This window comes from Pipistrellus kuhlii, unplaced genomic scaffold (genome assembly GCF_014108245.1).
Source record: "Pipistrellus kuhlii isolate mPipKuh1 unplaced genomic scaffold, mPipKuh1.p scaffold_m20_p_7, whole genome shotgun sequence".
Classification (NCBI taxonomy): Eukaryota; Metazoa; Chordata; class Mammalia; order Chiroptera; family Vespertilionidae; genus Pipistrellus; species Pipistrellus kuhlii.
In genome coordinates, this window is record NW_023425573.1 from 38,570,328 (window position 1) to 38,858,685 (window position 288,358).

The window sequence follows — 288,358 nt, forward strand, 5'->3', positions numbered from 1 at the left end:
CTGTGGTCAGAAAAGCAAGATTGAAACAACGGTGCCTTTATTTCACAGACAGATGGCCCAGGAAGCTGGAGAGCTTTCCAAAGAGCACTCCAGAAACGCTGGGTTAAACCAAGAATAGATCAGACTTTCAGGCCGGACCACTGACCACATCAATAACCTTTAGAGGGGCCTGTCTTGCATTTACTGTTCGGGCTAGACAGCTCGAAACAGAGGGGTCAGAGAGATCAATCCAGGCAAGACTGCAGGAATTCCGGAGGGCTGCCTCTGTGACAGGATTTCCTGCTGCTCCTTCCTTGGTGTCAAACGCCCTGCCCCAGTGACTGTGCCCTAACCTCTCCTCCTTGGCAGCCAGAGGCCTGGCAGGGATGGAATTTCGCCTGCTGAGAGCAGGAAAGTCCCATGACCACAAAGCTTCCTACACAGAAAGAGCTTAACAATATCCCCAGTCCACACCACGAGTTCCTTCCGAAAGTCTCAAGTTCTTAAAAGTTTTCTCAACTAGAACTGCTTTGCCTGAGGGACCCATTAAATCTGAGAGAGGATTTCTCCAGATGATGACTGAACAGCAAACAAATCACAAAGCCAGGCATTTGGAAACACAGCACATGACTCCCTCAGAGGGCAGGCGGACGGACCCCTAACCAAACCCCCCAGGACATCCAACCCTCCTCTCCCCCACCCCCACAATCCAGGAGGCAAAGGCGAATGCAGAGAGAAAGCCGAGCCTCTTCTGTGTGGTCAGTCCCTTGGGATGAGGCTGTGCCAGCGTTATAACTTGGTTAACTGACCCCAATCCTCTAGGGAAGCTGAAAAACAGCCTTGTTAGCCACACAAGAATTCAGAACCAGATCTCTTGGGGTGGCATGCTCTCCCCCGGTGGAAATGAATCTCTCCCTGCCCGCCACCACATGTCCTTCAGCACACTGACCTTCCCCCCGGTGCTCTCCCGGTCACCTTCGGTCAGGGTGAGGTGCATGGATGCCTGTCTGTCTTCACTAGACTGTGAACCAGACAGACAGACAGGGTGCATCTTGCACCTCCACACGGTGGGAGCCAAGTATGATTGCTGACTATGACAGAAGCTCCTCAGAGATGACATGGTCAAAGCGGCATCCATTAATTAACGTTGAGTGGAGCGGCCCCTTAGCAGGCAGAGCCCACCCAGAATGTCAGCTGAGACACTGAGGAGGGCCACTGCCAGGCAGAAGCAGGGGAGAGGGTGGGAGCGAGGCGTCAACAGAGTGCTGGCGCATGCACAGCCATGGACGGGATTTCAGACTCTCTGTGAACAGAACCTCCTAGAAGGCCAGGGTATCCACCACACGTTCTTGGAACAAACACCCAAATGAGCATCAGCTGAGGAGTGAGCGCTGCTCACAGCACCCCACCAGCAGGCCTCCCGGCAGCATTTGGGCATCGCTGGCACCTGCCAGCCTGGCCTTGATCTGCTCAGACCCCCTGGTCGTCTTCTGAGGAACAGTGAGGTCATAGCTGCGGAGCCGGGGGGAACGGCAAGTCATCAATAATGTAGCAGAATTCCCACACACAGTAAGGACTTCATATAGTCTGAAAGCGGCAGGCAAGACACCTACTGGGCGCTCAGAGGGTGAAATACCATCGCTCTCAATCTGTTTCCCTGCCCAAAATTCATTTTTAATACACGCCATTCAAATAGGTCACCAGCTAAATACATCGACTTCATGTAAATGTGGTAAATGTGACTCTGCCTAGGTATGAACAACTATCTCTGTTTATCTTCCAGAAACATATTTAAGATAATCAGGCTAAGCAAACATCCTTCACAACAAGAAAAAAAGTGAGCTGCCCACTGCCCCCTCCCGTCCCCACACACACATGCACACCACAGATAAAAATGAAATCCAATTATGTCGGGGCTGTGCAACATATTCAGATCCGGTGGAACATAATGAGAGAAGCCAGAGATGCTTTCGAGTGTAACTCCTCAGGCCCAAATGCAGATGGTGACACGGAACGCCTCCCCACTAAAGAATTCTGTAAAAAGCCCGTTCTGACCTGGTAGGGCATGCGTCCTTCTTTTTCTGTCTCTCAGAGCTCTCAGACATCCAGGGAGGGTCTGCCCTGTGTGTGGACAGCAGAGCGCACCTCCATCGCCGATGAGTCCCTGACCGTATCTGTTCCTGCTCAGAGGACCTCAGACCGTGGAGAGGAAGCCGGTGCTGCTGCTTCTCCAGGGAAATTCGGGCAGCAAAGGCAATCGGAAAAGACTTCCTCTATATACTTTTTTTTTTTCAATTTTAGTTTCCTCCTAATAACTTCACTCCCTTCCTTTCTGGATTTGAACCACTTTGTCACTTCACGGAAAAGCGTGAGGGCAGAGGCGCAGACACGTAGGTCCTACTCATGGACGCAGGTTTCCGCTCCGTTTTAAAAGAATCCGAACTGCGAGGAGAGAGGCGAGAGAGGCAGCCAACAGGATGTGTGTGGCTGGAGTTCCTGGCACAAAGTCTTGGCTTTCATGTTTATTTTTGGATGTATTTTTCTTGGCCTTTTGATGCAAGTTTCTGGCCTGGGAAGTAACCCTGCAGGACGAGATCCTAAGTGGCCAAAAGTAAGCACAGGCTTCTGCCTTGGGAGAGCACAGGCCCCTGGGCTTCTGGGCCCCAGGAATCCTCGCCGGAGGGGGTGGGTCCCTGTGCACTCGCAGGCAGGCAGGCAGGTGACTGCCAGTGTGAGGATGGATCCTGCAGGCCTGCCTCGGTACCCGGGACCACCAAACAGGCACCTAAAATGCCAGCCCACCTGCAAAGCCTAGCAGTAATGTCACAGTGAAAGGTTGCATGCTCAAGGAAGCGATAATACTCACCCAGAGGACTTCTGAGCTTTTGGTATTCTGTGATATTATGTGTTAAGTGTTTGCCTTTAATTTTTCTGACAGCCCAAGACAGATAGGAACATCAAGCCTATTCAAGCAGGAGCAGATGCCTCTGAAAGATGTATTATTCTAATGCGGTTTTTAAAGCACATCAGCAAAGGCGAAGCTGCTGTCATCTCAATAATTCCTATTCTCATAGTAGCTTAAAAATTATTAATGGAAAGGGGCTTTTTCTTTCCTCCTTATATAATCCAAAAGAGGCAGTAAATAGAAATAATTAAAAAGCTTTACAGTCCCACAACTGCCAACACATCTGGGAGAATCGAGACAAAAAAAGAACTCTGAAAATGAGGGACTAGAGATGTAAAACGTTTGTTCAAGAATATTTACTGCTCTAGCTGGTAGCTTAGCTGGTTGGTGCACCAGAAAGGTTGCAGGTTCGATTCCCAATCAAGGCACATACTAGTACTTAGGTTGCAGGTTCGATCACTGGATGGGGTATGTATGATGTATGATAGAAACCAATTGATGTTTCTATCTCACATCTATGTTTATCTCTCTCTCTCTCTCTCTCTCTCTCTCTCTCTCTCTCTCTCTCTCTCTCTCTCTCTCTCTCTCTCTCTCTCCTTCCTCTCAATAAAAACATATCCCTGGGCCCTAACTGGTTTGGCTCAGTGGATAGAGCATCGGCCTGCAGACTCAAGGGTCCCAGGGTTGATTCCAGTCAAAGGCATGTACCTTGGTTTCAGGCACATATCCAGTAGAGAGTGTGCAGGAGGCAGCTGATTGACGTTTCTCTCTTATCGATGTTTCTAACTCTCTATCTCTCTTCCTTCCTCTCTGTAAAAAATCAATAAAAATATTTTTTAAAAATCCTCAGGTGAGGACAAAATATGTGTGTGGTGTTTATTTCTAAGATATAAATCTTAGAAATATCCTTGCTTACAAATTGCTTTCTTTTCCTAAGACAGAAACATGAACTTACCTCTTATTTTTCCCATTCAATTTTATATTCCATAAAGCAGATTTTTTTTCTCAGTCAACAATATTTACTGAGGCCACAGACACATTTGGGCAACAAACATACTTTATCAAGCATTACTTTTGTTACAGAGAATAAACTGGTGGTTGCTAGTGGTAAGGTGGGGGGTGGATCAAATGGGAAAAGGAGGTCAGAAGGTACCAACTTCCAATTATAAAATGAACGGTGACATATAATGTAAAGCTTGATGACTATGGTTAATTATGATACTGCATTGTATATTTCAACACTGCTAAGAGAGAAAATCTTAAAAGTTCTCATCACAAGAAAAAAAAATTGTAACTATGTATAATGATGGATACTAACTAGACTCATTGTAGTGATTATGTCTCAGTATACACAAGCATCAAATCATCATGTTGTACAACTGAAACTAATATAATGTTATAGTCAAAAAATGTTATAGATTTAAATGTTATAGATTTTAAAAAATAAAAAATAAACATTTAAAAGAATCATTATACCTGAGCAATGATTCTCTGTGACATGGTTTGCCCTGGTTAAAATCAAATCACAATAGTGTGATAAGAAGTTTCTGGGGGACAATTACAGCTTTTATTGTGACATGGGTCAGATTACAAATTTAAAATATTGCTTTTACTTTTAAAGGCTGCAGTTTTATTGCTGTCTTTAAACGTCCAAATAATTTATTCACAAACAAATCTAATATGTAATTATTTTGAACATGCTCAAACAGGGTTCACAGCAAAGGAAAGCTTTTGTCCAGAATGATGTTTATGCCATTAAAGCACAGGTAAGCAGGTGGTAGACCACTAGCTCAAGGGCCTCTTGGTTGTATCTTTTATGGATTTGTTCGAGCGTGCCCCTCTATCTACTTCTCTGAGCACACTGGACTCATCTCCTCGTTCCATGTCCTGTATTTGGAATGGTCCCTATCAGGAAGCCCAAGCATGCTGCAAAGCTGAAAGCATCTTTATGCGGACACAGTATTGGACAGAAAGCCAGGAAGAAAACCAAAAAATTCCTCAGTTGTTGTTCTAACCATTGAAAACCTTCTTATATTATATGTGCTGAGAAGAAATTCATGAAATTGGACAACAAATCAGTCTTTTACTTATTCCAAATGCCAATAACAATCATAAATACCCACAATCTTGGATCAAATATTAATAAGTGGTTTAAAACTCCCAAGCCTGCACTTCACTACTTTGCCATTTAACCTCCTTCCTAAGGGTATACAATGTCACCAGTGCCAAAGAGTTTGAATTATAATTGCCTCAAGAACTAAAAGTGATATTCCAAGACTTTTGAACTAATTTTCTTCTGAGTGAACATAAACATAACTGTCTCTTCCCTTACTCTCTTCTTCCCTCCCCTTCCACCGTCCCTCCCTCTCCCTCTCTCTTTTGAGATGCTACTGAAAATGACATATTTTATACCCTGGTTAATATATTAATATTTTATTAAGTACTAATATCAAAGAGATGTGAAGAGGGAAGCATTATTGAACAACTCAATAAATTTCCTATGATTCACTTAAGCTAAGAAAATATGAGCTAACTTTACGATGGAACAACCCAGCACCCTCAGATCTGACCGCAAATTGGCAATTGAAACTTGGAGGAAAAAAGAAAGGAGTTTTCATTAGAAAAGGTGTAGGATACCAAGAAAAGCATGAAGCTGCTACCTCAGTTATATTTGGGGGAGTATTTATTTAATTTTGTGCATTTGTAGAAACTATTGAATAATTCTTCCAATCAGATTACGATTTTTTTTTTTTTTTAATAATCTGGGTGCTACCAATTTGACTTAGAACATAATAGACAATATAAACTAAGAGGTATTCGGGCTGAAATTGAATAGAAGCCAAAATCTCACATGAGTGTATGTCTACCAGTGCCCGGGAAATTGGCCTTTGGTCAGGAAAGGAGGCAGGATTCCCCAGTTCTGTGCTGCCATTCAAGTCCAAGTGTAAGATTTAAAATAGACTACTTGTTCAGCCTATTAAAGAGCTATTTTTAGGCTGTGCTACCTGTTAGTAGTAGGGACCACAATTTTCAGAGTTAGAAGAAGTCACAGGATTCCTGATTCTCGCGTTTGATAAAAGTAGGTGACATCAAGGACATAGACAAGGATACAGCTAAATATAAGGTTGCTGCCATATAATGGGTCGACCATGGCATTCCTCAGAAGTAAATAATTCAGACCCATGAGGCAGGTTATCTGATATTTACTATTCACACCCGATGGCCTAACACTGAGCTCCCTCCCTTGCTGACAGGAGAGGCAGTGTCCAGCTCACCTGTCTACTGCCTTCTTCCTGCCTTCTCCCAGTTTGGTGAGGCTTCTACCTGAATTCTGAAGCTATGTAATCCCTCCATTCATAATCTTTCCCTTTTGGTATTTGACTGACAGATTTGCTAACAGATATACATATATATATATATATATATATATATATATATATATATATATATATATATATTTTTTTTTTTTTTTACCAGTGTAATAAATAGCTGAATTACAAACTAGTCAATGCCATGAAGGAAAAAAAGAGAAAGGAAAAAGGAGCCCTGACTGATGTGGCTCAGCGGTAAGAGTGTTGGCCCACGCAGCGAAGGGTCATGAGTTTGATTCCAGGGCAAGGGCACATACCTGGGTTTCAGGTTCAATCCCAGGCTCTGCTCAGGATGAGTGCAGGAGGCAACCACTCAATGCACGTCTCTTACATAGATGTTTCTCTCTCTCTCTCTCTCTCTCTCTCTCTCTCTCTCTCTCTCTCTCTCTCTCTCCCTCCCTCCCTCCCTCCCTCCCTCTCTCTGTTTCTCTCTCCCCCTCCCTTCCACTCCTCTGAAAAGCAATGGAAAAATATATCTTTAGGTGAGGATTAAAAAAGAAAGAGAGAGAGAGACAAAGAGAGAGAGAGCCTGATTTGGGCAACTGTAAAGATGTTTATGGAACAACTGAGGAAATTTGAACTCTAGAGTGGGTGTGAGATGATATTAGGATATTGTTGCTTTTACAGGTGAAATAATGGTAAAGGTATGTAGCAGAATATTCTAATTTCTCAGATATACATGTTGAATCTTTAGGATGAAATGTCACAATGTCTGTCATTTACATTAGAGTGGCTCCAAAAACAAAAACAAAAAACAAATATGAACCAAATATGGCTGTATGTTAACATTTGTTGAACTAAGTACAGGTATACAGGTGTTGACTGTATTATTCTTTTTTATTTTCTGTTAGGTTTTAAAATGTTTTAACTATATATTTTCAATCTTCCCAGGTAGCAACTTCTCAGGAACTGCCTTCACAGCCTGAGGGCTCCTAATTACAGTAAGTTTTTAATATTTCTCCAAATCACCATCAGCAGTTTGAATCCATCATCACAGACAGAAAGCAGCTATAATGACACACATCACAGGTGGGACGCATTTTTTGTTCTTAAGCCGGTTTTCTGAATTTCCTTTTGGGAATGGACTTTTTCAGTTTACCTTTTAAAGCGAAAGATCCAAAACATGGCTTGTTTGCCTCAAGCTCGGTCCATTTTAATTGACAGAAAAACCTCTCCACACACACCTCATGCAAACCTACTTCAGCCTTGCCTTCCTAAAACTAGCTTTTGTCTCTGAACTTTACAGAGCGGTGGGAGCTCTTTAATATTTTCTAAGGGAAGCATTTCAAACAAGTAACCCCGCAATTTATTCACTACTGCCAAGAATAAAAGTAACAGGTTTCACCACCAAGGCCCTCCAAGGCTTTGCAGGACTTTTAAGGCAAAGCATCACTCATTCGCCGGCAGGCTTGCTCCCTGAATGCATCTGTCATTTGTTTGGCTCTGGAGGAAACGATTTGATTACACAAAATTCTTTTTAGATCAATTTTAAAATCTTAGCCACAAGTGGCGAAGCCTGCCAGCTCAATGGGTTAACACTTGGACACACTGAGCCCAGGACAAAGATAAGGAACAACCGCAGGTTCAAATCAGAAGCTTGAAGAACTGAAAAGGAATGAGCGTAAAAGATGCAAGGCTTAGCTGGGCCTTTCTAAGTGCTCTGCCTGCCATTGCTGTACGTGATGATTTATCCCCCGCACTTCTTAGAAATGAGTGCAATACCCTCAGGGGCACTGGTAAGCAGCAGTAAATGCTAACGCCACCAGGACCGGTTGCATCCATCCACCGCTGTGCCACCTAAGCATTTTGAAGTTGGCAACTCACCAGACATCTTTATGTCCCTCATTTCTCATATCTTATTATGGGGCACATCGGGTTTTTTTTTTTTAAGCATTTAGATGAAGCAGATGTTAACCCCATTCATCCCACTTTACCAGGGAACATGTCAATGATGATTTTTAAAATGCAAAAGGAAATGTCAAAGTATTTTGTTCCCTGCTTAAGGGCACATCTGTAGGAGAGGAGGGGAGAAATACACAAAACGCTCTATGGTCATTCAAGAAATAATTATAAGGTATGTCAAACTACAGAAAATTGAGCAAGCACTAAATTAAAAAGAAAGAAAGAAAGAAAGAAAAGATCCCTTGTGTCAAAATGGCTTTTTCACTCCCTTATTTCAAACACCAGTTTTGAAATTAAATTCCACCTGCCAGCTCAGAACAGAACACATTAAGGCCCGACTGTATGCCATTATCCACGTGGCAGCCCCCTTCCCCCCACCCCAACCACATTAATGGACAGAGAGGCCTTGGGGCTCACCTCCCAGAGTGCCTTGAAGTCCTTCTGCTCGATGCGGAGCAGCTCGCTGCTCTCCCTGGTGACGATGGTCGCATGGCGGGGAGTGTTGTCCAGAATGGACTCTCCAAAGGCTGTTCCAATCCCCAGCGTACAGATGGTCACTGCATCCTGAGAATCCCCAAAACTGGTCATTAGAAAATGAAACATTTACCGGATGGGTGAGTTGTCTTCTATTTGAATTGAAGTATAATTTGTATACAGTAAAACACTTGATTTAATGGCGCAGTTCAATAAGTTTTGACCCAAAGCAAGACATAGCAACATTTCTATCACCCAAGAAAGTCTCACCATGCTTCTTTCCTTCAAAACCCTCCTTTCAGAGGCGATGGGTTTATTCCTGTCACCATAAAGGAGTTTTGCTGGTGTTAGAAACACATGTGAAAGGGATCAGACAATATGCCCTCTTTGATGTCTGGCTTCTTTTGCTCAACATAATGTCTGTAAGATTCATTCAGGTTGTCGCATGGACCCATAGTTTATTTTCCCTTTTACTGATGTGTACTTCTCTATTGGCTAGAGATGCTACAATTAATTGGCTTATTCGTTTTCCACCTGGTGGATATTTACCTTGTTTCTAGTGTGGGGATGTTATCAATAAAGCTACTAGTAATAATCCCACACAAGTGTTTTTGTGGACAAGACTACCTTTGTAAATGACTACTATCTGCTTTAAGAAGGGAGGGGAAATCTTTTCAAAACAAACTAAAGTCTTAAATGAGAAGCAGTGACAATACTTAAGTAGGAAACTGGAAGAGGGATGCTGTTTTGTCGTCTGTCTTGAAAAGATGAGGAAACTGAGGATCGGAGTGGTTCATTCACACAGCCCTAGTTCACGCAGGTATAACGAGTAAAGCAGTCAGGTCCTAACCACTGCTCTCTGATGATAGATCCTAAGCTTTTTGTACCGTGCTGCCTCCTGCAGCCACAGCAGAGCAAAAACAGCATCTGATGAAGTGCAGGATGGCTAGTTTATGAGATGTTGTGAATTAATGATTTAAAGGTTTCTTAAGGTGTACCCCAAAAAAGTAATTTACTCTCTGCATGCAACATCAGTGATAATATTAGGATTTAATCCTAACTGGTTTTGAATAATACAAACAGCCGCTCAAAATCACCTGGACATTAATTTTGCCAGGCATTACCGACCAAGGGAGACACACAAGGGTAATCCTGAGTTAGAAGCACAGCTTTCCTTTCATGCATCTGATACACCATAATGGGCAAATGTTGTTAAGATCAGCTTAGTGACTCCATAATCACATTACTAAGGCAAATGCCCATAGAATCCAGTTCCTTGAACCATAGCAAATTGCTTCTGCACAGATATTACCATGTAAAATTGTGTTCAGGAAAATGAAATCAATAACATCTCAGAAAAGAATAAAAGATTAGGGGAGAAATTAAGAACAGCCTGCTAATAAATTTTCCAGAAAGTCAGTTGCAAACAAATTCAGCCAGAAACATATCCTGAGAACTGACATGTCAATAGTTAGCAATAGCATGGTACGTTGGAGTGATTTTCAAATTCTAATGAAAGCACAAGATGGATTATGATAAATCACAGACCTTCATGAATCCTAACGTGTCAGGTTCCTTTGAGAATGCCATTAGCTTACTTCATTTTTATCTTCTGAACCCTTCGTAAAGAATTCTGTTGCCTAATCTGTACGTCCCAGGGTTAAATTTTATTTAAAGACTTGACAGGGGTGGGTTATTATAATATTACTCCTGCCACTATCCACATAACAAATTTCTAAAGTCGTCCGCAAAATCTAATGCAAAAGTACAATAAAGGCCACCTGAAAGAAAATATTTACAGTGACACAGAGACTGAGAAAGGAAGCAGCACCTACTCAGGAAATATAAAATATTAACAACATTGCCCAGCTGGTTGAGAGCCGACCATTGAACCAGGAGCTCAGGGTTGATTTCCGGGTTACAGGTTGATTTTGGGGTTACAGCTCTAGGTTGCAGGCTCGATCCCTAGCAGGGGGTGTGCAGGAGGCAGCCAATCAATGTTTCTCTCTCATCATTAATCTTTCTATCTCTCTCTCCCTTCCTCTCTCTGAAATCAACAAAAACATACTTTTTAAAAATATATATTAACAATAGTAAAGAAATGTCCTATTTTGGGAAAAGATGGCAATTTATTTTAAGGTCTTTCAAATGTGAAATAAAGATTTAAAAACCTTGAATGTCTATAATATACAAAGGTGGATTTAGCAGATACTGCTGGAGTCCTGCCAGATGTCCCCACCCCTGTGCCTGTCCCCTCCCTCCCCCATCACTTAGCTTTCTGGGTGGTTGCCTTTCACACCTCTGCAAAGCTCCACCTGAGGGCAGAATGCTGGGCAGTTAATGCCTGGACAGTACACCCTCCCCCAAGAAGCATGAGACTAGGAAAGGGAAGTACCCGAGCTTTCTAACCCTACCTGGTTTCTTAGAAGGTCCCTGGGGAGTGAACTCAGTTGCCCACAGTGGAAATCCTCCTATCAACAATTTTATTTGACTTTCCTTCACTTATCTCACTTCCCTACTCCTTTATAATGCTCCCCAGGGTCATGTCAAAAAAAAAAAAAAAAAGACAAAAAAACCCACTTAGGACCCATCATTATCTCCAGCTCAGCATCTGGAGAAACCCAAAACAAAGTGCGGGTTAGCCAAACATGGCTGAGTCCCAAGTTACACTGAGGCCTCTGGGGAGGCACTGGTCGAACAGCATTGCCAAAGAGACTTGTGTAACAGGGACACAGAGACCAGCTCGTTGCTTACTGCTTTGCATCAGACACATTGTATGTGCAGTATCCCTTGGGTGACACATGGGACGACTTCACTGTATTAGTAAAGAGTAGTGGGTCTCAGGCCTTCTTCTACATAACTAGGGATGTGGGCTCTCAAAAAAATCGTACGTCACTGATAGATCACCTGGGTTCTTCTCCCGATCTGATCCAGCTCTCTCTTATTCACCAGTCCACGTGATCACTCCTTCCCCTACCCTCTACAACACTCAATTACCCGCTTAGCCTTATTAGCACTCACCCTACTGTACATCGATACCCATACAGATCTCCACGGGGGTGAGTATCCTACTATGTGCCATGCACTTGACTATGGTGCCTCATTTATTCCTCACAACAGTTAAGTGAGATGTATTTAAAATGCTTTGCACAGTACCTCATTTGTGGGATGGAAAGAGTCTTTCTTATAAGATTATTAGCAGGATTCAATAAAAATAAAATAATATATACACTGAGTTCTGTATGGTTCCTGGCATATGGTAGGCGCTCCATAAATAAAAGGAAGTATTATTTCTGACAGCCATATTTAAGCTATCAAAATTTCTAAAGAGCATATTATATGAGATGTCCCCAAAAATGTATACACACTTTGAATAATTATAAAGGAATTGTTTACTAAAATACATTTCATTTTCAAAACTGAGTCATCAGCTGTTGAAGTGTGTATACATTTTTTAGGGACACCCTGTATTTTTCTATTATTTAAGTAACAGAGAAGCTCTATATTCATTTCCTGTTAATCTTCCATTAACAGTGGCTTTTCAACGCTTAAATTCCAAGTTTCTCTGACGCCCAGTTTGGATGTCAAGTGGTTTGAATGATCTGCAAAACACTTCAGCTCTCTGGGGGAGCTTGTATTCAAAGAAACCCTTCTGATGAATCCTGCTGGAAATCAAAAAATCCTTTCGTTCTGCTACTAATCACCCCTTAATTTATCTGCTTTGTATGTCAGAATTATGGTATACTGAGATTTCATAAGGCAGCATTCTCATATGAGGCATTTTATTTGCTTGTTTCATTATAAAGCACAGCTATGGTATGAAAATGGGAATGGTGCTAAGAAAGCCAGTGATTATATGCCACTGATATCCAAGCTAATAAACATGTGCCTTGTAAATAATGTCTATAAACGTCTACTAAAATCCAGCTGACACAAGTTATAGACAGCCTGATGAAACTTAAAATAACAATCAATCAAATAAACACAAGAATCCTCAGTGATCAGTACATTAAGATTTTTTAATTGTCCTATAACTTCAAGGGATATCTGATCTTTTTATTATGTTTTTGTTTGTTTTGTTTTGTTTTGTTTTGTTTTTTTAAGATTCCACATCTTAGTGAGAGCACATGGTATTTGTCTTTCTCTGTCTGACATATTTTACTTAGCATAACACCTTCAAGGTCCATCCATGTTGTTCTGAATGGTAGGAGTCCTCACTGTTTATCGCTGAGTAGTATTCCCTTGTATATACATCACATCTCTGTACCCACTCATCTATAGATGGCACGTTGTTTTATGTTGTGGCTATGGTAAACAATGCTGCTATGAACCTGGGGGTGTAGATATCATTTCCATTTAGTGTTTTCATTGTTCCCAGAATTCAATTTGTTGGATCACACAGTAGTTCTATTCTTTTTTTTTTTTTTTTTTTTTTTAGGTATCCCTGTACTGTTCTCCACAGTGGCTGCAATCCCACCAACAGCTCACAAGGGCTCCCTGTTCCCCACATGCACACCAGTATGTCTTATCTTTTGGATGACAAGCACCCTATCAGGCATGAGATGCCTCTCATTGTGGCTTTAATTCGCATTTCCCTAGTGATGCCAGGCATCTTTTCATGAACCTGTTGGCCTTTCATATATCTTCTCAGGAGACATGTCTAGTCAGTCCTTTGACCATTTTATAATTGGCTTGTTTTTTTGTGAGTGAGCTGTATGAGTGCCTTATATTTTTTTATATTACCTCCTTATCAGATATGTGGTTTGTAAATATTTTTCCCACTCCATAGGTTGACTTTTTACTTTATTGATGGTTTCTTTTGCTGTGCACTTATGCATATTTACCTCATTCCCATATTATTCGAGAAGAGTTCACCTCACAGCACATTTATTATTTTGGATACATGATGTGTTAACATTGAGGAACAAATCGGTCCTTCAAGTGTGTAGACCTCAAAACACAAATTTTTACAAGGCAAATGTTTTTACAAATTTTATTTTAGGACTATAAGCAACTCTTGCCATTAAGTTTGGTAGTGTCTGTGTTTGTTTCATAGATTTGAGTTTAGTATTGAAATTTATTGAATGCTCCAAGTTATTTTAAAAAGTAAAAATTTAATGGAACCTAATCTCTGATTTTGTCAAGACATTAGAGAGCATTTGCCATCTAAAGGATTTATCGCCAAGCACAAAAGCAAAATAGTTCTAAGTCAAATGTGGATTTTCTAACAAGTAGGAAAGACAAGATCTGTTACTTCTCGAGCACTTCCCTGGAATCGGAGTGTTCGACACAGCATAGCAGGACCAGGCACGCTGGCTGCGGAAAGGTGCCCTCAGATGGACCAGCACTGGCCTTGTGATCATTGAACAAGGGAAGCCAATCCTTGTCAGCAGAGGGCCAGTCTGTGCTGCACTGTAGCTCAATCTTGCATCCACCCAAACAAAGAATTACATGGCAAAAACACGAATATTGTATGTGGACATATGGTGCAGGATGCTACATAAACCTGATCGGTTTTGAACAAATAATATGACCTGGGCATAGACAAGTAGCAAGAGATTATCAACTACCACTGTGGGCTTGGCACCATCCAAGTTTTATTGGCTCCATAAATGTGTTCAGAAAATGTTTCCTGGTAGTTATAATGTTCTCTGTCTAAAAATAATGGGGTGAAATGAGAGTGAATGGAAGAAACAGGCAGAAAGACAGAGAAAGACAGGCCCATCTAAAAGAGAAACCTGCCTGACCTTTACATTTTATAAACAAGACTAATGCTTAAAAACATCTTTGATGGAGAGATAGAGGGTAAATAAAAGCACATTTTACTTGGGGGGGGGGGGGGGGGACAGTAAAAGATCCTTCCCCAAAATCGGGCTAAACATGGCCAGAGGATTTCACAGAGACAGATGGGAGGAGGTATAAAATGATGGCCAAGGCCAAGTGCTGCTCAGGTTCTCTGATCCCAAGAAATGGCTGAACAACATTGTTAAATTTCTGGCCATTTCCAACACGGAGTCCATTTTATATGCTAGCACTTCCCTCTTGTGGTAAAATTACAGATTGCAGGCATAGCCAGCACCAGCATTTCCCACTCTGGGCAATTAATTTTTCTTTCTGGAAATGGAAGGGGGAAAAAAGCACCAGAACCCCTGCTCTATGCCAAGTTTTGTGCTACGTGCTTCATATACACTAACTCATTTAAGATAGAACTGCTATCCCCAATTTAAAGGTAATCTAACTTGCCTAAGGTCACAGTAATTAAGAGGCACAGGGAAGACTTCAAACGTCTGATATTAACCACTGTGTTTTGCACAGTAAATAAATTAGGTATTTAATTGCAATTCAAACGAGATCTGTTAAAGAGATATAGATGTTTTAATGAATTAATACATCAGCTCACTCTCTATTTTGCAGCATGAACCTGTATGCACCAAACAGCCATCCGAAATTCTATTTTGCTATGACTGGAAACATATTATAACTTCTTTGATGTGAAGATCAATTTAAAGCCTTGTGTGTATCCAGGACTTCAACATTTACCATGCCCAAAAGGCCCCTCACCTCTAAAATCTGCAAAGAGCAGGACCTTTTCTCTCTTTCTCTGAGAGAGAGAGAGAGAGAGAGAGAGAGAGAGAGAGAGAGAGAGAGAGAGAGAGAGAGTTAGTTGGATATTGTTGCTTGATATAGTGCAGTTTATAAGCCTATTTATTATTTTTAAGTTTATTGTTTATAATTTGTACCAATTTTCACTTTTCACCCTAAATATATTCACATATCAATGGGGGGGGGGGGGGAAGTATACCCATAGTATTCATCCTCGTGGAAATGTAAAATCTCAGACACCCAAACAGGCAGGTCCTTGAGAGCAAGAATTCCCTGTGGGCACTGGAAGGTGTACGTGACCTGGCTAAGCTTAGGTAAGAGACTGCGGACAGGGCCAAGTGTCTCTGGGAACTGGAAAGATTAACCCTTAATAGGATCTGTGCTGCCAAATGCAAGTTACCTGAGCCAGGTGGGGACACTTGGGGGTGGGGAATGTGTGTGAACAGGTCCTCTGCTGGGCACTCTAAGTCTCAGGGGGTAAGACAGAGACTGGCCAAGGCGGGAGCAGTGTGTGGGAAGTTGGGGGAGGCGTCTCTGACAATTACACAGGATCGGAGTGAGAGTGTTTCTGAGGTAGATTTTGTTTCATGAGTAGTGGAGTCAATATGATTTGAAGGAAGATATTTGCAAGGTAGTAATCTTTAAACTTCCATCAAAATTTCCCTGGCTCAGTTGGTTGGAGCGTTGTCCCATACACTGAAAGGTTGCAAGCTCAATCCCTGGATAGGCCATATACGGGAGGCAACCGATTGAAGTTTCTTTCTCATATCAATTTCTCTCTTTCCCTCACTCTCTCTAAAAATCAATAAAAACATATTCTCATGAGGATTTAAAAAATAAATTAATAAAATTTCATCAAAATCATAGCAGAATAGTCTATGTATAATTTCTCAAAATTCTTATTACAAACATGGTTTCTAGGCCATAACAAAAGAAAAAGAGCACATCGCACCTGCTCCTCAGGGTGGGCTTCCAAGAGGCAGGGCCCCCTGTCCCCCTCCTCATCAGGGGCTTTGGTGTTCCTAACACCAGGCCACACTGGAAGCCTGGGGCTGGGGTAGAAGATTCAGGCAAAGAGAAGAGCGGGAAGCAGCACAGAGTTGGCCGGACTGAGTGGCAGGAAGATGGCTCTAACTCAGCTCTGCAGGATTTCATACCACTGCGGGCCTGCTGGAGCAGAGGCGGACCCACAGGGGAGGCAGGCTCAGCCTGCCAGGTCTGCCTCCCGCTGGCAGGCTTGTGTTCCTAGACTGACTGGGTGGTGGCCCAAAACAGAACTGGGAGGTGAACCCGCTGGCTCTCCACAGCCCATCAGCTTTTTTCTCCATCCTCCCCTTCCAGGAAAGAGCCTCAAGTTTATATTATCAGTCACCAGGGCGTTTGTATTGTAATACTTCTTCCGAGTGGGGAACCGGTGGCTTTCTCTGTTAGAATCGTAGGCATCAGTAATTTAAGAGGGCAAAGAAGGGTCAACACCACACCCACCGCCCATGGTACTGAGGTGCTTGTGACAAGCTCCCTTTGTAGGCCCCTTATAGATGCGCCAGGCAAACGAAGCACATGCTAAGGGTAGCAACGCAGGGCCTGATTGGGTACAAAAATCATGGTGATTTTCAGCTCTTTGGGTCACACTAGCCATCTTGAGCAGACCACTCACTGGCCTGTGACTTGAGCAAAATCTAGCAGAGTTGAGACCTCCCAAAAGAGTGGCTCAGACAAAAGCATGCAAGTGAAATGCTTTGTAAATTATAAGAGTTACTTGCTTGGATGATATTATCAATAAGAAGTATGTAACCCTCAACCTAAGAGCCCAAAGAATTCAAAAAGAGCATGCCAATCCAACCATACAGAGAGCAAAAAGCTGTGTTTTCTTAACCCAGTGAGCAAAAACGGACAAGGGAATGATGGGAAGGGACAAAAAAGTAATATTGCATTGAAACAGATGGGAAGGTAATATGAATTTTCTGAGATAAATAAGATATTTATGTTCTATGAATTTTTGAAAGGTATATTTAGTCATGTTTTCCTATAACTATATAAAAGAAATAGAATGATTTGGTTCAGAAGAAAAAAAAATCCCATCAAATCAATATCACCTAATAAATATATAATATAAAACCAGTGTGCCAGAATCCTTCTTCATTATGTGTTCCTTATTTCAATGAATGGCATAGCCATCCACCTCTTTATTCATGGCAGGATCCTCCCTATCTCTCAACTCCCCATAAATCCTATCAACACCAATTCTAACATTTCACCTTTACCTTGTACATACCGTACCTCAATCTCCCTCCCTTATCATCCATACTTACCTACCCCACGCTCTAACCAGAAGCCTTATGAGGGAATGGAACATGCTCATTTCACCATGTATCTCCTAATCTGAAAGGCGGTGGAAGGAGGGCGCTCATCCCACGGGTTTCTGCAGAGTGTGAGAAGTGGGCCAGCCCCCATAGCATGCCTCCGATGGAGGAAGCCCCTGTGAGGTGCGCTTGAGGTGAGAAGGTGTGGAGCTCTGAGCTGGAAGCAGAAATGCAGGAGGGTGGCTGCAGGAGCTGTAGAGGAAAAGCTCCTTCTCCCCACATCCTGATTCCTTCTGGATGGCAACTGTACAGCCAAACTGGTCAAGAACTTGAGCTCTAGGATCACAAAGAATTGGCTCTGATACCTAATGGCTGTGTAACCTTGGGCAAGTCATTTAGCATCTTACAAGTAAAATGAAACTAATGATAGCACTAAACGGGAGCAGGCAGTGGAGTGAAATAATGCTTGCAAAGTGCTCTAAGCAAAGCTGCCTGTAGTGGGCGCTCCACTACCATTATCTATTCCTGCTCTCTTCTCACCGTTCTGGCTCAGCTAATACCCCAAAGAGGGGCTGAAACTCAGAGTTAAGTGTGAGAATTTATCACCACCATCTCCTTCCTCTGAGCTCTGTCTGACTCAGATAAGACAGACATGCAGGGCAGGTAGAGACTTGAGGAATGAAAATGAAGAGGTAAGCTAGCAAGACTCTCTGTCCTATCTCTTTCCTTAATTCTTAGACTCTTTTAACTTTTCTTCTCCTCTTCCTCCTTCGCATTTTTTTAACTGCCCATCCCCACCATTTAAAATGTGTGAACAGTAGAAATAACATAAAATTTGGAGTATGTCAGGTCTTAATTCAAATTTTAATTTGGTCCAGGAAAAAATTATACCTATGTTGCTGAACTCTATTTTCAAGCTCAGTTATAAAATAGGACATAAATGCCTAAAGATGAAGTCAGTAAATGTTCACTGAACCCCTAGCACAGCGTGACACAATGAAGGTGCTTAGCAATGTTGTTACTGGTCTCTAGGAATAGAAATTCCAGGTCTTTTTTTGCTTCTCCTCCCACGGTCCATCACCCAACCCCATTTTTCTCCCATTGGGGAATATGATGGTTAATTTTATATGCCAACTATAGAAACCAGTTCCTCAGACGGTCTAATTCTGTCACAAAAATAATTTCGATGTGATGGACATTTATCATCAGTAAGACTTGAAGTAAAGCAGATTGCCCTCCATAGTGTGGGTGAAAGCCTTAAGAGCAAACAGATTTCCCCGAGGTTTCCCAAAGAAGAAGTTATTCTGCTTCTGGACCGCAACACAGAAACTCTACCTGAGTTTCTAGCTTTTAGAGTTACGGCTACAGCATCACCTTTTACATGAATCTCCCGCCAGTCAGCTTACTCTACAAATGTGGAATTTCCCAGCCCCATAAGCCAATTCCTTAAAATAAATCTTCATATGTCTATTCCCTCTTGGTCTCACTTCTCTGGAGAACCCTAATATGATGTACTACTCTGACTTGGCCACGTCACTAGAGGGCAGAGACCCAGAACCCATGAAAAGGCCAGCTCTGGTAGAAATCACTTTTTTGTTTCTCCTTTTCAAGCAATTTGTCCTGGAATAGGGTACATCCGTCTTGCTCATTCTCCTTAGCTTCTTCCTCCCACGTGGCTGACACCACGTCCCGCCCCTCAGAGCTGATTAAAAGGCTGGGCCTTCTGTCTACCTCCAGCCGCTCTCCGGAGTGCTGGAGGACTAGAGGGCAATGTGTTCTATCATCCTTATGTCTTAGTGACTATACAAATCAATCCAGAAAGCCCGGGGGGTGACGTACTCTGGGAGGCAGGAAGCCAGCTTTGATACAAAGCTAATGATTCCAAACAACTGAAGAGATGGCCAAGCCCAGCTTAGGAAAGTTCTCAGGTTTGAGGTTAAAACCACAGCTAAGATCTAGAATTAAAAGTTTGTTAAAAATTGTTATTTTTTTTAAAGCCACAGCTAATAAAATGTTACTCAGCTATTCTTTGCTGGGACCACATGGTGAGAGATAATTGGTCCAGGGCAATAGTCCAAGAGCCCCTGGCCAAATACTATTTTAATACCATCAAAATCTCACACAGCTTTTAACATCTGCTGTGTCAACTCATCACTTCTGGTGATTAATCATCCCTTAGGTACATCTGCCTTGCCTTTTTTAAATTATTATTATTATTCTTTCCTCATCTCTCTTCCCTGTTTTCCTCTCCTTTTCACCCATATCCTCTTTAATTCTCATATTCTTTCCTTTTCCTCTCTTTCCTCGCCTTTCCCTTTTCAGCTTCTCCCCTATCTCCATCATTATGCATTCAGGACCACCTGGAGAAGCAAGGAGACTCATCCTCCCCCAGGCCTTGTCCCCTCCGTACAACCACACAGGTGAGCCGGGGTGAAGGTAAGCATCAGGAGCAGCTCTGAGCAAAAGGCCAGAGGGCGCCCACCAAAACAGCAGTCTGCTGGTAGAAGGTGGGCGCTTTGGCATACTTCTTCTGAGTCAATCAGTGCAGAGCAGTGGCTAAGAGTATATATCGTGATGCTGGACTGCTTGGGTTTTAATCTTAGTTCCCCTGATTTCTAGATACGTTACTTGGGGCAGGTTATTTAACTACTTAGGGCCTTCGTGTCCTCATCTATAACATGAAAACAGTAATATGACCTATCTCATAGCGTTACTGTGAGGATTAAAGTGGGGGGGAAAACAAAACCTGTTAGGTGCTTAGAACATGGCAGATATCCAAGAAATGCTAGCTAGCTCTTCTCAGCGTTACTGGGAAACTGAGGCAGCTTATAAGAATCAAAACCTACCTCTCACCTTGGCCCTCGCTAAAATCCAAGAGAAACCTGGCCCTGTGAGAGAGGGCAAGAGGGAAGTACCCTCAAGGCCGGGGGTTGGGGGTACAGGTTCCAGGCAATCTTTAATGGAACTTTCAATGCTTTGATGCATAGAAAAAGTATGCTATGGGTTAAACAGGACTTTGGCCCTGGCCTGAGACTATAACAATCTAACAATGGGTGTAACACAGGCACCTATATTCCAAACTCTAAATGTCCACCTTTTGGGCTTTTAGATAGGCATAACATGGGTGTCTGCAATAGGTATGTAAGTTACTATGAAATTTAAATCTCAGATTTAGTACGTCATGAACGTTTCTCACAGTTGAAGTGTGCTACATGTGAACAAGGCTCAGGCACGGTCTTACACATGGTACTCCGCGACAGGCTGTTTGTCCCTTTAATTGTTTCTTTGATTTTTCTTGATAGTTCGTTCTGATTTTACAATTAGCCAGTTCTCTTTCCTCTGTGTTTAACTTAAGTCCCAACTATATGGATAGAAAACTTGGACCATTTTCATACTGAAGCTTGACAATGGCTTCTGGGGGCCATTCTTTTGAGAGTTAATGTCTGTGGCTCCAAATGGGAAGGTTCTGTACATGTTGGCCACATGGGTCAACGATGGAGTAAGAGTCAGTGCAGATGTGAAAGGAGGCTCTGTGTCCAATTTTAAATACTCACAAATATTGTCACGTGGGGAGGGGAGAACATGAGTTTTATCTTTTAGGATGCCAAGCTCCTCAGAGGTGACTAAGGAAGATAAAGGAAGCCAGCGCTGTACACTAAGGGGAAATGTCATTACTGGCCCTCCTACATTTGAAAGATGAGGTAGAAAAATAGCGAGAAATTGTAAGAGGGCTGCATAGATCACATTTTCCCGAATTGCTGGAGCACCTAAAAGGCCACAGGGCGGTCACTTCTAGGACACAGAAAAGTCAGGACACCAGATAAAGAAAGGCTCTAAGGAGAAACCTAGTAAGACTTGCTTCTCCTTCCCTCTTTGCTCACATTTCACCTTACACAAAGGCAATTTATCACACTGCAAATGAATTGTTTGCATTTCCCAACAGACAGCAAGCTTCTGGAAGGCAGGTAAGGGCTCCTGAATTTCATGCTCCAACACCTGGCACCATACTCAAATCACAGAAAACATTCAATGTGTATGGTTCTTGAGTAATTTAATAAAGGAAATCAAACACTTGAACTTCAAACTAGAGGAAAGAGGAAAGAGGTTTGAAATGTAATTTTGATGGCATAGAAGACATAGGGATAATGTGTTATTTAAAAATAATAATAAGTCCTACTTTTAAAAGGGGAGGGGAATAAGGCATCTTACCTGGTGACTGCTGGTCTCAGATACTTTTACATCCAGAGACCCTGCCAGGACAGCATACCAGTTTGTGCCAATATCACCTTGACGAAATACTGAAAAAGAAACAGTAATGTAACTATGAGGGTTTTACCATATGACCTGATAGTTTCTTACTGATATTGCAAGTGAGACTTAAACTTAGCTGAGCTTATGACTCCTTCTCTGCTTGTTCCCACAAGAACGTGACATATTTTTCTTTTTCTCATCTATCAACAAAGCTATATCATATTTATTCAATATTCTATGAAATGGAATTCTATTTAAACATAAATCATGTTTATAGAGCAGTAATAAGGAATGATAAACCAAATACCATATGACTTTTTGAATTTAAGAAGAATGATGTTCTATGCAATTTATCTTAAAGACATTTTATTATATTATGATTCTTGGAAAATTATTATTATAGATAGAGCACATATTAACAAGGTTATTTGACTCAATAAAACCAGACCACTACCCCAATTTCTTAAGTCTATTTCTATTAAAAGCAAAGTGTTTTCTAGGACTGAATGTCTCCTTTGAAGCTAAACAATGAATGATTTAAAAAATTAAAATCTGCTTTAAAAGTTTTAATGAGTGTATTATCACTGTCTGTTTCCTTGTTTTTGTTTTTATTTTGTTTGTTTTTTGTTTAAATAAATTCACTGCTTTAGGCATTAGGAGTTAACTGCTCCTTGAAAATGACTCTCTCATCAGGAATTTCTAAACCTAATTTTGCTTTACTTTTGTACTCTCCGAGAGGAAACCTTCAGATTTTAGATAGAACCTTACTTCCCATATCATGTTAACACCAGTATGTGGGAAAGTCATTCTGAAATACTGGTTCAAAAATTCCATACAGTTCTAGCCAGTGTGGCTCAGTTGATTGGAGCACCATCCTTGCACCAGAAGGTTGCTGGTTTTTTATTCCCAGTCAGAGCACATACCTAGGTTTTGGGTTTGATCCTCGGTTGGGGTGTGTATGGGAGGCAGCTAATGGATGTCTCTCTCTCTCTCTCTCTCTCTCTCTCTCTCTCTCTCTCTCTCTCCCTCACTCCCTCTCCCTCTCCCTCTCCCTCTCCCTCTCCCTCTTCCTCTCCCTCTCTCTTTCTCCTTCCCTCCTTCCCTCCCTCTAAAATAAATAAGATAAAAATCAATAAAGTTCTTTTTTTTTTAATTTCATACAAACCCAACAATCCTTTTAAATATCCTACCTAAATAATCAGATGGAATGATCTGACATTTTAACATTCTTTTCATAGTTAAAGTCAGAGGTCTAATGACTCAATGAGAAATCACATGAGGACTCCGTAGGACAGCTGGATTCTGGCAAGGCCAGTGCTCCTGGCATAACAGCAAGGCCCTGGGAGCCATACTTAATGTGACAAGCTGCTCTAAACTCCCTGACTAAGGCATGCTGTGGAAAGGAGAGGAATGACAATGGCATCCCACCAAGTGCAATGATAAGCTTCAGATGGGGAATTGATGAGTTTATAGCTGGCCTCTCCAATAACTGCTATTCCTAGCTTTTGCAAGTGACTTGATTTAGAGTTAGAGCTTTAACTTATGGCTCCAAAAGACATTATCAGTTGCCAATCAAATTCACATTATATATCATATTAGATTCATTTTGAAAATGGCTTTAAGCCTGGCTGGTGGGGCTCAGTGGTTGAGCATTGACAGACCCATGAACCAAGAGCTTACAGTTCGATTCCTGGTCAAGGCATATGTCTGGGTTGCAGGCTTGATCCCCGATAGAGAGCATGCAGGAGGTAGCCAATCAATGATTCTCTCTCATCATTGATGTTTCTCTCTCCCCTTCTTCCTTCCTTTTTCTGAAATCAATTTTTAAAAACATATTGAAAATGGCTTTAAGAAACAGAAAATAGTTTCATTCCCAAGAGAATGAAATTTCTGATATCAATAGTAATAATATGTTTGAATGATTGTTTTAATAGAAGTGTGACTGTGGGGTGTGTGTGCGTGTGTGTGTGTGTGTGTGTGTGTGTGCATATGCACATGGGAAAACATCTTGAAGGATACACACAAAGTGTTAACAGTAATCTCTGGGTTTGGGAATTGCAGGTGATTTTTATTTTGTTAGTCTTCTACATTTTCCAGAATGATGTGACAGACTCTGTTGGTTTCCCATCCAGAACCATGCCCTCCCTTTCTTTTATCTAACTGAACATCATATATATATAAGAGTTATATATAAGTTTCCATCCTCCTTCAAGGGCCAAGTGCTCAGAACAAGAGTTTCTTTCCTAGCTCCAATGGGTAATAAGGAGATAGGTCTAATTCAATCATGGCGGTTCCATTATCTTTTAGGTGATTGGTTTAGATATGGGCTTGTGATACAATTCTAGCCAATACAGGAAGTCTTCTGTGGGACTTGTGAAAAAGAGTCACAAGAAATAGTCCTTTAGCAGGATGATTTGCATCAGCATGTAATGCTTCCAACAGCACCAGCTGTCTTAGATCCACTGGGACAAGTCTAAGGACAGAGGCCAACACCTGGGATATATAGCAAAACGCAACAAACAGAAAGTGGGAAAGACCTGGGACTTTAATAATGTCATTGAGCCAACCCTGAAGCCATCCTAGCTCAAGAATTCTGGTATGTGAGTAACTGATTTTTCCTATTACATAAGTAATTGATTATTCAAGCCAGTAGGATGGGAGTGCTTTGTTATAGCATCATAAAGAATCCAATAAATAGAAAAGCATTAATGTTTTAACAAGAAAATACTTTTATACAAATGCAGCTAACCATCGTTTTATTCTCCCTGCCCCTTATTCACATGTGAAATACAGTATCACTGAAGTTATTTCAAAACATTACTATTAGTTAAGTGACCTTTTTATCTTTATGTGAGATCCTACAGACAATCATATTTTGGGGTTAGAGAAATAATTATTTGAATTTCTAAGGATACAGATAAAATATTTTTCCAGCTCCATCTGGATGTGGGCTGACCTGGAAGAGCCATTTACATGCTGTGAACAAAGGAGTTAAGGAAATGCCTACATGAAACTGAATAAACAAAGTAGATGGAAATGTCAATCTAATACCTTTGGTTGAAGCTCAAATATTTGGCACATAAATACCCCATGTGCTATCTCTCCCTACAGAATAACCACAAATGAGCACAAACTGGACATAAAAGTATACTATTGGAGTTGAGTTTCTTACATGTTATTCCTTTTTCCAGATTCTCATAATAACCACATAAACAAATCTGATGAAGGAGATTTGGGTGAAATTTCTCAAAAGCTTTAACTTCTTTCAGCCGTGTGAAGATTATATCCACATCTTCACTGGATCGCTCCAACGGTCTATAAAGGGGAAACAGTGCACAAAAACCTGTGTTAGCAAGGATTTACTTAAGTCAATGTGCATTATTTTTGTTATATTAAAGTTTACCCAACTACCCTAATTACAATTTTTTCACTGCAAATGTTTAACCTATCCCCATCACAGGTATTTCCAAGTTTTCCTCAACTATTCACCTTAAATCATGTTTATTGCAGATGGTGTGGCATTGCAATTTATGATAAAATGTATATATATTTGCCCCGCTGGTGTATCTCATTGGTTGAGCATCAACCTATGAATCAGGAGGCTGTGGTTGGGAGGGGGGTGTGCATGCAGGAGGCAGCCAATCAATGATTCTCTTTCATCATTGATGTTTCTATCTCTCTCTCTCCATTCCTCTCTGAAATCACCAAAGGAAATGATTCTATCAACCAAGCCTATATAATATAGCCTCCATAAAAATCCCTGAACTACGGGGTTTGGAGAACTTCCAGCTCGCTGGACATGTGGAAATTTGGGGACAGTGGTGCACACAAAGAGAACAAGGAAGCTCCATGCCCTTCCTCAGACCTTGCTTTATGCACCTCTTCCATCTGGATTTTCCTGAATTATATTCTTTTATTAAAAAACTGGTAAATTTTTAAAATAAAATAAAAAGTAAACTGTTTTTCCTAAGCTTGTGAGCCACTGTAGCAAATTAATCAAACCCGAGAAGGACGTGGTGGAAACCTGTTTGATTTATGGCCTATTGGTCGGAAGCGCACGTGACAGCCTGGTCTTATGATTGGCATCTACAGAGTGAGAGCTGGGGGTACTTTTGTGGGACTGAGCCCTTTATCTGTGGGATCTAAGGCTACCTTCAGTTTGACAGAGTCAGAATTGACTTGAGTGAGTTAAATTGCAGGACACCTAGCTGGTGTTACAGAATTCCTCATGTGGTGTCTAAACATTGAAGCCATAGACACAATGAAAAGCAATGTTATCTGTCATTGCTTTTATTAGGTATTTCAGGGAGTAGGGAAAATTCTACTCAGCTATTAATATATTACCTATCCAACCTCTATAATATAACCCTGGGGATAATCCTTCTATTGCCCTTCTTCTCTTGTGAGTCCATAATTTCTGAATGCCACATAGATTCTTATCTCCATAGAGGTTATGCCTGGCACTTCTTTGCAGATCCCACAGTGCCCAGTAGAGGGCCAAGCATGTCTATTGATGTGATTTTTTTTACCGTGACCTCAAACTGAACTCATCTTCTCTCCCACATCTGCTACTGCCCCTGCACTCCTTATTTCCATGCATGAAGCAGACTCAACCTTCCTCATCACGTCCAGGTAATTCTACCTGCTCAGTGTCTCTCAAATCTGCCCCTTCCTCCTAGCCCTGCCATCACTGCCTCAGCTGCATGTGAATGAAGGGCATGTGAAGCCTGTATTGGGAAATGGAGCTGACCAGTATGGCAGTCCTTTCCAGGAGGCTAGAGAGCGGGGTTCCACTTAATAGTCAGCAGAAGTATTTTTAGCAGTAGTGACATGATTGGGTGTGCACTTTGGAAAGATCACCTTGACTGCAAGTAGAGGCAAGTGGGAGAAGGAAAGGCCAGCCACCAAGAGGCCAGTTAGGAAGCTCTCGCAGTGTATCAGAATGATGAGGTAGGTTTCTCTAATTATAACTCACTCCTTTCCACTCCCCTTCCACAGCTGGTCCCCTAAGTAAACGCAAGTAAAAGCTCTGTCAGAGAAGTTATTTTCCTTAGCCTGACATTTGATACACTTTTTAAAATCACTTTTTAAAAACTTCACTTTTAAACATGTTCAGACAATTTAAAAAGAAAAAAAGAATCATTTACAAAAGAAGATACTGGTAGGCAGGACTCAAAGGTGACCAGCAATGCCCACCCCCTTGTATATTCCCCTAGAACATGGACAGAAGCTATGATTTGCTTTTAGTCAGAAGAACATGGAAAAAGTAGAGCTATATCACTCCCGTGGTTATGTTAGGTATATGACAAAGGTAAAGAGACTTCATAGGTGTAATTAAGACTCCTTGTACAGCACGGGAAATATAGTAAATGAGAGGCCCGGCACACGGAATTCATGCGTGGGTATAGCCCTTAGGCCTGGCCTGTGATCAGGAGCCTCTTCCCAGCTGCCCGCAGCCAGCCCCAGTTCCCTGTTCACCACCCGGTGATCAGTGCCTAACGGCCCGGGGAGGGGGCCTACAGGTCAGCTGTTCCTGCCCACTGGCTGGCCCTGCCGCCGCAGTGGTTGGCCATTAGGTGATCTGAGCCTGCCAGCCAGGTAAAGAGACCAAGAGGTAGTCAAAGTGTCTCACAGTGACAAGTCCTGTGTTCTGCTGTTAGGGTCAATTTGCACATTACCTTTTTATTATATAGGATAATACTGTAATAACTATGTCTGGTGACAGATGGGTACTGGAAATATTAAGGGGAACACGTTGTAAAGTAAATAATTATCTAACTACTATGCTGCACACTTGAAATTAATACGGAAATAATTCTGAATATAAACTGTAATTGAAAAAATATAAAAATTGTTTTAATTGTATAAGATCCCAAATCAGTTGACCTTAGTGAATCAAAGGGAAACTTTTTTCTTGGTAAGCCTGACCTAATCCAGTGAGTCCTTTAAAAGGGAATGGAAGAAGTGGGAGGTTCCTTTGCTGGTCTTGAAGAAGGAAGCTGCCATGTTGTAAGGAGGCCACAGAGCAAGAATGTGTGAGGTCCCTGGCTGGCAGCCAGCAAGAAAACAGGGCCCTCAGTGCGGGGACCTGACGCGGCAGGGGCCAGACATGGCGGGGGTCTCCCTTTTCCGTGTCCAACACGGAAAGAGAGATGAATGAACCAGTTCTAAGTGGAGGCGGCCAGGGATTGAGAAATATTAGAAATAAAGAGAGAAGACACAGAGATAGATTTTAAGCTGGGAGTTGGGTGGGCTGCCATCCTGCCTGCTGGAGAGGCAGGAAGAAGACGACAACTCCTCCCAGTGCATTTATTTTATACCCCAATACCAGGAAGTTATCACTTCTTAAGTAGGCCCTAGCATGCCTGGTCCTGCCCCTGCCAACACCTGGGCTGATATGAAGGCCAAGCTGACAACACGTCCGCCATCTTGGGAAAACATGTTCCCAGGGTGTGGCTCTGCCTACGCCTTGAGTTCAACTGGCAATAATTAAAGAAAATTGCCCATGTGTCTTCCCAGGCGACCCTCCACATCTCAGGTCTAAAACTTCAAGAAACTGAATTCTACCACCAATCATGTGAGCTTGGAAAAGGACTCCAAGCCCCAGAAAGGAACACCAAGTCAATGCCTTAATTTCAGTCCTTTAGACTCTGAGCAGAAGACTCAGACTGGCCATGCTCAGGCACCTGCCCATGGGAAGGATAAGTGTATGCTGCTCTGGGCCACTCAGGTTGTGGTCATATGTTACGCAGCAATAGGAAACTAATACAGACATGAAGTTATTTTCTCATACTGACTCACTCATTTGTGTGTTCACTGTCCTCCTGGAACTTTTCCTCACAACATTCTCTCCCATCTCTGAAATCCAACTGATAGCATTTTTTGGCATCAATTTCATTATGTGATAGCATTTTTTTGGCATCAATTTTATTATTATTTCACATTTCATGCATGCCAATATAAGGTGTCCCAAAAGATGTGTACACACACTTTGAATAATTATAAAGGCGGTGTTTAAAATACACTTCATTTTCTCAAATTTGAGATATCAGCTGTTAAAGTGTACGTACATTTTTGGGGGACACCCTGTATTGTTTTCTGGGAGATACTCTTATTCATCTATTCTATTCATTAATTCAGTAAATACTATTGGGTTTTATTTTTTAGCCACCACTGTTTTCCTGCTTTTAGTTTTTTTCCTCAGGGCTCTTTAGCTCTTTCACTCAGCTGACGGAGGAGGGGGTGGCCCTTCCCACAGCAAAGTGCTTGCAAATATTGATCATCATATACCTAAACAGCAGGTCTTCTAAGGGGAGATATTTCTGTTGATTTTATGGTTATTGTATATTTTCCCCATGCTTACATGTTATTTTGTGTTCTGTTATTACTGAATGTTAATTCCTGTAGAAGCTCTGAGGGTCCTCATGGGACAATAGATGCCAACACCCAACAATCAGACCTATGAGGGTGCAGGAAGTAGGCAAAAAGGAAAGGGAAAGTGGGAATCGGACTGTTCTCTGTCCAGATGCCTCTCCATGATCATGAACTAGGCCAAGAAGTGGACAACAAGAACAGACTTAACAGCACTGTCTTCCTGAGGAATGTATATAATGCTCAATTTCCTCAACTACTTCCCTTGTCATTTTTAAACTTTAATTTCAATTGTAGCTGACAGATAACATTAATTTAGTTAAGAATATATTTTATAAATTTCAGTATGTCTTTTGAAGATCAGTAAATTAATTTCAGACTATTGGGTGTCATGTTAACTATATTTACATTAAAATGACTTCACAGTTTGTTCATTTTCTTTCTTCTTTTTTTTTTTTAATTTGAGAAAGAGATAGGAGAGAAAGAGAGATTTGATTTATTTATGTATTTATTGGTTGATTCTTGTATGTGCCCTGACCAGCGATAGAACCCGCAAGTTTGTTCATTTTGTTTTAGCAGTAACTTAGTATAATAAAGAGCGGGTCCCTTCCCCTAATGAACAGTTGAATCTGGGATAATACATGTGAACTCTATAAATTATAAAAGGCTAGAAAAATTATTACTAGTACCATCATCTTCATCATCATCATCATCATCATCATTAGCCACAAAGAAATTTTAAAATAAGTATCTAATAAAAGCAATGACTAAAGTTCTTCTAAACATACTAGAATTCTCATGTGCCTTTTAAAGGCTTTATAGATAGGTGTGGATGGATGTTTTTCTCTATTATAACAACAGTAAGATCTCAAACTCTATGTATTTGACAATCTTGGCCTTTTTGTAACACTATTACGTTTTCAAAGGGCTTTGAAATTTTTGATCAACCTGTTAAATGAAGAATGTTTTATGAACCTAATTTTACATGCAGAAACATTTGATACAGAGGTTACATAAATATTAGTATACTAAAGTCATGTGTACTTATAACACCAATGATGTCATGGATCTATCAAAAGTCTTTGTAACTCAAGATGTTTACCATTTACCATGTTATATTATGATTATTATAACCATTTTGAATACTGAAATGTTTACTCTTTACTAATTACAAGTTTTCCTAACAATGTCAGCAACATTAAAAAAAAGGTATTGAAAATATATTCATTCAATCTGTAAATATTTACTGAGTATCTATATGAGAGGAGAATAAAACCCTCCAGTGATTAAAAAAACAAAAACAAACAAACAACAACAACAAAAACAACAAGGCATGATCCCTGAACCCAGGAAGTTAAAATTGAATCAGAAAGAATTGTATATGTACGGCAATTATCAAGCAGAAATGTGGTAAGAAGCACAGTTAAGACAGGATAAAGGAAATGGGAATTCAGAGGAAGAACAGACATCACCCATGAAGTCTACAAAGACTTCACAAAGGTTTCATGGAGAGTTCTAGGGGAATGTAAGCTGAACTGAAATTCTAAAGGTCACACAATACATAGCATCTCTGACAGCCAGAGTACACAGACTGCCCTGACCACACTGGACATTCAACTAAGACTCCAAAATGCCATGTTAGCCCAAGATCTAGACCTACCCTAAAAAAAGCTTTACAAATAAGCTTCAGTAAAAAGTAAGCTGACTGGCCAGTAAGCTAACTGCCTATGAAATAGTAGCTGACGTCGAAGCCGGTTTGGCTCAATGAATAGAGCGTCGGCTTGGGGACTGAAGGGTCCCGGATTCGATTCCGGGCAAGGGCATGTACCTTGGTTGCGGGCATATCCCCAGTAGGGGGTGTGCGAGAGGCAGCTGATCGATGACTCTCTCTCATCGATGTTTCTAACTCTCTATCTCTCTCCCTTTCTCTCTGTACAAAATCAATAAAACATATTAAAAAAAAAAAAAGAAAGAAAGAAATAGTAGCTGACATTCTTTAAAGAAAGAAACAAAATACAGATTCTCAATATCACAGCATCACAATGTCAAGCATACAATCAGAAATTGCTAGATAAGCAATGAAACAGGGAAATGTGGCTCATGAACAGAAAAAAGTAAATAGAAACAGACTCAGTGATGACAGATGTTAAAAATATCAAACAAGAACTTTAAAAACAGTTATTATAAATGTGTTTAAAGATTTTAAAAGATTAGCATAATAAGAATGGATACTTTAAAAAGGAAGCAAATGGAAATTCTAAAGCTGAAAAAGACAAAATATAAAAAGAAAAAAATTCATTGAATGGGCTTAAGATAGACTGTGCACTGCAGAAAAAAAGATCAATGAACCTTAGTACAGGCAGTAAAAAATTATCTAAACTATAGCATGAACAGAAGAAATACAATAATATTAATAATAATTTTATAATAAAAATAACAATAAACAGAAATTCAGTGACCTGTGAGACAATATCAAAAGGACTTAAACTACATAAAATTAAAGTCCCATATGGAGGAGAGAAACAAAATGAGGAAGAAACAAATGTTTGAAGAAAAGGCAGCTAACATCCCAAAGATTGTTGTTTAATTGTTGATGCAATTAAAATGTTATGAAATAAAACTTATGCTTTGAGTATGGTTGATTAAAAATGGCCACAAGTGTTTTGTCATTATCACCATCAAGAAATAGGACTTATTCACTCTTCATGAATCTAGGTCAGCCTTGTGATCAACAGAATATGATAGAAGTGATAGGGTGTGACTTACGTTTGGCACTATCACTAACAAGCAAGCTGCTTAATCTCCAGAGGTTCTTCCTTAAAACAACTACTGATCAATATGGGGACTGGCTTCCTCATATCAGAAAGGAAGCCATGGAGCTACATTATCCTCGAGATTCTGTCCAAGTCCATCTTTAAATTCTGTCCATCGTTAGAAAAGTCCAAAAGAGGAGTTATATGTTGAGCCAAAAAATAAATAAAAGTAAATCAGGGTTTTATGTCAGTTAGTTGAGAACCTGAATATCTTAACCAAAATGGGACAGGATTTTCCAGATCTATTGCTAAGTCAAAATGCACTCAGGAATTTGGTTGGAATGATGTTTTCTGTACAGTATAACTGGGTATGGCCTATAAATTAAAGATTATATAGTATAAAGCCTTATCAGCTAAAAATTATTGATAAAATAAAAATTAGGTAGGGCACAGTAGGATGCATTTTTTCCTTCACAGTGCCCCGGCTTTAATAGTGAGTAGATTGTTAAATAAAACTAGAGTTGGCTAATTGAAAATATGATTTTTGGTAAATTTTTGGTACACTAAAATCTTTTGTCAGACCCACCCACTAAGACCTCTCATTTCCATAATTCCAGCACTACAAATGCCAACGAAAACAGATGCCCTAAATTTCATTCTTATGCCCCTTCAGGGTGTAAAATGGCAAGAGCAGTCCTCACCAACACAGATTTCCAGCACGCCTCACTGCAGAGAATGAAAGGCCCCAGGCAGCAACATGATTTGTGCCAAGGACATATGGCAGGGATTGTGATTAGTTAGGGATGAAGATTCAATTTGACAGTCTTTCTTTTTACTGTTAGTCATTTTGGTTTTCAAAATTATCAGAATTAATAGTCCAGGCTCGGTAGGCTGAAGTATAGAATGCTATAAAAAGAAAGCTGGCCTTGCATATAATTTCAGGCAAGGTTTGAATTATTACATCCAGCAATTATGCCTACCCCAGCAATAGGATACCTACAGACAGTTCCCTAAGGGGCAGTGGCTGGCCAGAGTCGATATCAGGAAGGGAACCTTGTTACTGTCACGTATGGTCCGCTTGGTAAACAGATACTGTGACTTTCCATCTGTGCCGGAGACCGCTCCAATTTGAGAGCGTGTAACCGACTTCCTACACGCCAGAAGCTGGTCCACCTCTTAGTCCTGCTGTGAGGAACAGGAAGCCGCTCCTCAGGGCCAGCAAGATTCAGATCTTCACACCCATCCCAGTCTCAAGTCTCCTAGCAAACAAAACAGGAAATACCTTTGCCCCACCATTTTCTCACGTGAGCAGAGATAAAGAGCCACCACAATCCTGAATTTTAGTCTCTAGCCTCTGTCATTCAACAAATCTGTTGGATGTCTACCACATGCAAAGTACAATTAAGAGGTTGTTTGAGAGTCACAGGAAGGACTTTGATTCTGACCAATAACGGGATCTATGACCTCTGTCTAGATAACGGTAATGCCAGGGTGAAAGCAGTCATATAGGGCCATAGAACTGTACACAGAGGTCTATATAAAGACTCCAGGGAGTTCAGAGCTAGAGGAAGCAAGAATGAGTAGAAAAATCTTTACAGAGGACATTTTTCTTCAAATTTTCTACTTTCCACAGCATTTTAGTTGAAATTTGAACTGGGCCATGAAGAGTGGGCAGAAATTGTATAAGCACAAACAAAGGGTAGAAGATTACCAGGCAAGAAGAAGACAGAAGTAGGAAATTATAGGCCAGGAGAAGCCAGTAGTTCCAAAGGTCTGAAACGCTAATGGTTTCTCCAAGGGGAAAACTGAGCAATGAGACTGAGACAAGACTGGAATGCCAGCCAGGGAGTGGACAGACTACATTCTGCTAATCACACGGGTCAGCAGAGATCCGTGTGATTAGCAGGAGAATAAAAAAAATTAGAGTCATTATTTTAGAAAACTCATCTTCTAGCAAGGAATGAACTAAAAGAGAAAGGGGCAAAAGGTATGGAGATTAATTAGAACAGAGCATTAGGGCTCCATATATCATACTTTTCACAATATCATGTAGCCTTCATTTCCATTAACACTTACACAATCACATCCATATGCTCATCCGTAGGTGTGACAATAACCATCACTCTCTTCTTCTCCACCCAGTGCCCACTTAGAAGTAAGGAGACACTAAGTCCAGGACAGCCACTGCTTATTTGACAGTCCCACTGAAATCAGTAACAGTGCCACCCTTGACTCACAGTATTCTGACTTAGACCATAAATTACACACGTACCTTATTTGGATAGCCAATTTGTACAATTCACTGCCCACTCCCTCACTCACTGCATGGTGATTATGCGGTCAGTTTGTCTCCCTCCCCATGTCACCAGGCAATCCCCATTCTTCTGGGTTTAGAGTTCTGCTGCCTTCGTCCCCAGCTCCAGAACGGAGAGGCCGAGCAGGATGCAGCTCCCATGGAAAAAGTGTTGGTGCTGGAGAGAGGGGGGCTGGGATGGCAGCGGAGGCACAGGAAGAGGACACAGGGATCTCAAGGCTGGAGCAGGGAGAGAGGGAGGACAAGGGCTCTCCAGCTCTTAATAAGTAAGATTCCTGACCTTTGTCTTTTCTCATCTGCAAGCCTCAGTGGGTGTGTGAAGATGATGAAAGGGTACATGGAATCAGAACAACTGAAAAATGTGGCTTGATGGCACTAAAGTAATACTAATTATAGTGGTTTATTTGAACATCCTAGGAAGCATTTGTCCCTAATTACAATGCTGTCCAATAACAAATATGTAAATTATGAAAGGTGCCAGATCCATTTTATTATAGCTTTAATTATAATAGTAAACGCCCTATGTGTGTTCATAATTATGGTATCTTACTCATGTGGCATGATCACTTGTTTACATTACTGATTTCTTCTAATATTAACAAATCATCTGATGTGGATTTTTCAGGCACCTGTAAATATTTATGGGAAAGAAAAAGCCAAGCCAACAGGAATGATTTATTTTTTTTTAATCTTTATTGTTCAGATTATTACAGATGTTACTTTTTCCCCCCATAGCTCCCCTCTACCAGGTTCCCACCCCACCCCAGGCCCTCACACCCCCGCCCCCAACTGTCCTGATCCATAGGTGTAAGCTCTTTGTCCAATCTCTTCCTGCACCCCCCACACCCACTTCCTCCCGAGAATTGTGAGTCCATTCCCTTTCCATGCCCATGATTCTATTACATTCACCAGTTTGTTTTGTTCATCAGATTTTTTTTATTCATTTGATTTTTAGATTCACTTGTTGATAGATATAAAGATAACTTTTTATTCTTTTGATTTTTAGATTCACTTGTTGATAGATATAAAGATAATTTTTCATCTTTACCTTTTTCTTCTTCCTCCTCTTCTTAAAGTATATCCTTCATCATTTCATATAATACTGGTTTGGTGGTGATGAACTCCCTTAGCTTATTCTTGTCTGTGAAGCTCTTTATAAGACTATCAATTCTAAATGATAGCTTTGTTGGGTAGAAAGTAATCTTGGTTGTAGGTTCTTGCTATTCATTACTTTGAATATTTCTTGCCATTCCTGTCTGGCCTGCATAGTTTCTGTTGAGAAATTAGCTGACAGTCATATGGGTACTTGCTTGTAGGTAACTAACTCTTTTTCTCTTGCTGCTTTTAAGATTCTCTTTGTCTTTTGCCCTTGGCATTTTAATTATGATGGGTATTGGTGTGGTCCTCTTTGGATTCCTCTTGTTTGGGGGTCTCTGCACTTCCTGGACTTGTAAGTCTATTTTTTTCATCAGGTAAGGAAAGTTTTATATCATTATTTCTTCAAAAAGGTTTTCAATATCTTGCTCTCTCTCTTCTTCTTACAACCCCACCCAAGCTTTGTGCAGCGGCTTTAGTATATGAATGGCCTGTCCTTTCTCAGCCTAAAACCTGTCAAACAGGCAGCAATTGGGTCAGGGAGCCCCAAAGCAATCAATCCGGCAGCAGCAGCCTGCCTTGTTACACAGCTGGGCCTTGTCTGGGCACTTCCAAACCAATACAAAGAGGAGGAATCTGCAGATCTCTCTGTAGCTCCTGCTGGCCAGCCCAAGGAAGTGGCTGACTTTGCACCTCCTTGGAGATCCAAGAGCCAGTGTACCCAATGGTCAGTGTGAGACCATACCAGATTACAACTCTTCACATACATAAGGGACACACTCAAGGGGCAGACACAGTGAGCACTAAAGCCCCACTGAAGCAAATCCTGCCCCATAAGGGTATCTTCTGCACAGCAGCTCTTCCATTATAGACACAGCTGGTTCTCATAGCCAACTGGCCTGGAGGTCAATTCCTCCTAGTGATACCAATAGCAATCAAGGCTTAACTATTAATACAAGACTGTGCACACAGCCCACAAAGGGGTGCACCAAGAGTGTCCACCTCAGGTTACTGGACCCTATAGGACACCTAATATACAAGGCCACTCTATCAACTCAAGCAGACTTAGCAGCTACCCAATACATAGAAACAATCACAGGGAAGCAGCCAAAATCTGGAGACAAAAAAACATGTCACAAATGAAAGAAATGGATGAAAGCAAACTACGGAATATAGAGTTCAAAACCACAGTTTTAAGGTTACTCAAGAATCTTCTAGAAACCTCCGAGAAACTTAGTGAGACCTTCAAGAAACAGTGAGAACATCAAAATAAAATGGAAAAGGACCAGTCAGAAATTAAGCATACACTGGTGGAAATAAAGAATAATATACAGAGATTCAACAGTACACTGGAGGATCTCTATAATCAAGTCAAAGATTTAAAATAGGAGGAAACAAAAAACACCAACCGGAAGAGCAAAAAGAAAAAATAATTCAAAAATATGAAGATAGTGAAAGGAGCCTCTGGGATAACTTCAAGTGTACCAACATCCAAATTATGGGGTGCCAGGGATGATCTTTCAAAATCAATGTAGCTCTGGCCAGTTTCGGTCAGTGGATAGAGCTTTGGCCTGCAGACTGAAGGGTCCCAGGTTTTGATTCCGGTCAAGTGCAGGTACCTTGGTTGTGGGCACAGCCCAAGTAGGGGGTGTGCAGAAGGTAGCTGATTGATGTTTCTCTCTCTCATTGATGTTTCTCTCTCTCCCTCTCCCTTCTTCTCTGTAAAAATCAATATATATATATATACACACAATATATTTATATTTATATTTATATTTATATTTATATTTATATTTATATTTATATATATAATTTTTTAAAGCGATGTAAATGTGCAAGAAGTGGCACTACATTTCTGAGTAGACCAAAACTACTAAATGAAAGGGAAAACAGTCTATCCACCCAGATGGAAGTCAACATGAATTTAAATCCAAGAAAGGGATCAGAATGGATACTGACATCCTGGAAGACATGGGTCCTGAGCAGATTCAGAAAGCAGGTACTTATGATGAATTAGTAATCCTGGGTTTGTAACATAACCAGTACAAAAAAAAATGTTTGATAAGAAAACAAATTTGACTCTTCCCCCAGACCCTGGGCAACATTAGCCCAGAGACTACATCTGACATTTTTGGTTGCCTAATACAGTGCCTAGCACATAGTAGATACTTGGTTAATCACATATTTATTCAAGAAACATATTAAGCCTTTAGTGAATCACTGATTCATGGCATTCATTTCATAAATAAATTTTAAAATAACCTTTTGCTCTGTTTAAAATGTATTTATTTTTATTCCCTGAATTCAAAAGTTTCCTTTATATAAGTGTTCAAATTTCAACAGTTTTTAACTTCTAGATGGACAGCTTTTTATTACCCCTGGAGAAATGACATTTTTCTTCACAGACTAAATGTGAACTTTTATTTAACCTTCATTGAGTCTGCTCTATTGTTCACAATATAACAACTGTATCTATTTTACATCATTGTTAGGGGTTTACTTACAGTTGCATATAAATTAACATTTAAAAGTAACATTAAAATATATTTTAAATATATTTTATTGATTTCAGAGAGAAAAGGAGAGGGAGAGAAAGATAACAACATCAAGGATGAGAGAAAAATCACTAATCGGCTGCCTCCTGCATGCTCCCTACTGGGGGTCAAGCCCAGAACCCAGGTATGTGCCCTTGACTGGAATCGAACCCAGGACCCTTCAGTCTGCAAGCCAACGCTCTATCCACTGAGCCAAATCAACTAGGGCTAAAATAGTTTTTAAATAACACTTATGAAAGTTTATCCCCTCTTAATTATAGAAATGTACTTAGGAAAACATTAGGGCAAAAAATCACCCACAATTACAATCTCCTCAAATACACTCAATTCATGTATATCTTTCCAATCTTTAGCTAAAACCTATGGTGTGTTTTTGTTTTTGTTGCTTTTTCAAAAGCAAACTGTATGTACTATTTAGTGACAACCAAACACTTTACATTTCAGCCTAGAGCAGTGCCTCCCAATCTTTTAAAGTCATGGCACTCATAGAAAATTCCTGGGGATAAACTAAGTCTCATCCCCAAGCCACCACGGAAGCTCAGGCCGCCAAAGGCTATGGGACCCCGTCTCTCAGGTTTAACAGCACTGCACTTCAGCTGGAAAGTTCTGACCCAGAGTACTGGTTCTCTAAGTGTGACTGCTCAGGACCCAACCAGAGTTTATTTCCTAAATCCATGGGACAATAGATGTCAACATTCTTCACCTCAACAAACATTCATCCAGTGCAGTGCCTACTGAATGCCACATGCCATACGCTGTGGGTAAAACGTGAGCTGGAGGGATCCCTTTCTCAAGCCGTGTGCATTCAAATAAATTCCCTTAGGTAAACAACTATGACATAACCCAGCAAGCACTATGTTTAGGGAATTATAGCAAAAATCGCAGCTGGCGTTTATTTTGGATTTATTAGTAGCCAATCAATGTACTTGCTTTTCACATATTAACTCATTTACTCCTACAAAAGCCTTATAAGATAGGTATTGCCAGATGGGGAAACGGAGCTTAGAGGTGTTTAGTAACTTCCACCCAACCTCAAGGTCAGTGGGGGTGGCTGAGAACTGGACTCTTACCCAACATAGTTAATCAGGGGCCACCTAGAGAAGTGTGACTGCCCTAGGCAGGCTGATAATTGAGAGCCACTCTGAATGTTTTCTGTTGGTTCACTGTTTGTTTAGCAAAGAGGCGGAACACAGCCTCAGGGAAGGCAGAAGGGGAAGACCAGCCATTAGCAGCCCTCAGCTACTCTTCCCTCCAGCTGCTCAGCCATAGCCAGATTTGCATGCCCTACTCAACAAGCAAACAAAAGTAGCAGTACATACACACCTGTGTTCCGCCACCACCACCAATGCCAACAAAAACTAAGCTTGCATTTTAATTAGTGCCATCCTTTTTAAGAGAGTTCAACTACCTGTAGTTAGCCCTAAGCACCTTATTAATCCACTCTCAGAGCATCTTATTAAAGTGGATCTCCTTAAAGATCATTCTTTATGTGAAAACCGTGGAAAGCTCAGAGTTGCCAGATTTTGCAAATATAAATACAGGACAGCATTTAAATTTGAATTTCGGGTGAAGGACAAAGAATTTTGTAGTATAAGTATGTCCCATTGCAATAATCAGGACATACTTATATTTTTAATCCCTGGCCGGCATTCAGCACTGTGAGAGAATGCAGGAGAGCTGCCCAGAGCATCACTTTTACAGAAAGATTTTTGAGAAGAAAAATTTTGCCATTTTACTTTTTAAAAGAATTTATCACATGAATATTCTGGTTTCCATCTTGGCCCACGTCCAGTTTTTGCATGCAAACCAGTAGGTCATAAATATTTTTATGTGCAGTAAAAATGCTGCGCATTGGCTGATTTGGAGTTAGATGGGAACCCCCACCCTCAGCACTGCAGTGTGGAACAGTGAGCAGCGTCTTTGGCGAGAACTGGTTATGCTAACGTCACCAGAGTGTCCAGCTGGCACTTTTCCGCCTGAGTGTTCACACCAGAAAGTGTGATTTCTCGATAAATCAATAGAAGCTTTTTCTTTTTTCTTTTTGGACAAAAAAGAAAGAAAATCTACTGGCTCCCACAAACTATTTCCTATTAAAATTGCTAAAAAAAATAAATAAATAGATAAATAAATAAGTGATAAATCAAGTGGTTTGTTTACAAGCATGAGACTATATAAATAGTTCCATTTTCTGTTTTAGTGAAAATCTCTATAACAAACACCAATCAAAACTAAGAGGAGTTTTTTAAAATGATAGATGTATTTTTCCTCTTTGCATTTTAAAATAGCAATGCACGTCCTGTATGAATGACTGTCTGCTAATTCATTCATTCCTTTCATTGAGCTCCCTGACTTTAATAGCTCCCAAGTTTTCATCTGATAGAGATTTGGGCCTGTCTGTGCACATCAGTGCACACATTTTGTCCAAGTCAATAAAAAAAACTCCTGCATCAAAACAACATGAATCACTGAAGAACATAGCATCTGAAGTCAGCCTGTAATCCACCTACAATGAACTAACAGCTGAAGATGCTGGCAAAGCCAGACCAGGGACAGTTGTTTGGTGGTACACACAAAAGTGGATTTAAAAAGTATTGAATGTGTTTCTATGTTTATTTCAGATAGAAGTTTTATCTATGTGGAGATAGAAATGAGCCCAAATCTTTTTATATCTTGAGTGGGGAAATCCTGAACTATATAACAATACAAAACTGTGATTCTTCTAACAATATCCAAAAGGCAATTATGCACATCTTGAAGTAAAGGTGCCAGAACTTTTTTTTTTTTTTTTTTTTTTTTTTTTTTTTTTGTAGCTAAAGACTATAGACTTGGCTCCAAGCAGGGCAATTAGAAAGAAAATGCAGAAATTGCTTGTAGCTTTCCTTGGAGGTGAAACTCATAGACTAAGAGAAAATGTGTGTGTGTGTGGGGGGGGGGGGGGGGGGGGGAGAAGAAACACCACCCAATAGCTATGTCCAAATCTTTTGGCCAAAAAAGAGGCAGACAAGCTAAAAAAAAAAATAAAAAAAAAATGGTCTTATCAAATAATTCCATCCAACAACAAATTGTACTGTGCTCAGGAAGCATGGATGAACTGGCTGAAAGACTATCAAGCGGCTAGATAAAAGCAGGAAGAGAAATTATCCCCTCCACACTATAATGGTACTAGAGACCTGGTGCATAAAATTCATGCACAGACAGGGTCCCTAGGCCTGGCCAGCAATCAGGGCTGGCCGGGGTCTTCTGGCTGCTGACCAGGGCCTTCCTTCATTCTGTGCCACCCCCTGGTGATCAGCACACATCATAGCAAGTGGTCAGTCTCCCAGTCAAACTTCCATGGAGACAATTTGCATATTAGGCCTTTATATATACAGATACATCAAACATACTCACATGGACAGGAACTGAGGGTTAAACACAAATACAACTTGTTCGTGAATCTTCAATAGCATATATCTTTTTTCCTGCTACCTTTAAAAAGTCTTTTTATTGAATTTATTGGGCTGACATTGGTTAATAAAATGATATAGGTTTCAGGTGTTCAATTTTATAATAAATCATCTGTATATTGTATTGTGTGTTCACCACTCAAAGTCATATCTTTTTCTGTCACCATTCATCCTCTCTTTATCTTGTCTATCCCTGCCCCCCTTTCCCTCTGGTAATCACCATATATCGAATAGTTGTCTGTGTCTGTGAAGGGTTTTGTGGGGTCTTTTTGCTTAACCCCTTCACCTTTTCACCCAGCCCCCAGAATTATCAGTCTGTTCTCTAATAGTATATATCTTAACAAGAAATGACAGAACTATCAGGAAGCCTGAAGGTCAGCAGAGCTGGGCTAGAGATTCAGACTTGAGAATCATCAGAAATACCTGTCAGCTGAATCCATGAGGAGCATGAGATTATTCAGAAAGGAAAATTTGCCTAATCAGAAAAACAAGCTGAAAATGGAACCCCATGAAATACTTTTTTTTTTCTTCTTCAGAAAACAAAGACAATAGTGGTCACGTTGTCAACTTTCCTTTTTCTTTCTATTGAATGATTCCACTTATGTGAAATTCTAGAAAATGCAAACTAACCTCTAGTGACAAAAGCAGAAGAGATGTTGCTTAGGAATGAGACAGGGTAGGGAGAGGCTGCAACCAGAGAATATAAAAAGGCCCTGAAGAATTTAGGGGCTATGGGTAGTTCTCAAAGTTGGTTATGGTGATGACTTCATAAGTGTATGCATAAGCCACAACTTACCAAATTGTATAATTTTGCACTTTATTGTATGACTGTCTACCTCAATAAAGCATTTTTTTTATAAACTCAGATTAAATAAAAGTAAGAATTTCAGGTCCTCAACTGAACTAAAAAATTATAGGATATATGAATTTTGTAAGATATTTTGTTTAATTAGAAATAATAAGCCCATTATTAAGAGTCAAGAACTCTAATTTGCATATGGTACTGAAAAAAAAAAAAAAAGACTTTCAGATCACAGTCCAGGCAAATTCCCACCTTCTCAAGTCTGACTACACTCAGGGTTCAGAACTAACAGCTACTTCAAATCCTCCCACGAGGCTCACAACCCAGAACCCAAGCTGCAGGATTTTTGGATGGTACTTCTGCAGGTACCACGTTTATTCAATCATCAAATAAAATTTTACTTGGCACCAACTTTGTGTAGGAAGCAGGTAAAGAGGTAAAGTGTGCTTACTGGTTAATAAGAAAGATGTGAATCATGAAATGGTAATAATACTTTTTATAAGTTGAATAGTATTTCCATTGATTAATATACAGTTTCTTTCTTGACCAAAACTACCAAAAAAAAAAAAAAAAAAGGAAAGATGAATATGTAGATATTTAAAATTTTATAACATATGCCAACACACCAAGGTTTTTTTTTTTTTTTTTAAAGGACAGTCTATCCTGGCTGCTGTGGCTCAGTGGTTAAGCATTGACCTATGAACAAGGAGGTCACAGTTCCAGGTTTAATTCCCAGTGTGGGGCCTGCAGGAGGCAGCCAATCAATGATTCTTTTTCTGTCCCTTTCTCTTCTTCTCTGAAATCAATAAAAATATATTTTAAAAAATAAAATTAAAGAACAGACTAGACAATATTTTTCCTTACATAAAAGTGGAAATGTCAGCCGAAACCGGTTTGGCTCAGTGGTAGAGCGTCGGTCTGCGGACTGAAGGGTCCCAGGTTCGATTCCGGTCGGGGGCTTGTGCCTTGGTTGCGAGCACATCCCCCTTGGGGGGTGTGCAGGAGGCAGCTGGTCGACATTTCTGGCTCTCTATCACTCTCTCCTACTCTCTGTAAAAAATCAATAAAATATATTTTTTTAAAAAAGTGGAAAAGTCAACATTAATTATCTATAACTAACTAGAGGCCCAGTGCATGAATTTGTGCACAAGTGGAGTCCCTCTGGGTGGCCTGCAGGGATTGGGCTGAAACCCACAGCTCCTACCTGCTGCTCCGTTCATCCCGGCCCCTCTGTGCCTGCCTGCAAGCTCGTGCCCAATCAGTCCAGATAGGGAGAGGCTCACACTGCTGCAGAAGCACTTGCCAGCCATGAACCTTTTGTCTGGCACCCTCCTAAGGGGCGTGGCCTGTGGGATCAGGTCGAAACTGGCTCTCTGACATTCCCCAAGGGGTCCCAGATGGTGAGAGGGTGCAGGCTAGGCCCACCAGTGCACTATCAGGTTGAAGAGGGACCACAGGAGGGCTCCAGGGCATGTCTGGCCCATGTCTCTCAGTCCCGATCGGCTGGACCTCAGCAGCAAGCTAACCTACCAGTTGGAGCATCTGCCCCCTGATGGTAATGCACATCATAGCGACTGGACAACCAGTTGACTGTCTGCATCCTAGTGGTCAGTGCATGTCATAGCAAGTGGTTGAGCAGCCTTAGCATATCATTAGCACATTATGCTTGGATTGGTTATTCAGTTGTTCTGCCATTCAGTCTATATGCATATTACTCTTTTTTTTAATAGGATTCCTTCAGAAGATCTGCTTGTAATATCCAGTAAAGAAAAAGAAAAAGAAAAAAAAAAAGGTCTGGGTCATTTTTTCCTAATCCATATATCACTGAGCCAATGTCATCAATTCACAATTTATGTATTCCTGGATAAATGGGAGCTTTCAAGAGCAGGGAATTCATCATCTGGATGAACTGCTCCTTGAAGCATTTCTATGAGGGCTGCTTCAACATCAAGGTGGGAAGGCTGCTTCATTACAGTCAGGCAAGGGGGAAAGTTTAGGTTCCACTCTTGGCCTTCACTGATGGAGGTAGAGTTGAGCCGTAAGTGTTTTCTGTGGTGTTTGATTAAAGCAGAACGGTTATCATCTAAACGTTTTTCCATCCTGCTAGGCTTTTCTTGAGGCGTCTTATTTGTTTCTGTCTGTTGGCATTTCTGGGTTGCCATCTACTCCAGCACCCAACCTGGGACAGCTGAGGCTAAGAGAAAACTCAAGGAACTCACCACTCTGTCACTCTTCAGAGACAGAAGTCCCAATCCACCTTTCAGAGTCTTTTCTGCTTGTTTTATGTAGAATAACCATGGTGTACAGTTGCATTTAGAGGGAGAAATCAGGAGAATTAAGTCCATTTGTCCAGAAACAGAGCTCTCTAGTTGTCTTTTTAGCAGCATTTTTCCTTAGGTAAACTGGGTAGTTACAATTTCACTACTGCCATATGTACCAGAAGCAAATGTGCACTGACCAGAAACTCATTCCCGGAGACATACTAGAGAGACGTTCCCAGGGACATGGCAGCCAGTGAGCCATATGTTGTTTATTTGTTAATCATTTGCCAACTCTGGCTTTATTGATAATATCACTTCTGAGTTTCACAGCAGTCTGCATGCCTCAGCTGTGATAGTTTGCTTCCTTGCTGCTCAGTATTTATCACGGTGATAATGACTCCCTGTACTTTTCTCCATCTGTTACAGAGAAACAGCACCCTATGTGTTCATGGTTGTATTCATGTTATCCTCTCTCTTGTCCTCTGCACCTCTATACCTTCATTTTTCATCTTTCTATACCCGAGCTTTCCCATGTACCCAACATTTCAGGTGGATGATCTCATTCTAGTTAAGCCGCAGGTGATGCATCTGCCCTGTACCTTGTCAGTGAGGAATTTTATTTTTGTGTTCATTGTTGCCGTCTTCTTCACAACAACATTCCAAGACCTGGCACAGAGTCAACAACCCACCCAACTGCCGACCATGCTGGATAACTCCACCTGTTAGCAGTGTCATCTGTAAGATATGAAACTTCAAATGCAAGTCCAGATTGTGGTCTTTCTTCTTTCCAATGTTTTGTCAGTAGTGAAAGGAATTTTAGGAATAAAATAGGCAGGTTTAGCGAGTCTTAGGAATAAAGAGGGTCCATGGGGGAGGAATGCACAGGTGAGGCCTTGGAGCTGCCAGAAGGCATACATTCATAGAGAATGGAAAGATGTCACAGGATAAGGGGAGAAGAAGATATATATTCACAGAAGATAAAGAAAAATCAGAGAGTATGGACAAGAAAGAAACATACCTTCACAGAGGATAGAGAAATGTTGACAAGTGCTGGGGAAAGGGAAACATGTTCACAGGAGATAGAGAGATGTTACAAGATAAGGGGGAGAGAGAGAAGGGGACACCACATGGGTATTGGACCTTGAAGATGATATTCTTTGGGAGACTAACCAATTAGAAAAGCACAGAGTCATAAAATCAGGAAGGGGTCCAATTATAAGGGACCATGAAGAGACAAAGAACTACAGCATTCATAAGCCTTAGGGAAAGGAGCTTAGTGGGTTTCTCACTTGGGAACTCCTCCCTACCTGGGTGTGTGTATTTGCTTCCAATAAATTTCTACCCTTTTACTAACAAGTCCTTTTAGCCTGAGAATTTTATTCTTCAAACTCTTTGAGACAAGAACCCTGTAAGGGGGAGATCTGCTCCCCTCCGCCACCAACATTTCAACAGGATATGATTTATCTGAATATTCAGAAACATCTTCACTTGCTTTTCAAGACACATTCCACATTCCTGTTTCCCCCTACCTTATAACTCACTCCTACATAGCTATTTTGCTGGTTACTCCCCCTACCATGAACTCTTATTAGAGGACGACAGGGCTTAAAGTGGTCTCTTTAATACCCACTTCATTGATGCTCTCCAACCTCATGGCTTTAAATATCATCGATGTATTAATTATTTCCAAATTTATAATCTCCAGCTTAGACTGCTCTTCCAAACTTCAGAGTCACATATTGACTTTCTATTCCACATCTCCAAATGGGTTTCTAATAGACATCTCAAATTCAACATGTCCAGAACTGAATTCCTCATTCCCTATCTTCAGCCTTCCCCATCATAACAAATAGTCTCACAATCCTTCCAATTGCCCAGGCTCCAAAACCTTAGAATTATCCCTGACTTTTCTTTCTCACACATTCCCACATTTAATTCATTCAATTTGGTTCTCCAAATTGCATTCCACTTCTTCTCACTGTCTCCACTGCTGTCACTCTGATCAAGCCACCATCATCTTTTACCTGATTACTGCAATAGGTCTCCCTTTCTCTGCCATTACCGCCTCACCATAGCATCTTCTCAACATTGCTATCACAGTGATCTCATAAAACTGCAAGTCAGGTTATGCCATTGCTTTTCTCAAATTCCTTCAGTGACTCTCTGCTTCATTCAGAGTAAAAATCAAGGCCTTTATAATAGCAGTCTACTTTCTATATGATCTGCCCTCATTCTCTGAATTCCCTAATCTTTCAGTTGGTAACTTCACTCTGGAGACAGTAGCCTCCTTACTATTCCTTCAACCATATATATATATATACACTAACCCCAGGGCCTTTGCACTGGCTATTCCCATTACTAGGATGTTCTTATCACAAACATATGCTTAGTTAACTCCCCTCAACTTTTTCTTAAATCATTTTCCCATGAACCATATTCTGACTGACCTATGTTACACGTTTCACCATTCCCACTACCACTCCTGAGCTCTACTTCTATTGATTGTACTTCCCTCCTCCCCACAACACGTACTATTTTCAAACATAACATGTAACGTACCCGTTTATTATGTCTATTGTCTTTTATCTAATTCCTCTGCTAAATGCAAGCTCTAGGAAAGCAGGGATCTTCTGTTTTGCTCGTTGAAGAATCCTAAGCACCAGAAGCAACCAGTGAATATTTGTGGAATAAAAACGTTAATCTCATGACAGAAATGCCTCAATTATTTAGAGGATATTTATCTTGGAATCTCAGTTATTAAGAAGAAAATACAGAAGTAAGATCATGCAGCAAGTAAATTTAAAAGGCTTTGTGCAACCAAAATGAAGGCCTTTAAATACGAAAACTCTGAAATCCATACACTTTGCTCAGGAGAGAAATCCTCAGGGGCAAAAATCCATGCACACATATTATAGATAAAGCTCCAACCCACTTGGCTAACCTGGTTTCTAAATCCAAAGCATTAGAAGCAGATATGTTTGTGCGAAGGAAGGACACAGAACAGACACCTGGAGGGGCGCAAACCAGGAGCGACAGGTTCTGGGCAGGAGGGAAGAGTCCGGCAAATTAAACAAAAACAGGCAGAACCCGTGTATATTTTAAAAACACAACGCTGAGGGCATTTGGTGTTGAAACAGATAATCCACATACTTCAAAATTACCATATGATAACACCGGGTACTAATTTATGTTCACTACGCTGAGCCCCAATCACCAAATAAAATTTATATTCGGTATATGCTTTAGAAAAGCAGTCATATGAAATACACTTTTAAAATATAACTTCTACTAGAATTACTAAATCATGCCAAGTTTGGAAGATTCACTGGGATAAGTGTGCATGAAACTAATTTCTTTATGATACTGGATAACTAAGGACTCACTGTAAATAACCATGCTGCTTGGTTTGTTGTGTATCCAGAAATTAATCTTGTGTTCTAAACCAGAGCAGCCTGAGCAGCTTTAAGATTTCAGCAGGCTTTCAGTATTGCGGGTAACTTGAGGTTCTTATAATTTAGAAACGATGTACAGGAATGCTTGGGAAATGGTATGGCCTGGGTAGGTGTGGGAGTCTGAGAGCTTGGTTAGAAGCAAACTTTTGGACCATTTGACTCGAAAGAGCCCCAGCCCCCAAGCAGATATTATTATTGTGTGCATTTCACCCTGATTTCCTTTGGGTTAACACTTTGACATCTCTAGGAATCCTTTATTAAAATGCAAACAGTTCCCCCAAAGGATAAACTCTTTAATACATCAGCTCAAATTACTTTATCAATGGTTAGGAAGTTTTGACTATAGAGCTCTAAAACAGGTGCAAGCCAAGTCCAGATTGGCTCAGTGGATAGAGCTTTGGCCTGAGGACTGAAAGGTCCCAGGTTGATTCTGGTCAAGGGCATGTACCTTGGTTGTGGGCACATCCCCAGTAGGGGATGTGCAGGAGGCAGCTGATCAATGTTTCTCTCTCATCGATGTTTCTAACTATCTCTCTCCCTTTAAAGGAGGGAGGGAGGGGAGGAAGGGAGGGAGAGAGGGAGGAGAGGGAGGAAGGAAGGAAGGAAGGAAGGAAGGAAGGAAGGAAGGAAGGAAGGAAGGAAGGAAGGAAGGAAGGAAGGAAGGAAGGAAGGAAAGGATACAAGACAGAGAAGTACAGGGCAGTGCCCTCCCTACCAATCTGTGTCCACCTCCAGGTGTGTCTGTCCTACTTGTCTGAGAGAGAGATATATAAGATCAACTTGTGATTTCTGGCAAAATAATGAGGTAACAATGACTCCTTCCATGGCCCCTGGGAGCTCACTCAGTGTTGAGGTAAGAGCTAGAGGAGACTGCCATCCTGGCAACCCCGGGGCACTCAGGTATCCAAAGAGCACGCAGGGGTGAGGTTGAGGGCAGTGAGAGAGGAGAGCTGCAGGAGGTGGGCTGCAGCACACGGTTCTCCAGGGTTCTGCAGCCACAGAAATTATGGTAATTTCTAGGGCTCTGAGCACTTTTGAAAAGTTCTTACTGAATTTTAACTTGACATTTCCCCAATTTTTTTTTTTTTTTATCGTGAGCCCTTTTTGCCTTGCACTCTCTATTAACACCCCCAGGAATATATTTGAAATGCTGTTATCATGAAAAGGGAATGGTGTTTCACCCCGGGTTGGTTTCTAGCATTAACAGCTATGTGATACTAGACAAATAATTTAACTTTTTCAAACCTCAGTTCCCTTATTTGTAAAATATAAATAATAGCATCTATCTTGCTGTATTGATGAAAGGTTATTTCAAGATATGTGTCAAAATCCTAAATCTCTTCACAAATATTAACTAATTTTAGTTCTATGAATATCTCTATCCCAAGGGAGTAATTTAAAACACAGTAAAAACTTAATACAATGCTTAACAGTATAGATAAGAGCAACAATCATTTTAAAGGTCTTAGTTGTCCAACTGAAGAAAAACTTAAGCCATATGACCCATATGATTTCAGCCAATAAAATTATGTTTACAAATAATTTTTAATAACCTAGGAGGATGATCATCCTACAATGTTAGTTTTAACAGGCAGGAAGTCTTAAAGTATGAGATCAAACAGGAAAAAAAAAAACTCATAGAAAAAATGCTGTTGGAAAATATACTAAAAACGTATAACCTTTTATGCCCAGTGGTAAGATTCATAGAAATGCAATAATTATAAACCAGAAATTCTTTGGTTTGGCTGCAATTAAAATATAATTTAAATCATAGTCCATTACCTTTCATAAGCTCCTGTCATTTCCTTCTGGGAAGGAGAAAGACATGTCAATGTATGTCAACTTGTAACATGACAAGTTCAGAAAGAAGCAGGGGGTGTGCATAGTGTCACCCCTCAGCTGCAAACCTGCAACTGCTCTCACAAACCCGGGGAAGAGACAGGCATGCGGGGATAGCAACCACGCCACGTGCCACGCCAAGGACCCGTGCTGCGGTGCCCTGTAACTGTTTTTAGAAGTAAACGTCAGTGGGCTTTTCTAAAAGTGTTTTTCTTTTCCCTTGTCAGTGCCTTCATTACTCATTTTTCATTTTAAAAACCTTTATAAATTCCCCCCATATAAATCCTCTGAGATCAAACTCCCATCAATAAAGTTCAATGCTATCTGACTATAGAAATAAGTAGATTTCAGCACATAAAATCAACTGTAGGCCTTGGTCGCTTGTCCAGATTCAAATGCCATTCTGTTTGTAGAGGCATTCGGATGTGGCAGCATTTGACTGCAAAAACTCTTTACAGGCAGCTAAAAATCAATAGTAGGTGGTAAATTAAAGAAAAACCAATAAATAAAAGAAAATCAATGTAAATGCAATTAAAGTGGAAAGGAGACACTCCCTTTTAGATAGCGTTTCAACCTTCTAAAAGGCATTACAGCCTCTTGTTCCCTAAAAGTGATGAATAAAATACACTTATTTTTAAATTATTTCCATTTTGTAATTTGGCTACTTAATAACACCAGGCTTATGTGATGTCCACTTCAGATTTCTGTAAGCTCCTCTGAGAAGCTTCATGACTCATTTGGCAATTTAAGGCTAGGACTTCTATTGACAGAGACAAAGAAATATTAATCATCTAAACACGAAGTCTTTTTAAAAAAAAAAAATGAGCATTGCTTTGATATCCATCATCTGTTGAACATTGAGTTCTAAAATGAACCTCTAAAATTGCTCAGACAAATATCCAGCAAAGTGCTGAAAAGGTAGGAAGCAAAGCAACAGAGATAATGCAAAATTCAATTGAGGGAAAGATAAGGTGCCGTCACAAGCTGATAATGTGCGGGGACAGCTCGGGGAGGTGAAAGAGCACAATAAAACTCTACTCCATCCAACCGGTGGGCAGCCAAGCCTGTCCATGCTTCAGAGATCTGCCTTCTTGGCTGAAGCAGCCTTCTTACATGGTCCTGTTGGTAGTAAGGGCTCCCCTATCTATGCTCTGATGATCTGAATAATTGTGCAGGGTCCCCTGGTCTACATATGTAAATGCTTTTCAGTAAATAAAAAGTAAAACCTGGTTACTGACTAGAACGGTCCCAATTCTACAAATCAGATCGTTAAGTACCACCAGGGAATATTTAAAACGAGTCTGCTGCATGCAGGGTACCTACCTGCATTACCACGGAAACTTATGATTCTCAAACTATCTTCAATTTTTAACATAAAAATTTACAAACATATTGGCATAACACTTAATTAGTTGTTGAGGAGAATATGATAAGAATTCACTATAAAAACATCATCAAAAGACAGATGGTAAAATAATGATAGAAAATTGTTTAAGATAATGAACAAGTCCTCAAAATGAAACATGGTTGGAGTTTCTAGGTATCTCGGACCATTTTCTTGCTCTGCTGCATTTGTCTGCGAGGTCGGTCTTAGGGAATACTGACCCTACAGGGGTGCCAGACAAATTTGTCATTGGTAAAACTACAGTGGTTAAATATAAAACCTTAAGTCCACCAGTAGGATGGGATGGTGACACCACCATCAGCATCCACAGTCAAAAGCACAGGCTCAATATCTCAGAACCTCATTAAATAATAGTACTCTTCCAAATCCGCATGCCACTCTCTAGGAATAGCTTTCTTTTTCTTCAAAAATTACAGTAATGAAAAACTAAACAGTATTCTAAATATTTTTCAAAGATATAATTTGAGCCAGGACCGGTTTGGCTCAGTGGATAGAGCGTCGGCCTGCGGACTGAAAGGTCCCGGGTTCGATTCCGGTCAAGGGCATGTACCTTGGTTGCGGGCACATCCCCAGTGGGGGGTGTGCAAGAGGCAGCTGGTCGATGTTTCTCTCTCATCGACGTTTCTAACTCTCTGTCCCTCTCAATTCCTCTCTGTGTAAAATCAATAAAATATATTTAATTAAAAAAAAAAGATATAATTTGAAATTTAAAATCCAAAATTTCAAAATTTATCCCTTTCAACTGTTCTCTGAAATTACCTTTGTCTGCTACCACCACAAAAGCAATAATATATTGTGGGCACTGGCTCCCAATGAGGCCTTGTTACCAAAGAAAAAACGGTGGTGCCATATTTATTCAGCCTGTGTCCTCATAGCAGGCACTACCCAACCCTTGTTCTCTAAAAAACCACTTAGTAAAGCATGGATGACACTGATTTAAGTTCATAGTGGGTGGCCTCTCAGTTAATTCAAGGTCTTTGATCAAATGTTACTTCCAGAAAGGCCTGCCCACCTTCTCTAAAACCACTCCCGGACACTGTAGCACAGACCTGTCTGTCCCACTACTCCATCACTCTATATCCTCTTACCTCGGCCTCGTATTATTTATTACCACCTAACTTTTCCTTGTTCGCCCCTTTATTCCTTGCCACCTGGAACAATATCCAACACCCACCGGTTACTCAATACTGGTAAATAGTTTTTGGAACGACTAACTGAAATAACGTATGTCTTCACAACTAGTATTTAAATTCATGAGGCCAAGGTTCCTGACAAGTCTTTTCACTAACCTATCCCCAGCAAGCACATCTGGCGCATGCAAAACAGAGTGTAAAATCTCTGAAAGAAGGAACTGGTGGAAAATAGAGGATTAAGATCATACCCTTTTCCCACAGCACATTTGGGCTGAGGAAGGAGAAAAAGAACATGAGACAGGGAGAGGGAAACAGGATACGGATGAAGTGGCAAGGGACACTGAAAATAGGGCTTTCTTATATCCCAAAAGTTTGTTTAAAGAGTTGATAAAGAAAATGTGTACAATTCAAGAACTTGACTTTTTCTGCAACATGTCCAACAAGTAGCCCATCAATGATTAGAAGGATAAAATTGTCCAAGCCTGAATACTAGATAAGACATTTAAGCAGAATTGCAATTTCACATACAATATAAAGAATCAAATTATTAAGTTCCAAGTAATGTCTGCTTCCCATCAAAGGTCTTTGTTTTCAACATCTCTAACAAGTGTTTCTAGGGCCTTTAAAAATTATTTCCCCATTTATTTAAATAAAAGAGAGGTTCTTGATCTTTTAACCAAATTGTATACTCCTATAGCACAAATCACCCTATTGTTTTTATCATATGCTTACATCTTACAATTTTATTATCATATGCTTATATCTTACAATTTTATTCCATGAAAAGATTTTCAGAAAAATTATGTTACACAAAGATAGGCATTTTAATGTTTCAGTGCAAGCAACACAAGTTGCTTGGTTTCCTTGGTAACAATCATAGGGCCCCATTCTGTGACATAACCTGTGGACTCCTGGCCGTCATTCGTCAGAGTGGCCCCATCATTACTCCTTGAAGATAAACTCTTGCCCCCCACCTCCTCACAAAGAAGGGCTAATCCACCACTAAGACATATATCTTTCCTTGGCTATCAAGTGAGAGTGTAATTTTCCCCCAGTTCAGCTGAATCCAAAGTCAAATGACTTTTTTTTCTGCTTGTTTTTTATTGAGATATGTTTCACACACCATACAATTTATCATTTTAAAGCACAAAATTCAGTGTTTCTTTATATATCCACCAAGTTGTGCAACTATCACTATTACTAATTTCAGAACATTCTCATCACTCCTTAAAGAAATGCCATGCCCATTAGTAGTCCCTCACCATTTTATACTTTCCCCGATTTCTGGAAACTATTAACATACTTGCTAATTAAATTTGCCTGTTTTGGACATTTCACATAAGTAAAATCATACAACATGTGACCTTCTGTGTCAGACTTCTTTCACTTAGCATAATGTCTTCAAGGCTCATCCATATTGTAGCATGTATCAGTACTTCATTCCTTTTTTTTTTATTTTATTGATTATGGTATCACATCCCCCCATTCTCATCCCAAACCCCTCCCCACATATGCCCCCACTCCCCTGCTCTCCATGGCCACTGGCTAGGCCCATATGCATGCACACAAATCCTTTGGTTGATCTCTTCCCCTTACCCCTACTCTCCCCTACTTTCCCTCTCAGATTTGAGAGTCTGATCGCTGCTTTTCTTTCTCTGGGTCCGTTCCATTCCTTTTAATGGCGTTCATATACAAATTTTTATGTGACTGTATGTTTTCATTTCTTTTAAATGTATATCAAGGAATGGAATTGCTGGGTCATTTAGTTACTCTATGTTTAACTTTTTGAGAAACTGCCAAACTGTTTTCTATATGAGACTGTATGTAGCATTTTATATTTCTTCCAGCAGTGTGTGAGGGTTCCAATTTTTCTACATAATCCCAACATTGTTATTTTCTGTTTTAAAACACTTGGTATTTTTTTACAATAGCCAACCTAGAGGATGTGAAGTGTATCTCACGGTAGTTTTTATTTGCATTTTCCTAATGACTAACGATGTCGGGCATCTTTTCCTGTGCTCTTTGGCCATTTGTGTGTTTTTGGAGAAATGTTCAAATACTTAGAATAATTTTTAATTGTTTCTCTCTTGGCTTTTAATTGTTGAGTTGTAATGGTTCTTTATACATTCTTGATACTAAACTCATATCAGCTATATAATTTGAAAATATTCTGTAGGTTATCTTTTTACTTCTTGATAGTATCCTTTTCTGAAACAGAAACATTTTGAATTTTGATAAAGACAAATTTATTTACTTAATGTATTTTTGGTGGCTTGAGATTTAGACATCTAAGAAATCTTTGACTAATTCAAGGTCACTAAAATGTATTTCTTTCTAAGAATTTTACAGTTTTAGCTCTTACATTCAGGTCTTTGATCTATTTTTATTTACTTATCTGATTGTTGAAAGTATTACAAAAAAAGTCCCCCTTTTCCCTCCCATTGGCCCTCTCCACCCTACTCCTGGCCCCATCCCAGGCCTTCACCACATTATTGTCTTTCCATGGGTTATGTATAAATACATATAAATTCTTTTGTTCATCCATTCCTCCCGCCACCCCTTCCCTCTGAAATACGTCAGTCTATTGCATGCTTCAGTGTCTCCTGATCTATTATATTTTGTTTGCCAGGTCATTTTAACCAACAACACAGAAAGAGCAACACTCTTGGTATCTATTGAGAAATATTACTTCAAAGTCCTTGTTGCCCAATTTTAATACTTTCCAATAGCTCAGATGTGGAAAACAATACTTATGGAGGATTTCTTGAAAGAGAACTAATCCACTGACTCCTAAAATATATTTTAGGATTAAATCAGACCATCAGAAAGTTGTCCATTACACTGGCCCCCTTACTCCTTTAATGCCCCTTTGGCATTGAGCTATCAAGATATATTGAGAGCCCTATGAAACCCACTGCTGAATTCACTGCTGAGATAGTGTCCATCACATTGCACAGTATCTTCCATGAGGTTGAAAGAACTTGGTTCCATCTCTCAGTACTTCTTAGGCAGACTCTGCTCTCCTTCTCCCTCAACTGTGAATTACTGAAGAAAAAGCTCATTCTTCACTGCCACTGTCCAGGATGCATGAAGATGGATTTAAATGTGACTAAGGAAAAACTAGCTGCCCTGAAGTTGGGAAGGTGGTCCAGGAGAATAAGCAGCTATGAAATCTTACAAATTCATAGGAAATTGGAACTGAAAGGGATCTGCCAGTCCCAGCCACCTCCTTAGAGGGGACAAAGGTCCATTGGAGAAAACCCAACTAGACTAAGGAGGCGGAATCTGCTTTGCTGTGTACTACCCTTCCTCTGATGAGTCCTTCAGGATCGGAGGCTGTGTTCTGCAGGGCTGAGGCAGCCTCTCTCAGGCCCTGAGCTCCAGAGGCACTATCTTCATGAACCTCCAGTTTGAGGGAGTCCAGCTCTGACTGAAACACTCCTTTCCCAAAATCTCAGGGCAGGTAGAGTCAGCACCACAGGTTTTAACCTTGATTACTTATTAGTTTGCATTGTCTTCTAATTGCTCCTCAAATATATGCTTCGTGCTCCCATGTATTTGTGGCTACAATGAGATGTTCCCCAAAAAGTTGCAGATAAATTTTTAAAATCATAAAAAGAGATCGCTTGATGTTATGTGCCTCATGATGGAAGTATACAACACTTCAATGAAGTACTGTTGCCCCAGAAATCATATCTAAATCTGATCAAGCTCTAAATCCAAGTATCAATGTACAGAAAATATGGGCGACAAAGGAACATATTAAGAGACACCATAGGGTAAAATTAAAATTCAGACTGTAAAAAAATACCTGTTTCTTTAACAAATTTATTACAAGAAGAAAAGGAGAGAGATGAAGGAGAACTTAGAGATTTTAAAAACTTAACTTATTTGAATCCTGATACAAACAAACTATAGAAAAGAAAAATTTATGATCTCTGGCTGTTGTGGCTTAGTTGGTTGGAGCGTCGTCCCATACACTGGAAGGTTTCTGGTTCAATTCCTGGTCTGGGCACATAACGCAGGTTGTAGGTTCGATCCAGTGGACACATGCAGGGGGCAGCTGATTGCTGTCCCTCTCTCACATCTCTCTCTTACACACTCTCTCTGAAATCATTTAAAATTTTAAAAAAGGAAAAGTTATGAGATAAATGAAGAAATTTGAACATTGACTGGATATTTGATTATATTAGGAAACTAATGTCAAATTTTTAATGCGTGAAAATGATATTGCTTTCTTTATAAAGAGTCCTTATCTTTTAGAGATATACTGCATTTGGAAATATTTAAAAATAAATGAAATAAGCCGAAACTGGTTTGGCTCAGCGGTAGAGCGTCGGTCTGCGGACTGAAAGGTCCCGGGTTCAATTCCGGTCAAGGGCATGTTCATTGGTTGCGGGTACATCCCCGGTGGGGGGTGTGCAAGAGGCAGCTGGTCGATGTTTCTCTCTCATCGACGTTTCTAGCTATCTCTCTCCCTTCCTCTCTGTAAAAAATCAATAAAATATATTTTAAAATAAATAAATAAATAAATAAATAAATAAATGAAATAATACTATGGCTGTGATTAGCATCAAAATCATCCTGAGGGTAGTAGGGTGAATTGGGATATAAATAAAACAAGATTGGCTGAGTTGATGATTATTGGAGGGGAAAGGGAAAAGTACGACAGAATTATCATACTGTTTTCTCTTATTTTTGTATATTTTGAAATTTTCTGTAATAAAAGTTGGTTTGTTTTGTTTTTTAATCCTCACTTGAAGATATTTTTTCCCCATTGATTTTTAGAGAGAGTGGAAAGGAGAGGGAGAGGCAGAGACAAACACCGATGTGAGAGAGACACATTGATTGGTTGCCTCCAGCAAGTTCCCAACCAGAGCTGGGAGCCTGCAACCAAGGTACATGCCCTTGACCAGAATCAAACCCAGACCCTTCAGTCCACAGACTCACACTCTATCTACTGCACCAAACCAGCTAGGGCTAAAAGTATCTATACTAATAAAAGGGTAATATGCAAATTGGTCAGGAAGCCCTCACAGTAACAACTGAACAGCAGGCTGAGTGAGGTGACAAGGCTGGCAGGGGGTTAGTGAGGGACCTCCAAACAACTGAACAGCAGCCTGCAAGGGGCAACCAGGCCAGCAGGAGGGGCAGTGAGGGGCAACCAGGCTGACAGAGGGGGCTGTGAGGGGCGACCAGGCCAGCAGGAGGGGCAGTGAGGGGCAACCAGGCTGGCAGAGGGGGCTGTGAGGGGCGACCAGGCCAGCAGGAGGGGCAGTGAGGGGCAACCAGGCTGGCAGAGGGGGGCAGTGAGGGGCAACAAGACTGGAAGGCAGAAGCAGTTCAGGGTGATCAGGTTGGCAGGGGGGCAGCCTGATCACCCCTAAACCAGGATCGGGCCTAAACTGACAGTCGAGCATTCCCCGAGGGCTCCTGGATTGGAGAGGGTGCAGGCTGGGCTGAGGGGACAGCCCCCCTGCCGCGCCCCCCCATGCACAAATTTTGTTAACCAGGCCTCTAGTTTTTAATAATACATTAGACTAGAGCTGTGCAATGTCATTTTTTTTTTTTTAAGTATTCATGTCCGCCAAGGAAACACAGATGGAGCAGCAGAGGCAGATGCTGATGGTGCTGCCCAAGCCTTTCCCAAGGGGACCAGTGAAAAGACCTGCCTACAGAGTCACTGATGCCTCCATCCCTGAGGGGAAGGATGCACTCGGCCCTCTCACCCTGATCCCATAAGCACCTTCTACAGTCAGGGCTCTGCACTGGAGCTGGAAATAAAATGATGAATAAAATACAGAGACTAACATCAAATGATGCAAAAAGAAAAGTAAGCCAGGATTGCAGTGGAGTCTGACATGTTATTACAATGTTTGGGGGAGGTGTGCTATGTGAGTACATGCCATGGCGATCTAATTGGAAGAGGTGGCAGCCAAGTCATCCTGATGGATTCCCAGAACTATCTTCTGATTATCATTCAATTCCTGGGCTCTGTCGCTCTAGGAACAGAATGAGCTGGCCAGAAGTTGTAAGTGTCCTGGTCCGGCAGCTTTGCCTCTCATTGTAAATGCACACCACTGACTTCTCATAATAATTGGGCTTCTCATACATCTTGCCTAGAGGAGAAATACATTAGCCAAATAATGTGCGTTCACTTCTCTGATGTTATTTTCAAATTCATGAACTGTCGTTTCTGTTTTTACAGTCTCTGAGAGTTCAGTGCCTGTGTTCTTTATCTGAATAATGAATTAATTCGTGACGCGCTGACAAATCAGGATTCTGAGACTGCAAGACCAGCCCTGAACTCTGAGACTCCACCAGGGTAATGCCATCCCTCAGGACCTCCCTGGGGAGACACCAGCCTTCCTTCTGCTCTGCGTGCTTCTTTGATCTTCTCCATTCCTCAAGGGTGGGATCGTGTCTGATGCTCCTTTGATATCCGAGTCATCCTCTCTCACCATGCCTGCGACTAAGCATTTTGTGATTTTGTGTGTTTTGTTTTTTTAACACATTTGTCCCTTGATTTCTTTGACTTTCATTCAATCACATCAAAATAGCTAATCTATTTGGGGATTAAGTCAGATGCAACAACATAGGTTAGAGGCATTTTAAAGTGAAATAGGAATAAATTTTTAAATTCCTTAGATGTTTTGGAAAATGTCAACCTTTTTTAGGTTCCGTGCCATGTTAACTTCTTTTTCTGCTTAGGCCTGTGATCAATACGGGTCTTCACATAAGCTAATCACATGAGGACCTCCCTCCAATCTATCCTCTACCTGAAGAACAAGGAGCCAACTATGGTGAACTCCCCAGACAAAGACCATTTCTTTCATCTCCAGTGGTTTCTCTTTCAATCACTTAGGAAGATTCTTTCACCCATAACAGGGACTAACAAAATTTTTCTTCAAAGACCTATATAAGTAAGCACTTTAAATTCTGTGGACGAGTCTCCATTGATTGCCACTACCCAACCCTACCGCTGTAGCATGAAAGCAGCTGTAGGCAATATATAACCAAATGAGTGTGGCTGTGTTGGAATTTGAATTTCATATAAATTTCAGGGATCATGAAATCTGAGTCTGGCTTTATTTCCAACCATTCAAAAATGTAAAAAGCATTCTTAGCTCAGGAGTTGCCATCTGATCTGATCCACAGCATGTAGTCTGCCAACTCCTGCTTTACAGCCATGAGAAGATGATACTGGCCATGATTCACCACACATATGTGAATATGTGTGGTCCCTTCATTATACTCCCGTATCAACCTTGAGAATGTTGACTTCCTGATGCTTCTTAAATTCACTGGTGACAAATCTAAAATCTTACGATAAAAAATATTTTCACTAAAATTAGTCAGCACAGGTTAAACAAAAAAAATACATTTTACATATTTTAAATCCCAAATAGTGGATACTATGCTATTCGTCTCTAGTTACTATCCCTGCTCAGAAAAATATGAGATATTTTTTGCTTTAACATGTTTCTGATGAGACTTTTTCCAATGTCATTTTATCCAAATTTTCAACACCTTTCTCATTTTAAGATTAATATTTATATACTCTCATCTCCTCAGCAGCATTGTAGTCCAAGAACTTCGACGCCTGACCTATAAGCAGCTTTGGGTGTTCTTTCTTCACTCCCTTCTCTGATGTGTGAGTTTATAGATTATTTTCCTGTCTATAATAACTTTGTAGGCATGCCTAACAAACATTTCTAAGGCTTTATTTTCCTTGTTTTATTAGTTTCACCTTTCATCGCATACTTCTCTACTCCAGCAGCCTTTCTATTGTGATTCCCCTTTTTATTTCCAACCCCAGGGCCCTCTTTTTCTGGCCATCACCAACAGTAGCTGCTTGCATGGTGCATATATCTACACTGCATTTCCCAGCTATGGAAAAGGTCCTAGCATCATATCCCGAGTAGTACAGAGGGATTCAATGTACTCTCCCTCTTTTATGTGTGTGTATGCCTGAAAATATACATAATCAAAAGTTTGAGAGAAATAGAGCATGTTTTCCTACACCCTAGGTCTAGACTAGGTCACAAGAGGAATTTGTGGTTGGAAAGAAATTAGTGTATTTATAGGCCACTTCTGAGTGGCTTTGTTCACATTCCCCACTCTGCCTGGCATGCCCTCCCCACATTCTCTGCCTGATAAAATTCCCCTCAACCTACAAGGTCCAGGCAGCACCTGTGGGAAGTATCCTTAGCAGAGCTGCCAATACTCTCTTCTACATTCCCAAAGCACTTCATACATCTCTGTTAAAGCACTTTCATTGAATTGTGGATAGTTGTTTATGTAGCTGTCCCACCCCGACCCATGCCCCTATACACAACTGAATGAGTAACTTCCTTTATTCTTTTCCTGCATCCCCAATGCCCAATGCGGTGCCTGGACTAGGGTGTCAGAAATATTGAGGGCAGTGTGCCACGAAGAAGTATTTCAGGGGCTTTTCCAGCCCACATCCATCAGCACCCTCAATCTTCCTTCTCCCCTAAAAAACACATAGACAATCTAGATAAAAATGCAACTTCAAAATAAGGCGCTCTGACAATGAGATTGCCAGTTCTAAACCCTTCTTCAAAGGAATCCCACCATCAACGCTGCAGAAAACTCAATGGTACCTAACAGTTTTCAAAGAACTTTCACCATTTTTTCCCCATTTGGTCCACTAATCCTTAGTAAGATAGATAGTCCTATCCTCATTTCTTAGACACTTCAGTAAATAAAAGTGGCATGTCCAAGATCAGTGCTGGTGATAGCTCTGAGCCTAAAAGCCTTAAAACACTGATCTGTCCACTCTCCCACCGTCCACGAAGGCGAGGCCAGGTCCCTCTGGTAGACTTCTTCCCCATTACGGATGGCGGTATTAGATTGTGGCACTATGTTCTAAAAATCCACTCCAAGTAAGATCACTTAGGCAGATACACATTATGAAAAGATAGAGTCAAATACGCCACTTGTGTTAGTATTGCTCTATGATTCTGCCATAAGTACTTATTGACTAAAGGGTTTCCACTGAATTACTGACTGTTCCAAACACTGGCCTGCCATGCGTTCCTTCAAAGAGAAATATAATATATAATCCATTATGTTGAAAATTCACTCATGAGGAAGTATTATTATTTATAGGTTAAGTGCAAGAGGCTTGATTTTCTCTTCTTTTATAATTCATCTTTCTTAAACTATTAAATTTAGATTACTTATCATATTGGCAGGCTCTTCCTTCAAACATGCTTTTAGTTCCTCTACACAATTCTGTATAATTTAACTACCACTTCGATTCTCTTACTATTTATTGTATGTAACTCTTCTAATATTAGTACATATCATTTTAGACATAAATAGGGCACTGCCTGCCAAAAAGAAAATCTTGCTGCTGTGTGGTAACTGAAAGCAAAAATTATTTTCAGACATATTAATTTATTCAAATGAGCCACAGTGAGCTGTTCTCAAATTAATTTTTTTTCAACCAAGGCCTATAACCGTGAAGTATGCAGAGTATGTCACACTTCAGATTTTCATGTTTGAGCTGGTTACGAATCTGCTCATTGTAAAAAAGAAAAATCACAACATGGCAGAGCAAAAACATATTCCACGCAAATGCAAATAGAGATACCATGCAGATAGCTGCAAAACGTGAATCACTGCCCTGCTGCAGCAAACTCGGGAATGCAGAGGCCGCTCCCGCCGCACGCTTTCTTGCTCGGGTTTTAAAAGTTCGGAGGCATCACCTCGCAATCAGGGTCATAAACTACCATCGCTCATACACGTTTCATGGTCACTGCTAACCCCACAATGTGAACAATCGGGAAATTACGCTCTCGGAGCCTGGAAACAACCGCAGTCCGCTGTGACCCACAACAACTCCTTCCACAGAGCTAGAAGGCGCCGGGAGCTGAGGTGCTTTATTGTTTTAATTTGTTTAGAGTAAGGGTCTTTTCCCCCACCAGGAGCAAGCACTGAGATGAAAGCAGTCCCCGCCTGGCGTGACCTTCCCGGCACAGACAGACCTTGAGCAGAGGGAGGCACAGGCTCGAAGGCACCGGACAGCTCCACTGAGCAGCTCACACTTTGCTTCCCGGAACAAAAACGCATGTTCCTCTGCACCTGCCTCTCCCCCTCCCCTGCTTAAAACTTAGATGACCTTTCCTCCCAGCGGTCTGAGCAGCTGGAAGAAGATAGGAATCTATTGGCCTGTCTGGTGATGCCCAGAGGAAATACCCTCCCACAGGAGAGCGGAGCCTGGAGTCAGAGGGGAGGGGGCGAGAACAGGAGGAGGGAGGGATGGGGTGGGGGTGGGGGGGCGGATGGACCAGAGCTGCCGGCGCCCTCCCCCGCCCCCTCCGCCCTGCACTGCATTTTCTCCACCTCACGTGAAAATCTCCTGCGGGGTCTGCGCCCCAGGCAGGGGTCTGCGCCCCAGGCAGGGGTCTGCGCCCCAGGCAGGGGTCTGCGCGCCCCAGGCAGGGGTCTGTGCGCCCCAGGCAGGGGTCTGTGCGCCCCAGGCAGGGGTCTGTGCGCCCCAGGCAGGGGTCTGTGTGCCCCAGGCAGGGGTCTGCACCCCAGGCAGGGGTCTGTGCGCCCCAGGCAGGGGTCTGTGTGCCCCAGGCAGGGGTCTGCGCCCCAGGCAGGGGTCTGTGCGCCCCAGGCAGGGGTCTGTGCGCCCCAGGCAGGGGTCTGCGCCCCAGGCACGGGTCTGCGCCCCAGGCAGGGATCTGTGTGCCCCAGGCAGGGGTCTGCGCCCCAGGCAGAGGTCTGTGTGCCCCAGGCAGGGGTCTGCGCCCCAGGCAGGGGTCTGCGTGCCCCAGGCAGGGGTCTGAGTGCCCCAGGCAGGGGTCTGTGCGCCCCAGGCAGGGGTCTGTGCGCCCCAGGCAGGGGTCTGTGCCCCAGGCAGGGGTCTGTGTGCCCCAGGCAGGGGTCTGTGTGCCCGAGCATCCCGGACGCGGCCCCTGGCCCCTCCCCCGCCCGGCCCCCCTCCCGCAGCGGCGCTGGGCCAGGTGCGGGCTGCGGCTCCGGGCGGGCAGCTGCCCCCGTGGGGAGCTCGGGCCGGGCAGCACCGCAGAGCCTGGCGGGCGGGGCCCTTCCGTCACCTCTTATCCAGGCAGGCGATCCACTCGGCGGAGGACGAGGCATGGGCAGCGTGCGCAGCGACCATGTTGGGCAGCGGCCGGTCCCCGGCTGCGGGCTCCGCGCTGGCTCTCCCTCCGCGCCCGGCCCGGCCCGCCTCCCTCCGGCGGGTGGCGGCTCCGGCCTGGAGCGGCGGGAGGGGAGGAGGGAGAGGGGGGAGGAGGGAGGGGGCCGAGGGGCGGGCCGCGGGGACTGGAGGGCCGGCGCCCGCCCTCCGCACCGCACTGCGGCGCCCGGGGGTGGGGAGCCCCGCGTCCCGGCGCCGCGGGGGGGCGCTCGCGGGGACCCCGGGGCGGAGCACCTGCGACAGGTGGGCCCGCTGCAGCGCAGGGACACCTGGGCCACACCCCTCCCCTCCGGGCCCCTGAAACGGGAAAGAGAGAACCCCACGAGCGTGTGTGCGGGGAGGGGGGGAAGGCGGTCAGGGTCTATATATTTTTCATCCAGCAAATGCCACTAAAATGGCTGCTGCCGTTCCGTTTCCTTAGAAACCCGGGAGTCTTCCTCTGCAGCTTGTCTAAACTTGCTGGCGGGTTCGCGCTCACCTTTCCTGTTTCCCCTTTAAAACGGGGACGGAGAGGAGGGCTGGGGTGGCTTGGGATGGGCACGCCCACAGTGGTCCCTAAGGCGGGATGCAGGCGACACTTCCTCCTGAAGGGCGAGGGAGGGCGGCGTGGGGGGCAGAGGGGGCACCGGCGTGGCTGCAAGCGGGGAGCGGGGACTGGTGGGCCAGGAGGGTGAGCAGTGGTGTCTGGGTGGGTGACAACCCGGTCTAGGACCTTGTACCTGAGACCAGCTTGGGCTTCCATCCCCTGCAGGATGAAAAGAAACACGAAAGGAGGGGGGCAGGTGGGGGAAGAAGTGGGGCCGCAGCAGAACTGAGGTTCAGGGATTGGGGGCCAGGGTCCCAAGGCACGTGGGTTGTTACTAGGAACTTGGATGGTTGGCCCCACATGCCATTCTCTCCAGGCCTGGAGTGCTGAGTGTTTGTCTGCTGTCTGGCTCAGGTCGGAGTACACAACAAGTGGTGACACTCATGCAAGAATCAAATTATGCTCTGACAGTTGTTCAAGAATTCGGGTCAAGTTAAATCTTTTGGACGATAACGACGATGTTTTTGGTAATTATGAGTGTTCATTTAGGGATACACAATGGGGATAGAGACACAGCATTACTCTCCTCACTTTGTTTTGTTTGTTTTTATTTTGTTTTATCTCTCCTTCCCTCACTCTCCTTCTTACAGGAGGTTAAGGAGACTGGAGAGCGTGAAACAGGAGGTATGTCCTGGCATGGTTTGACCCTAATAAAACTCCTCGGAAGAATTCCCCATTTTCCCTCCGCTCCACGGCCAGGACCTGGTTTCAGACCACCATCTTTCCTTCAGCAGCAACCTCCTCCCTGCTCAGTGCTTGTCCTCCAGTTGACCTCCATCTGGTTAATTTCCATCATGTTCAAGGTAAACAAATTTAAAATGTTATACTAGATAAAGACTATCAAAGGCATTTATGTGGCTCCTTTTCTATGACAGAGAGGAAATGAGTCTCCTATATTTATTAAGATTCATTCATGAAGGCATCAAAGAACGCTTACGAATGTTTCAAGGTCACCCAATGCTTTCTCAAGATTCCTTTTCCCAGAGAATGCTTCTAGGTAAAGAGCAAGAGAGGGAAAGGACTGCACTTGACCTGTCATTTGCCAGAACCTCGGCGTTACCATAGTTTTTTGGCCATGATGCTAATAATAGTCACCATTTATTGGACATTCAGTGAGTGCCAGGCTCCATGTGGAGTTCTCTACCTGTTACCTCATGTAATCTTCAGAACAGTCTGTGAAGCAGGCCCAGGAGGGCAGATATCCAGGGTTACTGATTCTGGCAGCCCCTCCCCTCTTCTAGTCACTGCACAATTCAGACCCTCAAAATGGAGCCTCCCCTCGGTGAGCCCAGGCCCTGACCCGCTACGTCAGGACGGCCTCAGCTTAAAATACTTCCATTGCCATCTGCGCAGCTAAGCCCAGAGCAGACTGTGGAGATTCGGCCTTTTTCTTTTTCTTCACCCCCGTATCAATTCATCTGGTAATTCAATTCAGGAAATACGTAAGCTCCTACCACATGCCAGGCACGGTGCTAGACACTGAGGAAAGAGCAGAGAACAGAATTCCTACCTGCAGGGAACATGGCTGCAGTGGCATGAGAGATAAATAAATAGCACATTAGTCCAGTGTGGGGCAAATGAAAAATAATGCAATAATTAATAAATAATGCAAGAATAAACTCTGTTTTGTATGCCCACAACTGTAAAGCTATTATATATATAGCATTTGTCCAGTAGGGGTAAATGCTTTGAAGAACAATTAAGCCAGTTAAAGGAATACAAAGATGGAAGTGAGGGGTGCTTCTGTTTGGTAGAAGGTAGTCAGAAAAGGCTTCTGTGATAAAGTGGCATTTTAGCCGAGCACAGGACATACCACCTGTCTCCTCCAGGCCGCTGGCTCCTCCTTGTTTGCTCGCAGACTCCATGCCCCAGCCCTGTGGTTTCCCTGACGGTGGTTCACCAGCCCAAGCCTTGAACATCTGGCTCCTTTCTCTACCCATCTCCCCAAACTCAGCTAAAATGCCCAACTACAGGCCATGTTTCCTGGGCCACTGCCAGTGGGGCTGAAGGACACGATCCAGAAATGCAGAGGATTGAATTCCCCCTAAATGAACTCGGACCAGTGGGAGACAGGAGATTGGAGGATACTGGGCAGATAAACTTCCTCTCTCTTTTTTCCCTCTGATGGACTGTTCTGGCACAAGTTTTCTCCGTGCGGCCTGTCTGGAGTTGACCAACGTGACCAAGCCTGTGTGCTTACTGAGTGTTAAGGTTTGGATTGTGTTCCCCAAAAACTTTTTGAAGGCCTGACCCTGTGAATGTGACTTTACTTGGAAATAGGGTCTTTGTCTGTAATCAAATTTAAATGAGGTTATCAGGATGGTCCTTATAAAAAAAGAGGCGACAGAGACCCCCAGGGAGAAGATGGCCATGTGATGGGGAAGAGACTAGAGTGCTGCATCTACCAGCTGAGGAACACCACAGACTGCCAGCAAACTCCAGAAGCTGGAAGAGGCAAGGAAGGACCCCTTCCCTCAGGCACATGTCTCTTCCAACACCCTGACTTCAGACTTCTAGTCTCCAGAACTGTGAGACAATACATGTCTACTGCTTTAAGCAGCCCCGTTTGCGACACTTGGTTACAACAGTCCTAGAAAACGAATATGCTGAGTGACCGGCTATGGTGGATTGTACCTCCCCCAGTAAAGCACGAACAGTCCTGGCCCAAGGCTTCATTTTCCAGAGAACTGTGACAACCAGAGACCTGAATAGAGTGAAGGATGATGTCTGAGGACAGAGGTTACAGAGGGAAGGGTCCATGTGAAGGCCCTGAGGTGGCAGCATGCTTGCGGTGTTAGAGGAACAGGAAGAAAGCCAGCATGTAAGGGGGAGAAAGACAAGAAGTGAAGTCACAGAGGGAGCCAAAGACACGTTATAGGCCACAGAAAGAACTTCGGGTGTTTTTAACAATATATTGTTGAGATGTCATCTATTGATATATATGGTAGTAGTTCAATGAACAAATCTTAAGGGGATGGTTTTATTTTAAAATTTTACCTATTGCTGTAGTTTGAATGTGAACCCCAAAATGCATGTGTTAAAATCTAATCCCCAAAGTAATGCTATTAGGAGAGACTTTGGGGAGGTGATTCGGGCACCAGGGTGGATATTTCACCGTTGGGCCTTTACAGGAGAGGCTAAAAGACCTCTCCCCGGCCCTCTGTGCCATGTGAAGGTAGAAGTCTGACCCAGAAGAGGCCCTTGTCATGCTGGCACCCTGATCTGAGATTTCCAGCCACCAGAACTGTGAGAAATAAACTTCTGTGTTTTTAACAAGCTACCCAGTCTCAGTATTTTGTTATAGCAACCTAAATGGACTAGGATACATATGTGTAGCCCAGTGTGACTACCATTCTGGTCAAATATAGAACATTTCCATCCCCCCAGAGAATTCCCTCAGATCTTCCACTCAGTACAACGTACCAATCCTGAGATGACTGCTGCTCTCACTTTTATCACCATAGATTTGTTTTATCTGTTTTTTTACCTTCACCTGAGGATATGTTTATTGATTTTTAGAGAGGAAGGGAGAGGCAGAGAAAGAGAAACATTGGTGTGAGAGAGAAACATTGATGGGTTGCCTCTTATATGCACCCTGACCAGGAATCAAACCACAGACTTTTGGTGTATGGGACAGCTCTCCAACCAACTGAACCACCTGGCCAGGCCTACCTGTTTTTGAATATCATATAAATTGACCCATATGTTATCTACTGCTTTTGCTTGAAATAATGCTTCTGAGATTCATCCAAGATGCTGTAAACATACTTCACTTATTTTTGTTGCTACATAGTATTCCATTGCCTGGAGAGAGCACTTTTTGTTTATCCACTCTTCTGCTGATGAATATTTGAGTAGTTTAAGCCTACAATATGTGAAACTGCAAAGAACATTTATACACCCTTCTCTTTTGGGATATATGCAATAATTTCTCTTAGTACAAACCTAGACGTATGCTTTCTGTAAATAGGGCTAAGTTCATGTGATTGCACCATTGTATACCCCTGTTAGCAATGTATGAGAGTCGTAGTTACCCCACATCCTCACCAACACTTGAAATTGTCAATCTTTTTAATGTTACCTTTTCGGGGGGGGGGGGGGGGGCGGTACTGGTATTTCATTATGGTTTTAATATGCATTTTCCTTCTCATATGCTCAACATTAGTTATCTGGTCATTTAGATGTCTTTATATAAAGAACTTATTCAAGTCTTTCATCCACACTTTATGTTTTTGTTAAGACCACATCCCATTTCCAAAATCTGCATTAGTTACCCATTGCAGCCTAACAAATTACTCTAAAACTTAAACAGCTAAACAAAACAAATCTTCAATATCTCACAGGACCTCTGAGGGTCAGGAACCGGAGAGCCGCTTAGTTGGGTTCCAGCTCAAGGCCTCAGGTTGCAGGGCTGTAGTCGCAGCGTCGCTCCACTGGGGCCAGAGACTGCACTTCTAAGTCCTCACACACGCTTCATTGATGAAGCTTATTCATGTATGATTTTTGTTAGGCTGGTGAAATATTGAAAAGATCAAAGACCCCCTACCACTCTCACTGACCTCTTGGTGCCCAGGATCTCAGTTTGAAAAAAACCCTTCTAAAGGAAGAGATGGTAGCAAAGAGAAAATCAAGGTCCCACAACTACTTGTCGGCGGGCTAGGAGGAGGGGACAAGGAAGGGCTGTTAGAAATCTAAAAATATTCAGGCTAAAGAAATGTAACTTTGAAATGGCTCCCTTTTATTAAGCTCCCACTACTGCACTCGCAGTTTAAAGGAATAGAGCATGGCAGTGTGTTTCTACTCCTCCACAAATGGTCACCTGAGCCAGCAACCTCACCTGCAGAATCTATACCGAGATCAGAATCCACAACATGGAGAAAGCTACATACAAAGATGCTCCTTGAAGACTAGAAATCTAAATTATGAAACTGCTAAAGAAAATGCATAGTCTCTCAAATGAATACTATGAAATTATTAAAAGTAGTCATTATGATTGTTTAAGATAGAATATCACAGGAATTGCTTAGAGCATAATATTACGTGAAAAACTAGATAAAAACATTACAATGTAGTGTCATTTATGATGTACAGAGGAGACTATTTTTAAAGGAAAAGCATAATATCTGAATTAAAAATAATAGGGTAATAGGTAAATTCCCTTCCTATTTCCCAAATTTTCTAATTAAAAACTTGCCAATTGCCATCCCTACCTTAGATACTGAACTTGATAAAATAGAAAATTTAAATTATCTTAATTTTTCTCCATTCATTTTTTCTCAACTTTTTTATTTGAAAATTTTCAAACCTACAGAAAAGCTATAACTAGAACAAATGCCTGTATATCTTTCACCTATATTCACCATTGTTGCCAATTTGTTTTCTTTCTCTGTGTATAATACATAGATATGTTTTTATTCTGAACTAAGAGTAAGTGGCAGACATTGGACAATGTGGTCTTATATACTACAGCACATATCTTCTAAGAACAAGGACATTCTTCTATCATTTCCTATAATTATCACACTCAAGAAACTTAGCATTGATATAATCCTATAATATAAAGTTTATATTCATTTCTCTAATAGACTAAAAAAATATTTTTTCCCTCTGGTTTGGTTGGTTTTATCCAAGATTCAATCAAAAATTGTGCATTGCATTTGGTTGTTATGCCCCTTTAGTCTCTTTAACTCCTTCACAGTGTTGATATTTTTTAAAGACTCAAGGACAGTTATTTTTTAGAATGTTCTTTAGTTTAAATGTATCTGCTTTCACATGCTTAGAAATTACTTGGATTTCTTGGCTAATTTATCAATCTTATTTTGTGTTGAAAAGATGTTACTCTTTTCTATATCTTATAAAACCAGAAAGTTTTCGATGGTTTTGTTAAAAAGATTAATATGGCATTTTGTTTGGGTGCAGTATTAGCTGGACTCAGGTATGTGTCTCTGAACTGAATCATTTGGTCATCTAGAAAATAGTAATGGAGAATATGTAGCTTAAGAAATTCAAGCACTGCCGAAACCGGTTTGGCTCAGTGGTAGAGCGTCGGTCTGTGGACTGAATGGTCCCGGGTTCAATTCTGGTCAAGGACATGTACCTTGGTTGTGGGCACATCCCCAGTGGGGAGTTTGCAGGAGGCAGCTGATCGATGTTTCTCTCTCATCGATGTTTCTAACTTTTTATCCCTCTCCCTTCCTTTCTGTAAAAAATCAATAAAAATATATTTTAAAAAAAGAAATTCAATCACTTGTGAGCCACTGTAAATAATGCATTCCCACAGCATAAAATAGGGGTCTCTCTGCTTTTTAACCACCTATGGTTAGTTTATGCCAAGGGATGTTTCCTGTTCTTTGATTAGTTTTATTTGTTAGTTTTGTCTGTCAGCCAAACAAGGAGGTAGTTGGTCATAAAGATACTAGGTCACAACCCTAGGCAGGGGTCCTCAAACTTTTTAAAGTGGGGGCCAGATCACGGTCCCTCAGAGAGCTGGAGGGCCGGACTATATGAACTACTAATTCCTACTGTAACACCTCGGCTGCGCTCACTGCCCAAAAAACCTGGCGGGCCGGATCAGACTCCTCTGCGGGCCGCATGTGGCCCTCGGGCCGTAGTTTGAAGACGCCTGCAGGGTAAAAATCATCTGCTTAGCCACTGCTCTCGTAGCAGCCACATGTGTGCCTTCAAAATTGTTTCACTAGAACTTGTGAGTTCTGAATACCTGATTTCTGAATTAACAAGCAGAGGGAAATCTAAGCCCATCAAAGCTGCCAATAAATCACAACAGTTCATATAAATAAAAGCCGCGATGAAGATGCTGCCTGAATGGTAAGTGCCTCTTATCTGAGACTTGCAAATCTGGGTTAGATCTCTAGGAACAGCCTACTCAGTGTATCCAAGGCCATTGGCTTAACCCCAGGAATGATGGAGTTTTTTAAATCAAGCCATCATTCTTACCTCACTTGCCCAGAACAGTTATTGCTAATTAATCACAGTGTTCTTTTCTATTGGCCTGGACATTGCCTTGGAAATTTTCCCAACACGGCACTACAGGCAGCTGCTAATCATTTGTAGTCAGTGCACCAGAGATTTTTATAACACTTAACTAGAAAAAGGATTATTTTCTAAATCTCATCTGGTTTTTAGTTTCTCGTCTTTCCCTGCACGTGAATGACAGGGGCCTAGAACGGTATTTCTTATGAATGACCTACAGATAACTAGTAAACCAGCTTTAAAAAAAAAAAAAAAAAAAAGTAGCATAATCACAGAATGTTGAAAAGGTTGCTGGATAAGGGAAGGAAAGGAGAATGTGTTCATTAGGGTTGGTTATTTGCTGTGCCAAATTGATCCCAATCTATATCATAGCTAAAAGGTAATAGAAGTTTATTGATTGCTCATGAAATAATCCAACTGGTTCCAGGTTAGTGGGACAGGAGTAGTGAATTCCGTTCTACACAGCCTAGAATTCCAAGCTGAGGGAGCCTCTGCCATCTTAAACACCTTATTTCCCAGGTCATTTGTGTCCAGCTGGTGTAGAAGTGTGGAGGAAGGTCATGTGACAGGCTTTCAATAGTTAGGCCTGAAAGTGGCTCGCAACAATGCTGCAATGTTTTTATCGGCCTGAACCTAGTTACAGGGCTGTATCTAGAGAGTAGCTTATGGCAGAGAAAACTCTCCCCAGTGGCACTGTCCCATAGAAGGGAGCAGAAATGTTTGGTGGTCAGCCAGCCATCTCTGCCCACAAAGAAGGACTTTTTCTTCAAAAGCATGGCTTCTGATAGGACAGGCGAATGGTGATAGCACTAGAGTCTGAGCCTTGTCATGTTCCCATTTGGTTTATGACTCAGCCAAATGTGAAGATAAAACTGATGATAGTGGGAATTATTAACCCTACAACGTGTTACTGGAAAATCTATGGAATTTTATTTTCTAGGATATCTTTAAGATACCCTAAGACTTCCACTTCTACCTAGAATGTAGAAAACAAACAAGAACATTATTCTCACCCGAAAAATAAGAAAAACTACACATAAAATACAAAATCATCAGTTTTCTTAAACCTATCCTTTTCTAGGTATTTACCCAAGAGAAGTAAAAAATCTATGTTCACTCAAAAGTCTGCATGTGAATATTTATAGTGACATCACTATCCCAAAATCTGGAAACAACCAGCTGTCAAAGCACCCATCAGTGAGTGGATAAGGAAAGTGTGGTATATCCATACAATGGGAAAATACTCAGTAGTATACTATTAAGACAAAGTACTGATATGCTCAGCAACTTGAATAAATCTCAAGTGCATTATGCTAAATAAAAGGAGGAACATTAGAGCAGTCACTTACTACAGATCATTGGGTGCCATCTCAGATGCTGGCTACACAGGCAGGGATCTCTGCATCATTTATAAATAAACTAGGGGCTCAGGGCATGAATTTGTGCACCTTGAAAGGAACTGTGGGCTGCAAGGCTACAGTGGGCACAAGGGCATGTCTGGACCCATCCTCTGTGCCCTCACGTGGCCCCTCCCACCATGGCCCCCAGTCCTCTGTCTGCCAGCAGCCCACTCCCACTGCCACCACTCCCACTCACTGACAGCGTGGAGCAATTGGGGCCAGCGCAAGCAGTGGGTGTGAGCAGGTGAGAGCGGCAGTTAATTCCCTGATTGCCCCTCAGGAGCAGGTGGAGGTGGAGAAGCCCTGAGGGAAGATAAGGGCCGGCAGCCACCCCTAGAATCCACTGATGGCACTAAGCAACCAGGGCTAGTGTTGGGCGCTGGCAGCAGGTGCAAGTGCCAGGTGAGACCAGGAAATGCGGGAGCAAAGAATTTTCAGCAACCACCAGAGGTTCACTCTGATGACAGTGATCAGCACCCCACCTTGGTCTGGCGCCCCTGCTCACATGTTCCACCATCCTGCCACGGCCAATGCCCACCATGTTCCACACACACCCCTTGGTGGTCAGTGCATGTCATAGTGACTGGTTGTTCTGTTGAGTGGTTGTTCCCCGTTCAGTCTATTTGCAATACACACACACACACACACACACACACAAGTATTCCAACCCATATTCAGGCTATAATTTTATTGAACTATAAAGAATTATTTTATAGATCTGAGAAGAACAGAAAACACTGATGTTTTATTCCAACTAAATAGAAAATGGTTTCTTTTCTTTTTTAATCTTTATTTTTGACAGTTTGCATATGTTCTCCTTTTGCCCCCATTGATCCCTTCTAGCCCATCCCCAACCCTTGCCCCAGGCCTGTTTCTTAGCAACATGAAAATATCAGAACAATGTCTATTTTACCTCTTGATTTTAGATTTATTCAACTGATGAATGTGAATAAAGGCTCATTTAACATTATCACAGGTGAGAAGTAAATCTGAAAAGCACACTCTCTGTAAATTCTATCAATATGAAAATTGTTTTTAAATCAGAAGATGAGGCCAATCTAATCAGATATTCAAGTTATAAGTGCATATTTTAGCCAAGCATATAGAAAAGAGGTAGAATGAGAAAAATGAAAGTGAATGTGTAGGCCAAATAAACACTTCAAAATCAAAGCCATATTTCTAATATAGTTCCACCTTCTTATTAATGAGGGTGTTGTCTATACATCCATCTTTCTACATTTTCTAAATGTCAAGGGCAGATTGTCAATTTTTATCATTTTGTTATTTGATTTAATTTTTTTTAAAAAAACATAAATACTTCATAACTTTGTTGCAATGTTTAAGTAGAAGCTAAAAATCATTATAATTCAATGTTCTCTAATGCCTTAAAGTTATTAATCACAATTATGACACTCTAGATTATAATATACGTATTTATTAAATACCTTAGAAAACAGCATGATAGTTTTATTTATTTTATTTCTAGATTGATAAAAAATAATGCCCCTGTAACAACCTTTCAATGGGTCTTAAGACAAATGCAATTTTAAGTGGACTATGAACTGCCTGAACAAATATAATTTTAAGTTGATTATGAACTGGTCTTTAAACTTGGCTTGGTGTGGGAGTTGAATATGTTAGCTAGTTTAAAGGGGATTAATTTCCAGGTCCTCAAATTCCATATTATTCATGCCTAAATCTGATCTGCCTGAAAACACGTGCTTCACCAAGGCGCTGAGCCTGATCTCCTTTCCAGCTCCTCACTCCTAGTCACCTTCACTGTTCGTCCTAACAAAAAGGCAGACGCTCACTAATCTGGAACCCTGCTGTGGGGCCTGGCCCCAGGGGGCAAGTGCCTACAGGGAAGCTGCCCTGATCAAAGCCCTGGCTTGTGTCTCAGCTGTATCATTTCAAGAAAGAAGAGAGCAAAAAATCCCACAATCTAAAATGGGTAATAGTAAGCCGAGTTGTATGCTGTTACATGTAAACTGATGGGTTGGAAATGACAACATACTACCTTGTTCATTTTGTATTTGTTATAATTTATTACGGAGGAATCTAAGAACAAATGACCAGCCACTGTCCAAGGGTTCTAATAAAAAGAGATAATCTCAGAGCTTGGAGACAATAGCTTCTAACTTTATTTTTTTACACCTATTCCCTTTACTGTACTAATATGCCTATATTTTACATAAATAAACATATTTTCTTTCAACAACAAAAACATAAGATAGGCAGTGAAGAATTTTTATTTTAGACATTTTTTCCTAAAGCTTCTAAGAGCTCTCTTCTTTCTTTTGACTAAAAAAAAAGGTTATCTATACATTTTATAAAGCCTTTTATAAATGTACAGATACCTAATATGCCTGAACCTTAATTTTTATTCTATGACTCAGTGACATTAACTTTGGTTTCTTCATTAAGAGCATGAGATATATTCATTTAGTCACACATTTAACAAAAAATTTATTCAGCATTTCCTGTGGGCCTATCTGTACGGAACTATTGTTTGTGGTTTGTGTTGCCGTATGTGGGAATGTCAGCTGTGGAGGTGGGGTGTAGGGTGGGGGAGACAGATGAGGTTATTGCAGTTTCTTGGAACTAAATAGTCTGGAAGCAGATCTAGAAGTTCTGAAAAGAAACTGAAAGACTATCTAGGTCTTTATGTCAGTCACAAGAGACATCGTTAGGCAGCTATTAATTCTAAACATTCCTGGGAGTAGAAGACAGTTGCAGAGATTGAACATGAAAAGAAAACATCAAGTGGAATTTGGCAGTAAACAAATCCAGTCTAGGCCTAAAGATCTTGATCTCTGAGCTGACCGTTATAACAGGGGAAATTTTTAGTTAAGCAGTAAAAGTAAACATTTCAGTTGGCTTTAGCCAGCACTTGGACTAATTAATTTCCAGTATCTCTTCCAACAACAGGCTTGTATCAGAAGGTTACACTCCAAGCACAGAATGAAATTAAGAGAGTTTAGTTAGCTGATGAGAATTGCTTAATGTCTCCAGAGTCTCCTCCACAATCTGGCAGTAACAACTAAACCACTGAGAATTAGAACATTCTTGCTGCTGGTGGGAATGCTTTTTGTTGCCCAAGGTTTTTGTTGCTCAACGTTTTTGCCCTTAAAGGATAGTGCAGGGCGGAATAAAAGATTGAGAACCACTTACGTGTAGTGTGAAGTCTTTGGACAATATCTCTTTGGATACCTCCAGCAGAGCGGGGGAGGGTATAGGGAATAGAGAGGAAATGAGCGTTTCTCAATTTCGTTTACAGACAGTCCTTGCTTTGAACAGTCCTGAAGGACCATAACAATGGCTGTGCAAGTTGAACCCCAAGCCAATCTTAATAATTGGTGGGGAAATTACTAGTATGATTGCTCCATGATCTTCAAAACGTTTTGTCAAAATTTAAAAACTTCTACTGTCAGTTATATGTGTGTGGGGAAAGAAAATAATAGAAAAAATAGAACTGATTTGGTACATTATAATTTGAAACATTAAGAGTTAAAGTGTTTTATTTCTATGTTTAAAAAATATCAAGAGTGCCAAAACTGGTTTAGCTCAGTGGATAGAGCGTCGGCCTGCGGACTAAAAGGTCCCAGGTTCGATTCCGGTCAAGGGCATATACCTTGGTTGCGGGCACATCCCCAGTGGGGTGTTGCAGGAGGCAGCTGATTAATGATTCTCTCTCATCGATGATTCTAACTCTCTATCCCTATCTCCTCCTCTTTGTAGAAAATCAATAAAATATATATATATATATTTTTTAAATATCAAGAGTACTTTGAACAGTCCTTGCCATCTTCTCTTGGTAGAACTTACAATAGGAAACAAGTGTCTTTTTTATGCCTTGGCTAATTCTGAAATGTAGATCTGCTTCCAACATGTTATCCTTTGCACTTTCAGTGTCAGCACACCCAAGAGGTCCCTGAACAGGCGCTCTTTGGGACTTGTGCTCTAGAATACACCACACATTAGCTTCCTCGGGTACCAAAGCAATTACCCCAGATATTCATGGATTTACAAATCCCCACCCAGACCACCTGCTAGCTCCTCCCTAAGTCACCCCCTGACTAACTCCCCCACAGCAACCTTAGACAGTAAGTCCTCACTTAACCTCGTGGATAGGTTCTTGGAAACCGATTTTAAGCAAAATGACGTATAACAAACCAATTTCACCGTAGGCTAATTGATAGAAACAAGAGTTAAAGTTCTAGGGCACATGTGTCAAACACAAGGCCCGCGGGCCAAATCCGTCCAGCCAGGCCTTGCAATGTGGCCTGCACCGCGCTGTCATCACTGCACTCCGCTGCGTTTCCATCACAATGACAGTTTATGACTGTTCAGTAAACCATTTGGCCCGCGATTTAGGCTGGATTTTAGATTTTGGCCCCTTCTCTGATTGAGTTCGACACCCCTATTCTAGGGCATATTTCTGGTCACACACACACAAAAAAATCACCAACCAATTTCACCATAGGCTAATAGATAGAAACAAGAGTTAAAGTTCTAGGGCATATTTCTGGTCACAAAAAAAAAAAAAAAAAATCACCAAACACCTAAATAAAGACCCTAAACACTTCTAATATTAAACATGGAAATAAATGTGAGCTATGCATACATTTAAGGAATATTAATAAAAGCAAGTAAGATCCAACACACTTATTGGCAGTTCAGGGTCACTGCCCGCCAGAGCCGCCCCCCCCCCCCCCCCAGCAACTCTGGGCACCAGGCGGGACCCCACCCCGGACAGGACAGCCCTCCATTGCAGGGTGCGTGCACACACACACAGTCAAACTGGGACAATATAGACATGGCCATTCATCTCACATGCACATCTTTGGGATGTGGGAGGAAATCGATGAAAACTCACACACACATGGGGAGAACACGCAAACTCCGCATAGATGGTGGCCTCAACAATAATACAACCAAGTAATATTGAATGAAATGAAGTTATTTGAGGACCTGGTATTCAGCCTCAAACACTCATTTGACTGAATTCATTTGGACACTCCTCACCTTCCTGACAAGTTTCTACTAAATTCAGCTTTTTTATTTTACTTTTTAAATCTAAATAGATGAGTTTTCTATCATGACAGTTTTTTAGTAGGGTCTTCGACACACAAATGTTGACTCTTTACAGGAATTAAAGGATGTGTTTCCAAGCCCAAATTCATTTATAACTCAGGTTCACTGAGAAGCTGTTGTTTTACTCAACTGAATCTCCTGATAATGACCCTCAATAACGAGTAAGTTTTTCATGCCATTTATTCAGTGCTTACTGTACTCAGATCCTGCTTCTTATTCTAACATAGAAAAAAATGGTACATTTTCTTGCCATAAAAAAAATGCATTTTTAAATGTCTAGCCATCGAATTGCAGCAACCAGAAATTAACTGTTTCTATTATTACAACTACTACAATTTTTTATACTTAATGCCAGCAAATTCTGGGAGTGTGAAATATATCCTAAGGTGTAATGGCCTTTAAATTATTCTAAATATTCCTAAAAATATCAAAATATGCAATACTCACATTAAAAAAAAAATGAAGGTTTGGAGTCAAAGCCTTCTCTTGAAATCTCATTCCAACTCACATCTCTATTTAGCACGAACTTCCCTTATGGCATCTGTTCTCACCGGGCCCCACATTGGAATCACCTGGGAGCTTCTCTTTTAAAAAAAAGTCCCTGGGACCCACCCCAAAAGGGTCTGATTTACTTGGTCACATATGTTGTTTAATGTGTCCACAGGGGGTTCTAACGTGCAGGCAGTGATTCTCAAGGGGCAGTCCCTGGACCAGCGGCATCAGCATCTTCTGGGGGTTTGTTAGCAGTGAAAGCCCTCAGCCCACCCCAATGAATCTAAAACTCTCTGGGTAGAGCCCAAAAATCTGCATTTTAGCAAGCCCTGCAGGTGACAGATATACACTAAAGTTCAAACGATTAGACTTAAAATAATATAAAACAGAAATTGGCCCAAACCGGTTGGCTAAGTGGATAGAGCGTCAGCCTGTGGACTCAAGTGTCCCAGGTTCAATTCTGGTCAAGGGCACGTACCTTGGTTGTGAGCACATCCCCGGTGGGGGGTGTGCAGGAGGCAGCTGATGGATGTTTCTCTCTCATCGATGTTTCTAACTCTCTCTCTCTCTCCCTTCCTCTCTGTTAAAAAAAAAAAAATCAATAAAATTAAATAAATAAATAAGTAAGTAAAACAGAAATTGTCGGGATAATGGAGATAAGGAGTGAGGGAGAACATAGTCAGGAGGTGAGGAAGATTATTGGGAGAGAGAAAAGGAAGGAGCAGGAAAATGATCAGATGACTGGTGAGCATGAAACTCGGGAACCTAAATGTTTGTTAGGACAAAGTGGGGAGCCTCCATCCACACCTGCGTGTAGCTACACATAAACAGATTGGAAACTTAAATTGGCTGGTTTAAGGCAGTAGTTCATCTAGATGTCTGAGGGAGACCCAAATGACTTATTTTTCTCTACCATAAAAATTTACACAGTTGGCTGGAGTCCCTTGAGGCGGAGATGGGTCATTTGTCTCATGTGTAGACTGTATTTTCAGAATGAATAAATGCTGAAGCTCTGATCATTCTATAGAGTCCCACTTTCCAATGAGGCACTCCGATAGTTTCCAAGTTGGTAAGACCCGTTGGAGAGTATTTTACCATAAATTTTCCTATGTACAAAGTAGCACATAGTGAGGTCCTACTATGCAAGGTTTGCTAAAATGATAACTGTGGCAACATACAATAGGAACAAGATAAAAGCAATTTGATTTCTATTGAGTGGAGCCAGGATCTTGGACATAGGGACACTTCTTCCTTCACCTCAAGACAAGGATTGTATATATTTGTTGGAAAATTAAGGTCACATTACTTATTTTTAAATGGATTCCCCAATCTTGGGGAGAACCTAATTTAATTGCCAGAGTTAATTAACCTGTCTATCTACACTCCCTGTAGGTCATTACCACCTCGGCTCTCCTGATGTTGCTGCATTCTTCATTGAGCCAGCAAGGAAGTCTCTAGAGTAAATCAGCTAACAAGCTAGAGTTTGATATGGCATAAGATAATTACAGGAGTGACATCCATCACTTTTGCCATATTCTGTTGGTTATAAGCAAGTCCCAGATACTGTCCACACTCAAGGAGCAGGGATTACACAAAAACTTGAACACAGCGGGAGCACAATCATGGTGCTCTATGCTATAGAAGCATAAAAAATCTAGCACTTGCCAAAACCGGTTTGACTCAGTGGTAGAACGTTGGTCTGTGGACTGAAGGGTCCCGGGTTTGATTCCGGTCAAGGGCATGTACCTTGGTTGCAGGCACATCCCTGGTAGAAGGTGTGCAAGAGGCAACTGGTAGATGTTTCTCTCTCATCGACGTTTCTAACTATCTCTCTCCATTCCTCTCTGTAAAAAATCAATAAAATATATATTTTTTAAAAATCTAGCACATCTGGCAGCATGGGCCAGGTTCCTTCTAAGCATTGACTCATTCATTCTCATGATAACCCTACGAGGTAGATATACTAATAGTATTCCCACTTTACACAACTGAGGCACCTTCAAGAATCTTACCCAAGGTAACCCAATGGCAAAGACTGGGTTTAAACTTAGGTAGTGCCATCCAAGGCAGGTACCCCTAAGCACTCCACTCACAGCCTTTCTGCACATGCACTGATGCAATGACTGGTGAATCGATGAGACAGTAACTTCCAGCCAGTGTGCCAGGTATACCCACATTCTGACCATGTGTAAAAAGTAATCTCCCTCCTACCACAGGGATGTGTCGGGTAAGGTTGAAGGAGGGCAGAGTAGGACTTAGAGGAAGGTAAGAGGCTCACTGTGATGTCAGCTGGTCCTCAAGGAAGGTCCTGGGTTGCTTGAGGCAAGGACCCAGTGGGGACAGCAGAGAGCTCCATCAGACACCACCCAGTGGGTGCTGACATCCCAGTGGGGGCGATCCAGAGGACAGGGGACACTGTGGATGCCTTTGCAGACTCTGTGAGGCAGTCACCCTGAAGCAGTGATTGTGTTGTGAGTCTGGAAGGCTTGGTTAGTGCCTTTTGATAACCTTCAAATGGACGGCAAAACAGTTCTAAATTTTGAAAGCATGTGGAAAGCAATGAGACAATGGATGACTATTATAAAATTCCAGAGCTACCAGTGCCTTGCAGTGGGTCTTTTTCAAAAAATTGTTTTTATGATATGTTTCCTCATAAGTATGAAAATATACAACTTACATAAGGTAAGAAGAATAAAACCAATTTTTATACCTCTACAAACAGATTAAGACATAGAATATTTTCAGTGCCTTAACCCCCCTGTATGATTATCCTCAGGCACATCCCTCTCCACCCGACCAAAGGTCACAAAATCTTGAATGCCAGTATAGGTCACCTTCAAGCATGGATGGCTAGTCATGAAGCGTCATTGACTCCTTTCAGTGCCCCAAGGCAGAATCTTTGCCAATGTTTGGTGTGTGTGTGTGTGTGTGTGTGTGTGTGTGTGTGTGTGTGTTGAGGTGAGAAATCTAGTTATCCATTTAAGAATAATCCAAAGGGTAACTTCACCAATGTCTTTTGATCTAAATTTATCTATCTGTCTGTCTATCATGATCCAAATAAAACTTGCAATTGTAAACAGCTAACCTAGACATTATAATCTAATCACAGAACCTCTGTCTTAGATATCAACTTTAAAACCAGAGACTTAGGTTGAAAATGCAGTAGTTTTTAAACTAAAGATAATTTTTCAGAAGGAGAATAATGTATGTGCTACTGTTCTATAACAACTTGTATAAGCACGTTTGCCATTCCAAAAACAAAAACAATCAAAATTAAATAATATAAAATAAAATGTTATATCATTACTAGGACACCTAGTAATCAGAGTTGTCACCTTCACTGGGTTTGGGGCACATTATGTAATAATAAGGACATTGTCCCTGGTTCAGAACATCACTTAACCTTTTCTGTGGCCACCACCTCTTCCCCCAATAAGTTAAATACAGCAGCTTACCTAAATGATTGCTGCTGAACTCTCACCAAGAGAATGAAAACCTCTCAGAGCCATTATGGTCTGAAACAATAGAGAGTACGGTATCCAGGCAGCACATACCAGCTCGGAAATAAGCCAGACTCTCTAAGCCTGTTGCCAGGTGAAGAACATGGCACAATATCTTGCTGTAATTTATATACGTATCTCCCCTGAGTTGCTTCAGAGCTTAGGCAATGAGAATGAGCTAACGGTCACTGAAAAGAAAGAGACCAGTCAATGCCTGAAGTTAATCCTAGGTTCTTCCTTTGTCCAGTTGGCCTGGGGTCCTCTGTAGTTGCTCCTGAGACCTGCCTTAAACCCTCCTAAGCTATGAGAAATGCCTGCAAACTGTCAAAATACTCACTGTCCCATGTCCTCTGGCTGGAGAGCTTTGATGGTTAACAAATTCACAAACTTATTGTCAGAGTCAAGACCACAGGAGCCTTCCTTGTTTCCACAGACAGTGGCTCCTGTAGCTACAAAGTAAAAAGGAGCAGCACAATTCATTTATTCACTTATTCAGCAAATGTTGATTGAGCATCAGTGTGTGCCAAGCACTGAGCACATGAAACAATGAGCAAAACAGAATGGCCCTTTCCCAAAGCCTGGGATTCAGTCAGAGATACTGACAAATAAGCCGACAAGGACACGTGGCTGTTACAGGTTGTGCCCAGGGAGAAGCCCCTGGCCCCCAGCTCCAGCCCTAACCTTCCAGATAACTCTGCTGGTGGAATGGACCTGATATAAATGCTTTCTTGATCATTGAGGGGGGGGAAATGGTTTCAGATGAAAGAGGGTGTTTTTTGCTATTTGTTGTTGTTTGTTTTGGGCAGAGAATTCTCCTTTTAAAACAATCAGATCAGATTAGAGAAGCTGAGTTCAACCTGGTGTCCAATAGACACATCTGTGTTATTATCCTCTTTATTTTTTTTTTCCTTCGGGTTTCTTTTTTGCCTCCAGTCTCAATTTTCTCCTTCTCCCCATTTTTTCTCCCTAATTTTTCAGTTTAGAGGACAAATATGTTGAGCGACAATAAGCTGCAAATCCAGGAGCTGTTGGCCCTATTTATACTGCAAATTCTCTAAGTTGGTTACTGATCAAGCCTTTGTTTTAAGTATTATTCATTACTAAGCCAAGTACTGCACTGTGATGTTGTTTGCTTTCTTGTATAACCTTTTATTCCTCTGGAGTTGATAATTGCCTCTTTTTAAAATTTGCTTAATTTTTTGTACTTTTTCCCTCAAAATGCTTTAACAGAGCTAGGAAATGTGTAAGCAACAAGTTTTCCAAATGCTTGATAAGATCATTCTTTGACCAGAGCATAAGTCTATGCAGCTGTTCTTGCACAAATCTAAATAATAAATTTTAGGAAAAAATTCATCTCACTGCTGCTCAGAAATAAGGAGCCTATTCAAAAAGACAGACATTAGGGAATTTGAGGGAAGTTTCTGGAAGAGTTTTATCCACTCCTGCTTTCTGGACTTGTAGTATCCTATTGAATTCTTTCCCAAAGATGAATTATGGCAAGCCTGATGGAAATATAGACACTTGGTAGTCTCCTAAGCGCCAATAATGACTGCAAACCATCTGCTGCTAGAGCAATTAGGAAAATCCCAACCCCCTGAGCTGATGGTCTCTCTACTTTTTAGCAATAAAACAAAATTGGAGAGACCCATGTAAATCATCAAGATCATATCCGTATTAGTTCCCAGATGTGCCATTTATACCTCTAACTTTCTAGAACAACAACAAAACAGTAATTATCTGTGAGTCATAAACCTTGTGATTCAGTTCTGTGATTACTATTTTTCTCCAACTAAATAAACTGTATACACCCTTCATGATTTAATTTTGAACTCAAGTGGCCTACTCTTGCTGCTTAGCTACAGATAGAACCTTGGATATTAATGTGTCTAAAATGTCAGTTTAATAATTATTTTAGTCTCTCTTCTTACTCTCACTTCATAGGAAATTATGGCCTCATTGGATAGTTGCTCTGCAGGCTGTAAACAAATGCTGACCAACCTTGGTGAAGATTGTTTCATTGACTAGCAACCATCCAGGCTAATGTCAGAAAACAGAATTATTTTAAATCACTACTATTAAAGTAGCATAACTCTTAGTTGACCATCCTCTCAATACAGATAGCTTCTTGTACATTACTCAATTACAAGACACTATTCCAGTTATAAACCATTTAAGTGTGTGTAACTAGCATTATCAAATATATTAGATTTAATTCTGTAAATATAAAATAAAAAAAATAATGAGTGTTCATGGTATGGTTGTTTTTGTTTTGCTATTAAAGGGAAAAGATTCACATTAGAAATAAACACAGAATTTATCAAAGTCTATAAAATTGTGACACTTATGGCATTCTATAGGACACTTTCATATCAATTATTTCATTTTGATTCACAGGAAGCTTTTGAGGGTGGTGGGGCAGATGGTATGATTTCTATTTTAGAGGTGAGGATGGTTTATGTAAAACTAAAGCACTTTGCTTGCTCTTAGAAACATGACAATTAATCCACAGAGCTGGGGACAAACCTTGACCTTATAAGACCTTTAAGACTGTGCTTTTTAATGCTAGGAGGGTTTTTCTTCTTAATTAAACTACACTCTGACATAAAGACTTAATTTTCCACTCAGATAAAATGGTATAACTCTTCTCTTCCTGCACTAACCTCCACTCTTACCAACCCATTATCAGCATCTTTCCTTAAATATCTTTTATTCTAGTCTCCAAAGACATCCATCCATTTTGGCTCTAACCGCCAGCCTACATGCAATCAACCCAAATATTATGGTTTTTACACGTCCCCACCCCACCCCACCCCCAAAAAATTTTATATTGAAGTCCTAACCCCCAACACTTTAGAATGTGACTGAAGTTAGAGATAGGGCCTTTAAGTGGGGAATTAAATTAAAATGAGGCCATGGGGGTGGGGGGTTCTACTCTAATACCACTGATGTCCCTGTAAGAAGAGGAAATTTGGACACAGGCAGAGAGATGAAGAAGACAGCCATCTACAAGCCAAAAAGAGAAGCCCCAGAAGAAACCAACTGGCTGAAACCTTGATCTCAGACTTCCAGCCTCCAAAACTGTGAGACAATGGATTTCTGTGAAGCCACCCAGCCTGTGGCACTTTGTGATGGCAGCCCTAGCACACTAACATAGCAACCGCACCTCTTTTCTTCTTAAGTTCAGCAAATATGCACTGACTGTGTACCCATGTCAGACACGGGGCCAAGGATTTAAAGCTGTAGGGATACACTTGCTGACACAGTTATATCCACATGGAGCTTCCAGTGCATCAGGGGAAATGTTTTTTAAGGCTTACTAGTGAGCATGCCTTTGATCTAGACGTTCCTCCTAAGGAAAACAAAGGGCACACTGTTCTGCTATTGGCCTCTAATGTGTTACTCAAAGTGTGGTCCACAGACTCACAGCATCAGCATCACTTGCATGTTAGAAATGCAAGCTATTGTGCCCCTCTCAGACTTCAGGAAGCACTGGGGTGGGGCCTAGATATAAACATTTTAATAAGCTCTTCAGGGGATTCTTTTGCATCCTGAAGTGTGAGAAGCACTGCAAGTATATTATATTAGGGGCCCAGTGCATGAATTCATGCACCTTGAAAGGAGCTATGGGCCACGAGGCTGTGGTTCACATAGGTCTCCACCCATCCTCTGCACCCCCACCAGGCCCCTCCCACCACAGCCTGCAGCTTCATGGTCCCTGACCCTGCTCCCACCTGCTGATGTTAAGGCATGGAGCTATTGGGGCTGGTGCCAACAGCCAGTGGTCAGCAGGTGCGGGCGGCGGTTCTGGCACCGGCTGCGGGTGTTAGTGGGGCCAGCAGTGGGTGCAAGCAGCGGCACCATGGCTTCCGATCCCGTGTATGTCAGCAGCCCCACTTCTACTGCCACTCCCATACACTGGTGGCGCTGGCCCCATTCACACCTGCTGAAGACACGGAGCAATTGGGGCCAGTGCTGGCAGTGGATGTAAGAGGTGGCTGCTGCCCTAATCACCCCTAATGAGCAGGGGGAGGTGGAGAAGCCCTTAGAGGTGATCAGGGTGGTAGCCGCCACTCACACCTGCTGATGGTGCTGAGCAATCCAGACTGGTGCCAGGCGCCAGCAGTGGATGAGAGCAGCATCTCAGGCACTGGCTGTGGGTATGAGCAGGACTGGCACCAGCAGCAGATGCGAGTGCCAGGTAGAACCATGGTGCACGGGAGCAAAGAATCTTTAGTAACCACCAGAGGCTCACCCCGATGACAGCGACCAACGCCTTAGCCCCTGCCTTGGTCAGATGCCCTCACTCACTTGCTCCACCATCCCACCACAGTCGACGCCCGCCATGTTCTATGCTCTGCCACCTGTTGCCAGTGCCACCATGTTCCATGTGCACCCCCTGGTGGTCAGCGCACATCATAACGACTGGTTGTTCATTTATTCAATTGTTCAGCCTTTGGTCTATTTGCATATTAGGGTTTTATACATATAGATTGTAGGCAGGCAAACACAATTCAACCCTCTGGCCTACATCGCACCTAAAGCAACTGCTCCAAGTTAACTACACACACTTCCTGGATGTGTTTACCTAAAGATTCCCACAATCCAGTGCTGTCTTTTTCTTGGGTATCTTCCAAACTATTCCAAACATATGACTCTGTGCCCCTATAAAGCTGTCAAATTAAAGGGAAAAAGTATATCTTTGTTTGCAAAGAGAGATACAGATATTCCAACACAGAGCACCACTTCCTTTTTCCTTTGATTTCCAACATCCTTCTCACAGAAGAAACAATGCCAAAAACAACAGCACAGAGTATATGGGAATTAAGTTGTCATTTAAACTCTTTTATGTACAATGAGAATCACTCTCTGATAGACATATATAAGAAGGCTTCTTTCCTGTTGTGTCTTAAATTATCAATTGTGTACATTATTATCTGTCCTTGGAAAACCCTGTAATAAATTATAATAATCCAATCAAAACAGTTCCCACTATGCAGTTATGGTGTTTTATCTAGTGTTTTATAATTGGGTGTTACGTATTTTATTGTGAAAGGTACACACTTAAAGAGAAAGGAAAGGACAATGGGTATTTGGCAAAGTCTACCCACAATAGCCTGACTCAACCAGTCAGTTAAACCCTTTAAAAATCACTTTTATGTGATATATACCCAATTATACATATTATTTTATTACTGCATGATCAAACTGATTTATTCAATCATTTAGCCAATAAACATCCATTCTGCCAGGAATTGTGCAAAAACTGGGGGTAAATAAAGATGAATAAAGAGGCCTGATGGAGATGGAGACAGTTGCAGGAACCACTGCTCCAGTTTTGATGCTGCAACAACACAGCGCCCTGTCCTCTAGACACAGTCTAAGTCGTCCTCTCTTAGCAGATGTGTACAATCTACCCTCTGCTAGTAGTACACATGCAGGGCCTAAAATAGACATAGATACATATTAAGAGCTCAGAAAATTAAATTAAAAATATTTTATTTAATTTAGTTCATCTTTTGTGGCGTGTACAGTGCTAAGGCTTTTAAATGTTTATTCAATGTAATCAGAGCTGTGCTAGTGAATGCTCTCCGGAGGGAAGAGAGCCAGATTTCTAGCATTTGCTGACCTTGTGGCAGAAATACTCCCACCATGGCTAATTTCAAGCTACCTAGTGGCTTAACAATTGATAAAGCCAGTACCTTGACACAGATGCCGAATGCCCATGGTTGGGATGGTTGCTGGATTGGGGGGTCTCAATGAAGCTCAGCAGGCCCAACTTCCACTGCTCTCCTGCCTGGAAGCTCTCAAACTCTCTTGTGCATCAGACTCAACTGGAAGACTTATCAAAATGCAGCAGAATGCTGGGCCCTACCCTGAGAGTTTCTGATTTAGTAGGTCTAGGGTTGGGCCTGAGAGTCTGCATTTCTAGAAGGTCCAAAGGGGGGTGCTGATGCTGCTGGTCTAGGGACCCTACTTTGAGAACCTGCTTGGCTTCAATCTATAACTATCCCCCTCCCACCTACTTAATCACACAATTGATAGACCATCTTCACACTGAGAGATTCAAATCAACGATGTAAGCAATTTGCACACCAGAAAAGAAAAAGTTGCCGATCACATAGTTTTTCAAGTTAATGGTCACTTCTAAAGGTCATAATGATAATAATATTTTGCTTCTTTTTAAAAAAATATATTGTTGTTGATTTCAGAGAGGAAGGGAGAGGGAAAGAGAGATAGAAACATCTGTGATGAGAGAAAAATCATTGATCGGCTGCCTCCTACATGCTGTCAACTGGAGATTAAGCCCACACCCCAGGCGTGTACCTGTGACTGGAATCAAACCCAAAACCCTTCAGTCCGCAGTCCAATTCTCTCTATCCACTGAGCCAAACCAACTAGGGCACATCTTGCTTCTTATCTTTTTGTGCTACAAACACAACCATGGCCACTCCATTCCAGCCTGTAAACTTGTCCAACAGCAGTAGCACTAGAGGATGTTTTATGAGAATCTAATCTCCAAGAATGCTGACTTTCAATCATTGTTCTAAATAACCAGAACACGTTTCTTCTGAATTTGTTACTTGAGATGTTACCTAATCCCTTCCTGGTTCTACTTTCAGCATGTTATTACTCTAACAAAAATAGGTTCCCTCTCTGTGTAAAAGACTAGTGCCTGCCTATGTGACTGGCCTTGAGCAGGACACGTGTTCCACACACAGACCTAGGGTGTTTAAGGGAAGCACACTAAACAAGCTAGGCAGACCAGAGACCTGGCACCTGTTAAATTTCTAAAGAATTGTCAAGCTCCAGAACCACACCATCTATCAGTCTAACCACATATATTCTTTTCTGTCCCCCAATCTGTTCGTGGCTCCTGTGTAGCCATTTGCTTTTCGACCACATCTGTCAATGGACAGCCCAAGCTTCCCAGGCAGTTTTGGTTGGAGTGTCTCCCTGCAGAAAGTGAGCCACGACCCAAAGTGAGACATAGTGTTTTTATTCACATCAACCCTGAGTACATATTTACACATACATCAAAGGCATGGTTTCCAGTTACTCTCAATTTCTGTACACTGTGCACTAGACAGAGACAGCTCATAACTTACACTGTACTAATGTGTTTAAATTATCCAGTACCTTTTAACCCTTCTTCAAGGGAAAAGAAAAACCATCTAGAAATAAATTTTAGAAATAAAACGAATCTTCTGTGACAGTTCATGGCCTCTATCACATTATAAACTTTCGATATTTCTCAGGATGCTCGCTGATTTCACTTTCCGCTCCTGACTCATATTCTGCACATTTGTTCTCCTTCTACTTATGAATCTGTTGCTAAGGCATCATCACCGACTCAGCCTGCATTGCTGGCCATGCCCTTTTCTTGGACTAAAGCCCCGTGATCATGCAATGCCTGATGTGTCCCTAACATACACTTAAGGGTGGGAGTCCCTCAGGGTAAAATCTGATGAAAAAACACACAAAACAGATCCTTCATTCATTTTGCCGATTTTTAGAGGATTTCAGTCCACATATATTTCACTCACACAGTTTTTCATTCATAGTTTCCAAACTAAATTGTTTTGATTTTTAAATAAAAATTTATTTTGTTTACCAATACAGCATTTAAATTACTACCTCTTATTTTGTGAGTGATAATCATTGTACATAATTTATTAAATAAAAATCATAGCCTATTTTGTGCTTTTTGTGTGTGTTCAATGCTTTTAATGCAAAGAATCAAGATGACTAGTTGTCTCTGTTTAGGGAAGTCTATTGCAAGGCTTGTTGCCCCAATTAGGAAACAGAGATACCAGGCACACGGCTAGGACACAAGGGGACATGGGAAATGAAGTTCCGAAGCCTCAGGAAGAATGGGGCTCGGTCAGCCAGGTCTTGTGGAGATTGGACCAGGGTGTCATTCAGGGTACTTACACCTGTAACCATGCTGTCGGCTCTATAATTGCAGGGCCCCAGTGCAAACTGAATATGAAGCCCTTTGCTCAACAAACAGCTAAAAAAAAAAAAACTTTAAAAAACAAAAACAAAACAACAGTTTAAAAGTGTTGTTATAGATTCTAAAATATAAAGCTGTTTTTCTTCCATAATCTCTCCACTTGTCATGATGTTTTTTTAATTTGCTATTTAATGTCATTCTAAGTACTAGTGAAGATGAAAGAAAAGTAAAGATTCAAGAGAGTGGTTGCTCAGGGAAAGGTGACAAATGAGCATGGAAAGAGAAAAGCAGAGAACTTTAACTTTGTAATGATAATTTTGTTTTTAAATAAAATAAGTTAAATTAATAAATAAAATAAGATTTTATTATAAAGGGAAGTTGGCAGAATAAGTGAACAGAATGGATGTTCGGGGTGAGACCATGCATGCCCCAACACAATGGTGATATATTTAGCATGCTCCAGAACGGATGCAAATAAACATACTTTAAATAAACATTGTTTAAATAATAGTCATTATTTAGTTCCTGTTATTGAATATCATAAACTGTTATGTAAACATATAATACACTGAGCTGTAGATTCTGAGAAACAGATCCGGAACAGGGGAGGAGACTTACTTTTCACTGTTTACCTTTTGGCACAGTTTGATTATTTTTCTATATGCATTTTTATTTTTAAATTTAAAAATGGAAGGAAGATGGATGAGAGGATACTGAATTACACCTTCTGTAAATGATAGACATGCAATAATTTTAGTTATAATTTAACATTACTATGAAATATATGCACAATTTTGTTAATCTACCCCATTACTATAGAAACAACTATAATATAAATGCTCATATATATATGTGTGTGTGTGCATATAAATAGTAGATTTACATATCGAACAAAGCAGTCATTTTGTAAACTTAAGCATATATAACAAGAATTTCAATATTTCTGATAATACAGTTTTGCATGTCTATATTTGCCAAAAGAAGTATATGGAACAAAATGACTAGGTTGTGCTTTTTTGGTGGGGAAAGCATCTAAGAAGTGTTTTAAAAACAATTTCCAATGAAATAAAATTGACATTATGATAAGAACTCTTTCATGGACAGTAATTACTTAGACCAACTTTTCATTAAACTAACACACTGCAATTATGTCATTCAAAGAGGGGGAAAGTCATCCTTAGAGCTTTTATCAATCATATTTTCTTCATGAAAAGACATAAAATAACACTTATTTTTTTCTTTTAAAATACAGATAGCATTTATTGAGGAAATAGAAGCTGTGGATAAGGAATTCTTTGCACCTGAACATGAACAAGGAAATAGATTCAAAGTTCATTGCCTCACTTGATTGTAGTAATGAATTAATAGAAATAACCCTAATGTCTCTCAACAAAGGAATTTATAAAATACTATACAGAACTAAAACTAAATAGGTTAAATCTTTATGTACTAACACGTCAAGAACTGAAAAAGTGTTGAATGAAAATTGAAGAAATAGTATTATATGTAGCACAGATGTTATATAGGTGATCATTTTAAATCTAGAAACAACACCATATATTACCTATGGATCCAGTTGTATGCAGCAAAAGTACATAAAACATATATGGTCTGCACTCCAAAGTCAAGAGAGTGGTTGCCTCAGGGGAGGGTGCAAATAAGCATGGGAAGGGAAAAGGAGAGAACTTTTCCTTTGTTTGTAAAAATGATTTTTGTTACTAAATAAAATACATTAATTTAATAAATAAAAATAAATTGTATTCCTAAAAAGGAAAGAATTGAAGCAAATGTAAAATGTCAGCATTTGCTCACTTTGGAGGCTGGCTTATGGAAGTTTGTTATATTATCTATGATACTTCTCCAATTTTTCATTAAAAATTCCACAAGCAAAACAAGAAAATGGATTGGCTCTGTATGCAAAAAAAAAAAAAATGTAAAAATGCCCTTAGTGTTATAAATTATTAGAATAAATAGTGCATGTAATAATTTGGAAAGTTAATGAGTATTTCTAAGCAGTGCTCAGTTTTTATTTTGATTAATTGGAAGTTCCAGGGGAGTGGAAAAAGAAAACCAAAGGGAAAGAGAATCAACAAATACAAAATATACTGTATTTCTTTGAATGAGAAACCAACCATGGTTCGGTATACCATTATTTTATGCACCAATAAGAGGGCAAGGTGGAGGGGAATATTGCCAATTATAGCTGATAGATGTCATCAGCCTAAAAATGGATTCAGATTGCAATTATGTAAATGTAAAGTGTAAAGCAAAACAAAACAAAGTGCTTCTTAGATTTGGCAAAATGTCACAAGCTAATGGTCTGGATCTCCCATCCCAAATTAACCCAATAAAGAATGCACAAGACCTCTACAGGGAAATGTTATTAAAACTAGTTAAAACTCTTTCATGAAAGAAGAACTAAATAAATGGTGATTGGAATGACTTCCAATTGCAGAAATTCTACTTCTCCCCATATTAATATAGAAATATAATGCAATTCCAATTAAAATTCCAGGGAAGGCTTTCAAGAAACTTATTTTAAAGTTTAGCCCTAATCAGTAGAGTGTCTTACTGCAGACTGAAGGGTTCCAGGTTCGATTCCGGTCAAGGGCATGTACCTTGGTTGCAGGCACATCCCCAGGAGGAGACAGCTCATCCTCCTCTATCCCTGTCCCTCCCTCTCTGTAAAAAATCAATAAAATACATTTTAAAAATAAAATAAAATTCTTAAAAAAATAAAGTTTATATTAAGTAAATAAAAGTATCAGTAAAGCAAATTTGGAAAAGAAGGGGAAAGGAAGGCTGTATCAGTAAGAAATATATTTATAAATATCAGGAAACCCTACTGGAGGGGCTTACACAGACATGCTCCATCTCAAAACACTTGTGAACACTTGTTTAAATGCTTTAAAAGTGATAATTTCGATATGAAAGACAAAGAACATCCAGATCAACTGAAAAAATTTGAAGACCAACAATTACAGGCATTGTTGGGTGAAGATGCATGTCAAACTCAAAAACAACTTGCAGAAAGATTAAACATTGCTCAGCAAACAATTTCTGATTGTTTATAAACAATGGGAAAGATTTTCAAGGAAGGAAAATGGGTGCCACATCAACTGAATGAAAGACAAGTGGAAAACTGCAAAGCCATCAGTAAAACGTTGCTTCAATGGCACGAAAGAAAGGGGTTTTTTTGCATTGAATTGCAACTGGCAATAAAAAGTGGATTTATTTTGAGAATCCCAAATGCACAAAATCATGGTTTGATCCAGGTCAACCATCAACATTGACTGCAAGGTCAAATCCTTTGGAAAGAAGACAATGCTCTGCATTTGGTGAGATCAGGAAGGTATAGTATATTATGAGCTTCTAAAACCAGGTGAACCCACTAATACTGATCCTTTCTGACAACAAATAATCAATTTGAACCACACTTTGATCATGAAATGACCAGAATATGCCAGAAGACACGGCAAAGTAATTTGCTTCATGATAATACACCATCACACACTTCAAAACCAGTTAAAGACACATTAAAAGATCTTACCTGGGAAGTATTAACCCACCCACCCTATACACCAGACCTTGCTCCTTCAGATTACCACTTGTTCTGATCGATGGCACATGCACTTTCTGAGCAGCACTTCAGAACATACGAAGAAGTAGAAAATTGGGTCTCTGAATTGGTTTGCCTCAAAACAAGAAAAGTTCTATTGGGATGGTATCCACAAATTACCTGAAAGATGGGGAAATGTGTAGCTAGTGATGGACATTACTTTGAATAACGCACTTTTGATGTTCTCCGGGAAGGGGGAAGGAAATTGAGGAGCAGGGATGAAGAGGGTAAAGAGAGGGTCCTGCTACAAAGAAGAGCAATGATAATGTACCATCATTGAGAGAATATGATTATCTTAACCCTCTGAATCTGATGTCCAAAGGTGAAGGGATCAAAATGAGGCCTGGCCCTGGCCAATGTTTCTCAGTGGTTAGCGTATCAGCCCAAATACCAAAGGCTCTCAGTTTCGATTCCTGGTCAAGGGCACGTACCTGGGTTGCAGGTTCAATCCCTAGCCAATCAATATGTCTCTCACATCAATATGTGTGTATGTCTCTCTCTCTCTCTTTCTCTCTCCCTCTATCTCTATCTCTCTCTATTTCTCTCCCTCTGCTCCTCCCTCCCTTCCACTCTCTCTAAAAAATTGATGGAAAAAAATACCCTTGGGTGAGGATTAAAAAAAAAAAAAAAAATGTGGCCTGGTACCTGAATTTCCTGAATCTTCTGATCACTACCTATGGTGGGGTTTTTTTGTTTTTGTTTTGTTTTGTTTTATACTGTGCATATTTTCTAAGCTAAATAGAAGCTCATTTTGTGTTCTGTTGCCTCTTTTATGCCAGTGCTTGCTTTAAACACAAGCATGGTTATAATTTATTTTACTGGGCTCTGCTGATTTCTATGAAATCCACCAGCTGCAATTGCTTTTGCTCAACAGACTGTTTTATGTTCCGCTCCAGTATCTCCCTAAAGAGCATAAGGCTTTGTGAAACCTGTATTACAGACATTACCTGAATATTCAATTGAAACTGTGAGAACTGGAGAGTGAAAGGGCCAGAACAGAGCCCATGACAACTCACGGTGCTCTCGGTGGCTGCTGTGCGTGCAGGTTTAGATGCTATTCTTTCAGACAAGGTTCTCAGCCGAGTGCATCAGTTAATCCCTTGCACCTGAAATGATTTGAATACTCACGTGGCTGGGCCTGGGATTTGATTCCCATGGCAACTTTGAAGCTTTTTCAGAGTCTCTCTCTCTCTCTCTCCTCTCCTCTCCTCTCTTTTTCATCTCTCTTTTGGAACTTTGAAGAAATGGATTGTGGGCCTTTCTTTCTTTCTTTCTTTCTTTCTTTCTTTCTTTCTTTCTTTCTTTCTTTCTTTCATTATTTAGAAGCTGATCTTGTGAATCTTTTATAAGTTGAGAAGAAAGTAAATGAACCTTGTAGTATGTTACTGCACCTTCCCTAAGGCACTTATCATGGTCTCTCTGTAAATTAGTTGACCTCTTCGTGTTTTTCTAAATTGACTTCTCAAATAAATGAATGGCCTCCCCAAAAATAATGTGTGGCTCTTCAATAACAAAACTGAACCTTTAGCCCTAGCCACTTGGCTCAATGCATAGAGCATCGGCCTGAGGACTGAATGGTCTCGCGATCGATTCTGGTCAAGGGCACATGCTCGGGTTGCTGCCTGGATCCCCAGTGTGAGGTGTGCAGAACGCAGCTGATCAATGATTCTCTCTCATCATTGATGTTTCTATCTCTCTCTCTCCTTCTTTCTTCCTTTCTGAAATAAATAAAAAATATATATTTTTAAAAACAAAAAACTGAATCTTTAAAATGATGGAAATTATTGTCTAGACTCTAGATGGATTTCCAAACTATAGCCAGAAGAGGAGTTACTTCATTTCATTCCTTATAAATATTTCCTCTTCTGCAAAATAAGCATGCCTCTCAAAAATGGGCAATAATGATGTTAGCAAAAATGTTAAGTATATAAATTAATTTTCATTCATCATCCGCATTATTATCAAGTGGCACCCTAACTCCAAAACTAACCCTGAAATTTAGCATGTATCTGACTTAGGCTATTGAAAACTTTTTAAAGACTTATATGTACACACATATACATATACACATATGTATATATGACATAAATCTATATTTCTTTCTATGTGCTTAGGTGTTGCTCTAGGCTAGGGATGGGGAATGTCTGGCTACAGGCCATATAAGGCCCTCGAAATCATTTGGTCTGGCCTTGTCAAGTCAATAGGAGTGAGTTAATTAAATGTTTGAGCAAATATAGAAGGCTGAATTTTAAGTTGGTAATTTTGTATGGCCCTCAAATGTCGTTACAAATATCCAAAAAGGTCCCCCACCCTTGCTCCAAGTCCTGGGAATTCAATACCCACAAGCCTTTACAGAGTTTACAATCCAGAAAGGGAAAACAGGCAATTAAGCAATTTAAATAAGAAGTCATAAGTACTTTCCTAAGATAAATAAAGCGCACTGTGGGAGCTCCGAGCAGAGACAGCTGAGTAGACTAGACTAGAGCGTCAAGTCGGCTTCACTGAGTAAAGGGATGTGTAAGCAGAGCCCTGAGAGATGAGCCAGACTCGGTCCTACGGAAACAAGAGGACTGTGTTCCAGGCACAGGGAGGTAAGGCAGGGACTACCAGAGGGGGCTGAAGGGAGTTACAAACAGAAGCATCACACCATTAGATGAAAATTCAGAAACATTCTTCCTGCAGAGTGAGCATGGGGAATAATTAAATCTGTCCGGAATCCAAACAAAAGCTGAACTACAGTAATGTTGTAAGGATAGCAAAAGAGGATTTATGGGAAAGGTAAACCCACAAGATAGCTGCTCGATTAGCTGTGAGCCAGTGGGAGGAGAACAGTTGATCTCAGCCCTTACCAGGATGTTAGCCATAGCAGCCAGCAATCACAGGGTGATCTCTGGATTAATTTACTCCCAGGAGACTCTTTCCTTGAGATGACCAAAATGGATCCAGCATATCCAGACCCAAACAGTCTCTAGGGCTCTCAGGAGATAAGCTTCTCTCAGCTTCCTGGATAATGCCTGATAGGATTCTGGACCAGTTTAGGTCAAATGAGAGGGCTCACTGGGCAAGTCATTGTCTTGTGTTTATTAGGCAGGGTTCTGCAGATAAATCACTACATAGATAAGACTTCTTATAGGAACTGGTTCACGCTGTTCTGGAGGGTGAGATGTCCCACACCCTGCGTCTGCAAGCTGGAGAGCCAGGAAAGCTGGTGGTATAACTCAGTTCGTGTCCAAAGGCTTGAGAATGGGGGGCTGATGCTATGAGCACTGATGTCCATGGGCGGGAGAAGGTGGATGTCATAGCTGAAGCAGAGACCTGGAGGGGAGGAGGAGGGGGAGAGAGAGAATTTGCCCTTTCTCCACCTCTTTGATCTATCTGGGTCCTCAGTGGACTGGCTGGTGCTCACCAGCACTGGTGATGCTGATCGTTCTTCTTTACTGAGTCTTCCCATGTAAATGCTAATCTGTTTCAGAGACACCCTCACAGACACACACAGAGATAATGTTTGACCAGCTATCTATCTGGGCATCCTTTAGCCCAGATTGGCACCTGAACCATCCCAAAGTGGATGGGGAACTTTGGCCAGCCTGAACATACCTCAGTGGCAGGGCATCCGAGGTGTCGTGATTGGTGGTTCCATCGGGTAAGGGAGGAGTTCCTGAGAGAAACACAGCTGCTCTGACACCAGAAAGCAGGAGTAAGTAGTTAAGCTATAAAAGCAGCAGCTATCACTAAAAGCATTATGAGTTTTTATTTCCTCATCAGCCTTTGGTTTAGAATCTTGGTGCAGCTGAAAGGGAGAAAGCCAACCTAGTGAATCTTAAGTTAGAAGGACCCAAAGAGAAACATCCTGTGGTCTTACCAAGCGTGGTAACGAAACAATTTCCATCTTGTACTGGTAAGTCCAGAATGTCAGATTTTTTTCATATCCATATGTTTATTGGCATTTTATCTTTAAAACAGCACAGTTTAGCCTCAATCTTTACCCATGCTGAGGTTTATAGGTCTCTTGTGGAAAGCTAACGTTAGTGTAAAACCTACTCTGTATTAAATCACAAAGGAAAGATGGCCTGCCTTACCCTGTTGGAATATGATTTATGAGTCCATGCTTCGATGTTTTATTACTACATATCATAACTTTTATTAGTGCTTCCATTAATATTGCCAGTCATGAGCCATAAATTCGACTCAGAGTGTATCCATGGGCTTTGATAAAACTCGTTCTGAATCACTAGTTTTTCTGTAAATCATATAAGACGTTTTTGTTAAAAGAAAGTGACAATTCACTTGGTTTTGGCTTAGCACTCACATTTTGTAAAGTGTAGAATCCTTGCTGCTCAGAACTACAAAAGCTCTTCGAAGTCATCTAGTCTCTCTTTCTCTGTGAGTGGAGGGTAGGCGGTCTGTACATTCAGTGAATGAATGAATCTTCTCCATGATGTCATGCTACTGGTAAACTTATAACTTTACAACATACAGGTTTTTGTGAAACTTTTGAGCTGCTGTTGTCTTTGTGTGCTTTTGAGACAAATTCTAATTATCAGAAATCTGCCCTAGTTGATTTTTATTCCTTTGAGTCCCCCAGAATTAGCCTGTACATCACAGACACTGACCTTGTCGCTTTCAGATTATCTAGGGTTCCTGGGGCTTCTCTTCTTCAGGCTTCGTGCCCTCATTTCTGTCCACTTTCTTCATGTGTCCTAATTCCCATAGCCTCCCTCATCTTGACTTTGGCCATGTTCCGGATCTCACTGGGGATAGTGGTTCATCGTACTACAAAGCTACCAACACTTCCATTTTTGGGTGTTATTCATAGTGACATCTCTGGAGACTGACAAATTATTTGCTGGAGACCATATTTCAATACTTTTGACTGACCAAGACAAACTAAGAAAAAGAAAAATGAGATGAGTTTTGTCTGGAATTTTCCCTATGTGGAACATTAAGATTACCAGTCTACTATGGTTTGCAGCATCCTCTTTCTTCCTACTTAAAAAAAAAGAAAAGAAAAGAAAAATGGTCCTAGCCAGTTTGCTCAGTGGTTAGAGTGTCGGCCCTTGAACCAAAGTGTCACAGGTTCTATTCCCAGTCAAGGGCACATCAGTTAGGCTTGGTTACTGGTCAGGGCGCATTTCAAAGGCAATCATTGGATGTGTCTCTCCCATCTCTCTCTCTCTCTCTCTCTCTCTCTCTCTCTCTCTCTCTCTCTCTCTCTCTCTCTCTCTCTTTCTTCCACTCTGACTCTCTCAAAAAAAAAAAAAAAAAATCAAGGGGGAAAAAAATCCTCGGTAAGGATTGTCCCCCCTGGCTTTGATCATCTGCTTTTCACCCCTTCTGACTGAACCATCAAAGACTATTACAACTTTCATTGATCTCATCCACAGGTCCTGCTAGGATCCTTGGATGTAGATGTGGCAAAATAATATTTTGAGATGTTACCTAAGATTTTCTTTTCTGAATTTCTTTTATTCTTTTCCCTCCATTCATTTAGTCAATGCATTCATTGCTCCTGGAAAAGGTTGTTACAGCAGAAAAGGAGAAAAGGCTTTTAAACTTCTGAAGCTTAAGCCTTTGGCGAGAGAAAAACACCTTAGACCCAGAGGGAACTCAGGTCATAAAAATTAGATGGGAAAACACTGTTACCTGCAGTCAGACCAGGTTTGTCTGATCCTGTCATACCCCTTGGTTTCTGTTATCTCCACCTATGAGCTCCCTAAATTTCTTCAGCCTGGAAAAAGAGGGAAGAGAAACACTCAATATGTTTGAAAACCTAAGAAAAGACTTTATTGTGGACATTCTGCTTCTTCTGGACGAGAGAAACCCCTTAAGCCTAGAAAAGAGGCCGGGTGTAAGGTTTGTCTCATGTCCAGAAGTGGCAGGATGAATGGCAGTTTCTAAATGATGTATCTAGGCAACCTAAGACCGCCTCACCAATCCTTACTTTCCTCTGTGCGTCTTTCAAAATGGCAGAATGATGTCTCATGAGCCTGAGAGTAGCACAGGAGGTGAAAGACATGCTGAACTGGAGCCTTAAAATAGATTAATGCTGAGTACTAGAAAGGAAAAACCTGCATTATTTATTGTAGCGGATACTGTGGTATTTCACTCAGATTCCCTCCTTAACCGCTTCCCCTAAGGCTATCACCTCCCAGAAGGATAACCTGCGTCCAACACCTGACTGATACAAGAATGGAATGGCCCGCCCCTCTCCTCAACTAGGGACAATTCTAAAGCATCATCCTGGCTCCAGGAGCTCCCAGGATTGACTGAGATCTCAGTGACAACCACATTGCAGCAAAGTTATCTATTCTGCCCACTCTTGGCACCCTCACTTCCTACCAAAAACTCTCCCCAATAAATTCTCTCATTTCTCCATTTCATTCTGTTTCCAGGGGATTGAATCTAAGACATCTACACACCTGAGGCCATAACTTGAGAATTCATCATTCTGTCTCAAGCATACCTTTTCCAGGTTTGGAAATAAATTATTTTAGAGGATTTGGTGCACTATTATACTTTTTCCTTCACTTATATTTGGCTTCAGTTCTCTCATACCAATTTTACTTCTACTTTTATCTAATAATAATTATGAAAATAAAGCAAGGTAGGAACTGGGTGTCTTAACCTTTACTGTATTGCTTGTTACCATCATTGTCCAAACATTGGATCAATATATCTTTAGCCTTTTTCTTTCTTTAAAGTTCTACTCTCTTAGCAACTTTCAGATATTCAATTCAGAATTATTAACTATAGTCGCCATGCTGTATATTACATCCCCATGACTTATTTTTTAACTGGAAGTTTGTACCTTTTTACCGCAATCAGCATGGTTAGGGTTCAGCATATGAAGAAGGGGCCAATGCACAAATGAAAAGACTAGACAAGAAATATGAATTATTAAGGGGTGGGGGCCAGGTGATAACCTGTCTCTAGGAAAGGCACACTGAAACCTGGCCTTGATCATTTTTATTCAGTTTAGACACACATCTTGCCCTCAGTAAAGTACAGCAAACAGGTAGCAGACAGACAGCCTAAAAGGTCAGAAAAGATCAGTAAATATTTATTTAGGATATCAGGTCAGGAAATTGCTTCAAGACATCACTATCTCAACACAGAACAATTGGTGCATAGCTTCGGCCCTGGCAAAGCTCAAGGTCCATCGGCCTTCCAAGTTCCTTGTTGCACTCTCATGATAGTATTGACAATGGATGGCTTCCCGCACCTTTTGACCATCTTCTTTTGAGTAAACTAAAATGAACTCCTTGCTTTGTTTTTAGCATTTTTCAAAATCTCATTATAAGGTTTTAGCTTTTCTTTTTCAAATTTATAAACTTCAGTAATTGTATATCTTATAATGAATGACAACTTTAGGCTCCCAAGCTAGTGTATAGAGACCTCTTTTGCAAGTCCTACCTAAAGTGGTCTAGCATCTCCCTTTAGAATGTAGGGTAGTTGGCACCATTTGGTTTATTTGCAGACTAGAAAGCCTCAGCTAAAACTGATATAGAAAGAAGCTCATTTAATGTTATATCACATCGGCAATAACCTAAATACATACCTGTCACTGTTTAAATTTGATTCTGACCTATCCATTACAATAGAAAATGATTTAAACCTCTAAAAGTATTATGGTGATTTATGGGTGAAATCATGATATGAAAAATGTTACTCTTAAGTAAAAGAATAAGTATTGACTAATGTAAGCAAATAGGTTTTGTGTTTTTATTTTTAAAAGGACATGTGTTTGGCATGTTTATACAAATATGCATATGCCCAAATGTGGTAACAGTAATCATGTGTAAGGAGTAGGATTGTGGAAGTTGAGAACTGCAGAGGGGGGGAATTTATTTTCATTTAAAGTCTTAAGTACTGTTTGTCTATTTTACTGGTATAATAACCAATCATTATTTTTATAAATTAAAAAGAAGAAAAAACACTTTAGTGATAATGTATAATGTATGCTGTTGTGTTCTGTTTTTCTATTTATGTTAAAGTGGACTTTCCATGACCTGGGAGACAGAAAGATGGGTTCCACAATTAGTGCTGCCATTATGCAGAAATATGCCATCCAAGACGGAGCATTATTTTATGGCTTTTTAAATTATCCAAATAATTTTAAAATATTTATAAATTACAAAAGAACATATATACCATATATGCAAATTATGTATCAGAATATAATAAATCTCATGAACCTGCTACCCAACACAAGGAATTTTGCATTTATCATCCTCTCACTTTTTTAGAAAATATAGTTTTACATAGGCCTGAGCAACAGTGTTTTGTTTCATTTGTTTTTGAGCTTATAAAGATGGTATCATAGAGTAGGAGTCTTATGGGAATTGCTTTTCACTCAAATTATGTTCCTAAGAATCATCCATGTATGCAGTTGTAGTTCATTGATCTTCACTGCTGTATATTACTTCACTGAATAAATAGAATATACCAAAATGTATTTTACTTCCTAGCATTTGATTTGGGGGATATTTCCAGTTTTTTTCTGTTATTACCAAAAGTGCTGCTGCAAGCATTCCATACATGTGCACATTTCTCCAGTATATATTGATTTAAAATTCCACTCCTAGATATATATATATATATATGTGCGACTTTATAAGAAACTGCCACGTTGGTTTTGAAAGTAAGCTATAAATTTGCACATCATCATAACATACACTGATAGTTCACGTTGACCCATATTTTCACCCTTGGCTTTGTTAGGTTTTTAATCTAAGGAATATAAAATATTGTCTCAATGTGGTCTTAATTTGCATTTCTGTGATTACTGAGGAGGTTGAGCGTATACACACACACACACACACACACACACACACACACACACAAAATTTGGCCATATGTTTTTCTTCTGTAAAGCACCTGCTCTTAGCTGCACACCTACAGTGTCTCTTACATTCACAGGCACTCCGTAATGTTTGTTGAATAAATGAATGAATCTCCATATAGCAAAATCAGACTTAAGAAAGGAACTTGTTAATTTAAGGCAGTTGTTTAACCACAGAAAACACTGGCCCAACTTCCCTTACATTATAATTTAATAACTTCTCTTATGTAGCCAATTCAATTCAGTGTAATGATTGATGACTGTTTTTGTTTTGTTTTTACATAATTTTTAAAGATTTTTCATTGATTTTTAGAGAAAAACATCAATGTGAGATTCTCCTGCACACTCCCTACTGGGGATGGAGCCCACAACCCGGGCATATGCCCTGATCAGGAATCGAACCAGCAACCCTTCAGTGCCTGGGACAAAGATCAACCAACTGAGCCACAGATGACTTTGCAGATTAGTTATCTTTGAGGAAATGGTACTCTGTTTTGATTATTTAGTTTTAAATACAATAAATTAGTTCTCAATATTGTTCTAGTGGTTGGACAATGCAAACAGTGTTGTTTTCAGAATACTACGCATTTTTCAGAAAATCATGAAATACTGGATCTAATTCCAACAAACAAAGTACAAGTATTTTTTTCTAACAGAAAGTGGCCACTGGAAGTAAATAGTATAAAATCACATCCACAGAACTATGTTCAAGAAAAAGTATAAACAGAAATCCCTGTTTATTCCTGTCACCAAGGCACCAAATTTTTGAAAATAAAAGAAAACTTAATATTGAGAAGATTGTGTCTACCTATCACCTTAAATTTTATGATAATTTTTCCTAAATATTTCAAAATTAGATCTAGGTTATTATATACTTTCAGCTGATAGGTGTCCCACAAAAGTATGATTTTTAAATCACCTTTCTCAAAGGAATCTGGATAGGTGAAGCAGTCATTGGCAGTAGACAAGCTCAAGGAGGAATTTAACTTTTCTAAGTCTTCACCAGCATCTCTTCTGAGGAAGTCATGGACATGTACTCCTCAGGTCTCTCTCCAAAAAAGAATCTACCGACCTGAAATTCTCAACCCCTTCGTCTTTTCACCCAGTCCCCCAGATTGGTAGTTACAAAGTCGGCATCAGGATATAAAGTACAGCACAGAAAATGTAGTCAATAATACTGAGGGCACTGGAAATATCAGGGGAATCGCTTTGTAAAGTATTTGAATATCTAGTCACTATGCTGTACTCCTGAAACACAAAAATTATTATAGGAAGTTAAAATAAAATACAAAAAGGATTCCTGGTTAGCTATCAAGTGTGAGTTAGCTGACAAGCTCCATCTGTTGGTGCCTTCAGGCTCTGCTCCAGCTTTCCAGCCAGACTCTTCCAGAGCAGCCCAGCCAGTGCCTGCGCCTGGGAATCTCTGCCCTGAATGGGATCCTCGGGGGCAATCTTTGCCCCCCTTCCTCCCCCCGCCCCCCCCCCACTCCTCCTTATGTTTATGTTTAGCCAAGACCCTCATACCTGCATCAGGATCTGAGGCTCTCCCTGCCCAATTCTGTTCCCTCCCCAGTTCGTCTCCAAATTGTGTTCTAGTTTCCTCTCAATCATTGCTTTGCCCTACAGCACTAACTGTCACAGCATCTGCTTCCCAGGTACCCAACTGATACTCTTCTGTACTGAAGGCCTTAATGAAAACATTAGCTGCAGCGTTTGTTTTTACTGACGCGCATATGCAGCATGTAGAGGCGGAAGTCTACTACAGGGGAAAGCTATTGGTAAATCTTTCATTGAACCTTGGATTTATAGAGCAATGGTTGAACTTAGGAGAGCATAAATGTGTTCCCATCACATAGGACTTTGAATTTGAAAAGTTTATCAATAGCTTGAACCACTTTACTTTTTTTTAAATTGCCCACAGCAGTGTTTAAAAAAACCTTATGACATCATTATAATACTGATACTAATGGCTATCATTTATTGAGTACTTACTACATGGCGGGAAACTTGCTAAGCATTTTGCATACATTATTTTAGTTCTAGAGGCTGTAGTCTAAGCGATATTAAATTATGAATTAGTTCTTTGGTCTTAAGAGTTTCAGCTTTAGCCAGGAAATACATTAGCACTGGATCTGGAAATGGATATCCTGGCTATAAAGTGAAAGTATTCACTCAGATGTTAATGTATAATGGTGGCTCTTGAAAACAGAAATGTTGTATTGTTTATTAGCTTAGTCCCATGAAGTGCATATATCATAGGCATGATTATGAAGTTCCAATTACATTACTTAATTAGAAAAATACAATTTTCTCTATGTGAAAAAAAAAATCCCACTTTTAAATGTGGGTTGGAAAATTCTGATACAATAAATCTGTCTGATATACTATTTCCATTCATGTATTTCTTTTAAAATTTGACTCCTCCACAAAATGAGACATGAAAAGCATTATTGTTATGCAGGGGGCGTGTCAGGGGTGGGAAAAGTTACCTGAGAATGGAATCAACACTATCAGATCCCAAAGTTGGGAGCCCTGGCCCTTTTCAATGGGGGTGGATTTTGTCAAATGCTTTTCCCATGCCAGCTGATACCTGTCATAGGACTTTTCTTCATTAGCCTGTTTACATGGTAGATTACATTGATTGATATTTGAATGTTGAACCAGCCTTGCATATATAGAATAAATTCCACTTGGTCATGGCATATGCTTCTTTTTATACATTGTCAGATTAAGTTTAATTTTTTTTTTTTAGAGATTTTTGCATCTAAATTCTTGAGAAATTTTGGTCAGTAGTTTTATTTTTATGCTGTTTTTGTCTGGTTTTGGTGTCAGAGTAATACTGGTTTTATAAAATAAACTGTAAAGTGTTCCTTCTCCTATTTTCTGAAAGAGATTGTGTAAAAATGCCATTAATTTCCTTAAATGTTTGGTAGATATTTCCAATTAAATCATCTGGGCCTGGAGATTCTTTGTTAGAAGAATTTAAACTACAAATTGGATTTAACTGTTTCTTTAAAAGACTAATCAGATTTTCTAGCTCATTTTCGGTGTTTTATGGTTTTCCTCTTTGAGAAATTTACAGAGTATAAAGTATTTTATACTCAGGATTTAACTATAGACTTGTTAATCATGAATTTAAACCTTTTCTGAATACACTGTTGGGGAGGTTGGTTTGTTTTTCCTTCTTCCACCCTAAATCTCTGATTTTATTGGTTAAACTAGGGGCCCAGTGCACAAATTCCTGTACCTTGAAAGGGATGGTAAGCCACAAGGTTGCTGTGGGCACAAGGGCAGGTCCAGGCCCCTACCAACACCGTCCCCAGAACCACTCTCTGCCTGCAGCCCCACAGTCCCTGGCCCCGCTCCCACCTGCTGACACTGATGGCATGGAGCAATTGGAGCTGGCACCAGCAGTGGATGCAACCAGGGCTGGCATGGTCAGCGTCAGCAGGTGCGGGCTGCGGCTCTGGCACCAGCAGCAGGTGCGAACTGGGCAATCGCCAGCAGCAGATGCAAGAGGCAGCTGCTGGCCCTGATCGCCCCTTAGGAGCAGGGCAAGGTGGAGAAGCCCTCAGGGGCGATCGGGGCCAACAGCCATTGCTTGCACCCATTGATGGCGCCAAGCCATCTGGACCAGCGCAAGGTGCCAGCAGCAGTTGCAAGCTGTGGCTCTGGTGCCTGCAGTGGGTGAAAGCAGGGCTGGCACCAGCAGCAGGTGCAAGTGCCGGGCAGGACCACGGTACACAGGAGCAAAGAATTTCAGTAACCACCAGAGGCTCGCCCCAATGACAGCAACCAGCACCCCACCTTGGTCTGGCGCCCCTGCTCACCTGCTCCACCATCCCGCTGCAGCTGATGCCCGCCATGTTCCACACACACACCCTGTTGGTCAGCATATAGAATAGTCATTCAGTTGTTTGCCAGTCTATTTGCATATTAGGGGTTTCTATATATAGATAGATAGATATAGATTTGCAGATTAAAGTAAATGATTCAATTTTTATGCTACCAAAATCCCAAGATTATAACAAGTGTTTTACTTGAAATCATATATGGAATCTAGAAAGTAAAAACCTTCTTCAATAAAGTATTTAATACTTCAAATTTGTATTTTTATGTTTATAGCTGAATTGGTCAGGGATAATATGGAAGACACAAATTAAGTATTTTGAATAGGAGATTTGGGGCAGGGAATTGATTATAGAAATAGTAAAAAAAAAAAAAAAAAAAGGGAAAGGGCAGAGAGGCAATTATAAAGTAATTCAAATATTAATAATCGCAAGAAAATAATTTCTCCATTCCATCCTGCTGCAGAACAAGAGGGAAGACATGTTAGAAAAACCTGGTTGACGAGGAGAATGCGTGGCTGGTGCCTGGACCTCCGAAGTGTTGTGTGGCTGTGCTCAGGGTTCTGGGGGCTTTAGGGGCTGGAATGCCCGAGTGCACTGGACACCAATCTGTCCAGTGATAACTACAGAACAAGAGGGACAAGCAGTCAGTGGCGCAGTAACCATTTCAGAGAAGACATCAAGAGCCACTGTTGACGACATAAACCTGAAATAACATATTACAGAATTCACAACAAAGATATAGATGGACAAGAGGTAATTCAGCTGGAAAGTTACAACTTAAAAGTGAATGCAGATGGTGACTGATACTCATCATCAGGAAACTACAGATTGAGCCCAGGGCCTGGTACATGTGTGGGTTGGGTAATTCAGGTTACTTTTGGAATAATATTGCAAATAGAAATAGCAGAATAAATCATGCCTTCAGATGATGAGCATTTAAGGAAACGCATACTATACCCATTTTACATACCTCGTATCCAGGAATATTTCCTTTTATGTCTTTGGGTTGTTTGGAAGAATGTCTTTTTTTTGTGGTCTTTGTTTTGTAGAGTATAGTGGGTAGCTAGCTTAGTGTCTGCAGCAATAACACTGCAAACTGCACTACATCAAATTCACTTCATTTATAATGCTTCTGAGTAAAGTTAGAGAAAAACATAAAATCTTATTTCCTTTACAGCAAGTAAAAAATTTCAGACTGAGTGTAATAGGATACCCAACGGGACAAAAAGGCTGGTTGTTTGCACTGACGGGTAATAAAAGCTGTCTTTTATCTTGTTAGAGGTTCTTGACCATAGTTCCACAACACTCCCCCTTCTAAGGACAACCGGAGACTGTTCCACCGGACTGTGCTGCTTTCACTTGAGAATCGTTTCCTGGGAGCTCTGGGTGAACTTGTCATAGCATTACACAGAGCACCCGTCACTTCCTCTTTGAATTGAAACCAAGTGCTGCTCTCTGCCGAGTGGAAATTAGCAGTGCATTCAGTGTGCTATCTAAAAAAAGATCCATTATTAACTCTATTCCTTTAGAAAACATAGGTCTGAAGCAAAAACAAAAATTAGTTTTGCCTATTATAATTAAGTCACAATAACCTTCCCATGATTTGGGACTGACATGTGTTTTTCATTATAGAAATTCAAAATGATACCACTTAATGCGGCTTATGAAAATGCCAGTTATGTAAGGAGCTTCCAAACGTTCTAAAAATGGAATCCAATCAATTGAGTGACTCTTAAATGATATGGGGAAAGAGAAATTTAATCCTATGATCTAGAAAAGCCGTCTCAGTCTGCTGTTTATCTTTTTGTCTTTTTAGTCCCAGGGTTTGAATACCATAATGGAAGACATCTAACCATAAGACCATGGCAAACATACTGTGGCTTTTCATATTTGAGTTCAATTTAAAAATGCCCCAGCTTCACAAATGTTCCCTAAAGGAATTTTTCACCTTTTTAAAAACTTGTCAACATTTCAAATAAAAACTACCAAATTTCTCGCAATAGACGATGTGACAACTACAGGAATTACACTTCCAAACTTTCAGAAAGTGACTCCTGAATGAAGACACTCAAATGGAAGTTTCTCTGGTTTATCTACTGGAATAAAAATTGTATATTTTTGCTCAAAAGTCTCTAATTTAATGGAGTAAAATATAGCTGTCTTATTCTTCAACATAAACAACAGCTTTTCTAAGACAAGAAAAAAAAGACAAGTTTTGTAGCAAAAACTGCCAATCTTGTCTTTTTCAGTTAAAGTGGTTAGTGTTGACTAAAGAAACGTGAAGACTCTAAAAAAAAGGGGGGGGGGGGTTTCAACTATGTAACTGGAACAAAAGGTGAAATAGTTTAAAAATGCTAGAAATAAGCAAACCAGTGGGGTATTCTTTGTTGACGCCCCATATTATTTTTTCAAGTGCATTTGGCTATACTGTAAGAAAGTTAATTATTGTGACCAGAAGTCAATCATATCATATATGATGAAAAGTTCCTCCAGCAAAAACCATGTTTGCAAATGAGCTATCTCAATCCTGATTATTCACCTGTTAAAATGGCACTTTCATGTCACAGCAATTGAAGACATAAACTGAAATTGGGTGACTGATTTCTGACTTCCTCTCTGATTAGCTCTTCACAGGCCATGGAAGGACCATACCACTATGAGTGTGTGTCCCCAGTTCTTTATCTGTGATGTTCTGTTTAAAACTTGTTGCCTTTAACAATGAAGGGGTGTGGTAGTCCTATCACATCCAGAAACAGGATAGGAACCTATTTTTTACTAGAGAAGTTTAGATCTTTCAACTGGTACAAGCAAAGGGGTAATGCTTGTTAAATTAAGACCTTTTCAAAACTTACATATATAAAAGCCTAAGCGACTGTTAGGCCTGAACAACCAGTCACTATGATGCACACTGACCACCAGGGGGCAGATGCTCAATGCAGGAGCTTCCCCTTGGTGGTTAGTGCACTCCCACAGCCAGCCTCCTGTAGCCCCTCCCTCCAGCCAGCCCCCAATCAGCCTGATAGGGAGGATCGGCTGGCCAACCTCCCACGGCGCCTCCCCACAATGGCTGGCCACCCTCCCGATATCCCTCCCCCTGGCTTGGCTGGGCCCCCAGATAGGCCTTGATCACCGTCCAAGCAGAGAGACCTCACCTGTGCACGAATTCATGAACCGAGCCTCTACTTACTTATACAGTGAAAAGTTACTCCAAGAGCACTTGAATACAACCTTTCAAAAATCACACAACATATTCATTCATGCAGTAAATCATCAGGGGATGTTTGGATCATGAAAATCGAGTATAAGTCAAATCATACAAACTTTCCTGTCTTTCTCCATTAGAATAATATGCATGGGAAAGCTAAGTTCCAAACACTTCCTCTAACTGAAGATAGGGAGATTTAGTGCAAGCCACCTTGCTACAACTTTTTGAATTTTACAGAATGTTGACCCTTGATGAAGTATTTGAAAGACATGATTATATTTTCACAACCCAAATTATCCCAATTTAATTTTCAAAATAAGAATTGTTCCATGTTTTCAGTTTATTGCCATTCACAAAACATCTTATAAAATAACCTGGTAGACTTCCACTTCAACATCTTCACAGTACAAGAAAGTGATTGCTACTGCGTATATCTAAAGCCAGCCAGTATTTTGAGTATAGGGCAGAATATTTCTGCAGTTCTTCCTAAAAAATGTTGGCACATTCATTAAATGCCCATGTTATAAAAATCACTTACTATCAATCCTTATCTTTCAGTATATTTTCATATCTACATAGCATCACATTAAATGTCAATGGGCAAAGGAGTGTAAAAAAAAAATCTAAAAACATTTCAGTTCTTAATGATTTAAAACCAACTAGCAAAAATCTTCCCTCCAAATATTTTTATATGTAACTTTGTCAATTACCACAATAACAAAGAGCTATTATACTTTTAAAGAAGCTAAAGAAAAAGATTTCACTTTTCCTTTCAAACACGATTTCTTAGCTATTAAATAAAGAGGTAAAACTTTACATATGGGTTTAAATTGGGGTGGGTGAGAAGACGAGTCATAAGTAAAAACATCAAGTTTATGTCAGTTGTACAAATGTCTCATTTAGGAAAGAAAGTATAAATTTTGATTCAAAAATTCTAAAATATTTTGTCATTACAAGAAACGTGTAAATTTTTTTTTCTGGCGCCTTGCGGATGATGGTGGGTTGGTAGGTGGGGCTCCTGAACTACCTTTTCGCTCCCCCAAACAAGATTGGCAGAGGCCTCTACACAGCTGTGGGCCGGAAGCAGCCAGAGAGCGGAGGGATCCGGGTCTGAGGGAAGGAGGCCAAAAAGGTCTTCAGGAGGCGCCTCGAGCTGAGCTGCGATAGTCTCCCATTCCCCTCCGCTCCCCCAGAGCAGGGACACCACAGCCACTGCTGCCTCCCATGCACATTCAACTAATAAAAGCGTCTATTAGCATATCCTATTATTTTTCACAAAATCCATAATAAAGGAACAATAGGTTAGGCAAAAGGTCTTTTTTTCAAACATTTGCTCAGATTAGTGAGATAGCCTCCTGGTAAAATACCTCCAAGAATCATCCTCTCTCAAATCAGGGTTCTAGACTAACTGCCCTTCAGCATCTCCCAATTTACAAACTTATATAGAATTGTTAAACTTGTAAAATGCTTTTGAGAATGAAATGTTTCAACTCAAAGTACTTTCCAAATAAAGTGCCCCCAATTTAGTAGTAAAGCTGTTCTTACAAACATTTTTAATCTTACTTTAACATTTATTTTCAGTGTTATTTCCTTGTCACCTTAAAAGAAGATGAGGTATCACTAAGCCGGCTCTTAACTTCCTGGTCTCCCCGACCTGGCAGCTGACTGGTGGCCTGCAGACATAGCCTGGGCCCCAGCTCCGATTCTGGGCAACTTGAGCCACACTCTGAATCCCAACACAAGGGTGACACCACCTGCTCTGTGTCCCTCTGTTTTAAAACCAATAGAGTTGCCATAATATTCCCAAGTATCTGTAGACTATAAATTATATGCAAATGCAAAGGATTGCTGCCATAAGCCTCAATTGGCCTTTTCCTGGTAACAAAGTCTAGATATCTCTTATATAAAGTATTTGCTCTTTGCACATTTATGGTTCTGATCCTTCCATTACCTACTATTCTCCAGTAGTCATTCTGTCTCCTGCTTCAAATTATGCTTCCAAGTGTACCAGGCTTGAGATTCAGTTTGTGTCTCCCAGAGTCTGGAAGTCTGACCTTATAGTGGTGAAAACTAAAACCTAAGATCCCTGATCCTTTAGTAAATGTGGTATCATCATTGCTCACTTCACAAGAATGGTTCCCCAAGTAGATGATGCACCAGACTCCCGGAGGCAGCACTTTAGGAGAGTCTAATTCGGTATGTCCGGAGTAGGGACCAGAAAAAAAAGCTCTTTCTCACAAGCTCCCCCAAGTAATCACAACAATCGATATTTCAGGTTTTTGGAACTCACTGTTTTGCCCACAATTTCTTCTCTAGAATATTAGCAGCTGCTAGTTTGTTTTCAGTATAAAGATTTCTCCCTGTGCTAGTCACAAGCACATTCAAAGTACACTGCCCTCAATCTAGGCTCAGATCCATAGGGAACTAGTCATTATAATCTTTTGCAATAAAATTTTAAAATAACTTCAGAGCTAAGATAATGCATTCAAGCTTTAAGGTGTGAGGATCTATGTTAACAGGACAACTGTTTCTGCTTTCCTTGTAGTTAGCACTTCACGGTAAAAATGAAGACCATCTTACTACAGTCACCACTAAGTAAAGGATGGCAGAACTTTTGCCAATAACAGGAAAATGGTTAACTAGCTAGTCAGTATTACTAAGAAAATGTTTCCAGCAGACACAAATGAAAAATGAAAGGTACTTTACGAAACCACTCAGCTTCCTGTAGAAATCCAAAGAAGTCTACCATAGAGGGGGAATCTGACCAAAACTATGGTTATTTAAAAATATGTTCAATTAACTGTGAAAATATAAGTGTCAAATAGGTACAGTTTTATCCTTGAGGAGGTTTAATAGGCATAAATGGGATTCAGTTTTCATTTATTCTACCCAAGTAGTTGTGAAAAGGACACAAAATATTTGGTATACTGTAGTTCTAAACACCATCCCCTCCAAATTTAACACAAGAGCCACATCTGGGTTCCCTAGGGGTCCGAGTATGTCTAGGCACTGCGGAACGTGGTCATGTCTTTTGGTTCTCTGCTGGGGACACACCAGTCGTCAGCTTCGTGGATGGTTTTATAATGCTTCCAGGCAGCTTTGTTATACACCGGGAGTCTTTCTATGGATTCTGTAGACAGAGCCTGAAAGAAAAGCAGGACCTAAGTCTGGCATGTTTTTAGAATCCAATATTTAAGAAAACATACAGTGGCAAAAAGATGACTACAAACTAAACAATACCATATTAGCTATGTATTTTATTAATCATAACAATGTCTCCTCATATTTTAAGTAGTGTACATACTTGAAACGTATTATTGACTGAGTCTATGGCACTGCCTGGTGTGCACATTGACTGAATTTGTTGCTGGCAGTAATTGTCCAGCCAGCCTGGATGCCACTGGATTGAAATTGTACACAAGTGTAATAGATGCCTCTTGTAAGACATGACCCAGAACAGAAGTTGATTCATTTAAAAGTGGTGTAAGTACAAAAATTGACATATGTACCTTAATATACAATGGTACAATCACTTAATGTACTCTATTTTAATTATTTATTAGAAATACATATTTTCAGTATAGTTACTGTACTTTTAAAAATTCAACATATTATTACCAATAAATATAAAACTAGGTCTAAGGCCTCTTGGCTGTTGCATGAACCATACCTGTCTCTGGGTTTGACCCTCTGTCTTTTCTTCCCGCCATTAGAGCCACCAATTTCAGTTATAGCACATGTGTTTCTGCATCATGCATAATTTCATGTTTCTAACATATCATTGCCATTAATTCACTATTCTTTTTACCTTCATTTAAATCACTGGAACATAGTTTATTGTTCCTCATTTTCTTCTTTAATAAAATTTCACAGTTAATTTTACACAGGCATTCCCCAAGATGTAAAAAAATACTGAACTAAAATTCTATTCTAATAATGCAAAGGAAAGTATTTAACATTGATGATTTTAATAATTCTATAAGACTTCCTGTCATTTATTTTTTGCAAAATGGAACTAAAAACCTTACACCTATATATTCTTTTTGAATGTGCCAGAAATGCTAGCACCACTTGATTTTATAGACTGGATCAAAGATGTTACATTTAATGATAAAAATATTGCCTTCATGTTGCCCTTTTTAAGTTCCTTACAATTGAGACAGTTTAAAAAAGGAAAAGAGAAAGAATTATTATCTTGAAAGAATTTAACCTTTTCAGATAAATGTATTTTTCCAATAGTCTTCAGCATTTCCTGTAAAATAGGTGCCATCTAGTGGCCAGAATAAGAAACTAGAGCCACTAAATAGATGCCAACATTTTTAACCAATTCAGTGGGTTGCGGGGGCTGTGTTCTCCATCCCGTAAAATATACTGATCTTCGTAAAAACACATAGAACATCCAAGGCCAATCGGCTCAGTGCCTCTGCTCCCACCAAGTGCGCTTACCAAGAGTCACTGTGCTTGTTCCCAAATCTGTTTATGCAATTTTATCTGTCATTGTAAATACATAACCTAATCAGATATTACTTAAAGCAGGGGTGTCGAACTCAATCAGAGAAGGGGCCAAAATCTAAAATCCAGCCTAAATCGTGGGCCGAATGGTTTACTGAACAGTCATAAACTGTCATTGTGATGGAAACGCAGCGGAGTGCAGTGATGACAGCGAGGTGCGGGCCACATTGCAAGGCCTGGCGGGACGGATTTGGCCCGCGGGCCTTGTGTTTGACACATGTGACTTAAAGTGTTGAAAAGATTGGAAGGCTTCTTTGAAAATTAATATATTTTTTAAAAACTCATGAAGAAAAGTCACATAAAAACTGCTGTCAAATCAGAGTCAGAAGACATTTTTAAAGGACTGTATACAAATAGAAAAGGATTATACACTTGGTTGTTTCTTCGATATAATAAACCTCAAAAAAATGCATTGTACACCTTCCACAAGGAAGATACTGAAACTGCAGACCCAAAGAAAGGCCTGTGCAATAAATCAAAAGATCGGTGGATCGATGCCCATTCATGAGTTTTATGCTAAAATTAAATTTATAAGACATAAAACTTTTCATGATTCCCCACTTTACCCAACTTTTTTTTTATTAACAACCATAGTCCTGATCATTACATACATATAAGCATTTCTTTTCCTAGAGTCAAGGAGATCATTTGTCAAAAAAGATGAGGCCATATGCTAAAAACTATATATGTTTATTTAAATAGCATGAATTAGAGGAAATTTTCATTACATTATTGTTAAATATTGGCATCTCTTCCTCTTATCAGAAGAAGTCTCATTCACTCAAGAAAGCTATTGTTCCTACCTTAATGAAGATCACTGCATCAGTCCCATAGCCCTCGAGGGAATACAGCTTCAGGTCTCCTTGGAAGTACTGAGCGTAAAGACGGGAGATGGGCAATCCATAGCCAAAGCCAGCCTGTTGTGTGAGGAAAAGGAAATTCTGAAATTCTATTCAGAAAACCACCCACTGAAATGCTTATCTAATGAATGGAAATGCTACTGAGTATCCCAGGCTATCAGAAACGCTAATGCCTAAGTATTTCTAAAGATCAGGCTGGAGCCAGCTGAGTACCACATTAGGTTACTCCCCTCCCGTCACTAGAAGTCTTCCTTCTTTCTACTATAAAATGACTTGGGAGAGAGGGGATCTGAAAAAGCATGTTGCTTTTCTTCGTTGGCCTGCTCTAGAGGAGGATATGCTTTGGGCAATATCATATAAAACATGTTCTCTCTTTTAGCAAGAGTAGAAAAAGCCTTTGTGGCCTAACAGATATATCTTGTGACTTCATACCATGAATTTGCAGCCTGTGTTCTGAATCTGGAGGGATCTTTCTTCATTCTCACTTACAGGTCACTTCCCTGCTTACAAATCTTCAAAGCACAGCTCCTTCCACCCACCCACTGGCTTGAAATAAAAACCCAAGCTTCTACAAAGAGCTTTCAAGACCTGATAAGATCAGGTCTCTGTCTCCCACTTTCCAGTCCAGCTGAACTAAATCTCCTGGTCTCAAGTTCTTCAAATATATGCTATTTTTTATTTTCGTATCTTTGTTCATCCTATTCCCACTGTCGAATGGCCTTCTTTGCCTGGACAAATCCTACCAATTCTTTAATATAAGCAAAATCTTTAGATAAATGCACAAATAGTTTTTATCACCAAATGAGATGTTCAATGGCATTCCATATAACACTTCAGTTGAGAGCTCATGTGGATTCAGCAATCAGAGTGCTATTCATAAACCCAGGCTCCAGCTTTATCTGTCTCCACCATTATTACTTGATTTTACAAACTGGAGTGTCTATTCACCTCTCCAAATCAATTATCTGTTTTCTTAAAAATTCACGTCTCCTTGCCCTGGGAGGCTGACCTGAATGGTGATGGCAATGGATTCCCATCCCTCCTCCTCCAGTGGGTCCAGCCAATGGGGAACCCAGTAGGAGTGCAGACGGAGTCAAGTCAGGGTATTCACTCCCCTGCTTCCTTCTGCCAGAGGTTGCTTCCTTTGGGCAGAAGGGGCTCCCTGTTACTAAGCAGCAGCTCTGCCACCTTCCCCTTTTCTGGGTCTTCTGGCTTCTCCTCCGTCTCCCTTTGATTCTGGGTGGTGGCAGTTCTGCTGTTGGCCCTGGAATCCTGTACTATCTATAGTCATAGCTCTATAATTTGTCTTTCTGTAAATAAGCCTCCCTTAATTATCATAATTTGAATGAGCTCTCTTTTCTGTTGGGACCCTGACTAATACATTAATTAGTTCCAGAAATGGCCCCAAGGAGACTGCACAAGCAGGTGGCTCAGGATGCTATCCCCGACCTCGCCCTCAACCACACCTACAGACATGTGGGACTTCCCCCAGAAAAGTCAGATAAGAAAGCCAGCATGGGTCTGGCTTTTAGAGTACAATTAGACTCTAAGAAATGCTTATGTTTATTATTTGACCTCTCTGTCCCATGGCACACGGATGCCTTCCCCAGACACCATGCATCTCCCTTTGAGAAGCTCATTACTGTACTACATGAACCATCTTACAGTTGTAGCTACAGAATTTGTGCTGCCTAACAAGTAAAACTATTATAACAAAGTCCTTCTAGTAACTTCCTAGAGTCTAAAACAGATCCATCATATACTGCGTTTCATCATGACACTCCAGGGCCGGTGCCAGAAAAGACTCCAAGCCTAGAACAGTTCTTCCAGAATTAAAGGTCAGAGATCTGGCAAAGCGCTCTTCTGGCAGTTGGAGAACAAGGATAGAGTCAATTCAAAAGCTAATTTAATAAATCTGAAAATAGATGACTATTAAGATGAATAAAAAATACCAGCAAAATGATCATTGGAGCCATTTCCAGGTTGATGATTAAAATGATCAGAAGTCTACGTCTTATTTCTGAATCTAGAATATGAGTTCTATTATAAGTACTTGAGAGGGGGAGGGGAAAAACATTGAAGATAAAATCAGTGTTGACCCAATACCAGTAAAACTGCTAATTTAGTCTTCACATTAGAAATAGTACATCAAATGCAGTTTACCACAGGAAAACTACTGACATATCACTATCAAGCTTGGCAACGAGACCTCCAAAACAATACTCTTTGTCTCGTGCTCCTCAGTCAAAAGAAAAAAAAATAACCAAAACTACTGCAATTTAAATTTAGAGGGAAGTGGGTTTTTTTTCTAATAGCTCCCCTTCTTCCTTGAGGTGTGTCCTACTCAATGGCTGAACTGATTTATTTGGTAACCCATTTGTTTTCTTTGGCAATTACAAAGACGCACTTCATTATTTCTTGGTCACATACCAGGGGTGCTGCTCGGGACGTCTCCACACGCGGCCGCGGTGCAGTTGAGTACATGTAGTTGAAGAGCCTGTCAATTTTCCTCAGAGGAACACCACCTCCTCGGTCACTCATCTAAGATGAGAAAGGATCATGCAATATGACCAAGTCCTTTATACAACAAAATAAGGACACACAGTGTCACAGTTTAACTGCTCTCTGCAGAGTCCGGCTTTTCAAAACGAGTATCATGCAATTCAAGTTGCAAGTGTAAACAATTCCTTCACTGCTGGACTTAACACAACTCATCTAACAGGTAGAATTTTAATACAAAATAAACTCCATCATAATACAAGTTCAGGGGGTGACTTTGTGTATTACTGAAGTCACACTAACACTGCAGTATAGCACTGAATGCAGCATAAACTAAGCCTATCTAGGATGTAAAAATAATTCTTTTTTGGTGGCCAGTTTGAAAACCAGGTGAAAAATGCATAAATCCTCTCTGACCCAACAATGTTTATCCTAAAAAAATAAGCAGAAAAGTATGCAAAGAATGTGGGATACTATCCATTACAGCACTATAGAGAACAGCTAAAACTAATTAGAAAACTATTTGAGTAAACTAATGTACAGTCTAAAATAGAACACTACTTAGCCATTAAATATTATATAGAATTGAATGTATAAGCAGGAGAGATGTTCACAAAATCTTGTTAAATAGCACAAAGCTATGAAGAAGTATTTATAATATTCTAATTTTATAAAAATTAAATTATGAAAAGCCTGTAATGATATATTTTTGTCTATTGAATTATGAGTGGTTTTCTTCTTTTGGGTTTTTAGTTTCTGAATATTTTTCGCAATTACTTCTATTATGGGAAACAACAGTATAATTTTCATTTTCAGGATGGAAAAAGCAGAGCCACTTAATTGTGGTGTAGTATCTCATGTACTAGGCATTTCATAGAATAGACTCCAGACAACTTTCTAGGCAATTTATAAGGTACATAGGTTTTTATATTGTGCTTATGTCATTTTTCAACTCAAATCATATGGTAGATGATTTGGTAGGTTTAGTGATGTATTTACAGATGGTCTTCATTTTGTATTCCTTCACAGTCATCATGGACTTATTTTCCTAGCTCTTGTACACCTTCCATTCTAATCTAATACAGTCATTTTCCTTTGTTACAAAATCTAAATTGAGTCCACTATCTATAATATTAAAATAGTTGTCATAAACTAATCTGCTTTTAACATAGGTATATAGATATGCACAGACATAAAAATAGTTCTGAGTGCTACATATTCAAAAGTCAATAAGCTAGATGGCTTCTAGTTACGTTTTTGTATAGTCTTTTTATTTATTTATCTCTATTGTTGAAAATATTACAGATGTCCCCTTTTTCCCATTAACCCCCTTCACCCTGCTCCTGCCTCCTCCCCAGGCCTTCACCAAACTATTATCTGCCCATGGGTTATGCATATATGCATATAAGTTCTTTGGTTAATCACTTCCCACCCCCTACTCTCTGAAATTCACCAGTATATTGTCTCCGACCTACTTTGTCAGTTTATTTTGTTCATTAGATTCCACATATAAGTGAGATCATGTGATACTTGTTTTTCTCTGACTGGTTTATTTTGCTTAGCATCTCTAGGTCCCTCCATGCTGTCTCAGAGGGCAAGATATCCTTCTTTTTTACAGCTGCATAGTATTCAATTGTGTCATACCACATCTTTTTTATCCACTCATCTACTGGTGGGCACTTGGGCTGTTTCCAGATTTTTAGCTAGTATAAATAGCATTGCTATGAACATATTCTTTCTGACTGGTATTTTTGGATTCTTAGGATATATTCCTCTAAGTAGGATCAGTGGGTCAAATGACAGTTCCATTTTTAATTTTTTGAGAAAACTCCATACTGTTTTCTATAGTGGCTGCATCAGAATGTATTCCCAGTTTTCGAATAGTCTTTAAAAATTTTTACAGCATGTTTACACAGTAAGTTCTCATCTTTGTAAGTTCTCAACCTATTAACATCACCAGGTTCTTGAAACTGTGGTGAAATGATAAGCTAGTTAATATAAACAAGAGCTAAATTCCTATTTTCATCAATGTTTGACTAAACAATGTTAAATAAATGATGTTATTTGAGGATCTGATGTATATTTCTTTCACAATAAAAATCATATAGCTATTTTAATTTTAAAAATAAAAGTTCACTTTGAAATACCATTTGAAGAGTTGCCTCTGATATATCTACAATTAGAGCACTGCAGTATAAAAATTACAAGGACTTCATTAAGAACTTAAGCTTGAAATTATTCTTGGCCATGAATTCAAACCCTGTGAAGAGATTTATTTTAGTAAGATGAATAAAGAGCTCTGAGTATTTCCTGAGATCCATCAATTTGTTAATTGTTCATCCTTTAATATAATGCTCCGTTGCACACTTGTTGGTAAGAAGCGTGAGAGTTCTATAAATATTAACTAAGTAAACAACATATTAGAATAGATATTAAGATTAAAGGTAGATTCAATGAACTGGTTTTTCTTAACCTTCTGGCATCCAACAAGTATAAAACAGGAAGTGACTTCCAGCCACAGGCGAGTATGAGGAAAGCAGAGCACAGAGCAGAAAGGATGGGTGACTCTGAGAGGCACCTTCTGATTACAGTGAAGAGGTAAACGAAGCCACAGGAATACTGTTAAAATCTGACACCGGTAAATTAAGGTGCCCTCCTTTGCTCTGCTGTCAAGAAACAAACTGGAAGAGGTAGATTTTTAAGTGGTCCTTAAGAGTTTCCAAGAGAATTGTAAGAGATAAAAGAATACCAGATGGACTGAGTTCTTTGGTAAAAGAGGGAGAGAAAATAATGGGAGAGAGACAGAGACAGATATTTGGTCTATATACATTTAAGACAAGAAGAATGGCACTCTGATGACAAATATACTGAGAAAGATATATTAAAATTAAACAAAAAATCTCTGATTAAGATAATTTGAAGAAAAAAATATAGACTCATGGGAACACAAGCCTATGCTAAGAGAAAGGCAAAATATTATGAAAGAGAAACATGGTAGGGAGTAATGTCAACAGGAAGGCCAGGGAAGAGAAGTTTGCCAATTATTTTTAAAGTTTTCTCTTCAGCGCATGAAATCACCACTTCTCAATGTCATCGAACCAAGAGCTGCCGTTCCTAACTTCCTGTTCCCCTTCACCCTGGGCTCCCTGGGTTAGCTCATCTGAATGCCAGGTTCAAGGGAAATGAACCGTGGCTAACTTGATGACAGCTCTGAAGGCAGGAAATGTATTAACTCTAAACTCTCACCCAGAGCTCCTGAAATCTCTTACTCAACATCTTTTTTAATGTCAAGTTTATAAAATCAGCAACAGTGAACTTTTACTTTAAATACATGTGGCTTTAACACTTACATTATTTACTGAATATAGACCAAACATAAAATCTGAAAGAGCAGCTAGAGTTCTGAGACAGAAAAAACTAATTCCTTCACAGGATTTTCAGCAGAGGAATAAAAGGTGAAAAATGTCACCTTCTAAACAAACTTAAAAAATGAGCAGCATTGGGGGAGGGGGAGGGAATAGACCTTGATCCTAAAAGTCTAGCATAAGTAATGGGGTGAAATCTCTACTGAAGAAAATTAAAGCAAGGATTTAACACATAAAGAGATAAGCAACAAGAGTAGATACAGTCATGTGACTTTCGATGTAAGGAAGCAGAGCCCAATATATAGGTAGGGCTTTTATAAGTCTGTTCAAGACCTTTATGAAAAATTTTTATAGCTTTTTAAAAGTATGTATTTTTATTGACTTCAGCAAGGAAGGGAGAGAGAGATAGAAACATCAATGTATTCTATTATATGGATATGTATCCCATTTTGTTGATCCATTTATCAGTTGATGGACATTTGAGCTCTTTCCATATTTTGGCTATTGTCAATAATACTGCTATGAACATCCATGTATACGATTTTGCTTGAATATCTGTATTTAAACCTTCAGAGTATATAAAGATCTAGAGGTGGAAATGCTAGGTCATTATGAACCTTTCTTTCCCTAAGCAAAGTCTGTCCGTCCACCAACACCAAACAAGAGGACATAAGGGAACATAATGTAATATTTTGAACAAGATTTAACTTAAAAAAACAAAAAAAAATTAAAAAGTGAGAGGATAAAAAACAATTAGAGATAATAAAATTTAAGGCCACCTGAGGCAGTATACAACAATTAAGGCAAACAATAGGCTAACAAAAAAGCTTAATAAGAAAAGCTAGGGAATGAGATATGTAAAGGGGTTTAAAAAGTGCAGAGATGTCCTGAGAACCCAGAAGGTCACGTTAATGCCTAGGGCTATGCTCATACTCAGGAAAAACCAGAACAGATCCCTAAGCTTTCACCTCTGACTGACCTTGAGTTTCTGTATAAGCAGGATCTAAGGATAAGTAGGATTAACATATTCATAGTGCTGAAAGCAAAAGACTAACTAAAAAGTCTATGCCAAGCAAAATGATTCTTAAAAAATGAAGAAAAATTAAGACATCTATCTATATACTGTAAAAGGCTAATATGCAAAGTGTCCCCACAGGAGTTCAAGTGGGAGTCTGATCACTCACTGTGGCGTGTGCTGACCACAAGGGGTGGCATGGAGTGAAAAAAGGCCCCCGCTGGCAGCTGGCAGCTGGGGAAGGAAGGCCCCGGCCAGCAGCCAGAAGGCTCCCGATCAGCCCTGATTGCTCGCCAGGTCTAGGAACCCCACCGTTCACAAATTTCATGCACAGAGCCTCTAGGTCTCACATACTAGGTGTACTGGTTAATAATGCAGATTTTGTAATCAAAGAAAACATGATAATTTCAAGAGAAATATTAAAATTAAATATTTAGCTGAAAAATGTCTCAAATCAATAACCTAGTAAACTTCCATCCTAAGAAACTAAAAAAGGAGCAAACTAACTCCAAAGGAAGAAAAAGAAGAAAATAATAAAGATTAGAGTTGCAATTAATGAAGTACAGAATTGAAAACAGTGGAGAAAAATCAACAAAATAATTACTTTTTGAAAAAAATTAACAAAATTGAAAACTGTTAGCTAGACTGACTCCCAAAAGGGGAGAAGACTCTTTCCCTTTTCCTTCCTCTCTTTGAAATCAATAAAAACATATTTTTTAAAAATGAAAAATTATTTACTATCTACATAACACTGCAAATACACAAATATTTTAGATTTATCAAAGTTAATATTCATGATCACTGCTAAGGTGTCTGCCTCCAGGACTGACTTTAACTTGAATCATCAGAATTAGAAACCAGAATAGAAATAGACTCAAGGGAAAACTCCATAATCTGTCAGAAAAATGAAGAATGTGCTTATTATTATAGGTATAAGAGATAGGACTTCTTTCTCCTAATGATAAATTATGCCTTCTAGAAATTATGTGCGTGCATGCCTGAATATCACCTTAAAAAAGAAAAGCATTTACCTTCACAGTCAAATCCTCAGTACCCAGTGTGACGTGGACTTGAATAGGTGGATAAACACCTTTGTCAGCATGATATTCCATGGTTGCTCTCATTGCATTCTGAAATACATTCGATTTACATTAAAAATACAACTTTTAAAAAGGAGAGAACATAATTATAATTTTCAACTAATATGCACTACTTGAAATTTTAAAAGTTTTAAGTCGATGGAAATATGCTAAAGAATCATTATTCTTATAACCATATTTAAAGAATTATTTTTTAAAAAAATTATGACGTCAATTGTGGAGGAGTTGTGAGACATTTTGATTTAAAGATTTCAACTAAATTCTGTATATTTTGCAAAACCAGATGTTTTAACATTTTAAACGAGTTTACATTAAAGCAGAAAATTTTATCCAAATGTTTTTACAATTTAGTAGATAACAGACAAATCTTATTTTTGAAAACTTTCATTAAGAAAAAAAAATTTCATATACTATTTACAGCAATGGTCTTATAGTAATATAAACTAATCCAATTTACCATTAGTTTAAAACTAAGGACATTTACTTGTAAAACTGTTTTGGAACAATTTCTAAAGGATACAGCGTACAAACTGCCAACATGTCATAAGCACTAAAGCAAAAAAGGCAAAAGACAGGACTGACTTTGGAAATAAGTGTGGGCACACCAGTCTCCCTAAGGAGCAGATTGTATCATCCCTACTGAAGGCCCTTTTAGATCAGGTTCCATACGGAACCTATTACTACTGACGTTATACAAAATCGCTTATATAACATGGTAGTATTTCTTTTATTAAGCATCATGGGGAACAGGATCTTTATGTTCTGAAATTTCAAGGGAAAAATCAGTTTTAATCCTTTAAGTGCCAATCATTTATTTAATCACTTTGAAATATTTTTGGAAGGATTAGATATTTTCTTGCTTTCTTAGAACAAAAAAGCACTCTTGAAATCTTGCTGTTCTAAGTCATCATTATTATTGCATCATTTTTCCTGTTTCAGAATATTTTTCATTTTCCTTATCAGGCTGAAAGCCACATCTTCTCTCTTCTAAAGTGCTTCTGGCTGAAGACAAGGCAACTCAGGGAAGAGAGACTCCAGCTTGACTTAGGGTGCCATTTTCAGCCTCAGGGGCCTGTACCACTTCTCATCACCCACTTTCCTGTCCACCAGCAAGTGTTTTTGTTTTTTTTGTTGTTTTTTTTTTTGGGGGGGGGATGTATTCTCAACATTACTATCATAATTTTATTAGTTTTCAAAACTCGTTGTAAAGAGCAAATATACCAGCAGAAGCCCTATACATTAATATAAATGACTTTCTCAAAAGGAAAAAAAGCATACAGCAGGTAGGACTCTGGTCCTTTAGGGGTGGAAAGTGTTTATTTTGTAAAAAATAGAACCTCAAGGAGCCCCTACACTGTGCTGAAATTGTATTAGACATTCTCCAATCTTCATAATAATCTGGAGAGTATTACCCTTGTTTTTCCTGAAGAGGAAACAGCAGCTCAGAGGTTGAGCAACTTGGCCGAGGTCACCCACATAATTAAGTGGCAGAACTGGAATGCAAACCCAGTCTTTCTTCGGCCTCAGGCTGAGCTTACCACCACACCGAGGGGCCCATCAACGCTGTCAAAAGGCTGATCTCCAAGAGCGGAATTTGAAATGACGTCTTTTAATTAAACGGAAGAGAACCCGGTAGAGTATTGTATTTAACTTTCAGAGCAGACTCCTAGCCTCAGGAAAGGTCTGATAGAGGTTATGTAATACTATTTTACAAACCTTGAAAAGTTCAAACACCATGTGATAGAGATGGGATGGTACATAAACCACTTGTATTGGCTGTCCTGGTGATTTTGCTACAGAGCAGAAGAGAAAAATATAAAAGTACAGAGAGATATGCTTAAAGCATTTAAAGAATATATTGTGTGGTGATGAAAAGAAAACATTTACTACGGAGGATAGCATCATTTAGGGGAGAAATGCCACACCAGATCTTCACTGTATTCGTGTTTGAATCCCGTGCTCACTTAGATTAATACCTGACAGTGACAACACGAGTCCTGCATAACAAATAACCACCCTTCTGCCCATTCTTCTTTATGACGGCCAGTCTTTGTAAAGGACACTCAACCCTAAGGTCCAGGTTTTACTCTCCAGAGAAAGTGTTACAGTCTATAAATCCCATGGTCCAACTTACATAAATACATTCTTTTTTATGCCATTTTAAAAAATGTTTCTCCCAGGTGGAATGTTTTCTGTTTTATTTCAGGCATTTCCATGGATATAGATCTGAAGAAAAAAATTAAGCTAGCATCAATTTACCCAGGAATGCTGACTTTACATTCAACCATTAATAGGTGCCCTGGTGGGCAGGTAGTGTGTAAATTAGAACGTCGGGTAGAGTAAAGGAATAAGGTTCACCATACCCTGGGATCCTAATGTAGCCAACAAACTGGATTCCCTCTGAATAAAAAAATCCCTGGAAACATGGGTGGGACATCTGGAAACAGCCCAGAGTAGTTCAGGTCCCCAAACTATCACGGGTGTATTGTGATTCGTAGTTACTAAATGTACCATTATGGGCCAAAAGCATTAATAACGGCTTTAGGAAAACATCAAACAATTCTATTTTCAATTGGGTAACATCCACTGCTGTCCAGAATACAACTTAGTAAAAACTGTTTAATTTTATTCTTCTCAAAGGGTCATGTTAACTTAGGAAATGTTCCCCCCCCCCCCCCTTTTAAACTACCCTACCTCTAGGAAAAACAGTATTTTGTCCAAAAGGCACTGGCAGGGTGAAAAAAAGACCATTAGAGATAAACAGTTTCTCAAATAAATGACCACCTTTATTTCTTCTTTACACCTCCAATCTTTCTACTTCCTCAATAGTAAACAATGATTTATAACTCAGAGAGTAAAAATATTCTAGGGTAAACCTTACATTATTGAAGTGCATATAAAAGTCAAATGGAATTTTCTTGGCACCACTTTTCCACTTTTTCTAACCAGAAAACCAAAAATAAGTAAAGAATCAACATAATCAATGTAAAACTGTTTTAATGGGAAAGACCAAAATGTCTTTCAGAAAGAATCCAGCTACATTAAATACACAGACATACACACACACAACACACACACACACACACACACACACACACACAAATATGTTTTAACATGATTTCTCTCACTCGGCTTTCCTATGAAGAAATTGATGAAAAGATCTTTTATATTAAAACAAATCTAAATTATCCTTATAGTCCCTTGTCAAGTCATCAAAACAATGATCACTGAGGAATAGACAGCATCAGGCTTACCATTCAGTTCTTCAAGCTCTAGTTCAGGAGAGTTAATATAATATAGATCACAAAGACGCCTAGCACTTTCATAGCCATCTAGTGTGAATCAAAACAACAACAAAAAAGCATTAAATATATTTACATCTGTTTCATGCATTAAGATGGCAATAGTACTGACAAATGAAATTTTCAAACTTTTTATAGAAGAAAATATACTTTAAAAATCTTAGTGTTTAAATATGACATGACAAAGCCTAATAGCCATAAAGGAAAAATGACAGATATAATACAAAAAAAAAAATCAAGCAAAACCCACATCTATATAGAAAAAGACACCATAACCCAGCTGGTGTGGCTCAGAGGTTGAGTGTTGATCTATGAACCAGAAGGACATGGTTTGATTCCTGGTTAGGGCCCATGCCCAGGTTGCTGGCTCAATCTCTAGTAGGGAGCGTACAGAAGACAGCCAATCAATTTTTCTCTCATATCACTGGTTTCTCTTTCTCTCTTCCTCTCCCTTCCTCTCTGAAGTCAATAATATATATATATATATGGTAAAACACACATCAAAGTAAAGAAAAACAGCAAGCTAGAAAAATACTTACAATACATAAAACAAACATTTAGAGTTGGTGAGGGTTTAGGAAAGACACTCTCATTCACTGTTTGTTACCTTATGGGACTTATCAAAATTTTAAATGCACTTTAAATGTAAATCTTCCTTTGTAAAATAATAGCAAAAGTCACCAGATATCTAAAGATGTGCACTGCAATATTGTTGATTAGAAAAAAAATGAAAACAAACTAGATGCATCAAAGGATGGCCCAGCCAGTGTGGTTCAATGGTTGAGTGTCAACCCATGACCAGGAGGGAGAGGTTTGACTCCAGTCAGGGCACATGCCTGGGGTTATATGCTTGATTCCCAGTAAGGGGCATGCAATAGGCAACCAATCAGTGTTTCTCATCACTGATGAGTTTTTTATCTCTCTCCCTTCCTCTCTCTGAGAAAAAAAATTAATAAAGAGTTAAAAAAAAAGGGGGGGGGGGAGGATGGACTAATAGATTCTGGTACATCCATACAGCCATTCAAAAATCTATATATATTGAACATGGTACAATGTCTGTAAACTTGTAGAAATAGATTACCCCATTTTCTAAATAAACAACATAAGACCAGCAATCATATGTGTGTGTATCTATCTATCTATATAAAAGCCTAAGAGACCAAATGACAGGTTGATTGGTCACTATGACGTGCATTGGCCACCAGGGGACAGACGCTCAACGCACAGGATCGGGCTCCCTCCAGAATGGATTGGGCTTGCAGGAATCAGGTTCCCTCATGTCTGAATCGGGCCAGCTGGTGGGGATCAGGCTGAAACCAGCTCTCCAACATCCCCCGAGGGGTCCCAGATTGCCAGAGGGCACAGGCCAGGCCAAGAGACCCCATCGGTGCACAAACCATGCATCGAGCCTCTGGTATATGATATAAACAGAAAAAAGTGTGGAAAGATGTAAGCCAATTATAAGTTATGGCTTCTAGACAGAGAATTAGAAAGGAAAAAGGGGCTTAAAATTTTTGAAATGAAACAGATACCCACATAGCATCACCATACTTTACCTATCCAAACATTGTATCAGCAAATATCCTATTCATAAGGCACAATTAACATTAGAAAGTTATTTTCAAACCCACATATTCACTCCTAACATTTTTATCTCGGGATATAAATAGCTGTTTTAATAGCAAGATTAACACTCAACCATTTTGATTCCTACATTTTTTCTGAAAGGAGAAATGTAAGTATTTACCTTGAATAACTTCAACTACATTGCAGTTTGGGTTTATGCTTCCAATGTGTTTTCGATGAGATGGGCTTCCTTTGTCTTTCCCACCAAACAACAAAGCTATTAAGAAAAGAAACATCAGAGACAAATCAAATATGCTAAAATATCCAAAGCCCATTTCCAGATTGGAAAACTCTTTCTCTAAATGGTATTTGAACAAAAGAGCAAACATTTTTCTTAAACATAAATATAAACACAGTATTTTATATTCAATAAATAAACCAAGTCTGTTTACTTTTCTTAATACATTAAAAAAAAGTAAAATTAAACATTTTCCTTAAAGGGAAGTTTTCTAAATAAATTTAAAATATACCAATACACTTTAACTTCTTTTCTTGACTTCCAGACACTTACAGTGCTGATTGAGTAACATTCTAATTGAAATTCGACTCATGAAGAAGCGATCCAAAAAGTACTGAACATTCTGGCTGGTGACAGGATCCGCCCCGAAGCTCTCCTTGTATTCAATCACACCCTGAGCCATGGTGGGAATCACGTCATTGTGTCGGTTCCTGATCCGTATCACGGTATCTGTGAAGCTAAACAAACCTGTCTCTCAATACAGCCAAGTATTTTGACAAGTGAATCTAATACTAAAATCTAAGTTTAACCAACTACACTAGGCAAGCAATCCCTAATTCGGCTAAAGAAACCTCAGTGCATGTTGTCCTATACCTCTGTAAATATATTTCAGATCATTGAATATACTGAGTCTGTGACAGTGTAAGAACCTTCAAAATAAAACATTTGAAATTTAATTATTTTCTTGAAAGTCTTAAAGGAAGGCTGCAACAAAAGATGATCCTAAACATGCTATGGTTTTTTCTGTAACCATTGTCAGCTGAGGTCATCTGAGCCCGCACTGTGAGACAGAATTCAGGGACATTCGGTCTCAGAAGACGGAGCACTGGCTTCCAGGGAACACATGCTCTGTAAGGAATGAAGATGAATGAGCCTATAAAGACTGTCGGCTTTGGAACTATTCCCTGGGGCTCCAAGAGAGAAACAACCACTTAGAACAGAAAAGTAGGGGAGAATTCTAATTTCACTCATCCTATAAGTTTAAAAATGGGAGAGGGAAAGTCAACTGTTGTGTGAAAAGAAAAAATTTTCAAATCATCTGGCCTTCCCATTTCTGTCATTTAGAAGACATTCTTGCTTGGATAATTTAAAGAACGAAATAAAGAGAAAAGGAGTCTTAATTAGGAAGTAATAAAATCCATTTTGTAACATCCCCATCAGATTTTACACTTTCGAATGAGTGCTTTTCCATTCAAAGTCATCATCTGGAGTACTATTAACTTATTCCAATGATGCTCTCACAGCTCAAAACATTTTTGAAATTCCTAGTTTGTAATTAGTTTCAAAACCATACTGTTAATCCAAATAAGAAAACTCCTCAAAAAACAGCAAACATTTCATCATTTCTAGTTACCCCTTTATTAGTTTATTTCACCGTTCCCTACTTTTTTTTATTTTTTTGATCCTCAGCAAAGGATACATTCTCCATTGATTTTTTTTAGAAAGAGTAGAGAGAGAAGATGGAGAGGGAGAGAGGAGAGAAACACTGATGTGAAAGAACACAGCGATTAGTTGCCTTCTGCTCATGCCCAGATAGGGGCTGGGGATTACACTTCAACAGAGGTTTATGTCCTTGGCCAGGAACTGAACCAGAGACCCTTCAGTCCATGGGCCAATGCTCTAACCACTAAGAAAACTGACCAGGGCATCACCTTTCTCTCCTTTTTTAATATTCCAAACAGTATTATTCTGCTTATCTGCTCTGAATGACTGTTTCCAGAAGGTTCAATAATATAATCCACGTAACATAAAGTTTACTTTTAAGAATACTTGTGCCCAAATCTGGGCACTACCATTTGCTAGCTATTTATGCTACTTTAAATTACTTACTCTTTTTGTACAGAAAGTAGAATCTCAATTGAATTGTTTTAAAGATTAAATATTCACGTAAAATGTGCTCCATAAGCAGGTACAGAGTACAGCCTGATGTTATTTTCAGACCAAAATCATAAAACTGAAGTTTTAAAAATGAAGTGTTGCCATCACCTTTACAGTAAAAAAAAAAAAAAAAAAAAAAAAAAACAAAAAACAAAAAACAACAACAACAACAACAAAAAAAAAACTATTAAAGACTGAGGACAACAAAAAATGTGATCTCCAACTTTTGACCAACATCCATCGGAATAAGCAGGTAATTGCCTGAGGGCACTACTTGGGTTCACCAGTTCTGATATGTTGGTCATTGAAGTGGATATATTACTTACATTATCTTACAGACCACAGGTCATAAACTAGAGACCCACAGACATTTTTGTAGGCCTTCAGTGTTTTTAAAATTTTTTAATTAATTGCCCCTATCATTCAAAATTGGGAGATTTTACATTAAAAATCTAGATGTGTGCCTGGTGTAGCTCCGTAGTTAGAGCATTGGCCCATGCCCTGAAGTGTTGCTGGTTCGATTCCCAGACAAAGACACATACCTGGGTTGCAGGTTCGATCCCCAGCATGCCTGCCTCTCTCCCTCTCCCTCTCCCTCTCCCTCTTCCTCTCCCTCTCCCTCTCCCTCTCCCTCTCCCTCTCTCTCTCTCTCTCTCTCTCTCTCTCTGTCTCTCTCTCTCTCTCTCTTTCTCTCCCTCTCTCTCCCCTTCATCCCTCTCTTCCACCACTCTCTCTAAGAATCAGTGGAAAAAATATAATCAGGGTAGGATTAACAAAAAATCTAAACTTGTGACTTTTCTTTAAACACACAAAAAACTTTAATGATCTGGGTGGTGTTACAGTTTGGCGACGATTGGCTGGAGCTGAGGGTGGCTGTCCTTTAGAGGAAAGCACTCTCCAGGAGAAAAGTCCTCAGCTTCCATCCAGGGCTCTGCGGCCACACTAGCTCTCTGCAGACCACAACTCTTACACCAGAGACCCGAGGAGCATGAAGCATCTCTTGTTCCCAGGACCATTTCCTGCTTTCTGTTACTTGCCTGGCCCGTTCGGGCTGCTTTAGACAAATATACTGCCACATGTTCCACTACAGTGGGAAACTAAAAGTTAATCGATTTATATTTTTATATGACGTTTAAAGGGTACAAAAATTATGTTCAGAATTAGGTCAAAATAGTAAACTTACTCATAAATAGCTTTAGCGTCTTCAGCACTTTTGTCCTTAAAATCAAGAAGCTCCTGAAGACTCTGGATATACCTAAAATACAAATCAACAGGGTAAGCTTGCTCTGTCACACTTTGAGAGTTCAATATTGTGAAGATGCTCAAAAGGGATTTTTAACATTTCTCATTTTTTAATTTAGTATAGTACTCTAAATTACCAGTATGGTTAAGGTGGGATTTTTATACATAATCACATTTCAGCAAAGTTCCTGGTTCAAACTAGCAGAATGTGCATATTTTCTCCTAAAAGCATAGGTTAAATTTGACTGAAGAATTGTAAGATTTCCTACCTCTTCTATTTTTTTAAACTTCTATACTCTAAAATAGTTATCTTTACCAAGTAGCTTTTACATTTATTTATTTATTTATTTATTTATTTATTTATTTTATTTTATTTTTAGAGAAAGACAGAGAGGAATAGAGAGAGAGAAATAGCAATGAGAGAGGAACATCAATCAGCTGCCTCCTACATGCCCCCTACTGGGGATCGAGCCTGCCATCTGACATGGAATCAAACTAGTGACTCTTGGTTCATGGGCTGACATTCAACCAGTGAGCCACACCAAGCAGGCTAAAATAGCCTTTAAACTTCCTAAACTTACCACTGCAAATTACAGTATAAATGATGATTGTCATGAGTACTGTGCCTATAACCAATAACTATGTGATCATGGGCCTTGTCTTAGTCTCAGAAAACTGTAAAGCCCAGCCTACTTGGCCTAAGAGTCTAACTTAAAGGTCTATGTTTTAAACCTTAATTTTAGATGTTCATGTCCAATCAACAAATTTGTTGAAAGCCTACAATCTATACTACCTAGTTCTTTTAAACTAGGGGTGTCGAACTCAATCAGAGAAGGGGCCAAAATCTAAAATCCAGCCTAAATCGCGGGCCGAATGGTTTACTGAACAGTCATAAACTGTCATTGTGATGGAAACGCAGCGGAGTGCAGTGATGATAGCGGGGTGTGGGCCACATTGCAAGGCCTGGCGGGACGGATTTGGCCCACGGGCCTTGGTTTTGACACATGTGTTTTAAACAGAACTGAACAAAAACACAAAAGTCATGGGAATGTTGGTTTTAGTTTATCTAACATCTCAAGGCAGTAAATTACCCGTTAAGGAAGGAGCCAAATAAAGTCCAAATTACTTTCTCAAGGTCTTACCACCAAGCACAATGGCAGTGCAGGGCCAGAGCTAAAAACACGCCACTATGGTTCAATGGTCTTCAAGAGAACAAGGTCTAACTGCCCTAACTCAGCAGACATGGGGAGGGGAGAGGGAGGAGGGAATTAAAGTGTTTTTAAAATTTGCAAATCCATGTTAGTTTAGAAAGCTGTTGTTGACAACCTGCCTCTCTACATTCCAGAGTTAAGTGACTCTGATACCTACAGGTCTCTAACTATTAATGTGCTCTTCGTTGTCAAGAAAAACTGTGCTCTTTTATTCAAGAGAGATCTGAATACTTACAACATGTTAGGCACAGATTGGATTTCTAAATGCAACATATGCTATTTTTAATGAAGAATTTCTAAAAAAGCAGGCATAAGCTTCCAGAGAAAAGTATCTTCTCTTTCATGTATTATTTAAAATTGATATGAGATCAGTTTCTTGCACCAACTATACTGCCTACAAAAGGAAAGCAAGGATCTCCATGAATCATTATTGGGAAATGTCTTGCAGCTGAATTATGTCCATTTAAACTGAACTTTGACAGACTCTTTCATTTGAAATGCTTAGTGATTAAGAGAACGATTAAGTTAATAACATTAACAAGGAAGAATGTATATAGGTGGCCACATATGCTGTACACCCTTCATAATTTTTTTGTCACTTTTTTGGACGAGAGATCAGTTTCTATACAATTCCAATAACTTCTAATTGTTTTTAAATAAAAAAGGTTTTAACTTGTGACTTATAAAGATATATTTCAATAAAATAAATTCAGTTTATAATAATATATGCACTTTTAATCCATTTCATCTTTCTGACTGTAGCATAGTATAGTAGAAACAAAAAAATCCAGGTTTGAATCCCAGTGCCAGTACTAGGCAAAAAAAAAAAAAACAAAAAACTTCATTTGTTGGAACCTGTTTGATCATCTAGAGTAGGGGTGTCGAACTCAATCAGAGAAGGGGCCAAAATCTAAAATCCAGCCTAAATCGCGGGCCGAATGGTTTACTGAACAGTCATAAACTGTCATTGTGATGGAAACGCAGCAGAGTGCAGTGATGACAGCGAGGTGCGGGCCACATTGCAAGGCCTGGCGGGACGGATTTGGCCCGTGGGCCTTGTGTTTGACACATGTGATCTAGAGATTATGTAAAATGGAGATAATAATGACTACTGGGCAGGGTGTGGAAAGGATTAAAGGTGCTGCATATAAATTCCTCACTTCAACAAATGCCATATATTATTATAACATCCCTGCAGATTGAATAAAATAAATCTTGAGCTTAGTGTCTGCATTTCTGTGCAGTTGTTTTTCTCAAAACCAAAGAGTGGTAGCATCCAGGATTCTACTAAAGAGCAACCTTAAGATTCTACTAGGGAGTAAAAAAAAAAAAGATTTATTTGCTTTAACTTGAGTTTAGTCCACAGCCCCATTGCCATTGAAACTGCAAACACGGCGATCTTACCAGCTTTGTACCAACTGAACCGATGGTGTCCTGAGAAGATTATCTGGGAGGAGACTTATTTCTTTCATTATATTTGCCAATCTAACAGGCAACTCTTGCCGCAGAAACATAAAGGAGGTCTTTTCACAAGCATTCACAGATCCTGAAAACAGACATGGTGGGAAGAGCAGTGAGTGGAAGCCATAAGGCAGCAGAGGCCGAGGCAGGGGGAAGCACAGAGGGAGTCACTGGGCCAGAAACTCCAGAGGCGTAGCATTACCCTAATGACAGGGTGAGGGAAGGGGCGAGGGAGGAGAGCCCAGTCTCCAGAGCATCCTGAATAAACCTTCCAGCTCCTGACATTCCAATTGCTCCGGAGAGCAAGGAAGAAACTCTCCTGTCTCCATTATTTGCATCCTTACTGTAACTTCCTGTCTTAGAACGAATGCAACCTGAGCAAGTCTGAGCAAGGTGAGGAGTCTAATTAACAGGACCTGCAAAGCCCATATAAACTGCTGCTGCCGTCACTTACAACACGTTTCCTACGTCTGGGTTTATGAGAAGTGAACATCTGTCAAAGAGACACAGAAAATGCTGTCAGGTGCACAGGAACCACTATACTAATTAGAGAAATCCTGCCATGTGCATGGGAACCACTATTCTAATCACTATAACCAAAGCGTAAGTGCAGAGAAGGGCTTTCGGGCAACAAAAAGCAAAAAATACCAATGCCTGTTCAGCAACCATCTCCCACCACCACCACCACCACCCCTCTCCACTCCCCAACCTCCATCCTATTCAATTGTCTAATTCCAGGAAAGCAGCCTGCTCCTCCCTCCACTCCTGCATCAGGATACTAAGCAGGCCCGTTGTAGAACGTCCTCTGGCTGGCAGTTCCATTTTAAGTGAAACTGAAAAGTCGGATCATTTCAGCAATGCATTTGGAAGTCGCTAATTTACTAGTAATCCTGCTATTTCAGCAAAAGACAACCTAAGCAAAAATTAGATCATCAGCAGCAGGAACGACGGTATTAAAGGAAGACATTTCCTTGTGAAAGTTGAAAGGTATACTTGTAAACAAGGCCACACTGACCCCTTAGTCACACTAGAGTCATTTTAACATAAAAACAAAAACTGAGGATGTGAGCCCCCAAAATTCGCCCTCTGTCAACCACAACTTTAAGACAAAGTTGCCAGCCATGCTGGTATCTTTCAAAAGCCCACTAGGGATCCGTCCATTACCTAACAGCACTCACAATGCAGAAGGTAACTGTCTACTTAACTGTTATGACTTCATACACTGAGTGTATCTGAGTTCTCCCCTTTCCCCTCAACACCCCATGTGAGAAGTCAAAGAGCCTCACTTTGCAATTCCTCTGGAATTTGCTGTATCCGTTTTAGAAAGAAGCACGCGCGCGCGCGCGCGCGCACACACACACACACACACACACACACACACACACACACAGCAGGAAGAGGAAGGTGGATGGATAGTCGCTTCCAGGGGGTGAACTGTCCATCTTGCACTCATGCACTGGACACGTGCTCAAGACCTGCTCGCTGCTGCTGAGATGAGCATGCCATTGGCGGAAACCCTGCAGCCGGTGACAAGGAAAACATTCCGGGAGACACTGGGCCAGCTATAACCTGCTTCCCCTGCCGTCAGGCAATTCTATGCAACCGTCATACCAAACTGGGCATCTCTCCTCGCTCTGCGGTGTCTGCCAGGACCCCCGGAGGTGCCTCCCCCAGAGCCCGGCGCGGCAGAGGCCCCGCCGCGGGGGAACCCGCACACGTGCGCCGCCGGGGCCTTTGGGTTTCCAACAATAACCACCACCAGGCACCCGCCCCGGGACGGCTCCGACCGGCGGGCCCAGCACCTGGGCATCCGGATCGGGCCCGAGAGAGGGAGGACGGAAGCACCGGGGGCGCCGGGGAGGGGGCGGGGGCGCAGGGGGGGACGGGACCAGGGCCCCGGGGAGGGGGCGGGGGCGCCGGCGGGACCGGACCAGGGCGCCGGGGAGGGGGCGGGGCGCAGGGGGGATGGGACCAGGGCCCCGGGGAGGGGGCGGGGGCGCCGGCGGGACCGGACCAGGGCGCCGGGGCCCCGGGGAGGGGGCTGGGCGCAGGGGGACCGGGGCGCCCGGGCGCCGGGGCCGCGCGCACAGGCCCGGGCCGGCCGGGGCCGCGCTCGCTCGCTCGCTCACCGAAGTCCAGGAACTGCTTCATGGAGAGCGGGGACGGCGAGAAGCGCGCGTAGAAGTCCACCTGGCCCGGGACGCCGCGCTCGGGCGCCGGGCCGGAGGCGGAGGCCGAGTCGGAGGCCAGGCTGCGGCGGGCGCGCGGGCCCGGGCCCCCGGCCGAGGCGGCTCCGCGCAGCAGCCGCGCCAGCCGCATGCCGAGCCGGAGCCGCCGCGCCGGGCCCTGCGCTGCGCTCGGGCGGCGGGACGTGCGGGACGTGGCGGCCGCGGGGCGGGGCTCTGCCGGCAACTGTCACCCGCGGCCGCGCCCCCCGCGCCGCCGGCCGGGTCCGGGAGGGAGGAGGGAGGAGGTAGAGAGGGGGGAAGAGGGAAGAGGAGGGTGGGGGAGGAGAGGGGCGCGGGGAGCGCGCGGGGCGGAGCCGGGGCGGGCGGCGGGGGGGCCGCTGGGCTCCTCGGCGTGGCGGGCCGGTCCCAGCGCCTCCGGGAGAGCCTGTGTGCACGGTGCGCCCCCTTCCCGCGCCCTTTGGGGACAGATCCCACCTTCCTGCCTCCCCTGCCTCGGCCCTAAGGCTCGGGGTCGGGCCCGCGGGGGGTCCTGAAACTCCCCTGCGATGCCAGCCCCACTTTGACAGGAGAGGAAACTGGGACCCAGAGAGGGTCGGGCACGGCCAGAGGAGTGGCCAGCGCCGGGGAGGGTGGCCCTAAATAGACCGGTGACTGCAGCCCCGAAGAACGGCACTGGCTGGCGGCCCGGAGCATTGTCTGTAGGCATCCCCGCACCGTCAGCGTGTGTTTAAAGGGTACCTGCACTCAGCTGCCCCTCTCTGTGCCTGCCATAGGGTCACCGTTGGGCTGCTCCACCTTTTCCAGATTTCTAAATATAAGTGACTAGAGACTGGACAGTTCCCCGTATTGGTTTAACCGCATAGACAGAGCTGCAAAGGATACAGTGAAAAGCACTGCTGTCCCTTCTCTCTGCTGCCTCTCCCCATTTATCCACCTGCATGGCTTTATGGTATCTTAGAGGCAACAAAATTGCCTTTCCATGGGTGTGAAATGTATCCATGTATATATATATATATGGAAATAAAAATTCAAAGTGAGAGGCAACAAGCGTTGGAGATCACACAAAAAAATAAATATTCTGGAAGCATTGATTCAGGCAGAAACCCAAACCGAGTTCTGATTGGGGAGTGAAGGCAGAGAGTTTATGAGAAGAAAAATGGGAAATACATGAGTAGAAGGAATTCGTATTGGTACTAATAAAGCTAAGTCATTTCAGGTACACATGGCTCTTCACTGATTACAAAGAATGGCTTTGATTAGCAGTTTTTGTCGGAAGCCTGTTTTCCTGTTAGCTTTACAAACAGTTGTTTGGAGAACAGAGCTACTCTGGCCCACGTTGAAGGTTCTTTTGCCCAGTTCAGACATTCCAAAGGTTTGAGGAGTAAGACAAAGCAGCTGTTATATGTATGGCCTAGAATAGCAGTAGTATGTATTTATGGCATAGAATGGCAATTCATTTCTCTATGGTTGGTCTTGGTGCCTCTAACCATTTTTTCTTTTTCAGATTTCTGTTAACATGGTAGTTAAGACTTTGATAAAAAAAAAAAAAATCCTTAGAGGAGGCAGTGTGAACACAAGACTTTGATAGGTAGGTAGAGAAAGTGATGAGGGAGGAGGAATTATCTCATTTATATGTTTGCTGCCTCACTAACCATATTCTGTAACTCCCCACTCTGGCCAGCTTTCATGCATTCTATGAATATTTGTTGAATGCTACTAACATGCTAAGTAATTACTAAGTAATGTTTTGTATCTACATAGTTGGGAATAAAGCCACATGCAATTCAGATAGGAATCCCTTCTGGATATGCCTGCTCTTACAAACATATACGACAGGGACCAACCTGGTAGAATTTTATACCATATCTTCCAATATTAGAGAGCCTTCTCTGTGAAAGAATGAGTTAGTTTGGTCTTAGTGATTCAGACAGCAGATGGAGAACTTGTGGGTGGAAACTTAGAAAGATAGATCTGACTCACATGGGAAAACATTCAATGGTTACCATCAATGGACTGTGAAATGGGCAGCTTCAGAGAGAGAAGGGGTTCTTGTCAATGACCATTAGCCTCTGGACAACAGTTCTGTAAGAACAGTGCAGAGAGGATTATGGGGAAGCAATATTGTACAATGAAAAGAACTTGGCTTCTGATTTTAGGTCCTGGCTCTGCCATGAAGTGGCTGTGTGACCTTGAATGTGTTACTTTGAGCCTTAGTCTCCTTACCTAAAAAGGCAGAATAGCCCTGGCCAGTGGTCTCAATGGTTAGAGCATCAGCCTGCTCAACAAAGGGTCACAGGTTCTATCCCTAGGCTCAGATGAGATGCCTGCAGGAGTCAACCACTCTCTCTCTCTCTCTCTCTCTCTCTCTCTCTCTCTCTCTCTCTCTCCTTCTACCATCTTGCCTCCCCTTTCCACTCTCTCTAAAAATCAATGGGAAAAAATATTCTTGGATGAGGATTAACAAAATAAATAAAAAATAAAAAGGAAGCACACTACCTGTCTCACAGGGTGACTGTGACCTAGATGGTATGGCTATGTGTGTTAGCACAATGCCCAGGGCATTTTAGAGCTACTTAATAAAGGGTGTCTATTTTTTATCATTATTGCTGTATGTTTTTTTAAATATGTTTTTGTTGATTTTTAGAGAGAGGAAGGGAGGCAGAGAGAAAGAAACATTGATTGGCTGCCTCGTTTATGCCTCCTACTGGGGGTTGAGCCCGTAACATGGTCATGTGCCCTGACTGGGAATCGCACTGGCCACCTCTTGGTACATGGGATGATGCTCAGTCAACTGAGTCACACCAGCCAGGATGCTGTATGTTTTTAAAATTATTTCCTTGTTAGGTTTTCCTTGTCAGAACTGCTCACATGTTTGGCCTGAAGCCAACTTTACCAAAGGTTTGGGAGAAAACGTGAAACTGACTATTAGACATCCTTAAATTCTTCCCTCAGCCATTCCCACAACTCTGTCCCAGCCTTCCTTCATGCTGCCTGCCTCTTTTCTCCTTTCCTTCCTTCCAGACCACTCCCTGAGCTCCACATGCTTCTCACACCGCGATGCACAGTATTATTCAACTCCCTCAACCTCTGTTTACATCTCTGAGCAACCCTGTTTGCTTTCCACCTGAACATGTCCAGGTGCTCAGCTAAACATTAACTTGTGTGGAAGCACAAAAGCCCAACAGAAACCTTGAATTTTATTTTATTCTAGGAGAATGAAGGTTATTCTCCTAGAAGCCGGTCCAACTGTTTTATAACATGCATTTCTTTTTCTCCAGAGTATATTCACAAACTCCAACCCAACATATAGAGAATGGGTATATAAGGACATATATAATATGGCATCTATTTATTTATTTATTTATTTTTAATATATTTTATTGATTTTTTACAGAGAGAAAGAGAGGGATAGAGAGCTAGAAACATCAATGAGAAACATGGACCAGCTGCCTCTTGCACACCCCCTACTGGGGATGTGCCCGCAACCAATGTACATGCCCTTGACCGGAATCAAACCTGGGACCTTTCAGTCCGCAGACAGAAGCTCTATCCGCTCAGCCAAACTGGTTTCGGCTATTTATTTATTTATTTATTTTTTATCAAAGCCTTAGGGCCCAGAAACTAGAGAGAACATTGGATTTTTTTTTTATTTTTTTTTCTTTCAGATATCTGTTAACATGGCGGCCGTTAAGACTTCTATAAAAGTGTCTTACAGGGAGCACTAGGACAAAACACCATAAGAGACATAGAGAAAGTAATCCAAGGGTGGTATCTCCTTTTTGGGGGAGGGTATCTCTTTTATATTATCTTTACTAAAGGGCTATGTTACATTTATATTTCATTATGTAGCTATAAAATATATGTTAAGACAATAAAAATCTTTATATGTAGCACTAGAGGCCCAGTGCAAGGAATTGGTGCACGGATAGGGCCCCTGGCAGCTGCTGGTTGCCAGTCAGGGCCTCTGGAGCCTCCCTTCCCAACTCCCAGTTGAAGGAACAATTTGCATATTAGGCTTTTATTATATAGGATACTTGGGACAGGTCCTCCTCGTTTAATGATAATTTATCATCCTTGTTGGGCTGCTTTGACTGAAGAATGGAAAACAAGCTAGCTGTGTCACCCTGAAACCATTACCTTCTGGCTGCATAGAGCTCAGAGTGAAACCAAGGGTCCTTGTAATTTTGATTAAGTTTAGTTTTAAATCATAGCTCTAGAAATCATCTCTTTCTCTTTTTCTATCTCTCCCCCAACCCCACCCCTTCTGAGACCTAGTCTTGACGTAAGTTGTGTTTCAGTTTCTGAGCCTTATTTGGAATGACCCTCTGCCTATTTTCCCATGAAACCAGAGGGCAGCTGGAAAAGACCTCCGAGCCGTCTTCCAGACCTGAAGAAATAATTCATTACCTCACGTCACCTCCCACCAGTCAGCTCCCATCACAACCCCGAACCCCGTAACCCATGGTGTCTTTGATTTTGCCCTATATACTCTTTAACCTACACACCATGGGAGAAGCCGGGCTTTTGAGCATTAGCTTCCCGTTCTCCTGGATGGCGCCACTTATAATAAAATAGCCAGTATTTCTCCACTGCAATTCTGCTTTTAGTGTTTGGCTCTGCTAGCGCCAGGTGAACAAACCTTCTGTTCTATAACTGGAGGACAAGAGGAGAAGAAAGTCATGATTTCTATTCCGCCGCTCCCTTCTTGCCAGGCCGTGATTTGTGCCCCTCTTCAGTGTGGCCACAGCTCCCTCCCTCTGACCAGCAAGCCTGTTTCCCTCTGTTGTTTATGGGGGTGGGTGCTTCACCATTCTTGCTGCCTACCTCTGTGACGAGTTCCTTTGACACATTATAATTAGCTAGTTATTAATAATAGGAAGTGGGAGGCCAGACATTATAGGCATTGCCATTTGGCAGCTTTACCAGAAAGCTGCACTTTCACACTCCCCGGGAACCGCGGGCTCATTTCCACAGATAACTGGGGGAGGAGACCCAACAAGAGGAGACAGATGCATGTCCAGTAAAGTTGGGTGACAGGGAAGATGTCTGTCAATCTAACCTCAGGAACGGTGGATTGCCTAGAGGAGATGAGCCACCACAAGCCTGTGAAAACGTGGGGATACATATTCCACACACAAACAGAAACAGTGCACTGTATTCCACTGAAGCAGCATTTCCCCCTGCAAACATTTGGCTTCTTTCTTTAAGGAGCCCTGCCATGTGAGGCCGTCCTACTCACCAGGATTTGTTTTAGGGAAAACCGTATTTATCTGGCGTAAGTACTGTACTGCGCTTTGATAGGCTGCAGGGGCTGAGAGACCCAGCTCTGCAGGAAGCCAGGGAGGAACTCCCTTTTCAGAGCAAAGGGGAAGGGGTGGCGGAAGATCGCCAGGGCTGTTTCCCAATGAGACACTCCCTCCCTGAAACCTTCAGTAAAGTTTACCAAAAAGAAGGAAAAGACTGTTGAAACTGGATCTTCTATGCCTTTGTGCAAGTTGGTGAAAAGAATGAATTCTGCATTCTTTTGGAGAATGGTAGCTGGTGGGGACCAGCAGTTGCAGGAGAAGAGCCTAGGTCAGTGCTGAAGGTGCAAACCCCTCAGTACATAGACTGGGCAGGAAGAACTCAGGCTTAGACAGGAATTAGTGGTTTGAGCCAGGTCCCTGAGGATCCAGAAGCCGCCTGCTGATTCTGAATTATACAGTCCCGCAGCAGAGTTCAAGTCCCTTCTTTAAAAGTTTGTTGCATGATGCCAAAACTGGTTTGACTCAGTGGATAGAGCGTCAGCCTGCGGACTGAAAGGTCCCAGGTTCGATTCCAGTCAAGGGCATGTGCCTTGGTTGCGGGCACATCCCCAGTAGGGGGTGTGCAAGAAGCAGCTGATATGTTTCTCTCTCATGGATGTTTCTAACTCTCTATCCCTCTCTCTTTCTCTCTGTAAAAAATCAATTTTATATATATATATATATATATATATATATATATATATATATATATATATATTTTTTTTTAAGTTTGTTGGGTGGGGAGGTGCACATGTTTATTTCATCATCAATTTTCCTTTATTTTTTCCATGTTGTTTGTTCTTGAGTTCCTAGCTGCCACTTCTGGGGCTCACTCATTCATTAAGTGTCCCTTTAGAAATGCTGTGTGCTGGACATAGCGTCTGGAGATACGGCAGTGAGCAAGATTCCCAGGTCCCTGCTCTCCTATGGGGAAGAAGCAAGTAATAAATAAATATATAGATTATGTCAGAGAATGCTAGGCTATAAAGATAATATGACAGAGCAATAGCTTGTGTGTGTGTGTGTTATGAAAGCCACTTTACTAGGAGGTCAGCAAAGGCCCCTCAGATTAGCACCTTCAGAGGCCCTAAGAGAAAAGGTGTTAATGTGACCCTTCCCACCATGATCCTCAAAAAACCAAGCATCCGTCTTCTAAAGAACAAAACAAAACAAATTCTTAAACTTCATTCATTCATAATTCAGCATGTTAAAGAACAAAATTCAACTGAATAAATGTGAAGATCTAATTAGCTTTGTTAAGTGATTCCAGAATCAGGCAACATCCTGCCTAACACAAGAAAAGGTGCTCCAAAGTATTATAAATGAAGTTTTTCATAGTCCTAGGTGGGCAGCCTGATGCTCTAACCACTGAAGACACCGGCCAGGGCTAGGCCATGGCTTTGTTTAACTCTATAAGATCCCCATTAGGTTGTTGGGTTGATTAAGATTTTAAGTAGCAAGTAGAAAATATCGCCCTTTTCAAAGCTCTGCTTCCATCTTTGCCTCCAAATGGATACCTCCTGCCTGAGCTCATCGCTCTCATGGGACTGTGCTAAAAGAAGCTGTCAACATACATCAGTACCTGAGTCTGCTTAACCTTTCTCCTCAGCTGGATTAGAGTCACCTTCCAAGATATCACAGATGATGGTATTATTCGATGTTTTGCATCGCATAACAAGGAACACAGCACTGCAGCCTGTAACATCTGACTTCCCTTTATTTCCAATCATTTCCATGGAACTAATGCCACCTGGCTATGCCAAGATGAAACAAAAATAGAAAGAGGGGTTTTGTACTGAGTGGTTTGTTTGTCCAGCTAACATTTGTATTATCATGGTAAAAAGAGAAAATGTTCAACAACAAAGAGTTAATTTAAGAAGAGAGAGAAGGAGAGAGGAAATGGACACTGGGAGACAGCTCACGGTCTCTAATGCCAATGGCAATTGGAGTTGAGATCACCTGTGGAAGGTAAGAAGCCAGAGATCAGCCCCCACAGCAACAACATTTATGGGATAACCAGTAATAGAAGCCAATGAAGGAGGGCTTCAAAAATGAGGGGGCATGTGATACTGTTAGCTATTCTTCAGCAGTGATGTAAAGTGAGTCCGGAAAAGAAAGCTTTAGGCTTAATTAAACATTTGTTGGTGGCTTTGGAATAAGTGATTTCATGAGCAGTGATGAGGATGATGACTGTAAATAGTAATTGGGAAGCGTTATAGAGCTGAATTTATGGATTTTTACAATGGAAAAGTGTGAGTAGTCTAACTGTGGGAAGTGAGGGGTCCATGAAGGCAACTGGATGTAATGAGAGGGAGAGGTTAAATGCCTGAGGAAGGCCTTGAGCGACTGGAAGGGTTGCCTTAGATGGGAGGAGAGGCATGTATCTGATTAGGAGGCTTTATCAGTGTGTTTAAGCAATGTGTGGAGTTGATGTGGGCAGAGTTGAGCTGGAATCAAGGCTCCTCCACTTCCTAACTATGTAATCTTTACTAATTCCCTCAGTCTCTCCAATGATTAGAGCTATTTCTCTTATTAAACACCTCTGGGACAGGCACTAACCAGTGAAATCGTTTTTTACAGAGGAGAATGCTGGGGCTGTGTAGACTAGTGTAGAGAACATGTGTGTTAAAGTAAATGAGACAAGGACCCAAATCTAGGCAGGAAATTTAAAAAATCCTTACATAATTTGCAATATTTGTTTAGCAGGAGACAGCATACAGCTGAAGCTAAGAGGAAGGTGGGGTAACCCATAGGTAAACCATCTAACCAAAGGAAATTTATAAAGCCAAATATGACAATCCCTTCAGAGATGGGATGTGTTGACAGATTTTACTTTATATTAGGCAGGACTCTTGCAGACTCAAGTACAGAAAACCCATTTCAAACATCCTTAAATAAAAAGAGACTATTTCGTCTCATGTCCCTGAAAAACTCTTCAGGTACTGTGTGGATACAAAGCATCAGAGTGCCTCTTGCCTTCCTCCTTTTCCTCCTCCTCATCATCTCTCTTCCTCCCCATATTCCTCCCATATTTCGATTCTGCTTGTCCTTCACAAGGCCCTTTCCTCAAATGACAGAGATAGCAGAGTAGCCGCCAACTTCAGTAGTCTAGGTGGGCAATATCTTAGGAATGAGACCTCTCTCCCTTATCATTCTAAAAAAAAGCACCAGGTTGACTCTGATTGGCCAGGCTTGAGTGATGTTTACATTCCTGGAAACATGTGAGGAGACGTGGTACACACACACACACACATACACACAAACACTCTCATGGATCGAGTTAGGAAAGGTTCCCCAAAGTATACAGCAGATCCTTTCACCCAAAGAAGGGAGGCTGGGCAGGTAAAAACAACACACATTCATTGTCTATTTCCATGTTCTGCAGACTGATAATATATTTTCTTATATTGCTGTCTATTTACAAATTTAACAGATTTTTATTTCATTTTTGCAAAGTCATTACTGGGATTTAATTAACACATTCAGCCTATGAAATATGATATTTTCTCAAACTTAATGATGACTTTCCGCATTTCCCTCTATTTTTATTTTCTGACTGCTGCTTTTTGAGTCAGGTAATATATTTACATGTTTCCACCCTCTCTTGGAGATTTAGAAAAAAGAAAGAACAAGATTCACCTTTATCTTAGAGAGTTAAGTTGATCTTAAAAGCAATAAAAATATTCTGGATCTAGCATTAGCTGGAATAAGCTATCTCCTCTCTACCTGTTTTCTCTTTTAATTCCCTTTAGCATTTTCTTTGAGTAAGTAGCTATATTGGTTAGGTTCCAATACTCAAAATAGAAACCACTCTAGGTATTACTGGCATCAAGGGATTTAACTCAGGGGACTACAACTATACAAAATAGACTGAAGTGTGCTTTAACTTCTAGAATAATGACCCTCCCAGGGAGCTCTGAGGCGGTCACTAGAAACTGAGGTGAAGGAAAATACTTGTTAGCTGCAATCCAAAGGGATCAAGAGACCACCTCTAGTTAACTATTCTCTGATAATCAGAAGACACTCACATTGTACACCAAAGAAATAAAAAAATGACAAAAACATAAATGTGGATGGTGTAAGTTAAAAAAAAATAATAGTGATTTAGGATGTATTCAAACTTAAGCAACCATCAGCTTAAAATAGACTGCAAAAAACATAGCTTGGTATATATGAAGCACATGGTAACCATATACCAAAATCTATAAGAGATATATAAGAAATAGAGAGAAAGAAATACAAACATAACAGTATAGAAAATCATCAACATACAAGAGAAGATAGCAGGAGAATAAGGAACAGAGAAGAACAACAAATACAATAAAAAAAACCATATCAATAATTACTTTAAATGTAAATGGATTAAAAGCTCTAATCAAAAGATGAATGGATAAAGATTCAGTACATACACACAATGGAATATTACTTGACCATAAAAAGAAAGAAATCTTAACATTCGTGACAACATGGATGAACCTAGAGAGTATTATGCTAAATGAAATAAGTCAGATAGAAAAAAAACAAATACCATATGATTTCACTTATATATGGAGTGTAAAAAAAAATGAACAAACAAAACAAAAACAAACTCATACAGAGAACAAACTGATGATTGCCAGATAAGAGGAGGGTTGGATGAAAAAAATGGAAGTATAAAGAAATATAAACTGGCAGTTACAAAATAGTCACAAAGATGTAAAGTACAGTTCAGAGAACTATGTATGGAGTCAGGTGGACATTGGAGGGAAAATGTCTGATCCATGTCTATCTCCATCTCACAATGACAGGATCTTCACAGAAAACTCCTGTCTACTGGTTATTGAGAAGTTAAATATTAATATTTATCTGCTGGGCCATGAGAAAATGAGAGCAGCATTCAGATTTTCTGTGTATGTTTTAGAACAGTGTGTGAGAAGTTTTATCCGACTTCCAACAGGTCTGTCTCTGCCCATTTCAGTGACCCTGGCACAGGCAGGCTGGCTGAGGAATGGCTCCAGGGCAAGGGCTAAGAGAAGACTGAGGCATTTAAACTTTGCTGCGAAAATTGCATTTGACTCCTTCACTCCAGTGTAATCAACCATTACCTGGTTAGCTTGCCCTTTGTGGGCACCTGCCCACCCCTGCACTGCGCTGGACCAGTTTTCTTACTCAGATTTGTTTACAATTCACTTATCCTTCATGAGAGGATGTATCCTTGAATTCCCTTTATAACTTTCCTCCTAGATGGGTCTGTTGGCAACACCTCTGCAGACTGGCTCCAGCCACTAGTACACACCACTCCCACCCACTCCCACATATCCTAACAGCTGAATAGGATGCCTTTCTGAGTCAGCAAAACCTGTGTTTTCTTTTTAGGAACAAGAAATACTCACTTGCCCTTTAACCATAATCAGTAACTCCCAGGAGAACAGATGCCTACTGGCTTCTTTGCAATAGCCACTCCTTTGAAATCATTCTCAAGTTCACTTTCTTCATCTCACTGAGCCTTGCCTTCCCCTCAGTTGGATCCTCTCTTTGATTCCAGGAACGGCCTTTAATCACTTACTTTATGCTACAAGCTGATCAAGTAACTCCTCCACATTCAGTTTTCTCAGCCCCGAGGACGTACATGTGGCACCCGGCCACCTACAGCATTTCCTTCTTTTCCTCCCTTAAAACAAAACAACCCAACAACTCTAGTATCTTCCCACGTTGTCTTTTTGTGGGTTGTGTACCAGAGATCAGTTTCTCATTAAGATGTTTTCATTTAGGATAGAATTTTCCATCTTATGCTTACTTCCCAAGTCTGGACAATTAAAAGCATTCCCCATCTACCTCTACCCTACATTCTAGAATATTCTCAACCACAAGGACACAACATACTAGTAAGCCATGACTGTGCATGACTCGTATATGAGATGATAACAAGTGCTCTGCACCCAGCAAAGTGTCAGTGTTGGTTAGCCCCATACTAATAATACCATTACCATGACTAGGCATTCCTGTATGCTCCCATCCAATAGCAAGAAAGAGGTGAAGTCACAGGAACCACATACAGCACTGCCATGACCTCCATCCCAGGTCACTCATGCCAGAGCCATAGCCAGACCACAGTATGGACATCCTTAATGGTTATGGTGATTACACATAATTTCAGAGATTTAATTTGGATATATCCATGGGACTGTGGCTAAAAAAAAGGTTCACAGCTTCTGGCCCTTCATTAAAAAGCACAAATCACACATTTCTTTGGGTGGTAACACCTGTTTGATCTTCAAAGAATTAAGAAGGCTAAAATTTAACATATAATACTAAGTCTAATGGGAAACTATTACCTAATATCCTGGACAGATAACACATTTTAGATTGGAAATGTGTTCAGGATAGGTAGGGCATGCTGTATCGTCTGGGCACTATAACATGCTTTATTTATTAATTTTTTTTTAGTGATTTTTAAATTGTATAAATCAGCATTGTTTTCAGGCTCCTTTAAAAAATGTAATTGATTTTAGAGAGAGGAAGGGAGAGGGAGAGAAACATGGATGTGAGAGCATTCCACGCACACCCCCTATCAGGGACCGAGCCTGCAGCCCATGCATGGATCAGACCCACCACTTGGGCATGTGCCCTGAGTGAGAATCAAACTGGCAACCTTGCAGTGCACAGGATGATGCCCAAACAACTGGGCCACACCAGCCACCGCCCAGGGCTATATGCTTTATTTTCATTTATTAAATTGTGATATCCCAGATAGAGAAGTTTCATAAAACCACTTCAATCTAAATAAATTCCTTTGGTAAGTTTTTTGTTTTGTTTTTTCTTTTTTTCTGACCATTCAATTCTGCTATTATAAGTCCTTGGTGGTCAATTTAATGATACATGTCACAGCTGGACTGCTCTCACATCCAAAATGTGTTGTAAGAGAGCAACTTAGCCATAAAAACGCTGATTTTTCATGCTATGGCATCATTGCTAAATAATACCCTTTCCTTTACAGGCATAACCTTTGAAGCAGATGAGTCAATGCAAACAGACATCTCCCAACGTGCAGATGTCTTGAATAAGCCATCTTTAACATCATTTTCTTTTGAGTATCCACTGAACAGTGAAGCCAAGGCGGGGGACACACGATTATCTTTTGCTGATCTGAGATTATATGAGACACTCAGAATAAATAAAAACATCAGAAACTTCAGTTTGGCTTAAATGAAATAAAGAAAAACAATTCAGGGTACTTATACTTACAGTTTGTTCACATATACAATGCTATGTTACTAAGCAATGAACACTTTCATAAAAAAATTTATTTCACACTTTTATACAAATATCCACAGGTATTTTCTAATCATGAAATAACTTTACAATGCTGGTTAGTATAAAAATGTATCAAATGCGAATAGACCAGTGTCTTGACTTGAGATGACAGTTTTCGCAACTATAATCGTAAAGACCACTAACTACATTCTTGTTTCTTTGTTACTGAGTCACCCTTGCACCCAGCTCCCCACCCCTTTCCAAGGACATTCGTCTTTATAACAAGGGCCTATAAACGCGTCCAAAACGTCAGCTTCTGAGCAACCTGTGAAGCCAGTGCATTGGGTTCCAAGTTATCTAAGCAAGAAACTGAGATTTTAAACACTGTTATGACCTGTTCTCAAGAAATTTTTGTAAACAAAATATCATTTGGAAAACAGTATTTGTGAATGAAATTTCTAAAGTACAATTAGAGTAATGTTCTTAGTATCTTAAGGGTATAAGATTTCCAAAAAGAAAAGGAAATTAAAACTCCAAAGCAACAATGGTACATAGCTGTATTTTGTTTTAAAAGAACGAGACACAGCTTACACTACATCCAAAGAAATTAGCACCAGGTTTGCTGTTGCTCTCCATATAACTTAACATTTTGAAGCACAGTCATTTTTTTAAAATCTGGCTTTCATATCCATTCAATCTCTATTGAATGTATAGAATAATATCTTTCTCTCCTCCTCCACTTTTACAATTAAACAACAAGATAAAGTTCTTGTTAGAGTAGTCTTAAAGGAATTTGGGGAATATAGATAGGAAAGGAAACACAGAAAAAAAAAAACAAAAACACAGAACACTGACTCACATGATGTGATTCCAACAATATTTAAGACATAAAAGCCATGATGTTCTAATCTGACTTTTGGTATCGAGTATTCAGTAGTCTTCCACTGGATCGGATTGGATCCACCATAGGCACTCACCATTTCTTTCAAGTCCTATCTATACAGCAGTGAAAGGTCAAGAAACAAACCCCATATTTCCAAGAGTTCCTGAAAGTTATAGCATAAAATTCAAAATTGTCACACAGAGCTCCAAACTCAAAAATATCCATTGTCTGTTCAGAATTAAACTTCTAACTGTTAATCCCATTTCTTAAACAAACCTTTTGGGTTTGGAAGGAGGGGGTGAAGATAAGGGTTGTCACGAAGGAAGATGTTTTAAATAACTTATCCGTAAATTATAACAATCTCTGGTACATTTATAAAGCACTATTTTCTTTTTGCAGTAAATACTTTAGATCAAACCAATGACCCATATGTTCTAATTCTGATTGCTTACTCCACCCTGAAGGACAAACTGGAGAATCTTTGGCCTGTTAGTCAATAACAAAATGGTTTGTAAAAAAGGAAAAAAAATAAATACCATATACAAATAAGGATAACTAGCATTCAAGTCGGTTGCACCTGTGTGTTTTTAGTGAAAAGGGAGAAGGAAACCTGGACGCCTTTGGTGTGAACAGGGATTCACACGCCTCGGAAATGGAAAAAGATGGCAGGATGGCGACATCACCTTCTATTGCACATTTAATTTAAGATAGCACTTTAGATGGACACGCAGCTACCCCCACGGCACTGTCTTGTGATGGGGGACCGTCAACTTGCAGGTCCTCCAGTCCTACTGGGAAGAATGCTTGCGGAGGCAGCTCCGACCGTCACTCTGCTGACATGGTGACCACGTGTGCCTTCTTCCAGTGACACTAGCGGGAGGATGTCAGATGAGCGCATCTGGGCGGGGCCTTCCCCGGCACTTGTGAGTCGGCCACACCAAAAATAAAGGCAACCCAGAGAGTTAAATTAAGGCAGTTAACGAAAAATTCATGCCAACAGTCTGACATCTGGGCTCTGCAAAGCAGGAGCCGTAGGCTACGTAACAATGCCCACACAGCAGTTGAAACTGTCGGTTCGTACTATGGTGCAGTCTGTCTGAACTCAATAGTCAGGTGCCAGGCTTCTAAACCGTTTGAATTTCTGCATCGGGGACTGAAACAGCAGTTGGGGATGGGGACACTCCTCCGGCCCCTAGGAGTAGCTTTCGTTTTCATTCCAACTTGTGATCCACTGCTTTTTCTCCGGGTGATCGTTGTACTTTTCATCTTTGATCTCTCGCTCTTCTTTCGGGATCTTGACAGCTTGGTATCGGGGAATGCTTTCATCGTACCTAGAGCGTTTGAAGAATCCACACTGCAGAAGAGGGAGAGATAAACAGAAGCACACTTAGTAATCCCGAGGAAAGCAAGTGCCCTAGCTGGGAATATCTAAGCTTTCTGTTCAGATAGGGCCTACCTCTGGACTAAGGAAAAAAGACATGGTTTTCTTTTCAGAAATAACTAATAGGGTGAAGATCTTAGCAGCCAGTGGGGATACATGGAAGAGAAAAATAGCTATAAAACTGCAAGAAGAGCCCCCTTTTCCTTACTGTCTTTATATTTAGAAACAAGGTAAGCTATGTCCTTACTGACATTTAAGTTTATGAAACAGTGCTTCCATTTTTTAGAATCCCAATACTATCTGTAAAAGAGCTCACTTATAGATTAGAGAAACATCATTTTGAAGAACTATTTTTTTAGAGGCCAGAAGCCAAAGGTTATCTCATGCCCCTCTTCCACTAACGAAATGAAACTCAGGTCACAGATAATGTAGTTTACAAGTTACACCAGGACATGTGAGTGTTCACATGGGTCCTTGTAAGAGTCTTCTCTCCTCCGAGGCTCCGGGACGCATCCCCAGCTGGAAGGAGAACCACACAGCCTGGGCATGGTGCTGTGCTCCCAAGTGAAGCCGTTTCATTAACAAATCGGGGACTAACTCTGTCCTGCAATAAAATCAACCAGGTACTAACAGAGAGCTTCAGGAAAGTATCACCAGACTGAATTTCAGAGCGCTGCCTAATTTTTCTTTTTTAATGAATGTATATTTTATTAATTTAAAAAATATTCCATATGATTCCAAGTAGATTTTTATTGAGAACATATCTAGATATTTAAAAATCAAATTGGCCAGGACCGGTTTGGCTCAGTGGATAGAGCGTCGGCCTGCGGACTGAAAGGTCCCGGGTTCGATTCGGGGCAAGGGCATGTACCTTGGTTGCGGGCACATCCCCAGTAGGGGGTGTGCAAGAGGCAGCTGATCGATGATTCTCTTTCATCGATGTTTCTAACTCTCTATCCGTCTCTCTTCCACTCTGTGAAAAATCAATAAAATATATTTTTTAAAACTAAAATAAAAAATAAAATAAAATAAAAATCAAATTGAATATTTTAAATGAATAAAATATATATGCCTTTTTTATTTTATTTTTTTAAAAAAAGGATGTTTTCAATTTAAAAAGTGCAGATAATAGCCGAAACCGGTTTGGCTCAGTGGATAGAGCATCGGCCTACGGACCAAAAGGTTCCAGGTTCGATTCCGGTCGAGGGCATGTACCTTGGTTTCGGGCACATCCCCAGTAGGGGGTGTGCAAGAGGCAGCTGATCGATGATTCTCTCTCATTGATGTTTCTGACTCTCTCTATCCCTCTCTCTTCCTTTCTGTAAAAAATCAATAAAATATATATTTTTAAAAAAGTGCAGATAATAGGATGAGGAAGATACTTGGAATGATTGATTAAGTTGTTTATTACATGAACCCAACAGGAACAGAATGTTAATACTGAATTAATTTATAAGAATGTCATGGGGCAAAATAAAATTACAACTATGGTTATCACTGAATAAACAGGAAAAATGGGCAAGAAGCTTTGTTCTAAAGCCATTTCAACATGGACTACTTTCATTACTCTGTTCAAAAAAGCCAAAAGATCTACCCATTACAAAATGTGCTCTTGCCCCACTTAAACAAAGAAGGAAATTGAGGGTGATAGGCGACAATTAAATGGAGATGTTGGGATTCACATGGAAAGGGGCTGTCGGAGTAATTCTATCCTCTCACGCCCACAGAAATGGAAAAAGGAATCATGACCAATTCCTGTTTCCATAGGTTTACAAATAAGACATGAACTTAAAATCAATTGAGACCCAAAGTGGAATCGAATCCCAAGAATAGGAAACAAGGTCAAAGTCCATTGAAATAAAAACTGTCCAGAGCATTTTTATACTAAATTTTGGATATTGAAGGTAACACTTTGGTAAAGAGCTGCCTTCTGAAACTGGCCATAATGTCTACCATGCCAATAGTCACAGTTCGTTGCAATGGTCTTTGACCTGGGGTAGGTATGCGGGAAAGGAAGGTGCATGCTTAGCTAGCACAGAACAATTTCCGAGCAACGATCAACGCATTCCAAACCTGCCCCCATCTTTCCAGCAAGGAGATGCAAAGGATGACAGTGAGAAAGCCCTCTCAACCCAGAGAAACACTGTGTTTCCAACATGCAAAAAGGTTAATTAGGCAGTCAACACAAGCGTCCATCTGTAGGAAATTCCGAAATGGACAAGAAACCGGGAATGGTTTCTCATGCGCCTTTGAAATCCCATGGGATGCTGCATACTAAGTTAACACCATGTGGCAAACCGGGCCACTGAGCCTCCTTTTGTGTGCGTATAGATTTCCGTCTCCTCATCGCTACGGGTGATGGTTAACCACAGCACAAAGTAACTCACCTGCAACGAATGGCTCTGTGCTTTTCAAACAAAACAAACAAAACAGCTCTCAAGTGACATAAATAAAACAATTCCAAGCGGGGCAAGCCAGTGTGGACATTTGGAAACATCTGTTAATGGGACACAGACAGCAAGCTGTTGCTCTTAAAGTTAGCCACCACAACCACAGCAGGTCCCACAGCTAGCAATTAAAAAACGTGGATCAATTACCAATTACAGAAGTAGGTCACTACTATGCATCAGAAGTGAGCCTTTCTTTATCAGACGGCTGAGCATGGATCTCAGCCTTGTGATATGTGGCATCATAATGATCTTTCTTATTTCTCTTGAAGAAACCACACTATAAGGAAGCAAGGTATTTAGTCAGTTTCACAGGTGAACTAAACAAAAGAAAAATCTCAGACTGTAGCCTGATTTCTATTCACAGCTCGTTTACAAAGGGACCCCGAAGGCATCAACCGGAAGTGAACAGTCACTGCAGCATGTTCCTTTCAGGCAGCAATCAACCCAGCTCTCCTCCCATGGGTCTCTGGTCAGACATTTACTTGGATGGCTTTAGTCAGCTAATCAACTTTTCTATTTGTAACAGAAATCAGGAAGACAAAAACCACTCTAAAAGGGAAAATACATGCATATCTGATTATATGTTTGGGTGTGTTTTTTCTCTTACAGAAAAATATGGACCATAAAATAGGTAGGTAGCACAAATACAAATAAAACAGAGAAACACTGTATTTTTCTGCTTTTCACAGTAAAAATGCCATCATTTTGAGGCCTTTGAATTTGTGGGGTGAATCAGAATATAAATTCAACTAAACCATCATGAAAGAATGATGACGGTCGGTTTCCCAAACTCTGGGCCACTGTGTAAGGTTAGGTACTCCAAATGAGCATTAAAATATAACTCCAGCCGAAACCGGTTTGGCTCAGTGGCAGAGCGTCGGTCTGCGGACTGAAAGGTCCCAGGTTCTATTCCGGTCAAGGGCATGTACGTTGGTTGCGAGCACATCGCTGGTAGGGGGTGTGCAAGAGGCAGCTGGTCGATGTTTCTCTCTCATCGACATTTCTGGTTTTCTATCTCTCTCCCTTTCTCTCTGTAAAAAATCAAATAAAATAAAATACAACTCCACTTTCTACTATAATTTCCTCCATTCAACAATGTGAATTTTATCTATTTACTTTAATCTAGGTCATAAGGCCATGGACCTGCCCTCAGAAATATAACTTGGTCGAATAAATCTCTGCCCTCCCAAAAAATTCTGCTTCCAAGTCTGGCAACTCATGAAGGTAAAACTCCAGATCTGCTTTGTACAAAAGGGTAGCTACCAACTGACTACACATTATTACTCAGATTTAAATTAAATTAAATTTAAAAGTCAATACCGCCCACTGCACTAGCAATATTTTAAGAGCTCAACAGCCACTTGTGACTAGTGACTGCCATATTGGATAGTGCAGCCTCAGAATATGTCCACTGTTACAGAAAGTTTTACTGGACAGTGCCAATTTAGACTATGGATCCTGATATTTATGTGTGCCTCTCAATTTAATACCCAGTGAATACTCCTAGCAAACTTAGGGAACCCCAGTCCTATCTCCAACTTGGCAATCTATATAATATCCATGAACATGAGCATATTAATTTGCAAAATAAAGGCGACTGGACCAGCCCAGAGGACTTTTCTCTCTTACCTCCAAAAAGAATCCTATGTGGAACCCCAATATTTAAAGTAGATACAATTCGGGGGGGATGATGGTTTTAGCCTCACCTACTTAGTCATGGCACCTATGTGGATGTGCAAAATCCAACTTAAAGGACACTGAACTCAAATCCTTTCTGGCCCTAAAATTTTGTGACTTTAACACATGAAAACAGTTCAATTTCAAAAAGAAGAGTATGTAAAGTTATAAAAATGATATTTCGAATTCACTTGTAAGTTAGAATACTTTAGAATTTACAAAAACAAAACAAAACAATGAGATCTCTAATCTAACTCATTTAGATTGGGTTAGATTGCTAAGGCAACCCTTCAACCAAGGAGGTGAAATGATTTGCCCAAAATTATACAGTTTGGATTTCTCAACTCTCAGCCCATTGCTCAGTGGTTGAGTGTCGACTTATGAACCAGGAAGTTTTGGTTTGATTCCCAGTCAGAGCACAGGCCTGGGATGCAGGTTCAAGCACAGGTGGGGCATGTAGGAGAAAGCTGATCAATGATTCTCTCTCATTGATGTTTCTATCTCTCTCCCTCTTCCTTTCTGAAATCAATAAGAATATATTAAAATAAACATGCTAACTTATATGTGAAAAAACACCAAAAATTATATCTCTAAGAAACTTCTTTAAACACAAAGTATTAGATAGATGTGCAAGTATCTATTGGTAAAATTTCAAGTTTGCTGTTAAAGTTTCATAATAAAATGTTGGGAAGGGAAGAGGAATTAATGAGAAAAAATTTTATATATATATATATATTCACACACACTATCAGTATGAATTAACTTTTAAAAACATGAAATAAAGTTTATAATCACAAAATTCAAATGCCAGGTATCACTTACCTTCCATAGTAAAAGAACTAATAGAGCAAGCATCAAAATCCCAGCAAGAATGGCCACAAGGATGATCCACCAAGGAACCCCTGAGTGCTGAGCTGCCGTCTTGGAGGGAAACACAGTCACACGAACCTATGGCCACAAGAGAACAACACAATTACAAAACAGGAAGACAGTCGACACCAGGAATTTGTCTGGACACACATTGGCCAGTGCAGCCTGTGGGAGGATGAGATGCCTTTTTGATGCAAGATCCTCTCCTTTAATAATAGACTAATGCTTCTTTTCCTAGAATCTGGAAAATGGTGGCTTATGTTTTGACTATGTGTGTATTTCTTTTCCAACAAAAGTAGATAAATTGTATAATCATCATTCAATATCAAGTTACAGGTTATCAATACACAGCCAAGTTTGTTTTGTCTTCATAACCTGCCATCTTTTTTAGAACAATCATACTTTTCAAAAATTTGTTTTTAGTGATGAAAACAATAGGGACAGATTATGCACAATTGGCCTACATTTTTCACTCAGATTTTAAAGATGTAAAAAAAAAAAAAAAAAAAAAAAAAAAAACACCAAAAATTATACCTCTAAGAAACTTCTTTAAAACACAAAGTATTAGATAGATGTACAGGTATAGTAAATTATCATTATTTTTAAATCTGACCCATTAATGCACTTTCCTTTCTACTTACACCTGAAAACACCTACCGGTCCCTTTTGACTCAGAAAATACTTAAAAAGCAAGAGCACTGCTTTTCTTTAAACACTTAGTGGGAAGAACCACATTCAGAGTTCCCAGCCAGCTATACCGACTGCAATAGGCAGTCGTAAACACCTCATCAGTGCCCTGGTTTCCTGTTTTGCTTTCAGTGAGGTTTCACTCTACTCCAGGCCCCGAGGGGACCTCAGAGCTCACTTCCCCTCACCGCCCTTCCTCCCACTGGAGTCCCAGCTGTCAGGAAAAAACAACCCTTCCTTCAGACTGCTGATTCCAACACAGGTTAGCCATCAAGCAGGGGAGAAAGAATAAGGAGACCAGTGAAGGATAATACAGTGGATGCGACCTGTAAACTGACTAAACAAGACAGAAAGAGCATTTCAGCTAGCCTGTGCTGAGGCCACTGGCCTTGGCTTCCCTGTGTCCCGCACAGCGAAGGCGCATAGTGTGTCCTTGGGGGCCAGGTGACCATCCGGAAGAGCCATTCTCATGTGGAAGAGTAAGTTCTGATAAAACTGGAGGTGGAGAGCGGAGACTGGTCTACGCCCGGAAGAATCAACCGTATTACAACCACACTGCATATTTACCAAAGCCTCTTAACCAGCCAGTAATAGGGGAAATCACTCCCACAAGAGGCAGCAATCTAACAGCATCCTGGCTGAACAAGGCAGCTTCTGACTTTGCAGCCCAGGGTGGCAGGGTGGACACGTGGGAATCCAGGGGAGGGTGGTAAGCCCTCGAGTCTGGCTAACGTGGTAACCAGAACTTGGAGCCTTATGGAAACCGCAAAACAACTCCCTGGACAAAGACTGCGTGCGAGGACCAGGACCGAAGGCAGGGGCTGGGCTCCCCATTTCAAGGGCAAAGGAGCTCTACAAACCCAGTCTGTGCAAGGCCTTGCCGGGGGCCAGGGAGGTGAGAGGCCAGTGAGCAAGACTTCATTGTTTGTCTGCTTCCACTGTCAACAGAAGGGTTTTGGGTTTGTATAAGGACAGCGTCCACCAGCTGGGATTAGGAAGAAGGAAGAGCTGGCCTTGGAATCAGGTAAGGGGAGACATCCCGGAGCTGCCATCCCCGGGGCTCCGGGGAGCCTTTCTCATCTCGCCACAGCAACTCTTACTGATAGACAGGCTCAGGTGAGCTGAAGCTATCCCAACTCCACAACCAGTATTCTTTCCAGTTTCATTAAAATCGAGGCATCTCCCTGGGGAATGACCCCGTTCCCACGTGCCTGTAAGGGGAAGGGATTGAGCTCCACTGCCAGGTTGAATTCCAGCACCAGCGAGCAGTGCTTGGACCCCAGCAGCCTGCCCACGCCGAGATGCTCCCCTCACTCACTCTGCGGCCAATGCCCTCCAGTCCTGCTGAGCATCAGTATCAATGCTGAAGGAATTTTTCTATCTTTTATAAAACTCTCTATTGAAGACACATCCCCCTTAGTGTGAAGGCTGCTCCTATCAGAAACCCACCTTACAAAAGGATCCACCTCAGGTTCTCCGAATTCAGAGCCCCCAAAAAGAAAATCACATCCCCCTGAAATGTGACGTGTCCGCCTTTTTACCGATCGTATTTCCTTTTCTCCTTGGCAGCTCAGACCCTCTCTTCCTACTTCCTTAGGAATGAAGTGCAGGATGTAAGTAAACCAATAAACAACTCCTCCTCCCGCTCTGTGGCTACTTCCATCAGTGCCGCCAGCGTCCCCTTTTCCCAGACCACAGATCCTGAGCAGCGGTGATTCCATTAAAGTACAGCGTGTGGATGCAGCGCCTTAGGACTCCATCGGATGTCTCCTTAAGAGGTAGCAGGGCTGTGAAATGAGCCCTGGGCAGCGGGGAGAGGCCAGGCCAGGGGGGGTTTTGCTCCGGGTGTGGACGGGGCCCATCTCACCTGAGTGCCTGCGTGTGGCAGCTTGATGTTGTCGGTGGCCGCAGTCACGTCGATGGAGGCCCGCACGAGAATGTCCAGGTAGTTCATTTTAGAGTACTCCTGTGCGGAGACAGAGGGAGCGGATGGGTTAGGGAGTGAGGAAGGCGCTAGGAGGGGGCAGAGGGCGCCCGGGGACAGCCTCCCAGCGGCCACACCTCTAGAAACGTGCTGTTCCACAACCTGGAGCGCAGCAGCACCGAGGCCTTGCTGTCCAGCCCCCGCAGCGGGCACCGGATGTTCACGCAGTTCACGTTGACGCTGCAGTTCTGGGAGGGGAGGGAGGCAGGGGTTAGGACGCAGGGGCTCAGGGGAGACCTTCCCCCCACACATCCTCCGTCAGATCGCAGCTCTTGAGAAATACTTACAAGGGTCTGGTATTTCCTTTCAGCAAATAACGAAAATTTCTTGCTATCGTCAATCTGTTTTTCGGCAATCTCCCGTTTCCTTCGGGAGTTGTGCGACTCCTGAAAGGAATTATATTCCAAATCATTCCACTCATCATTCCCTGTCATGATCTGCAACCTCCTGAGTACTCCCTCCCAAATGACGCCAAATTCAGAATCCACAGTATTTACCCTTCTCCTCTCACCAAAGGTGTAGAGTTAATTTAAGTGTAAAAATCTGCAGGTGGTATTACCTCACTTCATGTTTACTGATTTGGGTCACTGATTCCCACTCTGACCTTAAAACCCAGGGAGAGAAAGAGGCTTTTTTTGTTCTGTCTCCCCACCGAACTGTGAGCATCCTAAAATAGGGAGTCAAATCTCATTCCTGTATCCCTGCCTCCAGGTGGGTACCTAACACAGAGTGAAAAGTCAGCAATTCTTGAATGAGAATAAACAAAGCAGCAAAAAGAACTAGCATGTGACTTAGTTCAACGTAGAGTACTGAAAACTAAGCCTTGTAGGAAGTTTAAAATTGCCCTTTCCTTACAATAAGGATTAGGAATCAGGATCATCTTATTTCTCGAAGTCAATGAATAAAGGGTCATTCTATAATTAATAATAATCATCTATATAATAATCATTCTAAATGTTCATTTTATATGAACACCGATCATACCCAGTCACCTCAGAATTTAAGGCAGAAGAAACAGACATTCGCTAACACAGTAAGTCTTCACCACACTGGAGTGTACATGATAAACCAGGGGCGTGCGTGTGGAGCAGGAGAGAGCTACATGTGACGGCTCTGAAAGCAAGCAGAGCGGAATGTTGAGTCTGCCTCTTAAAGGCTGAGACTGAAAGTTATTGTTCCCCCCGAGTCTCCATCTCCTCATCCATGAAATGAAGGAAAGAAAGCTGTTCTCATGTGACTAGCGAGAGATGAAATGAGAAAAGTGAAAACAAAATGTCTAGCAAAGTGCCCAAGACTCACTAAGCACCCAACACATATTTACTGTCTTAAGAAACAAGAATGAAAGGCTTTTGAGGTCACTTGCTAAGGTGCCAATAGCTTTTGGAATGAGTTTTATTCTACCGGGAGTTAACCCTGTGGACATGCCAGCACATGGTTTTCCTCAGGAAAGTAGTGGCTTTCCCCTCAGAAGTCTTATCTATGGAGACTGAGAAAAATCGCCAACATACCCTTAAGTTCAGAAGGTTTATTTCACTCTGAGGCTCACAAGCTATCTTTTCCAATCCTTTGGATTCTACTTTCACCAAATAAAGCAGCCATTTGCCGTTGCTGATTTCTTTCGGCCACTGGATGTTCAAGGTTGCCATGCCCAGGTTTTTCAGAGGCTTGCCCAAGTTAATAACCTGTTAGGAAACAGTGCGTGTTATCTACTTACAACTGTTGTGACGTAGAATTAAGTAGCAGCTATTTCCAAGAGAAAACAAACAAATAGAATAGTTGGCATAATCACAAAGGAGAGCGCAAAGGCTCCAAAATTAGAGTATAGACAGAGTATTCAAAAATAGAGATATGTGCTTAAAAAATTCTAGTCACTAAAATTCAGAAAAGCCAAAACCGGTTTGGTTCAGTGGATAGAGCATCTGTCTGCAGACTGAAAGGTCCCGGGTTCGATTCCAGTCAAAGGCATGTACCTTGGTTGCAGGCACATCCCCAGTAGGAGGTGTGCAAGAGGCAGCTGATAGATGTTTCTCTCTCATCGATGTTTCTAACTTTCTATCCCTCTTTCCTCCTCTCTGTAAAAAAAAATCAATAAAATATATTAAAAATAATAATTTAAAAAAATAAATAAAAATTGGGGGGGAAAAAAAAGGTCAAAGAGAAATGATGGTTCATTCAATCCAGGAACAGCTGCAGGGTGCCACAGGTTACCGGGAACACATGCACCCTGCTCTCCACATGTCCGGGGACAGTCACGTGGGACTGGCTCTGTAACCACCCTGTTTGGCAGGTGACAAGATCCTTGCCGTGTCAATGCACCAACCACCTGCTTCTGGGAAAGCCCACCTACCGAAAAAATGAAGCTGCCTCTGTTCTGGACCACCCTCGGGAGGTGTGGGAGAGCACCTGGGAGACCGAGTAAAACCCTGATGGCAGCCACAAACCTGAGGCCACGCTGCAGGCGGAGCAACTTCCTGCAGCAGAAGCTCGAAGAGGGACGAGCCCTCTGCCTGAGTGAAGGACTGCTCCGGAACCCAGACCTCCCTCAGCCACACCTGCAGAGGCCTCAGTCACCACCGCCCATCACAGCCATGTTGTCGGGCCGAGAGTCGCACAGAGAATTCAGCCTGGACCTGCTAATGTCAGACATGAGCTCATTCCCGCCATTCCTGCCATTCACCTCAACAATGGTCACTGTACTTTCAGCCACAAAGATCCGAAACCTGCCTGTCTCATGAGACAGCTCGGTACCGTGCGCTTATGTGCTGAACTGGGCTTGGGAAAGGGGAGTGGGCATGGACCACAGCAGTGAGAGAGATGGCCTTAATACAGAGGAGGAATCACAGCACATTCTGAAGCCAAATATGAATCACTTTGCCATGTTCCTGTGTTTTACAGACAGACTGGGGGTGGGGGGAGGGCACAGGAGGATCAAGTGTCCCTTTGTCTCAAAACCACACAGACACTCAAACTCTACGATAAGAAACGCAGAGGGAACTGGATTCTGAACAAAGTCCTGTGCTGAATGACAGCTATTGTTCTCTGTTCTGGAGGACAGGACTTTCCCTGTAAGCCAGTGTTATTTATTTATTTATTTTTTAAATATATTTTATTGATTTTTTTACAGAGAGGAAGAGAGAGGAATAGAGAGTTAGAAACGTCGATGAGAGAGAAACATCGGCCAGCTGCCTCTTGCACGCCCCCTACTGGGGATGTGCCCGCAACCAACGTATATGCCCCTGACCGGAATCGAACCTGGGACCTTTCAGTCCGCAGACTGACACTCTACCACTGAGCCAAGCCGGTTTCGGTGCCAGTGTGTTATTTAATAGCTGAGCATTTATCGGGCTCATTTACTAATATGGCTTATTAAAATTACATATTGGAGACCCTATTCGGCACATGTTAACTTCTGGTACCGGTAATACAAGGACCGATGCTAGGACTCACCCTGAACTCATACTCGATCAAACTTCCCACTTCATCTTCAGATTTCATAGCTTGCTCACCGAGGACGGACCCTCCAAAATACACCTGGGAAGGTTTGGCAACTCTGTTAAATTAAAAAACACCCATTTTGGTGAGGGTTGTAAGTGGTTCTTTCAAACACTGATTTGTTATGCTAAACACAAACACTTACCCAGAGACCGATAAAAGCAGTTCAATAACCACTTTCGCAGAAGCTGTAATTGGAGCCAAATTATCTTGATTGCTTGTTCTGAAAATGAAAAGGAAACAATAGGGTTTTATTTTACCAGTCAGTTTTCTCATTACAATTACACTTCTTGTATGAGGTAGATCAGGGCCAAAGCCACTGACTGGCTGTGTTTTCACGAAATAATTCTGTACGGAAAAGGCTGAAGCGACTCTTACGTTTCCAACTTCAGATTAACATCCAGATCTGTGGTGTCAAAGGTGACCTCGGTTGTACTTAAAATCAAATAGAAAGTAACCTAAAAAAATAAAAATAAAAAGAGCCATGAGCACCGGTCAAACATATCAACGTTGTCATGGTATTTAAAATAGTAAAATTCAGTATGGAAGGCAGCACCTACACTGGAATTTCTTTTAAAAGGATTTCCGAGCTCACAGTCCGCCTGGGAGCCGTTCTGGTTGGCAACACAACTCAGCTGTTTCTCCTACAACAGAAAAGCAACCCAGATCACACAGGCTCACCAGCCACCACGTGGCTCCCCCTCCCGCCGGGCTGGAGCTGCACGTACAGGGAAGGCCTTCAGCTCTCTGTACGCGGAGTAGGTCAGCGTGTCCGGGAAAGTCGCAATGAGCTTAGCTTCGTGCGCGTCATCGCCATCTCGGGTGGGGTTCCTGGGGTCGGAAGGGCTGTTCGTCACTGTTATTTCCAAAGCAATGTCCTTCTGGTCTTTTAGAACTAGTTCCGGAACGCCCTTTTGACTATTAAAGGAGAGGAAAATGAGACAAAGTCCTCAGTATGTGTTCAGTAAGGCCCCCTTTTAACAAAAGTCTCTGCAAAGCCAGAGTCAGATTATTGGCTGGGGCCACAGAGCAATGCTTACATCGGCAGGTAGGAAAACTTGTCCTGGTTTCCTTCCCGGGTACAAAACTTGTATTCTAGTTTAAGGTTGCTGTTGCACACATTGTCGTCTCCACATCCCTCTTTTAGGAAGTGCACCTGGAGGAAAGCAAAACCATGGTCAGAAATGTCTGCCCTCTGGGGCTCGCAGAGTGGGTGGCTGGCTTTCTCCTCATGGTTCATTTCTGTGTGTGACTGTCACCAGAGCAGACGTCAAGCTTCAGACATACTTGGGCATGCAGGCAATGCCCCCTTGGCCTAGCAGAACTGTGTCTTAAGACACTTTGAGCCCAGCCAATGTAGCTCAGTGGCTGAGCACCAGCCTATGAATCAGGAGCTATGTTTGCTAGCTGCAATGCTAATAGTGCTCAATAATCACCCTCATAAATAATTAGGAAACTGTCTCCTTATCTGTTATGTTTAACATGACTACAGAGCTGGGGATATACACAAGATATATTAATATGATCATCAACATGAAAAATACATGGAAATATACTAAAGTATAAGGAACTATGTTTGGTGACCATAAAAACGGACAATGCGACCCAGGCCAGTTTTTCTCAGTGGGTTAGAGCATCGACCTGCAGACCAAAGGGTCTCGGGTTCGATTCCCAGTCAAGGGAATGTACCTCGGTTGCAGGTTAGACCCTCAGCCCTGGTTGGGTGCATGCAGGAGACACGCAATCAATGTGTCTCTCTAACACCAATGTCTGTCTGTCTGTCTGTCTCTCTCTCTCTCTCTCTCTCTCTCTCTCTCCCCCTTCCACTCTCTCTAGGAATTATCCTCGGGTGAGGGTTAAAAAAAAAAAAAGACTGACAATGTCTACATTTAGGCATCCGCTCCTACCCTAACACAGTGAGTACTCACTTCTTAAAAGCTTCATCCGTGGACCACCAGGCCCAGGCGCCTCAGAGCGGGCACTGAGGTACAGACAGGATTCTGACAGCAAGGGCATAATGCGCAATTAGGATGTCACAGCTCCCAGCCTAATCTTGCATCTCAACCAGCATAAAACCTAGCAAACATGCCCACCTCATAGGCATGCAGCGAGCCATACAATATAAAATAATCTCCTAAAATTGTAGTCAGCACTAAATGACTACTTCACAGCTGCTACTTCTTTGACTTGCTGAATTTTTATATTCCTTGATTTTAATGTTCATACGAACAACAGTTGGTTTTCTACACGTTAATGTTCTTCCTGGCAAAATGCAATGTATTTTTCTTTCTTCATACAGCTGTAGGAGAAACTGGATGTGAGGATAAGAAGTTCTGCCAATTATGGTCTCAATAAGTCTTAGTGGCAACAAAACAAAACAAAACAAAAATTAAGAAAAATCCTTTCTGGCTCCAAATTCTATTCTGTATGCTTCTATATTCATGGCTAATCAGAGAAACAGATCTTCAAACTTTGCAGATATTTTTAAAAGCTTATTGAATACAATGAAATTACCTTTAAAGCACATCACTTTGTTCTTGTGCCTTTAAAGACGTTTGATTCAACATAATAATATGGCAAAACAAGTCAGAAAGACTTACGTCTGTATGGACCGTCTTGGGCTCGTTGGAATTCAGAATCGGGAAAACCTCTGGGAGTGAATTCACTCGCCGCCGCGTGTTCGGGTCTTGGATCTCCACCGAAGCAGTTATGGGGATGGGTCGCAGCTTATCTCTGATGTTTTCCTGAAAAGGATGCAGAGATACGGGTAAGCATGGGATAGATGCTCCTGCGACACCAAAACCAAGTAGTAAACGATACGGTAATAACTATGCTTTATTTCATACTGAATAATGGGTTTCCAGTATAAATTTCAAAATCTATATAAGCCACCATTAAGCCCAACCCTTGTCCCCATTAAAAAACAAACAAACAAACAAAAAACCGTTTTGACTGCCCGCCGGCCTCACCTGCAGCCAGAGCGTTTCCTCCATGCACACCTTCTGCTTCTGCCTGTTCAGCGTTATCACTTTCGTATACTTGGGCTCAGAACCTTGGTTTCGAAACTGCACTCTCGATGAGAGCCCGGATTTTCTTCTATCTTTTTCAGCCTCAAGCGTGCCCACAATGGCTAGATAAAAGGGACAGAAATCATGATTTTAAAGTGCATCCATGCACATTCAGCTGTTAAGTATTCAGAGCTCCTTTTAAAAATATTTTAATTTCTTTTAGAAGGACACTTTTCCCACTGCCATTGTTTCTCTTCGTATTTCTTGATAATGGACATTTTGATTGACTTACCCTGTTCAAGTCAAGCTGTCCTTTCCTGCCCATTGCTGTTGACAGTCTTAAAAGTTAATTTCTCATGGAGCCACCAGGGGGAGCTCAATAATAAGTCAAAACCTCTGAGCAGTGTCTAAGAATCAGTTGCTGGCTGAATCTCAGCAGCTCAGGCCACTCAGGATAATAGGAGAGGACCCAACACTCCCTAAGGGCCCAAACTGACTCTCCCTTCTACAGTTCAGTGTTTAAATGTCCTAGCACTTTGATACTCAAAAAGGGAGTAAGAAGTACAAATTGCCAGTTATAAAAACAATCATGGGAATGTAAAGTACCACATAGAAAACGTCCTCCTATATAATAAAAGCCTGATGTGCTAAGTGTCCGGTTGTCCGATAGTCTGTTCAACCAACCAAAGGCTAATGATATGCTAAGGCTGTTCAACCGCTCACTATGATGTGCACTGACCACCAAAGAGCAGACGCTCCCACTGGTAAGTTAGCTTGCTGCTGGAGTCCAGCTGATCGGGACTGAGCAAAATGGACTGGACATGCCCAGGAGCCCTCCTACGGTCTCTCTTCAGCTGGCCAACCTCCCACATCCCTCCCCAGCCCCAGTCATGCATTGGTGGGGACCCTCAGCCTGGCCTGCACCCTCTTGCAATCCGGGACCCCTAGGGGGTTATTGGAGAGCCGGTTTTGGCCTGATCCCACAGGCCAGGCCAAGAGACCTCACTGGTGCACGAAATTCATGCACTGGACCTCTAGTAGTAAATGATACAATAATAACTATATGTGGTGTCAGATGGGTACTGGACTTACTAGGGTGACCACTTCATATCCTACCTAATAAAGAGGAAATATGATAATTGACCATCACACCCTCAACAAAGATGGCATCGCCCACACCACAAGATGGTGGTGCCCAGTCCCCTCAACCTGGCTGGGCCAGAAAGTGTGCGGCAATGGCTGGGCCTGACCCCAGGTAGATCCAGCCGCTCCGTGCACCTGCCTCCAGAGTCCCTCAGTTCCCTCAGCCCCCCAGAGCCGGCCTGAGGCGAAGGCAAGCCTTGGATGGCGACTGCCCAGCTGATGCCTTAGGTGCAGGCAAGCCCCAAATGGCAGCTGCCCAGCCACCCAGGGCCACCTGAGGTTCAGATATCCAGTCGACTGAGGCTTGTGCTGCCAGCAGTGACAGCTGCAGGGAAAGGATGAAGGCATTGCCTTCCCCTGATGGCCGGGTCAGCTCCCACCCGAGGACTCGAGGACTGTGAAAGGGGGCAGGCCGGGCTGAGGGACCCCCTCCAGTGCATGACTTTTCATGCACCGGGCCTCTAGTGGTATACAAATGTCTGATAACTATGTTGTGTGCCTGAGACGAGTATATTATATCAACTGTGATTAGAAATTAAACTTTTCTTTTAAAAAGAAAAGAAAAACAATGCCCTTCAAAAGGGTTCTAGACCAGCAGCACAGCATCTCCTGAGGTCTGCTAGGGATGCAGACACAGGCCCAGCCAGACCCCGTGAGCCAGCTCTGCATCATCACAGGACCGTGAGGTGGCTTTTCACATGCTAAAGTTAATAAGCACTGATAAAGGACAGATGTCTAAAGAGGAATAATATATTTATTAGGGATATAAAAGTCTTTTGAGAATAGGATGAGAATTTTCAAGTTAAAAAAAAAAAAGAATTAAAAGATAAAACATGTTCCTTTTAGTGGCTAGAGGGTCTGGGTGTCAGCTAATCTAGCTCCCACAAGTCACGTTTCCAGCCTGCAGAGCTCCAGAAAGCATAGCTGCTCTGACTAGCGGTCACCCACTGGTGGTCCGTGAGGTCCGAGAGGTCCGAAAGGTTGGCCACCACTGACCTAGACTAATGGAGCTGAGGCCAGCCAGGACCTGGGTAATCGAAGTCTCCGTCCTTGACTTCAGAATGCACTCTTTGCCAGTTCTCTGGATACAGCTGCTCTCTCTTTACAGGAGAACCCTGAAGTTACTTACATTCAGGAATCAGTAACCGTCAGAAGGGAAGGAACCAGAGGGTGTACAGTGCCAGAGAAGGCAGCCCCAAGGGAAAACAATCCGTTCCAGAAAAATGTAGAAAGCTGAATCAACGACCCTTGGTCTATGAGTCAAGGCAGAGATTGCCAGAGCCCTTTTGAGAGCATCTATGGCAATACCCTCTTCCTACAGATGAGGAAACGGAGGCCCACACAGGCGGGCGGGCCCAGAGCCACACAGTGAGCTGCAAAGGCAGAGCCAGCTCCTAAGCCTGGGTCACAAACACAAAAGATAACTGCTTGATTTTGAAGTTTCTTAAATATCCAGGTTCCCACTTGCCTCATGAGTGCCTCTCTCTCTCTCTTGCCTCATGAGTCTCTCTCTCTCTCTCTCTCTCTCTCTCTCTCTCTCTCTCTCTCTCTCTCTTGCCTCATGAGTCTCTCTCTCTCTCTCTCTCTCTCTCTCTCTCTCTCTCTCTCTCTGCCAGCTGGGACCCCCCGCCCCCCCGTTTCCTCCCCTCCCCCTGACTGCCCACGAGCCCTCCTCCTTCAGATCTCAGCATGGATGTCGCTTCTTCTGGAGGCCTCCCCTGGCCCCCTGGGGGAGCTGACAGTATTCTACACTTAGCCCACTGCACTGTAACCACCTGACCACCTTTCCCGGCGGAGCTACGTACAGGGACCACCTCAGTCTGCTCACCACTGTGTTGCCGGCAAAGCACAATGACTGATACAGATACCGCTTGTACAATAGATGAATGGAAGCGGGAGTGCCAGCCCCACATCCACACGCACACCGGTACACGCCTGCCCACACACACACACAATGGGACGCTACTCTTACACTGAAACGACAGCGCTTCGGGTGTGCTGGCCCGAAATTCAGAAACACTGACAGTTTCGAGAGTAATTTCTGTGTCCATGTAAAGAATTTTTAAATGTCATGGCTGCCAAATGGAATGCGTCTCCGTTTTAGGCCCTGGGCAGCCTTGACATCATCCATTTATCAGTGACCTGCTAACTTCACAGTGAACCAGACGAGGGCTCCCAGGCTGAGTGCTCCCCCTCTCACCCCCCCCGCCCCCGCCAGCCCCGCCGGCAGCAAGAGGAGGGGAGGGTGTGGGTGCATTAAAACCGCTTATCTACCCAAACCGCTCCAACCTCCCCTAACCCTCCAGACAGTTCACATCATCTTAAAATCCTTGCAGGCCACCTTGGCCGACCTTTGGAGGGGCAAGCCACGGAGAACACTCATTAAGGCTCAATTATAAACGCCGTCCGTACGGAGCGCCACATCCGAGGGCTGCGGAGTGAAAACGGCCTGGCCCAACAATAGGCCCGCGTGCTCACACCGCAGATGTAGTATTCCCTTACATGGCTCGGTGGGCGTTCTGTTCGGTCTGACTTAGGACTTCCCAAGACGGTGGAAATACGGGCCGTGAGAGCAGGTTTTCTCCACATGTCCTCAGAGAGAGGAGCTCTGTCCGTAAGAGGCTCTCCATAAGCACTTGGTTAATGGAGTCGTTACATAATATGAAATTAATATTGATTTGGGGGGAGACAAGGAATGCCCTGATGAGATGTCACATCTATCGCCGAAGGGAGCGTGGCCTGAGAAAATGACAGGCTGAGAGAATAGAAATGTTTCCCGTTCGTCTCCTGGCCTTACTCAGAGAAGTCCCAGTTTCTCCTGGTCTCTCTGGCCAATTCCCAACACAACGTAAAGGGCCCATGATCCGAACAGGCAGGTGTGAGGTATTGCATTTGGGTAGAAATGGCACCAGTGATCCTGGAAAGACGACAGATCGTGCAAAGTCATCGAAGACGTTTTCCTGTCGCTCGAAGCCACACCCGGAACTGTTTCTCTGCTCCATGAAATGCCAGCGGCATCAAAGGCAAAGCGAGAGGCCTCGCTCCGCCTGCACACAAAGCCATAATCCGCCGACGCCGCATGCCTGGGGCCCCGGGCCCCGGTCCCAGGGAGACGACCCGGCGGATGCCGCCCGGCACATCGGGGAGAAGCAGGAACCTGAGAGCTTAGCATCTCGGAAGAGGAAGGCTAAGCGGCTTATGACAGCGTGGCCCAGCGGGGAGTGGACTTACCTGCCAAACTCTGGGAGAGGAACGGGGACATCTTTCAAACAGAGAAAACAGTGACACTTGAGATAACAAAGAGAAATCTTACGCAAACTCATGATCTCGAGGTGGAGGAAAAACAGAAAAGCATGGGAAGAGCAGGAACTACCTGCCCCGCTAGAAGCTTCCCTTGGTGGCATGGGTACCACACAGCACAGCAGCCGAGACCCCTACCAGACCCCAGAGGGAAAGCACCCTCCCTCTTTGCACTTCTTTTTGGGGAAAGATTTCCTGTACATTTCCACACCCCCTGTCGGGAGCTGGAGCAGGTGGCTTAGACCTGAAGAGGCATGGCTGCTCTAAGACATACCAGAGAATCTCATGATGGACCGTCACTCCGGCTGGAGTATGGTAAGCCCTGTCAGAATTTGGATTACAAAGGAAAGAGCAGGATGAGACCTTAGAAATGACTAACTGGGCAAAACCGGTTTGGCTCAGTGGGTAGAGCATTGGCCTGCAGACTGAAGGGTCCCAGGTTCGATTCTGGTCAAGGGTGTGTGCCTTGGTTGCGAGCACATCCCCAGGGGGGGTGTGCAAGAGGCAGCTGACTGATGTTTCTCTCTCATCGATGTTTCTAACTCTCTATCCCTCTCTCTCCCTCTCTGTAAAAAATCAATAAAATATATAAATTTTTATTTAAAAAAAAAAATGACTCACTGCTTTCACCACACCATCTCATCTGATCTCCGCACAATGTTACATAGTAATTCCTAGTAGAGGCCAGGAGCAAAGAGCACAAACTGGCAATTACCCTGCCGTCACTCTTCCAAACCACTACCCACCATCACCCACCACCCACTGCCTCGTAGCCGCAAAACCAACTTTCCACACCGCCTTTCAAAGACAAAGACGGAGGAAATGGTTGTGGTGGCAAATGAATTCTTTTCCAAGACATTCTGCCCCAAACCATCTGCTCTGGAAAATTCAAATGGCCAGTGTTTCCCTCGTGTGCGGCCCCCTCCGATGAGAGGGAAGATGGCCGATAAGACTTGATCCCCATTTGTGGCCATTGCAGTTGTATTTTTCTGTTCTTTACGCAGAACTTCCAACCTGGCAGACAGAAACCATGTCATTTTTAAGAGTACAAGGTACTTACATATTGAAGGATTGTAACTAGCGGGCTTGGCAGTATATTCAAAGCAGGCCTTCACCTTGAGGCTGTATAAAATTGAACACATGGCTTCTTAAAAGATGCATTATTGCAGCAGGAAAAAACAACAACATCATGTTCCCAGCTCTCAACCCCCCACCCCCCCACCCCCACGGATCACCGATGAGTCAATGGTTACCCATTTGCTTGGCAGACTCCACTTCCCTCTGCCCATTTCTCAGCCTTCCCTGCAGCTCTTCAGGCCAACAGGGGCAGCACAGAGCGGACGGGTGACTCCGAGGGGTCTGTGGGAAACTCACCAGATCCCACTGGGCGCCCCACAGGCAGTTTTCTGGCGGAGGTCGATCCTGTTGGGTGTCACTGTGACGGTTTTCTGAATGTTAATCACAGGCCGGGATCTGAAGACAAAGGAGGGGGAAGCAAGCTCAGAACTTTGCTCCCTTGAATGTAACATGATTTCATCCTATTATACACTGGCCCTCGGCTGCCCGATACGCCTTACCACCACAGGGGAAATGTCCCCCCGTGTAATTTATCTCCTCTGTGACTGAAGAAAATAACTGTTCAATACAGATTAAAACCCGATTCTATAATACTTCAAATTTTTAAATAATATTGAAAATTTTTAAAAGTTCTAGTTTTAATAGTTTTGTGTGTGTGTGTGTGTGTGTGTGTGTGTGTGTGTGTTTCCCATCGAAAGAGTAATAGGTACAACATGTAAAAATCCCAGGGTTTTCAAGCAAATAGCGTCTCAGTCCCCACCCAAGCTCCCAAGTAGCCTTCTGTATTCTCCCAGACACGTCATCGTCCACGTGTTGGTTTAAAATAAAAAGACACGATTCTTTAAACGGGAAATTCCATGCTTTCTGTTGCTTTTCCCATGTGTTAACACTTTGGGTCTCCTCGGGGCTGTTCACGTGGGTCTGGCCCCGGTTCCCACCGCGGGCAGGGCGCAGGTGCCGAGGTGACAGCCTGCGTGTAACCAATCCCTCGTGGGTGCCCATGTGCATCGGTTCCAGCTTTCAGCCCCGACCAACACCCTTGGCACCTGCATCGCAGCACACATTTGACTTTATCTGTGCAGTTCAGCAGAATGAGTCAAGGAATATGTATATTTTAATTATGAGTAATCCTGCCAAAACAGCCTTCACAAAGGTGACACCAACATATACTCCTCAGAGCTGGGATGCTCACTATTAGGGGTTCTGCATGCACCTGGGTTTTAGTGACTCAGGCGAGCCTGAACCCCGGGTCTCCATCTTACAAACATTCGCCCTTCCTTGTCCTCCCCAGAACCACCATTCCCAGCCCCGAGTCCTTGTACTCCTGATGCTGCAATGGACTAAGCTTTTCTGCCCCCCAATATCTCTGTAGGCAAATTCTCAAATCCCTTAACCTCTACCCTCTATCTCACCCCAACCTCACAAACATTCAAGACGCTGGCATCCCACACCAGGTCTTCTCACGGCATAAAAGCATTTTCCCTCCCCCTTCTATATTCACCTCCACTCCCACAGCCAACCGGTCAGTGCTGGCCTGTGACCTGGCCTCTGCCACAGGCACAGGCCTGCGAGTGTGCAGTGGCTGGGGGTGCGAGTGGGATGGAGAAAGATACCTCTCGCCTCTGTCTCTCTCCAGCCAGAGCTCAGAGTGGGTGCCAGGGTTTCATTACCACACAGATCCCGTTAGGCTGACTGTAGTGGGCTTGTGGTGAACCCGGCCATCCTGGAGAATATTCTGATAGGAAAACGCATTCCAATTCCAATAAACTAGGTTGAACTTCTGGAAACAATCTACCAGGAGGCCAGAGAGGGCCCAGAACACTCTGGGGGAAGGTGGGAGCCAAAGAACGGCCAGTGCTGCCCACAGTCCGTGTCTTCCTTTCTTCCTGCTGTTATTTTACATCGCGGCAGCTGCTAGTTCCTGAGATACTGACTAGAGACGCTCCAAGTTTTGAGAGCATATTTAAAAGGCAAAAATTCACACATATTTTAAAACCAGTTGCGATAGCTATTTAAGTGTTTGGATGTCATAGCATTAAGGCTTCCGTGGAGCATAAATTTTAAAAGAAAATATTTTAACGCATTTTGCAACTCTATTTTTACTTGTTTTTTTAAACACACAACATCCACATGCAATACTGAGTATACATTATATATAAATCATGAAAATTTTGCCTTTTAACACATGAAGCAAATCTTTTGGCCCAGCTGTCTTTTATTTAACTTCTATCTATTTATTAGCTACCCTGAAGTCCTAGAATGATTTAATGGGGAAATGCCAAGGGAAATAGTTGGGAGGATCTAGGTGCTATGTCCTGTTCCCGCAGGATCCAGTCCTGGGCCTCCATTGCTTTGTGTGTAAAATAAGGAAGTTGATTTTCCTTTCATTATCAAATGTTTCTGAAATTTACTTTCCTACTATCTATGAGGAAAAAAGGAACAAGTTTACAGGATTCACAACCCATTTATGAGGACAGGAAAACTAAGGGTGTTAAAACATCAAGCTGAAACCGATTCGGCTCAGTGGATAGAGTGTCAGCTGTGCACTGAAGGGTCCTGGTTCAATTCCGGTCAAGGGCATATACCTTGGTTGAGGGCACATCCCTGGTGGGGAGTGTGCAGGAGGCAGCTGATCAATGTTTCTCTCTCATCAGTGTTTCTTTCTATCCCTCTCTCTCTTCCTCTCTGTAAAAAATCAATAAAATTTATTTTTAAAAAATCAATGACAGAGCGAAGCAAGTATTTAACTAAAGACAGGTTATCTGCTGGGAAACACTTGGTAACCAAATTTTGGTACAGGAAGTCATGTCTTCTTGATACCTGAGGGCTCAACCGCAAACTAGAACTAGAAATTCCAACTGCTTTTTGATGGAAACTTCGCTGAAATAGTTGAATGTTCCATCTTTTAAAAATGGTGACTATTGTATGGTTAGTATCCATATGACCAGAGAGAAAAGGGTATAAAAGTAGAGTTAGAGAACCACCAGGTAAAACATGGGGTGGATGCTTTAACCTAAGAGGACACAAAGTACCTCGCTCTCCTCTCGTGGCAGCTGGGAAGGACAGTGTCCAGGACTGATGTAGATTACCATGAACAAACCACAACTGAGAACTTTGCTCTGAATTCTCTCTCTTCCCAATCACATACACATGTTCAGTTAGTCACCAGTTCTAACCTAGCTTTTTCTCAGCGAGTTCAAGATTTTACAAAATAGGTTTTATCACATTGTTACACGACTTGTAAAAGGGAAATCTTCAAAATTTATAACAGCTTTTGTCTTTTGAAGTATAGGCATTACAAATTTCAATTCAAAAGGGCAAAATTTTAATGTAACCCAAGTACTGAACATGCTTTTAACACACCTGAAAACAGTTACTGAATCTGACAAGGAGCCAACAGCAACATCAGGGTAGGAATTCTTATCAAGGTCCATATTTCCAGCAATTGAATATCCAAAGAACCGTGAATTACCCTCGAGAACCTAAAAAGAACAGGTCATCAGAATGGACACGGGGCCACCAAAATGAGCTTCTTATCACCCTATGCTTTGAAAAAGACACACAAGTTTAAGAGAAAGAACTGACATTTAAGAATTCACTTATAATTAAATTATATTCAATTATAAATAAATCAGAAATAAGCATACACACAATGCATAAAAGTCACCCGATTTACACTGTATCTCAAGGAATAAACAAGCCAATTTTTTATGAACTCGTTTACTGTATTAAGTCAATCAGGGTATTTCAAACCAAACCTTTCTAACTGCCCTCCAAATGTCTTATTTTTCTCAAAAGCAATTTTTAAAATTTGGTGTCTGAATAATCCATGCAATAACAATCATCTCTTTCATTTGGCCAGTTTCCTCTCTACTTAGTATGCTACTAAAGGAAATACATCACATTTCCACCTACTTATGCTGTCAGTGTAGAATAGTCTCTTCCTTCGATTACCTTGATTCTCACTTATCAAAGACATTTTACAATTAAAACAAACAAGTCATTGCAATTACCTGTACATCTATTTCCAAGCTATCTTCAAATAACACATTTTTAAAAAACATAAAATAATTCATACTATTGTAGATTTGTAAGCTAAAATGGGGTTAGTGGAAAATTCACTTAAACTTAAATATTCTATCTTCAGGCAAAAAGCTCAAACCCCCATTGTAATCTGGTTACCTGCGTTGGTTTGGTAATTATTCCGCTCGCCGAGCCATGATAGATAAAAACCTTGCCGTTTTCATCATAGGGAGCTCCAACCGCAATATCTGTTGACAACATCACAGTTTAACAAACATTGCATTTTTCAAACATTTCAGTACAATGCTTTAAGTAAGATCCCATAAACTCATCAAGTCAAATTATATATAAATCATAATCATTTCATAATCTATTATTTTACCCGGGTAGCCATCTTGGTTAATATCGCCAATATTTTTGACGGCGATGCCGAACATAGAGTCTTTGGTTCCATTAAGACGAATTGGCTTGACATTTTTCCACCGGCCTTGCTGGTTCATGTAGACATACACTGCACCTCCAACTTCTCCGTCTCTGTCAAAATACTGTGGGGCTCCAATCACAATATCCTGCCACCTGAGAGCGTAAGGAGAAAAAAAGCTGTGAACCATCAGCTCAACAGCCAGCTTGGAGGAGAATACCACCAGCCCAGGTACTGAGGACAAAAGAGGTATGATATGATGGAAAGGGCCCCAACTATGGAACTTATATCTCATCAATTAAAAATTTTTTTTAAACCAAAGAAAAATGATGGAGGGTAAGAACTTCAAGCCAGTTCTCCAAATTAGATCAAAGTGCAGAGACTCCCAGTAAAGATTCCACTCCCCTCCTATCTTCCACTCCAGACCCAAACTGGCACCACCAGCCACAGAGCAATGTACTGAGTTTGACTCCAATCCTTACTTTCAACAGGACATTCTAGACCAGTGGTTCTCAACCTTTCTAATGCCTCGACCCTTTTATACAGTTCCTTATGTTGTGGTGATCCCCAACCATAAAATTATTTTCATAATTTTCTTAGGCTCTACAGCAGCGATTCTCAATCTGTGGGAATCTCAACGCTAGTAGGGTCACCTAAGACCATTGGAAAACACAGATATTTACATTACGATTCAGAACAGTAGCAAAATTACAGTTATGAAGTAGCAACGAAAATAATGTTATGGTTGGGAGTCACCACAACATGAGGAACTGTATTAAAGGGTAGAGGCATTAGAAAGGTTGAGAACCACTGTTCTAGATGCTCCAACGGCCCCTTAAGAAACCAGAGAAAAGAACCATGTAGGTGTCCTTTTCCGAGTTAATTTTTCGCCCCAAATTCTAATTCTCACAGACCCACTCCCAAGACAAGAGTAAAAACTAAAAATTGGGAAAGATGTAATAATCCTACATCCCGGAAAGAGTAATAAAGGGTATTTGTCTACTGCCAAAATACACGTGATAAAGGCATGAAAGGATGCTGAAAATTTGTCAGCAAAAATATTCTTTGAATCAACGAACCTGAAAGGATGGCTCTTCTCAAGACCTACAGAAGCCGAAGAAGCCACGATTTCTTTACAAACGCGAAATGACCTAGCGTGCTCTCACCCATCTTTGTTGAGGTCCACCACGGCCACGTCGTAGCCAAAGGAAGAAGCCAGACCTTCTCCTTCAAATATGTGCTCAGGGAGAAGGTGTGCAGACTTCATGTCCCTTTTGAGCAAAACCACCGCTCCACTGTGATTGGCTCTCGGAGCACCAGATACAAAGGTGATGTCGTCTTTCGAAGTGATCCCTTTCCCCGAGTCCAGAGAAAAGCCTAAAAAAGCAAAATTACAGCTCATGTCAACTCTGTGTTTCAGAGGCATCCAACACTGGTAACTCCCTCCCCACGTGCTCCTTTTGCTTCCCACCCCTCTCCTTCTGACCCTCCCCACCAGCTATCTCACTTAGGATACGAGAGTCGCAGAGATATGACACAAGTACCAAGCAGCAGGCTATTTCACTGCTTTCCATGGAATAGATTAGGACTTAAAGAAAAGAACCTATGCTATTTAGCATCTGTCCGACTTGAATCATGAAGCATTCATTCATTGTAAGAATCAGTTTGAAACTTATTTTAATACTAGACCTGCGGTAAAAGGCGATCAAACCAGATACTAAATTATCCTAGCAAACTGACATCAGATACACAGAGATACAACCTGATAGTACAACTGAGTGCATGTTGTGGGGTTCTGCCATAATAAATGATTAGGAACGTCCATACGCATCAATCCCCTTGGTAATCAGGCAAGCACAAATGCCAACTTCATCAATACGACCACAAGCAGCATTTCATTATTTTGAACCCACTTAGTTCTCAGACACAAGCATGCAAACCAAACCATGATGGATGAGCTGCAGCATTTGAGAACACACGTAAACAATAGAGGCGAGCAACGTATCATCTATATCAATTTGTCAGGAGGGGGAGGGGAGCATTAGAACATCTCATCGTAAAGCGTCAGGTAGGACGTCAGATTACAAATACAAGACTTAATCGGGGGGCAAATATAAATGCCCCTATCAAGGTCATTCAAATGAAGCAAGTATTTCCACAGAGGCGAGGCAGAGGCAGCGTAGTGTAAGGCCACCCTTTTTTTACTGGGCTTTATTTATGCAAAGTTTCACCACTACTGTTGCCGTTCTCAAACTGTGTGCAGTGAGTCGAGAAATGGGATGAGCCACCAGTTTAGAGCAGGGCGAGCTAATCAAACCCAGCTCTGAAAACCATCTGGCAGCAGAGCCGCCACCGCAGCATGCTTCTCGTGCGGGCTTCCCTTGAAATGAAATAGAAAAATAAAAAGATTTATGCTCTGTATGGATAAAAAAAAAAAAAAAAATGTTTTAAATGAGCATGACCAAGACAATTGATGTGTCATCTGGGAGATCACAAACCTAGGTAGCTATTCATCATCACGTCAGGGGACGTGTCGGGTGGCTCCCTGGGAGGCTGTGTTTTATAAACAAACTGATCGGGATCTGTGTAGGAGACGCTGGTCAAAAACAGCAGGCCTGTGCACGCGCGCGAAGTGGAAGAGATGGAAGAAAAAGCAATTATGCAAGGGAGGAGGCACCACCGCGACCACCGCTCGCTCTTGCTGGATGATGAGGCCACCGCGGCATCTGGAAAGCCACTCTCTCTGCCAGCTTCCAAAGCCTCAAGCAGATCATTTCATTCCTAAAACCCACTGGTTTTTTGAAATGACAGCTGCACAGACAGCATGGACAACTAAAATGTAACCGCACAAACTTGACTCTTTTCCCAGGCATCCCCTTTTGAGGAAACCCATTCTGAAAGCAGCAAATATGTCATACCCAAATGTCCTGATAGCAACTAAGCTTGTAAAATCCACGGGCCTCTATCCTAAAATTAAGTGTGTTGGTTTCGTGCCTAGAGCCATGAAAATTAAATGTTTCTCACCATAAACTTATCCTTGAAAAAAGCATTTGAAGAGGGGTTGTCTGTTAAAATATAATCAAACAAAGCATTCGTTTGTTGATAATATTTACCTTAAAAAACCATAACTGGGGCTGAAAACTGCATGGCCCTCTGTCCCCTTCATGACCTGCAAAGCCATTCACACAGCCAGCAAGAGGGGCAGTAATACTTATTTTACAACACTAGAGGCTAGATGCACCAAGATTCATGCAAGAATGGGCTTTCCTTCCCCTGGCTGCCGGCACCGCCTTTGCTCTGGGTGGATCCGCCTTATCACCCCGGCCCAGAGCCACCTTTTTGCCTTCCCAGTCTGTCCAGAGGCTTGCAGCGACTGGGGTGGTGCATAGAATGCCTTGGTCCCACCCTGCCCCCCGGCCACTTGGTGCTTGCATATGCAAATTAACCCACCATCTTTGTTGGGCTAATTTGCATACTCACTCCTGATTGGCTGGTGGGCCAATAGCATGTTGCTCTTTTATTAGTGTAGATTGTTGAGAAGATTAAATGAGACGGGTAAAGCATTATGTAGGTGCTTGACAAGTAGTTAAGTATAACTTTTCCCTCTTCTGTGCCTTCACACCAAGTTTTCAATTTTTACTTTTAGGGGAGGAGGGAGTGTCTGAAAAATGTTCGTTAACAGTTCTGTTCATACATACCTATATAATTAGAACAACTTACTATTAATGTTATTTTTTCAATTAAGTTAACATTTAGAACAATTTTTTAAGAATATGTTTAACACATTATTTGGGATTATTCTTATATTATTTCTATTTTTTCCTTTTCATTGTCCCAGTAATATCTTTAGCATATGGGTTCTTTTCTTAAAAAAAAAAATAAAAAAAAAATAGGTTACTCTTTAGGCTTAGGAGATTTTTTACATTTTTTCCAAGAAATGCACAATAATTATTCTTTATGTCATCTCATACTAAGAATTAAAGCTTTTAAAAGCCTTTGTGTAATTACCATAATGCACATGAATAATTTAGGACCCCATTAGTAATGCAAACACGCCTTAGGAGTTAAGGAACGGGCACTTAGCCATAATCCGGGTGTCCCCACGCTGCTTCAGTGAGTCCTGCTCAGCCTCGGCCGGGAGCCCCCGTGCCAACCCGCCAGGGCCCCGTGACACGAGGCCCCAATCCAGAAGCAGGGCCAACGCCGGAGAGAGGCAATCACAGCCGAGGGACCTGGGGTCTTGCCCTGCCACTTAAGAGTACCTTCATAAATGCGGCTCTTAGGAGCAGCCTGGAGAGAGGCCCTGAAGGGAGAGGGGAGGCAGCTCAGCTCCCTGACATCCGCGCGTTTGTTCTCAGCGGCACAAACAGCCCTTTTCAGGTGACAGAGGCCGGCGTTGGCTCAGCAAACGGACATCCATGCAGAGGGCAGGGGATTTTAGGAGGAAGTAGGGTTCGTCCCCACGTGAGGGAGCCTAGGCCAGAAGGGAAGAATCCAGCCTCAGAACCACCAAGGCCTCAATCCAATCTCAGGCAGTGGCTCCGCCGGATCTGTTCTCAGCCCGAAGGCCAAGGTCTCGGAGCGCAGTGTCCCCCAGAGGCCTCTGCAAAGGTAGGCGTGCCGGCTCCTCTCGTTCCTACCTAAGTAACTGTTAGCAGGAACAGGAACTAGACTTTCATCATGGTCAGTCTCTCCGCCAACTTCATAAGGCCCATCTTCAAAGATGTTCATGTCAAAAAAAGTGTTATTCTTTTGTTCTACGCGCACAATCCCTGAAGGAATGAGATGGTAAAAAGAACAACAACAAAAGTGAAGATGAAACAAAATAAAACAGATGGATCCTAATAAAACATTCCTCATGTTATCCCACTAAGTACAGCAAGGAAAGTTAGGAGGAAGAAAAGGCAGGAAAAAAGAAATGACTTTTGAGGTTTTGAAGTTAAAAAATCATGCTCATGTAAATTTTTACGTCAAAGAAAGTTGTTCTAGTAATAACTTAAAAAATGCCCCATGTATTCTCATGAATTATTTTTAACATGCCATGAAAGTAGATGAAAAAGGAAAGTTAACTAAGTCTACAGAAAATAATATTTTAAAAATGATATGAACCTGATGATATTTACATTTTCTATAATCCAAAATTGTTACCTTCTTTACCGTAGTAAAAAATGAAGTTAATATTTTGATCTATTTCATTTTTTTAAAATCCTTCATTAAAAGGATTTTCTATAAAAAACCCACTATGTATGTGACTTTTTAAAAAAGAGTAACCTTCTCAGTCAGGGTTAATAAAACAACAAGACATGTTTCCTGTAAATTAAGGCAGACATAATTGCTGGGTGTTTTTATTGTTTTGTCTTATTATGTATGGCATCTGTCCTTCCTAAAATAAAACTACTTCTAAATTAAATGTGTTGGTTTGATTAGGTCGAAATAACCTGGGAAATACCGTCATGTGAAAAGAGTCGATGGGGGGGGGGGGGGAAGGATACTGCTGCCCACGGTCCCTGTGGGTCACATACAGAGTGCGTGTCCTCAAGGATTGTATCTAACAGGAAATTAAAAACTTGGAAGTGTTTTAATGGAAAGGAAAAGATTTCCTGACTAGAGAAAATGTTATAACATAAAATTTATTGTAGTAACTTCCTTAAAATATGGGCCATTCTTCTCCCTCCCCCTTCCCATGTCTCCTTTTACGACATCGCAATGATAATTAAAACCATTGAACAACTTTTCTGCAAGCTATCTGAAATTATCATCTCAAAATTCCCTAATCTGCCATCTAGCCTTCTAAGCCTATCAGCAAAAGATGAGCCTTTTAAGATAGCATATAATGAAAGGAATGTCTAGATTAAGACACTGTTATTTGTACAAGACAGACTCAATTCTTTTCAGTTTTCAGATCACTACCTTAACATTAAGACTTCCAGCTTCATGAGAGGCAAAAATAAAACAGCAATACCACTAATGTTAAACTACTATAGTGTTAATTATCATATGCTTCCAGAAAAAAGTTAACTACTTGTATTAATGTAAATTGCTGGTGGAGAAAAAAAAAATCTCTTAAAACATACATTTGCACCATTGTTTGTTTCGAAAAGTCATATGATTTAGAGATTTTTAATATCCTCCCCTACTTCTATAACTTATGAGTACACTACAACACATTTTGTTTTAATTTAAAGTTTACCAAACCGTGGTGCATATCATAGAAATAACATAGTCTAATCTCTATTTCTACAAACACACATCATACCTTTCCAGTTATAAGTTCCCGGGGCTCCAAACACAATGTAGTGAAAGTCTTTAGTAAAAGTGGCTGCTACCCCTTGCTGGCAAGAGCCAAACTTCTCATGGCCTCTCAGTCGGCCGTCACAGAAACTCCAGTCTCCTCCATCCATCTCATCTTCAATCCGGAGGTTCTCACTTAGGACGTAACACCTTCCAAAGATGTCTCGGGACTCCTGCTTTGTGTTAACATGTTGTCTTTTCTCATATCGATGAGCACATGTCTGCAAACAGATGGAATGAAGTAGCCCACGCATGTCTACAAACCTTATGGTTTTCATTACAAATGGATACAACTCTCAATACTAAAAAAGGATGTTAAACGTGCCCTGAAACCAGAAAATTGGACCTGAAACCAGTAAATCTTCCCCCAAAGTGTCACTAAGAAGACCTTTATCCAGCCTATAGAAACAATAGGACTTCTGTCTTATTTTCTCCCAAAGAATAATGTCCGATCTGAATACTGAAGGCTAATCGATAATGCTCAGGTAATTTATTTATAAATGCAGCTGTCACATAAACAATGGAAACACCTGATTTCATTTTCTTAATCTAACTGGCTTAGTGGCTGTATAAACCCTCCCATCAGTATGTTTGTGAAAATAGCCTGTTGCCAAGGAGAGAAACCACGGGCACATTTTCACAGAAATCAGGCAAACATGCCAAACCAGACATTTTCCTTTTATCCACACTACGCCCTTATAACCCTTCATCCTAGTTTATAACCTAAGCTCTGAGATAGCTTCTCCTATAAGGCAGAGAGAACTACACTGCTGGGTGAGAGGAAATCATCTCTACAGTTTTACTCAATGCTGTACCCACACAACACAGGCTAAAGATACTTGACAACATCCAAGTCTATTTCCCCTAATACAGCCCTTCAATAGCAAAATTCAACGTCCAGTAAAATGCTCATTTCCCCCCCCCCTCTCCAAATTCTATAGACATTTGTTATAGCCATCGTATTTTGAAGGAGACACAGAAAGATCATCATACGTCAGTCCCACAGGTCACTCCCAAGGTCACCCAGCATAATCCATCTAACAGACCCTCTCATTTTCGCTGCCACTTCTCCTTGAAGAAGCTCAGAATAAATCATGGGAGTTTAAAAAGTCTGACGTTACTTTCCATTCCAATTCCCATATTTTTTTTATACTCATCTATAAAAGCTACATGGTTCCTGGGACCATGTCCAACTTGTGTTGCTTTTTATATTCAAAGACCATCTAGGGTTTGAGATATTCAATAGAATTTTGTTAGTAAGTTCTTTGAATTTGAATGTTCTAAAGAAAAGCACTGCTGTGCTCACTGCGGTAAGCAGGGCACTCGGACACAGTGCCTCTACTCACCACCACTTTGCCACCGGGACCCTGGCTCTGGACAGTCACCCCCATCCACTGGTCCTCCTTGCTTTCCGAGGAAGGGTCGGCTGTGGAGAGCAGCACAGGTTACACCGTGAGGACTTGAACGTGACTCAAACAGGCAATGAACCAATGGATGGACAAACACACAAGAAACGGTTTCCAAGTAGCATTGACTCCAAGCTATGGTTGGTAAGACTCTTGCATAAATTCTTCACATAAAATATACCAGGTGGCCCTTCACCCTCTGACACCCAGTGTCCCCAGTTCAGAGAGGTATTTGAAAATGTAAGACTTCCAGCTTCCAAAATCCAACTACCATCCAAACTAAAAGGAAGTGTACGCTTCTCTACACACTCCCAAACCTGCTACATACAGCATGCGCTGTTCCTTTCTTTACTGGAGATGGGAAGATAAGACCTCAGGTTCCTATTGTATTTTTTCTATTGATACCAAGAAAGAAAGGGGTAAACTTCTTTTCACTCCTTCTGCCCCCCGAAAAACAAAGAAACCACAAATATCACCATGTGCTCATTTCAATATCAGTGTGAACCTACTGTATGACCTTCTGACCAAATGTCTGCCCTTCCTCACTGAGAAGCCCGGCAGGCAACCATTTTCAATCTGGAATCGTTACAAAACGATGGAAACTGAACAACGTCAAGTAGACAGAAGGGAAATGCCAAAATGTTAAATAAAAAGCGATTCTGTCTACATTACCAGTGGGTTTTCTCTTTTTTAAGATATATTTTATTGATTTTTTTTTTTTTTACAGAAAGGGAGAAGGATAGAGTTAGAAACATCGATGAGAGAAAAACACTGATCAGCTGCCACCTGCACACCCCCTACTGGGGATGTGCCCGCAATCAAGGAGCATGTCCTTGACCAGAATTGAACCCGGGACATTTCAGTCCGCAAGCCGATGCTCTCTCCACTGAGCCAAACCGGTTAGGGCACCAGTGGTTTTTCTTTATAGGTCACTGCCATTTACAAGTTTCCCATAATTAACGTGTATTATTTTCTAATCAGAAAAAAAAAATCATCCCTGAAAGAAGAAAAAGCAAGAGAAGAACATAAAAATAACACATGAATCTGCAAATCTACACAGACCACGTATGTCATGCTAGGTTTGGTTGGAGCTTCTCAGTTGCTAAGAATTGCTCTGCCCAACATACAGTCCTCACAAATAAGCCTCTACCTGAGACAGCAGGACAAATTTTACTCATGCTGGTCAGCTCTCAGTCCAGAGGTCTGAAATTTAACATCGGCTTCCTCCCAAATACTTAACAGCAAGTGAGAACTTTGGCTGCTGCGTACAAGACATGCACATTCAATTCGCTTCCCTGCTCTGAATTCAGCTTTTCAGCAGCCTCCTGTAGAACTTGGAAACGCCACTAGGTGGCAGCACCAATACACCGTATCAGGGCTAGGAGGCGCAGCAATACCGTGCGCCTCAATGGGACTTAGAAAACGGTCAGTGTTTTCAGGGCAACCAAGAAACAGTTAAGGCTGGTGCAATTAAAAGTGGCCCTCTCTCCAAGAATGCATGCTGGTCCCCCTTCCCTTCCTCATGGAAAGGGCGAGAGGGGTACCGAGGAGCTGGCCCAGGGAACACGGAGTGAGCAGGGAACACACCATCGTTGTCAAACTCGATCCGTGTGCACGGGTCCCGAGAGGTGATGTCGCAGCTGTACAAGCCTCCTGTCCGGTTGGCCCTCTGCAGCGGAAGGGCCACTGCCCGCGGGGCTCCCACCAGCAACCTGTGGACAAAACAGAGAATTGGAGCCGTGAGGTTAATGCATCTCAATGAGCCCTAGCCGGTTTGGCTCAGTGGACAGAGCGTCGGCCTGTGGACTGAAGGGTCCTGGGTTCGATTCTGGCCCAGGGCACATGCCTGGGTTGCGGGATTGATCCCCAGTAGGGGGCGAGCCAGAGGCAGCTGATCAACGATTCTCATCATTGATGTTTCTATCTCTGTATCCCTATCCCTTCCTCTCTAAAATCAATAAAAAAAAAAAAAAATTTTTTTAAATATATCTCAATGAGTCAGTACCAAGATATTGGGGTTATTCTTTGTCAAGGAGCCCACTAAGTCTCTGCAGCTTAGGGGGAGCAAAGGTAGAAAGAATCCTGTGACCACAAGGCACACACGTGCAACTCCTACGCAAGTCGAGCACAAGGAGAGGGGCTGCGGAAACCAAACCAAAAATCCGTCCCTCTCTCCCACCTTTCCTGGGAGCAGCTGCTCGCTCCCGAGTACGATCCTGTTGTTCAAAAAGACACTTTTCATAGAACATGACCCCTCACCTACGCCAAGGGCATCCTGTGGAACTCAACAGACAAAACCAACAGTCTCACAATGGAAGGGGGAAGCGGTCACATGCAACTCAAGTGACAGAAAATGTCAATTTCTAATACGGACTGTGTCTTCCTGGAGCATTTTCCAAAGGTAATTATTTTCACTATGCCCGAGATTTCAGCTTCTCCATTGTTAAGTGAGTTAAACCAGAAAGCTACTAGGCTCTAATGTCACGGTGGCCTACGTGAGGAAAAAACAAATCTAAGCTTGTAAATGTCAAGGTTACCAATCAGACCCTAAGGACAACCAATCACGAACAGCCAACGAGGCTTTAATCCATATTTGATCAAGTACTTGCCTCTCTTTGCTTCCTTGCTTTTCTGTATCAATCTTTCCCCCACTCCTATTGGTGGAGCACTGCTAACCTCTTCCATGTTGGCGATGTGAATCCATTTTTTGCTCAGATAAACTTGTAAAAATTTTAATATGCACCAGTTTATTTTTTAACAATACTGATTTAGCACCTACCCTTTGCCCAAGATAAAACTCCCTGAATTCCTCTCTTTCGCGCTTGTTGGCCTCTTTCCCCATCAATTCTTACTCATCTTGGCAACCTTACCATCTCCGGCAAACTCCTCTGCTATCGCCCGATCAGCCTTGCACAAAGGATTCTGGGAGGGTCTGGTAGTTCCGTGTATGCACTAGACATCGGATGTTGCTTCTTTCTTCCCACCCCAGCGCTCTTGCCATCTCCTCTAAGAGGGGCCCCTAACCCAGACACACAATCCTCACCACCTCCCTGTTTCACAGCCAGGACGGGTCCTGGAGACCCACCACCTTTCCGCGGGGTTCCTTCTGCTCATGTTCTTTACTCACCAGTGGTTCTACCATCTTTGGGCTCTGGCTGACTGGTGGGGACCAATGCTCCAACAAGAAAGAACACACACCTGACTGGACCGAGAGAAATGAGGTTGGAACTGAGAAAAACAGCCAAGAAAGCAAATATGAACCTACACATTCCCCCAAACAGAAAACAAGCCACTCCCAGCCTTCAAGAAACCCACAAACCTCAGACACAGAAGCAAAAAAATTAACCCACAAACCAAACGGTCCCCTACCACCTCTGCCTCTGCTGTGAACCCACTGACAGATTTAATGAATTTTTTTTTTTAAACAAATGCAATGCAGTGGGTGCAACAGGTAGAAAATGCTCTGAGAAAAGAGGGGAGCCAGGCTGTGCCCCGACAGAGCCAGGGAGCAGGGTCTTACAGACAGGGTGAGGCTCAGCTCACGTGGAAACACGTGTCCCAACGCCATTGTTCCTCCCAGGCCCTGCATGGTGGCCCGGTCAGCCGCCACCTCCAATCCTCCCTGACCCTGAAGGGACGGAACCAACCCCACCAAACAAAGTTCAGAACTGGAACCGAGTCTGAGCGGGGCCGAGGCAGTGTCCTTGGTGCCTGGAACTTCTTGGCAGAGGTGAGGCCAAGTGCCAGTGGTGTCTCCATGGAGCCACACCACACCTACTCCATTCATGTCCATCTGTTACGTAGCTGAGCGGTGAACTGGCCTGGACTGTGAGCCAACAAGCTCAATTACCTGGCGGATGCGGGGACGGACCCCTGTCCCAGGTCCTGGCAGGGACAAGCAAGGGGCGGGGGTCAGAATCCCAGAGTCGTGAGGGGTGAGCACTGGGAGCACAGAGGGCACACCCCGCCTCTGGCTGTCCAGGTGGAGAACGGGGAGACCTGGGGAAGGAGGGCGATTGCTCTGCCTTCAGGTCTCACAACTCGTTGGGAGCCGAGACAAAAATGCCTTCGGAGCGATATGGTTTTTCTTCTCCGTCCTTTTAAAAGGCTTCCTCAGAAATAGGACCTTAGGGCATTCACCACCCGCTGAAAGGCCAACCCTACCCAGATGACACACCGAAATGAGACCTGCACTGTTGGCCAGACTCGATGCGGGAAGGCAGAGCCACAGCACGACTGCAGTGGGTGGGGTGCGGATCCGGGAAGGGATTTCCTGTAAAGGCAACCAACTCCGACCGGAAGGCTAGCAGGAGCAGCCCGGAGGAGTTCCAGGGTGATTACTGTGTCTCCTCTGACCACCTCCTCTCCTCCCCGTCCACGCCCAAGGAGGCTGGCAACCTACCTGGGGCAGGTACGGGGCCTGTCGCTTCCTGTGTGCTGTACTGGCTCACTCCTTTGCTTATTCATTCCACAAATACTCAAAAGCCTCGTAGGACGCCTAAGGACTCATCCCCTCCCCTTCCTGCCAAACTGTCCCTGGTGGAGCTAGAGCCACACGCTGGTCACTAAACCACAGGAAGGTAGAGGATAGGCGAGGGCGGAGCAGAGTGCTGTGCGCGGCCAGAGGAGGGCGCCAAAGCCCGCCTGGGAGGGAGGTGTCCCCCGAGATACCAGTGGCGCTGGAGGGGCCAGGTGAGGAGCGTGGAGCCAGAGGGCAGGCTGGGAGGGAGGGAGGCAGAGGAATAGGAGTGATGAGACGGAGCCCTCGGAGGCCTGCACTTCTGCTGCCGGCTGTGCCCTGCAGGAGACAGGTGTTTCCTTGCACCGTGTTGTTTAAAAAGCTGTGGAGATTGTTCCCTTTACAGATCAGCACTTCCTCCAGCCCCTTTGCTCCTGGCTGCGTCCTAGGGTTTTCTCCCTACTTGGTACACCTCCACCTCCCTCGGAGTCCCCTGGGGTGGAAGAAGGCGGGGGCGGGGGGAGGGGGTGCGCTGTGACCTCAGGCCCAGGCCCCGGCAGCCAGAGGAGGAAAAGCAGACACTCATGGGGGCACAGGGTGTCCCCTGGGACCACACATGCAGGAAAAGCAGTCAAACCATGATGGAGGAGGGGTTCAGTCAGATAAAATCAGAGTCATGGGAACGGTAAGGAACAGCTTAATGGGAGAACACAGTCACCCCAACCAAACTCAGCAACGGGCAGGTGTCTTCATCCTCAAGGGGAAGCTAAGGCTGCCCTCTCTGGCCCAGGAAATAAGCAAACTCTTCCTTCTTAGAACCAGCCTCCATCCCAGGAGGACACAGCCATTTGCCGAGCCTGTGTCTGGCAAGAACAGATCAAAACCAGAGCCATGTCCAGTCAATGGCACAGTCTCTGTGCAACCCATCGCCTTCCGACCCCAAGTCCTCCAGGGCCCCAGCCCACGCCGTTCGGAACAGAGCCAGCTCCTGAGCCAGCAGGGAGGGCGAGGCGCCAGGAAGGACAGTCTGCATCTAGGGGACCCCCGGTCCACACCAAAACCCCTTCTGCTCAAACCCCAGCTTTCTCCTCTTTGCCCCCAATGCCCTTTGGTGCTGGATTCGGAGTGAGCAGCCGGCATCTCTGGGCACCACCGGGAGATACCCACCGCAGCTCCTGGCACCGGGCAGCAGCTGCCGGCTGTCCAGCTCCCTTCTCTAAGGAAGCACAGCAATAGCAGCTGCTCTTAGCACTGACCCACCCAGAACGCCTGGAGGAATTCAGAACGACAGAAATGACCCACGATCAGAGTGACAGGGACTGAGACCTACAAGTCGTGGCCTCCAATGGGAAGTAGAGGAAATGAACAGAACAGCGTCCAAGAAGCCCGTTTCCTTATCAGGCCCAAAGGAAAAAACTGCATCAGGAAGGGTAGGAACTGGGGTGTGAACGAAGACAGTTTTAGATACCAACGGCACAGGAAAAATTATCTCTGAAATTGCTTTCCACAGGGCAGTGGACAATGACCTCCACTATTTTAAAGCGGTGCTGGCATAAAAGCTGCCTGGGGGTTCCAACGTATTAGAAACCCACACTTAGAAGACAGAACAAGCCCTAGCTGGTTTGGCTCCGTGGGCAGAGCGTCGGCCAGCAGGCTGAAGGGCCCTGGGTTCAATTCCGGTCAAGGGCACGTACCTGGGTTGCAGGCTCAGTCTCTGGCCCTGGTCGGGGCACATGCAGGAGGCAACCAGTCAATGTTTCTCACATCAGTATTTCTCTCTGTGTGTGTCCCCCTTCCTTCCACTCTCTCTAAAAATCAATGGAAAAAATATCATCGGGAGAGGAAACCAAAAATAAAAACAAAAAAGTAGAATACAGGACAAAACTGATGAGGAATAACATTTGAAATAGTAAAATGCACTGTAGAAGGCTAACTATACAAGTGAGACTACAACTGAGAATATGATATAAAGTTTTTGAGTCTAGATCAGAATTCTCGGCACAAAGACTCAGGATTCCCTCTCCTGCTATTGGCCACAGGGTTATTTCAATAAACTGCTTCCAACAAGCCACACTCCTGCTTCCTATAGTCCAGTTCTCACCCAATCAGCAGACTTTTATATAACTACCTCAACCCAAAGTCTTCGATTCTGGGGCACTTTCCCAACTCTGGGGACAATGGCAGCCTTGCTTCATTGATTTTGGCAATAATTCCTTTCCTCAAGGATTAAAGATCCTGCCTGGAGCCATGCAACTTTGTCTCAGGAAACATGAAATATTGCTTCATTAGAACAAGGACACTATTATTGCTTAATTTAAAACACAGCCTTCTTAGTTTGTCCAAATTAAGCCTTGAAAGATTAGAAGATGGCATTAACCATTTCAACGGTTACTTCATCATTTAAACCCATCTCCAAAGTTAGGTGTGTGTTTGTTGCTGTTGTTGTTAAAGTAAAAAAATAAATAAATAAATACAAATAAAAAAGAAAGAACTTAAAATGGAAAGCAACTGATTCCAAACTTATCTCAAGCCCCACTTCTCTGGGCCAAGTTTTTTGGTGTTTTTTTTTTTTGTTTTGTTTAAATTTCTGAATTTGTTTTTAACTCTAAATATTGTTTATACATTTATTTCTTGATCTATCAGCTTTAAGCGATACTTGTTGACCTCACAATATGAAAAGAACTTAAACTACTTGCTATTTTGTCTATGTTTAATAACTAAATTACTTTAGTTCTTCTACTTGCTACCCTTCAAGTTTTAAATAATTTACGTTAACCTCTACTTTTCCCTTCACCAACTTCTCACACAACCTCTCCATTCCCCAGGCGGTGACATGACGCTATCAGCAATCTAACCCTTTCTCCCAAACTTTCCTCTTAGTTTCTCCTCCACTTTTACATCATTGTCAGAGCCACTGCCACTCACATTTTGTCATGGAACCACAATTCGGCCACCTGTTCTTTAAGGCAAACAGGTAAATATTATTCGGTGCCGAACCAAAGTGCACTGAGATGATCCTCTATCTGAGACCAGTATCAGAAGCCCTTGACCTCAAAGGAAATCATTCCTAGCATCAAGGTCAGACTTATCTGACATCCTCTCAATTGGTGTCCTTCGCACTTGGACCATGACTTTTGCTTTTCTTGGCTTTCCCTTCTCATTGCCTTTCCTTCTCATTAAACTGTCTATGCTAGCCTCGGTCTTTCCTACGCTCCCAGTCATACCTGCATGGAATCGGGACCTCCTTTGTCCCAGTTTCCTTCTCTGGGCCCCTGCACTCCTGGTACCACCCAGATTGCTCCTAGGCCTGCGACAAGGACTCCTCCTGGGACTTCCCTCCCTGCCCTCCTAGGTTGACTGCTTTGACCTGGGTTCCCACATTTTCCTCCTATTGGAATTACTTTCTTGAATAACATCCTAAGGAACACTATATGAGAGGTAAACTGAGTCCCTGCATAGGCAGAAATGTCATCATCCTACTCTACCCAGCTAGATAGTCCGGGTGTAGGACACTGGGGAAAAAACGTTTTCTTTGATGTTAACACTCCAATTTATCCTAGTATCCAGCGATGCCAATAAAAATTCTGATGCAAGTCCAATTTTCACTCCTTGGAGGGTGACTTTGAGGCTCTCTGCTTTGCCCCAGGTGTTCTCAACAGCAGGATAGTGTCTGTGCGGGAGCCTTTATCCGCTCACAGGGCACTGGGTGGCCTCTCTCAGTGTATAGACTCAGCACGACACTTCCCTGGAGACCCCACCCTGCAGGGGTCATTTCCCTCATTCCATTATCTTCGGATGAATCGACCTGCTCTCTTTTCCCTCCCCACTCTGTGGTTCTGAGTTTTTTTTCAACTTTATTTTCCAGTACTTCTATTTTTAAATTTCAATTAAATGTAAGTCCAATAAAAACGTAAATGTCAGCACTTACAATCTCCAAAAGCTTTTCATTCTGATTGTGCCATTCACATAATGCATTCTAGTCTTATGTTGCAGACTTGGTATGTTCTCAAAGTTCTGCGTATTTTAGTATTTTACCTGGGGGTCTCTCCTCCCCAGTTCTCTTCCTGTCCCTGGATCATCTGTTTCTTCCCCTTTTCTGCTTGCTGCCAGCTCTCATCCTTAATTCTCGCGGTGGCTGTTGTATGGAAAGGCCCCTTCCTGGCTGGATCTCAGCAGAACAGGAGTTCTGAAAGGGAGCTCTGGGAGGTTCTCACTTCAGGCTCAGGGGGAGCTGCTGTCAGACTGCAGGCCACTCCCCTAACGCTAGAGGAAGGCTTCCTCCTTGGGGTGTCAGCATTCACACTGGGAACCCTCCCCTTTTTGAAAACCATGTCACGGCCTCCCTCACCCTTTCTACAGGAATCCATTCTTTTTTACTTTTCATTGAGTTATAACTGACTTAAGCTTTGTAAAACATGCACATGTCAACATTTCCATCCCTCTCCCTGCCAAAGAAGTGCCATGGCATTTTGTTTTGCTTCTGGCTGGAATAATAAATGCCAGCAGCCTGCCCTCTGCAGAGTTGGTGGGCGAGGGTGTCATGTGGGGCCTGTGGACCTCCACAGAGACCTTCCATTCCAGAGCCACGCCTCCTTCCCAATCCCCGCCTCACTGGTGACCCCCAGGGGGTCACAGGGGAGAACCCCCCTCCTTTCTCAGTCCCCACCTGGCGGTGACTCCTTCCTTGAGTAAGGTCAAAGCAGAACCCATCTGCTTCCTGCCTGTCGGTAACTTCCCAGTCACTACGGAGCCCCAAGGAGCCTGCAGGCAAGTACACCCAGAGTACCGCCTGGAACCCCAAATCAAAATCCAATTTCTCGAAGGGATCAGACTCTCTTTGCAGCCCAGTCCCCCACAGCTGAAGGTGAATGTGCTTTCCAGCTGTTACCACATCTCCTCAGCACGGCTACCACCCCTCACACACCAGGTGCAGGCCTACACAGGTAAGACTCCTTCTGCGGGAAAAATTCAAATAGGTGTGCTGTTTGGCCACTGTGTGTTTTTAGACGTTTATGATATAGATGAGTTGACTGACAACATTTGATCATTTATATAAAAGTGTAAAATAACATTATACTAAACATTCACTTAAAATAGCTTTATTTGTATTTCATGAAGTGATTTCATTCAAACTTCCTGTGTTTCTTTGACATTGCTTCCTAAAAGCAATGTCTGAGCCAGTTTTCCAGAGCACTTCCAGGACAGGTCAAGTTTATAACAATATCCAAGACGTGAAAATCAGGATGTCAGGTCCTGAAGAATTGTTACTAACTGGAGGCAAAGAAATGTAGGCTCGCTTCTTTAAATCAATTTATTTCATTTAAAATATCTTAAAACCAAATTCAACCTCTTTCCGCATTACAACTGATTATGGTCCTTTCAGGCTAATGTGTTTATAACAAACAGAACTTTGTGGTTCACAATAAAGTAATCAAGAGGGCACCAGTCACAGGAGAATGGTTGTATAAGGCTCAGATATAAGGCAGAATCGTTTGGGGGTAAAAAGAAATCTTGCCTTATATTCAAGGGTGTATATAAGGAGACCCCACAATCAGAAAACATGGCGCTTTGGACAGACGTCGTGAGAAAGGCCTGAGCCACGCCTTCTCACCTGCGAGCTCTGGGCTTAAGCCTCCAGTCAGGCTGACCACACATACAAACTCCCCAGGACAGTCTTGACTCACACCTTTGTCCTGGGCTCCCGTTCATTCTCAGAAGATACCCGAGTGTGGGAGACATGATCCCGTCACCCCAGCCTCAGATATGAAGCTGGCAAAGGAACTGACTCATGCAGCACTTGGCACTCCAATCGAGTGGTCGGGTTGGGCTGTGGCTTCACAGGCACCATGAGTGCCTCAGCCTGGAGGCCCTGTACTCAGTCTCCACATGAGCAGCCTGCCTGGTCACCGAGCTCCACCGGGTGTAGGAGAGCCCGCCTCCCCAACCAGGGGACTCTCCAGTTGTCCGCGGGCAGCAGCACTGTCCCTGCTCCGACTGGAGAGCGAAGTGCCTGCTTCCCCAGGGACAGTGGTCAAGAGGGAATGCCACACCCTCCCACCGTCCCCTGGCAGCCCGGCTAGATGGCCGAGGGGTTCTGTCCTCCCCTCCCCTCCCTGCTCCACCTGGTGACGACAGGCAGAGGAGGCATTAAAGCTTGTTTGTGCTCTCACCCAAATGGCGCACCTCTGCCTGTGCCTCTCAGGGGAGAGAGGGCCTGGCCTGATTCTCTCGCCTCTGCAACCAGAAAATCAGTAAATTAAAAATTATATATATGTATATATATATATATATACATATATATATATATATATATGTGTGTGTGTGTGTGTGTGTGTGTATATATATATACATATATATATATACATATATATATATATATATATATATATATATATATTTTACAGTTATGAAGTGACAATTTTCCTTATTTTGGTGATTGGTTATTTGGAGACTGAAGAAATACACCTGAGACCTCTGCATTAGTAAATACTACTGCGCCCTGACATCCCTTTGGGCAGATCTGCTGTCCACACCTCCCCCCCGCCCCCCCACTACCCTTTGGTGTCCTGAAGGAGCACAAGGAGCCCAATTTGATCTCATCTGAGCCCCCAATTTTAGGGAAACAAGGAAGATGGTTAATAAAGGACCTGCCCAGGTCACAGTGAATTACGTGGCCTGTACTATCGCCTTCATAATCAAAACAATAAACCAGCTGCAAAGAACTTGTAGGAGGAGAAAGATGGACAAGGAAACTGACTATATTCCACCTCTTTTTGAATCAAACTAAAACGATATTTCGTTGTATCGTGTGAGAGGACTTCCCAGAACGTGAACTTCCTCCACAGCCTCAGCACCAGGGCTCTCCACTGCCGCCCCTGTGGCTACTCCTCGGGCAGCCCCATGTTCTTTGTCACAAGAAGGGCAGCAAGAGAGCAAACGAGGACCCTCTGCAATTACACCCACTTTTATTCAGATATCTCTCAGCAATTTAGAGACGAATAAACCAAGGCTCAGACATTACCTGACAAGGGTAGGGCTTCAAGCCCAATACTCTTCCCAATACAACTGGCAGCCATCCCCCCGCCATCTGGCCACACCCCAGCTATCTACCATCAGTTGCCCCAACTCTCCTCACCTCCCGGCACACAAAGGCCTTGCCTGGTGCCTTTGCTCACTGTGCTTCCTGCCATCCTGCCCCACCTCTCAGGAGCTCTCTTACCAACCATTTCCAAACCCCAGCTCCACACTTTCCATAAGAATTTGCCTTCAAGACCCTGAGCTCAACTTTCACTTTTTCCAAAGCAAACTTGCCTGGACAAGGCTTTCTACCAGCTCCACTTTAGTGGGCTAGAAACTCCTTGAGGGCAGAAAAGTAGTCCTATTTTTTTTTTCTTGTAACCTCAAGGGTGTTTGGCCAAGAAAATCCAAGACTTATTTAACTATACAAACTGGCTGATCCAGTTGGGCAAGTATGAGCTACAATTCACAGCGGAACCAATCTGCTTACCTCCTAGCCTTGAGCTTTCACGTACAGAACTCTGATTAGAAGGTTGAGGCTCCCTTTTCTCTATGAATTATAAATCTCGCTTTCAAAAGGCTAGATTTCTAATAACCTTCCAAGAAACCACACAATAAAAAAAACATACCTGCAAATGAAGGCAAACCACCTGTCATTGCTAGCAATACCCCAGCAGCTCTCCTCTCTGCCACTCTTATATCAGGCACTCTGCTCTGAGCTCATTAGGAAGCAGACACTATTTCCACCACCCACTTCACAAATGTGGACGCAGGTTCAGAGGACAAGCCACATGTCCAAGGTCACACAGATGGTACGTGATGAAATAGGAGCTGTGGCCTGCACTCCCTGATCTTACTGCAAACCACAAAACCCACACTCTCCTTTCTGCTTGTTTGGACAAAAACGTCACTAAAGCACTTTGATCTACCCACCTTTTTAGAGAGAGTATCGTCTGCCCTGGTGGGTGTGGCTCAGTTGGTTGGAGCTTTGTCTGATGCACCAAAGGGTCACCAGTTTGATTCCCACTCAGGGCACACGCTCAAATTATGTATTTGATCCCAGGTCGAGCATGTATGAGAGGCAACCGATTGATGTTTCTCTCATAGATGCCTCTCTCTCTCTCTCTCTCTCTCTCTCTCTCTCTCTCTCTCTCTCTCTCTCTCTCTCTCTCCCTCCTCTCTCTCTGAAATCATGGAAAACATTTTTTAAAGTATATTACAAGAATGTGGTTGCTTCCTATTAAAGTCTATGGGTTTGAGATGCATGCCAAAGAAGCCCAAAAAATCCTTGCTGCCTTTATCTGTATCAAAAAATCAGTAAGTTCTGTCCTGGCCTTTCCAGAATTTCACACACACACACACACACACAACAACAACAAAACAAAAAAAACCCTTTTTTCCCTGTCTCTTTGGAGAAACATGCCAAAACTGAATCCAGTTTCCAGTCATGATGAGACTCCTGTTGGAGCCTGAGGGTTCCAGTTCTTACCTGACTTGGTACATTTTACTACAGGTGTGTCTCTGACCAAGAACAAGGGAACTCATGCAATAAAGGAACACCCAAAGCAGATCATGTTTTATTATCCACAACATTCAACTCCTCCTCCAGTTCAGAAATCTCTACCATCAACCAGAAAGAAAAAAAAAAAAAAAGATGTGAAATCATGGCATTCAACTCAACCCCTTAATGGAATACCAACACGGGTGGTCAGATCAGCCAAGTGGAGAAGGCAGTGAGGAAGGATTCTGGTTCTACTCCTGGCATGACTTTTGGGTATGACCTTGGTTCAAACACTTGCGTCTAACGTCTCCAAAAGAAGGACTTAGATAATCTCAAGGCATGAATGTCATTAGCACCCAACACGGTAAAATTACAATATACCCTGGCCTACACTTTAAATGGCCAAGAATTGTACTTCAATTCCACACAAATTTATAGCATATAGGTATAAATATAGAGCCAGCTCATTTTCAGAATAAAATTATTGGCTGGAAGGGCTGACCAAGCAACGCATACCGGTAAGACATCACTCAGTGCAATAAAAACGCTGTTATCTATTGCCATAAAGAAAGGAAAAATGAAAGTCTCTAAGCAGCGCTGTTCTTTCAGTTTCACACAGCAGCTGCCAAGATCTTGTTAAAATGTGGCCTTTAGTCATTTCCCGCTCTTCTCAACGATCGGGTGCCTGCCTTTCGAGGTGCAGATTACAAGTTCTGTCCAGTGAACTGTCTGTCCTTTCAAGGAACAAGTCTAAGAACCTATGTGAACTGGACCATGAGACCACACAGCCATTGACCTTCACACGGTGCTTGACACAGCAGATGCTTAGTAAATTTCTGTTAAATGATCAGTTTACTCTATAATCTACCACCACATTTAACAATTTTAAAATTCAAGTATGTTGTTCTCAAGCAGGCTTTTATATGGCAGTGTACCAAGCATCAATATTATCAGTGCCAACTTTTTTTAATTCATTAAAAGCTGTTATTAGATAGCTCATTTATAAAAGAATCCATCATTTTTTCCCACCAGTAAAATATTTTAACAAAAACCAGGAAGAAAAAAATGGAATAGTTAAAAAGTCACCACCATGCCCTGGCCGGCATGGTTCAGTGGTTAGAGCAGTGGCCTGCACACTAGCAGGTCGCCAATTTGATTCCCAGTCAAGGGGCACATGCTTGGGTTGCAGTTCCGTTCAATCCCTGGTTGGGATGCATACGGGAGGCAACCAATCAATCTCTCTCATCCATGTTTCCATCTCTCTTATGTGGATGTTTCTCTCTCTCCCCTTCCCCCTTCCTCCTCCCTCTCTCTCTAAAATCCTTGGGGGGAAAAATATCTTTACTCCTCAGATGAGGATTAAAAACAAACAAACATAAAATAAAGCCATCATACCCATTTTATTATTCCAGTAACTTAAGAAATCCAAATTTTTCAATATTTCCTACAGGAAATTAGTTAAGATCACATCGTTTATTTTTTAACCAAGATAACTGAAACAACAGGCTTAGTAGCTGTGCCAGAGGCTGCCGCCCGTTGCGTGATACTCGCTCTCCCCTTTCGCCATAAGGAAAGAGTTTCTGCTTGGGCGTAAAGCCCCGTGAATAAAGACCCAGCCTCCCCTTCCAGCGGGCCCTGCCACAGAACTCGACTCCGATGAAGGGACCCAGGGCACAGTGTCACTCCGCTGCAGCCAGGAGTCTCCTGTAGAAGACGGTGCCTTTGGCTCTGTTCCTCTCTGTCCCCCTCGTCATCCTGCCTGGAATGTAGATGCTGCCACCGCGGGGTCCAAGGCAGAGGCTGCACATGGCACGGCAACAAGGAGGACAAGTTCTGGCCCCTGACAGCTCAGACCAGCCACCCAGACACACTCACATCACAGGAAGGCAAAACGAGATCTTTCATGCTAACAAAACAAAACAAAAAAAGTAGAAATAGGGTGCTGTGAACAAAACAAGAATGCAATTTAAAAGGTGCACCTATATCAGTATTTACAGAAGTTGCATTGCCAAACATTTACATTGCTTACTACTCCACTCCTACATGTAAAGGTGATATTTAAGAATCTTTAGCGATCAGAAATGCCTAAGAATTAACTGACACAGATGGTGATGTGGCATTGGAGCTGTGCCCTAGAGGCCCCTGTTGTATTAGGACATGTCCCCTTTAATTGCTGGCTTGTGGGGGGAAATATGGGGAGACAGGAATGTCCTAAGGGAACAGTAGCCAGGACATTGTTGAGGGACCCTCGGGGAGGTTGGGAAAAAGCAATTTACCAACCAGAAGTGTTTCAACAGTTTGACAACTAGAGCTACTGCACGGTATACACCTGCTGAACATGGGTCCCGCGTGGGCCTGTCATTATCAGGATAACATGGTGCGTGCTTTAGCACGTACCGTCTCCAGAGAGTGCATTGCATGCCTTCTCACCTGCCCTGTAACAGACTGGCAAGCCAGAACCATAATCAAATACTGAGGGAGTTACAAGAAGGCTCGGGTCCAAGTGCTAGGTGTAGGCTTATTAGCTGGGTATCGTGTGTGGGGGTTATCTGTGGAACGGTTCTATCTGAAGTTTCTATTTATGTTACAAGGATCGAATGAATCCCTACCAGATTTCCCCACCAGTGTGGCTCAGTGGTTGAGCGTCGGTCTATGAACCAGGAGGCCACGGTTCTATTCCTGCGCATGCCCGGGTTGCAGGCTCGATCCCAGGTAGGGGGTGTGCAGGAGGCAGCCGATCAAGGATTCTCTCTCATCACTAATGTTTCTATCATTCTCTCCCTCTCCCTTCCTCTTTGAAAGAAATAAATAAAAAAAACTTTTTAAAAAAGAAAAGGAAAATACTGTCAGATAACCGTGAAACAGGAACGCGGTGACGAGCACTACCTGTGGCGTTATTAGTATTTGGTTGGCACGTATTCCAACATGCCATTCTAATTTAACAAGTACTTTTTAACAAGCGCAGGTACAGGTAGGGCGCCAATGCCAAGGCCATCTGAGGAATGCAACAGCTCGAGTGTAAAACTGTCAACTCCGATTGGAGAAAATATCCCAGCGACCCCACGGCACTGGTAGAGCAGCCTGGGACATCCGAGGGTAGGACGGAGCCTGCCACAGCAAGTCACGAAGAGCGGCCAGCCCCTCCTCCAAACCTGCCGTGACCATTAAAACAGCGCTGGGCAAGCCTCTGCCCTGGGACTCGGTGGGTCCTCTACTCAGAGGGAGAGGAGGAGTCTGCGTGGCACTGCTTTCCATGCAGAGGACCAGAGGTTACCTGGACATCCACCCTCGTTAAACAAATCAGGATCCGTCCTTAAAACTGAATGCTCTGCAGGCATTGAAAGTGAAGGAAGCTCTTATTTACAACAGTAAAGTGTGGTATGCGGAAGAGTTTGGTGGGGTACGCGCTGCACCGGAGTTTGGTGGGGATATGTACTGCGCCGTGCTTAGCTGCGCCCAATTCTACGTTCTCCTGAGTATGAGGGGTACTCAGCGTTACGAAAATTATAGAAGGGGTACACATATGTCAAAAGTTTGGGAAACACTGATTTACAACAACAGGCACTAAAACATGGCAAGAGAGGTGAAGAGCTGGGGCTGGGAGGAGGTGGGGGGGGAATTATAGATACCTGTAATACTATCAACAATAAAATACATTTAAAACGACAGGGCCAGAGAAAACGAGCAAGGTGTGGAAGAATACATATGGCATGCTACCATACGTGTGAAAAGTGCGGGTGTATGCATTTGCTTTTCAATGTACAGGTGCCTGTGAGAAGGCACCACCAGGGGGTCAAACAGAGATTGCCTCCAGGAGGAACTGGGTGACCAGAGACTGGGAGCGGGGAGGGGGCCTTTTGTTCCACGTTTTTGTATTTATAGGGGTACCGCGTGACTATTACTAAACCGAAAAGGTATAATTTCTAAAATGATGTCAGTCCATGGACAATGGGTCGCTGCAAATCTTGCAGAGAAAATGACAGACGTCATCCTGCAGGTTAAATCAGTGCCCAGAAGTCATGAAGAAAGCAAACCTCGTAACTGCACAGGGCAAGCTCTCACACGCTGTCTGCATGCAGGCAGTTGCAGGCAAGCAAACGCCAAAGACTGATTTTTACAGCCCATTCAGGAGGCATAACAACAACACGTCAATAAAGACGTTGATAAACCTAGCCCTCTGTGAGCCAGGCCCTGGGCTGGCCATCTGGGAATTGCTATAAAGTGCATGCAAATGGAGGGCAGAGGTTGAAAAATACGGAAGAAAGGAAATCCAAGCCATAAAGGTAAACAGCTTTCCCCCGTGGCCCAGGGAGGCCCAGAGTAACATGGACGACAACAGAGAGAACACTCACTTTCCCAGTGGAAGTCCATGGCATTCGGGGACACGACTGGGCGAGGGACAGCCAGGATATAAAATGCTCACCCTTCTTTCAGAGCACACTTTTGTTTTCCTTTGAGGAAAGCATGCACGTTAGGCTCCACGTTCAAGCTCTGGGCATCACAGACTAACCCATAGGGAGCGAATCTGTCCAGTTCAGAGGCACCCCAGTGTGCAGAGCTCAAGCAGGTAAGCACCGTTTACAAATAGCTGCGGGGTTCAAACGCCTTCGCCTTGGGATGCTGTGGACAACGCCACTTGCTAAGGGAGGAGCTGGCGTGAGTCAGGCCTGAGTCAGACTCCTGACCTCACCTGTCATCTAATCTAAGTCATGAATGAGTGGCGTGGAGGGGACCGGGAACAGAGCGGGGCGGGGCTCCATGTGGGGACACACAGCTGCTCCTGGATATGTGGTCAAAGGCAAACCCAGGCCCGCTCCTCACTGACAGATGCTTATCTCGGGACCTCGGGATGGCTGACTCCGTGATGAGAAAAGGTTCTCAGACAAGTCCGGTGGTGGGCCTTAAAAAATAGACACACTGGCTAGCAGGACCCCTACTTCGGGGCACGAGGGGATGGGGCATGCAGATGCGGCTGTCAGAAGTTGGCCACGAATTCATGACGTGAAGTGAGGGAGACAGGGGTCTACCTTTCCAGATCGTTCCCTCCTCACTTCTGCAGTGGTTTACAAGAAATGCACAAACGCATGGCTGGGTAACACTACTAGACTGCTCCCACCCCTGTCAGATAAACACACCGATGGCTGAGCATGGGGCTTAGATTTCTTTTACGGCACATTTTTGTTTTACTTGGAGGTAAGCATGCACGTTAAGCTCCACATTAAAGCTCTGGGAGAAACAGAATGATCAGACCCAACTCCTCCTGCAGAAGGCCCACAATTCAGACCTGTCAAGAAGCTTTTATTCGGACAGCTCCCACACAGCTTATGAGAAATGTCCTAATGAAAGCATCGGTAAGAATGAAGAGTGTGAAACTCCAACTCCACAGCACCTAAACAATACAGTCATTAGAAAAATCAAAGAGGCAAGAAACAGAAGAAAATAAAACTGCCCAGAGCTAACAGGTTAACATGGCTCTAAAGGAAGTTGGGAAGCAGGAGAGGAGGGTGCAGTGTGAACAGGGGAAGTATTAGTGAGACGAGCTAAGGACGGCCTGACGACCAGGGACAGCTGTTGGTCTAATCTGGTGTTGCCTGAACAAACACACTTCCTTTCGAACTTTGGCCTGTAAATATCCCATCAAACCGCAGCCTCAACCTGAACACACGGTGCCACGGAAACCTCTCTGTTTCATTTTAAAGCTGCTAAGAGAGTTAGAGAGGAGGAGCAGCAGGACATCAGAAGTAAGTGGATGTGGCCAGGCCTTCTATTGGTTGCCATCTTCTCTTTAACTCAGTGAAAAGCTTAGGACAAAATGACAGCGGGTCCTCAAATAATGTCATTTTGCTGTCACGCCGTGGGAACTTAACTCTTGTGGATGTCAATCAACCCATTTGGTAAAGTTGGTTTCATTCTGTATGTTGTCTCACCATCGTTCCCAGAACCTACCGACAACATGGAGGACCTACAGGATTCTGGCTTCTCAGAATGATGTGCTTGAGGAACCCTGGAGGTGCCCAGAGGGAGCCAGGCACACAGGAACAGTTCTTTACCAAAGTGGAGGACCCGTACTAAGCGATGACATGGAATTTTACATTTCTACCATCAAATGTGTTAAACTTTTAATTACACTGCCACTCACCTACTTCAGAATGTCGGTACGTCAGTAATTTATGGGGCCATATACATGCCGGATATCTGCGCACTTTAGGACAAGTTGAAAAAGTGCCAGAGTATTCATGACACTTAACACTACTGAGCTGTACACTCAGAAACGGATAAGACAGTGTGTGTTACGTGATGTGCATTTTACCGCAACGGGAGGAGGAGGAGGCCGAGAACCACCACCACCCAGGTAGAAAGGCTCATTCCGAAGAGGGTGTCACCCTGTTCTCCAGCGTCCCTACTGCCTTTGGAAACCAAATCAATGCATAGAGCTTAACAACAGGAGATAGGGACTCGTTTCTGTCTATTAGATTTGCACCAAAAATGGACAGGCTGTCAGCCTTACCCTTAAGAAGCCCACACACCAGCATGGAGAGCATCTATTAGGCTAACATGTCTAGAGCACCCTCTGTATGCAGGGGCTGGCCAGCCAAGAGGGCCAACAGGTGTGGTGTTATAGGCTAACAGCCACACGTCACCAGGAGCTAACTCATGCAGACCTGAAGCATCTCGAGACTCAGCTGAAGAACGTGCTACAGTCATCCATCGGAAGTACGCCCGATGAGCAGGGGGCAGGGGCAACCATGGCTGTGTATCAGCTATCACTAGTCCAGGCCATTATGTGGTTAAAATATTTAAAAATGTAAGATTCCGTTCTATTAAGAGCAAGATTATGCAGCACAGGTTTCGTAGCCAGAATAGAAGACTTCACCAAAAGGCAGATGTGTATGGCACAGTGTTAGGTGGACTAGGCAATCAGTAGCTGGGTCTCAGGGCCCACAATGCCATGACCAAGCTGTCGCCTGACTTTTCCAGGTCCAGTTATCCCTCTCTACAGAGAAGAGAAAAGGTTGTGCTGGTCAGTGCTTCTCAACTATTTTCACAAAAAGCACGGAGAAAAGTGAATGAGAATGGTGGCGTACCCCAAACAAAGCAACCACCAAAAGCTTGAAATGTCTCTAAAGCCTCTTTGTGTGTGTGTGTGTGTGTGTGTATGTGTGTGTTTAAAGCCTCTTGTTTTATATTATAAGCTTACACATTCCATTCTACACTACAGTGATAAAACTTAAAAAAAAAAAAAAAAAGACACCTCACCATCATGCCACCTAATTTGTGGCACACCCAAGGGAAATAAATGCTAAAGTCCTGATTATTCAAACTCTTGCATAATTTCAGAGATATTTTCAAGATTCTGATTTACCGCAGGCTACCTCATCAGCCTGTACTCTTTATTGTGAAAGAAGAGATCAAAAGCTGGCAGTGTCTTAGAGCCCATAGTGCTCTTATCCATAGTACATTCCTGGCCATTCGGCAAGGCCGTGAGTCATTTATTTTCAATGCCTGAAGGGAGACATTGGACATGCTGACCAGGATCACAAAGACGACGATGGACCAGGCCAGCAGGAGGCCACGTCCTGGGCGCCCTACCCTGTTCCCAGCTCACATCCACCCTGCACAGCACACGCCCACCTGTCCACACCCTGGGATCTACCTGGCCCGGAGGACACGCAGACACCATGCCAAGGTAATACCAGAACTTGCAGACACTCCCACATGGGAAATGCACACACAACACATGAAATGAGCCTTGGCTCAAGAATTTAACAAAATAAAAGGTGGGGGTGGGGCGTCTCTGTAGCACGAATATAGCATCAGGAGCTGGAGATTCTTGGAGGGTTTTGATGTGTTGCCATTTTCTCTTCCTTCTTCCAAGCCCCACATTTCCCCTTCCTCTCTTCAAGACAATGTTACAGTTCCCGTCCTCCTGTGAACTGCTCTAACCCTGGCTGTTGCCCATAAGGCAACCTCACCTTTGACCTGACTCCCAACGGCTGCCATCTCCCAGACAATAAAGATAAGATAGCTACAAAACTCCCCGTGTGAGGGAATTCCTATTTTACATTAAGGCAGCTGTTCCCTGGACATGCCGAGCTCTGTGCTTCGTGCTTTATATTCCCACATTTAATCTGCACATGCCTGTGGGCTTGGTACTGTCCGTGCCTCCATTTTACTGATAAGGATGAGTAACTTGCCCAAGGTCAAATCCACGGAATGTGAAGAAGCTGAGATTCAAATCCCAACATCCCTCCAACTCTAGAATGGAGTGCTTACTCCTACAGGCTACACAAGTTGTGAGTAGCTTAGAACTTATGATCTGCTGTTGCTCATTGAGAAATTAGAAGCAAGCAAAAAAAAAAAACACCACACCTCACAATCTTCCACCTACCTGCATCGGTGCCCTCTGTGGTGTGGTAACTAGGCCCACCCCACCACTGGTGTATCCCTCTCACCTCCTCGCAGACATCACACACCCGCTCCTCCCTCTCCTGGGTTCAGTTTCCCTTTTCTACTGACTCAGCATCAACTAACCAGCTCATTATAATTTTACCCCAACTTAAAAAAGAAAAAATGATGAGTCCTGGTCAGCGTGGCTCCGTTGTTTGGAGTGTGTCGTCTTATGCACCAAAAAGCTGCCAGTTCCATTCTGATCAGGGCACATACCCAGGCTGTGGGTTCGATCCCTGGTCAGGCTTCGAGGGTGCGTATGGGCGGCAACCAACTGATAATTCTCTCCTCTCTCATATCCTCAGGTGAGGATTTTAAAAATTTTTGAATTCCCTCTCAACCCCATTTTCCCCTTAGTGCTTGTTCTCCTTTCTTCAGCAAACCTCAGAGTTCCTATTCTTTGGCTTCCTCTTCTATTCTCTCCCCAACCTACTCCAACCAGGCATTGCCGCCGCGCCCCCCCCCCCCCCCCCCCCCCGCCACAATCCTCCTCCCCCAGTGCTCTGGTAAGATCCCGATGGCCTCCACATTGCTATAGCAGGGATCAGCTCTCAGGGTCACATGATAATGATGGCTCATTCCTAAAACAATTCCAGGATAGCACTCCTAGTTCTCCTACCATACAGGCCATTCCTCTCCATCTCTGAGACTGGTTCCCTTCATCTCCCTCACCTCTGTGTCTTCAATCCAAACCTTCCCACCTGAACTTCAGACTCTTAATACAACAGCATACTCAACAACTCCACCTGGATGTCTAGACATCTCACATACGTGCCTAAAATCAAACTTCTAGCCCTCGTCGGTTTGGCTCAGTGGATAGAGCACCAGTCTGCAAACTGAAGGGTCCCAGATTTGATTCCGGTCAAGGGCACACGCCTAGTTTGTGGGCTCGATCCCCAGTTGGGGGCATTCAGGAAGCAGCCAATTAATGAGTCTCTCTCATCACTGATGTTTCTATCTCTCTCTCCCTCTCTGAAATCAATAAAAATGTATTTTTAAAAAACAAAAATAAAATCAAACTCTTGACCTTCCCTCAGTATCTATGCCTTTTAAGGTCTCCCCTAAACCCTTATGTCACAACCTCACATCCTTCTATAATAGCTACTCAGGTAACAGAACCTTACATTCTTTTCTCTCATTTAGTAATGAGTCCACAGGAAATCCTATTGGCTCTACTTTCAAAAACATGTCCAGAATCCCACCACTCCTCACTATCTTCACTGCTACCATGTTGGTCCAAACCACCATGGCCTCGTATCTATCATTACAGGAGCCTCCTCATGAATGTCACTCTAACTACCCTGGCCCTCATACAGTCTATTCTCAACAATGTAGCAACTAAAAAATCCATTGAAAATCCAGTGGGATCAAACTCTTCTCAGCATACCCCAATAGCTTCCCATGTCATTCCTGAGTAAAAGTCAGTTTTTCAATCACCATAAGGCTCTACCGATCTGCCTCCAGGAGACCATCGGCCTCCTTGCCGTTACTGAGCAGGCCACACGTGCCTCTGCCTCGAGGCCTTGGCACTTGCTGCTCTCTTTGCCGGGAATGCTCTTCCCTCCAATACTGACATGACTCCCACCTTCACCTCCTCAGTGAAGTCTTCCCTGATGGGCCTATAGCCAACCACTACTCACCGCAGTCCCACTCCCTGTTCCATTTCTCCACTTTATTTTCCTCTGTATCACCTCTTACCACCTAACATAATGCCCTCCTAGTTTTGTCTGTCTCCCTCACAGAACCTACGCAGGAATTTTATCTATTCTTGTTTGCTGCGATATCCCCAGCACTAGATCAGTGCCTCATACACAGACAATGACAAACAAGTATCTGTTGAGCTAACAACTTCTATAGGAAAACCCCAAAAAGCTGGTTATGAGTTCCCTAGCGGGTCCAGAGCACAGGCCCCTCCAAGTTTTTACTTGTTCCTCGTGTTCCAGTAAGGATGAAAGCCCCTATTTCTTTTAGGATGAGATATAACATACATGTACACATACATACACACAGAAATAAATGCACTAACCAAAGACCAATCGTTTCCTACCCTCGGACAGTGAGAAAGCTCAGCTGGCTCCTGGCTGGCGTGCTGGGAAGCCGGGGAATGGCTGCCTCTCGGCACTCACCTCCCTCCCGGACCATCCTGAGTGCGGGCCCAGAGGCCTCCCCACACTCTCTCGGTTAATCTCGGAGCAGACTTGGTTGGGCGCTTTCTAAATATAACACAAGGCTTAGGAAGCGCTTTTCTTTCTAACTGGCTGGTCGGGTATGGTATCTGAAACACGGCTCCAGCCGGCCCCCTCGTCCTCCCCTGGGCTTCGGACCCTCTGGCTTGGCAGGCCTCTCCCCCTGACTGGCCCAGGCCCTCTGCCCTTGAGCCTCTAGCAGGCCCAGCAGTGTCCAGATCCACCTCCTTTTGCACGTGTGAACTCATAGGAGACCTTTTTATCACCCAGATCTCAAAGCCAGCTCCGTTTCTCCTGCGCGCTGTCCTGAGAGAGCACACGTGCCCAGTCTCGCCAGCAGCCATGAGGCCAACGGGGCAGATGCCGTGGTCCCAGAATCATGTTTCTGCACACCCCCCTGGTCACAGCACTGCCTCTTCAAGCTTCTCCTTACTTGAGGACGCTTCAAATTTTTTTAAAGCATGGGTTTGTGTCGCAGCAAAGTTGGAGTCCTTAAGTCATCATCACTACATTCATCCCAGCTCTTTTAAATGGCTTTTTCTATATAACTCCAACCTCTCCAGAGTCTTATAGATGTCTACACACTTCCATGTCATAACTTCAAAACGCCTTTTGTTCTCAAAGGACAAAGAAAGTGACCTTTCCAGTGGAAGGGTGAGGGGAGGTGGCAGGGGGGTGGGGGTGGTGGTGGTGCCAGGCCATCACCTGACCTGGCAGGACTTCTCACTCTCCTCAGAAAGAAGAGCAAACCTCAAACTCACCACCACCACCACCACCACCACCATCACCACCACCACCACCACCACCACCCCCGTGCTGCCAAATGGGCCACCCACACTGCTGGTCGTGACACGCCTTGGTGAGGATCCTCTAGTTAACGTCATGTCACGTCGCGGGGCTTCGCTGGGTCCACAGAGACTGCCCACTGGAGCAATGGCCCTCTGTCCTGGAGATCAGGACTCGGATCCCACCAGGGGAAAAGGGTCCGCTGGCTCCGAAGGCTTATGCTTCAGTGACGTCCTTCCCTCCGGGCCCAAAATGTTTATTATCGCTCGTACCACACACACAATTAACATAACCTCAGTACAAATGAATGTCCTTGGCAAAGTGGAGAAACTGTAGGGACACGGGTCCCACCACCCAGAGCCAAGCACACCCTGGGTAAACAGGCAGGACCTGTGCTTCGTTTATTCTTCCTATCACTAACCAGCGTGCCCCCTTCAAATTATTCCAACGTTTATTTTCATTTCTACACCCCCGGGCTTAAAAGGCCTGTTTCTCTAAAAGGCCTTTCTGATACTCCATCTGAAATGGTGTTCCAAAAAAAGTAATCGTTGGACTGTATGACATGCAAAAACACAGCTAGCCAATTGGCAAATAAACCTGCGAGCAGACATCCATGGCTCCAGGTCACTTGTCTTTACCTCCTACAGTTGCTTCAGTGGCACCTTCCCTGTTCCCCCTAATTCAGATCAGTCTTCTTTCCCACGTCATCGCTTTTAGAGACTTAAAAGTGTTCTCAAGTCTTTTTGCCTTCTCGGGAATAGATGAAGTGATAGCAGTATCCAACACTGCAATCCAGGATGTGTGTGTGTGTGTGTGTGTGTGTGTGTGTGTGTGTGAGAGAGAGAGAGAGAGATCGCTGCTATAAGGACTGAGGCCTGTGAAAAGTGTCATTCTGCAAAAATGCCAACCTTGGAATAGCTAAACTGAGTTAGAATTGTCTTGCTTTATTTATCTAAACAGAAAAACAAAACAAACTGAGAGCAGCAGGCTAACAGGGACAACAATGGTGAAGAGCCAGGTTCAAGCCTAATTAATAACTAGCCTCTTTCTTGCTTTAGTTCCTAGAGATCACCGTTTGCTAGTCTAAGTGCCAGTTTAACAACCCAAAATCTGCTAAAGGTTCAAAATCTGCACACTGCCCAGGCCAAGGAAGCGAGGACTGTGTGGATTTACAACCTCCCTTCCACGTTTATTTAACGAACACTAAGTGCCTCCTCTGGGCCCGCACTAGTCTAAGGTTCAATTATCCTCACTTTACAGTGGAGGAAAGAGAAGCCTCGAGAGGTTAGGTATTGACTTATAAAACTATACAGGTGTTATGATTGACAATAACTATATACTTGGTCTTTATCCCTGTTTCTGGCACAGGGCTCCTAAAACCCTTGGAATTTCCTAAGAGATCACAGTGACAAAAACTGTCTCTTGTTACGTCAATGAGATGTCTTTAAGAAAGCACCTAAGAAGGGGGCTGGTTGCCAGGAGAACCAAACCCTTCCTTAGAGGGCTGGAACTTTCAGTCCTGACCTCCTGGGAGGGGGGAGGGGAGAGGGGCTAGAGGTTGAGTTCAAACACCAACAGCCAAAGATCTAATCAATTATAATACCTATGCCGAGAAGCCACCATTAACAATCCAAAAGCATGGCATTTGGAGAACTTCCAGGTTTGGTAAGCACATGGAGATCCCCAGAGAGCAGTATGCTCAGAGAGAACCTGGAGGTTCTCCTCTCTCTCTCTCTCTCTCTCTTTCTCTCTTCCCCCTCCCCACACACACACCCTACGTGGTCCCACCCCCACCCCTCTCCACACCCAGTCCTATGCATCTTCCCCAATCTGGCCATTCATTCCTGAGTTCCTATCTTTTAATCTTTTATTACTAAACTGGTAATCTAGTAAGTAAATGCTTTTCTGAGTTCTGTGAGCCACTCTAGCAAATTAATTGAACCCAAGCAGGAGATCGTGGTAACCTCCCATCTGCAGTTGGTCTAGCAGACAACCTGGACTTACAACTGGTAGCTGAAGTGGAGGAAAGGCGGTCTTGTAGGACTGAGTCCTTAACCTGTGGGATCTGATGCTACCTCCAGGTTGACAGGGTCAGAATTGAGTTACATTGTACGATACCCAGCTGGTATCTGAGAACTGTTTGGTGGTGTGTGGGGGAAACCCCCACAGTGGAACTGGGTGCAGAACTGTAGGAGTCCTGCCCCATGTCACAGCTAGTAAATGCAGAGCAGGCTTCGATCCCAGCTAGCCTTAGACTGCAGCAGGACCTAGGCTCTAGCTCTAAAGTCCACTCTTACCCACTCCATAATGCTGTCTTCTGCACATAAAAAGGAAAGCTCATTTAGCTCCAACCGGGAAAACTTTAAGAACAGATTCTTGGATCACATCTACGGAAACTGACCACATCTAGCACCATAGAGCTGGGCTGAGCCTAGAATTTGCAAAGAGATTTCCCAGGTTGCCCTGATGAGCAGCCAGTGAATATGGGAGGCAACCAATTGATGTCTCTCTCTCACATCAATATTCCTATGTGTGTGTGTCTCCCCCTCCCTTCCACTCTCTCTGAAAAAAAAAAAAAAAAATCAATGGAAAAATATCCTCGGATGAGGATTAAAAAAAAAAGACCCTGCCCTCACACAACCTATAACCCAGTTGGGAGAGATTGGATCATCCTCTGAAAAGGCAGGTAAGAGTAAAACAGAAAACCATCAGAACTGTCAGACACCTGACAGTAAATGCTACTAACCTTCAAAGGAAGAGAAAATTGCTGGAGTGCAGGTGGGGCTAAAAAAAACTTCCAATGAGAAATATAAACTGGTTCTTTAGATATGACTATATTCTGTAAGGTGGGCGGACTTGGAACCAATCAGTGTTCCAGGTAAAACTGACCCTGTCATCTACATACAACAGTATTTTCTATTATGTCTCCACTGTCCCTCTTGCAAGTGCCAAGTAACAGGCTGGCCAACTCTGCCCACTGTAGTCTGTTGAGCCAAGGTCCTAAAGGTGCCATATGCCATAATTCCAGTACTATTTGATTACAAGAGCTTAAATTAAATTAATATTATTGTTATGCTTAAAATAGAGACTTATGCAGCTAAAAGCGGCGTAATGGCTTCTTTACAATAGTGGAGAAATCTATATAAGCATGTAGCCTGACTTTCCCAACGAAGTATTCAGACCAAGTGAATTCTCTGGTCCTCATCTCAACCTTGTCTTCAGGTGGATACATGTAAACTGCTTGGGTAAACGTTAAACTTGTTTATTTCTGCGTTCTTGCAGAGCCCTATGACCTCTAAGTGTCCCTGTCCGTGTGGACTCTCAGGACTCAAGGTGGCTGAGCACAGTCACAGTGCCTGGATGGCCTTGGGCCACATGGCACTCTGAACGAATTCAAGGAAGCAAGGGCGGCTTAGGTACACATCCTGAAGAAACTCTGATCCCCGCTAGCTAGTCACTACTCACTGGGCTTTTCCAGAAAGGGGGGGATGACAGGCAAAGGAGGAGGGACCCAGAAGCTGATCCAAGGCCAGTTGGAATAAGGGCCAAGAGGAAGCCAGTCCAAGCACAGATATTTAAATAGGCAGCCGTGACCCATGTGGGAAGCAGTTTAATAAATCAACCTAACATAGTGCATTCCCAAAGCTCAGATGCTAGCCAATTTATTTCGGTCTGAAGGGCATTTCTGATTTTTCCTTTTAAAGATGGCATTCGCATGCGTCAGAAATATCAGGGTCAAATCCAGATCCTATTTAGATTCTGCTTATCCAGAATTTAGACATTTTTTTTAGCTTTCGGCTTCAGTTTCTTCATCTACAAAGAGCCAGTCAGACTAGAAAATCCCTAGTCCAAGAGAAACATGATTTTTTTAAGTGGGGGCATCACAACTCGGAAAAATCAAGAACGAGCACCACAGAGTCTGAAGAGAGTGATGGGCCTGGCAGCCTATGGAATTTGGTGATCAGAAAGTTCCTGAAAAGAAAATGGGGGTAAGTCCAGAATTATCCCATGGGAGGATCTCCTATAGCTCTCCCTCTGCCGGGTTCTGCCCTGCAGCCATACATAGATCTGTATAATCTTCCCAGAAGAGCTAAGCCTGATGATTCACAGGATGGGCATACCCACAGCTGTCTTCCCATACTTGCCACCTGGGAGGGTGGGAGATGGGAGTGGTGGTGTGTGACTCAGCCTTAACTACCTAGAGAAATGAAAGATTCCAAGACTTTCAGACCCTGGCCTCAGTAACTCAGCCAAACTTATAAATATTTTGAAGTCTGAAACTTCTTTAATATACAGCCTAAAAACCTGAGTGGTGTTTTAGAGTCTCTAATTCAGTGTCACATTGTTGAACGTTTGAGGAATAACACAATATGTTTTACGGTTCTCAGATACAGTATTATTCTAGTATAAAATCTTAACTAGAGTTTAAGTTGTTACTAAATAGTCAAACGGCATTGTAGAAAATTTAACCCAGAAAAATCTATCGTGGTTTCTAGAGAAGGGCATTCATCTTATGTTCCCACACATCTTTGATATTTTATTGTACTTCTCCTAACTCAAAGTCTCTTGTTCACTAAATTTTCTCGTTATAAATCTAATTAAAGCCGCATTAAAAGTTAAATTGTTTTGAACATGGGTTTTATAAATGTGACTCAGAGTTTAAAACATCAATTGCCCAAACTACAATAACTTTTGGCTTTTTACTCTTTGGCAGTCTTAGAATCACAGAATGCTTAACCTCTGCATAGTATTAAGAATTCAATTACTGTTTCTAAATTTATCACCATTAACAGCTACCATTTAATCAGCAAGTAAACATGTTATCTCTTAACTCACAACAACCCTAAGTAAACAGTACTATCTCCGTTTTACAGATAAAGAAACTAAGGCTCAAAGTAATACAACAGCTACTAACTGACTGAGAAAGAGTTTGAGCTCAGGTCTCGCCACCAGAAACACTCCTCAGTGAGCTTGTCCAGAGAGTGCCAAGTTTAGGAAGCTAGACCTCCCTGGCTGATATTTACACCCACATCCTTTACTGACAAAGATGACAACAGATGTGGGTATGGCCTGTGTGTGCACGTTCCCCTCAGAGGGCAATGCTCTCCTGGAGCTGAAATACTTGACCAAAAGGGAGTGGCATTTGACATACACCCAGCCCCCTAGAGCCGTGGTCGGCAAACTGCGGCTCTCGAGCCACATGCAGCTCTTTGGCCCCTTGAATGTGGCCCTTTCACAAAATTCCATGGCCTGGGTGAGTCTATTTTGAAGAAGTGGCGTTAGAAGAAGTTTAAGTTTAAAAACTGTGGCTCTCAAAAGAAATTTCAATGGTTGTACTGTTGATATTGGCTCTGTTGACTAATGAGTTTGCCGACCACTGTGATCACTGTGATCACTGCCTACACTGTGATCACTGCCATACTCCAGGCTCTCGGGAAAAATCCAGTCTTACAGTGGGCCTGTCCCCCCATCTGAGGGTCGGATCAGTCCCTCCGTTAACCCCTAAGAAGAGATTTCTAGAGGGCATCATACCCCAGAGGCTTATTCTGACCCCAGGGGAGGACTTGCCGGCTCTAACAGCCAAGAAGTCCACAGCAGTAACAAGTTGTAGCAAGCATGCTGCTAATCTTGGTGACAACAGAGATTCCTGGCTACAATCACTTTTTTTTTTTTTTTTTGCACATCTCCCATCCCAAGGACATGTTCTTGCCCCAGCACTTCCCCTTCAAAACGTTCGCTTGAACAAGTACCTCAGAGAAGCCACCAGCCCCAGTGGGCATCTGACTGCAGAGAGAAAATGCCAAGGAGAGTGGATTCCCTCTGCTGGCCCAGCCATCTCTGCACTAAGTTCAAACTCCCCTCCCCGTATGGGTAGGTGCACATCTAGGCACTCCTCAGTGTGCAGACACGCTAACCACCCTCCATTAACCTAACCGACTTAACAGACACCACCTTTCACTTCAGATTTACAGCTTAACAATCCTTTCCAAAGCAGACAGAAGCAGCTGGCCAAGCGGGCAGACCACTGGCCAGCGGCCTCCCCACCCCCAACTAATTCCTTTACTTAACTAGCAGGTGTTTAAAAAAAAAAAAAAATCAAAGATTCGGGGGCCCACAATATTCACCTATTCCCAAGTTCTTTAATTGCTGAAATCCAAATCTAAAAATTCCATTCGCCTCTCATGAACACAAAGTCCTCTCTTGGCTGTGCCTGCACTTTGCTTTCTCCGCTCTGCTCTGTTGGTCCTGGAAGAACCTCAATTCAACTAAAGTCGCAGGGAGTTGGGGGGCGAGGGAGGGGGGTCCGCTTTGGTGAGTTTATTTTTCGGTAGCACAGGTCAAGAATGCAGCCCCACTGCGATTAAGTCGACTAAGCTCCCAAACACCCCTCTCTCCAACCTAAACAGCTTGATCATGGGAACCAAACGCTAATGGGGGGAAGAGGGGGGGAGAGAAAAAAAAGCGAGGCTGAGAGTGCGGGCCTCCACTTTCTCTGGGGAGGCGCCGGCTTGTGTTACGGTGGAAGGGGCTGTCACTTCCAAACCTGGCTTTGCAAAGCGCCAGCCCGGATCGGACATGTTGCTTTCGCCCCTGGGCTGGGCCTGCCCAGTGCAGGAGCCCAAAGGGTCGCGGGTGCCGCCGGGCGCTTTGGGGCCTGGGCTGGGGGCATGGTTTGGGGGCGGGGGGCGAGCACACCATTCGGAGGAGCTTGTTTTCTCTGCAGAAGTGGTCCCTCTAGCAGGTGCTGGGTTAGTCCCATCATTTATTTATTTTTATTTTTTTAGGGAGGGGGTGTTCAAGTATCTCGTGCAAAAGCAACCGCCCCGCAGGGAAAGCCACACGATGCAAAAAGTGACTTTCCAACTTCTGCGGGGGATCGCGAGTCTGCGGGGGGCCGGGGCGCTCCGTGCGTTGGGAAAAGGCCTGGACTCCCCGGAGCAGACACTCCCAGGAACTTTCCCCCTGCAGCAGATCTGCGACCCTGCAGCCCAAGTCACCCCCGCCCTCCCCGCCCGACACACACACACACACACACACACACACACACACACACACACACACGTGAAGCTCGGCGAAGCGTGCCACCTGCCGGGTTCCCAGCAAACATACCCGGAGGACCACCGCAAAGTACGCGTTTAAGGGGGAAAAGAAGGGGGAAAAAGTAAAACTCTCGGGGCAGATCAGACCCTCCTGGCCCCGGGCCGCGGTCCGCAGGGGGCGGCTTTCGGTTCTCCCCCGGCCCGGGCTGCACGCGGGGAGGCTCCGCTCCGGGCCGGGGTGCCCCGGGCGGGGCAGCCGGGGGGCAGGGCGGCCGGGGGGGGGGGGGTCGGCGCCCGGGTCGGGGGGTCAGGGGGCAAGGAGGTTGGGGTGCGGGAAGATCAGTGCACTCACAGCCGCTTGTCCTCGGGGTGCAGCTGCCGGTGCATGGCCAGCGAGAAGCCGAAGAGGCTCCCGGGGTCCCCGGTTTTCCGGATCACATTGTCCTCGCGGGTGTCCAAGTTGAAGGCGGCGCCGAGCCGGGGCAGCAGCCCCGCGGACAGGTAGAGCAGCCACAGCCGCCCCGCGGCCGCCATCGGGGGAGGTCGGCGCCCTGGGACCGGAGCGGGAGCTGCGAGCTGCGAGCTGCGAGGTGCACGGGCGCCAGGCGCTCGGGTCCGGGTTCGAGGCTGCGGCGCTGCAGCTACCGCGGCGCCCTGCGTGTGCTCCGGCCTCCGGCGGCCCCACCCCCGGGACGGGACGAGTCGCGCTCTCCGCCAGGCCGCTCCCCCGCGCCGGCGGCTCCCTCCGCTCAATGAGCCCGTTGTTCTCTGGAGACTCGCAGGCTTTTTATCCGGTGACGAGGCCCCGGCCCCGCCCCGCCCCGCCCCGCCCTCCGCCCTCCCCGCGCCCGCCCGGCCCGCCGCCCGCACCTTCCCCGCCGCCCGGCGTGCGGTCCCCTCCCGCCCGCCCCCCGCCGCCCGGCGCCCCGGACCCGGCCCGGAAGCTGCGGCGTGAGAGGCAGAGGGCGAGCTCGGGGCCTAGCAGCCCCATCCGGGGGACGGGGTGGGGGGACCCCCCTGGAAATAAGCACGTGAACTGTGGTTGCCACTCGGGCGCAGGGCTAGGGCTGCGTTTGCTACCTGTTAGGAAAGGAGAGGGTGGGTGAGGCGCCGGCCCGAGGCGCCTGGAGCAGCGTGTTCTTGCAGACCGAAGCCCACGTGCAAATGCAGGCTTTATCTATTCATTCATTCATTCATTCATTCATTCATTCCACAAGTGTCTGCTTCTGCACAAGTGTTTGTGGAGCGCATACCGCATGCCGCCAGAGACTCGGGGGAGAGAGCTGCATAGATTGTTCTCAAAAAGGATAATGGCACACACTTTGATAATGCTGCACCACGTTCAGCTCGCAGCTGTTATCTCACGGACTCCTAACCCTCCTGTGAGACAGGGTGTTTTCTTTCTGCCAGACGAGAAAACGGAAGCCCAGCCTTGGCCAGAGCTCGTGGGAGAAGCCACAGTGGTGTCAGCAACGGAAAACTTGGTCTCCAGAGGTGTGCTGAGGCCGAGAAGCCCCGTGCACAGTAAAGGAGGGTTTGTTTCAAGGGTACCCGCGAAGCTCAGGAACGCCTCCTCCCTACCCCCAGGACTAGTTGTAAGAACTTTCCCCCAGAGGCAGTGCTGAGCTCTGTGTGGGTGGCCTAAAGGTTCGGACTTGGGCTGGGGCCTCCATTGAGGTGTTGACCCCTGGCGCGCCTTTATCCTGTTGTAGTGGTTCTTAACCTGGGGATAGAAAATTCAAGTGAATTTGGGTAACAAAAAAATTTACATTTTTTTAAAACCTCTGACATTTAGCATTTCCTTTCATTATGGATGAAGGATATCCCACAGTGACTGTAGGGTATCTATGACTCTCAAGTAGTCTCCGGTGGAACCCACATGTTCTTTACATCACATCACATCACATCACATTACATCATATCACATCACATCACAGTTATTAAGTATGCCCACAGCTAGGTTTTACGTCAGATGTCAATTAAAAAGTATGTGTACTGCCGGGCTGGCAAGGCTCAGTGTGACATATGAAGCAGGAGGTCATGGTTCAATTCCCAGTCAGGGTACATGCCCAGGTTGCAGGCTCCAGCCCCAGTGTGGGGCCTGCAGGAAGCAGCCTATCAATGATTCTCTCTCATCATTGATGTTTCTATCTCTTCCTCTCCTTTCCCCTCTGAAATAAACAAACAAACAAATGAAATATATGTGCATATATTAAAGTATGTGTATTGCTATAGTACAAATTTTTAAACGTTGTGTTAAATGTATTTCAATATAATTGTTTTTCATGACTTTTGTGCATTTAAAAGGCTTGTTCTGAAAAGGGGTCCGTGGTCTTCAGCAGCCTGTCCAAGGAGTCCCCTGGGGTAAAAATGGTTAAGACTCAGTGCGAGGCCGGAGGCTCCTGGGGATCCTGCATTGGGAACAGGAGCAGAGAGCAGTCCCAGGGAAGAGCTGAGCTCTGTGTGTGCACATGGGGGTGGGGGGAGAGGCCTTCCTAGTGTTCGTAGCAAGAGAGCAGCCACCTGAGCATCATCAATGGTTCGCAGGTGGTGACGGCGGCCAAAGTGAGTCCCCTCAGCATAGTTGGGGATCTGCCAATCAAAAACTCTAGTCATAGGCAACCAAAAGTGGGATGCAGTGGGTTCAAGTTTAATGGACAGTCTTGGAGGTCACCCTGTTTTAAGCAATGTGTGATAACCTTGATAAGGCTGAGAAACTGTTGAAGACTATAAACTAGTAAACTAGGAAATACCTGCCATATGGTTTTTCCTGCAAGTCGGTTGCAAGTTCGACTTTCCTCTTCATGTTAAACACATACTATTCGAGAGAGACAGGTCCAAGCTATTAGGACACAATGAACCTCGCTGCAGGGATGGTACTCAGCGGGGCCACTGACAGAACTGTCATAGCTGAAGTACTTCTGAGCTGGTTAAAAAAAACCTTGTCCTGAGCTCCCTAAGTTCAACTACATTCTACCTCCCTGGCCATTGCCCTAGGACTCACCAGCTCCCCCACAATGCAGCAACTAAGGTGCTAAGCCCTTAAGCCCTGGCACTGCAAAGGCTCCTTCTGGTTGGGTGTCCTTGTGTCTCACCAGCTGAATATCACCCCTCGCTTCCAAAAGTCACTTTCTTCCCAGGATAGTTAGTAGTTGATGTTTGAATAGCCAAGGGTTACCTACTTGATCCCAAATACTGATGGTGCTCAAGTTGAAAGCTTAAACAATGTTAAATTTAAATAGAGCAATAAAATATGGAGTGCTGCTGAATTGAATGATGATGCTGTGTAGGAGAAGGAAAGAATAGAGAAAAGCAAGGGCGAGAGACTTGTTCTGGAGTGAGCAGAAGGCCCATCACAGATGAAAAACAACCACACGGCTACCTTCTAGCCAGCTCCTGCCGAGGGTGCCGAACATACTGGAAGCTGAGTATAAGTCAAGGACCCAACAATAATCTCATTGACGATGGTCCGCTCTTCCTGACTGATTAACTGTAACAATAAAGTTTTTGTGAATCAGTTGTCATTTCCGTGGCACAGACACAAGTGAGAAGTCTGACTAAGGGGAGACGCTTCAGGATCTACTAGGACAGTGGTCGGCAAACTCATTAGTTCACAGAGTCAAATATCAACAGTATAACGATTGAAATTTCTTTTGAGAGCCAAATTTTTATATAAGCCTTCATCACTTGATTCAGCAGACCCTCAAGTTCCCGCAAAAGTTTCCAGCCATGTCTGAGAGGCCGCCGTGGGGCAGGGGCAGGTGAGGAGCGAGCTGTTTCGGGCCTGGCTGCTTCGGGCCTGGCCTCTGTTGCTCTGGCTCGTTCCACAACCAGCTGCTCCGTGTCTGGTCACTGCCGCTCCCGACCCAGTTGCTCTGGACTTGGCTGTTGCTGCTACAGGCCTGGCCACACCCGACTCGGCTGCTCTGGGCCCAATTGCTCCGGGCCCGGCCGCTCCGGGCCTGGCTGCTCCCAGCCTGACAGCTGCTGCTCCGGGCCTGGCCGCTCCCAGCCTGGCAGCCGCTGCTTCGGGCCTGGCCGCACCCAGCCTTGAGAGCCAAATTTTTTAAACTTAAACTTCTTCTAATGCCACTTCAAAATAGACTTGCCCAGGCTGCGGTATTTTGTGGAAGAGCCACACTCAAGGGGCCAAAGAGCTGCATGTGGCTCTCAAGCCGCAGTTTGCCAACCATGGTACTAGGACAGTGTTAGTCTCTGAGGTCAAAGGAACGAAAGAATCAAGAAACCTAAAAAGTATGAATTAAAGGCCCGGGGAGGGAGGTACATAGTTTAAATGGAAAAACAAAACAAAACAAAAAAAAAATATCTGAGACAAGAAGACACTTGCCGGGAACCAGAGGAAGAGAGTTTGATAATAAAGGCGTGCTGACTATATAGGGCACATTTGTCAAACACAAGGCCCGCGGGCCAAATCCGTCCCGCCAGGCCTTGCAATGTGGCCCGCACCGCGCTGTCATCACTGCACTCCACTGCGTTTCCATCAGAATGACAGTTTATGACTGTTCAGTAAACCATTCAGCCCACGATTTAGGCTGGATTTTAGATTTTGGCCCCTTCTCTGATTGAGTTCGACACCCCTAATATAGGGCATGGTGTGTGTGTGTGTGTGTTGTGCATGCACATATGCGTACACAGGCACATGCACAAATATGTATTAAAAAAAAACCATGGCATGTTCTCAAGAAGGTGGATGATTAGAAAACAAACAGAAGCGGGTACTTACAAACAGGATGATCACATCAAAGATCTACAAACTGGAAAAAAAATTTTAAATAAAAAGGCAGTAACAGCTATGAATCATTATTCACTCAGATGAGAGCTTTTGAATTTTTATATTTTTCCAATGTAATTTTCAAAAGAAAAATATTTCTATATCTCACTTTTGGTAGGGGAGCTTTCAAGTAATGATAAACTATTGGTCCCCTGTGGAGAAGTCTGAGGCACTCATGTCATGCCTGATATAATTCAATCATTTTGGCATCAGTGTCACTGTTGTGCTGACGTCATCACCACCAACAGCAGAGACTATCGTATGTGCTGCTTTTCGTCAACATGGAAACTATTGGAACATCTCCATTCTCCTGGGGTTGTGCTCACCAGCCATTTTCCATGTTCCCTGGAGCCCGTCAAAGAAAGGTCATGTGTCAGAATGGTCAGCACGAGGTCTGTGGAACCCTGCTCAAGTCCCGCCTCCGATGATAGCATCTACCCCCACAGCGTGACTTGCCTTAAGATTCTTAGTTAATGAGGTCTGAAGCACTTTGGATGTTGTGTTAAAACCAGATCTTCTCTGTCTACAGGCTTTCAAAATGTGGCTTTGACATGTGATGCATTGGCCCCGTTACATACCTATACATATATCCTGTGAACTGGATATATGAACTTTTTCAAATAGGGATTCTACTATTCAATGGCAGACTTTTTTGGGGGATCTCTTTAATTATTCAGGGGTTTTTCTTCCACATTGAACCTGAATGCCTTTGTTTTGACATTATGTTTGTCCAAAGTCACAGCACATGTTTTGGGGATCAGGAAAACCTAAACTACCAGCTATACCTCATTTTCACACCTAGAGCTATCTTATTTATTTAATTTCCAGTTTTATTGAAATGTAATTGATATGTAGCACTGTAGAAGTTTAAGGCATACACTATAACAACTTGATACTTGTGTATATAGCAAAATAATCTCCATAGAAAGTTTAATTAGCATCCATCACCTCAAATAGTATAATTTTTTTCTTATGATGAGAACTTTTACTCTCCTGGCAATTTTCAAATATACAATATAGTATTGTTAACTACAGTCCTAGGTTGTGCATTACCTCCCAGGGCTAAGTTATCTTATTAACTGGACGTTTGAACCTTTTTAAAGGTTCCCACCCTCACCCCCTGCCTCCGGTAACCACTAATGTGTTTTCTGTTCCTATGAGCAATTTTTTCTAGATTTCACATATAAGGGAGATCATATAGTATCGGTCTTTTTTTTCTGTGTTATTTCACTTAGCTTAATGCCCTCAAGGTTTACCCATTATTGTGTCACAAATGACAGGATTTCCTTCTTTTTTATGACTGATTATTTTCCATTATATGTACACCACATTATCTTTTTCTTTTTTCTTTTTTAAGGGAGGGATGAGGGAGGAAAGAGGGAGAGAGAGAAACATCGATGTGAGAGAGACAGATCAATTGGTTGCTTACCACACTTGCCCTGACCCCAGGCTGAGGATCAAACCTGCAAACCTACATGCCCTTAACTGGGACTCGAACCTTCGACTCTTTGGCCCATGGACCGGCACTCTAACAGCCAGGTCTATGCTACATTATCTTTATCCATTCATCCATCAAGATTCTTAGGTGGGTCACCCAAATATATTTTTAAGTAAATTCACTTGAATGTTTCTAATTCACTTACAGTGAGCTCATTAAAATGTTATAGAGTATTTCACATTGTCATCTTAGGTGGGATTCTTTTTTTCAAGTTTGTTTTCTATGCCAGGAAGTCGCACTTTGCCAGCAAGCCAGAAATAAACTCAAACTGTAAGTGAATCAAGTTAAATTTAAAAGTGAGCTCCCAAGGCTGAGGTGAAACCCTTGCTTGGGAAATTGGGCTTTCCGTCCCCAACATCATCAGGAATAAACATGAAGCTATGTATATCTCATAGCACACACCATCAAGTCTTGGAAGGCCAAACTTGGAGATGTTTTAAAAATTAATTTTATTCATTTAAAGACAATTTTTATTTGCTTTCTATAACAATGTCTTCAGTAGGGAAAAATGCAAGCTGATTCTGAGTTAGAAGTTAAAAGTCGTGATCTCTGGAGTCTCTTAATTCAAGGCAAACACTGGAAGAAGACAGCTTAGCCTCACCCACTTCCCATCTGAGTGACTGGAACAAGTTCCTCTACTTCTCTAGGGCTCGATTTTCTCATCTGTAAAATGACCAGAATTCTTAACTCACATGATTATTATAAGGATTAAATGAGATTATATATATGATATATGATATATGATATATGTAGCACAAGGTCTACTATTAAATATGTGCTGAATAAAATGATAGCTGAGAAAACAAAGTAGAATAAAATATACTAGAAAATGAAATGAGAGGACTTCCAATAATGAGCATTAAACACAGAGACTGAATATGCAGATGAAGTCATCTGTACTCCACATTCAATTTATATAAATAGTCAGGGTAAACCATTCCCTCCCATTATAGCTTGGCAGAAAATCCCTGTTGTATTGTAGTTTCTCAGTGCCTGAGGTTTGGGTGGAAGCAAGTTTGTGCTTCACACTGGCTCTGGACCACTTCCATCCCTTACCAGTGTTCAGAGAAGCAACAATGAGTCCCAACCTTGATATCACAAGTTCAGAAGAGAGAACCAGTTCAGAGGACTAGGCGGCTGGGAGGCCTGGTGGAAGAAAGAGATGAAAAGTGAAGGAGATTCCCAAAAAATGAGATCCTTTTCTCCCTCATTTCACAATCAGTTCAGCCACCGGGGGAGTTAGTGCTGAGAATTACCCAATATCACAGCCAACGTAAACATCCTTGTTATTTTGTTTGAAGCTTTCTTATTGAATATATTTTTCAGCTATTTTTTTATTTTTTTAAAATATATTTTTATTAATTTCAGAGAGGAAGAGAAACATCAATGATGAGAGAGAATCATTGATTAGCTGCCTCCTGCACATCCCCCACTGAAGATCAAGCCCACAATGCAGGCATGTCCCCCTAACTGGAATTGAACCTGGGACCCTTTATTCCATAGGTCCATGCTCTATCCACTGAGCCAAATGGGGTAGGGCATCTTACAGCTAATTTTAAATAGCTTATACTTCTTTATATAAATTGGCATCATAGTTAGGAGGACATAGGGTAATCAGACCTTCAACTTCAAAATCTCTTCAAAGTTTTGAATCTGGAAAGCAAGGCGTTGGCACATGAATAAATACTGTATTTAACTAGTCGCTTCTACTGGCACATTAACAAGACATTCAAAGGCAATGTAATAAATTTTGCCCTGTGCAGATGCCATTATATAGAACAAACAACAAAGAAAGGGGGGAAAGAATGCAGAAATCTGGACCACCTAAGAGCTGAGAACGTTCTCATAACCGTGGCTTTGTGGTCCCAGATCACAGGATCAAAAAAGCGAGGGGCCACATGGCTCTGCATTGTGTAATGTAGTTCAGGACGTTCCCTGGTGGGAAAGGAGAAAAACGGGCTCACTGATACTTAGACAACATTTCCTTTCAAAAAAAAAAAAAAAAAAAAAAACCTGTAGAAAGTCAGTGCAACTCCACAAGACAAAAGCCATTGTCCTAATTTTATATCTGGACACATCCAAGCAGGAACTCTTCGTAAGAGAGGATATATCAGTGTATCGGTGACCAAATTAAGACTCAGGATTTCCCGGCTTCTGATTTCATCCACAAGGCCACACCTTCGTACCTTACCTCAGCTTTGGCTGACAGAGTCCACTGAGACCAAATTTCCTGCCTCCCAAACAAGGAAATATAGCAAGCAGTTCACAAAGTGTGATCCCGATGGACAAAAGTTCTTGGGCAGGAAAGTACACGGTTACGCTCTATGGCTTAGGATGAGCTGTTCAGACATCAGCACGCGCTGCTGGTCCCTCCGCTGATGGAGGATGGAAAGCACAGAAGGCCACCCCGGGGATCCGTGCCCAGCCTAGCCCATCGAGCCAGGGTGAATTTTTCAGCCTTGGGGCCCTCCCGTCCCCCGGGAAAACGTCTCCACCCCACTGCTCCAGAAGAAGTTTACTTTCCCCCAACAGCCAGCCCGCCCCGGGTTGCTGTTGGTTACAAGAAACGGTTGGGCAAAGGCCACACTGGTTGAAAAGGAGGTAAGAGAGCAGGACAGTCAGCTCTTTGATTGTGAAGGGCTGTTAGAATTTCCTCATTTACACTCTGCAAATAACCAAAATACATCTATTTCTCTGAGATGTTCTTTATGTGCTGACTGGTCATGCAGGCGGTGTCTTTAGTGGTTACACACAGTTTCAGTTTGTATTTTTAAAAATAATTCAAATTCAGGAAAAATAACTGTGTATTTTTAAACTATATTCCAAAGTTTAAATATTTTCAAACGTTACTTAAAAGGATGTGTGTGTGTGTGTGTGTGTGTGTGTGTGTGTATATATATATATAGCATACATATCATAGCCATCAGCCATTCAGGATAAGTATCCAGAAGAGAGGAGCATTAAGTAGACATTTTATCCTCAGCCCAGTGTTCCCCTCCCAGACTCTAACATTCTGCATACACCTCCCTCCACTTCCTATTGAGCGATACTGTGATTTGTCTGCTTACATGACTGTCTGCTACTACACTGTTAGCTCCTTCAAAGTAGGGGCCATGCTTAATTCATCTGCTCCCTCATACCAATAACTAGACTGGGAACATGGAAGCTACTAAACACATGACTGACTATGGTACCTAACAGTTTTCACTAATCATCACTTTTAAGCCAGTAGACTTCTTTGAAGTTGGTTTTTTTTTTAAGAAAATGTGTCACCCTTGTATTACACGCTTGAAATGGAGCATACCTCCAATCCCTGCATCAAGCCAGCCAATTAAAAGGAACTATTTTGAACTCAAGGTCTTTGATGCTATAATCCTGCCAACAATTCAGACAGCTAGGTAACAGTGAAGTAAGCTGTGTAATCTGGAGCAGAAATTCTTACCACAGGTTTTGGGGAAGCTGGATGGAGAGTGGAAAGGAGGGGCATGGATTTGAGAGGAGGGGCATGATGGCTGCAAACCCAAAAGTCCTCCGAGCAAAGAAAGCAGTGGCCTCCTAGGAGGGCTAAGTTCCCTATATTGGAAAATATTATATATTTGTTTCACACTTTCCCGGCTAAAGCATAAGGAGCCTTACAGCTTATTCCTGGGCCTCTCAGAACACACTCATTCCTGGACCCTGTGTCTCCAGGTAAGAAGTCCACCTCCCTTGGAGGAGCAACCATGAGACCCCATGGAGAGGGTGAGGTCTGCTGATCCCAGCCTTCCAGCCATCCACCCCCAAGTGTTAGGGATGGGACTGAAGCCATCTCGGACTGGACAAACCTACCCATTCACCGGCTGGATGCCACCAAGCAATCCCTGCGGAAACTATGAGGAACAAAAGAATCAGCCAGCCAAGCCCTGCCTCAAGTTCAGGACCACAGGGTTGTAGAATATTAATAGAGTGGTTGGTATTTCTGCTACTAAGGGGCAGTGATGAAGCAATAGGTAACCAAAGCAGCTGTAATACCAAGTTCCCACGTGGGACAAACTCTGGTGGTGGCATCAGCTTCTGCTCAGCTGGCCCACCCTTTGCCTCTTTCCCAGTGGCAGCAAGTCCATAGGGCCAAGCCATGGTTGGCAAAGCTGCTGAGCCGTGCTCTTGCAGAAGTGCCATCGGTTACAGTTGCTTAAAGGTGACTAGAGTGAGTTTGGTGGATGATGATTTCGTGGCTCCGTGACGAATCACCAATCACTCAGTAATAGGTCTAAAACACGTGCACACAGGGCAGGTTTTATACACTTCTTCCCAGCGTCTAGCGTGAGGGGGGGAGGGGGAGAGAGCAAAAAGCAGCCTGACTGGCATTATGTGGTTGTGATGGCGTCCACTGATCCACAGGGCGCTCGCTCCCTGACCCGCTTTGTCTTGAGTCTTTCGTGGTCCCTCGTTACCATCAGTGTCACACACACCCAACAGCACAACGCATTTTTTTATTATTATTATTATTTTTTTTTTTTGTGACCCAGAGGATTCTCAATATGTTAATTCTGTGGCATTTTTATTGATCTTTAGTTTGTGATCTTCAATTGATAACATTACTCAAATGTTTCATACGTATTGAAAAGCACTTTCCATTAGTTATGTGGTTGCACGTTACGTGATCAAAGTTGTTACAGTTGTTCAAACTTTCATAGCATTTAATTTTCCTCTCTAGCTGATCATCAGGTTCTGAGAGGATGGCGTTAATTGCTGCTAGAGCAGGGTGGGTTTTCTTTTCTGTTTAATATTTGTGCGGTTTGACTTCCTCACTCCTTTTTTTTATTTTTTATTTTAAAAATATATACTTTATTGATTTTTTTTTTTTTTTACAGAGAGAAAGGGAGAAGGGTAGAGAGCCAGAAACATAGATGAGAGAGAAACATTGATCAGCTGCCTCCTGCGCACCCCAACTAGGGATGTGCCCGCAGCCAGGGTACATGCCCTTGGCTAGAATCGAACCCAAGACCCTTCAGTCTGCAGGCCAACGCTCTATCCACATTTTTTTTTTAAATGGCACCGCAGCGTGACTGGTAAGCAGGAGGGCAAGTCGCAGAGTGTTCCCCCAACACGGAGCGTCAGAATCCCAGGCAGAGGAAAGCTTTCTAAACACTTAACGACTCTCCCACCCAAGTCTCTCCCCCGCCCTCTTCATTAAAGGCTCTGGCTTTTTTTTTTTTTCCTTCCCTCTCGGGCTCTGGTTTCATTCTGTGAAAAGGTTCACTGCCTCATGTGCCATGAGCAGACAAGCTTATCGAATGAACTGTAAATCTCATCAGTTTGGCACCGGGGTTCCATGGGAGCCTCGGAAACAATAGCCGGAGTTGTGTTCAGCTTCAGTGACTCCAACTGGTTCTCAGTTTGGCTCGTTTGTGCAAAGCCGTTGGAGGTACAAAGCCAGAGAGCAGTTCTAAGGGAGGACCGAGACGTCGATCCCCAGGCGGCTTTCCATCCAAGCTCTCATGACAGCTGTTATTGATGACATAAGGTGTGTTATGTAACTCTCAAAGGCTTTACTCCATCTCCTTCCATTTCCTCCATCTTCTGGATTTCCAAGGAGACCCTGGCAGTGCTTGCTGACATTGGAATCGGCTGGGGAAATGAGCAGAGCGTATTTCCAAGTTCCTCTGGCCCCTAAGAATGATCAAAGTGTGGTGCTGAACCCCACCCTCGAGGTATTAGGGGTTTTTTTGCTTGTTTGTTTTCATGTAGCTGTGCCTCAGATTACCTCTGGGGGGGAAATGGACTTAATTAGTTTCAACAACTAATTCAGTTCTATTTCTCATTTATACACTTTTACAGCAACACATCCATTTCCACTCTGAATGACACTTGAGAGATTGTGAAGTTCGCGCGGTGACAGTGCTGAAGTCACACCAGCGTTCAGGCTCCTAAGCTGCACACGCCTCGTTTCCAGATGGAAAAATGGATACTCACCACAGCTCCATCAGGAATGCCAGTTCCCCCCACGCGCTAGCACTGGCCGGTGCCGTTAGAATACTGTGTTCATTTAAGGCATTTTCCAAGCCTCCCAGCCTTGTATTTACATACAAGCTGAAACTGCCAGTGGAAATGAGTGGGGATGATGATATTTGCCTTATTCCAATTTTTTCGGTAAGAAGGAAAGAGGCTGGAAATAAGCAGATGTGAAAACACTTGTCACGAATCAGAATGTTTGCCGCTGGGTTCGGAGAGGCTGCCGGCGCAGAGGCGGTGAATCTGAAACGTGTTCTTAGCAAGATAAGTGTGTTCAGTGTGACAGAACCTTGGACAGAACTTTTGCAGATAACCACTAGCAGCTCCATATTTCTTTGTCTATTAGGCTTTGCACAGTTCATAAACTTGGCTTCCAGAGGCTCTGCTATCTACATTAGCATCGACTCTCACACTAATAAATACACTCCAGCTTCAAGTCACCACACCCACAGGTAATACAGGGAGAAAGGCAAAGAAAAATGTCACTATAGGATTGAAAGATTTAGCTTTGTTAAATAGTTCATGTTACATTAAGGAAACTTTCGTTGGAATAAATTAAATATCTAACGTTCTGGAAGACAAAAGAAATCATGCAATTGCTCTCAATATGATCCCAGGCATTGAAAAATATTTATAACAGGAAATTCATGAAATAATATACACAAAGATGTCAAAAAATTACCGATGTGATTTTGTAAATGGAATGTCCATCCATGAGTTCCATGAAAGCCATGAGTCAGATGAGAAATAAGAAATAGAAAAAGTACAGATGAAAATGAGAAGAAACAATATAGAAGTATGTTAGAGGAAGTGGTCAAATTAGCATTCAACTTTCAGATGATGTCCAAAAGTTGTTCTCTCTGAGCTCTCTTGTTCTGTACTACATCACATAGCATGTACCAGGATGGTCAACATCCAGTCACATCTGGGTTTAGAATAGATCCAAACTGGGCATGACTAATAGCAGCCAGGAGTTTAGGCACTTCATGCAGCCTCCCTTCGCCACTCTCCACAAGGCCTCCATGGGGGCAGCTCAAACACTTGATGAGGTCAAGCCATCTTCTTTTCAGAAACTCACCCAAACGGAGTGGGAATACCTCGGCCAGAAGAATACCAGTTACTGTGCCACTGTGCACTGCCTGTGCTATGCACAGCTCTCCTATGGGCTAATGTATAATGGAAAGAAAATGGGTGAAACAGTCCTTATTTCTAGGGTATTGTGCTGATGAAGAGAGACTTGTCTCCATGTTTGAGCATGGAGGGCTAAATCCTAATCCCAAATCCAAACTTATTTCATGAGAAACCTTGAGCATACCACTTTCTCAGTTCTCCTACTTCAGTCCCTATAAAGCATGTTAGGCTGACTTTGCTCTGACTGATATATCCGATTACATATGACAAACAACAGACAAATCTGACCAAGTTGCTGTGTTTAATTAAAGTTGGGCTTTTAAAAAAGGAATGCAAGAGAAACTGTGTGGTACTCACTATGCAGAATTCTTAGTTTATTGACCACTTTACAGGTCATAAAGTTTTTGTCCTAAAAGAGACCTTAGAGAGAACACAGAACTTTTCATGTGTGTAGAGGTGAGGACACAGAGGCCCATAAAGGACTAGGCGCAGGATCAGGATCAGATTTTGAGTCTCCTCAATCTCACCAAGTCTTTCCCCAGCAGACCAGGTCAGCACAGAAGTAGCATGTTCTTTTCTCAACCACCAACACACTAGAATTCTCGGGGCTCTGTAATAGAATGCGACCATGGAAGTTATATTGGCACAAAAGTTCTAAGACTGTAGAGCAAACACTGCACAGAGGCTGAGAACATGACTGTGTCCTGGTATCACCCTCCACCGAGGCTAGATCCCTCTGCTTTAACAGGACACAATGCTCACCAGTCACTGGCCAGGCTCTACCCGAGGGCTCAAAACCTTCCTGGTCTCATACTGCTTCTGACCTGAGGGTTTGGATGAGAAGACACAGGGAAAGTAGGCCTCCTGCTTGTAGGAAGAAGCTCTATCCTAGATTCTGTCTGACTATCTCCATGAGCTCCCTGCTCAATCACAATTCAAAGCAACTTATTCTCATGACTTGCATCACACCTGCTCCTGGCATGAGTGTGAATCCAGTTTCGTTTTTCATAAGTAAAATAAATGATTCCAAATAAAGGCAATGTTTTTAAATAGTTAAAACATGAGCCACATGGTCATGATTGAACAAAGAAACTTAGACAATAGACGTCTACGAAACAGAAAGTGACATTTTCCACCCGTCCAATACCACTCCCCTGAGATAATCATTGTTAACAGCTTGGTTTACATCCTCCCTTTTACGCATGTAGGAACATGTTTATAAATATTTAGCTTTTGAACCTTGACTAATGTTAAGAAGCTCCCCACTGAAGACCGTAGTTCAAAATCCCTCTGAATAATCTACTAAAGCGCTACTTTGCGGATCCTAAAACCCCCACCAAACAAAATAATTACGTATGGAAGAGGCCAGCCTGGCTTGCTGTGACTAGGTTTGGCAGGGGGCCCAAATATGCAAATAAGTTCAATCTGGTCACTTTAAAACAGGACTCCAGGGCTGGCTTTAGCTCAGCGGTTCCTTTGACTGCAAAACTTCCTAAAACAGGACTCCAGCTCTTACTAGAGTTACTACTGAGAACGATGGAACTGAAATCATTTTCCAGTGCTATTCTGCTGGGTTGCAGGAAGGGTTCCAGCATAGAAAAGCTCTGTTTAACGCTAAACGGCATCTAAATAGGAGTCTGCTGGCACAATCTCTTTGGTGTTCTGAATTCTCTAGTGATTTTTTTTTTTTTTTTTTTTTTTCAGTTACAAGAGTAACTATGGCTAGGGTGATGTTCCCGATATTTGGGGAATTGGTTGAAACGTGGTCTGATTTGAAGACTTTCTCTCCGGTTTCATTATGACTAAGGCAAGTGCACACCCAAATACCTGAGGGTTGTGCCTACACTTGCCACAGTCGAGGCAATGCAGTCTCAGGTGCTTATTTATTTGAAGGGCTCCCGAGCTGCTGGGCGCCTGGCAGCTGCTCAGGAAGAAGGGGCACCTGCCCTTGGGGAGGAATAGCAGCTCCCGTGGACCTTTCATGGGTCTCTAATTAGAAGCAGATAACACCTTGCAAGCTGACTGCTGGCTCTCCTGGTCTCAGAGAAGCTATTAGCTTTCATCTCCCCCCTGGTAGCTGAACAGGACCCCTGGGGGAGGTACAGGTGTGTGTGTTTTGTACCAGTGCTCGGTGAGGCTCTGTGCATTGTGGTCTGAGATATCAGTGAGTCCTGTTCAACCAGAAAAACAAAAAAAGGTAAAGCCTAAATGATTATGAGAGCAAACCAAAGGTTGGGCAATTTGTGTGATTACCCCTCACTTTTCCTCTCAATTTGGCATAACTTTGACCTCTAACCTCAACTTCACCACAACTTTCTCCGTGCCCCTAGAGTGCTGTTTGCTGCCTTACTTTCGTTACCTGCAGAACAGGGTTAGTGGTGCCTACCCCCAAAGAAGGGTAAGTTGGTTCATGCCTGAGATGGGTGTTGAAACTATGGATTAATGGCCCCCCCAACACCTCATTTACAACAATCGAAAAAGACTGTCCAATTTCTTCTGTTATCCTGGAATTAAAAAAAACAAAAACCCAAAACCACAGTTACTACTTGAAATAAGCTAGAGCTATGTTTTTCAAACTGAGATTGACACGTTCTGAAAGAATTTTTTAAATTGTGGTTTTCATTTGGATTCTGAGCTTAGAAAAGTAATATGAGAGTGTTCTGGGCCATTGGATGATGACCTTGCAACCAAACACTGTCTTGAGTTCAGCATCTGTCTGCATTTGTGTTTCCAAGACACTAATGTTAAACCTTTAGTGCTGTATACAACACACTATACATATTGTATACAAGGCAATGTATTAACCTGATTGGACAACTAATATAATGAACCAGTGGATAAAAACCAACGTAAACACTAGCAATAATAGCAATGACAACAAACAATGTTCCATCATATTCAAGATCAAAAGAATCAAGTCTACTAATGAAATATAAACAACTGATCACATCTCCCTAGCCAAGCTGGTGTGGCTCAGTAGTTGAGCGATGACCCATGAACTAAGAGGTCACCAGTTCGATTCTGGTCAGGGCACATGCTTGGGTTTTAGACTCAGTCCCCAGTAAGGGGAGTATAAGAGACAGCCAATCAATGTTTCTATTCCTCTCCCTTCCTCTCTCTCTAAAAATCAATAAAAACATATTTTAAACAATAAATACATCTTCCTATTAAACCCAAGCATCAGCAATTTAATTTACATAAATATCTGTTGCTCATTTGAATTTTACTGATTTTATTTTATTTTTTAATTTTTTTAAAATATATTTTATTGATTTTATACAGAGAGGAAGGGAGAGAGATAGAGAGTTAGAAACATCGATGAGAGAGAGTCATCGATCAGCTGCCTCTTGCACACCCCCTACTGGGGATATGCCCGCAACCAAGGTACATGCCCTTGACCGGAATCAAACCCGGGACCCTTCAGTCCCCAAGCCGACGCTCTATCCATTGAGCCAAACCCGTCCCGGCTGAATTTTACTGATTTTATAATTATGAATGTTTAATTGGTAAATATATGTTGGTGTTATGCTTTTTAAGGGTCTTAAACCTAACAAGTATATACCTAGTTTTGTATGTGTGTATATTTAAGTAATGTTACTTTAAAAAGTAATCATTTGAATCATCACTTGGGCTAACGAAAATTTTTTTCATGAAAAACAGACTATAAATGAATATAATTTGAAAAACACTCAAGGATCAGCTGGGGGTTGGTGTACTAAGTAGAAAATCTCATTCTAATGTTAGCTATTATAAAGGAATTTTGTCAGTAACTTTCAATCAGAGTTTAAAGTTAGTGGCTCTTCTAATTTTATTGAAAGTTTTCTTTTCAATGCACATTTGTTCATATATTCACTCATGAACCACTGAATACCTATTATTCCCAGCACTGTGCAGGAGTTAAAACAAAGAATAGAGCAGCAGTATTTTCACCCTTAGGGTTTATAGCATAGTCGATAAACTAAAGAAATGGCCAGTAGACATATATTTAACTGAGCGGTAAGAAGCTTCCTTGGGAAATAAAATTCAAGCTGTATGTGTTCACTTCTAAGCATGTCTGCCCAATTAATATGTTATTTATTCTTTCCTATTTATCTATTCTTGTGATAGTTCTATACTGTGTGTTTTTTTAACCCTCATCAAAGGATATGTTTATTTATTTTTTAGAGAGAGAGGAAGGGAGAGAAAGAGAAAGAGAGGGAGAGAAACATCGATGTGAGAGAGAGAGAGAGAGATTGATGGTTGCCTCCCATACTCACCCTGACAGGGAATTGAACTCCTGACCTTTCGGTGTACAGGCACTATGCTACAACCAAGTGAACCACCCAGCCAGGGCAGTGCCATACTATTTTAACAAAAACAAACAAACAAACAAAAAAAACTTTAGAGTACATTTTTAAACCTGGACAAGTCCTACATCATTACTCTACTTTTTCAGGATTTTCCTGGATACCCTTATATGGATTTTTTTTTTAAATGAACATTACAATATTTCTGTCAGGTTCCCCTTAAAATCTCACTAGCATTTTTATTATGAATGTGTCAAAAAATATTACAGCTTAATTTGAGGGGATTGGCTTACTACTAATATTGTCTTTACCTGTAGGTATATAGAGCATATTCTCCATGTATTCAAAACCTCTTTTACTAGTACATATGTTACAAAGAAAGTTAGATTTTTCAACATTTCGGTGTAGTATATTTCTATTCCTCTGAATTTTATGTTTTGTGTGTGTGTGTGTGTGTCTTATTGTGAATGGAATCTGTATTTTTAGTATATTTCCCTCTTACTGCTTGCATATAGGCACTGTATTGATCTACATAATTATTTTGTGAGATCCCTAAATGAGTACTTTTGATGATTGAGTACTTCCAAGTCTTTTCATCTGAATGCCCTGAATGGCAGATGCCATTCTAACTGATATTAACTCAAAATTTCTTTAAATCTCTTATTTTTCCAATATTCGTATTTGATTCCTAAATATGGAATTTGTTATCCTATATAATAAAGAGGTGATATGCAAATTGACCGTCACTCCAACACACAAGATGGCCACCACCACGTGGATATGAGATAGCTGCCACAAGATGACCAGTAGAGGAGGGCAGTTGGGAGGGACCAGGTCTGCAAGGGAGGGCAGTTGGGGGCAATCATGCCTGCAGGGGTAAGCAGTAAGGGGAGGACCCAGGTCTGCAGGGGCGGGCAGTTCAGGGGGTCCAGACCTGCAGGGGAGGGCAGTTAGGGATGACCAGGTTGGCAAGGGAAGGCAGTTAAGGGCAATCGGGCCAGCAGGGAGCAATTAGGCATTGATCAGGCTGGTAGAGGAGTGATTAGGGGGGTGATCAGGCTGGCAGGCAGAAGCAGTTAGGGCTATCAGGAAGGCAGGCAGGCAGGCAGTTGGGAGAGGGATGTCTGGCTGCCCATATAGGCCCAGTGGGATCAGGCCTAAACGGGCAGTCAGACATCCCTTGAGGGTCCCAGATTGGAGAGGATGCAGGTTGGGCTGAGGGACACACATCCCCCATGCACAAATTTCATGCACTAGGCCTCTAGTAATGTAAATAAATTTGGAGATCCAGTTTGGCTAAGAAAATTGACTCTCTAGGATGATGTCTAATATATATTTCACAGTATGTTCATTCCAACTTGAGAAACAGTTTTTCAGATGCTTCCCTTGGTGTAAAGTCTTCACTGTAGACAGTCTAACAATTTTGTAATTTTAAAAGGATTATTTTAATCTCCTTTTAAATATGTATCTCATATAATATCTTGTTATAAAACAGCAATGTAACAAGTTTTTAACCTTTATGCTACACTTTCTTCCGTCACATGCCTTAAAGTAACTTTTAACTTAGGGATAACATGGTATAATAACACACTGTTTCGCATTTCCAAACAGCGACAAGTCAGATGCAAAAATCTGGTGGCTAATCTGCTGTGCTCGTGCCCTGTCAAACTCTAGCCCGCGAGCAGAAGCTTGGCATTTTTGTTCTGCTTACTCACTGCTTTGGCCCAAGGAAATGAGTTGGATGAGTGCCCTTCTTTTTTTATTCAGAGATGCCGTAGATTAATTTTAAAGACTTCCTTTCATCTACATAACAGAATGGGCTCAGATAGCCTTTTAAGCTATTATCTGCAGTTTGGAACTTTGCGCTGGAAAGTCACAGCGCTTACACAAAGGGGGTCTGTCAGGAACACTGAACAATGAGGGTTTGACATTTTTCTCCTCCTGCCTCCAGAAGAGAACCAAAGCAACTATTTTATTGCATTTATGCGTTTCATAAAAAAATGTGGGTTATATTTATAGGCCAGCAGGCTTCATGGAGATGACAAAACTGCCGCTTGTCTGAGGGGACGCGCGGGAGTGCCTCGTTCCCACCGGGGTAGCTGGCGGAGAGCGGCAGCACACGATTCCGTGTTCCGCTAGGCACTCACGCTGTGCGCTCGCTTAGATGTTAAGAAAAATAGGACTCAGCGCCTCATCGAGGACGAGATCCGGCCTTATTTTGTAAGGGGAAGGTCGTGAGGGAGGGGGAGAACAATAAATAGAGTGCAACATTCAGAATTTTGGCTGAAGTGAGGCCATGTATACAAATATTCTTTACAGAAATTCAACACAAACATTTGCATTTTTGCCCTTTCACATAAGTGTGTCTTGATTGCATTCGTGTGTGTTTTTGTTGTTGTTGTTTTCCCCCCGTTTCCTCTCTTGGCTTCATTGGTTCTGTGTGAGCCCGCGTGCAAGCACATTCTTTGAATACAAATTGCCTTAAATGAAGAGCCACCTGAGCCCCAGAGCGCACCCGGCCTCAGGAATCCAGAGCTCAGCGCGCAAGGTGAAGGTCTGGCACAAAGGGTGCGTGTCCGGCTGCCCCTCCAGAGCAGCTCGGATTTTCCAGGACAACCTCTTCTTTGAACCCAACATGAAAACACATTAGAGCTCTTTTTGGAACAAAGAAATATACATAGGAAATAAAGACATTGTTTCATCAAACCCTCGCCATCGACTCTGACGTCAGCTGGCTGGGAAAGAAAGAGTCTCCTTCCGAGAGGAAAGAGAGTCCGGTCTGTTTTCTCCATTCTGAGCCCTGCTAAACATGGTTGGTGTTATTTTTTTTTTTTTTTTAACGTGGAAGCAAGCTTCCCCATTTTCTCTTCCTGGGGGTTTGGTCCCAATTCCCCCCCATTGGCCCTGCACTGGCGGCGAGCGCCTGCCATTCAGCAGATGGGGATCCCTGAGTGGGTAACGGGCTGGCCCACCTCCTTACGGGGGCTGTGCTGACAAGTTATTTATTTATTTATTTATTATTATTTAAATATATATTTTATTGACTTTTTTTCAGAGAGGAAGAGAGAGGGATAGAGAGTTAGAAACATCGATGAGAGAGAAACATGGACCAGCCGCCTCCTGCACATCCCCCACCAAGGATGTGGCCGCAACCAAGGTACCTGTCCTTGACCAGAATCGAACCCGGGACCTTTCCGTCCGCAGGCCGACGCTCTATCCACTGAGCCAAACCGGTCTTGGCTGACACTTTATTTTAATCACATTTATTTCAGCCAAGTCTGCCTTATTCTGGGATGAGGAGGAGCCGCTGCTGTCTGAACCTGGGCTGCTCAGAGCACAGAGGAGGGCAACACCCCACCTTGCAGCCCGTCCTTCCGTAAGTGGCTTCCCCCACCTCAGGCCTAGAGGTGGCCCCGCCGAGACAGTTCAGACACCTGCCTCCACCATGGCCCCTGACACACGTGGTGCCTGTGGTGACCCTGGAGCTCGCCACTGCACACAGCCAAGAGGCCGACTCCTACCTTCCTCTCTCAGCGCTCCTCCGATGCCCCCATGCCCTCTCTGCCCGCCGCCCCGCTCCCAGGTCTGCAGTGAGGGGGCCCGCATGCAGCCCGTTGCCTCTGGGAGTCTTTCCGCACCTCCTTTCCGTGCTCCTCTCGCTGCTTCTCCTTCTGGATCCTCCTCGAAATCTAGTTCTTGCTCTCCACCTACCAGGGCCGAGTGGGTGCCAGCCCTCCCTCCACCTACCCTCATTTCTGGACAAAAACTCCAGCCCCTTCCTCTCAGTGACTAGTCTGAGGTGCTAGAATCCCTGCCCAGTCAAAGGCTTGGGCAATCTCTGCAAGGTGCCCGATAAAGACACACTCAGGACATAGGAAGATCGCCGGGTACACAAAATGCCCAGACTGTGCTCATCGACTCAATCACAGGCTTCTGCTACTTCCTAACATCAAAAGTAACAAAAGTCTGGTCATGCTACACAGTCTTGTCACCGAAGACACCTAAGAACACCCAAACCAAGTGCTGACAAAAGCTGCATGGTGTCTGTCGTTCATACGAAACTTGCCAACCACTCCGGCAGATACAAACCAAAGGGTCCATAACAATTTGCCATTCTGAAACTATTTCGTTAAAGAGATAGAAACGTAAAATATTTCCTCTACCCTTATTCAGCACCTACCATACATGGCAGGCAGCGGACCAGGCACCAGATAAGAGAAATGAATTAAGACATAGTCGGTTACCACAGGGACTTTGCAATGTGACAGGGGGAAGTGAGAGACACAGGCAGCAATGAGGCTGTGATAGATATGGGACCGGGAACAGCAGGGACCCGCCCCACGGGGAAGAGACTCTGAGTGGAGGGGGTGGGCGATTCCCCAAATAGTGGCCCAAGGCCTACTGTGTTCGATTCTGGGGAGCGTTAAAAGACAGTGCCTGTTTTCCAGGAGCTCACCGTCTACTGGGAGGCATGAAACAATGCACCCAGGGCACACCAGGGGCATGATGGGATGCAGTGGAGCTCAGGGGACAGGCTCTCACCACAGGGCCTCAAGATGCGTGACTGACCCACCAGAAGCGACTCCAGTCCTAAACCACCAGCTCCACCAGTGGCTGTACCAGCTGATTACGAAAGAGCCCGGTGCCCGGCCCGGTCTGGATGGCCAGGGAGCTTCCTGGAGGAAGTGATGCCTGATTAGACACTTGGAGGACACGTCAAACTTGGCCAGGCCAGGGCGTTTCAGACAGAGATAACGGCGCACGCACACGCTTGGCAGAGTGCACAGTGCGTGTCAGGGAGAATTGGAGTGCCTTCCCCCGACACCCCCAGGGAGCACCCAAGGCACACGCCCCATGGGCTTATCGGCAGCAGGCCCTTGAAACGAGGCAGCCTGCTTGTCGAAACCACCTAGACACCATCAGAAGTGACACTTGAAGATAGTCAGGCCTGGAAACAGCACACACATGCACACGCCGCTGCTGTCAGGGGCCGGAAGCCCATGATACAACCTAGATGACAAAGACCAACGCCCGGGCCCAGGACCCAAAGAGAGAGACGGTAAATGAAAGGAAGCTGACCAACGACGGAAAGTGGGAAACGGACAAGCTGCCTTAGGAAAGCCTGACTGGACTAGGACACCCTCCACTCCCATGCCTTCCCCAGATGTTCTGGTGAAAAATGCCTCTGCAAGTCATTCTCTGGGGGAAGGAGAAGGGAGAGAAGAACAGAGAACAACAGACATTCTCAAATGAGTTCGAAAAAAAGAATTCTCTTTCCCATACGCCAAAGAGGGTCCATTTACTATACCAAGAGACCTAAAATGTCTCCACATTCAGTCTTTTGTTCTGGCCACATCTCCACAAAATGGAAGAATTGACACCACGTGGATCCAAGTTACTTGGAAATAGCCCCCTACCATTCTTGCCAACAATTGTAATTATTCTCGCACATGTTACTTGAAGGCTATGGATGATTGACACCTTTTCTAATGAATAATTTGCCTAACTGTAAAAATGTTTTTGCCAGAACAGATAGCTGGCCAGCGGTGAGAAATCTGGGGCCCAGACTCAGGAACTGAAGCCAGTGGTACCATCGGGCCCGGGAGACCACAGCTGAGCTCTTGACCACCGAGGCTTTGGTCAGGAGGAGTGTCTTGTATACATCGTGGCTCTCACCCACACAGCAGAACGGAAGAAGAAGAGAGAATGATGGTGTCTACATGGGTAAGAGACTTTGTACGTATGAACAAGCTAGCTCTCATGCCCATTTTCTTTTCTTGGCACGGCTGGTATCTCTTCCTAACTATCAGCCCGGTCTCTTATCGGGCTTCAGATTCTTTGATTCAGGGAGAACAGCCCTAAGGCTCAGCTGAGAGCTGTGCACACCCTCCCTGGCCTCCTCCCACTCACCGTGGAAGGTCCACCTGGAAGCCTCCCAGGGCAAGCCTCCCGAGGGGCCCGGGGGTGGGGGGTTAGGGGGAGATACCACCCAGGAGCTCAGAGAGCCCGCCTCCTCCGTGCGCATGTGCTCCTGGCCCTGGCATAGGCGGTCCCTGGAATTCAGCAAGAAGCCTGCAGAATAATTACTATTGCTGTGGGGCTGACAGCTGCTCAGGACTCAATAGGGAGTGTCAGTTTTCCACAGGCAACTGCATTTCTGAGAAAAGGAACTGACCTCGGAGGAACCCCCCACCCACCCCAACCTGGCGGCTTTTTCTATTTCAAGAGAACAAGTTCTTGAACCTGAGGTGGCCAGAGAGAGTTCACAAACCCCTTGATCTCCCACTTCTGGCCCGTTCCATCCACTCTGGACTATGATGTGGGTCTGGGCTATAAAATAAGCACTTGATGAGTCTTCCCCTCCCCTCCTCCCAAGCACATGCTGAGAATACAGTGAAGAGCCTCGGGCTTTGAAAGATGAGGCCAACCAGTTACAGCACATTCTGGGATAGTCATTAATCACCTCGGCTTTGGGGATGCCAGTAAGTTCACGTTCAGGGGCTGGGGTTTTAGAAGAAATGAAGGAGATCTAGACACTCCTACCCAAAGGAGCATACGACCTGAAATAGGAGCTAACCCCTTGGAACAATGAAAGATCAAAACATGACAGAGCAAAATCCAGAGCCGGTGTCCTGTGGCACACAGGAGTGTGGGGGCAGGGAGGTCCCTGAAGGCTGGAGTGGGGTAGAAGCTGTCCTCTCAGGAGTCTGTCTGATTCCTTCCTGTTCTGTCTGATTCTTCCAGCTTGGTGGTTCCCAGGAACCCACATTGAGAATCCCATTTGTCGCTGATGTGTACCCAACTTGAATGAGTGGTACACAGGGGGTCTCCATTCTGCAGCGCATTAGAATCACCTGGGAAGCTTTAAAAACCATCACTGCCCACATCCTGTCTCAGACTGTTTGGGTCAGAGTCTCCAGATGAGGGGTCCCGGCATCAGACTGCAATGCGCAGCTGGGTTGAGAACCACCCATTTGAGCAATGGAGGGCAGTTTGCAGACTCAGAGGAAAACCACAGGGAGGGCGGAGGAGCTGCCCTTAGGGACAACTGGAACCAGGACACTGAACACAGTCACGATCCTCTTGGCCCCCTGGTCATCTCCCATGTCTCTGCTGCGTCTTCTCACGCCAATTCCTTGTGCCATGGGGACCAATTCTAGTACCGGCTCTGGTGCACTCTTAGCAGCTAGAGAGGAGAGGGCTTCCTTCTCTCAGTTCCACATTGAATCCCTCAAATCCCACTTTTATTATATAATAAAAAGGGCAGGAACTCTGATTGGCCACACCGGGGTCCTGTGCCACCCCCTGCACTGTGATCAGATGTTATTGTTGGTCCAGCGTGATTTGAGTTCATGTTCCTACCCCAGAGAAGGATGCTGGGGAGACTGGAGCAAAGCCCAGCATTGTAGGCATCATTCAGGAGCTTGTGAGAAATGGGAGTCTCAGGCCCCCATGGCACACCTGCTGGTTCAGAACCTGCATGTTAACAAGGTGCCCAGGTGATTGGTACGCACCTGGAAGCTTGAGAAGAACTGCTCTGCTCTAGTGTCATTTTCTCAGGTTGGCAAGAGTATGGATATTCTTTGCTTTTAATTTCACGTCAAAGCCTCGGAAAAATGATGCCGCCACCACCTACCCTCCCTCACCCTCACCCCCTCTCCCCACTGCTTCTGACCGCAGCAGTACCAACACCAGGTCTTGCCTGGTTGGCAAGAAACCCAGTCAAGCTCCCTGCGCTATTGCTTTTTCTCCTTCCGCAGCGCTGGCTCTGACCAGGCTCATGGGGCAGGGGCTGTGGCTTTGCTGCGGGAGCCGATATGGAAGAGGAGGTGGCGCTCTGGGCCAAGTCGGGTCCAGCAGCTGGCGCTTCTCAGCTGCACCCTGGGATCCACACAGATGTGTTCACGCTGACCTTCCTGCCTGAGGACATGTGGGAACGCGAAGCTTCCCATGGGAATGGATGGCAGGGCAAGGGAGGGAGGAGGCTGATGGAGGTGTGATGGCATCCAGCCAGCTGCCCAGCACAGCCCCTGTGTCTGCGAAGAGGATTTGCCTGTGAAACCTGGAAGCCTAAACAGACAGTCTAGGCATCTGTCACTCTGTTTGCTTGGTGACGCTCCGGGTCCTCCCTGCAGGATCCTATCTGAATGTTCAGTGAACTCCCTGGGCGCTGAGCCCACCTTCTGTGCCCAGACCAGCCAACCCGTTTTTTTCCTTTAGCTTTTCCTTCCTGTGTCCATTTCCTTTCCCACTCCAAGAGGAAAGGGTGAGAATTAGTGGGCACTCAATAAATATTAGCTGAAGAAATAAATAGATGTATAAACAAACACATGAAATTTCTCATATTTTTGGAAGGAAGAGAGTGGAGCTTGGCTTTCATCTGCGCTGGTGGATAAATACCTTCACTTCTGGGAAATTAAGTTGAAAGACCACATAAAAGTCATCACTTCATTTTTTGTGTGTGTCTTTCCTGCTTCCCACCCTCCACAAACAAGAAGTCCCCTATATATTTGTATTCCAGGGCCTCGATTGTTTATTCTCCCTAATATGAGCTACAGAAAGGCCCGCCTTTGGTCTCAATGACTTTTTACCAGCAGTGCCCCTAAAACATGGAAACTATTCCCCTCCCCCCAATTATTGGAGTATTTTCATCCCCCAAAGAGATGTGCTTCTATCTCCTTATTCCAGAGCATAATTAGAACTGAGAGCTAGTCTGGCTGCTTCATTTTGTAGAGGAGGGAACGGAACTCCAGGGAGGGGACTAGATCTGTCAACTCACAACTAGAAAGAGGCTGGTGATGAGTTTTCTGTGTTTTTTTTTTTTTTAAATATATATTTATTGATTTTTTACAGAGAGGAAGAGAGAGGGATAGAGAGTTAGAAACATCGATGTGAGAGAATAATTAATCAGCTGCCTCCTGCACACTCCCCACTGAGGATGTGCCCGCAACCAAGGTACATGCCCCTGACCAGAATCGAACACGGGACCTTTCAGTCCGCAGGCTGACGCTCTATCCACTGAGCCAAACCGGTTTCAGCAAGTTTTCTGAGTTCTGATCCAGTCCTTTCTCCTTTCTCATTTACACAGCATAGCCCATTGACTGCCCTGCTGTTAGTCCTCCAGCACTACCACCTTCCGATGACTGGGAGGCAAACTATGAAAGGCCCCTATGTGTTAGGCCAGCGGCCCCACCTCTGGCAGAGGGCTGCGGAGAATGGACCACGTAGGATTCCAGTGGCCAGTTCCACACCAGCCCCAAAGCTTCAGACCTGATTTTCCAAAAGCCCATTTTCTTCTGTCTCCCTTGCTCAGCACAAGCAGCAATGGAGAGGATTTTGCTCAAACTTTCCAAAATAACTTCCCTTTGGGCTGAGATCAAGCATGCGTAGCTTCAGGCCAAAGGAATATTAAGAAGTTTATGAGCCACTAAAAATAGACAATTACAAGAGAAACTCCCTCCCATTTCTGACATCCCACCCACCCCCACCCCACCCCCGGTTCGCTACACAAATACAAAGGAGACTCCAACCAAGGGTGGAAAAAAGGCAGCACATGCTCCAAGCTACGGTGTAATTATACGGGAAATATGTTGAAGAAAGAACAGTCTTGTTTCAGGAATAGGTCTGACCCAAATATCATACCTGGAAAATAGAGGACTCATTGGCACATCCTCCGACCTTGCATTCTTCTTCCCAAAGCCAAAGAAGACAGAGACAGGAGTGCTGGCTGGCCTCACCCACAGCCAATGTGGCCAACCCATCCTAGGCCTCTGGTCGTTTGCAGGTCCCCACCTCTTTCTGGAAATGGAAGCCAGATTTAACATGGTGTAGGTTCAAGAACATTCCAGAGCAATTCCAACAGCGCAGAGGGCTTCTCTGAAGTACGTTTGGGCTGGTTATGCAGACTCTCCCTTATTCACTTTATAGAGCCTGGAAGACAAGCAAGTAAAGTGTGGTCTTTAGGTCCCAAGGTACCTGGTTTCTTGCCAGCCACATACCAGGAATCCCTGGAATACATTTCACCAGGCTGTACCTTACAGGCATCCACTGGATCTGTGGGACACTCTACCTGGCACTGGGATGAAATGACAGAATCCCACCAAGAATGAGGACCAACCCAAGAGTTTAAGAGAAAGCAGTTGTATGTTTGGTGAGTCCTGAAGCAAATGACTGTTAACGGCTCTCGGGCTATTGTAGGAATGTCATGAAATATATGAAGTTGCACAAAGTAAGGAAAAGAACAATAGGTCTACAGAAGAGAAGGCATATCTTTCCTACCCTCTATGCCCAGAAGGTAGATTCTGGTTCTCCCACCACACCCCCAAGGAATAATTTAAAGTTATGTGAGTTTCAAGCATCCCCTGGGCACTTTTTGTACTTGAACTCTGTTTATATATCCTGCGCTGAACAGTGATTCATGGTTGGTAAGATGGTTCTATTGTATTTTTAAATAATCCCCAAAGAGGAGAACCAGTACCTTTCTTAACTGGCCATTTTAGTGTTTTAACAGCTCTTTGGGGAAAGTAAAATCATCCTTATTCCTAATCCAAATGTCTCCTGCTGGGATTTAAATTCATTTCTGCTGCTTAGCTCTTATAAAGAAAGGACACACCTGGAGCCCTACCTGTGCTTATTGCACATGTTCTCTCAGGTTTCCCATTTTATTCTTTTTTATCTTCTTACCCATCACTGAGTCCTCTTCAATTCTTCATCTCCCTTTCTCATTTTGAAGTCCAGAAGTAGTAACAATACCTGAAATTGGACACCTCATTTTTTCACCCCATTCTCCCACCTCCTGCACTCCCATTTCTGGCAGCCACTATTCTGTTTTCTGCATTTTTAAGCTAGGATTTATTTTAGATTCCACATATAAGAGAGATTGTACAGTATTTGTTTTTCTCTAACTTCACTTAGCATAATGATCTCCATGTTGTCTCAAATGGAAGGATTTCATTCCTTCTTACATTAGGGGTGTCGAACTCAATCAGAGAAGGGGCCAAAATCTAAAATCCAGCCAAAATCGCGGGCCGAATGGTTTACTGAACAGTCTTAAACTGTCATTGTGATGGAAACGCAGCGGAGTGCAGTGATGACAGCGCGGTGCGGGCCACATTGCAAGGCCTGGCGGGACGGATTTGGCCCGCGGGCCTTGTGTTTGACACATGTGTGCTGAATAATATCCGCGCAGGCGTGTGTGTGTGTGTGTGTGTGTGTGTGTGTGTGTGAGAGAGAGAGAGAGAGAGAGAGAGAGAGAGAGAGAGAGAGAGAGAGAAAGAGAGAATTTCTTTATCCATTTATTTTGTTTGTTTCTATGTCTTGGCTACTGTAAATAATGCTGCAATGAACACAGAGGTGCATATCCCTTTTCAATTACAGAATTGGAATTGTTTGATTCTATGGTAGTTCTAATTTTAAGTTTTTTAAAGAACTTCCATACTGTTATCCATAGTACCTGCACCAATTTACATTCCCACCAACACTACACAAGGGTTCCCTTTCTCCACATCCTCACCAACAATTTCTATTTCTTGTTTTTGTTAACAATAGACATTCTAACAGGTATGAGGTGATACTCATTGTAGTTTTACTTTTCCCTGATAATTAATGATAATGGTTAAATTTTCATGTACCTGTTGGCCATATGTCAGTCTTCTTTGGAAAAATATCTATTCACATCTTCTGCCCATTTTTTTTTAAATAGGACTGTGATCCTTTGCTGTTGATTTGTATGATATTAGCCCCTTTTCAGATATATGACTTGCAAATATTTTCTTCCATTCAGTAGGTTAACTTTTCATTTTGTCAATGATTTCTTTTGTTTGCTATGCAAAAAAAAAAAAAATTAATTTGATATAGTCTCACCTATTTTGTTGTTGTTGTTGTTGTTGCTTTGGTATCAGATTAAAAAAATAATCGCCACAACTTATATCAAGGCACTTACTGCCTGTGTTTTGTTTTAGGAATTTCATGGTGTTAAGTATTACATTCAAGTCTTTAATCTTTTGAGATAAATACTGTGTATGGCATAAGATAGTGGATGAGTTTCATTCTTTTGCATGTGGTTGTCAAGTTTTCAACACCATTTATTGAAAAGAATGTCCTATTCCCAGTGTATATTCTTGGCTCCTTTTTCGTATATTAATTGATCGTGTATGTGTGGGTTTATTTGTGGGGTATTTCGTCCCATTGATCTATGTTTGTTTTAGTGGCAATGCCATACTGTTTTAATTATTATAGTTTTGTAATGAAATTTTAAATCAGGGAGTATGATATCTCCAACTTTGTGTTTCCTTCTCAAGATTGCTTTGGCTATTTGGGATCTTTTGTGGTTGCAAAACAAATTTAGAATTATCTGTTTTATTTCTGTGAAAAAAAAATGCCTTTTAAATTTTTATAGGTTTAAGGATTGCATTGAATCTGTAAGTCGCTTTAAGTAGTAAGGACATTTTAACAATATTGATTCTTCCAATCCATGAGCACAGAATATCTTTCTGTTTACTTGTGTATTTAATTTCTTTTATTAATATTTGTAGTTTTAAATATACAATTCTTTCGCCTCCTTGGTAAATTTATTCCTCATATTTTATTATTTTTATGCAATTGTAAATGGGATTGTTTTCTTAATTTCTCTGGTAGTTTGTTACTAGTGTATAGAAACACAAGAGATTTTTGTGTATTGATTTTATATCCTGCAACTTTACTAAATGTGTTTATTAGTTCTAAGAGTTTACAAAATCTTTTTAAAAGATTTTTATTTGCACTAGCTTGTTTGAGCCTTAAAATCACCATTCTGTGAGAAGAGTGAGCAGCTGGCATTATTTCTATGTTGAGGAGGAGGAAACTCGGGGATTTGAAGCTAATTGTCCAGTGTCACAATCCTAGTAAGTAGCTGGGTATGGAGCCAAACCTTCACCTTCCAATTTCCAACTCAGGCCCTTTCATGACACCTTCTCTTGTGAGTAAATCCTGTATGTATAAAGACTGTGTAGACCAGGCTCCTGTCCATCTAAACCTGGCCCCTCCCTCCACTGTTCCTCTGAATTCTCTTCACACTTTTTTTTTTAATATATTTTATTTATTTTTTACATAGAGGAAGGGAGAGAGATAGAGAGCTAGAAACATCGATGAGAGAAATCATCGACCAACTGCCTCTTGCACACCCCCCATCGGGGACGTGCCCGCAACCAATGTACATGCCCTTGACCGGAATCGAACCTGGGACCTTTCAGTCCGCAGACCAACGCTCTACCACTGAGCCAAACCGGCTTCAGCTCTCTTCACACTTTTTAAAATATACATTTTTAAAATTTATTTCAGAGAGAAAGGGAGACGAAGAGAGAGATAGAAACATCAGTGATGAGAGAGAATCATTGATTAGCTGCCTCCTGCATGTCCCCTACTGGGGATCGAGACTGAACCCCAGGCATGTGCCCTGACAGAGAATCAAACTGTTACCTCCTGGTTCATAGGTCAATGCTCAACCACTGAGCCACACTAGCCAGGTTCTTTTCACACTGTTGTGAGAGCATGTCAAACATTCTCTTCACTTGTTTTTCACTCCTAGAGGGTAAAGACTTGATCTTCAAATCCCACCTTGCAGAGTGGGCTGGCCCCTATAAGTAGGATGAATGAATAATGGATGACTTAAATTCAGTGAATGAGTGAGTGGTAAAAGCCCATAGGGAGATAGGAGAAGGGTATTTATGCAATCACTACTATGAAGCAAACAGGATTAATAGAATAAAAGGTACAATTACACAACGAGAGCATTAAACGAAGCTTTCACCCCGGTAATTTTCATGAAGCTTTACTAATCACAGTGTATTATCCAGGTCACAGCCAGAGTGGCTCAGTGATTGAGTGTCAACCTATGAATTAGGCGGTCATGGTTCAATTCCCAGACAGGGTACATGCCCAGCTTTCAGACTCAATGCCCAGTAGAGGGGCGTGCAGGAGGCAGCTGACCCACAATTCTCTCTCATCATTGATGTTTCTCTCTCTCCTTCTCTGAAATCAATAAAAATATACTTTAAAAAAATAAAAAATAAACAAATTATAAGCAGGTATTCCTGTGGTTATAATATATTTAAAATGTATCAAATCAACTATTTTGAGTCATTTCAAATCTAGGAAATGATTTTCCCATGTTAATATTCTCCATAGTATCAACCCTAGCCATTATGGTCAATTAAAATTTCACAAAGGAGGCAAGAGCGTGCAATGGAGTCAAGAAAGTCTCTTCAATAAATGGTGCTGCTGGGAAATTTGGTCAGATACATGCAAAAAAATGAAACTAGATCACCAACTTACACCATACACAAAAATAAACTCAAAATGGCTAAAGGTCTGAAATGTAAAATGGGAAACTATAAAAATCCTATAAGACTTTGTAGGCAGCAAAATAGCAGACATGTGTCTTAGCAATATCTTTACCCACACAGCTCCTAGAGCAGTGGAAACTAAGGAGAAAATAAACAAGTGGGACCACATCAAAATAAAAAGCTTCTGCACAGCAAAAGAAACCATCAACAAAATAACAAGAAAGTCCACTACATGGGAGAACATATTTGCCCATGTTATCTCCGATAGGGTTTAATCTCATACAACTTAACAAAAGGAAGATAAACAATCCAATCAAAAAATGGGCAAAGGACCTAAATAGATACTTTTCTAAAGAGGCCATACAGAAGGCCAAGAGACATATGAAAACCTGCTCAAAGTCACTAATCATCTGAGAGATGCAAATCAAAACAACAATGAGGCACCATCTCACACCTGTCAGAATGGCTATCATCAACAAACCAATAAACAATAAGTGCTGGCAAAGATGTGAACTTTCGTGCAGACTGGCACAGCCACTGTGGAAGACAGTATGGAGTTTCCTCAAAAAGTTAAAAATGTAACTCCCATTTGACCCATTGATCCCACTTCTAGGACTATATCCAAAAAAAACAGAAACACCAATCAGAAAGAATATACGCATCCCTATATTCATAGCAGCACAATTTACAATAGCTAAGATTTGGAAACAGCCTAAGTGCCCATCAGCAGATGAGTGGATTAAAAAACAGTGGTACATCTTCACAATGGAATACTATGCTGCTATAAAAAAGAAAAAATTCTTACCATTTGCAGCAACCTGGATGGAATTGGAGAACATTATGCTAAGAGAAATAAGCCAGTCGGAGAAAGATAAATATCACATGATCTCACTCATGTGGGATATAATGATCAACATAATTTGATGAACAAAAATAAACTCAGAGACAAATGGCAGGAGAGGTTGGTGGGGGGTGGGGGGGCGGGTTTAGAGAGCAACCAAAGGACTTGTATGCATGCATATTAGCATCACCAATGGACACAGACACTGGGGGTAGGGGCTTGCCTGGGGTGGGAATGGCTAGGAGTGAGGGTGGGGGATCAACTGGAGGAAAAAGGAGACATATGTAAAACTTTAGACAATAAAAAATAATAATAATTGAAAAATATATTCTCCATGGTAAAATGGTTCCTGACATTTTTTCAAGAACATTTTCAAACAATAAATGTCTAATCCATCACTAAGTACACAGTAAACACTATTGCTCACATTGATGGGTCATATTTTTTATTTCCAATTTCCCATAGAAAGCCAAATAGGATAAACCAGCTGAACATTTATGGAGCATTGCCGTTGCTCTTTGTCCCATAAAGGTGACAATATGATAGAAAGCCCAACCTCTGTTTAGAGAGTGACCTAGCTTTTAACTTCTTTACGGCTTGGGAAGCTATAGTTTAGACCGCTGAAACTAAATATTGGGAGCTACGGTTCACATCTAAAAGCACAGTTTTCATCTAAGCACGTGTGTAGCTGGGAAATGTATGTCCGCAGTGACATAGTGTTGAAATGGTCTTCTTCTCTGCCTGGGAAAAAGAAAAACTTGCATTTGGTTGCCTAGTCATGCATGGTTAGCAAGTTAGGAGCCAGCAATGCAACTTCTCACAACTACTGCAAGTCTTAAAAACAAGTACTTAATATTGTTTACATTTTTTTCCTATTTTTATTCACCTCTAAACTGGAGGGGCGGGGGCGGGAAATAGTAGTGTTTGATGTTATTGCTAGAGTACCATTACAGGATTAAAAGAAAAAGGAAAGGCTGAGTAATTGTTTATGTAATTATTTATGGCTTCTTATCTAAGATTATTTTTTTAAGGTCCTCCAAAGGGAGAAGGGAAGTGGTTACTTCCTATCCACAAACTTGTTCTCTCATAAGCAGCAATTTGGAGACCATAATAAGCAGGGTAGAACTTGACGCTTTCTCCTCCAGAGAGGACGGCTCCCTAAAGACTTTGAACGGAGCTCTTTGATTTTGAGGAGCCCGAAGTCTGGCAGACATCACGTGGCACTCAGCAGTGCACAAGGGGAGGAAATTTATGGCATTTTCAATTCTCACGGCTTGGAAATCTCCTTTGACAGAGAGAAGTCCATCAAAGAAGAAAGCGTGGAACATTTCCCACAAATGAAACACTAAATTGTAAGTTAAAATGTCATAGCCAGACTGCAATGTGGTACACAAGCGACCTTAGCAAGCTAGAGGGAAAACACAATAACTGTGAGGGGTAGCCACGTGGAAATTGTAAGTAACCAAAGGCTGGCTTCCTAAAAGGGCTACACTTGCTTGCTGTAGGGTGTTGGGCATTTGGGAAGTCACTTTATCATTCCATTGCAAGATTCTTATGCCAAGAAACCAAATGAGCCCTGGTGGGTGTGGTTCAGTTGGCTGGGTGCCGTCCCATGCACCCAGGGGTTGTTGGTTTGATTCCCAGTCAGGGCACAGCCTGGATTGCAGGCTCGGCTCAATTTGCGGGGCGGGGGGACATAGCTGATGGGTAGGGGCCCCAGGGGCAGAGCAAAGGGGAGAAGGCGAGAGAACGGAGAGAGAGAGAGAGAGGAGAGCGAGAGAGAGAAAGGACGAGAGAGACGGAGAGGAGGTGAGAGAGGAGAGAGAAGAGAATAGGAGAGGAGAGACGAGAGTAGAGAGAGAGAGAGGAGAGACGAGAGTGAACGAGAGAGAGAGCGTAGAGAGCGATGGAGAGAGAGAGGAGAGAGAGATGGAGAGAGCGAGCGAGCGAGAGAGAGATGAGAAGGAGAGAGAGAGCTAGATGAGAGAGAGAGAGAGAGAGAGAGAGACGAGAAGGAGACGAGAGAGAGAGTAGATAGAAGGAGCGAGAGAGAGATCGAAGAGAGAGAGAGAGCGAGGTGGAGGGAGAGAAGAGGAGAGAGAGAGAGTAAGAGAGAGAGAGAGAAGGCGGAGAGGGGGAGGAGAGGAGAGAGATAGTAGCGAGAGAGAGAGAGAGAGAGGAGAGAGGGAGAGAGAGAGAGAGAAGAGAGAGATGAGAGAGAAGAGGAGAGGAGAGAGAGAGAGAGAGCAGAGCGAGAGAGGAGAGAGAGAGAGAGGAGAGAGAGAGAGAGCGAGAGAGAGAGCGGAAGGAGAGAGAGAGAGATAGAGAGAAGCGCGCAGAGAGAGAGAGAGAAAGAGGAGAGAGCGAGAGAGAGACAGGAAGAGAGAGAGAGAAGTAGCCGAGAGAGAGCGAATAGACGCGCTAGGATCGAGAGAGCGAGCTAGATCGCAGCGATGTCTATCGCTGTAAGTCCGATATCTAGTTCACTCTCTCTCTATCTATCTCTCTCTTCTCTCTTCTCCTTTCTCTCTCTCCTTCTCTCCTCTCTCTCTCTCTCTCCTCTCCTCTCCTCTCTCTCTCTCTCTCTCTCTCTCTCTCTCTCTCCCCCCTTCTCTCTCTCTCTCCCCTTCTCTCTCTCTTCCTATTCCTTACTCTCTCTCTGAAAAATAATTTTAAAATTGTAAAAAAAAAAAAAAAAAAAAAAAAGGGTGTGTGTGTGTGTGTAGCTAACTCATGGCCAATGGAAGTTCAGCACTTGGTTTAGACAAATCAGACCTCAGGCTTGATAGGGCTTGGGAAGCTGGAAAGTTGATAGGTACATGTACATGGCGAAAAAGCAAGAAAAAGCCAATGTACGGATGAGATGATTAGAGTCAATGTCTAAGTGTCTCAAGCTGAGTCATGTGAGAAAAATGTTCTGAGAATGTTGCTGGGGGTCAAAGTTCAGCAGTACCAAAGGACAAGGAGAAACAGGCAGTATCCTCACTAAGTCTGAAGTTCAGGAGTTTGGGAGGCACCACTCAGACAGTGCATTAGGATTAGCCAGGCTGGTAGGTTTGACCTTAGCTCACATCTTCAGCCTCATCAAAACCAAACACCCAAGTCGTATTGACTACTCTGAAACTTTCCGAAGAAGCTCACCTTTCTTTTCCTTGCTCCTGGGGTTTTTCACATGCTGCTGCCTCCACATGGAAGGTACAGAATTGTGCCACCCACCGACATACCCAGGAATCACTTTATGTGGAAAACCTTCCCTGATTCATGCCTCCCACCCAACACTGGATCAGGTGTTCTTTTCCATGTTTGTTTGTTTATTTATTTATTTAGCATTTTAAAAAATGATAACTTTTATTTTTCCTCCCATGTTTATTTATAGCCTCCACAGAAATACTACCAGTACTGGAATTGTATATCCTACAGGATTCCAACTTTATTTCTAATTAACAGAGAGCACTTTCATCAAAAGAAATCTTACTCAGAGCCTGACGCAAAAGACAGGAAGTGGAGGCAGAAGGAGGGAGGCCCAAGGCCTTGCCTGCTCGGCCCCATTGCTTTCCCAGGGAGATCCCCCTGAGAAATTTCCAAAGAGGGGTTAAAGGGGGTCAGAAAATGCTTTTAAAATCCCAGGCCTAATACATATGACTAGAGGCCCAGAGCGTGACATTTGTGCATGGGTAAGGTCCCTAGTGGCTGCCAGCCAACGGCCGAGGATGAGGCCTCCCTTCCCGCAGTTGGCCGGGCCCCACCCCCTAGTCAAAATCCTGGCCAAATTCCCGGTCGAGGGGACAATTATATATAAAATATAGGCATAGGATTGATTATACATAAAATATAGGCATTCTTCATTTAAAACTGTCCCCATGAACTACTTGTTTCTATTAATACTATTAATCACTGAAATGGTTCCAATCTTTATGGCATGACACCAGATCATCAGCTACTGATAACCAGTGTAGCTGCCCTGGTAAATACAAAATGAAGGACGCATGGAGCACACGGTCGGTTCTCCACTTTGTTTCATCCAGGGGTGTGTGTGCTCTCCATGCCATGAGCCACCATCACTCAGCTCACACTCCCCGCAGGTAAACTACCACATTTTTAACCAAATGTGCACGTCCTTTCTGCCCAGCACTTCCCATCACGCTGAAGACTCATCAAGGCCGATAAAGGGTGGAATGTTGGAGCTGAGCCCCAAGAAGCAATGGAAGGGACTCGTGTAGGTTTGAGAATGCAAGTTTAGGGCACCTCGTGTCACCTCCAAAGAAGTGGCTGAGGAAACAGTTAAATATCAAGATCCGGAGGCAATTAGGGATTAGTATCCATCGTAGATGTGGCAGCACGCTGGGAGGATTGACCTACCGGGGTACCAATGAGAGCTGAAGAGAAATGAAAATGTGCCTGCCAGTGCACCAGGGATGGGACATAGCTCAACGGGGACCCTGCTCCAGTGACTCTGTACACCAAGGGCCTGGGAAGAAAGCTCTCCACAGAGCCAAACAGATGGGACCAGGACTCTAACAGCAGAGTGGCTGGGCAGCAGGTATAGAGGCCTGACCCCTGCTAAAGAAGGTCTCCCTGCCCAGAGCTAGAGCCAGGCACAGCCCACGGCCCAGGCTCCCAGATGCCCGGAGTAAGTGCAGTTCCGCCTTGCACAGTGAGAGTGCCAGGAAAGTCAATAGAAGGACATTTGAAGCCTGATGCTCGGAGCTTGTAAGATACTATCTGTCTCTGACTTGAGTGGCTTTCTCGGTCCCAGAAAGAAAATGAGCATTAGAAAAGGGCCCTAATTGGCCTGGGCAGTGCCAATGGTAGCATAAGTTACCATGGCAGCTAATGCACACATTTCCTTCTCAATAAGTAATACCCCCCTTATCTGCTCTCTAAACAGAATGCATGAAAGAAAAAGAAGAAAAGAAAGCAAAGCTATACCTCCTGCAAAAAGATGCCATTTCCTTCTGCTTTTGCTTTTCTGGGTTCTAGCTGTTGCCAGAGGCGCTGCCCTGTGATGATCTGGATCTCAAAGAGCAAACAACCCTTACTTCATCGCAAATGCGTAAAGCAGGCAAGGGAACATTTGACTATTTGACTGCCATCAGGGAAAGGGCACTTTGAGGCACCAGAGGGAATTGGGAGAATTCTTCGGAGTCCACTCACGATGACATTTGCAGTAATTATGGAAGAAGAAATGGAAACAGGAAAGGCTTTTTTGAAATGATCTTACCACATTTTAGGATGACATTATGTGTGGGTGCTTTTCAAACTTCTTCGGTGCAAATAATATGAATCAGAACCCAACTGAAGATGAAAGGGCTTAGGGGTAGAAGGGGGTATGAACTTACTTCTTTGTTTCATGGCTTCAGCTCCAGTCTTTCTCCTTCATAGAAACCAGACACAGGGAGGAAGAAAAAAAAAACAAACTCTGAGGTCATCTTATCGATGCCCTGCAGGGTCAGCGCCAGTCTATTCTCCTCAGTCTGAGTGAAGAGCTTCATTCAGGCAGTTCTGAAAGGACTTAAGTAATGCAGCTCCCACCATCTCCTTTGGTAAACTTTAGTGTTCACAGCCTTGAGCAAAGGTTTGGTCATTTTCCTGCTTTTTTTACAAAATGGCAGGCAGATACTGGCTGGCAGATGCTTTCAGGACAACGACCTGCAGGCTCTGCTCTTGGTAGAAACGTCATGTATGTAACAGGGGCACCCTAAGAGCAGGCTGCCAAGATGCCTCGGCACTGCGGGTGCTCTCACGCTGCTGTGGAGCTGTAGAAAACTCTGTTTTCTTCCTTTTCACATTTTGTCTTGGATTCTGGAGGGAGGGAGGGAGCCATCAAGTGCTGCAAGGCCATAGTCATCAGCCGGGGTAACCCACCCCACCCACACACACCAAACTCCCTGCTCAGGGAAGACCAGGCAGGCCGTCCACAGACTGGTGCGTGGCCCAGCAGGAAAGACTCTGCCCAGAGGACTGTCGGTGACTATCCCGGGCCAGTCGGGTCCAATCTCTTGTAGAATCTTGAAGGTAAGAGACAAGAACACTGGTTGGCAGTGAGCAGTAGGCATTCACAAGCAAACCAAAGTTTGGAAGAAACAGAGGTCATGAGTATCCCAGACTAGCAGAAATCCCTCTGTAGAAAAAAAAAAAAAAAAGATACAGGATGAAACATGACTCCGGTGGCAGGTGGATGCTGGGAAAATCCAAGGACAGACAAGAGCCCGGCCATGTCATGATGGAGATTCAAATATCGCCCTGAGGGAGCAATGATATAGACCCTGGAAAAATCAGTTCTTTCAGTTCCTGAACTTGATTTCCTCTTCCACGAGGACCCTGTGGTCTCTACTCTGGGCTCTGTGGGACCCCCACCTCCTGCGTTGCTGTCTGTTTTCAAAATGCCCCCTATTACCTGAGAGAATCTCCAGTCCCTCAGAGCCTGATGAACGAACCCTTACTCCAGCCCTAAGCACACCTTGGATATGGGCTTGGGCCAAATGGGGAAGCAACAAGAGTAGAAAATGAAGTGCTGGTGTAAAATCTACAGGACATGAAGTACAGTTTGGAAGGCCAAGTTCTGAAAACTCATTCAGAGCCTTCTTTTGGTCGTTGGCCTCTGCTGGGGGAATAGGAAAGTTTGCTGGAGGTTTCACATGTGGCAAAACTAGGAAGAGACTCTTTCTCACGTGGGGCCCTTGAGATGGCCTCTGGCACACGGTCTGCCTCACGACTCTGAGTAGCAGCTTGCTGGGACAGGCAGGTGTAGTAGGGACAGCGTCAGAGATATGCCCGGTCCCTGTCACCTCTTCCTCTCAGGCAGCAAGGCTGGGAAGCCACAGGTGCAGGAGCCAGTGTCACACAACTCCAGGGCAAAGGAGGCCCTGGAACTGCACCCTCAGCCCTTCCTGGTAGCCCTTTTGGAGGTTAGCTGCAGGAAGGCAGGTTCCCTCAGCAGCTGCGGACCCTGAGCCCGCCTCCTCCCCACCCTCCTTATCTCCAGCCTGTGCCACCTCACTGTGCTTCCGAGAGATAACACAACGTGGTCACTTTTCAAAGTCATCCTGCTCAGCCCCTTCCCCCACACCCACCGCAGCCCCTTTTGCCGTGACACAAAAGCAACCCAGATCAACAGCATGAGCCAACCACAACTTTTAGCCACTAGCAAGTGGCAACTCTTCCTCCTCTGAGTAAAAGGCATGTGATGCAGGACCTCCTAGGGAGTGACCAGGGGCAGCTGGACATGTTTTAAAAATTTGAATTGAGAGAGAGAGAGAGAGAGAGAGACAGAGAGAGAGAGAGAGAGAGAGATCATTTTGTTCCACTTAGGTTTTCATTGATTGCTTCTTGTATGTGCCCTGACCTGGGATCAAACCCACAACCTTGGCATATTAGGGCAATGCTCTAACCAACTGGGCTTCCCAGACAGGGCCTACTTTGTTTTTTTTTTAACCAAAGAAGCAGGGAGCACTAAGTAGAGATGATCAGTCAAGAGGAAGCACACCCGTCATTAAATTTCTATATAGAAATTCATGTCCAAAATAAATTGTAAAGAGAAACAAAAGCAAAAATGCAACGTACTAGTGTGTTTGATTATATGTAGTCACAAAGTGAGGGAAAGGTGATTGGTGTGCTGATTTATGTGTGTGTTTTTAAGTTTCAAATCTAGTGCTTATAAGACACACTCTTATAAGAAAGGTGCCTACTACTGGGGAAATGTTTTAGACTCTCCCCCCCCACCCCCCGAAAAAAAGAGACTTTCAGAATAAGCATTTCCAGAAGTGTTCTGGAATTTGTGGCCAAAAAAGTACATGGGCCAAAAGCAGCCCATCTCCCACAGCTCTATTTTCTTTTATCCAAATGCTGAATTCCTTAAATCTCTACGCACAGTTTTTATTCCCAAAATACAGTTATGAGTTCAACATGACCCATTGTTCAGACTCTATATGCTGGTACTGTCTCCTGGCTGTGGGCTACACCAGAATCCCAGAAAACCTCACAGGCCACCATGCAAGCCAGCTAGGGCGCTTCCAAGGAAAGGATTGGGGTGGATGTGGGCACACTCAGGCCTGTTTACTCAAGAAATGCACCCTCTGGGAGTCTGTGTCTAACTGACATGCCCTGCTTCCACCCTTAAAGCCAGGGTAGGTCCATCTAACCCTGTGGAAATGTCTACGAATTGCAGAAAGGTCTCCTGCTCTGAAAGCAGGGCTGGAGAATATGTTAGTGTAGGTAGCTGGATAATAAAGGAAGGGAGCAAAGGGAATTGGACATTATTAAGCATAATAAACTAGGGAGCTGAACTGGACAAGAAGCCTGATTATGTCTGGAAGTTTCAGCTTCAGATACCTCTGGGAACCTAGTATTGCCCCACCAAGGGGATTAACACCTTCAGTCCCCGGGGTACCAAGAAAGGACCAGCTTTCCAATCTCCTGAGGTACAGCTGGTACACTCACCCAGACTATGAGGGGTGGGAGGAGGGGAAATTCCTCTGCTGGTTGTGCCCAGTAGGAGCCAAGATGGTGATCATAAGGGGAGGAGCCTAGCCTGGGAAAAGATCGGATTGTGTAAGGGACACAGACCCCAGAAGATCTAGGTAGGAAATGGATTGGTTAGGGGGAAAACCCAACACAAGCCCTCAAAGGATTGGGAAATTGATTGTTAAGTTTGTAAAAGTGCCCGTTCTTCCCAAGCTCCAGAAAATATAATCCATTTAACAAAACACACACTCTCTCTCTTTCTCTTTCTCTCTCTCTCTCTCTCTCTCTCTCACACACACACACACACACACACACACACACACGCCACTTGCCTAGTTCATTTGGGTGTTTTCTCTCCATAGCTGCCATGCTGCCTTAGCAGCTGTGTGGCCGGGTCAGCCTCATGGACTCCAAGCCCAGGCCCCAAGCACAAGCCTGGGTTCAGCAACCCAGTGCCTGCAGAGCACAGAGTATAGCCAGGAACAGATTACGCTAGCCGATAGAAACAGACATGGACTAACCCAATGGCACATAATTTCTGGACACTGCTCTTTGTTCTAGGCCTGATGGAGACGTGGTTGGACTCCCCCACCCCACCCCACCCCCCACCCCAGCAGGAAGGATGGAGATGAGGCATTGGGAAACTGGGGGCAGCCATTCATTTCCATCCCAATCAATCTTACCACCACACCTCATCTTCCCTCTCGGGGTACCTGGAGATGCTTTTCGAGCAACTCGGTAAAAGGACCCCATTTCCACGAGCAACAAAAGGCCATTGTGTTCTAAGAGAAGAAGTAGCAGGAACCACTGATGAGGACAAAAGGAATTTTTGCTTTCCTTCAAAACTTAAAAATACTTTCACTTGCTGGAACGAAGCTGGGAGCTGGGCAGCTTTTGACCACGCATGCTGTGATTTTAGTGAAGACCTCTCCTCCGCGCTGAGCTCATTTGCAGTTAGGGCTTTGCAACGCATGGCTCTCTGTCCCGATGGCTCCATTCCCGTGCTTCTGAGTCTCTGAAATTCTTTTGCAAAACAGAGCCTCCAACTCCTCACGAGATTCTATATGAGGATTCAGAACAAGGCTCCGCATTCACCAGAATCCCCCGGCCTTTTTTCCTCCCCTTCGATTGCTATGTTAATGAATCTGTTGGACGTCGCTGTGACCTACAAGCTCCTATGCAGCGGGAGAGCCCTGCCTCTGAACACCATCTGTCCCACTTAGAAAGGAAGAGAGGCCCTGACCAGGCGGAGGGGGTCAGGGAGTTTAGGAAGCCTTCCAAGACTCAGATCATTGTGTGGGAGGTAAGAGATCACAGCTCTCCTGGCTGTTACCAGTGATGAATGGCTGGGCGGGCGGGCCTGCTCCACAAGAATGGCTGAAATTGAGGAAGCCTCCTGGAATGAGGAGGAAGCCAGAGGCCTATTGTCAGAGTGACCCTAGTGACAGCAGAGCCATGTGTCACATTGCTGTAATAATTTACAGCAAATATTTCTCTGTCTGCGATCTGCCTTTAAATAGAAATCGCAGACGATGCAAGCTCAAAGAAATCACAGTTGCATCCAAGCACAAAGTCCTGCCAGTGGGGAAACTGCAGGAAAGGGCTTCACGGGTCTGGGAGACTGTGCTGGGAAGAGCCCAGATGTTTGAGTTTCATCTGCTATTTTTCTGAAAGTTACAGCTGGGGATGAGCAGCCTGCGTCTCAGAGGTTTTCAGCCAAATCCAAAGTCTCAGCTCGGCACTGTGCCTAGGTTCTCCCAAGCGGCTCAGACCCTGAGCCCATTTCTGAGGGGTCCCACCCATATCCCGGGCCTCCGAGGCGGGGGTGGGGTGGGGTGGGGGAGCAGCAGTATCCTCTAGCCTGGACAAAGGCACTCAGAGCCAGGGAGAGCCTCTGGCACCAGGCCAGCCACACGCATCTCCAAGTTCTGTCTCCATGAACACAGAAACAACGCTGAGATGGGGAGAGATGGCCTGGGTTGGGTCACCTCCTCCACACTTGTAAGGAGATGCACAAGACATTCCAGAAGTAGGACTTCCAGGGATTCCAAGACGGTGCCATCTCAGGCAGCTGGCCGTGGGACATACTTGGTGAAGGAGTGGGCAGAATGTAAAGTCGTCAGGCTCCCCAGCTTGTGAAAAGCACAGTTGCATTCTCTGGCTCTCGCCCAGGAAGTCCTTCAAACTGTAGTCCTTCCCGGCATTTGTCAGTCATGAACTTGCCTCCTCTCCCTTTGGATCAGATGGGAAATTTCTAGCTGCGTTTCCTCAGGGAGAATTTCCTCTTGCATAGTTTGAGTTGAGGGAAGGGCTTGGCGTGGCCATCACAACTTAAATACCATAGTTTTCTTGCATCCACTCCCCATCCCCCTAGACAAATGTGGTGACCCTGATGGTTATCAGGTAGCCCAGGAGGGCAAGGCATTCTACTCTCTTGGTCTTGAAGTGAGTCAACAAGGAAACAAAATTTACTCTGTTGTTAAGCAAACACTCTCTTTATGGGTATTTGGCCTAAACAAGTCCTTTTACATGAAGCACCTGATAGAATTTAAAATGTGGAATATTAAAAACTTAGTGCCAAGGATCAGTGGCTCAACATAAACATAGTGGTGAAAGATTACAGCACATAGGTCATAATTAGAAAGTACAATAAATACAGTGTTCTTGAAGCAGACTTCCAGAAAAATATCTGCTAAAATGTCAAAACAAACTCTGATGCCAGGATTTACAGACACACACACACACACACACACACACACACACACATATTGGGCTTTATACATGTGTATGTATAAAGAGAGAGAGTGGAGGTGGGGAAAGACTTCTTGGCCACCGTTCTTCCTTCCACACCCTGGTTCTAAGAAGCAAATAAATGGCCCTCAAGATTAAACTGTTGGGTTAGAGGGGACCTCTGGAACATTAGAGACCGAGGCCTCCATGCAGCTAAGGAGAATTCTCTTTACTTTCACATGACTCCGTGTGATGTACATAGAACCTTGGCTATGCAACCCCATTCCTCTCCTTTTCCCTCACTCATTCCCTTTCTCTGGCCTCCATGTCACTGCCCATAGCAGTGTAGATCTCTCCGGAAACTTATTATGAACTGTCTTAGGGAATCACCTGCAAGGAATCCTGTTTATCTGGTTTGTTTGATCTGACAGCAGTTTAGATGAGTTATTTTCTGGTCCACAGGCAGGAGAGAACAGTGTTGAGCCTGGATGCAAAAGTATGTTGGCGCAGGCAGCTGTTCCATCTTTCAGGGAAGATAGCAACGAGGAGTGATTGATGCCAGCTGTCACCAACACTGATAAACCCACGCTGAAATGGACCCAGGATGTGGGAGCAGTGGTCCTGCATAGGATCTGAGGCAGCAGGATGTCACGCTTGGGAGCACCTGCCGGGATGGAATTCGGCCTCATTGACCAGGGGGTTCCCCCCCGCTGTTTCAGGAGCCGAGCACTTTCCTCTTCCAGGAAGAGATCATCTTCTCAAAGCAGAGTCTTTACCTGTCCTCAGTGCTGCGTTCCAGCTGTCAGATGGAGGGAAAACTTCAGCGTGTCGGAGTTAGAGTACCTGATCTTTGTTATTTCGGGATATTTGCTGCTTCAGAGCCTCCAACATTCTTCCAGAAAGTTCATAGGACAATACGGAAACCCAGCTAATAAAAGGACAACCCTGGAGTTTAGGGAAGACTAAGATGATGGAATTCATCTTTCTACCCACTATCTTTGTGAGTGCCATGACTAAGAATATGCTAAACTTGATACATATTTTGCAGGCATGAGGCCAAAGTGCCAAGCCTTTTTAAGTTTGACTGGAAGAAGAGTAATTCCTTCAAAATTGCTACCTTGATAAATGTTTTTATTCTATCCCCTAGATGGATTTAATTCAAAGTCATTTGCTTATTACCCTGAGAGAGTCAAGCTGGAAGATATTTAATTATGCCTAACCTTTATCCCATTAAGTAGATTAAAAGTCTAAAGCATTGGCTGGCCTCCTGTATGGCTGGTCTATTAGATATGTATGTTCAATGGCAGCTTGCAAAAAATGCAAGGAATTACATCAGCCTTAAAACAGTATTTATTCAGGAATTGATTCTATTTTGAGATTACACTTGGCTTAATTGTGCAAAGCAAGGAAATAATATGACAGTGAAGCCACTGAATTCCTAAATACATTTCTGTTAGCAAGAAAGGCCAAGAGAGTCATCCAATGTAAATTTATCCTTGGCTACTGAGTAATTACTCTTTCAAGGACTTGGGGAAACTGGCAAGACTTCTGATTCTGTGCCAGCAGTGTTCTTAAATGCAATCTTATTTAAGAGGAGAAGAAGCACACACCTAAGAAAGCAGATCCGGGTGTCTTCTTTGGATGACGGGCCTCACAGTGTGAAATCCCTTGGAGGGATCCAGGGAGAAAGCTAAGCCCTGCAGTGTCTAGTAATGTTCACTTACATGCCCCAATAAGCAGGCAGATAAATATCTTGAAAAGAAGTCCTAATTGTGAAGGATGCATATACCACAATAGTTCGATGCATAACAAGGTTTCCCCTGACATGTTATGTTGAGACATACAGGAAAGGTGGTGATACCTGAGTTGGAAATAATAGGGAAGAAGTCTACATTGGGGGAGGGTGTGTGTGTGTGTGTGTGTGTGTGTGTGTGTGAGTGTGTGTGTGTGTGTGAAGTAATATGCTGATAGATGTTTAATAGACAACCCTCTGAAATAAAAAGCCCTGTTTTGCAGTGTTTGCAGATTTCCATGATGTGAATATTGCCACCATGGCTGATTTCGAGTTGACCAACATGACTCCACTGAATACAACTGGGAAGAGATGTACAATAGCACGTTGTTATGTTCCAAGTATAAAACTATAATAGGTGTAAGTAATTAGGAAGTGACAAATTTTGAGTATTCATCTTTGCTTTTAAAACTATTTAATTATTCTGTTTATATAAACTTTATTAATAGCTATGTTTAGACATGGGTTTGCAAAGTTCCTGGAAATTTAACAATTAGTTATCAGGAGCTGGCGGAGCACACCGTGTGTGTGTGTGTGTGTGTGTGTGTGTGTGTGTGTGTGTACCTGCAAGTACTCACGTGGAATATAATTGAGGTCGGAACAATGTATAAACCTATATGAGAACCAGGAAGTTTGCCAATCCTAGACCCCTTCTTTTTGAGTTTGAAAAGAATTCCAGAGTAAAGCAAAATGCACAGTGGATAGAACAAAACTGGCCACAATCAGGAATCCAGAGTGATCCCAAAAGCCAGTGTATGGCTTTGACTTCCCTAGAGTTTGGGTGCCATTAAAGTCAAGCTGCAAATGAAAAGGTGCTTGCACCTTGGCTGACCCCACCCCACAGTACAAGATTTTAGCTAATTACTCAGAGAATATTATGTTTTTCTTTGCAGTATCTAAATTTTTAGCAAAAATATGCATTTATATATATTTCTGTAGCCTGAAAATATCCTTCATTGTGGATCAAAGGGCATAAAAAAGGGGTTTCTATAATTATCATTGACCAGTTCTTTCATGGATGGGACTGTGGTCACATTTATTTCTTTGGATCTGAAAATATCACCTACCCCTTTTTTTTGGTAAATAACCCAGTCCTCCGGACCTCAGAAGTGGGCTTATGAACCAGGTCTGCCAACTTAGAGCATTCTGTCCCTCTGAGAACGATAATTGGTTCATGGGATCTGTGTTTGACTCTTACATCTAAGACTAGCACAACCCCTGGACTTCTCAGTTCCCAGTTACAGGAACCAATCAAGTTCTTTCTCCACTGTTGCTACTACTTCTATTCCTCTTCCTCCTGATTATGCTAGTTGGTTTCCATCACTTGCAACCAAGAATCCTAACTAATAAAGAGATTGGAATAGGCCCGTGGTCGGCAAACTGCAGCTCTCGAGCCACATGCAGCTCTTTGGCCCCTTGAGTGTGACTCTTCCACAAAATACCATGGCCTAGGCGAGTCTATTTTGAAGAAGTGGCATTAGAAGAAGTTTAAGTTTAAAAATTTGGCTCTCAAAAGAAATTTCAGTTGTTGTACTGTTGATATTTGGCTCTGTTGACTAATGAGTTTACCACCACTGCCCTAGCCAGTTTGGCTCAATGAAGAGAGCACTGGCCGGTGGACTGAAGGTTCCTGGGTTCGATTCCGGTCCAGGTCTTGTGCAAGAAGAAACCAATCGGTGTGTTTATCTCACATCAATATTTCTCTCTGTTTTTCCCTCTCTCTAAAAATCAATGGGAAAATATCCTCAGGTAAGGATTAAAAAAAAAAAAATCACTGGAAAGGAAAGAAGGAAGGAAGAAAAGAAAGAAAAAAGGAAGGGAGGAAGGGGATAAAGAAAGAAAGGAAGGGCCGAGACCGGTTTGGCTCAATGGATAGAGCGTCGGCTTGGGGACTGAAGGGTCCCAGGTTCGATTCCGGTCAAGGGCATGTACCTTGGTTGCGGGCTCATCCCCAGTAGGGGGTGTGCAAGAGGCAGCTGATCGAAGACTCTCTCTCGTCGATGTTTTTAGCTTTCTATCTCTCTCCCTTCCTCTCTGTACAAAATCAATAAAATATATTAAAAAAAAAAAAAAAAAAAGAAAGAAAGGAAGGGAGAAAGGGAGGGGAAAGGAATAAAGGACAAATAAGGGACGATCAAATTTAAGTGATAGTTTCACGTGCAAAAAAATAGTTGGTATAGCTGCCAGGTTCTTGGTTATTTGAGATAAATATTTAAGAATCATTTCTAAGAAAAATAATTATAAATATTATTCTGGAAAAACTCAATACTTCATATATATATGAAGCAGTAGGAAAAGAAGTGATTGCTCAAAGTGTTATTGAGAGGAGATAGGACATATCTCTGCCCTCCTCACCTTTCCTGTTCTTTGCCTTCTTTGTCTCTTGCCTGCACTGTGACCATACTCTTCTGTCTGTGCTTCCTGGTTCTAATCTCTTCTTTGTTCATCCAATTTTTACATTACTGTATGAATTATCTTCACAAATGGACACCTGATCATGCAAAATAAAGTCTAAATACCTTGGTGTGACCCATACCATTCTTGAGTCTGACATCATTGCCCACCATGTCCACCATGCACCTGGCATTCCAGAAGAATTTTCTGTTGTTTCCCAAGCACACTGGGCCTTTCTCATTGTTGTGCTCCTGTCCATGATGTACCTTCTTTCTGGGATAACCATGCCTCTTTTCCTTTCCTCAAAAGCTCCTACAGTTCCTTAAATGCATAGTTTAAATGCTACCATGAAGCCTTCCCGAAATTTTCCATAGAAAGAGCTCCCTTCCTGCACATTAAAACTTTGGTTCATACTTTTATTATTGCAATTATTACAACATAAAAGAAAAACGTATACATTTGTTCCTCCACCAGGCTATGAATGCCTTCAGGAAAGGGACAGTTTCCTGTATTACCATTACTCAACATGTTATTCGTACATTTTTGGAGCATGGCTTATTATTTGAATGAATAATTATATGAATAATCAAATTAATGGTAGATATTTTTAAGCACTTATTACACACTAAGCATTTTATTGGATTATTTTGCTTAATTCTCTCCAGAACCCCATGAGGTAGATACTATTACTGCAGCTTCCCCAGAGAAATCTACGGCTTACAGAGTCACCCAAAGTTCACACAGGAAATGGTAACAGAACCAGGACTGGACCCAGGACATCTGATTCCTGCTCTTACTCCTACACTAAACTGTTCCCCTACATTAAAAATCTCCTTTTTGCTCCAGATATTTGGCTATTCCTTTTTTGCTACCTGGGACTGGAGATCTACTAGCGCACAGCCAGCTCTTATTCTGGAAGCCATAAAACACCCCAGGAAAATTCAATCCACAATCCCAGTTTCAGTCTTGAGTTTAGAAGGAAGAGCTGCCTAACCCCATCTCTGAGACAGCTGAGTGCAGGGCCGTGAAAAACTACTCACCTCCGAAGGGATTACTCTCCCCCTGGGAGAGCTCTTTTTCGGTCCCTCCAGGGTGGGGCTTTAAGACTTAAAGAACTAGTCTTAATTAGAGCATTTCCTGGCTGAGTAAATATAAACCTTAAATTCAGCTATGCCTTTGGTTAGCAAGTCACAGCTTGAGGCTTTGCCTTCCATGTTTTCTCCCAGGTTCTTTGTGGAGGTGAGAAGGCAAGGGGAGGGCACAGCCTAGGAACCAGGGAGAAGTCTCCCAGGAGAGCTGTTCTGTACATCTGTTACTAACCCCCAGGCACTCATTACTCCTTCCAACTGGTTAACTATTAATCTGTGGCATTGTTCCTGCCACTGGGCACTAATTAGACTTTGTTTAAATAAGTAGTTCCCATAGTCACTTACCAGGCAGGCTACCTTAAACAAAGTAAGGGTTCCTGTACATTCTAAGAGGCCAGATACTCGGCAATCACAAATCAAGGATTCTATAGTATTATGGGGCAACAGAAATGTCACTGGACTTAATCCCGGTTTTCCCATTTTAACTGGAACACTGGCTGGAGGACCCAAATGAAGAGTGCTATGCTTGGAAACCAACCTAGCCCTTCCCACTGAGCTCACGGGAACATGGCAGACATTCTAATGACCTGAACATCCTGAGAACTACAAACAGAGGCAGGGCAGGCTGACCAGGCACTTTATTAGAGGGGCTATTATTGTGGGGGCTATTGTGTAAGCTGATTTTGATCTTTTAGGAAACCATGGGTTCTAAAATAAGACAGGAGAGAAGCTATGAACAGTACAGATTAGGGGAATGAACCCAGACACACTTTCAGGCATCGCTGGTCAAGGAAATTGGTGCCTGATTTTACCCTAGTACTACCTTCTTTCCTTGGTTGGGACCATCAATCAAGGCACTTCCCCACCCCAAGCCTATGAGGGGCTTCTGACTCAAGAGAGACTACTCAGATATTTTTTTCTGAGGAATCAGAAGGTTGAACAAAATGACAAATGACTGTTGGGATAGATTCCTCTTAGTAAGATAGCATCCATCAACTCTGCTGCTCAGAGCACACCTTCTGCTCACACACCCACTTCACAGTTCCTGCCCATTCTGCGTCTTCTTCAACTAGCATCCTGATAAAGCAGCTTGAGAGCACTGCTGCCCATGAGTGGGGCTCCAGGACATGAAAAAACTGAATAAGGAAAGATCTGCAGCAAATGCCTTCTTTCTCCTTCTTCCTCTTCTTCTTCTTCTTCTTCTTTTTTTTTTTTTATATTTTTTCTTAATTTCAGAGAGGAGGAGGGAGAGTATGAAGGAGGGAGGAAGGGAGGGAGGGAGGGAGAAAGGGAGGGAAGAAGGGAGGAAGAAAGGAAGGGAAATACCAATGATGAGAAAGAATCATTGATTAGCTGCCTCCCCTGCATGTCCCACACTGAGGATTGAGCCCTGACCAGGCATCACTAATCAAGGAAGTTGATGCTCAACCACTGAGCTATGTCTGCCAGGCTCCTCCTTCCTCTTCTTGACCCCTGTGTCCCAGCTACCAGAAATGAGGTTGGAGCTATCAGGATCAGAGGGCAGTTTCATCATCAGCTACACTGGTGTTTGTGGGAAGGCCTGGGACTCTAATGTTGTTCTTATAGCAACATGTTTTTCTACTATCAAAGCACTGACACATTTTCTGGACTCACCACTTTCTAAATGCTCCATGCTCCTGTACCTGCTATGCTGAATCTGATATCATTGGTCTACCTGAAAGGCAGACCTTCCATTTGTTGTCTTCTTAAACATTAATAGGAACCTTTTACATACTGATATCCTAGTATTCATGGATTACCCATGCCCTGGCCAACTTGGATCAAGTTGAGTAAATCCCAAATGATTCTAGTTAATGGATATTTCAACATACAGAAATACACTCTACAACATAATGATGCTCAGTAGGTAAAAGAAATTATAAGATTACTTGTCATAAATTATCAAAAATAATTTTTAAAATTTGGCCCCAAAGAGATTTCTGGGCACTTCTGCATTCAAATTAACATAGAATCATGTTTATGTATCACTAGAAACTATAGCTGTGGATTTTAATTAGTCCTGGAACATTGATGAGAGTCACAGGTCAGTTTATTAGCTTTTCAAAGGAATTATTTCCCAAACCAGGCCATACAGAGCCCTCTGTCATAGACCTTACTCATCAGTCATCCATATGAAGATTTTAAAAAATGGAGTCAGACCAGACCTGTCCAGTTAATTAAATTTCCTGAATTGTCTGACAGAGTAATCATCCCAGCATAGCTCTGGGCAATGTTACCTGGGGTAAAAGAGAACAGAAATTCTATTTTTCACTGAGTCACTCATTGCAACATCTTGGGTAACTTAACCACCCAGGTCTTTACTTACTTGAGGGATAGAATGAGGATAAGGAAGTAAAAATACCAAGTACATACATAATATGGTGGAATGTAGGAGAGATTAGTGACAATATCTCTCACCCTGGGATTTGCAAGAACAAGAGTGCTGGGCTCCTACAGTCCATGGCCGTGTCTACTGGGTCCAGACGCCAGGAGCTCTGAGCTCCCCTAACTTCCAGTGCAGTCACTTCCTCTGATTTCCCTGTGTCTTCAGTGTTTCCTTAATTCTCCCAACCACCTCATTCCTTTTGGTTCAAGTTAACAGAGTCCATTTCTTTGCTGTGAGAGAAGAATGTTGTCTGCTAAACTTGCATGTATTACCTTTGCAATTAAAAAAAATTGTTTGTGAAACTAAAGCCACCAGAGCTTGATGGATAGCATTATGGAATGATGAAAAGCAGGTTCCAGAGTTAGACGGTAAGCCTCAAATCCTCCACCAGTAATTTACCAACTTTGTTTTTGTTTTTTATTGATTTTCCACAGAGAAGAAGGAAGAGGGATAGAGAGCTAGAAACGTCGATGAGAAAGAAACATCTACCAGCTGCCTCCTGCACACCCCCTGCTGGGATTGTGCTCGCAACCAATGTACATGCCCTTGACTGGAATTGAACCGGGAACTTTTAGTCCGCAGGCCGACGCTCTATATCCACTGAGCCAAACCTGTTTTGGCCCAACTGTGTGGTTTTAGGCAGATTTCTAATCCTACTCTGTCTCAGTTTCCTCCTTGTAAAGGAAGGATGATAAGGATTAAATGAGGTAATATACGCACAGGGCTTAGAACAGTGCTGGGCACATAAGGGCTGTACAGCACTTGCTATTATTTTGTGGCTAGAGCCTTGGGCTGAATACACTACAGCTCTGGACACTGGATTATTTCTTGGGGCGGGGCTCCCTCGTCCAATCAGCTCTCACCTACTGCAGAGCTGATGGGGGTTGGGCCAGGAATTGCCTTGAGCTGCCTCCCTTATTATCCGGGCCCCACTGCTGGGCAACTCATTTCCAGGGCTCAGAAGGCCTAACTTTCCCATGGCAGTAACATCAGCCCCCAGAAAGCCCACCCACTTTGTTCTGGTTCCTCGGGTGCTGCCCTGAATCGTCAGAGGGAGCTGACTGGTAGTGCTGGGTGAAAGCCAGATTCCAAGAGTTTCCTAGATGCTTACAGAATGCAGGAGGGCAGGAATGTGTCTATGCTGCTTCTTTCTGATGTAGCTGCAGGCATATTATGTCTAGGGGAACTTTCAAAAAAAAAAAACTCAGGGAGAATGAGCTATGATGTAGAAAATAATGTGCTTATAAGGAATCTAAAATGTCCGGTCTACATAATCTGGCTGGCTTAGAGTACGAAGACTGGGTAACTGTAGGATGGCTGAGAAGATGAGTTCAGGAATCCTGAGGGAAGACTGTATCTGGACTTAGTTCTGATGGCTGCAGAAGCTAAGACACGTGTGACTTATCAGACCCTAAGTGAAGCCGACACATGGCAGCACCTGCCTCTAGAATTCTTTTGGCATTGGGGCATCTGGGGTTGGATGCTGCTGACACCACAGAGATCCCACCTCTCTGGCTTCTGCTAGCCAGGCCTGGCAGAGGGAGGAAGCAGAAACAGGGTCCAAAAGGGAGGAAGCCCAGGAGGAGACAGGACTAACATCTGGATAATGGACTAGCCTGTCCAGCTGTTGGGGATATGATTCCCATATAACAAATCCCATGCAATGGGCTGCATTATATCATGTTTCTACTGTACAAGGATTAAGGTGTTGAAAATATAAACCCTATTTTTTTTGTTTAAGGGCAACTTACAACTTTATTTAGTCTCTGCATGGAAGTCAGGAGCTTACAGAGGTGAGGAGAAAAATATGTACACTTCCCAGAGAGCATCTGGAGGAGGAGAGATGGGAAGTTTGGCCTGGGAATCAAGCCAAGGCTTTCCATACATTTTCCTCCTCTGTCTATCCCACCCCTTCTGCAGGGGATACTTTGCCCGGTATTTTCCATCTGGCAAACGCCTACTCATCTCCTCAGACTCAGCTCACTAGTGTGTTTTTCTGGGGAATTTCTTCTGACTGCCTCTTTCTGTTCTCCAGAGTAAGACATTTCTTTCATTGTCTGCATGTAGGGAACACTGCCAGCTGTCCCTTAACTCCATCCTCCCTTCCTGTAATACAAAGCGAGCGGTACGCATACATGTGGCATATGGTGGTCCAGCCAGAGACCAACTTTGCAGCCCCACCCCCAGCTGGCAGCTGTGTGTGACCATGTGGAGAATGTGAACTGATGTGATTTGTGCCACTTCCACAGTCCTGAATGCACTGCTCCTGTCGGCTCTATCCCCTTCATGGGGGCTGGAACATGGATGCACCATGATCAGCTTTGACCATTATCAGTGAGTTCTCTCCAGTACAGTGGTCGGCAAACTCATTAGTCAACAGGGCCAAATATCAACAGTACAATGATTGAAATTTCTTTTGAGAGCCAAATTTTTTAAACTTAAACTTCTTCTAGCACTATTTCTTCAAAATAGACTCACCCAGGCTGTGGTATTTTGTGGAAGAGCCACACTCAACGGGCCAAAGAGCCACATGTGGCTCAAGAGCTGTAGTTTGCCGACCACGGCTCTAGTATAACAAACCACCCAACACCCAGACTTAAAACAACAATCAGCCGAAACCAGTTTAGCTCAGTGGATAGAGCATCGGCCTGTGGACTGAAAGATCCCAGGTTCGATTCCGGTCAAGGGCATGTACCTTGGTTGCAGGCACATCGATGTTTCTAACTCTCTCTCCCTCTCTGTAAAAAATCAGTAAAATATATATTTTTTAAAATAACAACAACAACAACCATTTGATCTCCCCCAGGGTTGGCTTTACTTTAAGCTGGGAGTCGGAAAGGGTCTGACTCCATGCTGGGGTTGAGCTCTGATCTGCTCCTCAGTGTTCGTTCTGGACCCCGTCTGGAGGGGCAGCGGCTACCTAAGGAACTCGTACCATCACGGCACAGGAGGAAGAGGGCAGCCTAACCATGCAAGTGCATTTCAAGCTTCTGCTTGAGCCACACCTACTCACATTCTAACCTTGGCCGAAGCAAGTAACATGTTGGAGTCCAAATTCAAGGGGAAGAGTGACTACACCTCCCATGGAGGTTTGGAGGGGACTGACAATCTAATCTACCTCAACCACGCAGACAAGGATAAAGTTCTAAGGTAGAAGGGAAGTAATACAAAAGAAACCTGGATTCCTCGATGATCAAGCAAAGCAGAGCATCTTGTCTACCTACTACTACTGTTATGTGAGATAAATTCATTTTTTCTTTAAGCCACAGAATTGTTGAGTCAGTTTGTTACAGCTGCTTAGCCTTTTATCCTAACAAGCATACACTCCACTATAACATTTAGATAATATTTTATTTTTTTCTTTTATTTGTTTTTATTTCACCATTAGACGTTTCTTGAAATAAACAATTATGTCTTAAATTTTTTTAAATATATTTTATTGATTTTTAACAGAGAGGAAGGGAGAGGGATAGAAAGCTAGAAACATCGATGAGAGAGAAACATCGACCAGCTGCCTCCTGCACATCCCCCACCAGGGATGTGCCCACAACCAATGTACATGCCCTTGACCGGAATCGAACCTGGGACCCCTCAGTCCAAAGACCGACGCTCTATCCACTGAGCCAAACCGGTTTTGGCTTAAATATTTTTTTAACGTCTAGCACTTAGCACAGGATTTATAGTAAAGTACATGTTCAGTGAAGGATTGCTAAATGATTACATGAATTTCCTATATTTCTGTTACTTTCATTCAGAAAATAAATATGTTTAAAAAGCTTTGCGTGGAGCCTTGGCCCGTTTTTCTCAGTGGTTAGAGTGTTGGCTTGGGAGCCAAAGGGTCGCAGGTTTGATTCGGGGTCAAGGACATGTACCTGGGTTGCAGATTTGATCCTGGGCCTGATAGGAGTGCTTACAGGAGGCAACCAATCAAAGTTTCTATCTCTTTTCCTCTCCCCGTCCCTCCCTTCCTTCCACTCTCTAAAAATCAATGAAAAAAATATCCTCGAGTGAGGATTAACAACTACAAAAACAAAAACAAAAAAACCCAAAAACAAATAAACAAAAAAAACCTTGCCTGGGGTGGTTATGGAAATAACAAGAGCACATTACAGGCCCTAGATGATAACCTCCTTAAAATGTGATGATGATGTGAAGAAATGCTATTTCTCTCAAGGAAAGTGTCTTCAGAGGAACATTCACTTACCTAGCCATGGTGCAAACACTTATTTAGGGCATGCTATGCATCAGGCACCAATTAAGTGATGAGGGTGTAACGGTGATAAAAATGACAAAACTCCCTGCTCTCAGAAAGATTGCCCTCTTATAAGAGAAAGAGAGAGAAAATAAACAAGTAAGTAAAAGATAAAGCAGAGCAATGGAGGTGCCAGGGAGTTGGGAGGGATGCACTCTCTGTGAGAGTGACATTTGAACAAAGACCTAAGGGAGTGATGGAGCAAATATATAGCTATAGCTATCTGGGAGAGAGCGTCTGCACAGAGGAGAGGTCAAGTACAACGGCCCTGGGTTGGGAGCCTCCCTGGTATGTTGGGGAAACAGCAAGGTTGCCCACGTGGCTGTGATAGGGCACATGAGGAGAGAGCAGTGGAAAATGCCCTGGGGTGTTGGGTTTACCAAAGAAGACAGTAAAAGCCCAAATAGGTGTGACCATATGGGTGTCCTTACAGCCTATTTAGTCAATAAATGTTCAAATAACAGGTTTCCATGGCTGCCCAAGGGTGTGAAATCCATAATGGTGCCCTTGCCCAGGTATCTTGGTGAAGGATGAGAGCAGTTTTCAGCAGCCAGATACTCAAAGCTCAAACCTACTTACATGTTTGGGTTCTATGCTCCTTCTCCAAAGAGTGATTCTGGAAAATCAACACCAGTACTCAATCAACAGCCAGTCCAAGGCAGCCCGCTAGGTGTGTGGGTCTCGGGGGCTTCACTACAGGGCTTTGTGTCTTTTCTCCATTGCTCAGAGGCAGATGAGACGGCAGGGATTGTCAGCAGATCCCACCCAGCCTCTCTGGAAGTCATATGGGCCACATGTGTCTTCACTTAAGTTCCAAGCCCATGTGCCCCTTCTCTACCCCACCCGTGCCCCACCTCATTCCTCTTTCTTTTTAAAGAAAAACCATAGCCGTGTTTTAACCGTTGCTTTTCTGGTGGGAAGGTGATAGTGTAGATCAGGAGAGAAAAAAGTTTCCAACTGAAGGAACAAAGCTGAGGGCTTCTTAACATACTGACTTAGAGCAGCCTCTTGGGACCAGTTAACTGACTAGAAAGGAAGGAGACGAGGGCGGGGACAGTGGGGTTGAATGCCGCTTCCCTTGCCTGTTTATATTCCCAATGGAATAGTGTGGATGGTAAAAGTCAAATGCTGTGAGGTTACTGCCTTTCAAGCCAATTCTATAAAAACTGCCAGAACGGCCGTGTTTCACATGCGGCCAACACCCAGCGGAGGAGGAATTTGGGGAAGGGTGTGCTCCAATGCCCTGGATTCTGGCTTGTCAGGAACCTGTTGAAATGGGTTCTTCAGAATTTGATTAAGTCTCTTCCTTCAATGCTTTGTGAATCACAGATTTCTGGGTTCCCCAAAGAGAAAAGGCCTTGCTTCTTGGGATGTAATTGCCTGGTGGATTATACTTCTATTTGTTCTATTAAGCAGCTGAAGTTCAACACATTTTTATCCATTTTGTACAACAGGCACTAAATGATTCTGAATGCCAGGCACCTAATCAGATTAAGGAAACCTCCACGTTGGCCAAAGGTTTTGTGCTGCACTGACTTTCCCAATGACCTGGTCTGGATAGGAGAGGAAGGGGGCCAAACCAAAGGCTTCCAGAGAAGACCCTTCCTCAGAGGAGGCCTCATCGGATGGCCCCCTACCTTGGTCTTTTATATTAGGACTGAAGGTGGGAAGGACGGGCCCACTTACACAGGATTCAAATGAAAATTCAAGTTAGAGATGAGATAGCTCATTTCATGCTTTTGTTCTGAGCAGCCAGATTGTATCTTGAGATGCCAACACTGGGCTTAGCGTTCAAGCAGGCTGGATGCAGCGTGTGGCAGAATCATTGTTTTTTGTTGTTTTTTAAAAATATATATTTTATTGATTTTTCACAGACAGGAAGAGAAAGGGATTGAAAGTTAGAAACATCGATGAGAGAGAAACATCGGTCAGCTGCCTCTTGCACACCTCCCACTGGGGACATGCCCACAACCAAGGTACATGCCCTTGACCGAATCGAACCCGGGACCTTTCAGTCCGCAGGCTAATGCTCTATCCACTTAGCCAAACCGGTTTCGACGCAGAATCATGGTTATGCCCATTACACCAAGAAGCTAAACCTTCAGTCACCCTTCAGCAGACAGTCAGTTCTCACCCAACGCTGTGGAAATTGATAGCCAGGTGACCCAGGAATGGCATCGATAGCCTCAATTCTTGCCCTGATCACACCTTAAGGTTGCATTTAGCAATTTCTCTCTGCCTTCCCCTCTCTCTGAAAATCAATGGGAAAATATCCTGGGGTGAGGATTAAATTGTCCATTTATAGTGGTTAATGGTATATTATACATATTTCATCTCAATAAAAATAAATAAATGAAAACAGTAAGTTCCCCCAACACTTTCATTAGAAAATAGTCCAACAAACATCTATTGATACAGTCAACCGATGGTCATCAGTGCCAATACAATGTCAACAGGAATCCCTAATTTGGGGTGCAGTGAAGAAAGAGACTTTAGTCAGTGCAAAACAGCTCCGTTGTGAAACAGCGTGTCTGTGAGGCAACCCCGGGAGCAGGCGGCCCTGGGGCCAGGCCCCTTTCTGGCAAGACAGCTCTGCTCCGCTCAGTGCCAGTCTGCTCTGGCCTGCGCCGGTCTGCTCTGCTCTGGCGGCACAGCGTCAGTGTTTCAGCTCAGCCAGGGGCATGCAGTGTTCAGTCTTTGGTGGCATGGGAAAGTGCGCTCCCAGAGCCACAGGGGAGCTGGCTTACACAGACAGAGGTTCCCACCCTTGGTCCCTGATTGGTCCACCCTCGTGCAAATGAATACTCAAACCCTTGCAGTTTGAAATCCTAGGATCTTGGTTCTCTGGATAGTTTTGAGGAGCACATGGGGAAAGGAAGCCAGGAAGCAAGTTCTAGATGGTGTTTCTGAGGGACTTTAAAGGACAGAATGAGGAGACCCGCTCTGTAACCACAATGACCCTCACCACCACATACAATACACCAACCATCTCTTCAGGTCTTGAGCAAAATCTGCCACACCCCCTAAATGTCTTGTTTCTCTAACGTAACCGGGGAAAGGGTTGGGTTGGCATGAACCTGAGAGGAGAGCCGTCACAGAGGTGGGGTACACGTGAGCCCAAGGCCAGTAGGAGGAAACTGGAAATGCAAGTGGCTGTGGAAGCCCCGGGAGTTTGCAAAGATCTTAGGAGGGAGGGTATCTGACTTCCCACAGGATGTGTGGCAGGGGGCTTGAGCTAATTTTATTTAGACCTCACAGGGCAGGGTGACGTCACCTTCCATCTGGGTTACACTTGCTATCAGTGAGTTGAAACGAAGACACAGGAGGCATGCTTATCAAATTTGTAGAGGACAGGAAGCTGAAAGTAACAGCCCTTACATAATTAGAACCCACAAAAGTCTCAGCAAGCTAGAATGCCAGCCTGAATTTAATAAGAGGAAACGTAATAAGGATGGAGGGAATGTCCTGCACTTGAGTTGTTTTTTTGTTTTTTTGTTGTGTGTGTTTTTGTTTTTGTTTTTAATTACAATAAGACAAACTGTCTGCACAAAGCACATGGAAAAGGACTGCGTGTTTGACTCAGATGAGGATCCCCCAAAGCAAAGGGACCTGAAGCTGTGCTAGTAGAAAAACATACGCAAAGGAGAGGGTGGGCAATAAGGTTCCTTCTCCTGATGAGACCCATGGGGCATGTTAACCTCAGGTCTGCCCACTGAACACCAAGAAGGAGGCCAAAGTGTGGATGTGGAGAATGAACGACCCGTGGGACCGGGGAACCCCACACCACGCAAGGCGGGAGCAGTGATGTGGAGAAGAGAAGCATCAGGGGAGGCATGAAAACTTTCTACAAGAATCTAAACTCTTACCCTGTCAAAGAGGAATTGGACTTGTAACGTATGGCTCTCAGGAGTGAAATCAGGACGGTGGGTGGCTTCTTCAGGCAGAAACTGCAAGAATGCATAATGAAGAAAACATGTGTCCACTGAGATTTGTGTAGCTGGAAGTAACAGAAAACCTTATTAATAATGGCTTAAAGAAAAAAAATGGTTTCCCATGATTTAAAAAAAAAAAATTCCTGGGAAGATCTTATAGTTAAGGCCTCAGGATCTTCCCATCCTTCTCCCACATCATTCTCAGAGCGATGGTTTCATCCTCCTACCTGCTGCTCGTGGGCACAAATGGCTGCTGAAGCTCTGAAAACCACAAATCGGCATTCAAAGCAAAGGAGGAAGGGGATGGGGAGGGGCTAGCCAAGGTAGCAAAGAGGACGTTCCCTAATGGTGCTATCCTTTTACCAGAAAAGAGAAACTTCTCAGATGTCCTCATATGTCACATTTGTCATACTAGAGATAACATGACCAATTCGACCCTCGAGAGAGACTGGAAAAGGAGGACCAGCTTTCCCAGCCTGTACAGTGGGAGGAGGCGAGGAAGAAATGAACGACTTTTTCAGTAGCCCTCAGTAGTATCTGCCACGACAAAATCACCTGTCAATCAACCACCACAGATTGTCAATCAACCACCAAGTTTTTAATGCAAATATCTACGATTATACAAACATATGCTCACATGTTTTCACATGTGTATTATAACTCTTATTTCCTGTTTTGCTCGCTTCATATTTTGAGTTATCTTTCATAACACTTGGAAAAATGTAAACTTCCAAAATATCCTCTCTGCTCCTCCACATTCAACCATTCCCCTACTCTCAGATACGTAGGTTATTTTCAGTTTAATACAGTTTTCTAGCCATCATCTCCAGAGACGGAATGGCGTGCCTTGGACGGTAATAAGGTGCCCACCCTTGGAAGTGCTCCGTCACAGACATAAGCTAGATAAGACAGCACAGGCTGGGTGTCCTTGAACTCTTGACATTTCAGGCCCTTCCCCACTTCCTCAAGATGCTGGTGATAGGCTGTCAAAGAGATGGAGATGTGGTCAGGGAGGACGGCTGTGTCCTGTTTCACCTTCCTGTTTTGCCGCCTACGCACGCAGGAATGAGCGCATTCCTATTCTGGATGCCCCCAAGGTCACACCCCACACGCTTGTCACACCATCTTTCTCACTATCTCCTGTCAACACGAACATCCCGAATCGCTCTCAATATGCTTTCGCATTGCCTGAATGAAGACAGCAACAACGCTGGCCCTTATCACGGGGCCCAGCATGAGGATCGGTGTGAAGGGCCCACACCTGGGCCAGAAGGGCCAAGGATGGAGAGAGCACAAGACACCAAGAGCTGATGACAATATCCCAGTGCCGCTTCTCTGCTGCCTCTCGCTGCTTTGAAGCCTATTTGTGGCTTTCCGGCATGCCGCTGCGACTGCTGGCAAACACCTCTAGGGTCGTACAGGTGAGCTGGGTAATGGAAAGAATGAGAAGTGTCATTTCTCAAGGTTAGTGTGCGAGGGGCTCAGAGACACGGAGTGGTGCTGGGGACAGGATGGACACTGGCCTTATCAGCAAAGGGTTTGATGTCAGCTTTTGCTATATACCAGTGGTTCTCAACCTTCCCAATGCCGAGACCCTTTAATACAGTTCCTTATGTTGTGGTGACCCCCAACCATAAAATTATTCTTGTTGCTACTTCATAACTATAATTCTGCTACTGTTATGAATCGTAATATAAATATCTATGTTTTCCGATGGCCTTAGGCGATGCCTGTGAAAGGGTCGTTAGATCCCCAACGGGGTTTCGACCCACAGGTTGAGAACTGCTGCTATATACAATTATGTTTCAAGGGATGTGACCTGACTGAAGTCTGAATGAAGCTAAATTTGCTGTCCATGGGACTAAGTATTCATCCTCTTCAATCGGTTCGACATGCCAAGCCTACAATTAAAAACCTAGACTTTGATATCAAGTTCTTTCAGATACAACAACTTGCAAGATAAGCTCAAGGACAAAAGAATAGCCATTAGCAACTTGGCCAGTTTCTACTCCGCTATGGAGAGCTTAGCTCATTCCTCCAGTATCTTGCTCTTTGAAGTGCTTTTAGGGAACAGATATTCAAAGGCCAAATAATTTCTGTAAACTTTTGGTGATATAATGTTGCTAGCACTAAGCACAAAACAATACACTAAGAAAAGCTGTGATCTCTTGGTTTCTTTTCTAATAAGGAAGCCCGATTGCTTGCTGGTATAGAGAACTGGAAAGGTCCCACAATTCCAAGGGCCAGCAGCCCCAAAGGTCACTTTCTTGCCTGTGCGGGCATGGTGTCTACGAGGAACACCACACAGTGTGCGCCCATCTGCACCACCAGCTCATCAGAGGCAGATCAAAGGCTGGGACAGGGATCTGAGTGGAAGAACTCACTGGTGTCAGCTCTGCCAACAACTGCCCCAAAAACATGTCTCTGAATTTCCCCATGACTTAATTTCTCTAGGCTTAAGTTCTCATGTGGGGCCCATGAATCTGGCCACCAGAAGGAATCTTGACAGGTCTTTTCTACTAATAGCTGCCCTCTTTTCCCCAGGTTAATGTCCAAGAAACCTTCTTTAATGTTATTAAATCGATAAAACGACACTCTGCGTAGTATTTACCTTTGGATTAGGGACCGTAAGTCTCATTCAGTTAAGCACAAGCCTCTTAAAATTCTATTGGATCTAAGTCTTAGGACAAAGTGTGTCTAATCTTGGAGAAGCAGTAGTTTGAGATGTTAAACATCCCACTTATATTCTCTACTGAAACCCTCATAAGATGCAGCACATTGTCAGACACAACCTGCCGGTTCATGGTGGGCAGGCCATGTCCCTGGTCTCGGGGAACTTTCAATGCGTAGGAGGAACCGGACAAAGGATGAACAGAAAAATGAAGAGAGGAAGGAAAAGAGATGCACAGGTCACATGTACCACAGGAACAGCTGTGGTAGACACACCTGGAATACCTGCCTAGCCCATATTCCTCTGGGTCTGCCTTCTCCCTCAGATACTGCCCTTCCAACCCCCGCAACCATGCTACACACTATTGCCCACCCCTACCTCGGCCACAACTAATTAGCTCAGGAGTGGATTCCTGTCCTAACTGAGCCCAAATTTTCCTGGGAACTTGGAACTGTGATTCAGAGCACCTGTAAACTCAGACAGTGTAGGGTGGCGACACTTCTGGAGAAGGAGGAGGACAAAAGAGAACAGAGAGGAGCAGCCTCCACCACCAGGGTCTGAGAAGATGGGTGCCCTGGTCTCCGGCAGCTTCATCCTTTCGGATGCTGGGCCCCCATTAGGTCCTGGGGACATTCCTATCTTCCAGAAACATCCTTGTTTTCCATGAGAAATTCCCGCTTTGTCCCTGAACTGGCTCAGGTTGCTCAGGTTACATTCAAAACAGCCTTGGCAAGGACTTGAGCACTAACATGCCCCTCATATTAAAAAAAAAAAAAAAAAAAAAAAAAAAAAAAAGATATAAATAATCCAACATAGCAAATAACCCAAAAGCCACTTTTGGCTCTGGAGAACATTGTGAAATTGATATGTTTAAATTGCTGGAGCTGATAATACCTCTCAGATGGAAGTACACACAACAAAATAAACTTGATTAGCAGCCAGCAGAGAAGCTGTCCATTGCCTCTGTGGGGCCCTAGGCTCTGCTCTTCTCTGTCTGGGTCCAGAGGAAGCACCCCTTCTGCACCCGCCTCCAGCCCATGGGCCCAGCGTGCCCACAGCTGCTCAGGGTGTCCAGCTTAGCATCTCAATTACTGAATTCGGAGCTGGCCACCTGGGGTGCGCTATGGAAAAACAGAGGTGGCCTTAGCAAGGCAGTTTTATTTACCGGCCAAGGGTCTGCCTCCTGGAAGGGAGGCGTAGCCATTGCTTAGATACAATGTCTGGTCAATTGCGTGTTGATTTCCTCTGCAGTTGGCTACCCTCATCCTGTTTACCGCTGCATCTGCAGACTACTGAGCTGTATTTTAACATTTAGCAAGGAATAACATTTAGAACTGCCCGGATCTTGAGACCCTGGTCCTGTCTAACAACTTTTGGGGGGGAGGTAATTTGGTAAAGGCCCTTCCTGATAGTAACAAGCAAAAGAGCAGCCTGAGAAAGCAGCCGATAGAGGAGGCAAGAAGACAGCCGGACTCCTGTAGAAAGAGCTTATCATTGCATCAAACCATGACACAAAGCAGGTCATGCCTCAAAGGGAAGTGAGAGGCATCTGAGTGGCTGGCTTCCTGGCTCCTGACGGTTTCCAGTGTGGCCAGAACTCAGGGTGGAAGACCTTGTGGAAAGGAACCTGCCTGGGGATCTATGGGAGTGAACATGTTGAGGGACACGGGAACGAGGACTGTTTCGGAGCTGTCTGGGTGCTTGTCTGGATGAGGAGAGTACGCTGAGCAGGGTGAGGGTGGGAACACTGGAGCAGGAGTTACAAAGGCTGGGGAGGGCCCCTGTTCCTGGAAACAGGATCCACCAATGGCATGAGAAGAGATTTCTTTGTATGAGCTTTCCCCGTGGCAGAGTAACCTTTCCTCTTCCTCTGGGCTGCTCCCCATGAGCAGTAGCTAGAAACACATACATGCTCTCCCTACACACTCTTTTACACTCCCACATCCACTCCCACTGACACACTGACATGCACAGTACCACACAGTCAGCTGCGTGTCCCCGGAGTCCCACCTCGTCACCACTTGCCACCTACATCTTTATTTATTTATTTTTTCATATACTTTATTGGTTGTTAGAGAGGAAGGGAGAGAGAGACAGAAACATCAATGATGAGAGAGAATCATCGATTGGCTGCCTCCCGCACACCCCCAACCCCCCCTGGGGCTCGAGCCCACAACCCAGGCAATGTGCTCTTGGCCAGAATCGAACCCTGGACCCTCCAGTCCGCAGGCAGATGCTCCATCCATTAGCCAAACCAGCTAGGACTGCCACCGACATCTTAAGTATTGTTTATGGACCTATTAGACCTCAGGGGTGAAGGAGCCTCTCTGTTCCCTGATGGCTGTGCACAGGAGTAACCGCTCCCAGCGTACCAAGGACCTAGATCAGCGTTTTTCAACCACTGTTCCGCGGCACACTGAGATGTTGCCTGGTGTGCCGTAGGTGCAGACAAGACAAGAATTTTATAATTTTTCACTATTTTGTTTACTTAATATTTCATAATAAAGTAATTATAAAATACTTTCTTTGTGTTTATTTGATTCCTATTCAAGAAAATTACTTTATATATAGTCAATATAGGCACAGAGTTAAATTTTTTAACATTTTCTAATGGTGGTGTGCCTCGTGATTTTTTTCATGAAACAAGTGTGCCTTTGCCCAAAAAAGGTTGAAAAACACTGACCTAGATGACTTCATTCAGCCACTAAACACCAAGGCTGGAGGGACCTCAGGGAACCCCTTTCCCATACAACTCCCTCAGTTTCCCAGTGAACTGCAAGACTTGTTACAAACAACGAACCCCAGACCAGAGACCCCCTGCCTTGGCCAGATTACACTTCGAATCCCAACGTAACGGGACAGGCCGGCCTGGCCTGGCTCCCAGGCCTCACGGGGAGGTTGCCAAGCGCAGGCCCCACCCTGGCTCCTTATCTTGCAGGCAGGGTTCTCCCGTGACTTTCTGGCTGGCCCGGCTGCCACCTCTCTTTGTGCGACAGCTGTACCAGCTTGGCGGCTGGTGTGTCCAGGCACAGGTCCTGCCTTTGACTGATAAACACGGTCAAGTTCCAAGTCCTGCTGCGCTCACACAGGCGCGCCCTGCCCTGGTTCTCCAGGAAGCCTGCAGGCACTACTTGACACCTGGTCACCTAGGGCCCAGGGCGAGCCAGGCCCCGGGGCTTGGGTGCAGGTGGGAGAGAACGCCGCTGTCTCCAGGAGCCCTGGCGCCAGGTTTCTCTTCCCAGAATCACCCCCCACCTTCCCTGTCCAGGCCCTTTCTCACCACTCCTTTGTGCCTTAGTGATGACAGTTCTCCCGAGACCTGACAGGCTTCTTTCTTGGAAAACGCTTGAACCCCTGACTAGCTTCAAAGATCTCGATCAGTGTTTCTGAGAGTGAGGTTTGCAAACCAAGAAACATGGGGAGCCTGCTCAAAAACAAAAGCAGGCTTTCTGAACCAGACTTTCGTGGGGTCGGCCTGGAAACCTGATACGTGAACCACTCCCCAGGTGACTGTGATGTGCAGTAAGGTGGTAAGACCCAGTGTGGGTCTGACTCAATTCCATCTGGCAAAATATACTGTAGTTTTGTTCCTAGTCCTCCAAGGCTTTTCTTCTGAGAACTCTGGGGGGGAGAGGGGGAAATGTACAAAGTACTGTAAAAATATAAACTTAATGACTAAGATTATTATTTATTGGGGACAGGAATCCATTTATTTCTCCCCGACTTCACCTCATCAAGTCCCCGAGTAGACAGGGTCATTGTTGGTGAAACCAGGGGCTCATGGACCACCTTCCATGTTTCCCCTCCACCTCAACCCCTCCTCCCAACCCCCTCCTGTGAGATCCATTTAAAAGTTTAGTGACCACTTTGGGGTCACAAATCTACAGTGTTTCTTTTTGTGTAGCAAAGGTCTCTGGAGCTGTTGACCTCCATTTTACCTGTTTAAAAAACAAAATGGTTCCAAGATTCTGAGAACTTGATTCAACTGTATTTTTAGAAAGACGTCCACAGGAATGCAGAAGACACCACTCCCTTTAAAAAGCAAATGCTGGCCAAGATACCGAGATAACTAAATGAGATCTTATTCTTGTGCCCAAGATGAATTTGTATCTGTTGGCAGAGGGGTGACAATCAATTTTAGGTCACAGCTTTGTTCTAACCATAAGCAGAAAAGCTGACAAACCCTACACGTATTTTGTGTCTGCATCTTGCCTCTAAAGAATCCAAAGCACTTCCATCTATCTGTGCTGTCCTCTATCGTGGAGGAAGGCAGTTATCCACCCTATTTCATAAACAACCCTTCTGTGATTTGTCCAAGGTAGAGCAGAATTCTCAAAACAATCCTTAGGTCTGAGAACCAAGCTACACTCTGCATGAAGCTGTCTTATTGGATATTCAAGATGTTTTAACCTTGCTATATCCAGTCTGCAAATGAAGCTGACCCACAGAAACTCCATTTCTGTATCCTTTTCTCCACCATTTATACCCCGCTTTCTGACATTGGGGATCTTACCTAATCCTATTATTCATAAGAAAAAAAATACAACAAATTAATGAACATTAAGAGGTTAAGGTTTTAACATTATTTTCCCCATAGGTATCTGAATTGTGAAAGAGAAGCTTAGAAGAAGGTTGCTTTATCCAAAGAAATGGCTGGAAATTTGGGGCATTGGTGGAATAGGGAACTTCCTGGTATTTTTTAAAGTAAATTTATTCCATTTAAAGTAATTATTGATAGATATGTAGTTATTGCTGTTCTTTTATTAATATTTTATCTTTTTTTCTTCTTGAAGTCCCTTTAATATTTTTTTGTAATATTGGTTTGGTGATGATGAGCTCCTTTAGCTATTTCTTGTCTGGGAAGCTCTTTATCTCTCCTTTGATTCTAAATTATAGCTTTGCTGGGTAATCTTAGTTGTAGGTCTCTGTTTTTTATCACTTTGAATACTTCATACCAATGCCTTCCGGCCTGCAAAGTTTCTGTTGAGAAATCAGTTGACAGTCTTACGGGAGCTACCCTGTAGGTAACTGATTTTCTTTTCCTACTTTTAAGATTCCTCTTTGTCTTTAACATTTGGTTTTTTAATTATGATATGTTTTGGTTGGGCCTCTTTGGGCTGAAAAGGTGGAAGGGATTAAGAAATACCAATTTGTAGTTACAAAACAGTCATGGAGATGTAAAGTACAGCACAGGGTATATGGTTAATAATATAATAATTGTGCATGCTGTCAGATGGGGGCTAGATTTATCAGAGTGATCACTTCGTAAGTAATATAAGTGTCTAATAACTATGTTGTACACCTGAAACTAATACAATATTGTATGTAAACTGCATAGAGAAGATCTGAAATCCCGGAGACGAAGGGTGGTCCATAATTTAGGGAGGATATGTTAAAACTGACTCCAAAACTCCCCCTGATTGGGCAGCTGCTGAATGCATAGGCTTTGTGTCTGTGGTAAACACTGAAAAAAGACTAGCACCTTATAGGGGTGTCGAACTCAATCAGAGAAGGGGACAAAATCTAAAATCCAGCCTAAATCGCGGGCCGAATGGTTTACTGAACAGTCATAAACTGTCATTGTGATGGAAACGCAGCGGAGTGCAGTGATGACAGCGCGGTGCGGGCCACATTGCAAGGCCTGGCGGGACGGATTTGGCCCGCGGGCCACATTGCAAGGCCTGGCGGGACGGATTTGGCCCGCGGGCCTTGTGTTTGACACATGTGTTCTAGAATGTTCTGGACAGTCAGTTGTACAAGAGAGGAGGGTAATTTATGTCACTGGCAGGTGCAAAAACAGAGCCATGAGAGGAATCTTCTGAAAGACAAAATCAGGGCCTGGGCAAGCTTCTTGAAATCAGACAAGCAGAAGCAGAGCAGAGGCAGAGATTTGCTTTCCAAATGTTAATGAGTGTTCTCAATCAGATACACAACTTGTACCAGGAGTTCTGCTTCCACACACCCCAGTTTGAGATTGAACTAGACTAGTGTGCAGGTGATTAAACTCAGGGAGGCTCTTAACCCACTGGTATTTTTCTCTGTTGAGTCAACCAAGAGGACTGTAAGTAAGACAATTAGGAAATATAAATTCCCCATCTGCCCCAGATCCAAACAAACTCATAGGAGCACATGTTACCTATTTTGCCCAAAGGATTCAGCACTTAGCTAAATAATGTATCAGACCCTAAAAGAAGGGAGGAAGGTGGGGAGTTGGAGGGAGAGGGGGGAGGAAGAGAAGGAGCGAGAGAAAGAGAGTGGAAGCCCTCCAAGGAGAGAGACTGGCCACTTCTGGGGGCTGCGATTGGGGGCGCTCACTTGTGTGGGCTCCTTCACCTGGTGAGTGAAAATGGACCTGAAGCCCCAGAGAGAGAGGAAAGAAGCCCCGGGGAAGGAAGCTCTGCATCTTGGCTGAGTGCCCCTCCCACTGGCCCTGCCAGGAGGTCTGCAGACTCATTGCTGGCTCCTGAGAGGCACTGATCTTTGGCAGCAACTGTTGGCAGCATCCTCCTCTCCTCCCACAAGTGGTGAGTGGCGCGTGTTGCTGCCTTTACAACCCTCTCCACCAAATAAGAGGTCCGGGGAAGCGGCCTCTTTGTAAAGCACTCCAGGAATTCGTGATTTATAGGACGGAGACACCTCTAGGTGTATGAACACAAACCCCGAAGAGATAAGGATCTGGAGCACATATTTTAATTCTTCTCCCTGAGCTGAAGCACTTCTTAGGGGTCTACTATAATAAATCCTGGGGATTGCAGAGCTTAAAATAAACTTTAATAAAAGTGTGGAGAACTTTAATAGTTTGTTGACAAATGTAGCTTCCTCCTCTTACCCCAACTTTTTCAAGGACTTATTTCCATTGCATTTCACTTCCAAGCTATGATTCTTCATGACATAATTCTCCTGCGTTGATTTTTGCAAACCCAAACTCATGTCAATACCCAGAAAGAAAATGCTTACAAGTTGTAGGATATCAAAGGTAAGGCTGGCTTTACCCCAATGGACAGTAGACATGCTCACCAAGTTACTACTGGGTTTCAGGCTCAGGGTGGGGTCACCAGGAGGAGGAACAATGGAACTCAGCCATTACTCACCACCTGAATCTATTCTGTCCTTACAACCCTGGCCAAAAGATAAACACTAGGAGGGAAAAGAACTTCGTGTAAATATCGCCATGAAAACAAAGAACAATGTGCCTGCGTCTGTGTTATCTGTCTATGTGAGCTCAGGCACAAAGCCATATTGGAGACTTCTTTTTCTCCCACATATGTAACCACACATGTGGTTCCATGAGACAAACCCCCTTGAACCTCCAAGTAAAGGAGAACACACAGATCCCTAAATTGAAGGGGTTATGAGATAGCCAAGGTCAGACTCCCTCCTCTGAGAAAGCAAAGCAACAAGATCAGGGAATGGAGAAAACAGGATCCTTTTCAAGATCCTCCCCTGGATTTTATCATCCAGCAGGGGTGGGGAATGTCCGGCCCTTGGGCTCTATAAGGCCGATGAAATCATTTGGTCTGGCCCTGCCAAAGCATTAGGGGTGAGTTAATTAAGTGTTGGACCAAATATAGCAGGCTAATTTTTAAGTTGATAATGTTGTATGGCCTTCAAATGATGTTATAAATATCCAAAAGGTTCCCCACCCCTGCATGCAAGTAGATTATAAAGTCTAAATAACATAAGTCTTATAACAAGACACTTTTCTGCTTTCTGCCCCCATCTTCCCTCCCCCAACTCCTTTAGGTCTTTCTTCTATTTTTCCTCCAGATTTCTAAATAATAAGCTTATACTCTTATAGGTATATTTAATTGGGAGATCATTTCATTGGTTTCCTATTCTGTTAGAAGACACTTACATCCTTTTGCCTATTTTGCCTCCCCCTATTCTCCCAATATAGATAAATTATAATTTTTGGTGAGATCAGTGGTCCAAGTTCACATTATTAGATGGTGTTACTGCTGAAGACAGAAGTGAACTAAAATCTAATTTTCCTTGTCTTCTGGCATCGTGTGTTGTTACTGAGAAGTCCTGTGCCATCCCAACCCCTGCTCCCTTGAACAGAACCTGCTTACTCCTCTAGGGCAGAGGTAGGATATGTCTGGCCAGCAGGCCATACAAGGCCCGAGAGGTCATTTGGTCTGGCCCTGCCAAGGCGTTAGGAGTAAGTTAATTAAATGTTTGAGCAAACATAGCAGGCTAATTTTTAAGTTGATAATTTTGTATGGCCCTGGGATGATGTTATAAACACTTAAATGGCTGTGGGCAGAAAAAAAGGTTCCCCACTCCTGCTCTAGGGAAATGTTTGGGTCTTCTCTTACAGTTTCTGAAGTTTCAAAGTGGTGAGGATCTTTTCAAACACATAAGGAAATTTTCTGGTACTATTTCTTTGCCAATTCACTCACCTGCATTTTTTTTTTTTTAATCTCTCTTTCTGGAATTCCTATTAGGTAAATGCTGACCTTCTTGGGATAATTCTTTAATTTTTTAAATTTTTTTCTTTATTGGCAATCTCAATCATTTTATTGATCTTTCTGAAAGATTTTCCCACTTCGTTATTTTTTTTTAATTCTCCTCTTTTGAATTTCTAAGACTCTTATTTCTTATTCTTTTATCTTTCCTGCATTGAAGCATCTGATTAATGGGTAAAGCACTACCTCTTATGTCCCTAAGAATATTAAATATTAAATATGTTTTTGTGTATGTTTGCAAAGTGTTATTCTCTTCCCCTGCACTATATATTTCCTCCTAAATCTTTTCCCTCCTTGAATGATTTTGGTCTCTTTCATCCTGTAGGCTTTCCTCCAGAATCAGGTGACTTCTGGAAGTCCATTCACATTGAAAACTAGGATCCAAAACTCCGATTTGCCCATTTCCTTTCAGGCATGGGGACAGAACTTGTCAGCTGGTGAATTTCACTGACAGACTGGGGGGAGAGCCAGCCCTTTCAGGGTGGGGCCCCAAATGGCATTCTCTTCTGGCCTTTTCTCTGCAGTCTCTCAGTCCCCCCAGCCTGGGGCAGAACCGGGGACTCCTGCTGGACAGGCTGGTGCCAGGCTGCCAGCAGAGGCAGGGGCTGGGTGGCAGATTACCTCTGTTCAGTGATTGTCAGTGCTAACTCTCACTTTCCCCTGGTTATCAACCTGAAACCTCACTCCTGTCCTCCACTGTGCACAATGTGGCTATATTCAGAGTCCTTTTGGTTCAACTCCTATGGAGGAAAGCTTTCAACCGTATGCAAGCAGGTGGCAGAGGAAGAGGAATAGTCTGGTTGCATGGGTAGAGGATGGCGCTCGGGGACCTAACCCTAGACCTCCAAGCAATTCCCTGTATACAGTTTCTGAACCACGCCCTGCCTCCTGCAGCACCTGGTGCCACAGCACCTCAGCCTTGCTGCTGGTTTGGTAGGGGAGGGCAGGGGGGAAGAGATGCACAGATCACTACTCCTTAGAATTTCCCCCTGTAGGCTCAACTAGTCACCGCCCCTCCATCTGCTTTCCATCTGCCAAACCGCAGCATAGTCATTTATAGTCTGCAGATCCCCTTCCAGAGCATCTGTTTTTGTATATTTATACCTTTTTTATTCTTCTACTGGAATTTTTAGTTGAAGTTTTGGAAGAGAAAGTTCTCAGTTTGCTGTGTTTAACCAAAAGCTCTTTCCCACTCTTTAGATTTCCGATTTGCTCTGCAGAAATCTGCTTGCCTGTCATCCATGGAGCCCTTTGGGATTGAAGATTCTAACCTTGGATCTTTCAGGTATTAGATGTGTGGTCTCATTTTCTCATGTAAAAAGTGAGGGTAGGGGAAGGGCTTCTGATTATTAAAAAGTGTTTTGGTAAATTGCTAAATTTTAATTAGCAATTAAATTAAAATTTTTACTGTGTTAAAGATAATATCCTATATAATAAAACCCTAATATGCAAATAGACCGAACTTTGGAACCACCGGTCACTATGATGTGCACTGACCACCAGGGGGCAGACGCTCAATGCAAGAAGCTGGGCTCGTGGCTGGTGAGCACAGCAGTGGTGGTGGGAGCCTCTCCCGCCTTCGAGGCAGCACTAAGGACCTCTCAGGGGATGTCCACCGAGGGGTCCTGGACTGTGAGAGGGCACAGACCAAGCTGAGGGACCCCCTCCCTCCCAGTGCATGAATGTTGTGCACCGGGCCTCTAGATCATAACAGCTAAGTGGGGTAGGCACATAGTAAAGCCATTGCTCAAGTGAGTTCTGCAAAAAGGTGGTCTTGACCCTCTGGAGTTGGGGGTGGGGGTTCTTGCTTGATGCCCTGTGACCTAATTCTTCTCTTACTATGTTTCATCTCCTATGTGAAGTCCAAATTTCCCATTGAATGGTTAATTCTTTAGTTTAAAAAGTTAAAAGTGGTTAAATTAAAATTTTGGGGAAAAGCAAACAAACCTGGTTATCCTGATGAATATAGAAGGAAGGAAAACTAAGGTCTTTAACTGAGGGTGTCTTAGTTCATTTAGGCTGCTCCATAACCAAGTACCATAGACTGTGGGAACTATGGTACTTAGTTATTTCTCACATTAGTGGAGCCTGGAAATCTGAGATCAGGGTGCCAGCATGGTGGGGTTCTGCAGGGGCCTGATGCAGCGGGGGCCAAACATGGCTGGGATCTCCCTTTTCCGCATCCAGTGCTAAAAGAGAGATGAACGAACCGGTTCTAAGTGGAGGTGGCCAGGGATTGATAAATAATAGAAATAAAGAGAGAAGACGCAGAGATAGATTTAAAGCTGGGAGTTGGGTGGACCGCCATTCTGTCTGCTGGAGAGGCAGGAAGATGACGATGTGACCCCTCCCAGCACATGTATTTTATACCCCCAATATCAGGAAGTAACACCAAAACTTAGGATCAAAGGAGCTTATTTGCCTTCTTAAGTAGGCCCTAGCATTCCTGTGCTTGTCTGGATTTACATATCTAGACTTGCCCCTGCCAACACCTGGGCTTGATATGAAGGCCAAGCTGATTACACTTTCCGCCATCTTGGGGAAATGTGTATCCAAGCCTCGGCTCTGCCAGTTGTCTCAGACTCAGTTGACAATTTAAAGGAAAATGCCCATGTGCCTTCCCAGGCGGCCCTCTACAGGGTTCTGGTGAGGGAGGGCCTTATTCTAGGCTCCTTGTTATGTCCCCACATGGAGGAATGGAGAGTGAGGGAGCCTCTTGTGTAAGAGCACTAATCCCACCTAACACCTCCCAAAGGCCTCACCTCCAAATACCATCACCTTGATGATCAGAATATCAGCTTATGAATTTGGGGGGACAGAAAGACTCAGTCCATCACAGAAGGGATATTCTAGTTCCCTATGTGCCCTTAACTTTGTCTTTATTTTAGATGATTTTTCTTTACTGAGATGATCAATGTCTCAATTTCCAATTTAAAATAGCCTTACATTTACTGATGCATTCTTAAGTCAATAATCAATCAAGAAAGATAAATGTTTCCTGTAGTATTTTGCCCCTTTGTAAACTAAGTAAGATTTAATGCATATTTCATCTGCCAAACATTGACCCCTTTGAGGTCTTGGGACTATCTCCATGATCTGTTGCTCACAGAATAAATACAGCACAAGACCCAGCACATTCCACATCACTGCCCTCAGGGCCTTATAAGAGATCTTAACGTTTGTCTGGTCCAGTCCCCTTATTTTACAGATGATCTAGGCAAGCCCAAACAAAATGAAAGTATTTACCCAAGTACCCGAAGAAGAGGCCAACCCAAAATTTGGCCTGACCTCCCAGCTCAGGATTAGCACCATCATTCTCACACACTGCCCAGGAGAGGGGATCAGTAGCTATCTCGTGTTCATATCACAACCTGATCTTCCATGTTCTCTCCATTGTGGCCCAACTTTCTCTTTTCTTCTAAAATGCTGTTCTTTTAACAGAAATGATAAATACCAAAAACCTAAGAGCTAACTGAATCAAGAGGAAAGAAAGCTGGGACCTTAACTATTAGGTGATTAAGTATTGATTCTAATTTACTACACAGTCAAAAATACCCTTCATCAACATTTCCATCAATTTATTCCCTCATAAAGCATGTCACAGGTATTTATATTTTCTGCCCATGGATGCTGACTGTTCTTGTGCACCTGCAGAGTCTTTGTTTAACTTGGCAAAACTAGCTTCAATTAACCACCGTGCTCTCTGATCTTAGTGCTGCCTCTATTAGGATCACCTGCATCGGTTTAGATTTGAACACTCACTGCAGGTAGATTCTGTTTGTCTTTGTGACTCACCCCAACGAGC

The 288,358-nt window shown here is 43.0% G+C and overlaps 3 protein-coding genes and 2 long non-coding RNA genes across 23 annotated transcripts in view; 1 reads left to right on the forward strand and 4 right to left on the reverse strand.

Moving 5' to 3' along the window:
• Positions 1-63,467, reverse strand: part of RAPGEF4 (Rap guanine nucleotide exchange factor 4) — a 249,197-nt gene extending 185,730 nt beyond the window's left edge. For 2 of the 3 annotated variants that reach the window (XM_036421380.2, XM_036421379.2), the window contains exons 1-4: positions 63,311-63,467; positions 24,961-25,103; positions 21,747-21,835; positions 8,575-8,721 (exon numbers count right to left, since the gene is read on the reverse strand). In XM_036421380.2, the coding sequence (XP_036277273.1) occupies positions 8,575-8,721; positions 21,747-21,835; positions 24,961-25,103; positions 63,311-63,375 (444 nt within the window). In that variant the 5' untranslated portion in view covers positions 63,376-63,467. Of the gene's footprint in view, positions 1-2,034; positions 2,304-8,574; positions 8,722-21,746; positions 21,836-24,960; positions 25,104-63,310 lie in introns of those variants that run through there. The other variant, XM_036421384.2, reaches the window with a different exon arrangement.
• Positions 63,468-97,161: 33,694 nt separating this feature from the next.
• PDK1 (pyruvate dehydrogenase kinase 1) lies at positions 97,162-135,655 on the reverse strand. Of its 10 annotated transcripts, XR_004984920.2 has the most exons (13): positions 135,386-135,636; positions 133,200-133,341; positions 130,526-130,597; positions 127,738-127,922; positions 127,348-127,443; positions 125,553-125,630; positions 124,015-124,091; positions 122,230-122,328; positions 116,750-116,860; positions 114,263-114,376; positions 106,713-106,874; positions 97,663-97,936; positions 97,162-97,567 (listed from the first exon to the last, which is right to left on the reverse strand). XR_004984920.2 is itself a non-coding variant. In XM_036421394.2 (12 exons), the coding sequence occupies exons 1-12, from the start codon at positions 135,573-135,575 to the stop codon at positions 111,950-111,952; spliced, it is 1,440 nt and encodes a 479-aa protein (XP_036277287.1). In that variant the 5' UTR covers positions 135,576-135,642; the 3' UTR covers positions 109,269-111,949. The 10 variants fall into 10 exon arrangements, 7 of the variants coding, with proteins under 7 accessions (XP_036277291.1, XP_036277287.1, XP_045431702.1 ...); XR_004984919.2 differs by having other exon boundaries at positions 97,162-97,936; XR_006740560.1 differs by lacking the exons at positions 97,162-97,567; positions 97,663-97,936 and adding an exon at positions 105,863-106,362.
• Positions 135,656-147,993: 12,338 nt separating this feature from the next.
• On the reverse strand, positions 147,994-214,262 carry ITGA6 (integrin subunit alpha 6). 8 transcript variants are annotated; one of them, XM_045575745.1, is made up of 27 exons: positions 213,846-214,262; positions 183,644-183,768; positions 181,997-182,076; positions 180,616-180,871; positions 179,000-179,131; positions 176,858-176,974; positions 175,526-175,736; positions 174,321-174,514; positions 174,098-174,186; positions 173,279-173,397; positions 170,213-170,311; positions 169,899-169,960; positions 164,357-164,517; positions 163,988-164,131; positions 162,428-162,543; positions 162,116-162,305; positions 161,948-162,031; positions 161,766-161,845; positions 161,533-161,610; positions 161,343-161,445; positions 159,404-159,577; positions 158,183-158,281; positions 157,973-158,083; positions 157,779-157,877; positions 155,177-155,302; positions 152,825-152,954; positions 150,055-150,200 (listed from the first exon to the last, which is right to left on the reverse strand). In XM_045575745.1, the coding sequence occupies exons 1-26, from the start codon at positions 214,025-214,027 to the stop codon at positions 152,847-152,849; spliced, it is 3,339 nt and encodes a 1,112-aa protein (XP_045431701.1). In that variant the 5' UTR covers positions 214,028-214,262; the 3' UTR covers positions 150,055-150,200; positions 152,825-152,846. The 8 variants fall into 8 exon arrangements, with proteins under 8 accessions (XP_036277266.1, XP_036277265.1, XP_036277269.1 ...); XM_045575744.1 differs by having other exon boundaries at positions 162,116-162,308; XM_036421373.2 differs by lacking the exon at positions 152,825-152,954 and having other exon boundaries at positions 147,994-150,200.
• On the reverse strand, positions 153,279-154,531 carry LOC118709364. Its single transcript, XR_004984922.1, has 2 exons — positions 153,740-154,531; positions 153,279-153,518 (listed from the first exon to the last, which is right to left on the reverse strand). It is a non-coding gene; the product is annotated as an uncharacterized LOC118709364 (long non-coding RNA).
• LOC118709363 lies at positions 155,379-179,354 on the forward strand. The gene is made up of 4 exons (XR_004984921.2): positions 155,379-155,391; positions 157,178-157,179; positions 178,521-178,526; positions 178,896-179,354. It is a non-coding gene; the product is annotated as an uncharacterized LOC118709363 (long non-coding RNA).
• Positions 214,263-288,358: the final 74,096 nt, after the last annotated feature.

What these genes read in the sequence shown, in the direction of transcription:
- ITGA6 (XM_036421372.2), bottom strand. Translation starts at nt 214,027, where the DNA reads ATGGCGGCCGCGGGGCGGCTGTGGCTGCTCTACCTGTCCGCGGGGCTG. An exon ending in GTGGACCTCAACAAAGATGG is followed by an intron (nt 174,515 to 175,525) that starts GTGAGAGCACGC and finishes TTACGCTCTCAG; the next exon opens with GTGGCAGGATATTGTGATTG. An exon ending in TGATCGAGTATGAGTTCAGG is followed by an intron (nt 159,578 to 161,342) that starts GTGAGTCCTAGC and finishes GTTTCCTAACAG; the next exon opens with GTTATTAACTTGGGCAAGCC.
- PDK1 (XM_036421394.2), bottom strand. Translation starts at nt 135,575, where the DNA reads ATGCGGCTGGCGCGGCTGCTGCGCGGAGCCGCCTCGGCCGGGGGCCCG. An exon ending in GAAGCAGTTCCTGGACTTCG is followed by an intron (nt 133,342 to 135,385) that starts GTGAGCGAGCGA and finishes GTCTGTTTTCAG; the next exon opens with GATCTGTGAATGCTTGTGAA. An exon ending in AGAGCTTGAAGAACTGAATG is followed by an intron (nt 124,092 to 125,552) that starts GTAAGCCTGATG and finishes TCTGCTCTGTAG; the next exon opens with CAAAATCACCAGGACAGCCA.